Source organism: Rhynchophorus ferrugineus, unplaced genomic scaffold (assembly GCF_030347505.1).
Source record: "Rhynchophorus ferrugineus isolate W39M unplaced genomic scaffold, kcgeb_rfMv2 rfM1, whole genome shotgun sequence".
Lineage (NCBI taxonomy): Eukaryota > Metazoa > Arthropoda > Insecta > Coleoptera > Curculionidae > Rhynchophorus > Rhynchophorus ferrugineus.
The window spans coordinates 11,050,253-11,330,181 of NW_027472580.1; the positions used below are offsets into that span (position 1 = coordinate 11,050,253).

The 279,929-nt window shown below is 32.3% G+C and overlaps 13 protein-coding genes and 5 long non-coding RNA genes across 41 annotated transcripts; 8 read left to right on the plus strand and 10 right to left on the minus strand.

Moving 5' to 3' along the window:
* Positions 1 to 4,765: 4,765 nt before the first annotated feature.
* Positions 4,766 to 17,038, plus strand: LOC143204134 (uncharacterized). The gene is given in 8 exon segments (XM_076416600.1): positions 4,766 to 4,971; positions 9,333 to 9,395; positions 9,459 to 9,545; positions 9,602 to 9,762; positions 9,825 to 9,933; positions 9,990 to 10,136; positions 14,041 to 14,408; positions 16,692 to 17,038. Coding segments are annotated over 8 exon segments (1,335 nt in total). The 5' UTR covers positions 4,766 to 4,781; the 3' UTR covers positions 16,902 to 17,038.
* A 3,672-nt stretch (positions 17,039 to 20,710) lies between these two features.
* Positions 20,711 to 27,187, minus strand: LOC143203941 (putative peptidoglycan muropeptide transporter SLC46). Of its 5 annotated transcripts, none has more exons than XM_076416299.1 (7): positions 27,014 to 27,187; positions 25,851 to 26,087; positions 25,564 to 25,795; positions 23,566 to 24,219; positions 23,425 to 23,508; positions 23,204 to 23,360; positions 20,711 to 20,961 (listed from the first exon to the last, which is right to left on the minus strand). In XM_076416299.1, the coding sequence occupies exons 2-7, from the start codon at positions 26,085 to 26,087 to the stop codon at positions 20,853 to 20,855; spliced, it is 1,473 nt and encodes a 490-aa protein (XP_076272414.1). In that variant the 5' UTR covers positions 27,014 to 27,187; the 3' UTR covers positions 20,711 to 20,852. The 5 variants fall into 5 exon arrangements, with proteins under 5 accessions (XP_076272414.1, XP_076272400.1, XP_076272434.1 ...); XM_076416285.1 differs by lacking the exon at positions 27,014 to 27,187 and adding an exon at positions 26,711 to 26,846; XM_076416319.1 differs by lacking the exon at positions 27,014 to 27,187 and adding an exon at positions 26,573 to 26,673.
* A 3,117-nt stretch (positions 27,188 to 30,304) lies between these two features.
* Positions 30,305 to 33,382, minus strand: Rpn5 (Regulatory particle non-ATPase 5). 2 transcript variants are annotated; one of them, XM_076416391.1, is made up of 7 exons: positions 33,258 to 33,382; positions 32,918 to 33,161; positions 32,681 to 32,864; positions 32,326 to 32,622; positions 32,106 to 32,271; positions 31,855 to 32,048; positions 30,305 to 30,715 (listed from the first exon to the last, which is right to left on the minus strand). In XM_076416391.1, the coding sequence occupies exons 2-7, from the start codon at positions 33,111 to 33,113 to the stop codon at positions 30,394 to 30,396; spliced, it is 1,359 nt and encodes a 452-aa protein (XP_076272506.1). In that variant the 5' UTR covers positions 33,114 to 33,161; positions 33,258 to 33,382; the 3' UTR covers positions 30,305 to 30,393. The 2 variants fall into 2 exon arrangements, with proteins under 2 accessions (XP_076272506.1, XP_076272515.1); XM_076416400.1 differs by having other exon boundaries at positions 32,918 to 33,117; positions 33,258 to 33,355.
* Positions 33,363 to 44,353, plus strand: LOC143203818 (testis-expressed protein 2). Of its 10 annotated transcripts, XM_076416141.1 has the most exons (19): positions 33,699 to 33,811; positions 33,949 to 34,072; positions 34,280 to 34,432; positions 35,167 to 35,297; positions 36,610 to 36,829; positions 36,913 to 37,220; positions 37,272 to 37,350; positions 37,405 to 37,459; positions 40,397 to 40,640; positions 40,696 to 40,934; positions 40,997 to 41,168; positions 41,224 to 41,310; positions 41,674 to 41,859; positions 41,933 to 42,136; positions 42,194 to 42,296; positions 42,373 to 42,657; positions 42,715 to 42,951; positions 43,001 to 43,218; positions 43,276 to 44,353. In XM_076416141.1, exons 2-19 carry the CDS (start codon positions 34,027 to 34,029, stop codon positions 43,342 to 43,344), a joined length of 3,036 nt encoding a protein of 1,011 aa, XP_076272256.1. In that variant the 5' UTR covers positions 33,699 to 33,811; positions 33,949 to 34,026; the 3' UTR covers positions 43,345 to 44,353. The 10 variants fall into 10 exon arrangements, with proteins under 10 accessions (XP_076272283.1, XP_076272290.1, XP_076272251.1 ...); XM_076416155.1 differs by lacking the exon at positions 33,949 to 34,072 and having other exon boundaries at positions 33,568 to 33,811; XM_076416187.1 differs by lacking the exon at positions 33,949 to 34,072 and having other exon boundaries at positions 33,582 to 33,711; positions 41,674 to 41,778.
* On the minus strand, positions 44,328 to 48,791 carry LOC143203916 (tRNA endonuclease ANKZF1). 2 transcript variants are annotated; one of them, XM_076416248.1, is made up of 11 exons: positions 48,408 to 48,791; positions 47,127 to 47,259; positions 46,881 to 47,069; positions 46,677 to 46,819; positions 46,351 to 46,620; positions 46,074 to 46,299; positions 45,876 to 46,017; positions 45,655 to 45,819; positions 45,214 to 45,601; positions 44,633 to 44,800; positions 44,328 to 44,541 (listed from the first exon to the last, which is right to left on the minus strand). In XM_076416248.1, exons 2-11 carry the CDS (start codon positions 47,242 to 47,244, stop codon positions 44,371 to 44,373), a joined length of 1,980 nt encoding a protein of 659 aa, XP_076272363.1. In that variant the 5' UTR covers positions 47,245 to 47,259; positions 48,408 to 48,791; the 3' UTR covers positions 44,328 to 44,370. The 2 variants fall into 2 exon arrangements, with proteins under 2 accessions (XP_076272363.1, XP_076272372.1); XM_076416257.1 differs by lacking the exon at positions 48,408 to 48,791 and adding an exon at positions 47,796 to 47,936.
* A 46-nt stretch (positions 48,792 to 48,837) lies between these two features.
* Myo31DF (Unconventional myosin ID) lies at positions 48,838 to 125,830 on the plus strand. 2 transcript variants are annotated; one of them, XM_076416103.1, is made up of 14 exons: positions 49,050 to 49,291; positions 106,946 to 107,052; positions 114,438 to 114,611; positions 117,308 to 117,343; positions 117,691 to 117,932; positions 119,129 to 119,287; positions 119,355 to 119,931; positions 120,519 to 120,838; positions 120,894 to 121,138; positions 121,191 to 121,408; positions 121,476 to 121,654; positions 123,012 to 123,414; positions 123,469 to 123,610; positions 124,639 to 125,830. In XM_076416103.1, the coding sequence occupies exons 1-14, from the start codon at positions 49,203 to 49,205 to the stop codon at positions 124,835 to 124,837; spliced, it is 3,090 nt and encodes a 1,029-aa protein (XP_076272218.1). In that variant the 5' UTR covers positions 49,050 to 49,202; the 3' UTR covers positions 124,838 to 125,830. The 2 variants fall into 2 exon arrangements, with proteins under 2 accessions (XP_076272228.1, XP_076272218.1); XM_076416113.1 differs by lacking the exon at positions 117,308 to 117,343 and having other exon boundaries at positions 48,838 to 49,291.
* A 26,261-nt stretch (positions 125,831 to 152,091) lies between these two features.
* Positions 152,092 to 216,071, plus strand: LOC143203793 (uncharacterized). Of its 3 annotated transcripts, XM_076416092.1 has the most exons (11): positions 152,102 to 152,308; positions 165,189 to 165,302; positions 188,323 to 188,513; positions 190,841 to 190,988; positions 193,781 to 194,044; positions 199,420 to 199,727; positions 199,782 to 199,960; positions 207,506 to 207,834; positions 209,648 to 210,102; positions 212,595 to 213,084; positions 214,877 to 216,071. In XM_076416092.1, exons 3-11 carry the CDS (start codon positions 188,427 to 188,429, stop codon positions 215,890 to 215,892), a joined length of 3,276 nt encoding a protein of 1,091 aa, XP_076272207.1. In that variant the 5' UTR covers positions 152,102 to 152,308; positions 165,189 to 165,302; positions 188,323 to 188,426; the 3' UTR covers positions 215,893 to 216,071. The 3 variants fall into 3 exon arrangements, with proteins under 3 accessions (XP_076272199.1, XP_076272207.1, XP_076272192.1); XM_076416084.1 differs by lacking the exon at positions 165,189 to 165,302 and having other exon boundaries at positions 152,092 to 152,308; XM_076416077.1 differs by lacking the exons at positions 152,102 to 152,308; positions 165,189 to 165,302 and adding an exon at positions 188,052 to 188,265.
* Positions 169,501 to 172,563, minus strand: LOC143204068 (uncharacterized). 2 transcript variants are annotated; one of them, XM_076416525.1, is made up of 3 exons: positions 172,292 to 172,563; positions 172,173 to 172,214; positions 169,501 to 169,679 (listed from the first exon to the last, which is right to left on the minus strand). In XM_076416525.1, the coding sequence occupies exons 1-3, from the start codon at positions 172,446 to 172,448 to the stop codon at positions 169,642 to 169,644; spliced, it is 237 nt and encodes a 78-aa protein (XP_076272640.1). In that variant the 5' UTR covers positions 172,449 to 172,563; the 3' UTR covers positions 169,501 to 169,641. The 2 variants fall into 2 exon arrangements, with proteins under 2 accessions (XP_076272640.1, XP_076272631.1); XM_076416516.1 differs by lacking the exon at positions 169,501 to 169,679 and having other exon boundaries at positions 172,046 to 172,214.
* On the minus strand, positions 177,638 to 178,600 carry LOC143201492 (uncharacterized). The gene is made up of 2 exons (XR_013007479.1): positions 177,775 to 178,600; positions 177,638 to 177,716 (listed from the first exon to the last, which is right to left on the minus strand). It is a non-coding gene; the product is annotated as an uncharacterized LOC143201492 (long non-coding RNA).
* Positions 200,518 to 218,391, minus strand: GstT3 (Glutathione S transferase T3). 3 transcript variants are annotated; one of them, XR_013007494.1, is made up of 11 exons: positions 217,985 to 218,125; positions 217,819 to 217,909; positions 217,615 to 217,771; positions 217,376 to 217,559; positions 217,155 to 217,318; positions 210,429 to 210,570; positions 209,975 to 210,374; positions 201,787 to 201,960; positions 201,440 to 201,731; positions 201,075 to 201,383; positions 200,518 to 200,932 (listed from the first exon to the last, which is right to left on the minus strand). XR_013007494.1 is itself a non-coding variant. In XM_076416458.1 (6 exons), exons 2-6 carry the CDS (start codon positions 218,097 to 218,099, stop codon positions 217,173 to 217,175), a joined length of 693 nt encoding a protein of 230 aa, XP_076272573.1. In that variant the 5' UTR covers positions 218,100 to 218,199; positions 218,262 to 218,391; the 3' UTR covers positions 217,035 to 217,172. The 3 variants fall into 3 exon arrangements, 2 of the variants coding, with proteins under 2 accessions (XP_076272573.1, XP_076272581.1); XM_076416458.1 differs by lacking the exons at positions 200,518 to 200,932; positions 201,075 to 201,383; positions 201,440 to 201,731; ... (1 more) ...; positions 209,975 to 210,374; positions 210,429 to 210,570 and adding an exon at positions 218,262 to 218,391 and having other exon boundaries at positions 217,035 to 217,318; positions 217,985 to 218,199; XM_076416466.1 differs by lacking the exons at positions 200,518 to 200,932; positions 201,075 to 201,383; positions 201,440 to 201,731; ... (1 more) ...; positions 209,975 to 210,374; positions 210,429 to 210,570 and adding an exon at positions 218,249 to 218,300 and having other exon boundaries at positions 217,035 to 217,318; positions 217,985 to 218,199.
* On the plus strand, positions 218,104 to 220,495 carry LOC143203929 (bifunctional coenzyme A synthase). Of its 2 annotated transcripts, XM_076416264.1 has the most exons (9): positions 218,104 to 218,296; positions 218,383 to 218,609; positions 218,664 to 218,934; positions 218,993 to 219,100; positions 219,155 to 219,355; positions 219,416 to 219,604; positions 219,658 to 219,866; positions 219,922 to 220,065; positions 220,116 to 220,495. In XM_076416264.1, the coding sequence occupies exons 2-9, from the start codon at positions 218,409 to 218,411 to the stop codon at positions 220,335 to 220,337; spliced, it is 1,545 nt and encodes a 514-aa protein (XP_076272379.1). In that variant the 5' UTR covers positions 218,104 to 218,296; positions 218,383 to 218,408; the 3' UTR covers positions 220,338 to 220,495. The 2 variants fall into 2 exon arrangements, with proteins under 2 accessions (XP_076272379.1, XP_076272388.1); XM_076416273.1 differs by having other exon boundaries at positions 218,288 to 218,609.
* Positions 220,496 to 222,208: 1,713 nt separating this feature from the next.
* Positions 222,209 to 225,362, minus strand: LOC143203965 (nucleolar complex protein 4 homolog A). The gene is made up of 4 exons (XM_076416331.1): positions 224,706 to 225,362; positions 224,323 to 224,652; positions 223,793 to 224,270; positions 222,209 to 223,740 (listed from the first exon to the last, which is right to left on the minus strand). Exons 1-4 carry the CDS (start codon positions 225,040 to 225,042, stop codon positions 223,383 to 223,385), a joined length of 1,503 nt encoding a protein of 500 aa, XP_076272446.1. The 5' UTR covers positions 225,043 to 225,362; the 3' UTR covers positions 222,209 to 223,382.
* On the plus strand, positions 225,358 to 226,604 carry KdelR (ER lumen protein-retaining receptor). Its single transcript, XM_076416482.1, has 4 exons — positions 225,358 to 225,542; positions 225,869 to 226,128; positions 226,181 to 226,433; positions 226,489 to 226,604. Exons 1-4 carry the CDS (start codon positions 225,452 to 225,454, stop codon positions 226,521 to 226,523), a joined length of 639 nt encoding a protein of 212 aa, XP_076272597.1. The 5' UTR covers positions 225,358 to 225,451; the 3' UTR covers positions 226,524 to 226,604.
* A 1,269-nt stretch (positions 226,605 to 227,873) lies between these two features.
* On the plus strand, positions 227,874 to 246,312 carry LOC143200552 (uncharacterized). Its single transcript, XM_076411409.1, has 4 exons — positions 227,874 to 228,516; positions 230,722 to 231,429; positions 245,458 to 245,857; positions 246,108 to 246,312. Exons 1-4 carry the CDS (start codon positions 227,895 to 227,897, stop codon positions 246,310 to 246,312), a joined length of 1,935 nt encoding a protein of 644 aa, XP_076267524.1. The 5' UTR covers positions 227,874 to 227,894.
* Positions 246,313 to 247,286: 974 nt separating this feature from the next.
* On the minus strand, positions 247,287 to 247,822 carry LOC143204141 (uncharacterized). Its single transcript, XR_013007528.1, has 3 exons — positions 247,687 to 247,822; positions 247,519 to 247,630; positions 247,287 to 247,421 (listed from the first exon to the last, which is right to left on the minus strand). It is a non-coding gene; the product is annotated as an uncharacterized LOC143204141 (long non-coding RNA).
* A 2,943-nt stretch (positions 247,823 to 250,765) lies between these two features.
* On the plus strand, positions 250,766 to 254,940 carry LOC143204088 (uncharacterized). Of its 2 annotated transcripts, none has more exons than XR_013007512.1 (2): positions 250,766 to 250,874; positions 254,562 to 254,940. It is a non-coding gene; the product is annotated as an uncharacterized LOC143204088 (long non-coding RNA). The 2 variants fall into 2 exon arrangements; XR_013007513.1 differs by having other exon boundaries at positions 254,577 to 254,940.
* Positions 254,941 to 258,826: 3,886 nt separating this feature from the next.
* LOC143194953 (uncharacterized) lies at positions 258,827 to 259,398 on the minus strand. The gene is made up of 2 exons (XR_013005418.1): positions 259,239 to 259,398; positions 258,827 to 259,175 (listed from the first exon to the last, which is right to left on the minus strand). It is a non-coding gene; the product is annotated as an uncharacterized LOC143194953 (long non-coding RNA).
* A 9,648-nt stretch (positions 259,399 to 269,046) lies between these two features.
* LOC143204124 (uncharacterized) lies at positions 269,047 to 271,038 on the minus strand. Its single transcript, XR_013007520.1, has 2 exons — positions 270,879 to 271,038; positions 269,047 to 269,300 (listed from the first exon to the last, which is right to left on the minus strand). It is a non-coding gene; the product is annotated as an uncharacterized LOC143204124 (long non-coding RNA).
* Between the last annotated feature and the right edge of the window lie 8,891 nt (positions 271,039 to 279,929).

A 279,929-nucleotide genomic window follows, 5' to 3' on the forward strand; every position in this document is an offset into this window, starting at 1 on the left:
AAAGTGCCATCAATTAAACACCTAATTATTTTCAATGGGTTCATTTGCTTGACACACGTGTATATTGGTCAAGATACTTATAATTAATATTTTGGTTTAAGGCTTCTTAACCGAGATAATCTTTTCAATAAGGATATTAATAAAATACATTAATACAAAATAATATAAAACAATTTGTAGACCAACAGCAGATAAGCTTGCTTTTATAGACAGGAGGTCTATGCCTGTTTTATTATATTGTTAATAACAGATGCTTAAGCTGTCTATTTAACTCCTCGATTTTACCATAATAAGAGCACAGCAATAATTTTGATATATATCATACATTTTAATTTTTTGTTGCAAAGTATTGCTTTTTGGTATGTTTTCTCTATTCTGACGTATATTGATTGAAATGTTAATTATAAGAATAGTAATAAAAAAATAAAAACAAAATTAAAATTATTAATTATTATTATAATATAACAATATTTATAATTATATCCGTTTCATAATATTCATAATAACATTGTAGTAATAATTATATTTTATCTCAATACATTTTTGTGTTGAACAAGTAAGTAAAATATTAACAGACACAGACTTTCAGCTGTGCTGTTCCGCTTTCAGTATGAGGGAACAAAAAGATACAAACTTTAATACATCTTATTTGAATTGATAGCATTAAAGAAATATGAAATAGGGAAAAAGAGCTATAGACAATTTTTATTATATGTTTATGTTTTCAATTAGATTGCAGCCATTTTTATATCCACATTAAATTATTATTTATTTATATATTTATATTTCATTATTTTTGATTTATATACATAATATATATTCATTATATACTTATATTTTAGTTTTTTGATATTGTATAATATTTGTATTTATATGAAATTTTATATTATAATTACATTTTGATTTTATTTGAAATTTAATTGGTCAGTAGAATGTGACGTCAAAGGTTAGTCACGTGATACGTATGAAATCGTCGACCAATGAAATGCTCTCCTAATAAAATATTTTCATTACAGGTGCCTGTAATGACAATTTAAACTAACCAATGAAATTCATTAAAATGATGTTCTCAGCGCCTTCCTGCAGAGACCACGCAAAACAATTCTGAAATTATTTGTATTAAGTTAATACTCTATATATTACTCTATGGTTCCGAATTAAGTAATTCGTAACACATATGTATATAGAAATTGATCTATCAGTGTCTTATCTCTGAATAAAATTAATTTTATTTCTTATAATATTTCATATATTTTTATTTATCTCTCTTTTTCATTAGCTAGAAAGAGAGAAAAAACAAAATGAAACTTTTGCAAACAGTTAGTGACACATTTCGTCAAACTGTCAGTGTTTTATTTTAAATATTTTTAAAATAAATTGTGTTTCTTTGGCGGCTTAGTTTTTTAATAAAAACAGTAATCAATCCCAGACAACTATAATAAGTGTATTATCAGCTTCAGTAATCAGATTCTTCTTACGCTATATTCAAGTTTATTAAAGATAAACGCGCAATTGAAAATATATTAAGTTGCATTAAAGTTAAACACATTTTACTTTGATACTATAGAAGAATGTATAGAAAAGGATACTCATCAAATTTCAAGCTAATATTTTGAGTAGAATAAGATATCACTTCATATACATTTATCATATAATTTTAACGGTCTCGAACAAGTTGCTTTTTGAGAAATACGTTTAAAGTATCGAGTTTCGATACCACATCACTAACACTGGTATATATCCCTTCCCTAATCTCCACCTTGGACCTCCAACGCTCCCTTTATCAAAATTTTCTTCTTTCAATACTCGAAGAAGAATCACAGTCCCTTTTTCGCAAGAGCTAAACTATGGGTAATTCCCATTACCATGTACCCTTCATCTTCAAGCTTTCCAATCAACGCTCTATACTTACTACAAAAAACTTTGCTATACATCAGACCATTGTCCAGGTTTCTGTACAATCGCATAAAAATTAAATAGTTCTCACTGACTCATATAGCTGACGCAAATGTTCTTTGGAACTAATATGATCATCCTCTGGTTTCCGCATCCTTAACCTTCGTGAGCTCCATACTATTAGATAATTACTGTTTGACACTTGTGTAGATCCTCACAAATATAGATATTCCATGGCAATGAGCGTGATGACGTCGCAGTAAAGTTGGCTGTCTCCTCATCCCTTCTTTTGAACAATGTCTGCATTCATACAAACCTTCTTCCCACCAGGAAGGGTTTCATCAGGAGCTCCCTATAGCATCGTGGGAACCTTGGAGCTAGTACTAACAAGCTCTACAGTGTTAAGAATTACCTATCTCCCTGTCGGCTCCCACGCGGTTGCCTTGCAGATTCTGCATCTACATCATTTTCTCTATTAAATAATAAATAATCGTATTACTTTAACAAGCTTTTATAAAATTAAAATTAAACTAAAAATGACTTCCTAACCACAAGTCTGGTAAACAATAACGCGTCGCTGTGAAATCTATCAAGCTATTTTAGAATAAATGCGCATGAGCAGCAGCAAGCCAATCAACACGCAAGCTGAGGTCCTTTTACTGTCGTCTTTACATAGGATACCAACGAATTAAAACACTTACCGTTATTTAATTATAAAATATGGAGATCACCAGGAGTCCAGTTATCGAATATTCAAAAGGGTTAGTCCCTCGAAAACACTTTTCAACACAATTCTTATGAGGTAAAATCACAAAAAAATCATTATTATGTTATCCCAGAAACTGCATATATTTCATATACATTGACACATTCCTCTGTATTTATAAATAAAATAGTATAAATAATATAGTTTTTAAGAGATCATAGGGGTGTTCTCTTTGAAATTAATTCAACTAAGCGGATTCCAATTAATTATAGAAAAAAGGAGATAGTTTGACGTTGGAAGAATGCAACGGCCCTTCCTGCAAGGGGGTCACAAGTCAACCTTACCTGCGCGTAGTTATGTCACGCACTGAGTCTATCAACGAGGCTCTGTCGACCGACTAATGGCGGAATAACTTGATAGAACGGGTACCAGGTCTAAAAGGCTTGCCCCGGCTTGCAGCACTAGCCAGGGGCGGTTCTGCCTTCAGTGGGACTGACTGAAAAGCTCGACAAATCGAAATTTAAGGGGAACAGTAATTTGAATTGAATAGAGGGAAACATTTAGTAATGGAAATAAGCCATGGTGGTTAATTATTGGTAGAACCAACGTGCTCCGTCTCGCTAATGGCTTCAAGAAGTGCTGAGTGGTGGCAGGGTGTTGTACTTGCAATATCGGAGGGTTTTCATGGCAATGGTGAAGCCAAGCAGACGTTATGTTGAGAAGACCACTTTTAAACTGAAAGGCAATCGGATTTATGACCGACATTATAAATTATGACGTTGGATTTGTGAAGTATCGCTGCTGAAGCTGTAAGAACACAAAAGGTGGATTGAAAGTGTTCAAAAACATCTAGCTATAAACGTATTGAATTAGAAAACAATCAAATTTTAAAAAGAACTCCAGTGTCTGGATTCCCGATACAAGGAGCACAGTTCAGGGTGTAATGCCACCAAAGGCGGACTGAAGTTGCGGTGAACTAACATAGTTTCTCACCCGTATAATATTGGAATTCGAAGTCACTAAGACCTGGGAAGCATTTTATACATGGGTAGCATGTAAATTTGGGTAAAAACAGTGTCATTCATTAGGATCAACAAAAGCAAACCGGCAGGCGAAGATACAGGCAATACTCACAAATAATTTTACAACTATAAGCTGTCCAGACGGAACAACGACCACGTACATTTCTTTAGTAGTTTCTTCAGGAAGGAGTTGTTAAATCACGCGACTCTTAACGGGTCTGACTACGAAAATTGTGTATTCGAATACGAAGGAGGGTGCTTATGTTACTGAATGGTGAGTGAAATATTTAGACATAGGCAGTTTAGTTTGGTTATAGATTTAAATTCTCATTGTTGTTTCGTAACTTGATTTAGTAAGTCTTAAAAACATGTTTTGAAAGTAAATTAAATGTTTTATTGTTTTAAACCCCTTCATATTTCAAAACGTATAAACCTACATAGTACATGTTAACCATCGCCATTGTCTAGTCGCGAAATAACGACCTGTCGTCGAAAGCAACAAAATCTCCGAAAATAATTGAAATTTTGAAAAATCCTCTTAAAAGCATATTCTAAAAGGGCTAAATTTTGAAGTTCTTATTTTTTCAGATTTCTAGACTAGAAAGGGGATTAAAAGAGAATTATAAAGAAGCAAACTTAATCTTCGAATACTAGCTAAGAATTGATGATGCCGAACAGCTTTAACTGATCACGATTCTTAACCAATTAATACGCTTTGAAAGGAAATATGCAAGGAGGATGCAAAAAATGGACCAAGCTCTCAAATTACCATCGCTTATCTTAGGTACAGAAACATGATCGTTTCCAGGTCAATAATCGCCGGCGACCAAAAAAAAAGATGGCGAAATTTCACGAAAAGAATCCCCCTTTAAAAGCGCAAAACCGATCATCATCTAACGGTACCGAAATTCGAGTCCGCTCGACCAGAATCGCCGGGCTCCGCGATGGACGGCCGGACAGTCCAGCGTATTCGCCTGACCTAAACCCCGTAACCCACTTTTTTAAGTTCTTTTCGCGCGGAAGATGATCCGCGTCAGGAGACCGCTCGCGATGCCGACACCTGTTATTTGCTCATGTATCGGGCCATTATTTGTTCACGCTTCCTGGGCAAATAGAGTTGTGTACATGTCGTTGCGTCTAGTTTACCGGCAAGGAAAATGAAAGCGAAAACGGCTGATAGATGGTGCGGTGCCTTATTAGTTCTGGGAATTATGCGCTTGGTGGACTCGTTACCGGCTAGCGACGTCGATATATGGAAGGACGAGGAGGATGAGAGGACGGATACTTTGTTGGAGTTCAATGCTACGGGTGTTGGGGCTACTATGGATTTTAAACGAATGCCCAGGGGTAAGTTGTTAACAATACATCTTATTTATCATTAGATGATAAATAATAAAGAATGATAATAAAGAAAGATGATAAAGAACCCGGTGAACTATATCTATATATACGTATATATACGTATATATATATATATATATATATATATATATATATATATATATATATATATATATATATATATATATATATATATATATATATATATATATCTTGTAAATTTCGAATAAAAATAACTATTACCACTTCGCCGATTATCGGTAATTGAAACATCCTCGTGTGCTCATCTCAAGTATGACGTTATGGATCATCGCTATCAGATGACATCAAATACAATGCTATTTTGAACATCTTGACTAAATCATTGTTTTGATGAAGAAACGTTTGTATTTTTTCAACTATAGTTCGCTTGACTGCTGGATTGTGAACACAATGCCTATCAATTTCCGTATCCGAGTTGTCCATAACATTTGTAAGAAATGATGATCTGCATCTAGTAATGACAACAGAGCTCCCAATAAAGGATAAATTGGTCCTTGTACCTGCAGCTTAAAGTTTTGTTAACTTACTTTTGATACAAAATGGAACGTTACCAAAAACGTTTATGGTATAATACCTTGAAAGTGTCATTATATTTTTGAATGATAACCAAGAATCATTTCCCCTCTCCAAAACAAATTAGCGTGGATCTGATGGTGGAACCAATTGTGACAATTATGCTATTTTAATGGCTTACAATAAAAATATTTAAACAAAAATACTGTTATCAAATATAATTTATTTTAACATTATAGTATATCTAACGCATTTACTGTCGAAGGAATTAAAACTACAATTAAGTACACAGCTATAATAGTCTATAGGTTAGGGTTGTGTTTGATTTTATTTACATTGAACTATTTTCCATGCCACCTATTAGAGTTCTAGGCGCGCTTGTAGTTGTATCCCCTGGAGGCCGAATCCACATAATTAACAATTGTATATCCAAGTAATATATTTTACTTTTATTAAAGACCATATTTACCTTTTACGCTTAGTTCTTGTGTCCTTCGGTGCAGTGTTACCTTGTAAAGATATTTTGATATCACTCTGTGTCCCCATCGTTTGTTCTGATAATACCTGTATACATCTTTCTTGATAAAATTGGATTTAATCACTATACTAACAATGAATATACTACCAAATACAGTTTGTAAATAGGTAAAATTAGTTTTTAACTCATAGGAGATTTTCCTTCTACTTTTACCCTATTTAAAAAGATACACAAAGATAGCTGAAGTATCAGAATATGCAACCGAATCAATCTATAAAATTCGACTTGTGTTGGTACATTGATTGGTGCCTTTGGTGGGTCAGCCCTGTTGTCAAATGCCTACAAATTTCTTCAAAACTTTAGTGATAATAATTAGAGGGTATAAGCCGGCGAACGTTGTAAACAAAAAGTCGAATTTAATTCACCTTTACCTTTTGATGACGTGCACTAACTGTTTTATTGGGTAGACTATATATTTTAATCAGTATTCAACATTTTTAGTGACAAACTAAATTTCCGAGCGCACTAACCAGCAAAACTACTTAGTCACATCTCGATATTGGACGTCGCGAAACGCTTTTCCAAATTTGTCAATAAAATTAAATCTCTATTTTATCTGAGGATGAGACTGTTGATGGCAATGACACTTTATATCGAAAAACAAAATTATTGTACTACTATTTTCCTTGCAATTATTCCATATTATCTCACTATATAAACCCTCACTAAACTTTTATAAATATGTCAAAATAAAATTAGCTAAATCAGCAAAAAGTAATAAAGTGGGAAAGGGCTTTAAACATCGAAAAAAACTATTAAAACTGTTTTATTCAAAGAAAAAAGACGCGACTTGTTGAACGGCGATAGAAAATAACACTGATGATTTTTCTCTGTTACAAAATAAACTTTTCACACATATCGTATACTACCACAACAGTCATATTCACCTGATTTAACTTCGTCAGCTTTCTCTCTATTCCATAATCCCACAAAATAACTTCAAGTTCGTCATTTTGAGTTTATTAAAGCAATCAAAATCAAACCGAAGAAGAAGAAGAGCGGAATAACATTCTAAAAACCGAGCTCAACAACTATTTCAACGCCAAAAAAATACCGGCTGCATAATGTTGCATAACTGCTTACATTCAAGACGGGTTACTTTGAGAGGGATAAAATAACGTTGAAATATAAATGACATAAATTTGTATTTAACTTACCTCTACATTTTAAGCCTAAAAAAGCAAATGGTGTTACTGTGTATTAAATCGCATCGGATGGATTTGTAACGAACTTCATGTTAAAGCCTCAGTTAACATACAAACATACATTTTTCCAATGCAACGAAAATGTCTGAATTTGTACCAAGTAAATCCAAATTGCACGAAATATTATGGAATACTCTGTGAACCTTATGGTAACCATCCTCCATCGATTTCAACATGTGAATACTAGTTGCGTTACTTTAGAAATAATGATTTTGATACCGAAGACAAAGAGCGTTTTGGACATTAAAAAAAATTGAAGACATTATCTTAGGTACAGAAAAATTGAAGGCATTACTCAATGAAACCATCAATGGGGAGCACTACGCGAAAAGTGGCCAGAATACGAGCAAAATCACAAAAATATAATTCTTCAGCAAGACGCTCGACCACGCAAAATCGGTGAAAATATACTTGAGAACATTGAGACCAGACCTTGTTCCTTCTGATTACTTCTTGTTCCAACATATATATGAATCGTGATCTGCCTGAGTAGCACTTCATTTCTTATGAAGATACCAAATAAAATATTTTTAGCAAAAATATTGAACCGACTTCAAAAAATAAATAAGGAATTCACTAAAAATTAAAAAATAATCAGACTTAGATTTTTATCACAAAAAAATAAAATATGTAATAATAATAATTGACTTTGGAGTCGGAGCCGAACTCAAGTACCCGGACACAGTCATTTTTTGATTGTTATTACATATTTTATTATTTGTGTAAAAAATTTAAGTTTGATTCTTTTGGTTACTATGGAACCACCTCGGAAAGACACTCTTTCGAATAAAAAAGGAATTTTGAAAATCGCCATACAATTGACAAAGAAATCGGATGACATACATTAAAAGAAATAAACAGCCAAACATAGAACCTCCTCCTTTTTCGAAGTCGGTTAAAAATTGATCTATTCGTGGATATCCATAAACGATATATCGTTCCTTTGAAATCGAATCCGTAAATTGCTTGAATTATATCCTGAATACCTATTATTTATACAATCACATAATGAAGAGTATTTACTCTATGATTATATACTCGTAATTTTATACCATAATTATTGATGATTTTAAATTGCATTATATTTAAATAAAAACCTTAGACCTTCACTATCCCCTTCACAAACATAACTCTATGTTAATTTTATAAAAGAGAACATTGTCCTTACTCGGTCCAAGTTCTGTGAACTTATCCACTCTTACCCTGGCCACAAGCACATATATACCGATGGCTCCAAATCTTGCAGCGGTCTTGGCAATGTATTTGTGATGGACAATCGGGTATTCCGTTTCAAGCTGCTGAACTCTTCGCGATATTCAAAGCTTTATCCTACATCACAACAAAATTCTCCAAAGAATCCTGACCGACTCCTGAAATGCTCTTGAATATTTCCTGGAACAAAAGTTCAACCATCCACTGTTTCGTTCTACCACATACTAAAGGACTGTCCACGATTATCTTCTTAGGGTCTAGCCTCTACTGAGATAAGAGTCGCTGCCCAAATAACCATTACCACTTCGATATGGATGCTAGTGTGTACTGTCCAAACAGTCTCTACTTAGTTATGGTTGTGTTTGTTAACTTTTACTTATGTCCATTTTTTTAAAATATATTTTAAAGTCTCCTTTTACCAACTAGGGGTAACAACTTTAGAAATCATCCCAGAAGACATCCGGTCTTAGCCAGTCTGGTTACTGGCGTGACTGGGATCATTTTCCTTGTCGGATTTTACACTCTTGCCTAGGACAATCACAAACATAAATTTACGACCATGCCTCAGCGGCTATCGCAACAGTAGGAAGACCGTCCTATCACCTTTACCACTGCTCCATCAAGCCGGCCTGTCCATTTTTAAATTGCATACACACTATTTATACTTTTAGCCCCCCTGTTTGTGTTATTAACTTTTATTATTATTATTTTATTATTTTATATATACACTTTATGTTTATCCAAATCCTAATTATATCAACACCGTATAGTTGTATAGTCACGAAATAACGACACCAAACAAAAAAAGTAATATACTCACAGTAAGTTTATTAACGATGTCATTTCTTTCATTTTAGTTTTGAACTTTTTTCCTGTGCCTTTCGTAGAAGAATGTAGAGCTAAAGACGGTCGTAGAAGAGGTTAGTAGTACAATAATTTCATCTACATCCAGACCGAAGGATAAACATAAAATATAATTACAGGAATATGTATGAATACGTACGAATGTCGAATAGAAGGGGGCAAATCTAGTGGTTTCTGCGCCCTCGGCTTTGGAGTTTGTTGTATTTGTAAGACCGTACGAAATAGAAAAAAGCAGGAATCGTTATTTTTTATTTTTTGACAGTTACGGCCAGCTGCAACGGACGAATAGTTAATAACCTCACTTATTTCGTAAACCCCGATTATCCGGATCTTACCAGAGGCATGTCGTCATGTTCGCTGTCTATCAAGAAAACCAACCCGGAAATATCACAGATCAGGCTGGATTTTATTCATTTTAACTTGGTACAATACTCCGTTTACATTTACGTTTCGTTTTACAATAATAATCACTTATATTTATTTAGGGTCAACCTAATAGAAGTACAGGTGTGTGTGAACGTGACGTATTCCTTATGACAGCACCAAACGCAACCAAAGAAATTAAATTATGTGGTATCAATAGCGGACAGCATGGTAAGTTATTTTTCGGCATTTATAAGTATATCAAGCTCAAAATAATTGTATTTTAGTGTATTTTGATGTGGAAAACTTGGATCAAAATGTGGAAATTACCATGACACTCAGCAAGAAAGCCGTCACGCGCTTTTGGGAGGTTATAGTTACGCAGATACCGTTCACTCAAAGAGCGCCACCTGGTTGTTTACAGTATCATGAAGGTAATTATTAATATTGCCTTTAATATAGCGACATTTTATCATAATAATTTGGTATGATATTTAATAATAATGCTTAGTACATTTAAATGTGGGGTGTTGGTGTAAATTTTAAACAAAACAATTTTTCATAAACTATAAAAATGTGTTAAGATATCCTAAATAGAAGCAATACATTTTTGATACAATAAAAATGTCTATGTCGCTGCACTACTAGATCAAATGGTTTGATACTTTTGGGACTGCATCTCCCTCCAGTGTTATTCAGAAGTTACAATTCTGCGGTATTAACATAACAATAGAGTCCCTTCTCATCCTTTTTGCCATTCTCTTTGTTTCCTGAGTAACAGTAGGTATCTGAAGGCATCGGTATAAGTAATTCCTATAGTGACTGAGTACATCAACGATACCTCTTAGGACTTTGTTCTGAAAAATTTGTATTTTATTTCGGTTAATTTCATATCGATTTTAGAATTTGCTTTTACAACAGCCACTTATTATGTACAGATTAACTAAATCATTGTTCTGATCAACACACGTTTATAGTTTTTGGACAATAGTGCGCTTCACTGTTGGATGGTGAGCACAACGCCTATCGGCATCCGAATAGCCCATAAAATAAATCTGTAATGAATTGAATTGATTTATATTTGTTAGTGATAATAGCGCTCCTAGTTTTGTTTCCTTAACTATAGTAATGATATAATACCTTGCAAGTAGACATAAAATTATCCTGTACAATATACGTTCCTCCAAATAACATCATTTGGAAAAAAAAACAATTACATTTTTGAATTCTGGCCAAGAAGTTGTTATAATAATTTCCCATCCCAGAAATTAATGAGCCAATCAACTTGGTGGTGGGACCAATGATGGATATTTTACTTACTCGAACTAATAGATTCACCGTGGTATTTTAATACCTTACAATATTGGCAAGCGATTGACATTTCCCCAATTGTAACTAATTTGTTTGTACTATAATATATTTTCGGAACGTAGTGGAATGCTGCTCGTTCTTGGATCATACATGTTATTGTTGTGCTTAAAGCGCACGAACTCGTTGCATTCTAAACTTATCCACTTCATTTCTAGCAATTGTGACATACCAATACGACTATTATTATTTTCTCTGTCTCTCGCTAGTCATCAGTACATGTGATTGACTTCGACGATCTAAGTTAGGTCGTCTTCCACTTGGCATTGTTAATATTTCCTGGTATCCTGGTATCATATCTGGAATATGTGTTATTATTTTTCACTTAATTTTCACCTAATCTAACAAATATACCTATCAAAAAATAACTAGAGTCCTTCTAATAAATTTTGATGGCACATCATCAAAATTTATAATGCAACGTTTCGGCATCAAATTTAAGTTCTCATTTATTTTGACTCGCAAAATACTCATGTAAATAAAATAATGAAACAAAAATGACGTTATAAATTATAATTTATTTTTACATTATAACAAATCAATTGAAAAGTCCCCGGCCTGATACATAGATGGTGCAACTAGAATTAAATCCATATGTTTTTTAGTTAGCCCTAACCCTCAAAAGATGCGTGTATAAATTTGACAGCTGTCCGATCATTAATTTGTGAATTATAGCATTTTGAATGAAGCAACTTTTGTTATTGTGAAAAAAATTTATAAAAAGGAAATTCGCGTGATAAAATATTGGTTTTTGAAGGGAAAAAATACAGTTGAAGCAAAAACTTAGCTTGATTGTAAGTTTAGATGTGGTGAAATGATCACAGGAGACGATGAACGCAGTGGACGACCAAAAGAGGTTATTACCGCCGAAAACATTTTAAAAATCCACAAAATCATTTTAAATGGCCGTAAATTGAAATTGAATGAAATAATAGACACTCTAAAGATATCAACTTGACGTGTACATCATATCATTCACGAATATTTGGGTATGAAAAAACTCTATGTAAAGTGGGTGCCGCGCGAGCTCACTTTTGACCAAAAACAACAACGAATTGATGATTCAGAGCAGTGTTTGAAGATGACCAAGCTTAATAAATCCGACTTTTTGAGTCGATATGTGACAATGGATGAAACATGGCTCCATAATTTCTCTCCTAAATACCGTCGACAGTCATCCGAGTGCACACGATGAACCCGATCGTGGGAAAATGCATCAGTGTGTTGACAAGGTTATGGAGAAAAAGGAAGGAACATCAACAGCAGCTATTACATAGCGTTAGTGGACCGTTTGAAGGACGAAATCGCCGAAAAACGGCCGCAATTTAAGAAATAGAAAGTTCTGCTTCACCAAGACAATGCACCGTGTCACAAGTTAGTGAAAACGATGGTGAAAAGAATGCCCGCTGAGAAGAAATTTTTGTCGAATGAAGAGGTGATTGCCGAAACTGTGGCCAATTTTGAAATAAAGGACAAATCGTACTACAAAAAAGGTATCGAAAAGTTGGAGGATCGCTATAGTCATGCATCACCCTTGAAGGGAATTATGTTGAATAAAAAAACTAATTTTTCCAAAAAAATGTGTTTTACTATGGTAGGCCGGGGACTTTTTAATTGACCTGTTAGTACATTATATTTAATTAAACAGCCACAATAGTTTATAAGTTATAGATGTCACTACATAGTATAAAACAAAGTCGCCTTTTCTGTCCCTATATCCCTATGTGCGCTTAAATCTTTAAAACTACGCAACGGATTTTGATGCGGTTTTTTTCAATAGATAGAGTGATTCAAGATGAAGGTTTATATGTATAATACATGCATAATATACTAACGTGATGTCGTAAATTAACCTATTTTTTTAGGCTTATTTAGCAATTAGCAAAAACGCTGCCTAACCCTACGAGTTAGATCAAATTAATGTACTACAGTATTGTACACCATAAAAAGGTCTACAAAAAAGTCCGCGATGGTATATGTTTATCTTTTAGGGATAACCCACATTAACCATTTTTATTGTTTACTTTTTACGTGAGAAAATGGCATATTTACGAAGCTATTTTAAGCAATACGGCATTAATCCTTATCGAATTAAGTACCTTAAATACAGTGTGCAATTAATAAAGATCAATATGGTTCCTTACAGCATGTAAATTAAACAAATATTTTCGGAGATATTACAAATTTAAAATTTGCGTTTAAAAATGTGTAATGTAATAAAAATTGTATGAATTTAGATATTCCAAAGATAGCAGGAAATCTTCATAGTAAGTATAGGGGAAGAGGAATTCTTTTACTCCAAATTTAATGCGTGCAGGCCAAGGGCAGTAATGAATGAACCAAAAATACTGGATCGATTTTAATCATGTTTTCATTAAGTGACATAGGCATATATATTTTATGCCCGTGCAAAGTCGGAGCGGGCCGCTATGTTTTTATATACAACGTTCATATTTTTTCTGTAGTGTATTTAATTTAGTCAGCATTGCACCCGTGCGAAGCCGGGGCGGGTCGCTAGTTTTATTATATTTATATTGACATATGACAAACGGTGTTAACCAGTACCACCACAAAACGAATGCTATACCTTTTTAACTAGAATAATTCTAATTAGTAATGGGAGAAACAGATTTTTACGTTTTTATAAACTGAATTTGGCAATACATGCGACAGTGGTGATGACGTGCATTGGTTTTATTAGAAAGACTATACATTTGTATGAAATACAAATCGTAATAAGCAGTATAACGGTCATTGTAGAAAAATACACACACACACAGTAACACTTTATATGAGAAAACAAAGTTGTTGTTTTTACTATTTTTCTCGTAATTATTTCGTATTTTCTCTGCGTATAAACGTTTCTAAACATGAAAAAGGAATGAAAGTATCGTTCCTTCAAAATTAAATATCATACCAAATACATTCAAAAGGCGAGAAATAATTTAAGTCATTTTTTTTATTATTTAGGCGACAAAGGGTTGATACAGACGATGAATTTCGCCGACAACGGCCGTCACTTGGCGGAACAAGATTATACAATTTGTGTCAGGCAAGAATTAAACATGTGCAGCATAATATACGAACCTTGTCACGAAAATGCCTTTCGAATAGCGCCAAATTCAGAAAGTAATAACATAAATGAAGCAAAACCAAGTTGCTTAATAGATTTGCAATAAATAACGTCATTTTCAGTCGATGACATCGATCTAGATGTTGAACCGAGTTTGGAGGATGGCGAGGGATCGGGGGAAATTGATTTCGAAGAGGCAGCCCGGGCACTTGAACTGTGCAACGACAAAATTGTATTACCGTGTGATTCGGAAGAGTTAATTATGGTAAGTATTAAAAAAAACAAGTTACCCTAAAGGATGCCATATACAGTTATTGTTATATGCAAGAATTATAGCACTGTCTCCATTAACTGTTACGAATCACTTATGATTCGGGAGGGGACGGAATTAATAATACAAATTATAGCTTTGCAACAAAAGAGAAACTTTATTTACATCGCTGCTCTTTTATACATTTTTGAACAGCCTCCATACAAATTAGAGCGCCCTCTACTTCAACTTCTTTTATCCATTGAATCTTGTATCGACATAAATGATATATTCAACAGGTCAATTGAAGTCCCCGGCCTACCATAGTAAAAAACATTTTTTTGGTAAAATTAGTTTTTTTTATTCAACATAATTTCCTTCAAGCGATTATAGCGACCCTCCAACTTTTCGATACTATTTTTGTAGTACGATTTGTCCTTTGTTTCAAAATAGGCCTCAGTGTCGGCGATCACCTCTTCATTCGACGAAAATTTCTTCCCAGCGAGCACTGTTCAATGCGGCTGTTTTTCGGCGATTTCGTCTTTCAAACGGCCCAATAACGCTATGTAATAGTCGCCAAAATATAGACGCCATAACCTTGCCATCCGACTGTTGCGTTTTCCCACGCTTTTGAGCGGGTTCATCGTGTGCAATCCACTCGGATGACTGTCGATTGGACTTCGGAGTGAAATGGTGGAACCATATTTCATCCATTGTCACATATCGACGCAGAAGCTCGGGTTTAGCCGGGGACTTTTCAATTGACTTGTTAATACCCTAGCTCAATTTAAATATATCTAACACTAACCTATTTGACATAAACAAAAATTACAATAATACATTTAAATTCCCATTACAAAACTACTATACTCTACATACAGATTTGTTTGAACTTAGAACAATTCTATTTCCATATGGTGAGAAATTAATTTTAATTAATGATTTAATTGAATAAATCTGCACAATTATGCGATATACAAACGTAACAATCAATTTTCTTTTTAATTACACATAATTCTCTCTTTGAACACTTTTAAAACTTTTTCACTCACACACTCTTCTACAAAAAAAAAGGTATACAAAAAAGTCCGCGATGGTATATGTTTATCTTTTAGGGATAACCCACATTAACCATTTTTATTGTTTACTTTTTACGTGAGAAAATGGCTTATTTACGAAGCTATTTTAAGCAATACGGCATTAATCCTTATCGAATTAAGTACCTTAAATACAGTGTGCAATTAATATAGATCAATATGGTTCCTTACAGCATGTAAATTAAATAAATATTTTCGGAGATATTACAAATTTAAAATTTGCGTTTAAAAATGTGTAATGTAATAAAAATTGTATGAATTTAGATATTCCAAAGATAGCAGGAAATCTTCATAGTAAGTATAGGGGAAAAGGAATTCTTTTACTCCAAATTTAATATCTAACACTAACCTATTTGACATAAACAAAAATTACAATAATACATTTAAATTCCCATTACAAAACTACTATACTCTACATACAGATTTGTTTGAACTTAGAACAATTCTATTTCCATATGGTGAGAAATTAATTTTAATTAATGATTTAATTGAATAAATCTGCACAATTATGCGATATACAAACGTAACAATCAATTTTCTTTTTAATTACACATAATTCTCTCTTTGAACACTTTTAAAAACTTTTTCACTCACACACACTTCTACTTTTAATACCTATTATTTTGTTTCTTCTTGGACTGCCAAACATACATATGTATTTGCCTTCAAATGAATTAATTCCATACCACTGGGTTGCCTTATAAAATGGTATGAAAACATGAAAAAAAAAATTTGTTGGTTACCACCACAATCTTACCACTATAATAATACTCTATGATACGGAGTCTTAGACAACTAACTACATTTTACATTACATCTGCCATTACATGAACTTTGAAAATTGCCATATCTTCGTTGTTAATGTTGTCGCATCTACAATATAACATACTATTATTTTCATTCATATTTTTACTTTCAATGATTCAGATATTTCAATGAAGTTGAAACTTACTGGGTTTAATATATATTCATAAATTCACTTTGCTCGCAACTTAACTAGTCTCAGCATCCCTATATTTTTTTAATTTCCTCTATTACCAATAAAAAAACTAGTATCTTGTTATTTTTTATAAATTTTATAATATTTTCACAAAATTCTCTAATAAAACTTTCCTGTAGTCTGGCTAATTATAACAATGTTTACTAGTATATACAACTATCAAAATACATCCTTTTATTTCAATGACCATATCTTTTGTAGCCGGAAATGCTGGGTATAAATCCTGGCTCCTGCAGTTTAACTCACTGCGGCTCTACGCTATGTCCATCCGGTAATTCGCCTTGTCGAATAGAAAGTAGCGTAACACCATTTACTATCGGAGTACACTTTGGACCCAGCAGGATAGAATCATCTCCCGAAGACAATTTAGGAATGTGCCTAACATATGAACAACTACCTTGCGTGAATTAAAATTATACAACCAAAAAAAATACAAGAATGTAAGCGAAAACAAGTTATTTACGGTAGCGGATCCAGGATTATGGGAGGGAGGGATTTGACTCTTCTGGGAGTAGGTTTTATTCGCATAAACAGTAAAAAAATTGTCATGGGAGGATTTCTATGGTATTTCGGGGAGAGGCTTAATCCCCCTGGATCCGTTACTGGTTACTTGACGGTTATTTTTAGGATATTTTCGGATATTTCGCTCAAAAAAGCTAGTCATTAGTTTACGTAATTTATTAAGTGTAGTAAATTAGTCAATAAACTTGTATAACTATTGTTATATTGATTTTTACCCATATTCCATTAATAAAATAAAAATATAACTACTACAATAACAGCAGATCGCTTACTGAAGTGATCTTATACATGTCAGGATAGTTATATTATATAACGGAAATCATACAATAATACTGACTGTTGACGTTATAAGAGATTAATAAAAAAAACTGTTACAATTCTTTAATAATGAAAACATATAATAGCCCACCAAAAAGTTTTAACTAGTTCCTTTATTCCTTTTCACATTTATGTAATGCTTCATCTACCTTGTAAATAAAATGTATGTATCTCAAAACATATAATGGAAGACAACGAAATTCAAGCAATGTAGGTCATAAACCAATATCAAAATGCAAAATAACAGTTGAAGCCTATTTGAATGACTTATTATATGATTATTTATTGTATCATGTCTTATTTATTTCGAAGGTATACAATGCAATTATTAAAATTAAATTAAATTAAAATAAGTTGTTTACCGATTATATTTACTGCCTCTTTCATATGATCGAAGAAATAATAACTAATATTTCAAACTTCACATATTGGTTTTTGTATTGCTGTTGTTTTTAAGCATTTATGATAAATGTTATATATGACCGATGAACTCGACAATATATCAAGTATTTAATACTATTACAATTGGTATAGTTCCAAGGTAACAAACTTTAAAGTATTGTAACTCATAGAATTCGATTTTCCTTGTTGCTAACATCAGTTAAATATGAATATGCTGTTGAAAATACAGCCTTATTAGTTCCTAAAAATCAGTATTATTCTTCAATCCTTTCTCATCTTCACAACAAAGTATTTACCTGTTATTGTCATCGTTAATGTAGCAGTATATACTATATACATAACAGGCCAGTGCGATTGTGTGGCATTGGAGCTTCCTAATAAAACCAGTAATAAAGAGAAGCTTTCTACCTCTCATATATGACCATGAGCCTATAAAAAACAATATTGTTTGTACTACATGACCGGCCACATTATTCCAAAGCAAAAAAAATTAATCCAAACACGCCTGTATCTGCTCTATACTGCTGATATCCCAGCAATAAAAGAAACGGTACTTGGAACATTTGCCAAAGATACAGTTACCATGGCAAAAGATGTATCTCTGTCTATTGCTGTAAAAAAGGAGCGGTCAACAAGATCTATAAATGGACTAGAAACTGTAAAATACCATGTCCATACCATATAAAAGGTCCATGTTAATTTTGCATTGCGGCGAAATGACAAAAAGCTAATTAAATCACTTGACCGATGCCCGATTTCTCAAGCAGAATTGGCTAAAAACCTCGGAATACGTCTCGATGTTGTTGTTAGATATAAAGCAGAGCATATTGGAATCAAAGTCAATCAACTATACTGATTAGTCGGAAGATACTTTCAATATATTGGTTTATCATTTAGCAAATTTGGACCTATGGTATACAAATATGGGGTTGCACTAAAACATTAAACCGACTAGTAATTCAACGCATCCAAAACAAAGTTCAACGATTAATTACCAATGCTTATCGCTACGTAACCAACGAAGACCGTTCGATGACCTCGAAATCAAATGGATACACGAGGTGATCCAAGATTTCGCCCTAAAACATGAAATAAAGTTGAAATCACAGCAACGTGGAAGCAATACAGCTACTGGACAACAAGAAGGAAATCAGAAGATTCAAGCTAACCAAACAATATGAACTTATTCAGTGTATTCTTAACTTTAATTTAAATAATTTAGTTTTATTTTCATTTGGGGAATTAATACTGATATATTAATCCGTACTCGCCTTGCTTGTGCATTAATGTAAACAGAACAGTAGTAATAATAGTTCATAAATAATTTGTAAATTAATATTTTACCAAGCATTTCTAATTTAAGATGTAATTAATAAAAAAGAACTGCAAAAGTAACTGTAATCTAGACCATTCTTTAGAAGATTTATTAGTTATACCCTCACTTTTGGTTAATTTTTTTATATTATGGTTTATTTTTGATTTATATTATGGCGAACAGTTTGATTAAAACCATGATCCATCCTACAAGCCTTGTAGGCAAACAAATATTGTTCCATAACTGATTTAATCATAATGCCAATATATAAATAGCTAAAGATGGTTCTACCGTTGTGTATTTCTAATAATATCATATTAAAGGTCTATTTTCGATTCTATTTTCTGTCGTGCTGCTTGATACAACATCCATCTGTCGTTTTACACAACTTAAAAATTAATTTAAACAAATGAAAATATATGTATTATCAAACTATATTAAATATATATATATATATATATATATATATATATATATATATATATATATATATATATATATAATATGAAATATGAAAATAATAAAATGAAAAAAAAAAAGAAAATGCTCGAAATGAAATAAAAACAACAATTTTGTTTTTCCTTTGATGTCGAGTATCGAATCCGACAATCTACGTGCGCGAGAACTTTTCTCACTTTGATTAATTACAATTTACGATGCCGAGGAAACGACCCTGACTTAGGTCGTCGCAGTCGATCAAATGTGCGAAGAGCTACCTCACGTGCTAACGGCACTGATGACCAGAGAGAGACAGATCAAGAAAATAGTCGTATTGCTATGTCAGAATTGCGTTCTTTAGAGAGTGACAATGAAGTAGATAGATTTAGAATGCAAGGAGTTCGTGCACATCAAACACAACACCAGCGAGCACGACATAATGAAATTGAGCGATTCCCCGCAGATACAGTGCTCCTGTGACCCTGGAACGAGCTGCATTCTACTACGATGCGGCAATAGATTATTGTGCCGACAAATCGATAACAATTGGGAAAATGACAATAATTTGTAAATATTGCAAGGCGTTAAAATACAGTGGTGAATCTACTGTTTTTTTTTAATTAATTACGGACTATTAGCTTGCCGGGTCAGCTTGTAAACAATAATTGTTAGCGAAAAAATCAAGATCCGGCGCCTTAAATAATTGCCTTTTTATATAACCAGGTTTGCCACACACGATAAAAATAGTTTAGTTTATTTTGTAGGAATATTCGAATACGGCGAAATTCTAAATATAATGGTGCTTAACCAAACAAGGTTAATTTCTTGATTATTTTCAATAATAAAATAATATATAATTCTAAAATAATATATAATATAGTATATCAAGATTTAAGTAATAAAATAAGAGATATTAAAAAAGCAATCATATTTTTGAATTAGTTCGATCCAAATAAACAAGTGTACCTCCACAATCATATTATATCTTATCTCTCTTACATATATTATTTGAGCAAAATCCACTGCAATTTTGCGATAATTTGGTACCTCTCTGTACATAATTGAAAAACAACCACAGTATATACGTAAAGTGTATAGGAGTATAATTGGATTTATAACCAAATTCTCTATATAATTTAAAAAAACACAAATTGATGTAAGTAACAAATATTTTAGTTAATAATTGTTAGTTTAGGGTGATTTTTAAATAAAATTCAAACTCAAATAAACTTGCCAGAGACAGTTTACTACTTAGTTACTACTAAACAGTTTATTATTGAGCAGATTACTTAAAACTATATGTAAACTAAAGCTAAGGGCGAGAAAAGTGAAAGTCATTTCATGATCAAAACTGATTGAAGCTTGGATTATTTTTCTTCGTCGTAATCGTTCGGACGCCCATCACTAAGACATTCAGCTTGTCTCTCGTCATGTTCATTTGGGGCTTGATCTTCTTTGTAAACAAAATATATGTAACTGGAAAAATTATTATGATTATTAATGGGAATATTAATAGTAATAATTTTTATCACTTGTTTGACTGAACAGGTATGTAATGAGAAAAATTGATATAAAACATTTTCCATCATTTCCTATGATTTCTTTACCATTTTTCTATAAACACAGTGTAGGTTTTGATATTGATTCATTCATCCACTTTCACATTTCAAACGTGTGAAAATTAACTAGGCGCCAAGTCCGCTGAGTCCAGCGTACTCATCAAATTTGTTATAATTGCAATAACATATCTGCACACTCCTTGCAACGTGTAACACAGTGTTGTAATAGAAGGTCCAAATTGACCACTATTTCTTGTTAACCAAAAAAATCTCAACGTAACAGTGAATATGTGATAAATTGCGATGTCGATGTTTCTCCATAATATTTTTCTTCTTTGGGCTATTTATTTGTTGATTTATTCGTATTACTCGCAAACATATCAACGTTCACAATTATCATGGATACAAGAACATGAGTTAAGCCATTTATTACGTGTTTGCATGTATTCTGATCGGTCTTTCAATCGAAAGACTAAAGATCTTTATTGAGAAAAATTGGCAACCTATTCCCACCTTTCAGGAAACATAACAATACCGTATGGAAGAAGCGATGTTAGTTTAACAGCGATCCGCTATCGCACTTCTTCAGCATTTCAAAACCGCCTGCCAATCTGTGCTAGATCGATCTAAAGAAGAGTGGTAATCAGAGTGCGCTGGTAAATACGGTGTGTGCTAGGAGAGCCTTGTTGAGCTGCAACGCTGTATTCTTCACAACTATTCTGTCACTCGCTATTCCTTGTCATTTTTGCAACAATACGTCGCTCAATACGCAATTCAATTGATGTCAGTAGATATTTGCAGTAGGTTTCTTTCTTTCCTTCTTGCTAATCCCACCATATGCACAGCAAGATTTTAGGATCATGTGTAATCCGCCTCGTTGTCGATGGCCCTCCTGGACTAACCCATGATTTTTTGCACTTGGGATTGTCATAGTAGATCAGCTGAAGTAGCGTCGCAGAAGAAGTTTTCATTGCCAGTCGCAATATGGCACAGGAAACTCTCTTTCTTTACCTGGTAAACAGTGAAACCGCGATGTTGAAACGATTCGAAATAGCATTTTCAATCAATACTAAAGGTTCCTTAAGACGTTGAATTAAGTTTGCATTCAAAAAGACTTGCAATTCATTAAATTCGAAATTTTTTGGTTATACAGACCCTTATTTAGCACTGATATCAAAATAACCACACTAAAACCAAAACCGACAATTGGGATATGGCGGAACAGCGTAATCACAAGTTTCTAAAAGTGTTTGATGGGCTTTGACAGCAGATTTCTTCACATCAAACAAAAAAATACCGAATGTCGAAAACGCAATTTTGAGTATTCCATGATTAGCGTCTCTATAGACTGAATAACGTAATAATCCTAAAAGTAAAACTGTTCGAAATAAACAATTAGGTTACGTTCTTTAACATTTCCACCAATAGATATCGCTGATCAAAATACATGGAAACACCAAATATCACATACGGATGCTCAAAAACTTAATCCATTCTTCGTCCCAATTACTTGCATGTAAAAAATGCCTGCAGTTGATTATTTATTTATCTGTATGCCAGATAACAACAACAAACGATTGAAATCAAATTCGAAAATGTAGATTCAAAATTAGCAAAATGTGATTAATGAATAAAATCGATAAGAATTAAGATTACTTACAGAATAATAAGTTTACGATGGCAACTAATAAACAGTACATTCAGCACTGGTTATAATTGATGAACGTCTTCTGCCTCTTCAATTTAAAGATGCGAAACTGTAAGCTCTGTTGGCTCAATAAAGCCTAAATGCAAAGTTATCCGATAAACCACTTCACCGCCTTTTTGCACTGACAAACGAGCAACATTCAAAATCTTGGAAAATAGATCTCACACATATTGACCAAACACAACCTAGTTCATGTCCAACAAGTTCCCATACATGCTGCATGTTCAACGAACTAGGTACCATCCAACTAACATCAACAAACATCTCAAAATGCTGAACGATGATCGTAAATTCGTCGAAGAATTTATCATCTTAAAACCTGCAAGTTTACTTCGTGGCGGGAGATACGTAAAATCATAGAAAACAATAGACGATATTTTATATTCTTATGAAATAAATTAGCCGAAATATCTGTATAAATTAATGCATACACCTAATACTTTATACTTACAGTACTAAAAGAAATACGCCTAATTGAGATGCTATCGTTATGAAAAACATAGCTGCAGGAAAAGTATGAATAGTCAAACTATACACCTGGCTGTACAGAACTCCAGATATTATGGGTATTGCATTATCAGCTACACCCAAAACGGAAAATGCTTTGCCTGGAAGAGCGGAGAGTATCATTAAGGTAAGCTTGGTATTACTGATTGTTTAAAGTAATCTTGCCTTTCTCTGAAACTAGTACTATTTTCGAAAGCATTGAACGTATCACAGGAGCTACAATTGGTCCAAAAGCAGCAAAAACACCACCTGTTATAAATAAGTTATTTTAGGAAAGAGTTCCAAGTTCTTTCAAAAACAACTTACCGATATAAAACACCAAATAATCCGATGCATTTATATAAAAAATTCGAGCGGCAATATGAGCTACAGCACCGATCATGATTATTGAGGTGTCTTTGCAGCCTAGCCACTTACTCAGGATTGGAACACCGATAAGTAGGCCGAGATCCTGCAAAGCACTCTGGAATGTCCTAAACATACTATACTGTTTCACCGACCAATTAAATACTCTTTGGCAATACAAAAATGTAACACTTCGTTCATCTCTTTGGAAAGTGTACAATGCCATCATTAATATAAGCATAAGCAAAACTCGTCTTTTTCTACTTGGTCGTCTTTTACAGATTGTTTTTGCTGTATCTATCACATGGTTAAAATCGAAGAAATCTACAAGCACATTTTGTGCTTCAGATATGGGTTTTTGGTTTGCTGAAGTCTGCCAGTCTAATCGTAATAATGAATATAGGATGGCTACCACAAGCAAACTCGCGTTAATGGTAAACATTATCATGTATGACTGATTAACTCTACTATATATAAAAGATCCTAATGCTATTCCAATAGGCATGGTGGCTAAGTAACAAACTTCAAGTAATGTAACTCGGATAGTTCGATTTTCCTTGCTGCTAACATCAGTTAAGTATGAAAATGCTGCAGAAAATACTGCTACGTCAGCACCTAAAAGTACGCAATAACAATCACCATTTTGTTGTAATTATATATCAAAAACTATAAATTACTAAACATCTAGTAGACATAAATATTATGTATGATGATTTCCTTTAGAAAATAATGCATGTATATATATAACGACCGCTTTTGCAAATAGATCAAATGAATCAGAAAATATAGTATATGCCGATATAATTTTGTAGAAACAATAAGACTGCAATTTTTGAGGGCATAGCTTAACTAATAAAATTAAACTTATCACTCGGGAGGCTTGGAGATGTCATTGGCATTGGGTGTAAAGTCCACGAAGTTGATAACACAATAAAAAAATGCCACAAATTGTCCTATTGAATTTAAATACATCATTGTGAAAAGATTTATTCCTGGTATAATCCGCAATCTTCACCGCTGTTGACGCGCCTACCTAGGTATTCTATAAATTTGTTTTTTTATATTCCTAAAGTTTTAATAACAATGGGCTTTTTCAAAATTTTAATCATTATAACTGCTTTAGTAACGCGTCATCTAAAATCCAAACTATACACGCGTTTTACTCAAACAACTTTTTTAAGACGGTTCACTTATAAAAAAAATTGTAAAAAAAAACCTCGTCTTTTCCAATTAGCGCCGTAATTCTACGGAAAAAAAATTGCTTTAACGCGTTAATGAAACAGAATCAATTTTGAAAAACCCTCTTAATCGCATATTCATAAGGTTAAACTATTAATATTTTTTCAAATTTCTAAACTAGAATATGTTCTTAATGTAAAAATTTCCTAATTTCCTGTGCTACATTTTATAAAAATAAAGTACTAGAAGTATTGGTAATGTAAAACTTAAAAACTGTGGCAGATTCATTTTATAACAAGTAAAATGTACCTAGATGAAACTTAGTTTTAGTTCAATGAGGAAAGAGTGTTTAGGTGAAAATTTGATACCACATCACAGAAGAAAAATAAAATCTAGCTGTAGATAAATTTATGTTTTTATGATCGATTGAAATATGAAAGATAGAAAAACTCAATTGAGTATTGTTTGACCACCATTCTGATAAGTAACACAAACAAATTATATAATTATCTTCATTCATATATCAAAAATAGGGCTATTATTTGATCAATTTATTTGAAGTTAACAAACATAAAATAACTGCCTAGATGTTAGATTCATTAAGTAGTTCATGATAATGCAAATTTTAAATTATAGTAAAATATGACTGAGTGCTCCTTTATGCAATTCCTTAAACATCCTGCTTCAATAAGAAAAATAAATTGTCACATTATCTATTAACATTAATTCAAATAAGATATTGTTGACTCCCTTTCCTTTACGAAGAGATAAAATACTTGCCTGTTATTGTCATCGGTAATGTGGCAGTATATACAATATACATCACAGGCCAATGTGACTGCGAGGCATTTAGAATAATCATAAGAGAATAATAAAGTTTGCCAATTAAACCTATAATGAGTGGCAGTTTCCTGCCTCGCTTATCCGACCATGAGCCCATAAAAAATGCCAAGATAATCTGACCTGCATGACCAGCCACATTATTCCAAAGTAAAAACTTTGATACTGTAATCTGAAACATAATTGGCATAATTAGTCAAAAATTAAATTAAATAGCACTATAATACCTGGACTTCCTTGTTAATATCCGAATATTCCTTTTGGTATATATTTCTGCAAACTGTTTCATTATAACCATGATCTACCTTACAGGTCTTGTATACGAATAGAGATTGCTCCACAACTGATGTAATCATAAATGCCAACATGTAAATAGTTAAGGAAGGTTCTACAGTGATATATTTTAAGTAATTCCATTTCGAGGGTCCGCTCCGCCGCCTGTTCCGTGTTGATAATTCATCCATCTACAGAAATGTTTATAAGCGATGTTATTACAACTTACTGAATTACAACAAGTTAAAAATATGATCAAGTGATATATAAAGTTAATTATAATGATATAGTAAGTTAATATATGTTAAATAATAACACTGAAATGTTAACACTGAAAAACAGTAATCCTAATATACATGTGAATATTCAAAAAGCCGGCAAATTGAAAATTAAGGTTAGATCACATACATAACGTTGTCCCGTTTTGAATTTCTGAATATTCCCATCGCAGTTTCAGAGATCACTTCATAACGTTGAAAATATAGATATATAAACACTACTGTTACTACAATTGCAGTTAGTGATTAAAACTACACGCAACAAAGAAATTTAGGTTACAATCAAGTTAGATAATACACAATACAACATTAAAAAATATTCCATTGAGTAGAATTCAAACTAACAGAGAAGAAAACTGATTTATTACACTGATTTACACTGATTTTAACACACAAACCTCGTGTAGTACAAACTTAAAACGATTAAAAATTTGTTTTGTTACGTAAGCTGTTTTTTGCTGATAATAAATTAATTCAACATTTCTGCTGGTCAAGCGTCCATGTATATATTTTGTAAAATATATCTAATATTTTACCGTCTGCATTTTAAATGCACCGTTCCACATTTATTATCTATTTTGCTAACACTACATATTACACTAACAATAGCTTTAACAAACCAACACGATATTTTATAATAACAGAATTGTTTTCAATGATGCTGAATCCTTCTAAATTTATGTAATTTCTTATCGACAATACCCTACATATATTGGGTGTCTAAATATTAAATCAACAATCATTGTCCAGAGTGATATATATTGAGCTTAATTATTGTTTGAGGCCATATAGATACCGTACTTGATCAAATATGAATTATTTTTCAAAAAAGCAGTTACCTTTCGTATAATAAGATTAACACACGCGACTTTGTTTTATTATTTTGTTAATTACTACCTTAAATCACAAAACTTTATAACCGATTTATAATAAAATAATCATGTACAGGAATTCGATTAAATAAACTAACTTCGATTAAAAAAAATAAAGTAAGGAGAAAGCGCAGCAAATGGGAATCAACTTTACCAAAGCAACGGTTTTATTAATTTTATTTCAAGAAAACTTGTTTGCTTGCCCAAGATATGATGGGAAATATGATATAGCATAATGTAGTATATTGTTAAATATATTTGTTGAATTTGCGTCTATAAATTATCGGATCCTGGATTAATACATAAATAATATTTACCCTTGCAGTATATATAGTTTAGTTTATTTAGGTGTTAACTAGCCGTTAATATTACATCATGTATATATGTATTCGCGGAACGATGTAATTGTCCCATTAATAATAAAAGTATTTTGTTAACTTGATTTGTTGTTATAATTCAAGCGTCTTCTTTTTCAAACCCAATTTTTAATAAAATAAGACTTAATTAGAACCACCAAAAAGTATTAGAGCACCTTGTATAGTTGAAAAATATAGTCATGGTTATATGTGTTAACCTCTGGACCTCCTCTGTTTATCAGTTACAAGTATTTTTATTTCAGTAAAAATATTACTAAATTCTAATCAATTTTAATGACACAATAATAACACGCAGCGATTGGTTAAATTGTTTTTGTCTATTTTATCGTCTAATTGAATCTTTAATATTTGGTAATCACAATTATTCCAACAATTGTAATATAATGTGCTTAAGATGACGATACAGATAAATTAATTTACAAACAAATCCATTTTAGTTAATGTACGGTTTTTCAAATAAAACGAGTCAAAGCTATATCATTTTGGCAGAATCTGTTTGACCACCTTTTTTATCATTCAATCATAGATGCCAAATCACCGTGGCAAGTTACACTATTGAGCAGCATGATAGAACGTGTTCTTTAGGATTCCAATTTTAGACTAAAAATAATATTTAATAACAAGACGTATTGTTATCAAGCATAATTAGCACATATGCATAAAAAGGCAACAACGATTTGTACTCTCTCATTTTTTGTTTCTCAATAATATCTAAATGTCCATTGATTTTATTTCTCTATTAAAAAAAAGTATTAGGGTGCACTTTTAATCTAATAACGATTTACGTAGAGCAATTCTCTGACTAATTCCTTAAATCTCTTTCTAGCATATTGACACTTTCCCAAATGATTTCCTAATCCACTCATACTTAGAAGATAGATTCTTTCAAGTAAAGACTGAATATTCAGCCTCCTCTCGGAAACAAATCTCTGCACCTTACGGAACTCCACTTGCCCTAGCCCTGTTCAACTTGTACATGGCTGATTTCCCACACCCCAAGCAACCAAAGACAGCATTTTATGCAAATGGCACAGCTTTCTTTACCACCGGTTTACAGTACTGATGTATCCTTGACAGACGTCAGGCCAATCCGAGCAAAACTCACGCTATTCTGTTCCATCGCCGGAAAGAGTTCCACGCATACCGCCTCCAAATTAAAAAAGTCCCTATCCCAAAAGGTAATATGCCTCGGTCTCAAATTCGACCGCAGGTTCCAATAGTAAGCACGCTATTTGCAAAGGCAATGGTGTGTATAGCTTACTATTTCCACTCCTCTATAGAAAAAGCAAACTTCCAGTCCAACAGAAAGCGACTCTGTATAAAATGCTGGTCCATCCAGTCTGCCTCTACGGAGCACAGCTGTGGTACAGGTACGTCTCCGAGAGACAATTTGCGCTACTCCAAGTGTTCCGATCCAAAAAAGCCCGCACGTTACTCACCGCCACACGGTTTGTGTGGAACGCAAATATCCATCTAGAATCAGGCATACGGTTCGTGAAAAGCTTCACGAACATGCCCAGTGCGAGGGTTCTTTCTAGGCGCCTTATAACACGAAAATAAACTGATCAAATCGCTACCCATTCATAAATCTCGTTAATCCAAATAACAGCAATTCTAATCCTACCCCAGGGTCCCTGTCGTCCGCAATACGAAGCAATATCAGCAAGAGATCAATTATTTCTAGCTGGTCATTATGGAAAAAGAACAAAAACCCAAATGGTTCAGGATACACTGTGCGTTAAATTTCTTTAAAAGCCGAAATTTGTTATATATAAAATGATGAAACAGCAGTGACTTTGAGAGACAATACGTAACAAATATCAAACCAACCAAACATTATCATAATTTTTGAAATGAATATGATAACTCATCATTCATCATTTTCACGTATCGGTCAGGTCAAATGGCATTATATCAGACGTATCCTAAGGTTGGAATTGTTACAGAAAAAAGATTGTACAGAATGAATAAAATGATGATGCGAAAAGTGCGTGCTTGCTTTAAATTGACTGTTTCCGAATCTGAAACAGTCTCTCAAAAATCTCACTGAAAACGCACATCATTGGCAAATCAAAATAATTTTATAATATTCGCAAGAATGTATGCATTGCATTAATTCATACAGGATTGTTTTAAATAATCTTTGTAGTGAAAAAACTGTCATGATGTAACCCTCTCAACTAAAGTTATCTGCATTGTTAAATATAATCACTGTTTGTTCAATCAGGCAGTAATGGGTATTATTTTTTTCTAATAGTCTCTATAGATATAACAATAGTAATAATTTATGTCAAATGGAGATAGTAAATATTTTTTCATCCTGAAATTCCAGTACGTCGCCAAAGATATTTTAAAAGTATTTATGTTTATTAATAAATATGTTTTATGTTGTACTTTTATATATAGTTTTGTTCCTTTTGAGAAGTTTTTTCAGTTGCTGGTTGACTTTAATCGGCTAGATCCTGATAGAGTAGATTAATTACTCTTAACCTTTAAATACATACATATTTATTTTGCATTTAAGAAAATAAGAAATTTTATTTTTTATCTGTTTTAAGCATTAATATTAATCAACTTCTAGGAAAACTGGATTTTAGGGACTCAATCTAAATTAGTTATTCCTAAAGGTTACATGTAAATGTGAAAGACAAATTGCCAGTCTTTAATTTGGGGTTCCATAAAATAAATGTGATTTAGAGAGTGGAACTTTAAACTACTTAAAAAACCATTTAATTACATTTTTAAAGAAACCAATATTTATATTTTATATATAAAGTAAAAATAAATAATATAAAAATATAAAATATCTTTTATTTCACTCAGTTCTCTCAGTAATCAGATTGGGCTTGTAGCTTTATTAAATTATCATTAAAACTAAGAATGTAGATTTATAACTTTAATTATAACTGACACACTTGGAAATATTACAAAAAAGAAACATTATTAACCGCACATCGAGGCGACCTCCTCTCAGGCACTAGTTGCTTGCAGGTGTTTATGGACGCATTCTTCTTTGTTAATGAGATGAGTCGTTTTATTAACCAGCTGCATCAGTGATGATAAATCCCTGGCCCAATCGTTTAGGACATCACTGGGATCTTTAGATTGTTGAAAGTTTACAACGCCAGCAGGCCGATCTGTCTTAGCTAAAACAGTCTTGGTTACCACCATATTCGAGAGGAATTCTTCAGTTTCATCTGGCGATAAATCAAGAAGCTGAGCCATACGGGTTATCTTGATTCTAGTGTAGTATTTTGCCATTACTCTAATATTGTGTTCTACAACTCTGGACCTGTTAAAAAAGACGATTAATTAATAGAAATATTTCACCATTGTAATTTAACAGCATTATTGCAGCATTTTACAAAAAAATAACATAAGGGGTAATAAACATAACATGATAAACATGATAAACTGCTAGGGTGCCAACAGAAGAAGAGGAGAAAATATTACGTACATACGGGATTAATACATCAGTATGTATTTCCCATACAAGATTAATGTTGAGTAAATATTTCATGATTTAAATTGTATTTGAACTTTTAGACGAATTAAAAACAATCCCATTTGTCTTCAGAGTATAAAAAACTTGCGAGTGGATTATGTTTATGAACTGCAGGACCAGGTCTAAAAAGCGTATTTTTCTTTTTATAAAAGTAAAATAGGTGAGTATAAAAACACAATTTGAAATCAGCATACCAGCAACGTAAACACAGCATAAAGATGTAGAAAACCAATCATCGAGCACAAAAGTGCATGATATGATATGGACTATAAACTTGACGACAATATTGCAAGTACATTTAAAAATAGACGGAGCAATGGTACCTATCGTTAGTTATGTAAAATATTCCGTTTGATTTTGAAAAACGGTGAGTTTGACATTTGAATAGTAGATTCACCGATTCATTTCAAGCTTATTATTCGTAAAAAATCGGAAAAAATCCTTAAATTTGAAAATTCGAAAATGCACATTAATGAGTCCTTTTATGTTTTAATTTCAGATAATCAGTCGATAAAACTTTTTCTCGATAGCCGATAAACTCAACATGGGCCTCTTGGATTAGTGGAATTAATATTTTTGAGAGTGGTATTTACAGTATTGTGATGATGAATATGACGGGTATTAAGTCCCAGATTAACTACACTTCCAATATTAAAATGTATAATATTATAAGGTTGTTCCTTATGGATCTTGCATTATCTCTAACTAAAGATCATTTAAATCAACATTCAAATCAACATATCACCATCAATAAGAGAAGATATTTAAAGAAGAAAATCAGAACATTTAACCAGATATTAGAAAAGAATTTTTGGTAAAAAATAAAACTCAAAAAGCAAATATTATTGTTAAGGATTAAGAAGTGTGATATTTTTTTGTATTACTGTAATAAATAAGGTTTATTTCTGACATTAGAAGCAACTTACTTAAGATCACCCCATCTTTTGTTAGCTTGTTCATTACCACCAAATACTGGAGTAGTTTTTAATTCCTTTTCATACAGTTCACATAAACCAGACCATTTTATTAATTCAGGTGTGGTAAACAGCTTCAACAATGATTTGTACAAAGGAATTTCTTCCAATACTTTGTCTGTTAAAACTCGATATGTTAAATCAGACTAAAAATTACATAAATCCATTAAATGTCCATTAGTTTTTTACTACCTGAAATGTACCTGTTCATTGTCATATGGTGCTAGGATTAAGTATAATACAACAGCTTTTGCAGATTTTTGTCTTCCTTCTGGAGAAGCTTGAATACTAGGTGTATTTAATACAGCCCTATAATGTTTACATGTTGCTAAATATGAACCTTCGTGTTGATCTAATTCCATCATAAGCCTTAAAATATTCGTATTATAATTTTTTGTTAGTAGAATGTTAGAAAATACTTACCCATAATATTTTAGTTTTAGATCTTGTGTACCTTCATCTTCAAAAAATTTTGTATTAATTTTTTTGGAGATGATCTGTGTCCGGATATAATCCTGTTTTGCCAAACACAACCTCATTTGCTCTAGGATTAACTCAACTTTTTCCTTTTTCTCCATAGAACCATAGGTTTCCACTTGAAGTTCCTGTATTATGCTAGCTGCTTCTTGTATGTTTCCTTCATCTTCGCGAATTTTTGCAAGCTTATGTGTTAGTCTAGCACGCTCCACTTCTACATAGATTTTTCCTTCAGTTACTTGTCTAAAATATTACATTTTTTAAATTGAACTTATTTTTATTGGACTAAATAGGTTTATACCTTAAAGTATCTATCAATTTTATCATTGTTTCTTTATCTGGTGTCTGATCAACATATGTACAACATTCCTGTACCATTTTAGCAACAGCTTGTTTTAATTGTGACCTACGCTTGGTTAACATAATAATGTGTTCATTCAAGGCATTCCAATTTTTAGCTTCTCTACAAATTTGGCAAATAGCAACTGTAATGATAAACTTGTTAGTTTTTGTTTATATATACATTCAAGATTATTACCTAGCACACGGCCAGTTGAAATCATATCTGCACCAGTTCTAGTTTGCTTTTCAAGAGCCAACAATTGATCGAGGGCATCATGTAGCTTACCAGTTTTGGCTAATTTCTCACATTCAGGTATTTTTTCATCGCAAGTGGAACTGTAATCCACTTCCATTTTAACAATTTTTCCTGAATCCGTAGCTATTGATTCCATTTTTGTGGAATTTTGAGTATATTGAATTGTGATTCACAATAATGAGATCTTCGGTCAAACAAATAAATTAATTATAATAGTGTTTATTGTAAATTTAAACTTATTTTATTGTGAACTAATATAACATAAGCTGAAAATACTTACAAGCTTTATTCTAACTACAAAACTTCAAAAATCTACAAAATAAACCGCAAGTAGCAAGTCATTTATCCAAATTTTGATATTTGACAATGACACTTGTGACAACTTTGACATTAACATAATTCAACGTGACACCACGGTCTGTAAATATTTTGTGTTGTGACGGTGTCTGGTATGAATAAACTTATTCCATTTAATCAATAAGACCCAACAATAATAATTTGTTACTTTTATAACTATATATTATTTGATGACTCATACGATTACTGTAGGGTTTTATTTATTTTTATATTGAAAAGTAAATATGACAATCAGCTGTTTTTGACTATAGGTTTGACAAATCGATTAAAAGGCATATTGTGTAAAACATTATTTTCTTAAATTTTGTACACAATATTGAATAGTGATTTCAACTATGTTTGTGAACTTGTAACAGTAATTAATTAGAAAAGTTAAGGTATGACGGCATTTGCTAAACAACTTAAATGCAAATTGTAACTTGAATTTGTTCATCTTGCTTGTTTATTTGTGTTGTGCACAAATGGAGTCAAAAAAAGGTGCGTATTTTTTTATCCTCACGATAATACAGAGACACTAATTCTTTATACTCCTATACTATCACAAAACAACTCCAAAACAAATTATTTGATTGTAAGTAAGTGTGCTTTCAGTCGCTAGTAATTGTTATTTCTAGCTAACCTAACATTTCTGCTGTATATGTCTTCTGTTTTCATATGTACCTGCTACTAATTAATTTTTTTGGCTTAATAAAATGAGTACCAAAAAAGATGGCAAAATTACATTGGGGATGCTGAAAGGTAACATGTAATATTGTGCTTTGTTCTGTCTTTGACTTGTGTTCATTTATAGTTTATTTATACATTATCATTCCTTATTTCTATATATGCTTTCAACATTATTTATTTATTTTATTGGTGAATAATTTGAAAATACAATAATTTTGCGTTGTCCATTGATTATTAGTTTTAACGAGCTAGTTTTTCGATTTGTTAACGATATTTTAGGCAAACCTGTAACCACTTCCGTTCCGTCAATATCTATAAAATTTCATGCAAATGCGGAAAAGATTGAAGAATTAAGATTTAGCGATGACGATACTCCAAATTCCGATGAAAAAAATCATCAGTTGGGTAATTTAATTCCAATTACTAGTTCAAGTAAGTGTTTAATGCAGCTTTTTTTCAAAGCGAAAAATAATATCTACTTTCAAGGCTTTTCGTTAATTTTTAACTAGCATGCATTGTCTAACAGGTAATAATAATTAATCAAATATCTATTTTGCAATATGACATAAAATTTGATTGAAAGTTATTACAATTTTTTTTAAAACAATTTATTATTACTACTAACCATAAAAAGGTTATTGGGAAATTAGAATTGTTATTTTGCAAGTTATATAACACAATATCATAAATAAAAATGCATAAAAGATGCTGTTGAATGTAAATAATTGTAATTAATACAATTTATAAACATTAATTATATCATGACTTAATACCATTATATTTGATATGAAAAATAATCAGTTTGCTGTTTTGGTAAAATCAAAACATACTATTTATAGTAGAATATTAGTGGCCCATTTGTTTCTGTAGTACACTTTAAAAAATATGTAGTTGATTTTATTCCAATTTTTTCCTGGCGTACATATGTATGAATAAGCTATTCAGAAGCCCTTGTATACAGAAATTGCTATGTTAATGTAATTTTTCTTATGGTATTAACAATTTCCATAGTGAATCTTATAAAATATTTATATATTATGTTTCACAATTTACATTGTATTTTCAATGTTAAAGAATATAATTTATCTTTATTGATAGATAAATTTTAGTACTAGACGACAGTGTTAGATAAAATATGTACCATTCTACACACTTATTATTTTTAGGTGATCAAGACACCAGCCCGCTAAAGCTATTGCCAAAACTCGTAAAGAGATCGACAAGTATAGATGTTTCAGCTCAAAGTTTAAGTTCATCGCCCCCCACAGATCCTTGGAGATTTTTTTCTGATATCAAGGTATTTAAAGTTTAATTTATTACATCTACATGTTTTTACAACACACTTCTGTTTTGCATTAGTAAAACGAGATCATAATCATCATACAAATATTTTGGTATCAATTGATGAGCCTCCAGCTTATTCTCTAGGTATAACATTATCTTTGAACTCAACTTACTTACTCTTTGAACCATTAACACCAGAATTATCATTTTTAAGCTGTTGAAATTACGTTCGACAGCTGGATAGAGCAGCTTCACCAAGGATAAGCTTGTAAGCTTCCACAAGTGTTCACGGGCTTGAGCAGCACCTGTGTGTAAAAACAACTAAAACTATCAAATTATTTTTATTTTATATAATTTCAACATAAACGTCCAATAATGTGCCGAATAAAATTGTTTTATTAATAGCTTTTTTATTAAAAACTGTTATTTTATTATTTATTTTCGACATACCCATGGTTGTAGGATAAGTATCCAAAGTCAACGTCAATTTGCTTTTTTTTTGGGTACTCCTAATACCATCAAGTTAATATAACCTGTGCAAGAAGATTGACTTATTTACTCTTTAATTACCAATTTATTTTTACAGTTTTAAGGACAACTTTTTACGGAAATGGTGATATTGGAGTTTATTTATATTAATTTTGTGTTTATTCATGAAACAGTCTATGGCATTAAACATTTTTTCCCAGTTTTTTTTTGTGTGTGGGTTTTCAAAGGCAAGCAGGCCTCTAAATTTTCTTCAATACATTTCGAAACTATGTATTAAGAAGGCGTTATGTCTTGTGTGTACACTGGGTGTAGTAGAACTTCGACAGTGTGGCCGAACGTTTTCAATCAATTCGTGTTTTAGTTTTTTTCCTCCTTTCCCATTGTATGTAGACTTTTAGAAACAAATGAATCATATACTACTAAGTTGTCAAATTCTTGGAAAGTTTGAGATAGGTTTTCGTGCGATAAATCTTCAACTCTTTTTTATCATTCAAACTTTGTTTGTGCAATTGGCTATAAATAGCATTACCATAAGTATCTAGGAGTGTTTGATGGGTTTAGGTAGCAGATTCCTTCAAATCAAATTAGAAATGTAATTAATATCAAAAATGCTACCAGTGTTCATTGGCGTCTGCGTACACTGAATAACTCAATAATAGTAAATAGAAAACTATATCCCTGTATTAAATTGTCTTAACTATGTTCAAATGTTATTTTTAAATATATTTGTAAGTAAGAGTGTAATTATTTAACAGTCAAAGTTATTATCAAAAAGTCCTTAAAAGTATTTAATTAATTAATTGTAGATAAGCTAAAATAATATTTATAAATTGCAGGGTAAAATTACTAAAAGTGTAGAAGAAAAAATAACTGAAATTAAAGCTCGACATGAGGAGGGTTCGCCAATGCATAAATCCAAATCGGAAGTGAAAGCACCGAAAGACGATAAAACCGAGAAGGACCCCAGTAACAAGGAGAACTCAAGTTTTTCCGATTCAGAGGACCAGTCTGAGAGCAGTATATCGAAAACCTGTGGTTTTATATCGACCACCGAAGGTAATGGAGAGATAAAATTGCTCTTAAAATATTTACAGTTGCGAGATAAGATAATGTGTTTAATGGAGACGCACCTCTTCCAGGCGTAGAGATGTCTTCCGACGACGACACGCCCTCCATAGATAAAGACAAAAAATCACATTCCCCGAACGTACGTCATAGGTTCAGGTTTCTGAAGTCCCACGGTAAAGGCCAACTAAAAGAAGGAACCATTAACATAGGTAGTTTATCCAAAATTTACAACATCAATACGGAAAAGGTTGATCAAGCGCTTCCCGAACACACCGAGGACGTGGAAAGTGCGGTAGATGCACTTGAGGAAACTGACTTTAAGGATTCACTGCCAAAGAACACCGAGAAAGTCATATCGAATGAAGCTATTTTAGAAAAAGTAAGTAATTCCGATCGTTTCGGTTGTTATATGATTACGATTTTCTTGTAGGTTACGGAGAAAATCGATAACATTGAATTGGAAGATGATAAGGTTGTGAAAATTAAAGAAGTACAAGGAGAAGATATTCGTAAAAGTTTCTTTTCTAGTGGAAACACAATGACTCACGTTTTTGCGCCTACAGGTTTTGTTGATGTCAGGTCTTCACCTAACTTTTCCGATGAGGAAAAAAACGTTTTGTAAGTAAAAGAAAAATGTTCTTAAAAAAGATATCTTGTTGATATTAATTACTGATTATATATTTTATAACAAATTTTTTTTAAAAGCTAAATAAGCTGATCATTAGCGAGGGAATATGTCAAATAATACTCTATTTCATGGGAATCCCATAAAGAGTTTCTTGGAAGCGAACCACATGTTGTGCGTGCGAGATTTTAACAAAAGTATTATTTCAGCAAACTTTTTCCAGATTTTTATCAATTAAGTGGTACGCCAAATATTCTTCCCTTCAAAAAAGGGTTGTTAGGGAGAGGATACAATGTTGCAAATTAAATACAATTTATTTTCTCTCTTTGCGTAAATTAATACACAAAAGACGAGTTTGTTTATTTAAATGAATGATATAAAAAATATATAAAATGAAAGGTGTTAAATCAATATGTAATGGTGAAAAGAATAATGAATTGAATGAAATTGACTTATTAAATGGCTTATTATCTGGCTTAGCTAATACTGATTGTCATAGGACTCAACTGATGATTATACACACGACGTATACGAATTCTGCTTAACAATTAACTATTCTGTTTTTGTTCTCCTATTATTGTTTATTATTGTGGTTTTATTTTTTCTTAATTTTTCTTCTCGCTCTTGACGCTTGACGTTCGTACTTATTCTATAATTCTGTTCTATAATTGCTAATTCTTGTTCTCTTCTTCGTTTTGTAATTATAATTCTGATCTTTGTTCTTTAGTTCTTTGGTAATTTCTTTTATTCTCATTTTGGATGTATCGCGTTTTATCGGTGAAGCTTCTCCTTCGGGTTGTTGGTGGTGGCTGAGAAGGCTGATTCAAGAAACCCTTTTCTGTATCCCGATTCGTTCAAAATTTCAGGTAGAGAAAAACTCTCGCGACAGAAAAGGTGCGCTATGGGCTCTTAAGAAATGCTTGAAAATTCCACGCCTTCTTGAAGTTTATGGTTATAGCCACCATAAGAGGTCTTCTACCAGGTCTTATTTCGGACACGCTTCGTCTAGCCTTTGTACCTAAACCCCGATTATCCGAAACACTCGACAACCAGCCGATGATACACCCTTTTTACTAGCCACGTGTTTTCTGTTTGCTCAGTACCTTTCTTATCTTGGCCTAGCTATACCAGACAATCTATATTTTATATTATCTCAAGTCATAATTATTTTCTCATGTCACAAATATTACAAAAAAGAGATCTAGTAAGAGGTCTAGTAAATTAAACCCCTAAACTAAAAAAAAAAGAAAAAATATTAAACAATTTTCTTAAATATAAATAAATATAATTACGTCGTAACAATATTAAAAAACCCAAAATCCTGGTGTACAAAACGCGGATAGTGTTAATCACTATGTCGTGACGATCACAATCTTTCTGTTTATAAATGTATAACTGATTTTTGCTTTTTATACAGAGACTGCTTTTACAAAATTTAATCGGTGCAAAAATTAAAGGCTCAGGCTTGATTTTGCCAACCAATTGAGCGCTTTGTAACGTTTCTTAACATCTTGTATCCGGATAAGACTCATTTTAAAAAGCAGAACAGAACAAACGGAACTACCCCTATCGGATTGCAGCAAATCCAAAATGCCATCATTCGCCTAAAGGCTTTTTTCCTTTTTCTCTAAACACATTCTTACTTTTTTGAACTTCAAATCTCAATAATTTCCAAAATGTTCTACTTTCTTATAGATCTACTAGATTAATCAATTCTCTAAATATAAACTTTATTTATTGGGGCGCCTTATATCACCCATATATTTAAGACAAAATGAAAATAAGTATAACGGTTGAAAAATAAAGATATATTTTTTAACAGTTGAAGAATTTCGGATAATATATCAACATTGTTGAAAACAGTAATTTTGACAAAAACGTCCTATAGTTCCAAGTAGTAGAGCATGGACAATTACCTGGAATTTTAACATATTTTTGTGAAATTGAAGATGTCTTCGTTTGTTTTTATTTTCCAACTTATTGAGATTATATATCTTAAATATTTCCGATATCTTTTTTGTATTAAGCCAATATCAACTTCATAGCTATAATTTACCCGTATTTGCCTTGCGTTCTTATATGTAAATATTTACGTCCTGTTTGATTAACTTGTGTTTGTTCTCTTTTTGAGACACAAAACATAAATTACCGCAAAATTATTTGTGTGGAAATCATTTGCTGTTGTATTATATTAGTGTATATTAATTTCCCTAATGCACTCTTTATTTACATATCTTCATAGATATCTTAAAACAGTTTAGCATTTATTATTGGACAAGGATATAGCCTTAACTGTATATAACACTACTATAACTGTATATTCCCTTATGATTTATCATTAAGATAACATACAAAATAAAATAAGATTAAAGTATCATTTGGGGTTATTTAAAACTGAGATATTAGAGATATTAGTGTATTTGCTCACTTATCTAATATTCTATCTACGACTTTTGAACCAAAAACGTTTAGTTTGATGGTCAGAATCTCCTTACTTAAATATGATACGCTTTTATGTATCAACAAGATTTATTAACGGTAAAACAGTATCCATTTTAATGATTGATGATGATAAAAATGTTTTGTAAGTAAAAACATTTATTCATAATGGATGTTATAATTCTTTTGTAAGTGTTAATTGTATATTAAATTATATCATTACTACAATTATTGTCTAAATCGCTAAAATGTATAAATATCGACATCTTATTTTCAAAATCAGTAATGCGTTTTACAAGACAGGTTTAGTAAACGGAAAATTAAAGTTAATGTAATGAAATTAACTTAAATTACACAAAGTTTCCATTAATAATCATGGGTTGTATATTAGAAACACATGATATACAAAACATATAAAAAACGCAAAGAGAACACAAAACTGTAAATTCTTTTAAGAAGCAATTAATTTTTAACTTACATATTTATTTTAGGCCATGGCTTGCATTGGCTATTTATATTGTGGTGTATGCAATTTTACACACATACATGCCTTACCTTGCCGGTTTAATGCTTGGCATGTCCTTAGCTTTAATCTTAGGATATATCTATATAAAGCTGTACACAGATGTGTGCTTAAATGTATTTGATCATAAAGTAAATACGAATGCAAATCTAAACAACAGAATTATGGAGATACCAGCTGTGAAGGAGTATCAACCTGTGACCAAATACGAGGTAAAATTTTGTTTTGTTTTGTTTTTTTGTAAAAATCTTTTACTCATTGTTTTAGGGGTGGATTAATGAGTATCCTGATAAATATGATCCGGCAACGTACCATATCTCACAGACTCAATCAGTATTTCTGCGATTGCAAGGTAATCTTTTACGGATCAGTCATTCCAAGAGTAAAATACCGAAGAGGGCCATGTGGAATGAACCAGAAATTAAGCCTCACTATACGAATCACAGAATTTATAATTTACTTCATGCCAAAATAACATTGTTACCAGAAGGCCTTACCAAGATTCGGTAATTGTATTTGAACGTAGAACTTATGATTGCATGAGTTATTCATTGTTTATGCTTATTAGACTCTGGAGCAAAAAATATCCGATATGCGTCACGCTAAGCAACGAGCAAACCAATTTCGATCCCACTGTTTTCAAAATGGAAGTAGATGACGACAAGGAAGAGAAGTTGCATGGGAAATCGCCGAAGAATAAAAAGAAATTCACATTTAAGAAAAAAGAATACCCTTATATGGTATGCGCTTATTAAATTAACTGATGTATAGGGTTAAAGATCGCGACAATTTTAGGCCCAAAGATTTAGTAAATTGTCAGAAGATCAAGATATAGATTTTGATTCAGATTCCAGAGCAAGTACACCATCGCCAGAAATACCGGTAAGTATTTTTCTATATTGAAGTATTTCTGTATATTATACTAGTCAGTAAGTCAGTGAATCCTAAATACAACAAGAAACTAAGGTTTCTGATTAGTTTCAGTAATAAGGCTATTCTTTGATTATGTATCTCTTCTTTTGCTTGGAAAAATCTTATTTGAAAAGAACTTTATGGTTATGAATAGACTCTGATGGGAGTTGATTTGAATTGGTCATTAAAAGTTGTTCTTCCTTGAATAAAGCAACAGTTATTTAAACATAACTACAGGTGTAGTGTCAATAATTACCACAAAATAGATAAAGTATAGACAAGTTTGTTTGAAATTTGTTTTAAAAAATAGTTACATCAAGATTTATTTTGTAGGAGTTTAATCATGACGATATATTTTTACCGTGCGGTGAAGACGATAAGAATGAAGAAGAAGACATGCATTCTTTGCCAGATGACTGGTCAACTGGTTCTCGCAATGTAAGCATTAACTCATTTAAATCAATCAATAAATCTCCATCTCACATCTCATCATCAGCTCTTAAGGACAAGTTGAAGAAAGTAAGATCATGGATCATGACTCCTTAAATTTTACTACAACTTTGATTTTTATTATGAATTTATATAATTTCAGGAAAGTCCCATGGAGATGAAGTTATATTTTTTTGGTCGTACTGATAGAGAAAAAGAAGATTGGTTTAGACGATTGGTAGCTGCAACGCATCATTCTGAAGAGATATTGATGGCGGATATGGAAAATGTGAAAGATAGTGAAGGTGTATTAGAAGTGGCGAGAATGCAAATCGAATATTTGAAATATATGACATTTTTTAATAAAGTAATAGAGGGAGGAATTCTTCAATAAGATAATCGTTTTTGACATAATTTTTTGTAGATTAATTTTAAAAGAACTAAGCAAGAAAAAACAGAGACTGCAATTTCGGAAGAAGCCGAAGATAAATTGGAAAATGCCCAGCTATGGCTGAACACACTCTTAGGTATCATAGTAGTGATGTAGATTAAATTGTTTATCGGTGAATAATTATTTATTACTAAACTACGTCAATATTTCAGGCAGAGTTTTGTTCGACTGCATGCGCAACCCAGAGTTCTCTAAAAAATTCCAAAACCGCATTCAAAAAAAGCTTCAGACTATTAAGTTACCTTATTTCATCGAGGAAATTATCATCACGGAATTGAATTTAGGAAAAACGCCACCTTTGATATTGAATACCGAGAAACCTTCGTTGAATGAACGAGGTATATGGATCGATCTTGATATCAGCTATGAGGGTTCGGTGGTTTTAACGCTTCAAACGAAATTAAACTTGATGAAATTGAAGAATCCTCCTACTAATGGTAACGACTTGTTGCTTAATCGTTATCATATTGAGTTAATATTAAACATTTATCTAGATAAACCTCCGGAGGGCACTAAATCAGCAATTTACCATTCAGATGTAGATGATTCTGCTGAAAGTAGTTCAGACGAAGATGGTCCTCAAGAATTACCTGTGACGAAAGAGACGGGCGCCACTGCGACCCCTCCAACTCATGGCAGCAAAAAGTTCATGAAAATGATGGATAAGATCGCAGAATCGAAATTTTTCCAAGTTGCTACAGATAATCGATATATAAAAAAAGCAATGGAAGGTACATTGTCCGTTATACTTAATGCTTTTATTAATGCGTCGAGTTGTAGGTGTTTCGAATACGGAGCTCAGGTTAACAGTAGAAATTAAAGCTTTATCCGGCACGTTAGTTCTCAATATACCACCGCCACCCTCTGATAGAATATGGGTAGGGTTTAGGCCTACACCAGAACTGATTTTAACAGCACACCCAATAGTAGGAGACAGGAATGTTAGTTATGCGATGGTTACCAGTTGGATAGAAAAGAAGTTGCTTCAGGAATTCCAAGTAAGCCAGCTATTTTCTTGAGGTTCGCTGTTATTTTATACTGTTTTTTTTTTGCAGAAAGTTATGGTCATCCCAAATATGGAAGATTTTCTTGTACCTGTGATGAATTCAAAATTACCAGAATAAGTTACCAATTACGTTGTTCCAGGCAGTATATCTCCGATTAATTTGCCAAATAAACCCCCATTTTTTATATATACAGTTTGAGTTAAATAACTGCATTTTTTTGCGATTTTATGAAGAAAATATTAGTGTTGGTAGGTGTACCGTCATTTTTATTAATCTATGTTAAAATAAAATAAGACAAATCAGTGTTATAATGAAAAGCATCTTGATAATCAGTAACGATTTAATAGGGCTAAGTTAGCAATAAGTTTGGGTAAACAGGGTCTTTCGAAGTAAAAAGAGCGTCATCAGCCGAGTTATTGGCTAAACGAGCCCTGTTAGTTATTCCCAAAAGTTTCACTGTCCTTGCCGCTCTCAAACTTTCACTGGTGAATCTTTTGGTATTATACTGAACAATTACTTCAAACTGTTATAACGATTAAGATCTTTCGGATATGATATACTTGTGATGATGTATAAATGTATTTTTGCTTATTGAAAATTGAATGTGATATTTTATCATAGACTTTGCAAAATGTTTTTTTTTATATTTTATATGTTTGTCTACCATTTTTATTTGTTGTCCTAATTTTTAATTTTAATCTTGTTTGATGTTAAGAAAACGAGATACTGTTGCAATCATGGACCAAACACAAGGAAAATAAACGAAAATATTTACTGTACGTTTATTACAAAAACAACACTTGGGAGCACACATCGGTTAGTGTTTCTAAATAGCTTAGATATTGATAATTCGTTGGTAATGGTCTAATTGTAATTCGGTTAAGGATACATCACGCGTATGTTGTTTTTGTGATTAACATTGATGTCGTAGATGTCCTGTTGAGCTAAATATCTAAAATATGATTTCCCGCGAGGAATATAGAAAGCACTATTTTTGAAAACACTACCAAAGAAATATTTTTTTGGATAAAGACTCCCGGTATTAAGAGTTCTGTATTTTTTTCTTTTTACTTTTTATTGTATTAAGAAAAGAAACACACTCAATGTTAATAAAGTTTATTCAGAATGCTTTTGTTTCAATAATTATACCTTAATTTGAGACAATCTGTGACTCTTCAAACATTCTATAGAGCAAAATCTGTTCTCCATATATTCAAATGGTACTCTCCCAGCGATATCAGCGCCGCACAAGAAGCATCTTGCTATTACCTTTCCTTGAGCGTTCAATATTCTCCGTTCAGCTGCTAACGCTCTCTGAAAGACATCGATTTTATTTTCTTTCAAAATAATTAAAGGCATAAAGCATCTAAATTACGGTTCTGATTGCAAATTATCAGAAACTCACCTTTTCTCTATCACTTAATTTCAAAAATCTGTCTTTAGTCTCCTCCTCTTTTTGTTTGATGTAATTCTCTTTTCTTTTTTCCTTCTCTTTTTCTTTTTTAACTTTCCGTTGAGCGCGTTTTTTCTCGACTATTTCTTCTTCTGTTAACACGTTCAGTGGAATCTGAGCCTGAAAATGATGAAATTATTTTTTATTATTGGAAGAAAATAAACGTAAACGTAGTGGTGGGAAGTTAGGAAATTACTTATCTTTAATTTAGGCAGTTTCGTAATTTAAATGTGTTCATTTAAAGGTTATAAAATTTATTTAAACAACGCATCTGCCACCCGAGCTGTTAGGATGGATGTAAAAAAATAAATTTCTTAATTTAAGCGATATTAAAATGATTTTTTCCGTCAAAACGACAAGACAAGAAAAATTATGGAAGTTATTTGATCTATTTTAATTCAATTAGTTGATTTTTTTTGTTTGATTTAAATTCTTGTAATGTATCCACGGATGTTGAGATAAGTGAATGCCATTAAAATTAAACTAAAAATGGTGCCTTTAATCCTAAAAGTAGCATTTAGTAATTAACTTACTTTGTTATAGTTATATTTTTCCGGATTTTCTTTAGCAAAATTTTTGAATGTTTCCCTGATGTCTTTATTTTTCGTAGAGCTGTATGGAGTTTGTTGATTTTTGTTTTTAAGGCAAGGATTCGCGTTATTTTCGAGCAAATATTGTAGCATATCAATATGCTCATTTCCTGCTGCGATATGAAGCAAACTATTACCATCCTCATCTAGTATCTCATTAAAAAATTCAGTAGCTAGTTCTTCCCTGGATATACCAGGCGCTCCCTCGAAGCTCTTTAGCCTTTCTGCAAAAAGTTCCTTGAGCATTATCACGTTTCCTTTAATTAGAACATCTATCAGGTTCTTTTTCCTAGCTTCTTCCCTTTCCCTCAATTTTTGATTTTTGCTTTTTCTAAAATAATGAAGTTAATGTAATAATCACATCAGGATTTACATAATATTTACTTCGGTTTTCTTTTGACTTTTTGACCTTTTTTTCTTTGCTCAGGGCTTAAACTGTCACCATATTCTTCCAAATCCTCGAAAGATACTTCAAGGTTTTCTGATTCTAAATTTATATTGAGTCTTTCTGAATTAGTATCAATGCTTTCTTCAGAGCTGACACTATCACTAAAATAATGAATAATGACTTAGTGACGAATTTGTGGGCGAACAAAGCAAATTACCTCACATGTCCCGGTAACGGTCTTTCTACAATTTCTCGAGACTTTGCTCTATTAATGCAGCTAGAACGAATCTTATTTCGTTTAGTTTCCTTTTCAGGGGACATTTGATGTGAAACAATACCAGATGCTTCACTGAGTGATTCTACATAAATTCAAAACAATATTATCTGTTGATATAAATAATCTTCACGAATTTACCATATATAGTGCCCGTCGCCAATTCAAAATGAACCCTCATTGCTTCTTTATAGGTGGCCCGTCCTGTGGAAAATGGAATTGTTCTTAAGCGGAAATCATCCCGATCTAAAATGGGTTCCTTTCCACCAAACAGAATTGATCTGTTATATGGACCGGAAGCTCTGTAAAATATCAAGCTACATTTCTTTATTTCCTCTTTCCACTTTTCCATTATGTTCTTCACGTGCTGAAATTACAAAATACACTAAAACTGCACCAAAACAAAAAAATATATTACATCTATTAATGCTTGTTCATTATATCTTCTCAAAGATGCACCAGCGCTTTTTGGTTGAGATCCACCGGACTTGTTATCTCGAGACGATTGGGAACCTCCTTGACCAGCTCGCACAGTATAACAATGGAATGTCTTGTGCACCACCGGCGTCAAATAATTGAAAATAGCACCAACAAAATGACCACCTCCTAACATAATAATAGCCCATACTTTATTATCAACACAAAGACCTCTGTATCTTTTATAAAAATTCGCATCCGCAATTTCTTCCTAAAGGAAAAATATAAAATAAAATTATCTTATGTATAAGAAACACTATAGTTTACCTTTTTATTAAGAAGTATTGCCCTATATAATGAAATAATTTGTCCTTTCCTATTTTGCAAAAATATCTTTCCTTGAGCGGTAGCATATGTATCTACACTATCATCATCTTCTGTATCTGAACCAGATATGCTTGAAAGATCATCTTCAAAATAATTTATTTCCATAATAAAATTTGATTTTTTCTGACAATCCACTTGACTTACCATTTTCAGTTTTCTTAAAAAATTCATCTTCAGTTATTGGGTGTTTAGACTGTAATGACTGTTTCAAGTTGAACCTATGCCAATCCAACTTATAATGGTCTCTTTGCACTTGTATATTTGGAAAGGTCACACAGCAATATGAACAAGATAAGTTGTTATCAAATGATAATTTAATTTTTCTTTCTTCATCTAAAATAAAATATAAATTAATAGTCTTAAAGTATTTAATTTGGATGTTTAACACACCTTTTGAATTGTTGACCTTCAATGTAGTATCCAGGAGTATAGGTCTAACACTATCATCAAAAGCCTCACAAAATTTATCGTTAAAAACTACATCATTGACAATTTCTTTTTTCAACATTATGTTGGATAATTACTGAAAAAAATATGTTATAGAGATACAATTAGCTACAACACTTATATTGAAGTGCTTCGGGTAACCTTGTGCAATCTCACATAAAAATCAATCAACAACAATGGTTACACTGATATATTTTATTTAAAAAATATAATTTACAACTCAAAACAAAATTGTGTATATATATAAATATATAATAGTTAAAATTCTTTAAAGACACTAACCAGGTTAAATCTATACTAAAAATTAAAACTTTAATGTCAATAAATATAATGTAGTGTAACTTTGTTACATTTTACTTATGTTCTACCACAAATTACAATCACACATTAATTTTAAATAAAAAAAAATTAAGTCAGCTATGTAAAAAATACACATTTTAAACATGTAATTTTAGTGTTATATTGATATTTCTTTTACATACATATAGGCTGTTACTAAAATGCCTACTAAAACAGCAAAAACATAATTAAGATGAAATGTGTGACCTGATTTTGTTCTAAAAATTATTTGTTATTAGTACTGCACAATTTATTAGATAAGAAAATGATTACCTTATTTTTTGAGGTGACAGCGGGCTAGGTGGATTTATCCCTGGTACATTTGAATCAAGATAAACACACATCCACGTAAAATAGGTTACAAAAAACCCGCATAACAATGGAAACCAATATTTACTAAACCGTACCGCAGTCTCCCACGTATTTGTAAACATTATTTGCCCATTTTGAGTCAAGACGGTGTATGATACTAATTTTCTCTCGAAAACAAAATTTCTTATAGTTTCATCTAAAAAAACATGATATTTTTCTAGTGACCTAGGTATGACGTAATTTGGACTTATACTTAACCTATATCTATAAAAGGATATAAGAATTTAATTATAAAATATACGTACAATTTACACAGTATAATTTTACAGCAAGAATTGCTAACGAAAAAAGCAATCCAATAGCCGCCAATTTTCGTTCACTAACTGATTCCTGAAGTATAATTTTTCTCGATTTTGGAGTGTGGAAACTATTCGAATCCGATTTTTCACTTATCCGATTATAAAACATCCCGAATTACTTTCGTAGATTATACGGAAATAGTAAGTAATATCAAATTAGAACAGGAATCAATAAAAGTAAAGTTCAAAAATTGTTCTCTGAATACAAACTTACCTACAATTTTATGGATGACGTCAACAAAGTAAATAATGGTTTCCGAAATAATCACGGACGTATCTGCGTTTGGCAAATAACGCATTTCATTCAAAGTAATGTAAAAATACAAAACGTATATATTCTGGAATATATTGAGTTGAACTAGTTAAATTTGAGTTGAGTAGAATTTTTCTCTAAAGTATTTTAATTAAACCTCTTTTCTCAATCTTTGTAATATTATTTGTAATTTCATAGTTTGTAACTAAATGTTTTAATTTCGAGTTTAGCCACTTCCATAAAAGTTATTGACAAAATAAATTAAAATTTTAGCTCTTGTAAACTCATGAATATACTTTAGCAAGCATTTATTATATCATAATGGAAGTACTACTGTCTGTTCTTGAATCAGACACTAAGATAGGGCTCAGAAGAGCGTCACTGTGCTTTGACATTCTACTACCGATTGAATCAGTATATATTAATGATTCTGTTTTGAAAAATGTAGAATATTTGTTACTATTTTTAACAAAATAAAAGTGCCTTAGTTTTATGTCGAAGTATAAATATAATTTCATACAAAACTTAGATATATTTGAAAATCTGGCAACATAGGGTGACCTGTCAAATAAGAACTTGATTCCAGTCACGAAAAATATTCGTTGGTAGTTCACCTTTGAGTTGTATGGTGTAGTTGTCGTCAAGGCGCGATTGGAGTTGTGCGCGGCGTCTAAAAACGCGGCATTTTAAACGAATAATTTTTTAAAATAATGCAAAAAAGTTAAGACAGAAGTGCAATTAAAGTTATTTTAAAAAATGGCATCCGTAAAAGAGGTCGGCGTAGGCGATTTTGTCCTTATGGACAAAATAGACCTAGATCATTTTATGGAAAACTTGGAATTAAGGTAGGCAGGTGGCCAAATTTAATCAGAATAAAATACTTCAATGAGATTTGTTGATATTAAGTAATATTCGCGATAAAACAACCTATATATCAAAATGCGCGTTGTTTTGTATTTTTTTTCTCACCTGTTAGATACAAATATAAGGTGTGTTTTTACCATCTAAGGAAGATAAAATTAAAGGTTACCCTCAACTGACATCGCGTAATAACCTACATCAAAACAAGGCAAGCCATGGGCAACGTATTGTTGTAGGTTTGTTACATCTTTTGCATGCTAATTGTTGGAAAACGGTATCATAAGTAAATATAATATTCCTATATACTGTCAATTTATAATTGTTTTTATATTTATAATGCAAAGTAAATGTATATCAATATCATCGGTATTAAGTTGACAATCATAACTTAATGGATAAACGCTGCAATTATTTTGTTATCAATGTTATTAGTTATTTTAAAAAATAACTTTAAAATGCCTTACATGCCTTAAATTACTAATACTTCTAACTTGTTATAAATATTAACATTGTTTATTATAATTATATAAATATAATTATATAAATATATAATTTACACGTTTTGATTTAGAAATATAAATATATTTGGTGCCTAAGATTATTACTGAAAACTCGTGAAAGGTAATATTGTTGTTAAGAAATATATTATGTAAGAATATGGTTTTGTTTATGTAAATGTTCTGATATTTATAAGACTAATAAGTAATAATGAAATACTGACTAATATTGTTTAATTTTTGGTCAATACGGTTTGTTTAATATTTTTTTCTATTTTAAAGCTTCATATTACAACAATTAATTAGTGTTAAATCGAAGAGATAAATAGAACAAATATTATTCTATATTAATATGTCATCATTATGATATAATTCGGCCTTAATCACTCAATCCACACCTTGTGACCTAATAAAAGTGCGGGAGAAAAATATATAAATAGATTTATATGGGAAACGGTTTTAAGGGTTTGCCCGTTAATCTAGTGTCAACAGAAGTGTATTTATGTCGCCTGTTTTAATTTCGTAGATGGAAATTATACCAAAATAAAGAGAACTAGGTACTCGTTCAAATAATTATATTTCATCATTTTTTAATAATTTCGAAATCCATTTTCAAGAATGTTATTTTCTTTGTTATTATAACCTAATTATTTCCCGTTTTTAAGTTCACAAAGTCAATACTGGGATTGCCTTTTAAATTTTAGTATTGTTTTCTGTGAGTGTTGTTTCTGATGTTTTTATAATAAAATTTGACATTTATGACGGGAATTAAGCACTTGTGTGTATCCACGAATGTTTTAATGTACGAATTATTCAAAATCATCTTGGGCCAATCCTAACCATAAGTTTTAATTGTCCTTCCTGTAAGAATATATCATCATGTTACTGTATATGTTTATATATCTATTCTTAAGTCTTATATTTAGTTTTTTAAACTTACAAACGCAACGTGTTTTTATCTTTGCAATTGCTTATCCTTATAATTTATTATCTCATGAGAATATTTTTTATATATTTTTTATTTATTATTTTTAATATATTTTAGTTAATTATATTTTTATTATTAATACATTTTATATTATTAATTTATGACTATTAACCAATTTTTATTAGTTTAATTAATTTAAAAGTGAATGATCGGTGTTCTAAATGCTTAAAATGAATGATTTATTGGATATTAATTTACATATCAGTAATACGGCAAGTACAAAACGAGTAATATTTTTGATAATTAGAAAATAACGTCTTATCCATTCAGTGGTTCAATAAAAATTTCATTGAAGCTTGGAATTTTATTCTGTATAAATAGTATTTTTCGAATTTAATAGCTGAAGTATTGTCACGATATTTTTCTGCCACTCATGTGTTGACATCTGCTACCGCACTTTTTTTAATTGATTTCTATCGTCAAGTGTTTTGCGAAATGCAAAAAAAGTTGAGCGAAAGATTAATATTGACATTGCTGCAGAAGATGATGTTTAGAGATGGTTGTCTTCAGCTGTCACGAAGGATAAAAAGATCGAAAAAATAAAAACACCGTTACTCCAAAGTTGCCATTGAGTACTGAAACGCGGGTCTCTACTGGAATGAATTACTTTCGAAAGGACTTTTCGTTAAAGTTTTTGTTAAAAAATTCAATAAAAATTGACGACAAGGTACCGTACTCGATTTAATAAATTAGTCACAGCTAGTGGCTATTTACAAATTACAAACATGATTAATTTTATTCATTAAGTGTTTTAATACTTTTATTTGGAATATGAATAATAGCGCGACTGACGTTACGGATGACATCATTTCGTACGATTTAGCCTCTCTTGATCGGGATTTGTGGTACGCCTTGAGTTGGATGATGACTCATCAGCTTGCATGGACGTAGAAGCGGCTTTAAGTTGGCAACGAATATATATTTTTTATTGTTCAGGTTCGAATTTATTATTTTTAATGTATTTTCAATAGTGAAAAATCGCTTTGTAAATGTTACGTTTTGAGGTTTTTTTTTAAATATCTCTATTAAGTTTGCTGAGAAGAGATGGATCGCGAGTTGTTGTTGTCACTGTTTAAATAATGACCAATGTGTAGCGATAATTCTAAACCCGTACATAAAAGCGTGAAATAAAAATTATATTTACATAAAATTATCTAAAACAATTCAACATTTTAAACAAATATAAACAGAGGTCAAAATAAATGACAACAGCTATCTACATTATAAAGGAAATTCTAAGCGTGGGAGATCTTGCTGTCTAGGTGGTGTGTGACACTGTGACACAGGTGACAGTTCTGAGGACGTGATCTGTGATTATCTCGACAGGTACTTCTAATGTCAAGTAATAATGAAAAATAATAATACCGATAGTTAATATTACTGACAGCTACCAGTAGGAGTAATTAATTATGTTGTTGGATAAATAATAATTGTATCGACGTTTTGTAATAATTGTACAAGTAATGGATGGTATTGATGATATCAACAATATACAATGACAACGCATAGCAATGACGGAATAACCATGATGGCTAACCATCTTAAGTCCATAGTCACTAACAACGTTGGACAATCATAACAGAAAACAGTACTAGCAGTATTAATAGCAATGATGAACATGCTAGGATGAAGTATAACATATGCATACGGTACGAAGGGAAGGTAACACGTGACGTACCTATATGTCTTCTATAACGGATAATAATGCAATGATGTCAAGGGAAGGATACGCGATATCCTACTATTAGGGTTGATAGGCTTCGCTAGGATAATGCCAACAATACTCTTTCTGTTAGGCTCTCACTTCTCCTAACTCCGACTATGATGAAAGTGCAATGCGCACACACAAGGAAAAAAGCCAAAGGCAAATACGCCAGATATGCTGTCACCAAGAGCCGGCAGCAATCTACAAATATACATCATTTGCTGATATTTGGCGTCAGTTTCTGATTTAAATATGTATAATTTATACTTTGTAGTTGCATATAAATGCACCATAAAACGTTATTATCTTTAATTTACAGTAATTACGTGAACAAACTCACCATTTGATGAAACCCAGATTGGACAGTACAAAATACAGTAAAATCAACAAAATTAAGTAGTGACTCTGAGTGTCGCGTTTTCATAAATTAACTCTTATGAAGTTCTAATGATCCTTCGACACGTTAAGATATCACATCTGGTAATAACAGCTCTAGTAAAGGACGTGGCATGGCAATTGTTTCTGTTGCTGGGTACCGGCAAAAGCCACAAATCCCACTTTACGTTATCGTCTAACTGTTTTAAAAAACATAAATAACTCAATTAAAAATGGTCTAAAATATCGAATATATTGAATCGTCCATTCGATATAAATAAATATTGATATAAAAGTGATATAAATATAAACAAATAAAGCTCGCTTTTACACGATTACACAGATGCACAGTGAAGGAACAAATCCAGAGGCACTTATTGCAATAGTTTGGACATGTCTGTGGAATGAAATCGACCTTTTCGGTGGAAGACACAGTGAATAGCTCCGCAAAAGACGAAGCCAGAAGGTTCACCGATCGTCAACAGTAGTGAAATTTTGTGAAGGATGTTCGTCCTGCTGCATCAATAGCAGCGTATTGGCTGAGAAATAGATACTCCTCGAGAACTGGCTATGGATTAATGATGATTGTGTTGATTTTCACGCACCTTACGAGTGATTTAGTTGAAAAAGAACTTAGTTGAGCTATGAACTATTTTGGATTTGACACTATTTAATGTTTTATTACAGTGTTGTTCGAACTTGCTGACAAGAAATTATTTTCGGTGTTATAATCAGAAAATGGTTAGTAATTGTTAATTTAGGTCCAGTTTTTTATTGTGGAGTATTCTACCAGCGAGTATTTGCACCAGCGGCAACGTATTAGTTGAGAAGTAGATATTATTCATGAAGGATGATGATGAATTAGTGTGTTCGCGCATGGATCATTGTTAACCCACATTTACCTCAAATATGTAAACTAAAACTCGATGATACCGGTCAGAAGTTAAATTAACTGGATAAATTGACGTTTCTACAGTTCTTATTTAACTCCTATGAATTTGTTTCTGGAGGCATATCTGAAATTTAAAGGTTACACCAAGGAAATTACCTTCCTGGTGGTTTTAAACTGTCACTATCACAAAATGTATCTGTCGAATTATAATAAGTTTGTGGAATATGAACGCCTGACAGATACACACTATTTATTTATTAATATTGTCCCATTGTCGCACGAAAAGATTCGCCAATTGCTTCAATAATGTTGGGGATGGAAATGTACTGCTCACTAAAACTTCCCATATTAAGTTGAGGACTGGCCAGGGAGAATGTTTGATGATATTCTAATGCTGCTCAAACCAAGATTGGTCCTTTTGGGCTACGTGTATGACCACAACACTATCATTTTGGAATGTGGGAGTGTTTGGCAACAATATGCTAATCGTAGTGAGAACTTCATTATTCGCAGTAAACCGGCTAGTAATACGAATGAGAGGACCAGCTGAATACCAAAATAATGCCCTATATGTAGCAAGCATGTAACCCAGATCGTAGGCTTCTGTTCGAGTTTTCCATACATAAACCGACCGTTTGTGGGAAAATGTATAAGCGATGGTTTATCACCGATCATATCGCGCCCTTCTATCATCAAGTGTCCAAGTTTGATGATGGATGTACCAGTTTTTTTCACAGCTTAGCCTTGTTTTCCGCACTTTTTCTAACACTGTACTGTTTTTTTTTCGAAGATGTGAAACTTGCCAACTGATGCTCATGAAAATCAGTTGTTGTTGTCAAAATTGGTTCAGGTTTTCGCCTAGAAATCTCTGAAGCTCTGAAGCTGAAAGCTCTTCAGTGACTGAATTATAACTTTACCAGGAAATTGGCAGAAGGTCATTGATCAAAATAGCACATCCATTATATTGATTTGTGTTTGAATTTTCGAGAGAATTCGATGTGAATAAATTGGTATTGGTTTAAAAAAATTGAAATTAATTCTTACCCAAATAAGCAAGAGTTTTATCCAACTTACAACAAAAATTATTATTGCTTAAATATTCTTCCATGGCTTTTTATTTTTTTGGGGATGAACGATTTTTAAGTATGACTCTGGATTTAGTTATGATGACTAATAGTATTTGATAAGTATACACATAATATTATTTATTTCGCTTTATTTCGCAACTGATAAACATTATATCATCTTGGTATACATCTATCGGAATATATATGTACAAAATTAAACAAATTGAACTTTCCAATGAATGAACCCGTCAATTTTAATATTTTGTAGCAGTGTTTCTAAATTTCCATCTATAAATTATAGGAATTTTCAATAAGGTTGAGTCGATCGAATACGGTTAATCTGAACAAGTTTATTTAGAGTTATTAACGAAATTCCCTTTTTATTTATTAAGTGGTCCAATTTAACATAACTCTGCTATAGAATAAAGTCACATAGAAGGCGATGTCCCTGGAAGATCCTGGCATGAGCACAATTATTTGAATTTGCGACGTTACAATATTGCGTTGCGTTATTTGAAAAATATAATAATATATATGTAATGTAATATTTTAGTAGTGGCAGGGTCCAAATAAAAATGGCCGCCGTAATTCGTCGGATTTTACCTCTCTATCCCTTGTAAATGGCAACGCCCTAAAATTTGGCGAAAACTACCGAATTTTGCCGAATGCTGGCATCATCCAGAATTATCCATTGCTATTAAAATGTGAATTAGTTTTCGTAGACTATTAATATAACTGGGAAAATATAAACAGGAATATACTGAAATTTTTATTGATTAAATTTGTTTTAACTATAACATATGTTAATTAACATTAAAGAAAAAAATTCCATTTATATATATATATATATATATATATATATATATATATATATATATATATATATATATATATATTATAATATTGTTATAACATGTTCAGGATGCTTCAGTCAATTAATTGGGTGAAAAATACACTCATTCGGTAACATAAAATATGATTGAGAGTTTTAGTTAAATTAGGTGTAAAAATCAAGATCAAGATAAGCATCATTCACTAATAAATTAAAATAGACCGTGACATGATTTGTTAAATAAGATTTAGATAAGACAACATAATAACAATAATAGTGTAATAAAGAGATAACATTAAATAGTAAAAATAAAAACTATTCATTGTATAAATACATGTAACAATTTTCGCTTATAGTGTTACCACAGATATATAGACAAAATAATCTGTGAAGGACTACATGTTTTCATAATTTTTGGTTTTCAACCTTCTTAATTTATTTGGATTGAAAAAATATTTCTAATTTTTTTTTTGGAGATTTTAATGTGGATTGAACAACTTTTGCTGTTTCCAATATTGATCTTATATGACCAAATGTTTCTTTTCAATAGTTAAGTAAAAGATCTGTGAATAAATACATACATTAAAACGTTATATATTTTACGTTATAAAAACAAATTTCCTTAAAAATATACCCTATATTATTGGCGTAGTGCTGAAATAATCAACTGTTTATTTTATTGAATTATACATTACTGATCAGTGATTCGTCAGTTTCTATTAAATTTACTATATTTGCGTAATTAAATCATATATTTGGAATTATTTTTAATATGTGTGTGATGACTATAACGTAAATCTTCAAAAAATAATTGTTTATTTTTTTAAATAAGCTAATAGCTCATAATAAAATCTCTTTTACAACATTTTACACGTGATTTGGTTTATGATTGTTTTCGAATGACTAACTATTCCGATCCTAATATGAATATAATTATATAAAAATATAATTCTATGAATTACATGATGAGGCAAATAATTAAATCAATTCATTGTTTTCTTCATTTCAATTGCAATTGCAGGCTATTTGAAACGTTATCTGAATAATAATTGATATTGTTAATGTAAGTGAATCCGCCAATTTGTAGTTAAAATTACTGTAAAGTGTCCAGATGGGACAACGATCACGTACATTTTTTTAAAAAAAAGTATCTATTGTATCAAATTATCTTGTAAGATTTGGACCAATACAATACTATAATAGCAGTATAAACTTATAGAGTTGCTTTGAAAGATATGTAAGTGGATTAAGACCGGAAGCAGACGAAGATTACTTGTTATGTTAAGCAACTCGGGTGTTTAAAAGACCAATTATTAGAGTACCGTCTATTAAAAATGATCAAAATGAATCCAAACCAAATTGGTGGATTCATTTTGAATTATTTGGAATGGGTTCGACATTTTTGGAACATTTAGCTAACGTATTCCAACAGTATGATATATAATTTACAATAGATATAAATCCTGTTTATCAGCTTGATGTTGCTGTAAATCTAATTTCGCCAATGGAAGAATTACTACAGAAAATAACAACGACCTCAATCCTAAAAAGCCTCCTGAAATTGATGATATTTTACCTGGATTATTAAGAGTTGCCACTAAAGGCAATAATCATATTGACATATATATTCAATGTCCGTTTGAGACTGAACCATGTTCCGCAATTGCCGAAAGGTTGCTTGAATAACTATGCTTATAAAACCTGACAAACCCGTAGGACAAGTTGAATGTTACGGACCTGTAGTGATATCAAAATTATTTGAGAAACGTACTAAACCATTTATACAAATACCAGATTTCCAGTTTGGATTTCGAAACCACCACTCGACAATCGATCAAATGCACAGAGTAATAGCGCTTGTTGAAAAAGTATTCGAAGAAAATAAATACTGCCCAGCAATATTCCTGGACGTCTCACAAGTTTTTCACCGGGTATGGCACTTGGAATTACTATACAAAGTGAGCAAATTGCTACCGCGGAATTACTATCTACTGCTGGAATAATACCTTTTCGAAAGAAGTCTCGCATGAAAAGGCATTCTGAACACTTAAACTCTATTTCAGCTGGAATTCCAAGGGTTAGTGTCTTAGGATCCGCTCTATATTGCTGATATCTCAACAACAAAAGAAACAGTACTTGGATTATTTGCCGATGGCACAGTTATTATGACAAAAGATGTATCTTTGTCTAAGGCTGTAGAAAAAGTACAAATAGCGGCCAACAAGATCTATAAATGCTATGTATGTTAATTTTGCATTGCGGTGAAATGATAAGAACCTAATTATATCACTTGAGGGATGCGCAAATCCTTAAGCAGAATCAGCCAAATACCTCGGAATATATCTGGATGGTAGGTTAAACTGGCAACATCACGTTAGACAAAAGGCAGAGCAGATTATAGTAAAGATTATAGACAGATTATAGTAAAGACTCAAAGTAAAGCAACTGTACTGTTTAGTCGGAAGATACTCTCAATTTGACCAAAAATCAAAGAGATTGTTTTATTAGTCTCTGGGGTTCAAATATTGGGTTGCACTAAGATATCAAACCAATTGGTAATCCAAAACAAAGTTCTACTATTAATTACTACTACTTATCGCAACGTAAGCAACGAAGAGTTGCACGAAGACCTCGAAGTGAAATGAATACACGAAGAACTCGAAGATTTTGCCTTAAAACATGATATTGAAGATTTCTAAATCACAGCGACGTGGAAGCAATATAAATAGTTTTAGTAGATTAGTTTTATTTTAATTTGGGAAATACATACCGATGTGTTAATCTCGTACTCGCCTTGCTTGTGTATTAATGCAAACCCAACTGACAATAGTAATAAATAATAAATTAAGCATATCTAATATAAGATGTAATTAATAAAAAATACAAACTAATTAGCATGTGCAACTTCAACACTTTATCAAGTATTTTACAAAATCTGTGTTTAGACATGCTTTAATATATTAAGTTCTTCTATATTTTCTTAAACTAGATCTCTGCTTAGTTTCATTTACTTTATTCGACTTCTATGACAACATTTGGGTTCATGCATTGTTCGTATGTAAGTATTGTTCGAAATGTTTGAAACTTCTTAAAATGCAAAAACAATCAATCTGTAAAAACAGTTGAATCAAATATGTATCAGTTACCCTTAACCTGGTAAAGTATAGCCCATCGAACTATTTGATGTACAAGAAACCAGATATTCGATATTGGTTTTTTGTAAGCTAACCATGATTGATATTTGTTGAAGGCTTGACTTTAATTAATATTTTTCTGTGTACTTTGAGAATATATGGTCGTTCAATAGTGAACAGTAGTGAATTCGAATCTTGTAAAAACATATATTGACTTCATACACACTTATACGACTGACCCCATCACATTACCGATGTTCTATATTTACCGGCTAGTTTGCGCTTTGCAACATTTAAACACCTTTTTCCTCCCTTGGAATGAAAATACACAATTTTTTTTGGAGTTTTTATCGATGTATAATAACATTAGGGACACTCACACTATCAACATTAGAATGTCTACTTGTAACACAAAGTTATTAAAATAATGTATAAATAAGACATGGTACCCATATAAACCGTCCAGTTCGACCAAAACAATTACGTCATGCATACATCTGCTTTTTAGTGCTAGAGAGGAAACTTTAGAGCCTTTTAATTAGGCATTTAAAATTACACTATTTTCAATGTCTTTCAAATCCATTCTTTGTAGAAATAGCTTTTATTCCGGGTAAAGTAAATATGTAGAATTGTCATGTTCAGTGTTTTTTAAAATATAGTCATATAGCCTATTAAAGCTATATCAAACATTAACCTTCTTTATGATGATAATTCATACATTTAAAATAGCATGATTTTTACGTCTAATCTATGTAAACCTCCATATAATTTATAAAGCCATAGTCATGGTATTTATTAAAATTTTAATGTTTTACAATTTAAATTTATATCAAAGCTTAGTACATTTTTATAGCAATAATATTATATCTTCTGATCGAACATTGTGTGACAATCACATTAAATATAAACCTTTAAAATATACCTATAAATATATATTTCATGTGCAATAGATATGGACTGTAAGGACGTTTTCGCTAATTAAAAATGTTTTTAAACCTTGTTTTAGATGATCAAAATCATGTTAACCAGCTTACACTGTTTGTACTCTTAAGTTTACCAGCTTGCAAGTGACATACTATGACATAATCAAATTTATTGATAAATACTCCAGTAAAATATCCAAAATTTTGAAAAATATATTCTATAATGCGAAAGATATCAGACTCCGTATTCGCCAAACTTAGCGGCTTTAGATTATCTCGTGTTTGTATCATTTTAGTATGATCTAGCCAATACACGCTTTCGAAATACTGAAGAAGTGCGAAAATGAACACATGAATTAATCGAAACCAACATTTCTCGAAGCAATATTATATTGCTATGTTGTCAGAAAGATGGAACATAATCAGTTTCTGGTTCTGAAGTTCATTTGGTGTGTGATAACAGATTTTCGGATAACAATCCATTATTGTGGTTCTATTACTAGATATTTACAAAAATAGGTGAGTAATGTGTTGGTGCAAGATGACTCTAATATACTCGCAGTGTTTATTCAATTTTTAAAATATATAAACAGAATATGGAAGCGCTTATAGAATAATGTATATTGTGGTTTTTTAACCACAGATAGCATTGTTTGCCTTTGTTTATCTGGTACAGTCTTATTCATTTGATGTTCATTCACTGATGAGAACTTATTGTGTGCTCGACGAAAATTTCTTCCCAGCGAGCATTCTTTTGAGATCTGAGAACAGGAAATAGTCGTTGGGGGGCAGATCTGGAGAATACGGTGGATGAGGAAGCAATTCGAAGCCCAATACATGGATTTTTGACACGGTGCATTGTGTTGGTGAAGCAGCACATTCATTTTCTTCAAATGCGGCCGTTTTTGGCGATTTCGTCCTTCAAATGGTCCAATAATGCTATGTAATAGTCGCTGTTGATGGTACTTCCTTTTTCAAGGTAGTTAATGAAAATTATTCCACGCGCATCCCAAAATACAGACACCATGACCTTGCCAGTCGACTGTTGCGTTTTCCCACGTCTTGGAGCGGGTTCATCGTGTGCAGTCCACTCGGATGATTGGTAGTATTGGATTTCGGAGTGAAATAATGGAGCCATGTTTCATCCATTGTTACATATAGAGACAAAAACTCGGGTTTGTTACGCTTGATCATCTTCAAACACTGCTTCGAATCATCAACTCGTCGTTTTTGGTCAAAAGTAAGCTTGCCCGGCACCCACTTTGCACAGAGCTTTCTCATACCCAAATATTCGTGAATGATATGATGTACACGTTCAGTTGATATATTTGGGGTGTCTGCTATTCATTCAATTTCAATTTACGGTCATTAAAAAGCATTTTGTGGATTTTTTTAATGTTTTCGTCGCTAACAACCTCTTTTGGGCGTCCACTGCGTTAACCTTTATCGGTGCTCATTTCACCACGTCTAAACTTAGCATACCAATCCTTGATGGTTGATTTTCTTGGGGCAATGTCCGGAATCTCGCCATCAAGCCAAGTTTTTGTTTCAACTGAATTTTTGCCCTTCAAAAGGCAATATTTTATCAACACTTGAAATTCCTTTTTATCCATTTTTTCACAATAACAAGAAGTTGCTTCACTCAAAATGCTATAATTCACAAACTAATGATCCGACAGCTGTCAAATTTATACACGCATCTTTTGATGGTTAGGGCTAACTAAAAAATATATATATGTGTCAGGCCGGGGACTTTTCAATTATCAAATATCCTTTTATATTGTATATCCTATATATTGTACACCTAATTGTTACATGTTTTCAACACAAAAACTTTCAAAATAACAAAATAGTTTCAAGACTGATTATAGTCAATATGATGCAAAAATATTCTATAAGAATATCTGTTCATTTAATGTACGGCAATTGCTTACTGACCGTAAAAATATATATTTGTTTTTTTAAATTATTTATGATATTTGCTAAAAAATATGTATTTTATTTACTGCTAAATAATGACGTTCGCCAACTAGATAGATATAAATTTACACATGCATCACACGTTCTGCGATGTGAATCATCCAGCAGGTGTGTTATCGGAATTATGTGTAAATATGTTAAACACTAAAATGACTAGTTAGAAGGCGCCGTTTGAAGCTAGGCCATTTACTACAGAAAGAGAGACATATATATCAGCGTTGTATGTCGTTAAACGATTTAACTTGTTTGGCGAGGAATTTAATTGCATTTTTCGATTTACTTTTCCGCGAATCGACCGGTTCTGACAGTTGACACATCTGTTTTCACTTTTGACTGATTAGTACGTGGGTATATTTCAGTTAATGCGTTAGATGCATTAAAACTCGTTTGAAAGTAAATATTTAAAAGAGTAAGGGGAATTGGTTTACAAAAACACAAAATATTTATTATTTTTCCAAAATCATTGTATCGCCTTTAAAGGGGAATGCCCTTCCTGAATAATACACCTTATGTCAATGAATAATTTTTTTTTTGTCTTCTATCGACTGAAATGATTAATGACTGAACTACTTTACACTGAACATATTTTAAAGAAAAAAATAAAAATAGCGAAATATTCCAATATAGCCAGAAAAAATATGTATTTCTATATATATATATATATATATATATATATATATATATATATATATATATATAATATTACTGCTATAAAGATGTACTAAGCTTTGATATAAATTTAAATTGTAAAACATTTTAAGTTAATAAATACCATGACTATGGCTTTATAAATTATATGGAGGTTTACATAGATTAGACGTAAAAATCACGCTATTTTAAATGTATGGATTATCATTATAAAGAAGGTTATTGTTTGATATAGCTTTAATAGGCTATATGACTATATTTGAAAAAACAATCAAACTGAACATGACAATTCTACATATTTACTTTACCCGGAATAAAAGCTATTTCTACAAAGAATGGATTTGAAAGACATTGAAAATAGTGTAATTTTAAATGCCTAATTAAAAGGCTCTAAAGTTCCCTTTCTAGCACTAAAAAGCAGATGTATGCATGACGTAATTGTTTTGGTCGAACTAGACGGTTTATATGGGTACCATGTCTTATTTATACATTATTTTAATAACTTTGTGTTACAAGTAGACATTCTAATGTTTATTGATAGTGTGAGTGTCCCTAATGTTATTATGCATCGATAAAAACTCCAAAAAAATTGTGTATTTTCATTCCAAGGGAGGAAAAAGGTGTTTAAATGTTGCAAAGCGCGAACTAGCCGGTAAATATAGAACATCGGTAATGTGATGGGGTCAGTCGTATAAGTGTGTATGAAGTCAATATATGTTTTCACAAGATTCGAATTCACTGCTGTTCACTATTGAACGACCATATATTCTCAAAGTACACAGAAAAATATTAATTATTATTAATTTTTATTTATTTATTTATTTATTTTGTCATTTCACGACTTTACAATAGTACTGTGTTGATATAAAGGGGACGGGGACAGACATAAAGTGTATATATAAAATAATAAATTATAATAAATTATTTGCGATATTAAAAAAAATATTTCGATATATCGGAGGAAAATATCGATATTTTACAAAAAAATGTATTCATATTTTAAAGAAAAAAAAATAAAAATAGCGAAATATTAGCTAGAAAAAATATAAGTTTATATATATATATATATATATATATATATATATATATATATATATATATATAACCTTTAAAATCAAGTACCGATTTTAAAAGTTTTTAAAATTATATTTAATCTGTTTTGAAAAAATATCGAAAAATATCGGCTAAAAAATATCGATATATCGGCCAAAAATATCGATATTTTTTTCAGAAAATATTACCTTGCTTTTTGTGAAACATAATTTGCATTTTTATTGAATTTTAAGCAGTAAAATAAAATGCTGATACTGTCAGGTGAATATGGAGGTTATATGGTGTTTGTTGGATTTTTGACTAGATTATCGACTTTGTCGTGAAATGTCGGAGTTTTCTTTCCATAAACCTAGACTTTTTGTTGAATTTACCTTTCAGTTCCTATTTCCCTTACTTAGGGATATTATTCTACGTAAAGTAAATACGTAAAATTTCATAAAATTGTTTTCAAATCATCATGGCTATTGTATTTATAGTAGCACCAATAATTGTCAATGCAATAATTACATCAATTAACTATAATAAAATCGAGTAACTGTATAGATAGTTGTTTCCTATTCCTAATTTAATTCAGTTTTTATATTATGATATGTTTTTTTCTGTAATCATACTAGAAGGAAAAAAGTAAAACTATAATACTATTGGATGAACGCAAAAGTGATGGACTTTTTGCAAACAATAATATTAGTTTATTTCAATAACATGCAAGTATTCTAAGTAACAAGCTATAAAGTATTTTCTCGTTTCTTTAACAGTTTAGGAATGCCTTCCCACTTGCAACTATTATTTTTCGAATCTAAAAATATAACGGTAGCTATTTATATTCTGAGCTTAATAATGAAACGACAGTAATATATTAATGAAAAGGGCTTTATTCTTCGAAGCATTTTCCATGATGATCAGTACACTTTTGCGTGCGCTTGGGCCAGCACTTCTTCCACTCTGATTGAGGCCTTCTTCAGGCACTGAAGAATGTTGGCCACGCGATTTATTGTTGATATACGGGAATAAAAAGTCATTTGGTACCAAATCAGGGCTGTATGGATGACTTATCAATTCGCCTTTTTGGTCACTTCATGCCTTTCACATCTTTTGATGCACTTGGATTATATTGAACACCAGCAACTTGATATCACGGTCATATGACGACCTTGCAATATCATTTCGCGCACAACATCAGTGTTATCTGACAAAAGAAGTGATTTTGGGTGGTAACAGGCGAACTGTGGCTATGATTAAATTCATTGATTCAAAAAAGGTTTCACACCCCACTTCATCGCCAAAAGTTCAAGTTAAAATCATTGATTGATATAATTTATCAGTTTAACAGTTAATATTACAACTAGGTGTTTGCTTGACTGGCTATCGTAGTGTATACAGTTTTGTTTATCATTAATAATAAGCCTGTGTACTCTGTTAAGGATTTGATGGATCACAGATTGAATGGACGTCTTCTGGAAGATCCCTAATTGTTTCTGATTGATATAAGAACAAAACTGCTACGATGCAAAGCGACCTATTTTCCTGGCACCGAAGCGACCTTTTAGATATATAAAATTGCTGTTCAGTCCATGCGAGACCCAATATTCTTGCTTTTGAATCATTCCAGTAGTTGAAAACCAGGTCATCTGGAGTTGGATAATGTTCCTAGAAATAATTAAGCGAGTAGTTAAACAACATTGTATTAAATAAACATAATGTAAAAAGGCGGCTTGTGATGTAACTGTATTGTCCGAGAAATTCAAACCGTGTAAGTTCAAACCATGTAATAATAAGAAATAATGTACACCATCGTCATCACCATTATTACATAGTAGATTAAAACATCATTAAAATAAAATTCGTTGCGTTTACGAAAGAAATTATAAGAATCCGTGCAAAATAATCCAAGCTCTTCAGCGCTGACACTAAAACGAGAATGTGTCCAAGGACATCGCATTTCTGTATTCCACTCAATATATATCTCATCAACAATAATACCTATAAATATTAATATGCAATTATTATTAACTATTAATATGTAATAAACAATTTTAAAAGACTTGATAATTTACAGTTTATTTTTATTTTAATTTTAACACGTTTATTTTTCTGGCTGTTAATATCCAAAAGGTAATGAGATTTGACAAACAAATTCGAAAGTGTTGTTTTAAAATTGCCAAATAAAGGTTGGTTATCACGAAAAATATATTTATATTTCTTTTTAAAATAGCCAAAGATATTATATTTTTTATATTGTGTCTTGTGGTTGTTAAACCAAATATGCTTCGTTATTATCGAGAATGTTTCGTAATTTTTCCCGCAGTGTCTTGGTGTAGTAGTTTGCACTGTGGTTTCTGGTTCAAGTGTTTTTTCATAAGCTAATTTTGAATAAGCGTTAGGTAATTGTTTGAATAATACGTTTTAATAAACGTAATTCCGTTAGGATGATTTTGCAGCAATCATCAACCGAAATAAGAGATAGTCAGAGTGTTTTATGGACAATATGGTTGATATATCAAAACATCCCACCAAAGTTCTCGCAATTTTTGACGAGCCATCAAATAAAAGTCCCGAACATTTTGCTGAAAAGTGTCAGTTTTCATAAAAGTATCAAGTGGTTTCGATGCAATCTGTACTTATTGAGTTATTTACTTGTAAGAGTGGTGAAAATGTAAAATCTCATTATCGAATTTTACAGTTATTTATTAAATTCGATGGCTTTGACCTTCCATATTCACGCTAATCATTACTTACGTTATTCGATTTGAAGGAATCTGCTGCCGATTATAACTTTAGAACCACTTTTAGAGGCGTTCGGTGATGCTGTTCCATCATATCTCGATTGTCCGTTTTGGTTTCGACGATTTGAAAATGGTGATATTGATATCATTAACATAAGAACGGCGAAAAGGGCCAAAAAAGTTCGAAGACAACGAATTGCAAGATTTATTGTTTGAAAACTCTGCTCAAACTCTTGAAGAACTTTCAGATAGCTTAGCAATTGATGAACCATCCGTTTTCAAACTTTTACATGTCATACGAATTGAGTGACAATGCTATGTTGAATCATTTCAACATTGTTGTCTCGTGACTCTTGTATGACAACCCAGCTACACATTGCAAAAATTGCGTATAATAGACTGTAGAGATCTTGAGGCATGTCGAATTTTACATCTTAGAATAGCGGCCTACAAAAAACCCGGCCACATCATGTAAACCACCACTGTTTGATTTCATCCTACCTGCTTTCACCGAGCCATATAATTCCCTAAAAGACGATTAAAGTTTGAATCAGAAGTTTGGTCGCACCCACCTTACTAATCAAACATAGCGCCTTCTGATTCAGACCACTTATTCAGAACTATGCAGCCTTTGGATTGTTGTCAAACTAATATCGTTTTTTCGACACAGTATTGTCATGTTACCAGCAAGGTGTAGAAGATTTCGATTCGATTTCGATTTTTAACCTACTATCGAGATTGATGCTATAATTAGGAATATTCATATATTTTTATAGATAGATTTTTTAAATTCAAATATCTATTATGAAAAATGTATTTTATGCAAAGTATTGTCCATTCATTGCCGTTACTTTTTCCCACCTTTCATACAGTTTATGGATTTCATCTCGAAAGAACTACGTATCTTTGAAGACTACTCACTAATGGACCTATTTTTTGGCTTCTTCATAACAAAAGAAACGTTGCTCAGACAGGTCATGACATATGTCATATGTGGAAACAACTAATAATCAGAAGGAGCAAGGACTCAAAAAATGGCGGCTGAGGCAGCACTTTCTATTTTAATGTTTTCAAGTATGTTTTCGCCGATTTTGAAACATGTGGTCGAGCGTTGTCATGTTGAAGAATAACATTTTTATGTTTTTTGCTCATATTCCGGTCGTTTTTCGCTCAATGTTCAATGCTCGAAATCGAACAATGTCTTAAAATCGTCTTCTATTTTTTGCCTGTCTAGAACTGTCGTTGTCCGCGAGATCGAAATTACTATTTTTAAAACGCCGAAATCAATATTCACATGCTGAAATCGATGGAGAATGGTTGCTACAAGCCTTTTCCTTCAAATTGAAATTTAAAGTAAAACTTTCCGCAAATGCGATTTACTCGATACGAATTCAGACATTTTCGACGTACCGAAAAATGTTTTGTTCACACTTCGACGACATGATACATACTGAAAAGTGAAGTCGGTCGAGGCTTCGAGATGAAATTGGCTATAATTAATTTTTTTCTATGTATCTGTTGTAAATCCTTTAAAATTAATTCATGGGTCCTATATTTGAACATGATACATAACCTGGATTCTTTTTTCACGTATTTGTTTTCACAGTTCTTGTCTACGATTAAGCAGCATAAGCATAAAAAAGTTTTAATACAAACATCCTTTTCGTGATAACCAAAACATTAACGTTATATGCTGTTCATAAAAAGACAACATTCCATTTATATTAAAATCGAGACATGTTTTGATGACACTGACGCCAAGACCAAGGGCGCCAGGCCTAATTTCCTGCAGTTAAAAATCCCTTAGGATAAACTATATATGCAGGTTATAGACAGACTGTAAACGGGATAGTTTAAAATATATTTTCGCTATTTTAATTGGTCCATAAAATAATTATGAAACAGAAAAAATGACATTGCTTTCCAATGGACTTGATACCGCCAAAATGCGAACGAACAACCTTGATACTGATGTTAGGTAACCGATTAAGAAATGAGAAATATTCAGTTGCATTAAAACTGCAGTTTCCTGCATATTTTTTAAAAACGATCCATACCAATACCATTTTTCTTTTCCTTTATGTCACTGACGCCAAGGTGGTTGACGTAATGAATTCAATTTCTCTAGATGTATGCAAATATTAAAGTTTTTTCTTGAAAATTGCGGAATTAATATGATCGACATTAATAAGTCTGAGAAACGAATTTAATTTTTCTGTAAAATTAATCAAAACAATATTTTTGACAATTACAAACAATTATTATTGCTGATCTGATGTGACAGAAAATCGGAAATCGTTCAGTGTAAAAGCCATTCAGTTTGCTTTTTAAACACTAACTGTAGCATATAAGACCTCGTAGAAATATTATAGACAACTGCTTCTATGGTGTAATGGTGAAAGCGTTGAGGTCCCAAACGGAGGTTGCTGGTTCGATTCCCAACGGGGACAATAACTTTTTGTTGTTGTTTAGTTAAAACATTTGTCAAATCACCTGGGCTAGTTAGCAGACCCCGAGGCCTTATTATCTTTATTTTCAATCACTGTTTCTTTATTCCCATTTTTCCTCATACGGGCTGCACCTTTACTTGGCCTATAATAATATAATAATATAATTTTGTGAGATATACAAATAATTTAATTATCAACAAAACAAATCTAAATTAATATAACTGTTTTGGTCATGTTAATTCGGTCCGTACTCCTCTACGGATCTAATGTCTACTTCAAGTTTGTTACACCCAACCAGGTCAAACGGCTTCAAGTTTTCCAAAATAAGCTCCTCAGGAGAATATTAAACGCTCCATGGTTTGTCAGAAATAATCAAATTCATAGGGAAACTGACACTCCAGAAATCAAGCACTTCATATCTCAATCATTCCACAAACAACAACTCAGCTCAAGTTCTTCTGAAAACGCGCTTGTTCGCGAGCTGGTCGACATGCTGGGAGTTTGGCACCGCGTCACCGCTAAGCTCTCCCCCTTTTCCAGACTGAAACGACCTCATCCGTCGCTATAGTCATAACTTTTGCACCCATACAACAGTACCCAGTGGTGTGTTAACTCAGGTTCGCGAATCAATAGAATCGCCGGGCCTTCGTGCCCAATAACGGCTGCCCGATCAGCGGATGCCATATCCCCAAATTTAATGCAGTAGCAGTAGTGATCCACAGGGGTCAACTGTTTTGGTCGAAAGATCGAATATTGTGTTCTGTAATTTCGTACTTCTTTTTCAGTTCTTTTTTCATTCATCTATCAGTAATATGCTAAATTATATTTCCTATCAAGTCATAATGTTTCTTTTTCTATTATCTTCATTGTTCTATATCACTTGTATTTGATTTAATGGGATTAATTATGGTTAATAACAACTTTGAGAGTAATAATTTATTAGTTTCCACATGGAGTAAAGCAGTATACCCTGGTTCCATGAAATATATTATGAAATGTGAAAAATTTTAAATAACAACAACTTTTATTTTGCATTAATAAATTATTTCATCTTATGGAAAGGACAGGTTGAAGTAATGGAACGGCAGTATCATCATCATCATCATTTCTACTGCAGTATCTCGTAGATGGTTTTGAAAACATTTATTTTCTCCTAGTTTATGGTTTCTTTATCGATTATTATTTAATTTTTTGTGCATGTTTGATTTGCTCAGAGCAACATAAATTAATATTAATTTCTAAAAGAGATTTGTATCAATTCCAAGGTGTTTGTCGTAATGAATTCATTTACTGTGATGTATGCAAATGTTGTAGTTGTTTTTTGAAAATTACAGCATTTGTATTTATTAAGAATAAGTCTAGGAAAAAAAATTCTGTTAGTAGTCTTTGGAATGTTACGAGTCCTATAACTTTGACCAAAATTTGGTGCTTTGTTCAAAGATACGGTGATTTAAATAATTAACGCCGTTTAAGCTAATACCTATATTATTGACAGATACAAAATAATTCTCATGTTAAACTAACTGATTTTAAACACATTTATCGCGAATGCTAAATAAATAATAGCTTTGCATTTAATATAGATACAGTAAATTGCAAAAATCATTGGAGTCTGATTACTCAAATCACTGTAGACCGAATAATTCGACGTTTTAAGTTCTTAAAAAGCCACTTAAAATATAATAAATATATAAATATAATAATAAAAAGCAATACTCATAGTAACTGCTTAGGAATGGGATATTTTACCATGGGAATGGGACGTTAAAGTCTGGATTTACTTTCAAGAAATTGCTGAATATAAATTTAACCTTGAATTCCGTTGGTATTGGGTTCCTTGAATATTCAATAATTGATGAAAACAAAACAAAATATACCTATTTTTAACAAGATTAAAATCAAAAATGAAACAATGGATAACATGTAAGAATGTTATTCCTGAAACACTATACTTACGGACGCCAAAAGCGCAAATTAGCAATTTTTAGTAACATTAATATATACGGGCTAAACAATTGATAAGATGAGACAATTTTGTTTGAAAATATAGCTTAAACAGACAGAAACCGTTAATTATTAAAAATTGTATATAAATGCCTTAACCACAGTGGATAAAATGCGAAAATATTATACGGGATAGATTGCGATCTATCACGATCCGAGTTAATGATAAATAAACTAATTGACTCTGTATTTATGGTAAGATTAAATACGATCTGTTCATCGTTAGATCAATTATTTCGACGAACTTGATAAATACTATACGAGGGTATGCTCAAATGTAATGCACAACCACATGGGTGGTTCAATTAATTCAGGAAAATGAAAGAAACGGATTTACTGTTGTAAAGATAACTTTATTTCTGTAATATCTTTCAATTTTAGAGCAAACATCCTTAGGTTTATGATTCCTACTGGGATTTTGTAAATCGATGGGCAATAAAATTTTATGGCTGTCAGCGTGGAAAAGCCGCTATTATTGCCATATAAAATAAACATCGCAAACTCCATTATTTCATTAAACAATTACTGAATTAGCTAAAAGTGTGTCGCAGAAGTATATTAGAATGTCCAAGCAAGTTGTTGACATTATTGAATAATCAAAAAAAATTCGAGATGGTTTCATCATTGTCATTGTAAAATCTTAAAATTTAAAAATATAAATAAAAATATAATTAAAATAAAAAAAATAATATCTTAAAGACAGTTAGAAACCTCGTAAACTCAAATACAGCTTTTAGCCATCAGGAAGGACGATGAGATGAAGGTTGCTGTCAAATCTTGGGTAAGCTTAAGAATAGCTATGGATAATTCTATGATCTAAGATCGATTTCGCTACAGAATTTGTGACGAATTCGTTCATCCTTCACTCATCAGACATGTTCAAACCATTGCAATCTGCGTCTCTGAATTTGTTCTTCAGCCGTACTCTGATTGTCGCATCTTAAACGGATGACTATATTTCTGATATGATTTCGGAGGGAAACATGCAAAAGGTGTCTTAAGTATTGAGTATTAAGTATTAATCATAACCTTACTATTATGGACTGATATTTTGGCTGTTCTTCCAGAAGTAACTAACATAGCTATCCTATATTTAACTTTCAGCTCGACATATTTCATTTTTACATGGTGCATTCCATTTTAATTTATCATCCAATGTCACACCCAAAATATTTGGCACTATTCTCATATGGCACAGAAGCGCCATTTAACACTATTGACATGCTTAGTCTTAGTCATTAGTAAATTTGGTATGAATAGACCTGATTTAGTATTATCTTTTGACCCACTATGTTATTTTATGTTTAGCTACTTACAGTTTCTTTATATTTCTCTTGGTTGTTATCAACTACTAATAGTGCTGTATAATTTGCGAATGTAGCTATCGTTATTCCTTCCAGTTTAGATATATTAGTGGTATGGAGCCCATATGTATTGGATCGAACAGGTGGTAGTAATAATAAGTAGTATTATTTTAAACGATAATCATGAATTCGAATATATATCGATGTTATCTAGTTCTACAATGTAATAATACATAGATAAAAACTCTGAATAATTTGTTTACTAACGCTCCAATGAAGAAACAAATTGGTAATATGTGGTTAAACGTTTGAGTGCAAAATCCAGAAGCTATATTTTGATTAATGCTATTATTTGACGATAGTATTTGCATTATTTACTACCTGATGTATGCTAACGTGTCTGATTAACATCGTATCCAGATTGATAACAGTTCAAAAGTCGCCGGCCTGACACATAAATGGCGCTACTAGAATTGAATTGAATGTTTTTTAGTTGGCCCTAACCCTCAAAAGATGCGTGTATAAATTTGACAGCGGTCGGATCATTAGTTTTTGAATTATAGCATTTTGAGTGAAGCAACTTTTGTTATTATGAAAAAATTGATAAAAAGGAATTTCGCGTGTTGATAAAATATTGCTTTTTGAAAGGAAAAAATACAGTTGAAGCAAAAACTTGGCTTGATGCTGAGTTTTCAGACACTGCCCCAGGAAAATCAACCATCAAGGATTGATATGCTAAGTTTAGACGTAGTAAAATGAGCACCGAAGACGGCGAACGCAGTGGACGATCAAAAGAGGTTGTTACCTACGAAAACATTAAAAAATCCACAAAATGCTTTTGAGTGACCATAAATTGAAACTGAATGCAATAGCAGATACTCTAAAGATATCAATTGAACTTGTACATCATATCATTCACGAATATTTGGGTATGAGAAACCTCTGTGCAAAGTGGGTGCCGCGCGAGCTCACTTTTGACCAAAAACAACGATGAGTTGATGATTCGGAGCAGTCTTTGAAGATGGCCAAGCATAATAAACTCGAGTTTTTGCACCGATATGTGACAATGGATGAAACATGGCTCCATCATTTCACTCCGAAGTCCAGGCGACAGTCATCCGAGTGGACTGCACACGATGAATCCGCTCCAAAGCGTGGGAAAAGGCAACAGTCGGCTAGCAATGTTATGGCGTCTGTATTTTGATATGCGCATGGAATAATTTTCATTGACTACCTTGAAAAAGGAAGGACCATCACTACCGATTATTATATAGCGTTATTGGACCGTTTGAAGGACGACATCGCCAAGAAACGGCTGCCTTTGAAGAAAAAGAAAGTGCTGCTTCACCAAGACAATGTACCGTGTCAAAAATCTGTGAATTGGGCTTCGAATTGCTTCCTCATCCAGTGTATTCTCCCGATCTGGGCCCCAGCGACTATTTCCTGTTCTCAGATCTCAAAAGAATGCTCGTTGGGAAGAAATTTTCTTCAACTGAAAGGGTGATCGACGAAACTAAGGCCTATTTTGAAGCAAAGGGCAAATCGTATTACAAAAATGTTATCGAAAAGTTGGAGGGTTGCTATAGTCAAAGTATATGTGACACCCTTGAAGGGAATTATGTTGACTAATTATGATTAGTTGATTGTTGATGAATTAGGTTGAAACTAATTTTGCAAAAAAAATGTGTTTTACTATAGGTAGGCCGGGGACTTTTCAATTGACTTATTACGTCATTGTCAATAATACCGTTTATCGAATTTGAGGTTAGGTTTCATATATTTTGTTCGTTAAAAACTAAACGCAATTGATACATTACGCGGAGATAATAACTTCTTCGACCATTTCAATCTTAACAGTAGTGTTAGGTGTACTTTATTTTGAACAAATTGTACCTCACTACACACATTTTTCATGCTTAAGTTATATGTAATTGTATGTATATTGTTATATGTAATTGTCTGATTACGTAATTTTTGTGGTAATTTATATTCAACAGTGTCTTCGTCATCGTTCAACAAACTCCTAACATTAACAAATCGATTCTCAGCAAATTTGAGCTTTTTGCATGGACGCATCCTTATTCCATACTTTCGGCAGCACGAAACTGATTTCATAACTACAGAATATCAGGCAAATAATGTAGGTGATATCGAAACGAGCAAAACAAAAATCAACAAGCTTAAAATACTGACTGATTTTTGTATTTTGTACTTTCATTCTTATTAAAATGAATATAATCGCATTTGTAATATAAAAACAAATGATTTTTTGGGATCTCTATATTAATATGGTATTAGGTCTGGTAAAAGGGAATCAATTATTTCTCGAATAGATGACTAATTATTTCATTCCCTTCTCGTAATTCTTGGAAAAGTAGAAAATCAAATTTTTTAAAATTTTTTAGCCAAAATAATATTTGTTGTTATATTATCTCCTTTATAAGTCTCCTTTTTTCCAACTACGGTTTATCTGAACCGGACCTACTGCTTAACGTGCACTACAGCTGCTGTGTTACTGCAAGTGACCAACTAGAAATCATGTCAGAAGACATCCGGTCTTAGGCCAGGCGCAAAATAGGACGCAGCTTGGTGAGGTGACGCAGTGAGGGCCACGGGGAGTTTACGCTGGATAAAACTGCCAGAGGCCGAAACCGCAAGTGATACTGCACTAATAACGACTGAACTGAAATTCAACCCTAAATCTGTCTCAGAAGACGAATTCGAATCTGAAATGGCAGTGTGTATCTCACAATGGCTAGTAAAAGGTAACTGAGAAGTTGTATCTAAAAAGAAGAAAGACTCACGGAGAATTTACTTTAATTAAATAATTTAGTGAATAATTTTAATTATATAATTTAATCATCTGCAAATCTTATCGAATTCGCACAGCTTCGATTAATTCTTCTTCCATTTTTAAACACTCACCGTAACTTTAGGCGAAAAACTGCGACAAGAGCACTGCTTTTCGCAGGACACCATTAGCCAAAACTGCGTCACGACACGCTGCGAAGCAATATTGTGTGGTAGCTATTGTTCTTTAAACTCACAATATCTCGTCGTGACTCACGCTGCATCGCCTCACCAAGTTGCGTCCCATTTTGCGCCTGGCCTTACTGTTTACTGAAATGACTAAAATCATTTGCCTTGTTGGACTTTGGACTTTTGGACAATTATATTTATAAACAATCACAAATGATTATTTCATAAATATAATAAATAATCATATTTATAATTAATATTATAAATATAATAAATAAATATAACTAAAGGACGCTAGTTTATATTTAGTTAAAAAAAATTTATAGCAGTAAGTTTAAAGACAGTATAACCCCTTAATGGAGATCTGTTAAAATGTTGTATAAATGAAGTGATTCTTGTCGAGAAATTGTAAATAATAAATAATTATCAAAAGTTGTTAGATTTATCAATTTATGTAAATACGTACTAATGTCATCTAACAGTTGGATGTGTGTATTATACGTAAATATTTGTGGATTTCAATTTCAGTCTTTGTGCTCTTTTAGTTTTATTTACGTAACAACGGTTCTTGTAATTCTTTCGTGCAAACCAGTTTCACTCAGGTGCCTTTTTTTGCTGTTACCACGCCGGTTGATTTACGATGAGTAGTATCTGTTTCGGCTACGATTTGGTTTTGCTCTCTTTATTCTATTCATTTGATATAGTTACCGACTTGGTACTGTAAACGTTTACATAACCGACATGTCTGTTTTTGTATTAGTGAATTTAATGGATATATTTAAGATATAATTTGATTGTTTCTGCCATTTGGTTTTTAATAATTTTGATTATCGAATAATTGATTTTTAGATACGAGGGTCACTATTTATATTTCGGGAATAGGAAAAAAAGACAAATAGTTAAGCTGCGAATATATTTTTATTGTTTTTCAAAGTACTCGCCACGATGATCATGACATTTTTGCATACGCTTAAACCAATTTTCAAATCATTTATTCCATTCCGAATGTGGTATCTTCAAAACATGATTTTTGAACGCTTCAATAGCTTTTTCGGGTGATGAAAATCGTCGAACACACAGTTTATTCTTCACGGATGGGAACAAAAAGAAATCGTTGGGTGCCATATCAGGACTATACGGCGGGTATATATCAATTCGACGTTTTGAGTGCTCAAATAGTCCCTTGTCCCCCAATCCGGCGTCTCTTGTTTGTTTTCCTTATTTCACCGAAGACTTCTGGTAAACAAATGGTTGTGTATTTTTCTATTCTAATTTACTATTCTACGATCCTCTAAAGGCACTGTTGCAATATGACTAGTTTTCCCGAATAAACAGGCCACCATTTTTTTTGAAGTGCTTCGTGCGAGAACAACATTTGTTGGATTTGGTTCATCTTGGAACACCCATAGAATCCACTGCTGCTTACTTTTGTGGCTCATACGAATATATCCATGATTCGTCATCTGTCACGATTTTATAATCGTCTTTCGAGGCACCGCGCGATTGAACTTCTTAAGCATTTCTTTGCATCAATCGACACGAGCCTTTTTTGAGCGATTGTCAAATTGTATGGGACCCAACGCGAACATAAGTTTCGCACAGCTAAGTATTCATGTAAAATCGCATATATGCTGGTGGAACTAATGCCTAAGGATGCCTCAATCTCACAATAGGTGAAATGACGATTTTGCTTAAGCATTTCGCACACAGCATCGATGTTTTCTGGCACAACAGCCGATTTTGGACGACCTTCACGAAACTCGTCGGACAGCTAACTACGACCACGATTGAATTCACTGAACCAGCGATACACGGTGGTTTTTGATGGAGCTTCATCGCCAAAAGTCAAATTAAGTTGATTAATGCACTCTTGTTGTCATCGCACGAAAATTTTCACGATTCAATTCGATTTTTAGCCGAGACGAAACTTTCAAGTAAATATAAAATAAACAAATAGCGTCCGCGCGACAAAATGTTCTAAGTACGTATATCGTCAAAAATGTCAAACTTTACGATGTAACCGACAGATGGGCTCACATGACAACAGTGTCGCCAATTCCCGAAACATAAGTAGTGACCCTCGTATAATTTAAATTATTACAATTTTTAATCTCAGTCCTGAAATCCATTAAATTTTTTTAAATACTTGTATTTTGTATACTAAACTGATGAGGTTACGTTGTACTGGGTACTGTTTTTCATTGATGAGTTTTATTATTACGTAAACTTCACAGATTAGTTATCTTGAGTGGCTGCGTTAGTTTTAATCGTTTAGAACGTTGATACTTTTCAGAAACATGTTTTTTAGTTGATGCTGAAATATCAAGTACCGACAAATAAGGAAAGTGTCATTCACATCACACTTGTCACTGGAGTAACATTGGCAAATATTGAAATATATCATAGAAGCTGTTTTTTATAATAATCAAGTTACACAAGAAAGGCAATACGAATTGTAGGTTTTGATTCCTTGAAACCCCAATGTGATGGCAATAAGTGTAAATAAATATTTGTACAAAATAATTGTTTGGGAAAAAGTAATTTTGGTATCTTTATGTTTTTCTAATGCAAATTTATTCATATAAATTTCTACAAATAACATATGTCTTGTTACTATTGATAGCATTTTTCTGGTATAACCATAATTTTGATATAGGGAGGCTAATGGTTTTGGTGGATTTACGAAAAAGTATCTGATCGTATAAACAGTTTTGTAATTTTTGTATTGATTTTTTGTTGGTAGTTTTAATGTTTTGCAGTGATTGGTAAAATAAAAGCAAATGTACCGAACTTGAAAAGTCTTTCAAATTCGATTGATTCTAACAATAATTCAACCTAAAAATTACATAAATTAAGATCTGGAACATCGAAACATTGCACTGTAATTTGCATAAGTATTGCGAAATATAAACTAAAATACTTCATTTTGAAGCAACACGTGTTTAAGTTAACTACAAATATATGTATCTGATATGTGTGACAGATATTTGAGTTATATTCACATCCTTTCTGGAAATTTGGAACTTAAAAGCAACGTTGCCAACTTGTGGGGAATTTCCCGATCTGCGGAGAATCTCATGTCCGATGGGGTTTGGCATAATGTGGGGATTTTGGATCCTCCATCTTTCAATACTGTCCATATTTGATGTTTAATTTCTATAAAATATTGATCATTTCTTTAGCACATATCTTTCAATATTTCAGTCGATCGCAGATAACCATGCAGAAAAAATTGATAGTGAATGCTACTGGGATAAAGTGTTTTACCTTAAAGATGCTGCAAGAAAATATGTATTCACAAATATAAAAATTGTAATGTCTGTACTGCTGATACCGCCGTTTTCTAACGCATCAGTCGAATGAAAGTTTAGTACTTTGTAATGTAAAACAGAGAACCGCTCTATTAGCTAGATCAATTAGATATTTCTGAAAATAATTTTGAAGGGAGTTGTTTGTAGAGAATCAGCAAATATTTCAATTTAATAAATCGACATTGGCTCCTGCTCAAAAGTGCAAGTTGATCAAATCTTCATAATAAACATACAACCAATATTTACAGTAAAGAACAAAATGAATTAGTCACGTTGTCAAGTGTGTTGATATTTTTATGATGAAAGTATATGATATATGATCTTAATTATCTTGATTTTATTGGGATGTCAACGGGTAACAGCGAAAAATTTAAAAAATGAATGAATTAGTGGGAAATATAACCTTACTTTTTATAGGACATTGAAATTTGAAGAAGGTGGACGATAAGTTTATTGATATTTTACAATGAAAGTATATGATATATGAACAACAGCTAAAAATTTAAAAAATGAATAAGTTAGTGGGCAATATGACTTTATTATTTATAAGAAACTAAGATTACTTTTCATTTTTATAATTATATGTTATATATTTTAGAGTCAACAAAATAAGCTATTTCTGGAAATCTTATGGAAGAGCAAAATGTGTTGTAGTCACCTTTTCTTTCTCCTTAACATATCCAGGCTTGCCAACAGCAACGCATAGCCTGCTACAGTTAGTTCATAGTTAAAATGTTTCTATTACTTATTTTTTTATGGTGACTATAACTATTTATACTATTCGTGAAATAATCATGTAATGCATCAATGTAAATAATCATGTTCTTCTAAGTTAGTCATGGCAGTCATTTAGTTGAAATTGTTCAAAAATGTTCGGAAGTTTTACTATTTTGAATACAAATCACTAAACATATTTACAGATGTAATTATAGTATCATTACAAAAGATCAACAAACATCCAATTTAAAAGAGACGGATTCATATTTGTGCTCCTAACATATTCCGTTCGTTTTTCATTCGCATTCATTAGCAATTTCCTGCCGATACGATCAAGAGTCCAGGAAGTGAAATAGCTTTTTGCTAATGTTCTTAAGAGCGCGCTTGGATTACATCGCTGGGTTAGTCTGAAACAGACATCTGAAGTATCGATAGAAAATGAAAGCCGACTGCTTTCATTCTCTGTCACTGCCGCTGTACTATCATTTTGTAATTTGTTCGAATGATAATACGAATAATTATAAGGAAATAATGAAGTTATGCAAATACTCCTCAGATGCGTGGTTATTTTTTATATAAAACGTAGGATTTTAGATTTCTAACAATGCTGATATTATATTGTTACATTAGTTACCATTTAAAATTATATCTGAGTTGTTAAATATCGATCAAACAGAAAGGAGAGCTTGGGTTTCTGGTACCATGCGATTTGATCATAAAAATGAGTATATCGAGTTTTGTATCGATGCGTCTGAAGGCAATGAGTTATTTTTAGAAAGATTCATACAATTTATAGGGTAATAGAATTTTAAATAAAGGTGATTATCATTTAATAGATGGTGGAACGCATTTTCTTTTGACATTTCTATTATAAAGGTGATCGAATTCAGTATTTCGGAAGTAGTTACAGCGGACATACCAGGTGACGTAGCAATAAGCATTGGTAGTTAATCGCAGAACTTTGTTTTCGCTACGTTGGATTACTGATGTTTTAGTGCAATCCCATATTTGCACCCTACAGGTCCAAAAGTCCATACATGATTGACAGTACAGTCCATGATTGACTGGTAAACCAATCTCTTTGATTTTAGGTCAAATTGATAGTATATTGTTACCAACCCGTACTGTTGCTAGACTTTGAATCTAATATGCTCTGTTTTTTGTCTAACATAATGTTTGTAATTTAACCTACCATCGAGATGTAGGTACCGTTAAGTTATGTAATTAGATCTTTGTCATTTAGCCGCAGCGCAAAATTAATATGGACAGATTTGGAGCTATTAAGTTTCATTTCAGTTTTCAGTCTCTAATCTATTTGTAGATCGTGTTGACTGCTACCTGTACATTTTTTGCAGCCTTAGGCAGAGATATATCTTTTGCCATGATAATTGTGTCGTCGGCAAATGTTCCAAGCACTGAGGAGAGCAGGTACAGGAGTGGCCCCAAGACACTACCCTGGGAACTCCAGCGGAATTAATTTAAGTGTTGAGAAACACCCTTTTATGCGAGACTACTTTTTTTTGATTTCAGCAGTCGATAATGATTCCGCGATAGCAATTTCCTCATTCTGTTGTAGCGACCTTGAGGCATGTCGAATTTTACATCGTGGAATAACGGTCAACAAAATACCCAGAAATATAATCCCAGATGTTGAACACGGGCGGGGTGCCAGCAGGGCCAACTATTCCCGATAAGGAATAGCTGGCGGCAACCCCGAGACGTTTATCTGGGATGTTATTGAAGGGTATTTCGATTCATTCGGTGCTCAACCATCGTTTGGTTTAGACGTGCCACCATCGACTACCCAAGCCTCGTCTCCAGGTAACACCGCTGCCATCCGTTTTATCTAATTGTATTTTTCACATTTTTTTATATACCCAATAAATAACGGTCACATAATGTAAACACCACTGTGTCATTTCGTTTTACCTCCTTTCACCGAGCCACATCATTTACCCTAAACTGTATTTTAATCCCAAATGTCATACCCGGTCAAAAGCTTGTGAGACGTCTTAGAATATAGCAGGACAGTATTTCTTTTTTTCGAATGCCTTTTCAACAACCACTGTTTCAATGTTCGCGTAGTCGATTCTCGAGTAGTGATTTCGAAATTCAAACTGGAGCTTTTCGTAATAAAAGCCTTTTTAAAGTTTGTTTTATTAATCTTTTCGAAGGTCAACAATCTGCCCGTGGGCAATAAGTATTCTTATATGATTACCATTGTATAATATAACCATCCTAACATGTAGAAGATCACTTCAGTAACTGATCTGCTTACAACTTATAATCTAAATATTATTCTAGATACTATTCTAACTCTAAGTCTAAGTCTATCCTAACTTATTCTAAAGACTATTCTAACTTATTCTAGAAATTATTAAATCTCACTCTATTTGTCTATTAATTAGTTTATATGGTAGTTTGGGTTTGAGCCTATGCATTACACTGTCATCGCGCACATTTAACTGTTTGGCGAGTGCATTCGGATGCACTAATAGTCTTTCAGAGTACTTCGCACTAACACTTCGAATCACACTCGTTATAGGTTCTCTATGGCGCGATATCCCCACTGAATCAGTTTGTTGGACACATAATATGGGGCATCGACGATGACTCGCAACTCTTTATTCTGGAACCTTTGGAGGATATCTATGCTTTATTTGCTAGTAGTACCCCACAGTTCAATACCATAGGTCCAAATGAGCATAAGTATTGACTTATACAACCAAACCTTGTTATCTAAGGATAATTTAGATTTATGCCCTATCAGCCAATATATTTGGTTTAGTTTAAGCGTAAGCTGTTTGCTTTTTGTCACTATATATTTTTTCCATGTCAAACGTCGTTTTCTTAAAGTTAAAAAAAATGATTAGAACGCATGCTAGCACCAAATTGGTTTCTGACGGCGTAATAACTTGGTAAATTGACCTTTTCAGTAAACACGACCATCATGTATCCACGTTAAGATATAAAACACCCACGGCTTTATAAAATATTGGTATATTTCTCGAGAAACGTTCAACCGTAAGCGCGTTTTGTTTTTATTTTCAGACCGGTTAATTTCCTCGATTATTAACGCTGCACTTCCTGTCGTTACCATCGATATCAGGAAGTTCGATCCGTCAGAGTGCATTTGGTGGTACAGTTAACGCCCGTCAGTCGTTCACTTTCATTTCAGATAACCGTTCCGCCATTTGATCTCGCCATTAATTTACAAGACGATACGATGTTAATTTGATTCTACGTCGGACAGAATGATGCTAGGCCGCCCACGTCTCGTCAATATGTTGATTTTTGTACCAGTAATTTGACCTCAATTAACGCGAGCTCACTATGGTTCTGTAACGATTTTAATGTCATTGGAATAGCGAAGTGTTTTCTTACTGAAATTTCTTCTTCCTTAATTTATGTATGAACGTAAACTTAAAATAAATAATATCAATCTGATGTTTTATATTACTTTACTATTCATTAGTTTATTCAATAAGTTTTGGCATTTATTGTTATTTTATTTTATGGTTTGCAATATTTTTTTACCACGCCTGTGTTATACAATATAACTATACTGACATCTTCTACGTGCCAGTAAGTAACCTGCTGTACAAACTTATAATCTAAATCTTATTCTAGAGACTGTAACGACCTTGAGGCATGTCGAATTTTACATCGTGGAATAACGGTCTACAAAATACCCAGAAATATAATCCCAGATGTTGAACACGGGCGGGGTGCCAGCAGCGCCAACTAGAACCCGACAACGAATAGCTGGCGGCAACCCCGAGACGTTAATCTGGGATGTTATTGAAGGGTATTTCGATGCATTCAGTACTCGACTAGCGTTTGGTTTAGACTGCCCAAGCCTCGTCAACAGGTAACTCCGCTGCCATCCGTTTTATCATTTGTATTTTTCACATTTTTATTAAATAGCCAATAAATAACGATCACATAATGTAAACACCACTGTTTCATTTCGTTTTGCCTCCATTCACCGAGCCACATCACCTACCCTAAAAGACTATTCTTACTTATTCTAAACTCTATCCTTACTTATTCTAAAGACCATTTCAACTTATTTTACGGATCCCGTAGGTCTAATTGGGCCTACTGGGTATTGACTTATACAGCAAAACCTTGTTATCTAATGATAATTTAGATTTACGCCTTATCAGCCAATACATTAGCTTTAGTTTAAGCCCAAGCTGTGTGCGTTTTGTCACTATATGCTTTTTCCATGTTAAGCATCGATCAAAATGTTTCCAATACTAATTCGTTTATTATGTTAACACTTTGATATACGAGGGTGGTTCAAATATGATGGAGACAAACGCTGTAGATGGCGCGCATGTATGTTTTGAAGGTCGTGGCTTGAGTATGTGATAGCTGGGTCCCTTAAGAACAGTGTGGTATAGTTTTCGTTGGGAGCGAGTGAACGTCAAGTGCAGACCGCCGTAGCGCAACGTATTGTCATTCGTTTTTTAGTGTGGGAAGGCGTTAAAAAGACGGAAATTTTTCTGCGTTTGCGAAATCAGTTCGGTAGTGAGTGCCTGAGTAGGGCTCCCGTGTTTAAATGGGCCAAAGCATTCAAGGATAGCCGTGGAACCGTCGAAAATGAACCGTGAAAATGATCTACGACCGCGAACCAGCATCACACCAGGCAACATTAGCCGCGTAGAACAACTCACTTTGGAAGACCGTAAGATGAATGTTCGAGACATTTCGGCTGAACTCGGCATCAGTATTGGTAGTATAGAGTCTATCATCCACGAACACCTTCAATATCGAACTTCGATTAAAATTTTACGCGGTTGAAAGTTTGTCGCCGCTTCCTGATGCGATACGAGGCGGAGGGGGACGGTTTTTTAACGCGAATCTTCACTACAGACGAGACATGGGTACACTATTACACTCCCGAAAGCAATATGTCCTCTAAAGAGTGGAGGAAGAAGGAGGAAGGGACGCCAGTCAAAGCCAAGACAACTAGGTCCGCGGGTAAGGTTCTGTGTACGATGTTCTGGGACCGGCGGAACGTGCTGTACCTCGATTTCCTGCGCAACTAACGTGCCATTAATGCTGCATACTACACTAACCTTCTGAAAACTCGCCTATCGAGAATTTATTATTATTAGATGCGATTCTTCTCCAGGATAACGCGTTCCCTCAAACCGCGCGTCTATCGCTAGATACAATATCGGAATTAGGGTGGGAGGTACCGGAGCATCCCCCCTACAGTCCAAATTTATCACCCTGCGACTATCGCATGTTTGGACTATTGAAAGAAGCCCTCGTAGGTCAAAGATTCAGCACCGACAACCGGGTAGAGCCGTTCGTGCGCACATGGCTGTCCAAGTTGCCCAAGGAATTCTTCGATACCGGCATCAAAAAACTTCCGGAAAGATGTACAAAACGCGCAACTAGTGAGAGGAAATACCTAGAAAAACTGTACACTTTTGTAGATTTTTTCAATAGTAAATAAATGTGTCAGAATATTTGTCTCGATCATATTTGAACCACCCTCGTATTACTCAATAAATTTCGAGTCTTCGAAACATATAGATGCTGCCCCTTACTAACCTAAAAATTATTAAAAAATAGGGGAGCGCTCTATTGGGTCTTTAAATATAAAAGATAGACGTTTAAATAAAATGAATAACATTTTAATTTAGTTTGGTTTGGTATTTCCTTGAGAATATTAGCTAAATTTCTGAGGATATTGTTTCTCTTTGAAAACCTATTCATCATATTGCGATTACAATTATCAATATTTTAGGACAATTAATGAAATTGATGGTTCAAAAACTTAACTCAAAATAAAATCAATCTAGTATTAATGGATACATATTATGTCGCTCAAATGTACTAATATACCTTTCCTCTTCACTAAATAGCTTAAAATAGTACATATAAAAGATTTTAACTGAGGTATTGAAAACATTAATGAAAATAAAATAAAGTAGAATTTATGTCGAATATGGTACATTTCAATATATAATCAGTATCAGTAACAGTATTGATATATTCAAATATGTATATTTACATATTATTGATGTATTTCCTTTGCATTTTTTTTCAAACCATCAATATACCTTGTGCTATAAATATACCTTGTCTGAATTTTATGTTTTTCATATACTACGTCTTGTGAATTTCTTTGTAGTCTTATAAAACACTTAACTAGAGAAAGAATAATAATAATTCATGAAGTTAGGTACAGATTTGCAATATTTCTGTCTTCCTTGGTTTGGATGGAAGGTTATTTATGGGTTATGGTGTTATGTATGTCTGGAAACTGTTATTTATGTTATTTATGAGAGTCGATTTATGGCTCCATCTCCCGTTGATTACAATACTTGTAGCAAAATTTTGCAAAAAATGGAAATATACAGTTATTTTTAATGTATAATTATTTTCTATCTATCGACTCAGGCTTGTAACTGCTTTTTTTGAGATTTTGACAATGCACTAATTTTAAAAAGTCCCGTTTTGGTTTTGTACCCAGTTATTTCTATTACCACTTAACATTAATAGATGTCAGATCTATTTAAAAAATCCCTTGCCAACAACGTTATCTCGGTAACAGGAAGTAAAACGCAAAATAGTTTTGGTCATCAGCGGTTTCCTTTTAGATTAGCACCAAAAAAATAAAAAACAGACTTATCTCAGTTATTTTTGAGTTTTAACTCTGGCCAATCATAGATTAATCAATATCGATATATTACTATAGAAATAATACATGTTCAAATAATAATGGTACAAATATTAAGATAAACATATAAAAACATACTATTTTTAGATGCCTTGTTACTATTTATTTCTTATTATTACTTATATTTTTTATATATATTTTTTAAAGTCTCCTTTTTACCGACAAGAGTTTATCTAGATTGGACCTACTGTTTAACGTGGGCTCCGAACCACGGTCGTCGGTATTTAGCCTACCGATTGGTGAGTGACCAACTTAGAAATCATCCCAGAAGACATCCGGTCTTACCCAGCCAAGTAGTTTTTCGAAAGACTTTCGATAGGTTCTCACAAACTCCATCTATTATCTGTGTAACATCATCTCTGTATAAAAGCAAACAAAACAATAAAAAGTACTCGATTCAATTCAAACTACAATTCATTTTTGTATCACTACATAGTATAAAACAAAGTCGCCTTTTCTGTCCCTATATCCCTATGTGCGCTTAAATCTTTAAAACTACGCAACGGATTTTGATGCGGTTTTTTTCAATAGGTAGAGTGATTCAAGAGGAAGGTTTATATGTATAATACATGCATAATATACTAAGGCAACATTGCTAATTTTAGAGGTTTCTAACGTGATGTCGTAAATTAACCTATTTTTTTAGGCTTATTTAGCAATTAGCAAAAACGCTGCCTAACCCTACGAGTTAGATCAAATTAATGTACTACAGTATTGTACACCATAAAAAGGTCTACAAAAAAGTCCGCGATGGTATATGTTTATCTTTTAGGGATAACCCACATTAACCATTTTTATTGTTTACTTTTTACGTGAGAAAATGGCTTATTTACGAAGCTATTTTAAGCAATACGGCATTAATCCTTATCGAATTAAGTACCTTAAATACAGTGTGCAATTAATATAGATCAATATGGTTCCTTACAGCATGTAAATTAAACAAATATTTTCGGAGATATTACAAATTTAAAATTTGCGTTTAAAAATGTGTAATGTAATAAAAATTGTATGAATTTAGATATTCCAAAGATAGCAGGAAATCTTCATAGTAAGTATAGGGGAAGAGGAATTGTTTTACTCCAAATTTAATGCGTGCAGGCCAAGGGCAGTAATGAATGAACCAAAAATACTGGATTGATTTTAATCATGTTTTCATTGAGTGACATAGGCATATATATTTTATGCCCGTGCAAAGTCGGAGCGGGCCGCTATGTTTTTATATACAACGTTCATATTTTTTCTGTAGTGTATTTAATTTAGTATCAGCATTGCACCCGTGCGAAGCCGGGGCGGGTCGCTAGTGTTATATAAGATAGCCATAACACTGTTGTTTCGTAGTATTAAGTATGTTGACCTAAATTAATATTCTAGTTGAGAAGTTCTTAAAGGACTAAAAAGATGTTATAGACATCATCTCATAAAGTTATCACAAAAATGTCAACATGTCAAATGGAATATTACTATAAAAGTATTTTTTCTATTGATTTTTGAATACTTCTCTAATTAGTTGCTTTATAAGGATTACATGAATTGTTGGGATTTCGAGAATTTTTGATTTTATATTCTATTTACATGGGATTTTTAACAGTAATCTTTAACAGTAATTTAGTTTTGTAAAACTTCCCGATAACATTGTTTAAATAATATGCTGATGAAGAACAATGGAATGCGGTCATCTTTTTTGCATAGGGGTATTGCAGCAATTTAATTGTTCTCTTTGTTCAACGCTACATATAGAAAGCCGTGTTATCTGTGAATTCACTCATAATGCTTTCATTTTCTATTATCTATATACAATTTTCTAAAAACATTTTATTGCCATTTGTAATTTGGCTCGATATACTGGTATTTTAAATAAAATAACATCGGATTATTGGTTTAAACACAAGATCTGTTTTATTAAATGATTATAAGCTGGGTACTCTTGTGATGCCCTGGCTAGTTTAAGCTGGGCGAGGGTTGCTATTTATATTTTGAGCCTAATAATGACAAGACCTCATTGTGGCATTTAATTGTTTTTTAAAGTATTCTCCATGACGACACTTACACATGCGCTTTTGAAGCAATCTTCATCATTTTTCATTCATTCATTTTTTTAAATGAAATGTCTTATTGATGCTCGTCTGTATCAATATTCACGAGAATGGAATTCTTTCACTGATTCAACTTTCGACAAGTCGCTGTAAACAACACACATTTTGCTCAAATGACAAAACGTTCTGAAGATGGTTATAAAAGTTAAACTATGGACCAATTGGAAGCGTCAAATGAGACCTAACAACACTTATTCATTGGCACGGTGTGCTTAATCTATAAAAATCAATTGTGTGCAGAAAATAGTTGAGAGTCAAGAAATAGTTTTAAAAAATACTAAAAAATAACCAATACAATTATAATATTCCTATCGTGAAAACCTAATTCAGAAAAATGACTAAATTTTGTATCATCATATTTATTATCACCTCGATGATATATGAGCACATATTTTAAGTCTTTATCATCACCGGTTTATTTTGTCACCTCATATTTTAGCTTCTTATCATCAATGCTATATCCCATCACCACATATTTTTAGGTTCTCATTGTCATTACCATTATATGTAATTTTATGTTAAATAATTTCAAGAAACACTACTGCAATATGTTAATTTATATTTGTACAATAATGCAAGAATCAATTCAATAAAATCTCACGAAATATATTATTTAATTTTATATATTTTTCAAAGTTTTTAATAATATAATATATAATATTATTCCTATTAATACCTAAATGTATAAAATTAGTCAAGGTTAGTTTGATAAGTTAGTGACTTTTTAAATTTCACGCACTATAGTTTTAAAACTTCCGTCTATCAATAGATTACTGTGAGATTTTGAGTAATACGTGTCATTTAGTTTTTGTTTTAACAGCCATTGACAGCAGACAACCTCTTGAATTTTAACAAAAAAAAATTCTTCGTGTTAAGCGTTATTTTTTGCACCAAAATTGTATTGTACAATTGTATTTATTTCACTATCACCGGTCCTTACCAACAGGTCAATTGAAAAGTCCCCGGCCTGACACATAGATGGTGCTAGTAGAATTACATCCATATGTTTTTTAGTTGGCCCTAACCCTCAAAAGATGGTTGTATAAATTTGACAGCTCTCGGATCATTAGTTTGTGAATTATAGAATTGGCTTGATTCCGAGTTTCCGGACACTGCCCCAGGAAAATCAACCATCAAGGATTGGTATGCTAAGTTAAGACGTGGTGAAATGAGTACCGAAGACGGTGAACGCAGAGGACGCCCAAAAGATGTTACCGACGAAAACATCCACAAAATAATTTTGAATGACCGTGAATTAAAATTGAATGAGATAGCAGACACTCTAAAGATATCAACTGAACGTGTACATCACATCATTAACGAATATTTGGGTATGAGAACGCTCCGTGCAAAGTGGGTGCCGCACGAGCTCACTTTTAACCAAAAACAACGACGAGATGATGACTCAGAGCAGTGTCTAATTGAATATCTAAATTTAATACGAGAAATTGTACCGACGGTCTTGAACAAGTTTTCTGTCATAGTTTCATGTCATGTCACGAGTCAATTCTGTGGCTTCTGAACTTCTTTGTCTTTCAAAGACTTGTAGTTTTACAGTAAATTTATTGCTAAACTCGAGTAAAAACTTTAAAAATACGTTCTTAAGTTAGAAGTTCTTTTTATATTCAAAAATGGTTGGGAATTTAAATTCTTGTGTTACAACAATTTTTTCAAAGATATCCATCTTTCGATAAAAGGTTAACTTCTCATTTCCATATAATTCTGTATTGAGTTCAATTAAATATTTCATACTTTCTTTCAGAAAATCCACAGTTAACATATTGCTATTTTTTGCTAAAAACACCAAATTTTTTCTGAACATTCAGGATTTGAAAGAAGGAGGTTACTTGCTCCTTTATTAGCCAGGAATCTTTACTTAACCAATGCCAATTGTTCACCGAAAGTGGGTGATGAATTCCTTACATAATAATAAAATTCTTCCACAAAGGACTTGTCTGGTGAACTATACGACCTGATAAGATATTAAACCTGAATTTGTATTCGTGATTTCCTTCAGTTGATGGCTCGGCCTTCTGATAAAAACATTTATTCTTGATTTATGTAACAAGCCTATTAAACAGTTCTGAGCTATGTACGTTTACTGAAAATCGTTTATAAGAAAAACATTTATTGGGTAATAAGAAGATCGGTACGGATTGCACAGCTTCAGGAAGTCCTTAATAGGAGAGAATACAGATGATTCCTTGGCTTTCTGTAAGAGACTATCTACTGACCTAATCACCATTACACCTCTTCAGTGTAAAAGTTAATATGTCCAATCTGGATGGAGTCTCTACTTTATCGTAGTCTTGTTTGTTAACTTGAATTTATCTGCATTTTAAATTATATCTTATTAATTTTATATTATTTATTAATTTATATATACACTTTGTGTTTGTCCCCATCTCCCTTTTTATCAACACCGTGCTGTTTCATAGTCGCGAAATGGAGACATTCGTCAAAGCAACAAAAAGAAGAAAAAGCTTTCATATTTTTTAAAATTGACGGTCCTCCTATTGTTGCGATAGTGGCGGGTTCGAATCTTACTGGGGCCTGACCGTAAATTTATTTTTGCGATTGTTCAAAAGGCGGGAGTGCAAAATCTGACAGGCAAGTGATCCCTGTGGCGTCAGTAATCTGGCTGGGTAAAATCGGATACCTTCTGGGATGGTTTCTAGTCGGTACGTTTAATGGCGAGGACCTTGGTTCCACGTTAAGCAGTAGGTCCAGTCCAGATAAACCCTAGTTGGCAAAAAGGAGACTTACAAAGGAAAGGAAACATCAAAAATCAATATTTTTTTATAACAGGTGTACTTAAAAGAAGTGAACAGAAGAAGTTTTATTTAACATATTTAGAATGATTCGATTTAGGTCTAATATAACTTTCGACGAACTTTCGTTCCGAAGATGGTTATAAAAGTTAAACTATGGACCAATTGGCAGCGTCAAATGAGGCCTAACAACACTTATCATTGACAGGACTAAAAATATAAGTAGCAATTCTCGTACTGGCATTCATCCGTACTGAGTGCTTAATCTATAAAAATATATTATGTGCAGAAAATAGTTGAGAGTTAAGAAGTAGTTTTAAAAAATACTAAAAAAAATAACCAATTATAATATTCCTATCGCGAAAACCTAATTCAGAGAAATGACTAAATTTTGTATCATCATATTATATTATCACCTCGATGATATATGAGCACATATTTTAAGTCTTTATCATCATCGGTTTTTATGTCACCTCATATTTTAGTTCTTATCATCAGTGCTATATCACATCACCACATATTTTTAGGTTCTCATTGTCGTTACCATTATATGTAATTTTATGTTAAATAATTTCAAGAAACACTACTGCAATATGTTAATTTATATTTGTACAATAATGCAAGAATCAATTTAATAAAATCTCACCAAATATATTATTTAATTTTATATATTTTTGAAAGTTTTTAATGATATCTAAAATTATTCCTATTACTGCCTAAATCTATAAAATTAGTCAAGGGTAGTTTGATAAGTTAATAACTTTTTAACTTTCACGCACTGTAGTTTTAAAGGTATCAATGCTACCGTCAACTTCCGTCTGTCAATAGATACACCATTTTTTTCGGTAATATATTGCTATTTTAAAGGTAATCCCATTATACATCTCTCGTAGAAGGCTTTGCTTCTATTATCATTGTATCTATTATATGGACAGTCCATTTTCACAAACATTTTACCAGCAAAATGTCTCGCCGTTGACAAGATCAGGTTACAACTTGGTGCTTGTATCACTCAACTCATCAGAAGCAGCTCTAGGTGCTTCTGATGAGTTGTCACCATCGAGTTGTGTAGACTGCAGTGGAAAAAATTGTTTAAAAAAATATTTGAAAATATGTTATGTTAAAATTCTGTCACAATATTTTACTTATGAAAAATAGAATAATAAGTAACTTTGAATTCCAAAAAATAAAATGGTTTCGCGAATTTATTGAAGAATATATGACCCTTGTAGTAATTTTTTCTAACAATCATCACCACCTCCTATCAGCATAAAGCCTGGTACTTTTGGGATTACCCTCCTAGCTCAAGATAGACTTGCCGCTTTTATCCAGTCTGGTAAAATTTTATGATCGATGGAACATATCCTGCCAGGTTTATCGATAGTTTAATACCCTGGAAAAGAAATCAATGAACACGCCTAATGATAAACAACTGTCGCCTAATATTATTCCTCCCGGTAATTTATCTGAGGTTTGTTTTTCCAAGAAGAGTTATCGATTCGTTTCGACAGTCTGGCACAGTAGCGGCTGTTGCCTATCACAGATCATGCTTCTTGTACGTATCAAAAATATATGACCGTGTTAAATATGTTGAAAAAATAAACCGGCTACGATATGCGGTATATGCACTAAACTTGTGTAAAGTATAACGAGATGTTCTTCAAATTCTAACAACCCATTATGTTTCAGTTATGATCAAGGAACATATAATAAATTTCATGGACTTGACAATAACATTTTCATTCATTTTTCGGGAGTGTTTCTCTTTTTTTTAAAGAAAGAAAAATGATTCTAATATTGACAACACTAAATTGCTTGGCAAACTGTTGTTAAAAGAAACAAAAGAGGGAGTCAATTCACGTAGCAGTCATTTTCCCTCTTTTGAATTCTTCATCTTGCATGTCAACGTCTGGAAACACTTAATTCAACAACTGATAAGCGGTCTAAAAGCTCTATGAGAGTTTGAGCTGTATCTCTTTCGTTATCTTCGACATTTTATAGCTTTTCAGGCCGTTATTTGCTTCTAACATCATTCGCCGGTTTGAAATGGTTGAAACCAAAGCCGACAGCTCAGATATGACAGAGCAGCGTCACCGTAAGTTTCTAAAAGTGCTTGATGAGCTTCAGCACCAGAGTTGTACAAATAACTCAGTGAGCTATGAGCATTCCATTATTAGCGTTTGTATACACTGAATAACTCAATAATATTTCTAAGAGGACCCATCGGCTCTATCTTAGTCTCTAGTGTAACATTGCTGTTTTTACTATTAAATGCACTACACTACACAAGATCAAATGAGTTGTAACACTTCGATATTGACATAGGAATTAAGTACTTCCCCATCTCTCCTCTATCTCTGCAATTCTCTTAATTTCCTGAGTGATAATCTGTCAGTAAAGTAGTATCTGGTTGGTCCTACAATACTTCTCAGGATTTATTCTGGAAAACTATTTATATAGTCACTTGTCTGTTGTAATTTTCGGGTGGCTTCTTTGCTGTTACCTTCGATAACAAGAATCACAGTATCATCAGCGAGTGTACCTATCCTATGTGATATTTTCCATTTCTGATATATGATATGTGTAGAGTACGTATAGAATAGGCCCTAAAACATTTCCTTGTGGTGCACCTGTTTTGGCTTTTTTTACTGTAGGCTACCTCTTTTTTTGACTTCAAACTTTCTGGCTATCATGTGAGATTTTAATAGTTCAATGTGTTGCTTCGGTACCATTTTCTATACTTATGAATGAGACCGTCATCCCAAACGTTATTGAAGGCTTATTTAAGAGTACAGCTGAATATATTTTATCTTCATAGGCTTTTTCAATGACATCTGTTACTATATGCAGCTGATCAACTGTTGAATAAATTTTGTTTTTTAATAAACCCAAACTGGTGTATTCTCATTAGATCGTTTATCTCTAGAATGTTTCTGCTGGTAAATCTAGATTAGAAACAACAGATTAGGCTGTTTATAAGGTATAGATAGAAAAACACATGTTATGTACTTTAATCCAATTTCGCACGCAGAAAATCAGAAGATTAAACCACACGTGTAAAGTGTATAGATATTACTATTAAATTTAGCTTAAGTTAGTGTAATAATATTTTAATTTGGAAAATACAAACTGATATATTTATCCCATACTCGTCTTGCTTGATCCAAGTACAATCGGTCCAAGTATAGTAATAAATTAATTTATAATTAAGATTTTACTAAGCGTGTCCAATCAAAAATGTCATATTTTTTTTAAATATTGGGTTTCTAAGTGGTATTCTAGTCTATAAATTTGATAAAATCGTTGCTTGTTTCCTATTTTCAAAGGTTAACCCTTTAAGAATACGCCAAAATTCAAATTAGTTTCGGAAATTCGCTGTTTTAGTGACGTGGCATCTAAAAACGAAACTCCAAACGTTTTTTTCGGGACATTTGATATGATATTTCAAGTTTTACTAAACCAATTTACATGAAATTTGGTGTGAGCCTTCTCTATATTCTTCTTCTTCATTCTTCTATCATGCAAAGTAAAGTTCAATAAAATTCAACAAATTTGGACTTTTCTAAAATTCGGATATATCAAAAAATATCTCATTTTTTCATACAATCGTAATCTGACAAAGAAAAGTTTCACACTTCTGTAGATTTAGAATATTACTTTTTTTTATTTCAGTACAATCAGGTACAAATGAGTGTTTTTTCTATACAATTCTTATGCGTCACCCTCTAATGAGAAATATAATTGATGACATTATATCAGCTCCCCAGATAATATTAAATATTGGTAGTCATTTTCTGTCTTTCATTTTAACCTTTTGTTATTCGAATGACACGCCTGGTGATCATAAAACGCGGATTGAAAGAAGACATTAACTTCACATCGACATTCGCTGACTTTTACTTCTATATTAAGGTCCCGTCTGCCCTAAATATCATAAATCATAAACCGTCTGACATTTTTATTTACCCCTATTGAAACGCTACACAGGTCCGCCTTTTATCGACCATAACTGGTGTCGAATTTCCACCATGACTTAAAGAAACATAGAATGCGATCTTCCATGCATAAAGTTATAGCCTAGTTTTGTGCATCTTAACCACCTAAGGGCGCGCCAAGTGGGAATATTTTTTTGCAGGGTAAAATAAAAAAAATTGGAGTATAAGAATAATATATTTCAGTTCTGATTTTCAAGGTTCCTTTTCTTTTTTTATGCGTTTTTATATGTATAAAATTACACACTATTCATATTAACAGGTCAATTGAAAAGTTCCCGGCCTGGCACATAGATGACGCTACTAGAACTAAATCCATATGTTTTTTAGTTAGTCCTAACTCTCCAAAGATGCGTAAAAGTGTATAAATTTGACAGGTGTCGGACCACTAGTTTATGAATTATTGCATTTGGAGTAAACCAACTTTTGTTATTGTGAAAAAAATGGATAAAAAGGAATTTTGCGTGTTGATAGAATATTACTTTTTGAAGGGAAAAAATACAGTTGAAGCAAAAACTTGGCTTGATGCCGAGTTTCCCGGACACCGCTCTAGGAAAATCAACCATCAAGAATTGGTATGCTAAGTTTACATATCGTGAAATGAGCACCGATAACGGTTAACGCAGTGGACGCCCAAAAGAGTTTGTTACCGACGAAAACATTAAAAAAATCCACAAAATGATTTTGAATGACCGTAAATTGAAACTGAATGAAATAGCAGACACTCTAAAGATATCAACTGAACGTGTACATTATATCATTCACGAACATTTGCGTATAAGAAAGCTCTGTGCAAAGTGGGTGCCACGCGAACTCACTTTTGACCAAAAACAGCGACGAGTTGATGATTCGGAGTAGTATTTGAAGATGATCAAGCGTAATAAACCCGAGCTTTTGTGTCGATATATGACAATGGATGAAACATGGCTCTATCATTTGATTCCAGTCCAATCGACAGTCATCCGAGTGGACTGTACATGATGAACCCGCTCCAAAGCGGGGAAAAAGGCAACAGTTGGCTGGCAAGGTTATATCGTCTTTATTTTGGGATGCACATGGAATAATTGTCATTGACTACCTTGAAAAAGGTCGCATTTAAAGAAAAAGAAAGTGCTGCTTTGGCAAGACAATGCACCGTGTCACAAGTCAGTGAAAACCATGGCAAAAATCCGTGAATTGGGCTTCTAATTGCTTCCTCATCCACCGTATTCTCCAGATCTGGCCCCCAGCGACTATTTGCTGTTTTCATATCTCAAAAGAATGGTCACTGGGAAGAAATTTTAGTCGAATGAAGAGGTGATCGGCAAAACTAGGCCTATTTTGAAGCAAAGGACAAATCGTACTACAAGAATGGTATCGAAAAGTTGGAGGGTCGCTATAATCAGTGTAGCACCCTTGAAGGGAATTATGTTGAATAAAAAAAACTAATTTTGGCAAAAATATGTGTTTTAGTATGGTAGGTCGGGGACTTTTCAATTGACCTGTTATTTTGTAATTTCCACCGCCCAAGACCGCAAAGGTCAAGTCCGATCGGTCGTGTTTGCCGTATCCGTTATCGCTTGATAAGAACCCCGAAAATTCCCGAAACATGTTTGATATGTAAAGGTTTGTTTCTCTTTGCCGGACGATGTGTGCTCTATTAGAACAAAGGTTTGGTCCGCTGTTCATAGGAATCGTTATTACTAAATGATTGAGCAAATATGATGTTTCCGCTTGCCTCTCAAACGATCTTTTTAATTAGTTGACTTATGCATTAGACAACAAGCATACATAATGCGGTTACATAAAAAACGGATATGTCGGTATGAGAAGATGTTGGGTCTTCGCTTGTGCAGTGGCGTACACAGATTGCTGTAAAAATTGTTCATTCAATCGATATAGCTTTTAATATATTTAATACTGCATATTAACGTACATGAATATATGGGGTACGTACGTATATTATTTTTTAAGATTTAACATACTATTGATTGATCTTAAAATGTTATCTAGCTAGCCAGATAAGGTGAAATGAATGGTGATTCTATAATGAGTAGATAGATACACTACTCATGGCCTTTATTATATAATAGTACAGATGGAGAGCAAAAAGAGAAGAATTAGGGAAATAAATATAAAAAATACTTGAATATACTGTTCATTTAATGTTTTTGCTGTATGTATATTAGATTAATCGAAAATTGAACCATACATGATGGTTGATTTTGGACATCTGATGTGTATTATCAAGAATTAAGATAAGAATAAGATAAGTGCATAATTATTAGATGTTTGCATGTATGTTAATTAGAAATATCTATTGGTAAAAATGCAAAGTATCAATGTAAAAACTGTTGAATTCCAAGGTTCTTATTTCTCTATATAAAATAATATTCTTCCATTTAGTATATTATTTAAGTTTAAGTTTTTAAATTTAATTTAGAGTTATTAGAGTGCATAAATACATTACATTAGTGATAGTTTTTTCCGATTTTGTCTCTCTTCGTGACTTATACGGTTTGGGTCTCATAATTTTTTACTTGAGAATAATCAATATCAATCCATGTCGTATATCCAAGTAAAATATAAACATTGGTTTATAAACGATCTTGCAAATATTTATCTATACCATGCCATTTAATTTCTACTGACAGATATATAAGGTGGTTTAAAATTTATAATATTAAGTTCTCGAGATGGGTTTTCAATAGGGTTATAGGCGCGTTTTTTATGTAGTGGTATCCCCCAAAGGCTTAATCCACATAATTAACAATTGTATATCTGAGTAATGTATTTTACTTTCATTAGAGAGCATATTTATGTCTTAACGTTTAGTTCTTGTTTCTTTCAATGCATTGTATCCTTGGAAAATCATTATGATATTACTATATTTCTCTTTAGTTCGTCCTGTTACTATCTGTATACACCTTTCTTGGCAAAAGTACTGTAGAGATCTTGAGGCATGTCGAATTTTACATAGTCGAATAACGGTCTACAAAATATCCAGAAATATAACATATATATATATATAATATATATATTGAACACGGGCGGGGTGCCTGCAGCGCCAACTAGAACCCGATAACGAATAGCTGGCAACCCCGAGACGTTTATCTGGGATGTTATTGAAGGGTATTTCCATTCATTCTGTACTCGACCATCGTTTAGTTTAGACGTGCCACCATCGACTGCACAAGCCTCGTCACCAGATAACACCGCTGCCAGCCGTTTTATTTATTTTGTATTTCCACATTTTTATTTCCAAGTTCTTTAAAAGCTGATTTTCAAGTTTTTTAAGTACAACTACTGCAAAGGCAAGTTATAGTTAATTTCTTCATGGTAGTCACCCTTGGACTTAGAGAAACACTAATTCCGCACCAGGAATAAAACCATTCCTGTTTTCAGCTTGAAGAACTATATGTCTGCAATGAGTAAATATTATGACTAACAAAACCGAATCGATAGTTATTCCAACGTTTACCTTTTTCCATCAACTTTTGTGGTCTTTACGCTATTCTTATTATTATCTTGCCATGAGCAACCCAATGTACCATTCTGAAATATTCATTTAGATATATAAATTGATATATTTCTTCTTTAATTTTGTTATATGTTTTTAAAAATTGTATTCTTTTAAAAGCAATCTCTGGAAGTTCCATTAAACCTTAAACGTGATCTTGATTGGTCACCTGTTTCACATAAACACGGTTTCTTTTTGGCGAATTTAAGGTTATATTGTTGTTTATTTTTTGAGATAATTTAGTGACCGTGTCCGTACTAATATACAGTGCTGATGCACGGTGTAAAAAAATATTTTGAATAAAAACCGCGGCGATATCAAATTTATTAGGGTTAAAACAATGTTTGCCGGTTTATAACCCTATTATATATATATATATATATATATATATATATATATATATATATATATATATATATATATATATATAATTATAATATTTTGAAGAATTTTCAGACGTTTGGCAAACGGACAATTTTTGCAAGCTCGTGCCTTTACATGTTCGAACTTCTCTAACAGCATTCTATCTCTTTTTAAACAGAATAAAATGACAAGGATAATATTGTCTGACTGTAAATCGAATTTACTACTTTAGACAGACACATATTGACACTCGTGTCCCTGCTATTTTGAATTGACTATAGTTACAGATTTTGTGGAATGTTTCGAACAAAATATCGTATTTTCATCAAAATTATCAAGCGTGTGAGTTTGATTAAATCGAATAAAATTTTAAGTAAACATTTTAAGCAATTTCCGGAACGCTGTGGTACAATGCGCTTTCTTGTTTAAAGACAACTCATGTTCCAATAATGATGTTTAATATTGACGACTAACAGTTGTTCCCTTTTCAATGTAATTGATGAATAATATGCTGAAGTTATATCATATAAAACATTTCATTGAAAAATATTTTTTTTGAAATATTTTTAGCGACAATCATCAGTCCTATATACTCCTACTATCCAATAACACATGAGCTGAGAAGCTCTCTCAAGAGCAACACAATCATTCCAGCACCACTCTAACATTTCAATGCCACTTTTATAGAACGATTTATTTTTTGTCTCAAAATAGACCAGTTGCTGTTCGCTCAGATGACGATGGTTCTGATTCTGGAGTGAAATGATAGAGCCATGTTTCATCCATTGTCGTATATCAACGCAAAAATTCCGGTCCGTTACTTTTAAACATGGCCAAATACTGCTCAGAATCATCAACACGTTATTGGTTTTGGTCAACAGTGAGCAATATAAAACCAACACATTCTTTTAATATCTTTACGATGTTAATTAACTCACGCAACTTCACTTTTCGATAATTCAAAAGGATTTTGTGTTTTTTTTAAAATATTTTCAAGTGTTACCACCTCATTTGGACGTCCACTGCATTCTGTATCATCGGTATCTCTACGACAACCTTTAAAGTCAGCAAACCAACGTTTTATTGTTGTTTCTGATGGAGCGGAGTCCTTATAACACTTTTCAAGCCTTTGCCTCGCTTGAACGATATTTTTTTCCCAAAAGAAGAAGTGTACAATTAAAATACGAAATTGTTTGTGATTTATTGTTTTGAGAATAACAAAACCAGTTTCACTCTTAGCGCAATAACTCACAAACTTATTAGAAGAATATCATGAAATTTTAACAGCTTTCTTTTGAAGGTTTGTAATAACTGAAAAAGCGGCGAATGCAATAAAACTAGCGCCATTTATGTGTTAGACCAGGGACTTTTCAGCCCCGAATTGAAGTAAATTCGCAATAAACGGCAATTATTTTGAGTGTTGAAATATTTTTTAAAATAATCACTTCAATCAATTAAAAAGTAATACTCGAATATCAGTACTACCACTAAATCCTAACAGTTTCATCCAAATATTGATACTTTTAAAATAAATCAATTTTTAGTTAAAGGTAATCATCTAGCAGGTATACCAGCCAGTTTGTTTATTGTATTATGTAATTTTATTCAGATATGTTGATGTATTCGGGTAGGGCCTATCGCCCAACTGCTAGAATTTACTAAAGCTTAAATCAACAACAAACTCATGACTTAGCCCCCGCCCAGCATAGTGACATGTGATGGATTTCACGGATCAGTTTAAATAACTATGGACTAGATAAAAGTTCACAATATATCGGAATAATTGATGTTTTTGGTATTAGGCAAAGGTGATTAGGGCGCCTATGCCAAACGAACTAATATGGTGTGGAATTAATATCTCAAAGTGGGTCCCTATTTTTTTAAGTCTGCAGGTACCTAGACCCTTTTGAGCCCGAAGTGTTTTATTGCTTATATATCAATAAGGCACAAGTTTTTGTTTTTTAACTAAATAGAAAATAAGCACGAAAGAATATGTTGAATTTATTATTTCAAAAGCTCTCATAGTTTTTTCTCTGTAAATTTGCTTTAAACTAGTGGCATATGATTTATAGTAAGCATTCAAAGGAAGCCGGGAAAGGATAGTTGATTCACCTAATTTTTGATCGATCTTCACCAATCGTCATATATGTGAGAATTAGGTGATTGACAAATTACATTTTTTTTTATTCCAGAATGACTAGCTAGAACCAAATGGTATTTTGCTGATGTCGCTTCGGGTTAGGGATAGTGGGTGTTTTGCGGGTGACAGAGACCCTGGGTTGCGACTGGGATTGTCGTAGTTGGTTATCTGCTGGGGTTCGTGGATGGTTAGGGATTTTATCATATGGTTATCGTGTTCTAAGGCGCCTAGGGAGACGTTCCACATAAACCATGGAGCATTGAGTAACGCGCGGACCTTTTTGGATTGGAGCACTTGGAGTAGTTCTAGTTATTTCGCAGAGACATACCTGTACCACACCTGTGCTCCATAGAGGCAGAGTGAACGGACTAGCATCTGATACAGAGTCGCTTTCTGGGGTATTGGGAGTTTACTTTTTTTACAGAGGGGTGGGAAGTGTAGACAGTACACGCCATTGCCATTGCAGCTAGCGTGCTGGATTTGGGCTGATCGCTGGAAGTATGATACCTTCTGGGTCCAGGGGATAGGGGCTTTATCGATTTGGAGGCGATAATCGCGGAACTCCTTCTTACGGTAGAACAGAATAGCCTGAATTTTGTCCGGGTTTATTTGCCAAAATTTGTACCACGCAATCGCCTGGTTCAGTTGGGCTGAGACCGTCGAATATCTCTGTTGGAGTTTTATAGGTCCAGTTTCATCGTTGGGTCCTTGACTTAGGGCGAGACTTCGGTGTTTTCTCATTTGGTGTTGGGAATTCCATAAATCTGTAAAACCCTTTTATCTCCTGGGGAATATCATACTGTTTACAAAGACCAGTTCAAATTGTTGTTATCGCTAATTGTTCTGATACAGGATGGATGCTCACATAATACATTCATAACATTATGATGGCAATTTTGAAGTTTTTCCTTAATGAAAGGTTCCTAAGGAACTCAATTTTGTCGAAAAACTAACAAATCACGCCTGATATGGCTTTCATATGATGTTTCAGAAGACAAAGTTGCCATTCTCTTGGTTGATTTAGGTCACATAGGAATATTGAATAAAGGAGTTGAAGGTCATAATTCAATTAACCTAGAAAATTGTATGGAGGATTGGACGAAGAGCTGACGTAATTTGTATTTTTTTATCGAGGGCCTATTTTGAAGACAAAAATATAATTGTTTATGAATAATTGAACATTGTTTTTTTTTGATTAAGTTAAAACTGCAGAATATGTTTTAAATATATTGCATTTTTTATATATACAATAATTTTTACTGTATGCGTATTTTAGATTGTTTTCATGTTAAAGTCTATTTTTAGAATTTATCTGAAATTATATTTTAAATAATTTCTCAATCGTTTAGCGAAGGCTGGTGAAAATGTATTTATATCAAATATATTTTTAGTATACTAACATAAATTCTTTTACAATTTTTTTTAATTTCATATGTTAAGCCATTAAAATAACTTTAAGAAAATCAACTTAAACAATATTCTGATTATTTAAATATGCAATTCTGTATCCATTTTAGATACCAAACCTATAACCAAAATATTTATTTCAAACAGTTTCAAACCTGTCAGTTTTCTGTCATATATATCTAGAAAATCATCCACATCACAACGAACTCCTCCACAATCTCTTGTCATTATTGGGATCTGCCAACGTTAATTAAACAGTTTGAATAAATAATTGTTGGGGGATAATCCAACAATAGCGAGTAATAAATTCAAAGTTTATCTTGCACAAGAGCCCTCTGCCATTGGAATAGGTATGAAATATTCACTATTGCCATTTCAATCAATTTTTAGCCGTGCTACATATCAGGGTCATTACATGTTTTTGAATTAGAATCTTACATTAGCATAATTTTAACTTACACATTAATTGATTACTATTGTTCTGTTGTACTTGCACCAATATACAAGCAAGATAGTACGGGATAAATACATCAGTATGTATTTCCGAAATTAACATTATGTTAAGACTTCTTAAGGTAACGTTTTTTTAAGTATTACTTTTAGTGGTTCAACAATCTGCCCAGTGGGCAATAAGCATTTCTTACGGTTATATTATATAATTACAAGACATGTAGAAAATTACTTCATTAAGTAATCCAGTATAAAATATTATTTTAACTAGTTAGTCCTATTCTAAAAGTTATTCTAAAGTCTATATATGCCCTATAACCAGATCGAATGGTGGTAAGCGTTTTAGTCTACACACTTCACTCTGATTTAGAAATATAGTACGGTGCATTGACAGTGACACGCAACACTTTGTTTTGGAACCGTTGTATGAGGACTGTATTAGACTTGCTAGCAGTACCTAGTTACGTAGTAGTGAGGATTGGTTTGGCAGCTTTGGATTACTAACCGGTTTAATGTTTTCGTGCAACTGTATACATCCAAATAAGCTTTATAATTCACTGATAACCAATATCTGATATTAGATCAAGTTGGAAGATCATTACAGTTCTTTGGTTTTGAGTCTGATTTACTACACTTTTCGTCTAACATGATGTTTTGCTATTGAAATGCTGAAAACTTGAATAAATCAATTGATAACCTCAAAATTGAATATTTGGAGAATACGGTGGATAAGGAAGCAATTCGAAGCCAAATTCATGGATTTTTGCCATCGTTTTCACTGACTTGTAACACGATGCATTGTCTTGGTGGTTGTTCTTGTCTTGGTCTTTCGTCCTTCAAACGGTCCAATAACGCTATGTAATAGTCGCTGTTGATAGTCCTCCCTTTTTCAAGGTAGTCAATGAAAATTATTTCATGCGCATCCCAAAAGACAGAGGTTATGGCAATCTTGCCAGCCGACTGTTGCGTTTTCCCACACTTTGGAGCGGGTTCATCGTGTACAGTCCACTCGGATGACCGTTGGGTGGACTTCGGAGTGTAATGATGGAGTTATGTTTCATCCATTGTCACATATCGACGCAAAAACTCGGGTTTATTACGATTCATTATCTTCAAACACTGCCCCGAATCATCAACTCGTTGTTGTTTTTGGTCAAAAGTAAGCTCGCGCGGCACCCACTTTGCACAGAGCTTTCTCATACCCAGATATTCGTAAATAATATGATGTACACGTTCAGTTGATATCTTTAGAGTGTCTGCTATTTCACTTAATTTAAATTTACGGTCATTCAAAATCATTTTGTGGATTTTTTAATGTTTTTGTCGCTAACAACCTCTTTTGGTCGTCCACTGCGTTCACCATCTTTCATTGCTCATTTCACCACTTCTAAACTTAGCATACCAATCGTTGATGGTTAATTTTCCTGGGGCAGTGTCCGGAAACAGGGCATCAAGCCAAGTTTTTGCTTCAACTGTATTTTTTCCCTTCAAAAAGCATATTTTATCAACACGCGAATTTTTTTTAATCCATTTTTTAACAATAACAGAAGTTGCTTCACTCAAAATGCTATAATTCACAAACTAACGATACGACAGCTGTCAAATTTATACGCGCATATTTTGAGTGGCTAACTAAAAACATATGGATTTAATTCTAGTAGCGCCATCTATGTGTCAGGCCGGGGACTTTTCAATTGACCTGTTATTTTCATATAAATTCCATAATTTATTTATATAAAATAATGTTCTTGTATATTCATAACTCAGTATAATATATGAGCATTCAATATATTTCTTCAATTATAGCTTCACATCGTTTCGTCATTAAATCTAATTTAATAATGAAAATATCATCAATCGTCAATAAAAATGAATGAATTTATTTTAGTAAGATCGATTGAAATACAAAGAACGAATAGTTTACATTTTCTATTATAGACGATATTATAACATATCCGATGAATGTTACGCCTTTGCTTCGACCAAACATGATACACTTACACATTTTTTCATTCAAATATTTACTAAAGCGTCCAGATGTTACGATTCACCAATACGAAGTCATTAAACCGAATATAACACAAATTACTATGCGTGCGATGAAAAATCAAAACATCATGATCGAGAGAGACCAAAAAAAAAAAGAAAAACAACGAAACAATATTTCTAATTTCACGCTAAACCGAAAACCGGGATAACGAAAATAAATTTGTACTGAATGAAGTGGGGTTAAAAATAGTTCGGTCCCGCACAACTGGAGGTATTTTGATTAGAATACATTATTGAAAACATCGGAATTATTTCTCATTATACAAGGCGAACGTTATTTAAAAGACATTTGTTTATTGTCGATTTTGTTCGATTAAATTTAAGATTCTTGCATGTATTTTGACTAGAGATATCTATTGATGATAATGCGAACTGTTAAACAACCTAACCTAACTTGATAATTGTTAAATCCCAGGGTTTTGACATTAAAAGAGTCTACTCATAGGGGCGCCAAGATCGTATATTAAAATTTGATTTTGACACGTTGCCACTTCTCGTAAATTATATGTATATTTCAAGAATATAGATTTTTATTTGAATTTAAAAATGAACTTAAAATATCCTACTTAATTAAAATATTAATAAAAATGTTGGTACAAATGTATTCTATTATATGAAAAGTATTACCAAGAATTTTTTATTAGGTTTATAAATTAGTTTTAAAGGATTTTTTTAATTGGAAACTTCATTGTAAAAAATCGGTAGTGTATTTTACTCAAAGTATTGTCCTCCTATAGTCGCTACTTTTTCCCATCTTTTAGACAATATACGGATTCAATCTGGAAAAAACGATATGTCTTATGAGGCCACCCACCAATCAACCTATTTTAATTGTCTTAATAAGAGGTTAAGCGCTGTTCAGACAGATCACGACTCATATGTCTAGAAACGAGGTCTGGAGAATACGACGGGTGGAATAGCACTTCCCATTTTAATGCTCCAAATATGTTTTTACCGGTTTTGCAACATGTTATCGAGCGTTGTTATGCTGGAGAATAACATTGTTTTGTCTTTTGCAGCAGTGCTCGGCGCAAAGGCATCAATTGTTATATCAATCCCCATTGATGGTTTCATTAGGTTTTAGCAGCTCATAATATTTCACACCAAACTGATTCCACAAAATACAGAGCTTTAGCTTGGAGGCATGAATATTCGGTACTTATTCAGACATTTTCAACGCACTGAAAAATTTGTTTCTTTACACTTGAACGAAATCACATATTGAAACGTGAAGCCTTAACAGCTTTAACATGAAGTTGGTTGCAAATGTATCTGATCCAATTTAAAACATCTGTTGTAAATCCTGTGTAATTTATAGGCCGGATATAAAAATATTTCATTTTAAAATAATTTTTATTATAGGATAAAAAAAAGGAAAAACAATATATGCGATAACAAATATAATTTATCAATTTATAAACATCGAATTACAAAATAATATCAATATGGAATTTGTTATTAACAATTTATTATAGGAAAAAAAATGATAACATATATAATTTATGTATCTATATATAAACAGTATAATACCAAACAAGAGTTCTTGTCTGCATAAATGCATGTCTGTAGTGTATTTATAAATAATAGGAAAATTGAAAAGTTCTCGGCCTACCATAGTAAAACACATTTTTTGGCAATTTTTTTTTTAATTAACAAAATTTCATTCAAGTCCACTCGGATGACTATCGATTGGAATTTGGAGTGAAATGATGGAGTCATGTTTCATCCATTGTTACATATCGACGCAAAAACTCGGGTTTATTACGCTTGGTCATCTTCAAACACCGAATCCGAATCATCAACTCGTCGTTGTTTTTGGTCAAAAGTGAGCTCGCGCGGCACCCACTTTGCACAGAGCTTTCTCATACCCAAATATTCATGAATGGCATGATGTACACGTTCAGTTGATATCTTTAAAGTGTCTGCTATTTCATTCAATTTCAATTTACGGTCATTTTTCCCTTCAAAAAGCTATATTTTATCAACACACGAAATTCCTTTTTTTTCCATTTTTTTCATAATAACAAAAACTGCTTCACTCAAAATACTATAATTCACAAACTAATGATCCGAAAGCTGTCAAGTTTATACACGTATCTTTTGAGGGACTTTTCAATTGACTTGTTAATAACCCAGGTGAAATATCATCAATTTCAGGAGCCTTTTTAGGATTGAGGTTGTTGTCAATTTCTGTGGCAATTTCCATTGGGGAAATCAGATTTATAGCTACATCGGGCTGATAAACAATATTTATATCCGTTGTAGATTCGATATCATTCGGTTGAAATACGTTAGGTAAATGTTCTGCAATTCATCGTTGCGTCGAACCCATTTATTTTGATCATTTTTAATAGGCGGTACTCTAATCATTGAATTGCAAGTTGCTTTCCATAACGAGCTTAATTCACTTACATATTTCTCGATGCAACTCTGTTTATATTCTTTAATCTTTTGATTTGTCTGATGTATTGAGACTGAAAACGATTTCTACATTATATTTTTAAAAAATGCTTCATATTTGTTGTGTATTTTTCATGTTTGTGTCAATAACAAATTATATATATATATATATGCTTGTTTTTTTTTCAGATTCAGACATGGCTTTATATACACATACATTGGCGAAGTCTGCATATCCGTTAATCCGTACAAAAATATGAATATATATGATCAACAACATGTCGAAAAATATAAAGGTAAGCTTTTATTATGTTGGCAGGACATTTAATTTGAGACTGTCAAATATAATTATTTTTAGCGGTGTTTTTCCTTCGTAAATTTAAAATGTTATTATGATTTTCTAAATTATTCTTCGTCCCTAGCCATCATTTTGTCGTCTTGCTGTCAGTGTTCATTTTCTAGTGCCTCAGCTAGTAAATTGGTAGCAGTTTTAAAAGTTTCTATTATGAACCTCAAATATATGTTTGTATAAATATGTATATAAATAATGTGTGTATAAATTCTTGCTGTTTGACAACAAGTGAAATCACTTATTTTATTTCATAGTTTCTCACATTAACGTTTGCCCCTAAACCATAAATTGCAAGATTTTAAATTCTTTGCCTCTCATCTGATGTAATGTTTTCTGACAACCAACGCATTTTGTAATAATGGTGGCAGCACGACGCCAATACGGCTCCATTTATTTCAAGTGACCGTTTTAAAAAAGTTATTAAATCTTCTTTTTGCAGTCCCTTTTAGTTGTTATGCAAGAACAGTAAAATGCCTTACATTGCAGCTGATCTAATATGTTTCTTACATGCATTAAAATAGGCAGAAGTTAAAATTATCATTCATTTAATTTTGATTTATTTTTGGAAAGCTACAGTCAAGTATTTGAAATATAATTGAAATTTGAATAATTTGAAGTTGAATTACATTTTCAAAAATTAACTGAATGACTTACGTAATACCATACCAAATATGTACTTGTATTTCAATTGCATATTTTAACTACAAGTAATTCAAATATTAGAAGTACTACCCCACCCGCAATATAGCCCAGATTAAATTGAATTTCTAGATGTAATAAACTGCCTGAAATATAAAGAGTTGTATATAATGCAGATTTACTTATAACTATCATTTCCTATGGACGATATCTAAAATAATCTTGAAGATTGTTGTTAGAATTTATTTATTATTTATGTATTTTTAATTTATTAATAACATTGTATTAATGAATTACAAAATATTATGTACATTACCATTATACATACAAATAGTGTAAAAGTCTGACACATAGATGGCGAATTATGTTGCATAAAAAAAACTAATTTTGCCAAAAAAATGTGTTTTACTATGGTAGGCCGGAGACTTTTCAATTGACCTGTTAACTAATAATGATGTAAAATAAGATCCATTAAAATAGAAGTATAGAATTAAAAAATTTCTTAAATATGTATAAATATTTCAATTAATAAGTTTAGGTGTAAATATTTTTGATAATATATATAATATATATATATATATATATATATTCCCGGCACGGCAAACAATTTTTTTGCTGTTCTAGTTTAGTTAGGTCATTTGTCAAATCACCTAGGAGTGTTCCTTATTTTCATTGTTTCTTTATTCCTATTTTTCCTCATACGGTCTGCACCTTTACTTGACCTACCCATTGTAATATTACATAAAATAACTACCTAATTTATTGAGTAAATATATTACACTAAAAAGCGAAAAATAAAATGTTTTTAGCAAAAAAATTGAACCGACCTCAAAAAATAAATAAGGAATTAAAAAAAATACAATCAAACTTTTTAACACAAAAAAAAACATTTTAAAATAAAATATGTAATAATAATAGTTGACTTTGAAGTCGGTGCCCAGCCCAGACAATACAAAAAAATTAATTACCAACAAAACAAATCTAAATTAATATAACTGTTTGGGTTCTGCACCTACTTCAAAGTCAACGATTATTATTACATATTTTATTTTAAAATGTTTTTTTTTGTGTTAAAAATATGTTTGATTTTTTTTTTGAATTCCTTATTTATTTTTTGAAGACGGTTCAATTTTTTTGACGGTTCAAATATTTAATTCCTCATTTTGGATATTTGCTATCGAATATAAATAAGAAACAATTGAATTATCAACTTCAAATCTGCCTTCTTTGAGAGTTTGAGATGGATTTTCGTCCAACGATATATCGCAGCATCATCATAAGTTTCTAAAAGTTCTCATGGGCTTCGCCAGTAGATTTCTTGAACTTTAACAACAACACATCATGATTAGCGTTTGTATATACTGAATAACCCAATAATACTAAATAGAAAATGTAGATAAATGTTAAATCTATCGAATTTATCAGTTATGTTGTTTAACAGTTTCTTACATCGATAATTAACATTTTCCAAGATAGATAAATATCACCAAAACAACACTAATCGAATAAGAATATCCAAACCAATGTCTTTTATGCCAAATATAATTTCAGCGACACACGACTCTCATAACCAATTTAAAACCAATAACAATCAATTAATTAAACGTTTAACAATAAACGGAGAGTTTTGGTGACCCATTTTCTTTTCGAGTCAATAACTGTGATGCAACTGCATCTGTTTTTTTCCTGTATAAATGTTTTTACGATGATATCACCGCCTAATAAGGAATAATCTTACCCGCGTATTCCTAATCATATCTGAACATATCCTATTGACTTTGGCAGAGGTGTTATAAAGGTGGATATTGCGTATCTCTGATATATAATATTATTTCATGTTTGTATTTAGTAATATAAAATATCACAAACAATTCGTTAACACTACTAATTAAGTCATTTTAATCTTATCGCTACAACACCTTCAAATCTAATACGATTTAATACGGAACATACCTTATTAATACTGGAATTATATGAAGTACATTTGGCCTTGATTTTAACACGTTGGTTGAAAAGTTTACAAATAAATAATATATATACTGAGTAGATACCGCCTTTAACTTATTTATGTCTAAGTTTCCACCATTTGAGAAAAGAAGGCACTACTAATAAATTATATTAAACTAGCTAACCCGGCAGACTTCGTACTGTCTCAATCGATAAATAAAAGACCTAAATGAATGACAATATTATGGCTGTCAGATGGCATCCGATCCAATGCTATTTTGAACATCACTACATAGTATAAAACAAAGTCGCCTTTTCTGTCCCTATATCCCTATGTGCTCTTAAATCTTTAAAACTACGCAACGGATTTTGATGCGGTTTTTTTCAATAGATAGAGTGATTCAAGAGGAAGGTTTATATGTATAATACATGCATAATATACTAAGGCAGCATTGCTAATTTTATAGGTTTCTAACGTGATGTCGTAAATTAACCTATTTTTTTAGGCTTATTTAGCAATTAGTAAAAACGCTGCCTAACCCTACGAGTTAGATCAAATTAATGTACTACAGTATTGTACACCATAAAAAGGTCTACAAAAAAGTCCGCGATGGTATATGTTTATCTTTTAGGGATAACCCACATTAACCATTTTTATTGTTTACTTTTTACGTGAGAAAATGGCTTATTTACGAAGCTATTTTAAGCAATACGATATTAATCCTTATCGAATTAAGTACCTTAAATACAGTGTGCTAATTGCATATAGATCAATATGGTTCCTTACAGCATGTAAATTAAACAAATATTTTCGGAGATATTACAAATTTAAAATTTGCGTTTAAAAATGTGTAATGTAATAAAAATTGTATGAATTTAGATATTCCAAAGATAGCAGGAAATCTTCATAGTAAGTATAGGGGAAGAGGAATTGTTTTACTCCAAATTTAATGCGTGCAGGCCAAGGGCAATAATGAATGAACCAAAAATACTGGATCGATTTTAATCATGTTTTCATTGAGTGACATAGGCATATATATTTTATGCCCGTGCAAAGTCGGAGCGGGCCGCTATGTTTTTATATACAACGTTCATATTTTTTCTGTAGTGTATTTAATTTAGTATCAGCATTGCACCCGTGCAAAGCCGGGGCGGGTCGCTAGTGTTTACTAAATTGTCTAAATTGTTGTTCTGTTTGTTGTTGTCTTGTACTGATGAAGAAACATTTGTAATTCTTGGACAATGGTTCTCTTTACTGTTATCAACTTTCGCATCTGAATTGCCCATAAAATAAATTTGTAAAAATTGATGATCTGCATCTGGTAGTGGTAACAGCGCCCCCAGTAAGTGATAGATTTGTCCTTGTATCTGTAATTTTTAAAGATTGTCCAATAATTATTTCTGATATATATTTTAATACAAACTTGAATATCATAAAAAATATTTGTTATATTTTATTGTACATCAATAAGTAACAAAGATATGAAGATACTTAGTAAATAAGATAAACTGTTATGGTATACCTTGAAAGTGGTCATGAAATTGTCCTGTATAATATGTGTAGCGCCAAATGATGTCATCTGGAAAAAGCTGTTACATTTCTGAATGTTAGCCAAGCAGTGCTTGGAAATAATCCTATTCCAATCCCAGAAATTAAAGACCGTAAAGGATCTGGTGGTGGGACCAACTGTAGCAATTTTACTTTGCCTCCAGCACAAAATCCAGTAGATTTACCACTGTATCTTAACGCCTTGCAATATTTACAAATTGTTATCATTTCGCCAATTGTTACGGTTGCCGGCACAATAATCTATTGCCGCACTATAGTGGAATGCAGCTCGTTCCAGGATCACAGGAGCATTGTGTCTGCAGAATCGCTCAATTTCATTATGTCGTGCTCGCTGTTGTTGTATTTGATATGCAGGAACTCGTTGCATTCTAAGCCTATCTACTTCATTGTCACTCTCTAAAGAACGCAATTCTGACATAGCAATATGACTATTTTCTTGATCTGTCTCTCTCTGGTCATCAATGCGGTTAGCACGTGAGGTACCTCTTCGCACATTTGATTGACTGCGACGATCTTAGTCAGGTCGTTTTCTCCCCGGCATCGGGACATCGTAAATTGTAATTAAGTGAGAAAAGTTCTCGCGCAGTTAGCAGTAAAGCGTCACTATCACAAAAAATCAACAAAAAAAGAGCACATAATTTGGAATGTCACTATCACAAAGTATCACCGAAGTTAAGAAAGTTCTCGCGCACATAGCGGTAATCGCCACTCAAAAGATAGAAGGATGCACTCTTTTTCTGAGGTATCGATCCACATAGAAGATGGATCGACATATTAGTTGGTTGTCAAATGTCAAATATTATGGTTGCGTTCAGAAATTTAATTTGTGACAAAACTAAAGATTTATCAATTTATATAAAAATAATATGATATATAGTTAACAATTGTATTTAATCTAAATAAAAATAATCTGATAGTTAACAACTGTAGTTAGCTAAAATTAAGTTTATTTTTACCTCCTGAGAATAAAGGTATAAAAATTCTAATTAGTTATTCATTTTCAACTATTCTTTGAACTATATCTGAACGACGGGGGACACATCAAAGAAAAAACTAAATTTTTGTTTTTATTTCATTTCGAGCATTATCCTATTTATTCACCTTTTAAACCTTCCCTGGACTTCCACAAATAATCAAATCAAATATATATTTGTTTGTTATAAAACTATCAAATTGATTATAATATAATTAATTATAACCTCTAATTATTAACTATTTTAAAATTGACCTTTGGCAATATAGTTCACTAGTAGTACCAACCCAAAACTAATTTTATAGGCTGATTCGATTACATTTTTCAACATATTAGACAACATTCTGAGACTTAAAATAAGGAAGAAAAATTTGCTTCGAATTTTACATTTTTACCAGTTGCAATTGGCAATATATTCCACTTTTAATATGATAATATTAAATATAGTGATAATATTATGCAAACAAGTATAAAAACAAATATTCCACAAAAGAAGAAACTAATAAACAACTATTAAAAAAATTGTTTTACATTAAACTGTCAAGTTGCACATTTATTAACAACCAAAAAATAAAGATACATAGAAGGCGATCTCCGCTACATAAACATGTAACCCAGTTTTACTCGTATTATTTACCAAAGGGCGCCATACTAATATTTTTAGTCAGAAATTAAAAAAAGGATTTTAATTAAAACTTTTTTTTATTTTAATTATATATACAGTAATATTTGTTTAGGCATTAAATATAATATATGTAAATGTTCTTCATTCATCATTAATTTTCCATTTTTGCAACATCTAATATGGAAATATATGTAAAGTCGTATTTTTGAAATTCTATTGACTTTTGTTATCCCTAATATAAACACGTAATTATTATTTTTCCTATTACAGTATCCAAAGGATGCTCCAATCAATAAAACAAACTATGATCGAGAATTTTAGCTATATTAAGTATTTTACATTAATTTTGATAATTAATAATAAGTCTTCTCATTTTTTCCTATTTAAAAAAAGGTAGAGTGTTGTCTGATGCGGCGGAATATGTAACCAAATCAGAACATAAAATTCAATTTCGATTGTTACTAATGGAGCATGTTGCCAAATGTCTGCAAAGTTCTTCAAAATATTAGTATTTCATTATAAATCAAAATCAAAATAAACCAAGAGTCAGATTTGATGCGGATAATTTCTATTAATTAATTATTTGGGCCAAACATATGAAGCGAACAGACAATCCGCCAAAATGTTTTGTAAATAAACTATCTCGAAAATTAGTTAACTATGGTAAAAATAATTACTTATTGTTTTCTCTTTTTAGCTAAAATAATTGTGTTTTTTATAAAACCACAAAATTTTTTCAACAATCTTATATTAAATATTAATTTATTTTTTTAAATTGGAAAATTAAAGTAAAGTTCTGTACCTTCGATACACAACAATAAATAAATTTCAAGTTTTCTTTTAACAAAATATTAATATCTCAGATTTTGTTACTTAGAATTTTCATGTTAAAATACGAATTTCGATTTTAAATTCGACTTGTCAAGATGCAATAATCGTGAATATTTGCAGTTTGTTTTTTAAAGATGAATACAAGTCAACTGAAGCCTCCTCGGCATATTTAACGCGTCATTCAACTTCCTTAATGACATCATCTACAGTAAAATATTCATAACTTAACTATAAAAAAATCTCGAACTATAAAGTTCGATAATAATTTAAAATATCCTTTTTAATTTTCTCATACTTTTAGGAATAATTATACTGATGCTGTAGTATTCCCCCATATTTCTTCGTCAGTTTTATCTCTGTGGGACATTATTACATAACAAGCGCATTCACCACATTTCTCAAGAGGCATTCATCATATTTCGTAAGACCTACGTAGAAATAATATTTAGTTTCCTTTTTGTTGTTGAAATATCGAGTTTTAAATTTTTCACTAAAGTTTGACATTTTTATATTCATACCTGTATACTTATATTTTTAACGTCCGGAATTATTTTAAGGTATTAATCGTAAAGCGTCTGCCAAACAGATCACTTTTATAAAAAAAAATATAACGGTCAACACTTCAAGTATGTTATCGTCAACACATTATATCGGGTTTTCCAGGAATATTACTAATATAATCTATATTTTTAAGTATGCACTTAATAAACTCGAAATTAAACTGATACATTGTTCTTTTTTTAGGTCGAGAACTATTCGAAAATCCTCCACACGTCTTTGCCATCGCTGATGCCTCGCATAAGGTCATGAAGCAACAGAGGAAGGACACCTGTATTGTTATTAGTGGAGAGTCAGGCTCAGGAAAGACTGAAGCCTCGAAAATCATCATGAAATATATTGCCGCAGTCACCAATCAAGGTATATGGAATTGGTGTTATTCTTCATAAAATATCAGTCAATAACAACTTATTGAATATTATCTCAATTGTTTCAATAAGCCATTGGCACTTCACTAATAATGATTAATCTTATCAGAGACTCTATAATAATTAAGCAAATACCATTTTTTTGGAATTATGATGTGACATAACTTCTTAGAATCGGAATTATCATAAATATCTTATTTGTATTGTTAATTTACTTACAGGAAAATAATTCCTTATTTATTATATACTCTAGTCGATCTAATTACAAACTTAAACGTTAAAATAAATTTTGTATTTTAAATAAAATAATTCATATTTTACTTTTATACCGTGTAATCCGAAATTAACATTTGGAACATACTGTTTCTTTTTTAATTTATGGTCTTGATTGAATGGTATTTTTAATACATTTTAATAATATATTTTTGAATTTAATTAAATTTCTTAATGCTTAAAAAAGTAACTGATAATTTATAGTGTTTACAACATTTCGACTATTAATAGTATGAATTATTAACATACATGAGAAATTATGTATTAACCGCCATCTATTGAGTACTTAGACTATACTTACGTCCAATTTTCCCAAATAAATGTAAAACTATCATCTATCAACAATATTTTAAACTATATAAATGCTCATGCTGTTTTCTATCCTAATACACTGTTTTAATATATATTGCTTCGTTATTTTCTAAATAATATTATCGAATAATATTTACCTATATAAATATGGACGTTCAAAGGTAGCTTCTTTTTAATATAATTTTGTTAAATATTCATATGTAAAATATTTGAACTTTAAACTTGGATCTTACATGACACACAATCATTTTCATATATAGTTAGAGATGTTTTTTTAATTAACTGGAATTTTGGATTCAATTCAAGATAGATGTTCTTATAACAGTCCATTTAGCTCGATTGTGCTGATAATGTGAACTGCTAATCGATGAAAGTGGTAAATTGCGTTTTATATAATACTGAAATATCAAATACACTAAAAACTTCTTAGTCTGTAATTATATGCATCTGAATACAGAAAGTGTTCCAAGACCAAAAGTAAATAATAAAATCAATTTAAAGAGAGATTTTTGACAAACAATATATTTTATTATTGCCTAGTTTAGGAAAAGATTTAAAGAAATTTGTAATTTCTTCTTATTTTCCACTTTTAAGAGACCTTTCAATTCAAATTGATATTTTGTTGTGGCATTAACAATTTGCCTTTTAAAAATAACTTTAATAAAAATCCCCATTTACCATTCAATTGTAAGTTAAAGCTTCTTCTTCAGTGAAATCCTGGCAGGTTGTGCTTACTTGGATTTTTTGAAACATGAGTTGTGAATTGTTTGAAATATCTTTCTACTGCTTCGAAATCTACGGATGCAGCTTCTGTATTTTTTACAATACATCCGCCGTTTTTATGTTTGAAATCCTCCATTGTCGGGTTCATTTAAATGTTAAAATGTGTAATTAGTCTTCTTGCGGATTCTAATACCATTTATAGCGCTTTTTGCTGGTTACGATCTTTTAAACGGCTTACGGTTCTTATTAAATTGCATCAGAGGAAGTTTTGTGGATGTTAAGGTTGAAGCTATTAAATTCCTTATTTGATTTTTGGATATCATTTAGGGACTCAAAATTATACCATATTATGTCAGTTGAACCAATAATAAATTACCACGAATTCTGTTCTTATCAAAATATATGGCACATGATGTATGCTTTTGATAAATAATTTAGGGGTAATGACACTTTGTAAATACGGACTTGCCACGAGGCAGAAATACAAAGAAAATAAATCCGTTAATAATAAACGGCAGAATTGTCTAACTACTTTTTACTAATTAATAGATGTATACCCAATACAAATACAGGCATTAAATTAATTTTTTTTCGCTATTAAGAGAACTGTGAATAAGTAGTTTATATTGTATTACTATTATTAAACGCTTTTATTACTATTAATTCTGATATATCATTCTTCTAACTTTTGGCTCAAGATAGGGTTACCAACCATACTTTAACCTTTCGCGTAAAAACAAATATTCATTCGGAAATAGTTTTAAGATTTGGCTAATCTAAATTTAACTAATGAATTAATAAAATGTTAGATGTCAGATAAATAAAATACTGCGTTATTTACTTTTAAAGAAATCTTAAATAATTAGTAATCGTTTTAAATTGCATAAAATTAGTAATTATTGTTGTGATCAAGAAAAAATAAAAAATAATTGAACTAAAAGTGTCACAAAAGCATAAATCCCAACAGGCAAATTCATTTTATTGGATAAAAAGTTGCAATATAGACATAAAAATATATCTGCTGGTTTAGTGGAAGTAACAAAAATCTTATTTAATCCCCTTTTGTGTAATTTCATTTTTTTGTGAGAAAAATATTTTAACTAACGAAGCTGGTGAGAAGAAAGAAGTCATCCTTCATAAATGGATTTGAGACTTTTTAAAAGGCCCAAAAATATTAACGTATGTTAAAAACACCCTAACATATATATTTCTTTTTTCCATTTTAAAAATTTAACACGTTATTTTTCTGAAAAATATTTGGTAATCCTATCTCAACATAAACATTGTATACAAATAATTAAAGCGATTTGTAAGAGATATATTAGTGAGTCGATACATTGTACATATATAGGTATTGATAATAAAATTTCATTTCTCTAGGGAAATTACCACCATTGGATGGAACAGATAGAACAAGTAAATACACGATGTCTCGTTATGTGTTGTACCAAGCTGTTTGGTGTGGCCAACTTACTGCTCATTTATTTATATTTTGCTTCGCGCAAAGTTTTACTGATTGTGACTAATAAGTCAATTTATCTAGCTGTTTCTTATTGATCTATATCCCATTAGCTGTCAGTCGATGGTACTAATTTCACAAACTAAATTTTCTATTCGAATCAAAAAGTACCAATATAATCTTTGAACAATTAATTATAAAATACCTTTTTGGTTTGAATAAATTCAATACACTGAGTGACAATTAACCTTACTATTTAGTTGTGTGTTTATAATTACCTAATATGTGTAATATCTGTTTGTAGAGGGTAAACATGAAATTGAAAGAGTCAAGAACATCCTGATTCAGTCCAATGCCATTTTGGAAGCATTTGGAAATGCAAAGACCAACAGAAATGACAATTCCTCCCGTTTTGGTAAATATATGGACATCCACTTTGATTTCAAAGGCGATCCTATTGGCGGACATATCAGTAATTATCTCTTGGAAAAATCCAGAGTAACTGCACAACAAGCTGGCGAACGTAACTTTCATTCCTTTTATCAGGTAGGTTTATCGGCTATTTGGTTATGAATCAACAATTAATCAGTAATGTTTATTTTGTTATCAATTAGAGTTTATATTATTTGAGATAATGGTTTGCATTTAACCATTTTAGCAGATATTTAATGCTTTCTAACATATTTTTCAAATATATGCTTGTTTTCAGTTTTCCTTCCATTTTTTCTATTATATTTTAAGAAGTCTATGTTATATTTCTCAAAATATTAGTAACTCTAAGAGAACCATCTATTTTTTAATAGACTCTTATTGCAATAATGATATTTTTGCTAATAATATTGACAGAGATATTTTTGCATAAATAATAAACAATCATGAAGTGTGGTTTCAACGACAATGTCAAAAATAAAGTAATTCGTTTTATTAATTATTTAATATGCCTAGTACAATATTAATTTATAAAATAAATTAATTACTACTATTGTATAAGTACTTGCATTAATACACAAGCAAGGCGAGTAGGGGATTAATACATCAGTATATATTTGCCAAATTAAAATAATACTAAACTACTTAAGCTAAAGTTAAGAATATACTAAACAAGTTCGTGTGGTTTGGTTCGCTTCAATTTTCTGATTTACTGCGTGTAGTCCACTAGTACTGATCACATCAGTTACTTCGTTTATTCGTTTGATTTTAAGGTCATCGTTCAGCTCTTCGTTGGTTACGTTGCGATAAGCATTGGTTACTAGTTGGTTTGTTGTTTTAGTGCAAAATCATATTTGAATCACATAGGCCCAAATTGACTTTATTATTGACTGATTAACCAATATCTTTAATTTTTGGTCTAGTTGAGAGTATCTTCCGACTAATCAGTAAACTTACTTGACTTTGAGTCTAATCTATTCTGCTTTTTAACATGATGTTTCCAGTTTAACCTACCATCGAGATGTATGCCGAAGTATTTAGTTGATTCTACTTGAGAAATTGGGGCATCTGTCAGGTGATATAATTAGGTTTTTGTCATTTAGCAGTAACACAAAATTAACATTGAAAGATTTTGAGCTATTAAGCTTTATTTTCCGGTCTTGTAGTAATATTTGTAGATAGTAGCCCGCAATCTTAGACAGGGATATCTATACGTCACACGCACTATGTATTTAAATTCTTCATATGCAGCCATTTAGACATATATTATCTCTAATAAAAAATGCTTTATTGTTATTGTTTTTTTGTCTTAGTTACTATCTGGTGCTGGTGATGACCTTCTGAAAAGACTGAGGATTACACGTGATTCAAACCAGTATTTCTACGTTAAACAGGGAAATGCAGCCAAAGTGGATACTATTAACGATAGAAATGACTTCAGAAATGTAACAACTTCCTTAAATACACTGCAGGTAATAATGAAATAGCCTAACGACAATCTCAATATCTTTATATTTATAAAATATTATGTCATTTTAGTTTTCTAAAGAGGACCAAGACACGCTTTGGAAAGTAGTTGCAGCTATCCTTCATTTAGGTAACGTGGAGTTCAATATTAATGAAGAAAAACTGGAAGTGACAAGATCACAGAGCGTTGATAACGTCGCCGAACTTCTGCAGGTGCAGAAGGGTGAATTGGAGACAGCACTGAGCGAACGTGTCATAGCTGCTCGTGGAGACATTATGCGAAAAGAACATACTGAATCGGAAGCCACTTACGGACGTGACGCTTTTGCCAAAGCGATCTACGAACGGCTTTTCAACTGGATAGTGCAAAAGATTAATGCTGCCATTGCTGTAGATGCGAGTAACTTCCAAAAAAATTATAAGAGTTCATTGATAGGAGTGTTGGATATCTATGGTTTTGAAATATTCGATAATAACAGTTTCGAACAATTCTGTATAAACTATTGTAATGAAAAATTACAGCAGTTGTTTATTGATTTGGTCCTTAAACAGGAGCAAGAAGAGTATAGGAGTGAAGGTATCGAATGGACAAATATTGACTACTTCAATAATCAGATTATTTGTGATCTTGTTGAAGCTCCACATCAAGGTATTACAATTTTTAATTAGGTATGTGAAAAGGTAATTCACGTTTTGATGCATTTGTTTTCTTTAGTTAATTAATTTGATCTCCCTTATGACTCACAGTAACCAAATTACAAATCTTTTATTCGTAAACCAGTAATTTTGATACTGGCCTAAGATGCATTGTTTTTTGATCGGTTTTATGGTTTAGTCAATTATGGATAGAATAACAAAAATATTACTAGTATAACTATCTCAAGTTATGAATGAAAATACTCGTCAAAAACATGGGAAAAATTGTAAAAACTAATGGAAAATATTTTGATCTATATTGTCCCAATTTTTCCCAATATATATCATTTTAAAGTGAAAATGATCCTTCATTGAAAGTTTTCAATCATCGACATTTCATTACTTTCGTGCAGTTTCAACATCAACCTGGCCTTAGAGAAAAACCCCAGTGTAGTTCAATAAAATTTAATTTATTATCAAAATTTAATGTAAAATAACGTGAATTAATTTTTCTCGCGTCTAATATATATAGAAAGCAACAATGTTGTTTTATCTGCAACAACATTTAAAGTAGTTTACAAACAAAATATTGGTACATAGGTGTAATGGCGATAATGGACGATGCTTGTAAGATGACCGCAGAAAAAGTTACTGACGAAATGCTATTGGAAGCTATGGACAAAAAACTGAAAGGCCATAAACACTATATGTCACGACAGACCAAGCAATCGGAAAAGAGCCTTAGACATAAAATCGATTTTAGGATAACACATTACGCAGGCGATGTCACTTACTGCATCATCGGTTTCCTGGACAAAAACAAGGATACACTGTTCCAAGATTTCAAACGACTACTGTACAATTCGAAAGACGCAAATTTAAAAGCTATGTGGCCAGAAGGAGCTCAACATATAACTCAGGTAACAAATTTTATTTAGTAGCATTATTAATATTATATATTGCAAATATATCTAGATTACCAAGAGACCACCAACGGCAGGTACTTTATTCAAAACCTCTATGCTAGAATTGGTGAAAACTCTGACCAATAAACAGCCACATTACGTCCGTTGCATTAAACCCAACGAAATCAAGTCACCATCGAGTTTCGACTATGAAAGAGTAAAACACCAGGTCAGCTATTTGGGTCTCATTGAGAATGTTCGCGTAAGGAGAGCAGGTTTTGCTTACAGACAAAGATACGACAAATTCCTGAAAAGGTTGGTAGTTACGACATTATTTATCGATCACACAATATATGAGCTTTTACAGGTACAAAATGATTTCTCAATTTACGTGGCCGAATTTCCGAAGCGGATCCAATAGCGAAGCTATCAAGGTCCTCATGAAAGACGTTGGTTTAGATAATGACGTTAAATACGGAATAACGAAAATCTTCATAAGATCGCCGAAAACTTTATTCGCGTTGGAGAACTCTAGGAACCAGTTAATACCTGGAATTGTAACTCTTATACAAAAAACATGGAGAGGTAATATTTTATTTAAAAAAATGTCTTATATAGATGGTATTTTAGTTAGCATTTAATTTAATCATAGGTTACAAAGCACGACAACTATATAAACGTATGAAGGCAGCCCTCTTCCTAATCCAAGCATATCGCCGAAAAAAGATGAGATCCTATGTTAATCAACTACAAGTCAAATTCCGTAACGCTAAAAAGATGCATGATTTGGGAAAAAGTATTACATGGCCTGCACCACCAAAAGGATTGGAGGTATATATATTTTTTATTCAAAATAACCGCTTCAAATATGTTTTGGGCCTACACTTGGTTTTGATCTATCAGAATGTATCTAAATTTTTTTTATATTTTGCATTATTTGCCATTTATTATTGGATTGTCAAAATAATTTTACCTCAGCTTTAAAGTATTGGAAGTTATACTAATTTTTTTCACACAGAATCCGTTAGTTATGACTGTCGGGCTACTTCAAATTGATTAATTTTTGTGTTCTGCTTGGGTTGTACATGATAGATGATATATTTAATATCCTAGATAGATCTTTATTGCAATAATGGTGGAATCAATTATCGCATGAATTAGTATACCTTTTTAAATGTAAGGGTTTCAGCGCCCAATTTTTCATGTATTATCTCTTTATTCTGTTTTCGCTGAAATGCATAGTTGCTCTTTTCGATCTCCGTAGCTTGTGCTGTAAAATAACTTGTTGGACATATAAATAATTGGGTGGATGCGCCTATATGATGAATGCGCTGTATATATGGTTGCATAACTAAGTGTTAGAGTAGTTACCTGTAAATATAAAGTTGTATGAATGCTGTGGCACATGTTCGTGTTAAAGCCACCCGGACAGGATGAAGATCCCGCCATCTTAATTCATTCTGAGTTGTGGCTTTAACCGAGTTGTTTGTAAAATTAAATAGAGACCGACTCAATTGAATCCAGTGTTTTAATTGCCCAAACATCTTCACCAAATCGATTCTACAATATCGGTTCTAACAAACTATATTCGTAATCATGTGCTACCAGTTTAATTTTTTTTTAAATATAGCATTTTGCTGGTTTTGATTTTAACTAATTACGTTTGGTGTAGCAATATTTCAATAAAACACAACATCTTTGTACTAATCGTTGATCAATCGTTATTATCATCATTAATCCATAGTCGACACTCGAATATATTTCTCAACCAACACATTGCTGTTGGTGCCACAGGACCTCAAATATTCTACATCAAATTTTAGCACTATTGACGATTGGCTGCAATGGTTCTGGTCTCGGCTACTGCTAGCCTTTAATTTCTTGGATCGCTCTTGCATATAGTTTTTGAGATTACCCTTTGTATTTTCATTCAAAAAGTCGATTTTGCAATAGATAAAAATATCCGGCTGATTGTAATCTTCGTTTTTTTTTAATTTACTTCAAGCTTGTTTGAGTGAATGCTTTTTGAATGTAGTTTTTTTGAAATTGAAATCTCCATCGAAAGTAATTTAATCTAATATGAAAACAGAAAGTACTTTCTTGGCAATTCAATATTTTCTAACTTGCAACAGCATTTCTTTGTATGTGGTTTTAAAGTGTTTTGACATTCCTGTTATTATAATTGTAGAGTACTGCCCGACTTCTTCAAGCAGCACATCTCCGTTGGCGAGCATACATCATCCTTAGCCGTATACCGAAGAATGATTGGCCCCAAATGAAAGTGAAGGTCAGCGCAGCAAGCGTGCTGGTTAACAAACGCTCACATTATGGATTGGACCGCAAGTGGGAAGGCAACTACTTAAGCAAATTAGACGAGAATAGCAACTATACAATGTTCAATGAGGCAGTAAACAATTTAAAGAACGCAAAGCATTTGGGTCACGTACTTTTCTCGTCGTATGTAACTAAATTCAACAAGTTCAACAAAGTAGCTGAAAGAGTTATGTTAGTCACAGACGATTTTGTATTCAAATTAGACAGTGAAAAGTTCAGAAATATGAAAGAAGGCGTCCCACTGAAAGATTTAACAGGTGACTACAAGATATGTTTAGATTAATTCGTGTAGTAATAATAATTTTTCGTAGGTATATCTGTTACTCCAGGTCAAGATCAGCTTATAGTGTTACACTGTCCTGGTGGAAATGACCTTGTTGTATCATTGCATTGTCTAAAACAAGAAGACAGGATCGGTGAATGTGTCGGGACCATATGCAATAGATTCTTCCAGTAAGTATATTTCCATGTTGAATAGATTATTTATGTAAATCTTATCATATTTGCTTTAACGCTTTTCAGTTAAGAAAATTATTAATGATATTCTCGGCTTAATTTATATAAAATTGCTGATATCATATTTGAATTTGAACATTTCATCTTAATTCGCCTTCAGATTAAAATTATGTTCAACTAATATCAATGTTTAATTTTCTGAGATGATGTATCTTGTGTAAAATTATTGAAGTTATCAGCCATAGACTTCAATCCTTTTATACACCTCTTCTTAACTTCAATTTCGTATAATCAACGTCAATTTTAACTAAACTTTTTAAAGATATTTTTATAAATAGGTAATCTGTATTGCATTATCACTTACCAATAAACATTTATGAGGTTATAAACAACTAAGTTGTATATAAAGACGCTCTGTTTTTAATCAGTTTTATTGTAAATAAAGGTGATAAAACTGCAAATAAAGGTGATAAACACCTTCACTATATTAGGTCCAGGAATTCATTCTTATCATTGTTTCCTTTGAACAATAATTTATTGAGAAAAATTGCTATACATTTTATTTAGTTGAAATAATTTCATATTATGTTATTCGCTAGTCTTTTCTATAATGGTTCTTCACTTATGGTTTTTCGAAAACGCTTATGATCACAATTTAAGAAAAGAAGGTTTTCTTTCTACTATCGCAGCAAAAGAAGCGCAAACATGACATCTGCTAATGAATGTTAACTGACAATGGGTGTTATATTTCCTTTTTTATTACTTTTTAAACTTTTTTAATTTAATTTTAATAATTTAATAATCTTTTAATTTAATTTAATAATAATAATAATTTTAATGTAATATTTGGTAAAAACATTTTTTATAGAATAGTAATATTAAATACTAAAAATTTCCTTTGTTTTTTTTTATTGGTAAACCTAACCTGGCAATTTATTCTCTTCAAAGAAAGTGAATTACAATTAAAGTTATTAGTAAGCTTATGTAAGCACATGATCGCTAATGTTTCTATTGTTATCTTACAGGCTCAGGAAGATGGAATTACCGGTTAAAGTCAATAAGGTAATTCAATGTTCCCTTGGTGGCAAACAACGACTGATCAATATCAACGTGTCCTCTGAGGTGCAGAGCGCCACCTTCCGAAAAGACGGAGCGAACATACTGTATATGTTGCCATCGAGTTTTGCCATAATGGAAAACGGAAACAATCACTTTAAAAACTAGTCTAGTGCTAGGTTCACATGCTACTTACTTATACAATTGTTGTTTAAATTTAAGTTTATCTTTTTTACAAGGATTTTTACGTTACAAAGATGAAACTGAAATGATATACAGGTAATTAATTTATATGTTCTTCCAAAGATATATATCTTTAAATTATTTCTTATCGATAAGTAAAACAGGAGTGCCTTGTTATAGGGGTCTTTATGAGCGTGTATTTTGATAAAGATTTTTATATATATATGTACACAGGGAGCATTTAAGAAGATAAAACTTCTTGTAGATTGCAATAACAAGATACAGATATTTTGTTAATATATTGTCTGGTAAATATCATAGCCAACTCATTGTATGTAATTGTTAATTTTTGTATAAACTGAAGTATTATTTGTATGCTATAATAATATCTGTGTTACGCTTTTCCCACTTTATAAATCTATTTAAGTAGATAGTACTTAAAAAAAAGCTACAAGTTTTTTATTGGGCTGCTTCAATAAATATTTTGATCTAAAAGATTAAAGTATTTAGAGAAACAACTCCCAACAGAAATATTTTTTATTGTTATGCACGTTGAAATAGTTAATTATGATGGATACGATTTATTTCAGCTACCATGTGAAATATTATAAAACCGCGTTATTTATTAGCTACTTTTTATCATGAATCAATTCTTGTACTGTTAACTATTGTGTATTTTTAAAAAAGGCCTTTATTTCATCGTCAAGCGTGTTAGTTTTCGAATTTGTTTAATCAATTTCGCTGGTTTAAGACAGACGTTCAACGTTCTAAGGCATTATTTTTCACTTTTGTGATACCGTATTACCACTAGTCTTCAAATGCTCTTCTCGACACGCTTTTTTTTGGAAATACGTTTGTTAGTGCCATTATTAATTTGTAAAAATATCGTTGTATCCAAGATACTAATGTGCCTTGAGAATATTGTTTTATAAATGTCAAAAAATAAAATAAAATAGCGAAATAAATGCATTTTATCGATGATGTTTTATTTAATCGATTAACGTTAACTAATCCCTTAATATTTTTTGATGTTAGGTGTGTAATAACGAATATAACTTTTTTACATCTATATAGGCTTTAATTCCCGGAAAAATATTTTGTTTACTTAAAATTTGTTTGAATATCTCTAATATTTTGTAATTTAACGGTTTATCTATATTTATTAACCACATGCAACATTTGGATGTTTATATAGTGTTCTGATGCAAGTTTGAACTGAACCAACAAATGGTAAAGTGATTATTTAGTGAAGTTTTATGTTTCTTCATCAATATTCAAAAAATTCCTTTCTGTTATTTATAGTTAGAACTACAAAAGGGGAAAATCACCAGGAGTGGTTGAAGTCACTACAGACGTAGTTAGAGTGGGAGGCAATACTTTCTCGACCATACCTACTGGTTTTAACAAGATTTGGAATACTAAGCAGATATCAGCCTTAATTTGGAGAATGTTATAATTATACTAATTTGCTCATAATCGTTGGTATGCATAGAAGTATGTTATAATGAAACATACAAACTAGCTTTCAATTACAGCAAGGTTGCAGTAAAATATTCAATCGGACAACTGATAATTTGTATATACTGGTGCATTTTCTCATGCCTGGCTCAATTTTGACTATCCAGTAATATTAAATATGCGTTATTTATATAAGAATTTCGGTCCTCTACTGCTGTTTATTATTGTGATGATGACGTTTTTTAAATATAGACCTGAAGTGTAATCTAAAGTTACTTTATGGCATCATCATCACCTTATTTGCTGTACCATATTATGTATATAACAATGACCTTATTATGTAGAGCTTTATATTTGATAAAATTTTTTGCAATATGAAGTCGAACAGTTCTGTGCATATAAAAATGGTAAGTTTTAATAAATATCTTACCAACTCAATTTCCAACACAACATTACAAAAAATCAGATGGTTTGATTCGTTCGAGTCTATGTCCTGCTCGGGTGGTATAATAAGTTGCAATACTTTAATATTCTCATGAAAATGGAGTCTCCTCATGCTCCCTTGCAATTCTCTCGATTTCTTAGCTGATTGTGGGTATCTGAAGGTCTCGATGTAGGTAGTCAGTACTATATTATTTGGTCCAAGCCAAGTAGTCTTTTATACATGAAATCTATAATTGTTTCAGTGAATCCAGTATTACTCTCTAGTCTAAGAGTATCTAAGAAGTATTAACTGTGACCCTTTTTGTTTAATTCTTCAGCAAAGATATAAAAGAATCAAATCATCTTCGATTCATTCATTTGCCTTTTATTTGATAAGATTTCTTCACCGCCTTAGCCTGCATTTTAGGATTTGTCACTCAAGTGTACACCGATTGTCGTATCTTAAACGGATAATTTATTTATAATACCATATCATTTTGTGAGAGAAAAACAGAGAAATTCGCTTTAAGCATCGTATTTGAAAAACTTCAAGCAAATGCAGAATTCATTTGAATGTAATGAAAACATTTACTTTGAACGCCTGCTTTAACTAGATACCGTTCAAATTTATAACAGCGGGTGATGAGTCTTTTTTCAATATTTTCTCAATTTAATAGTTTTTAGTTCTATTTTATAGAAGTTTATTGTTTTATTGTTAGTTTGTTAATGAAAATTAATGCTTTACTTAGAAATAGTTTTGAAAATGTTAATTATCTCTACTTATTACCCTTTATACTGGGACGATATTTACTGGTATCATTCGATTCTACGATAATATGACACGATTTTCTGTTAGTTTGTTAGCATTAACTATAACAAGTATTAAGGGACGATGTCGGTGAATCGATCAGATGTTGTAAGATTAGCCATTCAAGCTTTTGAAAGTCAACTAAATTTTTGCGAATTTATATTTCTTACGTGATTAACTCTTATAATTAACAATATCATGATATTTTATGATTGATCCATCCATTTTTTAAATATAAAAAGTTACACATCAATTCAGGTCTCATATTTGTTCTTTAATCATTCCTGATAAACGTGTATATAGGGTTGGGCAGTATTTGAATTTATTGTAATTAAAATGCTCATTTAAAATACAAATACATTTTTGGTATTTGTAATTCCATTACTCCTTAAAAGTGTAATTTGTAATTGGTATTTCAAATAGTTATGGCTTCAAAATGCATCCTAAATATTAAATACGTTTTTTCCTTATTTAAAAAGTTGGGTACGACTCACACTTTAATGGCACTATAGAACTAGAATGAAGGAATTTGTGGTGGTATTGAAACAAATTGCTACAGCTCTAGATTACATTTACGTTAACAATTGTTACTATGTGAAACTTCTTTCTGCTTAAATGTCTGTAAGAGCAACTGTATAATTGCAAATTGAAGGCATTTTACCTACTTATTTTAATGTCTGTAAGAACCAGATTAGATTGGGTGCAGGATTGCAATTGCATCAAAAATAACATCCGTCAAAATAACAGAGTTAAAAATTTAAGTAAATAGCCGCAATTTTCTTCAAATTGAAGTAAAAAGTAAAATTTTCCCCAAATGGGGGCAATTTTCAATGCATTGACAATTTTTTTCACACTTCGACGAAATGGCTCATACTGAAAAGTTAAGCCAGGCCAGTGAGGCTTCAACATGAAGTTGGTTACAAATCTGTTGTAAATTCTTTAAATGTTTAGGCCTAATATTTTGTAATTTGCATTTTACTTGTATTTTGTCCAGTTCTGCTGTAACATTCTATCAAAGAACTTATTGATGTTTTAATAAATAAGATAATTGATTGCCACAGTATAAGATTTCGATCAGGTATGGAATGGCGGCCTACAGAGAAAGTTACTGAAACAAAACACTGAATTATTAAAATCTTATGTTACAGCCAGAATGTTTCGAGTCAAACGAGAGGAAGCCTACTCTACAATAATTAAAACTAAAGTAGGTGTACCACAAGGAAGTGTATTGGGGCCAATACTTTACCTACTCAACACATGTGCCATACGAAAATCAGGCAAGTGACAATTTAAATAACTGGACCCAAACCTGGAAAATAAAAATTAACGAAGGTAAATCTATGCATGTATAGTTCATATATAATCAGACCACACAACCATCAATAACAATCTATAAGTATATTCAAAATTTATTTATATAAGCGTCATCGAAATTTGTGACGTCAAAACGTTGCAATGTTGCCGCATAACACTGATTTTTAGTTCAGTTTGGTTTTGACATACAAAAAAATTCTAAATCTGTCTAAAACACTTTAAAAACACCTTCCTCTGTATGCCTTATCGAGTTCATCCAAACCGAAGGTGTTATAGTCGACAATACTTCCTTCCACATATCCAAACAGTACTTGATGGAATATCCTTCTCGACCAGCATGTCTATTACAATAATTCTTTGCTACCCCTCATATCAACTCGATTGGATTGAATATAAAGTGATGCGGAGGAAGTCATAATACTATGTGATCATATTGTTCAGCCATTTGATCTACTATATATATTTTTCGGGCTTATTCCTAAGAAAATTAAATTGCCAAAAACGCAATGAAACATTTCATTTGTACTTGGTAACAATTTCAAATAGTTTTTAGCAGTATCTTCAAAACTCATTCATGTTTTGAAAGATATTCCTTCACTACAGCCTTTGTTGATGCTATTGTTGGGGTTTTTTTCCACCAGTGTGCTCTGATATGATGCACTGTCCAAAATAATAACTAATGGTGGATTTCCATTTTCTTAAAAATTATGTAGCCTTTTTCCGAAAAAATCGATAATTACTTTCCGGTACATCTGGTATATGGACATACGCAATTCAATAATGGGGATGTTCCGCAAAAAGTAATATAAGTACAATACAAAATTTCCATAATAAAGTCCAGAGAAGTATTGTAAATGCACCCAGATACTATAGGACTGATTACATACACTAAGCCCTTCAGATACTGACTGACCGCAGGAAATCAAGAGAATCGCAAGGAAACATGAGAAAAGACTCCATTCTCATGTCAATATCGAAGTGTTACAACTCTTGGATAACACCAGAACAGGATGCATTCTCAAAAGAATCGAACCATTTGATCTTGTGTAGTGTAGTGTAGGAATGTCCCGATTAGTCTGTTGAGATTAACAGCTTTTTTGATAATATTCATAAATCCATGATTTATCCTTTACTGCCTACCATTTATAATCAAAATAACAGGTCAATTGAAAAGTCCCCGGCCTGACACATAGATGGAACTACTAGAATTATGTTGTATGTATGTAAATCCTTATGTTTTTTAGTTAGCCCTAACCCTCAAAAGATGCGTATATAAATTTGACGGCCGTCGGAGCATTAGTTTGTAAATTATAGCATTTTGAGTGAAGCAACTTTTGTTATTGTGAAAAAAATGGATAAAAAGGAATTTCACGTGTTGATAACATATTGTTTTTTGAAGGAAAAAAATACAGTTGAAGCAAAAACTTGGCTTGATGCCGAGTTTTGAGGACACTGCCCGAGGAAAATCAACCATCAATGATTGGTATGCTAAGTTTAGACGTGGTGAAATGAGCACCGAAGACGGTGAATGCAGTCGACGCCCAAAAGAGGTTGCTACCAACGAAAGCATTAAAAAATCCACAGATAAGATATCAACTGAACGTGTACATCATACCATTCATGAATATTTGAGTATGAGAAAACTTTGTGCAAAGTGGGTGCAGCGTGAGCTGACTTTTGACCAAAAACCTGTTGATGATTCGGAGCAGTTTTTGAAGATGATTAAGCGTAATAAACCCGAGTTTTTGCGTCGATATGGGACAATGGATGAAATATGGCTTCATCATTTCACTCCGAAGTCCAATCGAGAGTCATCTGAGTGGACTGTACACGATGAACCCGCTCCAAAGCGTGGTTCGAAACACTCGGTTGGCAAGTTTATGACGTCTGTATTTTGGGATGCGCATGGAATAATTTTGATTGACTGCCTTGAAAAAGGAAGGACCATCAACAGCGACTATTACATAGCGTTATTAGACCGATTGAAGGACGAAATCGCCAAAAAACGGCCGCATTTGAAGAAAAAGAAAGTTCTGCTTTACCAAGATAATGCGCCGTATCACAAGTCAGTGAAAACGATGGCAAAAATCCATGAACTGGGCTTCGAATTGCTTCCTCATCCTTCTCCAGATTAGGCCCCCAGCGACTATTTCCTGTTCTCAGATCTCAAAAGAATGCTCGATGGGAAGAAATTTTTGTCGAATCTTCATTCGATCACCTCTTCAGGTGATCGCCGAAACTGAGGCCTATTTTGAAGCAAAGGGCAAATCGTAGTACAAAAATGGTATCGAGAATTTGGAAGGTCGCTATAATCAGTGTATTACCCTTGAAGGGAACCATGTTGAATAAAAAAAACTAATTTTGACAAAAAAATGTGCTTTACTATGATAGGCAGGGGACTTTTCAATTGATCTGTTATACAGTAAAAAAATAAACTAAAAAAAAAACAAAATTTTTAACCTTGAAAAACAGAGCTCCTACCAATGACAGGGTCAAATCCAAAATGGCTGTTGTAGCGCGTTGGATTCTACCTCTTAATTGCTTCTAAATAACAACGTCACAAAATCAGGGAGAAACTGTCGAAGTTTACCGAATATCGGTTGGGATTCTCCAAAAATAGCCACTACTTGTAGATTAGTCGGCAACAACTATTAACAATGTAATAAATAAATTACCAAAAATAACGATATATGAAGTATAAACGACGTGTATACGCGTGCGGTCCATTCCTCGAAACTAATTTGTTTGAGAGGTGTGCGCGAATGAGAGAACAATTAGACCTAGGTCAGGCCTCTAGGGGATTCCCGTCCACGGCGAGCGGCCGAGCCTCCAGTTCACTGTCGCGAAACTGGCGGACGTCGAATTAGTTTATGAAGTTTGTGGGATCCACCGCTGTAAGATGGGTGATTTTTTTTCAGTTCGGTAAATAATCAATTAATTTTATTTTTAATATGTGTATTTTATCTCAATTATCATAGATATGGTAATTTATCATTATAATGGATAATTGTTTATGTAGCTGCATTATTTTTGATTATTTAAAAGGGATTCATTTTACATCCGAATAAACGTGTGAAATGTTCTTTAAGGAAACTGTTAAATTTGATGTAATAAAAGTGTGAAACGTGTAGATAAAGATTCCGAAATTATTATTTTACAGCTTTTAGATAATCTTATCTGCAGATGTTTGTTCCTGCAGATAGGGTAGTCCATTTGTTCGTTTCTTATTGATAATGCTTTTAAAACAACACTTACATATATTTCAAATTATTATTGCCCTTTTAAAGCAATATCTCATTGTTTTAATTGTTAATTTTATGGTGTATTGATTTCAATACTATTTTATGGATGATTTTGTAATTTGAAATTATCCTTCACGTATTTCTATAACAATTGGACTACGTGAAAGAAAACAAAATGTAAAATTTAGGACAATTAATAGAGTTGAATAAATCCGAAAAGAAAACTTAACCAAAAAAAAGTCAAACTTTTATCTATACTTATGTTCCTCAAATTTACTAATATATCTCTTCTTCGCTAAATAATTCAAATAAAATCTCGTAACTGAATTATTAAAAACGTTAATGAAAACAAAAGAAATTAAACAAAGTTAATTCAATATTCAACATCGACAACAGCATCGATATATTAAATTATGTATATTTGTATTCAATTATCCATCTTTGTATTTCTTTTTTTTTTCATATCATCAATGTTCTTTAAATGCACCTTTTGTGTCTAGATCTTTCTCTTGTTACTTTATACTTTTCATCTTTTAGCATCTATATACTTACCTGCTACACCAAATATATGCAACATTGTCTACATAACCCTATAGAAAGTGTTTGATATCTTGTTACATTTTATATTCTCTACTCTTATATGCTTTCAAATTTTTTTTGATGAACAGTTCGGTTTTCGCGCTCACCATTCATCCGTCCATCAGGCTACCCTTCACTACATTCAGCACTACATACAAGATAACACATCATTTAATTCATCTTTTATGATCAGATATTCAACAATTGACCAGGTCACAATCAATCATAAACATTATTGGAAAAGCGTACGAAGAGAACAAAGTTTACTCAGCTATATTCTTGGACTTAGCCAAAGCCTTCAATAAAGCTTAACATAAGGAACTCATGTATAAACTCTATAAAATGTCATCGAAGGAATATGCAATAACTCATACGCAATATTATTTTAACTACTACCAACTGATTAGTTTGAAATCGGTAGGAACAACAAATTATATTTGTTTTGTTTGTAATTTAATTTTGTGTATATGTCACAAACTTATATTATTATTTTTGTATTGTTGTGCTCGACACCCTCTTCAAAGTGATCAGTTGGGATCAATTAGTTAAAATAATATACTGTAAATAGATAAATGGGTTTAGGTAGGTATTAAGTTAAAATGTGTGTATATAGTTGAATATAAAATACCTGTAGTAGATAGATTAAATAAGGTTTTTGTTTATTTCTATTAAGTTATTACAACGATTATTTTGTACATATTTTATTTTAAAACTTTTCTTGAGTTATTTGATTAATTTTTACATTTTAGTGAGTTCTTTATTTATTTTTTGAAGTTGTTTTAACAGATTTTTTGTTAAAAATATTTTGTTTTTCTCTTTTTAGTATTAAATATTTACTCAATAAATTACGCAGTTATTTTATTAAGTATTACAACGGGTAGGCTAGTAAATGTAGGCAATAGAAGCAATTGCCTGTCTAATGGTTTCCCATATGATATGGTTAGTGATTAAAAAGCAAACTGAACGGCTTTTGTACTGAACGACTTCCGGTCTTCCGTCACATCAGTTCAGCAATACCATTATGCAGAAATATCTGATTATTTTAGATAAAAAATACGTGAAAACATTATACGCGTCTTTGAAATTTGAGGGTTTCCTTCGATTTACCCGGATTCCACCATCTAATCCAGATTTGGTTCCAATGGGACTCGTCTCGGACACCTCGGAAGTCTACTCTATGGAATAAAAAAATAATTTTGAAAATCGGTCCACAATAGATGGAGAAATCAGTGAACATACATTAAAAAAATATACAGTCGAACATAAAACATCCTCCTTTTTTGAAGTCGGTTGAAAATAACGATTTTCAGGCAAAATTCAACTTATTCATCAATATACTCTGCTTCAAAAGTAATACATTCAATTTAGCATATCTCAATTTTGTTATAGCTTTTTTCTTCTCTTTGGACGTTTGAAATTGCCAGTGGCCAGTAGGGACAAGCTCTGAAATAGTCGGAAATCAGACTTTCTAAGGCTTAACATCGTTTCATTTGTGAAAAAAAAATGGTTGAATTATTCGTGAAAATATCTGTGACACCTTACAAACGAAAGCATTTAATAAGTATATGTTCCGCATCATCTTCCCCTTACAATATATGCAGATTCTGCACTTCTCTTATTGCTTTTATGAATATACTTATTGGAACAGTGTCCAGATATAACCCAAATGGCGTCCATCGACCCTCCATTGACCTATTTCTCTTGCGATTTGATATTTACCCTGCCTTGGCCTCTTTACGTTGTCCATGACTCGGTAATAATTGCATCACTTTTCCACTTGCAATTGGAATTTCATGGAAGAATTCTAGATATAACTCCCACTTACTGATATAGCTCCTTGAACACATCAGAGTGTGTCCATAAGAAAGCTGAGGCTACGGTTGTGTATAGGAGTTGAGAATCTACTTCAACCCAATGTTTTTAATATGATCTATGAAAGAAACATGTAGAATTTGCCTTAAGCATTGTATTTAGAAGACCTCAAGCTTTTGTTAGACTTTAACTGTGACAGGTCTTGTAGCTTTACAAAATTTAAAGCAAAAGGGCAGCCAAAACTCCTGATTGGAGATGTATGTATTAGTGATCCAAAGTACTTGAATTCCTGCAGTTGTTCCAACTGGTCCCCGTTCAGATTTACAATAGAAGGCGATTCGTCTGTTGTCAATACTTTGGTCTTTTCTTTTTCTTCATTAATTCTTAAACCATATCAAGATCAGCACTGCGAAATATATCATGAAGAGAGCTAGAAGCCTCAACATTTGTATCAACGAATATAGCGTTATCATCAGCTAATTGAACCATCGGAACATGCCTAAAGAAGTTTAATAATTTTTAGGGGAATATGTTCAGATTCCAAAGCTATCCAAAGTTAGGACCAGTATATATAATGACGTACTGAAGCCATTGAAACAATGTTTCCCCACCGACCTTAATAATTTCTGGTCACTTGGTCTAGAGTAGTACATTTTATTGCCGTTCGCAATTCGTCCATGGTTGGCTCGTCATCAGGATTTTGAAGTTTCTTGTATATGAATTACTGGCGGAGTTACTGGTATCCACTTTTTAAATGCTGGCGTTGATAGATTTACTACCACCGCTCAATCTCTTTAACTGGTAAATCGTCCAACATTTGCGTTTCGATACAACTTTCAAAACAGCGTCCACATTATTCCAATAAGCTTCTTATTTCAACTTTTACCTAACATTCCTATAAAATGAACTATCCTTAAATATAACTTAAAATCTCTATAATGTAATTCAAAATAAAGTTATAATTGACCTCTGATTTGAATACAATATATGATATATAATGTAAATGTAATCCCATGAAAATTAATTCATATTTAAACCCGGTACTTGATAAAATTAAAATATTATTGATTTAACAAGATGCGAGCATTGTAGTATTTACAATCAGAGCAATATATGAGTTTCAGTTAAAATAAGAACAAATGTTATTATTATTAGGAACATATGTAATTAAGTTAATTACTTATATTTACTCGAGAGAGATATGTACTACACGACACAAGGTATTTTTATCCGTTAAAAAACGTTTATTATATTTAATTTTCAAGTCACGTTGTATTTGTCACATTGAACTGATAAGATTATCACATTTTTCTCTTACGTATATTTAGGGTTGTTAGATACTAGGATGCTGGATATATTTAAAAGCGTATGTGAAGCTATTTCAAAGAAAATATTGCGTTCTACGGAAACTCACGCATTTTTATTTACGAGAATGTTCGCGCTAATCACTGGCATTTAATATCTGTTGTATAAAAAATCAATTTAAAGATGATTCAAATTTTAATCTGTATATGGTTAAATATATAGTTTCTTCAAAATAATATTTATTGCAAAAAGTTAAAACTAGCGTTGGGGACTATCGACTGAAAACAGTCGAAACAGTCGATAGTCGCAAAACAGTTCATAGTTAAAAAACTAGCGTAGTACGCAGTTGCAATGTATGGTTCAACTGTTTTTTTTTCATTTGTGATGTCAGACGAAGATGTAGGAATTCTTTCCTGTATAAATTGTGTGAGAAGAAAGGACGGAGATAATTGCTTGTAGAAGTTAATTTTAAATGTGCTTATATTTTTCAACGGTAGTATAATCGAGACGGACAGTATATATATTCCTTCACGTACTATTTTTAAAAAAGAAAATATTTATTAACATGCAATGAATAATTTCATTTTAAACGAAGTAGAATTGCTTTTATATTTGAATGTTCTGTGGTTTTGTAAAAAGGACAGGAATAATAACTCCACAAATGCTTTATCTTATTTTAATATGTTACATACTTTAATAAATATAAATAATACAGTAGAACTTGAACAAAACCTAAGAACTACAGATGTACAGTAACAAGAAATACTAAATAAAAATTAAACATATACTTAGTCATGGAAAAAAAACTAATTTATGACATAATTACAAATGATCGCAAATTTGTGATGTCAGACGAAGATGTAGGAATTCTTTCCTGTGTAAATTGTGTGAGAGGAAAGGACGGAGATAATTGCTTGTAGAAGTTAATTTTAAATGTGCTTATATTTTTCAACGGTAGTATAGTCGAGACGGACAGTATATATATTCCTTCACGTACTATTTTTAAAAAAGAAAATATTTATTAACATGCAATGAATAATTTCATTTTAAACGAAGTAGAATTGCTTTTATATTTGAATGTTCTGTGGTTTTGTAAGAAGGACAGGAATAATAACCCCATAAATGTTTTATCTTATTTTAATATGTTACATACTTTAATAAATATAGATAATACAGTAGAACTTGAACAAAACCTAAGAACTAAAGATGTACAGTAACAAGAAATACTAAATAAAAATTAAACATATACTTAGTCATGGAAAAAAAACTAATTTATGACATAATTACAAATGATCGCACAATAACTACTAGAGTTTTTTTAAATAAAATAAATGCTTTATTTATTATTGAACGGAAATATTTTTTAATCACTCTTCAAAAATATAATATACATGTTCAGCTTTTTTCCCGATTTCTTCGATTGTTAATAATTTGGCCAGATTTTGAGAAAATTTATTTCGAGGGGATAGATGTTGCGGGTATAGCAGAATACTTTAAATGTAACTGATATAAATTAAGTAATATCATTTTATGAGCTTGGCAAAATATAATGGGTTTTCTAAATATCCAATAAGTAGCATTTCCAAATACCGCTTAATTTGTAAAATTGTTGTAGCACCTGGTGTAATTATTTCTTTCATTCTAGCTAGCTTTTTATCCAAATATCTTTAGATGAAATACATTCTTCGTCAGTATTTGTGCGTTGAATTTCGACTTAGTACTGTATTTGCCTTTTTTTAATTTAAAATGGAATATATCTCTATTGGGATAACGTTTTGTATCCCCTCAGCATTATTTGTAATACCAAATACTGATTTTTTATATCGAGGATTACACATAGCAGAAGGATTATTTTTCAAAATATTCTCAAACCTTAGAACTACTAAAATCTTACCTGGCAGATCGTCATTTTACAGTAAAAGAAGATAATGAACATACCGAATTATATGCAGTACATTCAGTAATTCCGCAAGGTAGTGTACTGGGTCCAGTACTATATCTTCGACACAGCTAATCTACCTAAAACAAAAATAACCACTGTGGTAACATATTCAGACGACATGGCCTTTCATGAAGATCCAGCCATAGCATCAATTAAACTACAAACACGCCTAAGTTAAATAAAAATGTGGCTGAAAATATGATGTATAAAAGCCAACCAAATAAAATCAAATTATATATCTTTTACGCTGCGTAGAACATATCCACCAGTCTATATCAATAATTGACAACTCCTGCAAGCAGAGGATGCTAAATATCTACCTATTATGCACTTATATCAACGCCTAACTGGGAAGAAGCACATACTCGCCAAACGGAAATAACTTGGAGTTAAACCCTACCAAACGTATTGGCTTATGGCTCGCTTTAATCCGAGTTATCATTTGATAACAAGAAATTATTGTATAAATCTATACTCAAACGTATTTGATCATATGGAATCCAAATATGGGGAACTGCTAGCAAGTCTGATATATCCATCATACAACGGTTCCAAAATAAAGTGTTGCGTGCCATTGTCGATGCTCCGTACTATGTTTCAAATGAAGTGATACAACGCGATATTCATCTAGAACCAATAACGAGTGTAATTCAAGGTGTTTGTGTGAAGTACTTCGAAGGAGTGTCAGTGCATCCCAATGTACTCGCTAATCAGCTATATATGCGACTTTAGAATAAGCTTTAAAATAAGATTAATTGATTAAAATAGTATTTTATACATGATATCACTTAATGAAGTGATTTTCTACATGCTGTGTATGTAATATAAACATAAAAAATACTTGTTGCCCTCTGGGCAGATTGTGGAACTATTAAGAGTAATAAGAAAAGTTACGACCGTGTAAAATAAGCGAATAAATAAGTTATTTAATAGATAAATATTATGAAGGACTATTTTTGGCCAATTATTATTTTTATTCCCCATTTTAATTGTCTTTTTAATCTCATTCTTGGTATAGTCGACGTTACATAAACTATTCAGATAAATCTGAATTACCAGATATCGTTCTGTTAATATTTGAAGTGTTACTGTTTTTTCTTGAAACGATTGACTCAGTTACCGTATCAACTATAAAAATAAAATTTGAGTAACCGTAGCAGCCAGCATATGAGCAAAAATAAAAGCACGGGTTCTCTTTCTAGCGCTATTCTCTTGTATTAGCGAGTAGATTAACAAAAGTTGTACTGCTACATCGAACATGTTATCTACGTCTAACACAAATAAGATTAGTCAAAGACGATAAAATGTTGTTTACTTCTTTATTATTTAGTGGATGCAGCATCACTGAATTAATTTTAAACTAGATATCTTAATCGTAGTTAAAGCTGAACATCTGCTGTGAAAAAGTAGTCGAAAGGTAAGTATGCGATATGTGTTTTGTATATGATTCAATGCTTCTATATGATATTCCATTAATTTTAGAGCAATTTTACTCTTCGAATCTTTAAAAAAAATTTTTAATAAAATAGTGCACACATATTTTATTATTGCTTTATACAAACTCTGCAATTATTGAATTTGCTTATTCTGTTTTAAATCATGAAGTGGTTGATGATATATACATATATATATATATGACTACATAGTATAAAACAAAGTCGCCTTTTCTGTCCCTATATCCCTATGTGCGCTTAAATCTTTAAAACTACGCAACGGATTTTGATGCGGTTTTTTCAATAGATAGAATGATTCAAGAGGAAGGTTTATATGTATAATACATGCATAATATACTAAGGCAACTACAACAACAGCTAATTTTAGAGGTTTCTAACGTGATGTCGTAAATTAACCTATTTTTTTAGGCTTATTTAGCAATTAACAAAAACGCTGCCTAACCCTACGAGTTAGATCAAATTAATGTACTACAGTATTGTGCACCATAAAAAGGTCTACAAAAAAGTCCGCGATGGTATATGTTTATCTTTTAGGGATAACCCACATTAACCATTTTTATTGTTTACTTTTTACGTGAGAAAATGGCTTATTTACGAAGCTATTTTATCGAATTAAGTACCTTAAATACAGTGTGCAATTAATATAGATCAATATGGTTCCTTACAGCATGTAAATTAAACAAATATTTTCGGAGATATTACAAATTTAAAATTTGCGTTTAAAAATGTGTAATGTAATAAAAATTGTATGAATTTAGATATTCCAAAGATAGCAGGAAATCTTCATAGTAAGTATAGGGGAAGAAGAATTGTTTTACTCCAAATTTAATGCGTGCAGGCCAAGGGCAGTAATGAATGAACCAAAAATACTGGATCGATTTTAATCATGTTTTCATTGAGTGACATAGGCATATATATTTTATGCCCGTGCAAAGTCGGAGCGGGCCGCTATGTTTTTATATACAACGTTCATATTTTTTCTGTAGTGTATATAATTTAGTATCAGCATTGCACCCGTGCGAAGCCGGGGCGGGTCGCTAGTATATATATATATATATATATATATATATATATATATATATATATATATATGTGTATGTATGTATGTAAGTATGAATTAAACGGTTTATTGATAAGAACCATAAAAATTAGATAAAAATAACAAAGATAGCGATAAGGTAATCTCGACAGTTGAGTAAACATGATAGGCGCTCACCGCATCGAGAAAAAGATTTTGAAGATTAGAAACTCGGGACTGTCTTGCACCATATGTATGTGTTTAATCCCTAGTTCATCGACACCATGACCATCGACGATTGATGATTATACATCGTATGGAAGTCCTTTATCTCTGGATATATGCTAGATTATCATTGCGTATAGTACATATCTGAAAATGATGTGGCTCGGTGAATGGAGGTAAAACGAAATGAAACAGTGGTGTTTACATTATGTGACCGTTATTTATTGGCAATATAAAAAATGTGAAAAATTCAAATAATAAAACGGATGGCAGCGGTGTTACCTGGTGACGAGGCTTGGGCAGTCGATGGTGGCACGTGGCACCAAACGATGGTCGGTTACTGAATGATCGAAATACCCTTCAATAATATCCCAGATAAACGTCTCGGGGTTGCCTTCAGCTATTCGTTATCGGGTTCTAGTTGGCGCTGCTGGCACCCCGCTCGTGTTCATCATCTGAGATTATATTTCTCGGTATTTTGAAGACCGTTATTCCACGATGTAAAATTCGACATGCCTCAAGGTCGCTACAATTTTACATACAATTACTCCAAGCAACAAAAATACAAAAATGTATGAATAAATATCAAATACAAAAAAAATTATATAAAAAGAAAATGTGCTGCATAAAAAGGGCTTTGAAAAATATGATAGTTCGAAACGGTTGTGGTTGGTACGGTTGCGATCTGGTACGGCTGTTGATATCTCCCGGTCCTACAGATACCGTTGCTTCATCGTCGCTTTGGCACTTGAATCTGGTCCATCGACGACGTTGAGGACAAGCTAATTTCGGACAGGACTCCCGTAATCGACGCTGTGGGAAGATTGATTGTTCGACGACGTGGTAGCTTATTTTCTTCGACGACGAGACGTTGGCAATTCTGGTACCTCGGCGAAGACATGACAAGTCTACGGTGACTGTAATCGGTACCTAGCTTCTGGAGCTGCTCTGTGACTAATCCGTAGTCACATACGTTACGGTAATCCAGAAAAGACAAATAACGACGGTATCCGACCGAAGCTGCCCAAAGCCTTTCGAATCAAAATGTCTGCCATTATGACGGAGACGGCGAGCGAAGGAAGACATCATGATTTAAACATAGCGCAAAGAAATGTTTAGCCGAGACGCTGATGATTAAGCAGTGATGTAAAAATATCTATGAGTTTAAAAGATTGTGAAAGAAAATTTTGACAAAAAATTTAAAAAAATGAATTGGAAATAATGAAATGAAGGTAAAATTTAAAACGAATGGAATTAAAAATATTTAAAATTTCGAAACAAAAAATTTAACGGCCACGTAAAATAGACCATGTTGCACGTACCCTCCATACACAAGTCCAAATCCAATTTTGCGAAAGATCACGTCGGGGTCACCACTTTAGGCTAAATGATGTGGCTCGGTGAATGGAGGTAAAACGAAATGAAACAGTGGTGTTTACATTATGTGGCCGTTATTTATTGGCTATATAAAAAAAATGTGAAAAATACAATTAGATAAAACGGATGGCAGCGGTGTTACCTGGAGACGAGGCTTGGGCAGTCGATGGTAGCACATCTAAACCAAACGAGGGTTGAGCACTGAATGACTCGAAATATCCTTCAATAACATCCCAGATAAACGTCTTGGGGTTGCCGCCAGCTATTCGTTATCGGGTTCTAGTTGACGCTGCTCTCACCCCGTCCGTGTTCAACATCTGGGATTATATTTCTGAGTATTAAATTGTAGACCGTTATTCCACGATGTAAAATTCGACATGCCTCAAGGTCGCTACAATAGAAATAGCCATCAAAGCACTGTCCACTTTTAATATCAATTATTTAGTTTGTTCTTGGGCTGCCAAACATACATATGTTTTTGCCTTCGAATGAATTTATTCCATGTCACTGGGTTGACTTTATAAAGTGGTATGAATCTATTAAAACTTTTCCTAGTTGGTTACCATTCCAGTCTTCATAACTTGCACCTTCAAGTCCACTATCGCCTTACATTAGTCCATGGTCTTTTCGTATTACTGAGGTATCATACCAGTTGGTCACCACCACAGTCTTCAAAACTTGCTCCTTCAAGTCCATCATTGTGTTACATTAATCCATGGTCATTTGGTATCTTTTGGGTTTTCAAGTTTGCTTTCTCTTATCTTTGTATTTTTTTGTGATATAATCTTGTAACTAACAAAAACTACATAATACTACATTTTAATCGTCCAACAGTACATTATGTTAACATTAATTTCGATCGGTGTTGTTATCTTCCATAATTCCTGGAGCAATTATTAAATGATAAAACGTTAAACACTTTCTGTCTTTTCTATCTTCATTTAAGGAAAGCACTCTACTTGTGTTATACTTCAAAAGACTTTTGTTTAAATCTACTGTTTTCTCTTCGTGTTCTTTTATTAATGCATCAACATTGAATATTACCGAATAATTACTACCTTTTGTAATTACAATTAACAATAGTCATAATCTGATCTCTCCAAATGTAACTTGTTTGGCATCTCATTGAATCTTATGTGCCAATATTTTGATGAATCTTTAATCCTTCTTCTATAACCTCTATTTCCATTCCAAGAAATCGTTTAACTTCCTAACCTCGAATATTTCATACACATGTTGCATAAAGTTTGCTGTGTGCCCTTCAGACCTTGTTATTTACGATTCAACGGGATGAACATTGCCTTATTCTTTTAAAATATGTACTAATTGCTGTAATGTAAAAATACTTTGTAACTAAACTCTTCTTCATTGGTTTCAATAGTTTTTTATCCTACTTGTAGCTCTGTCGGAACCCATGTTTCTAGTGTTTCACTTGTCCTGTAGTTCTGTTGGACCCCATGTTTCTAATTTTATAACGCTTCACTGATCCTTGTGAATTACTTAAATGAATTACTGAACTCTTCTCCATTGATTACAGTGTTTCTGTTTTGTTCTGCAGATAATTCTGTTGCGTCTTATGTTTCTAATTTTTTATTGCGTTGCCAAACCTTGTAAATTATACACGGCTGCGTTACTAAACTCTTGATTACTCCATTGATTACAATTTTAGGGCAAATGATATGGTTCGATGAATGAAGGTAAAACGAAAGGAAACAGTGGTGTTTACATTATGTGACCGTTATTTGCTGGCAATATAAAAAATGTGAAAAATACAAAATAGATAAAACGGATGGCAGCGGTGTTACCTGGAGACGAGGCTTGGGCAGTCGATGGTGGCACGTCTAAACCAACGATGGTCGAGTACTGAATGATTGGAAATACCCTTCAATAACATCCCAGATAAACGTCTCGGTGTTGCCAGCTATTCGTTATTGGGTTCTAGTTGGCGCTGCTGGCACCCCGCCCGTGTTCAACATCTGGGATTATATTTCTGGGTATTTTGTAGACCGTTATTCCACGATGTAAAATTCGACATGCCCCAAGGTCGCTACACAATGTTTCTTTCTATCCTACCGATAGCTCAAGATCACATGTTTGTAGTTTTCTGTGTTTCATTGATCCTTGAGTGCTCTAGTGATTCATACTTTAATTGTGTCTGTTGCATACAGCCATCTTCTTACTTCTACTTTCCTGTATATATGTATAGTCAGTTCAAAACAGCAGTGACACGAGTGTCAATATGTGTCTGTCTAAAGCTGTAAATTCGTTTTACAGTCAGACAATATAATCCTTATCATTTTATTCTGTTTAAAAAGAGATAGAATGCTGAAGTTCGAACATGTAACGGAATGAGCCTGCAAAACGTCTGAAAATTCTTCAAAATATTATAACTACGGGTTATAAACCGGCAAACCTTGTTTTAACGCTTTATTTTAATAGATTTGAAATCGCTGAGGTTTTTATATTTTTTGCGCGTTGCAGCTGCACTGAATATCAGTACGGACACGACCATTAAAATATCTCAAAAAATAAAAAACAATATAACCTTAAATTTACCTAAAAGAACCCGTGTTTATGCGAAACAGGCGACGAATCAAGATCAGATTGATGTTTCAGGGATCAAATATACAAAATGTATAAAAGCAGTAAGTAGTTTTTTCAATCAAAACATAATTTTATACAATTATTTCGGAGAAAATTGTAAATCTGGAAAGTATTCATAAAAAGCCAAAAGATATACAGCTATTCGAGGAACGTAAAATATCCGTTCAATCATTGTTGGGTAATATAGGATCTAAGTGGTATAAAGATAACCCACGAAAAGGTTTAATGGAACTTCCAGAGATTGCTTTTAATTTTGTTGATATGGGATATTGAAATAGACATTCAGGTCAAGAAGAATATTCAAACCAGAACTGTCTGGATTTATGGAAAGAGGCATTGTCGAAAATAACACCTTTGATTTGTGTGAGCTTGATCAGACACATTGAAGAAGAAATTAACAACTAGTAGAATCTTGAGCAAGTTTTTGTTAGATTGGAAATAAACAGCTTAGTTTGATATGAATGGAAATAACTTGATTAGTATTTCTGAAAGCGACAGTGATTGAATAAAACTTAATGAATGTTAGTTTATGATTCAATGGTGACAATTATCAAAATAGGGTGATGAAAGAAGAAACAGCTAAAAGTCAGTATACAATTAATATATTTTAATTGTAAGGAATTGTATTATAGAGTATGAAAGCTTTATGAGCATGTGTGTTATTATTCAGAATATATGTGAATATTTGGTTAACATATATGAGGAAAGAAATAATACTAACTCTTTTGCAGATATAGCAAATGCATTAAGGCGAATGCAGTGATTAAATGCAGTTTTATCAAGAAAGATGTACAGAGATAGCAACAGGACAAACTCAAGAGAAATTTAGTAATATCATAATGACTTTACAAGGATACATTGCGCAAGGAAACAAGAACTAAGCGTAAAACATAAATATGCTCTCTAATGTTATAATATACAATATAAAAATAATATACAATTGTTAATTAAGTGAATTAACATGCAAAAACGCGCCTAGAACCCTAAAAATCTAGAGAAAAGTTCATTGTATGTATAATAAAACAACTCTAACCTATAAATTATTGTGGCTGTAAAATTAATTGTAATTTTAAGTTCTTCGATAATATATGCATTAGATGTCTTATAATGTTAAAATAAAGTACAATACATAACATTTTTGTTTCATTATTTTATTTAGATCAGAATTTTGTTATATGTCAGAGGCAAAATGTACTAAAACACAGAGTTGCTGCGGCAACATTGCGTACCGAACTCGAACTTTACGTAATCTCCATTCCCTTACACTCTCCATCGTCAGCCCATTGCTTCTACCTATTTATACCGAGAATGACTTACTAAATCGTCTGTCTGGTTTGGAGTGATACTGCCTCCGTCATCGGCCCATCTGATAATTATACACACGATATATTAGATTTCTACTGTTCTTCTTGATATGAGCTTGTATTTTGATAAAAATTTCAAGTTGATTCTGACTGTTTCTTTACAATGAACTATTATGTTTCTTGACAATTGCTGACTTTCGTTGTTCTTAATTCTGATTGTTCTTTCTTCTCGACACTGATGCTCTTGACTGTTTCTGATTCTTGACTTCCACTCCTCGTTCTGAATATATCTTTTAATTATTTTGTTCTTTAATTTTAACTAACCATTGTAAATAATATGTTCCCTCTATCAATATAACGGAGAGGAATTACCGACCTGAATTGTGTTTCATCCCTTTTAAAGCGATCTCTGATCCATCTTAAGTTCTATCTTAAAATGTTGACTAACAAAATGATATTCTCATGGTTTTTAGTTTTTTGTCTGCTTTCATTCAAACTTTAAAGATAGAAAACATTATTCAGTACTTAGATTAATTGTTAAATGTCTTGAAGGATGATTTATATTTTGCTATAAGGACGTGGGGAACTAAGGTGAAGGAACCTTCATGGAACATCATGAAGACTCTCAATATAGGACCGTAGCAGATTCGTATTGCCCATTTATGCAAGATGTGTTTAATTGAAGAGTTAAATATTCTCAGTATTACCCCAATACTTCTAAAAACACTATGCAACCTCAAGAGATTTATTCTTTAAAGGTTTAAGTCAATCAAGGATAGGTCAAGAAGATATGTATCATATCAAGAATAATGTTGAATGGGTGGCCGTCGAGTGGTAGTTGTCATTATATATTTTATTTCTGTATAGTTACGTTTTGAATGCCAATTATTTTCAAATTCTTTCAGAAGATTATTGGCATGGTTCCAAGTGCCTGCTACCACGAGACACTAGTCTTCATTTTTATATAAAAGATGGAGTTCTATTTGCAAATCGTTGTAGTATTTCGTTCAACAAATTTGTATTCAATGAAATATCAAGAGATGGTGGTATTATTTTGTTGTTTATTGAATTAGCCATCACATGTTTAGGAGATCTTGTTAGACAGTATGAGCAATAGTAATTTGACTACTAATACAATACTACTACTAATACAACGAATAAATAACAGCATCTATTACCAAAATGATTATTTTTGTTCAGTCAGTCAATTTTACTTTAAACCTTTATTATCATAAAAAAGGCATTACTTTCTACAACTTTTCCCCATTTTTTTGCCAGCATGGCTATATTTAAGAAAGAACGGCGTTGCCTTGGCAGCGATTTAATCTTTGATGTATTTTTGCTTTTTTCATGCATGTATTCTATCTATCTGACCAAGTAGTAATCAAAAGGCGCTATGTTTGTTAAGTATACTAGGTGCAGCAGAACATTCTCATTCAAGCTGCAATAGTATATCCTTTACAAATTTTGTTAGGTATGGCTAAAGATTGTCATGTAAGAGCACGAGTCTGTTTCTAGCTGTTGTTGATCCTTTTGTCCAACAATACGTCATTAAATTTGGGCAGTTGGTGTTTATCGGCTCGTAATACACTATTTATTACCAATCTATCACAACTAGACTTTATGGGCATTAATATTGCGTATGGATGGTTCTCCTAAACTGCACCAGTATTTCATTTAGAATTGTTGTGTAGCGACCTTGGGGCATGTCGAATTTTACATAGTGGAATAACGGTCTACAAAATAACCAGAAATATAATCCCAGATGTTGAACACGGGCGGGGTTCCAGCAGCGCCAACTGGAACCCGATAACGAATAGCTGACAACCCCGAGACTTTTATCTGGGATGTTATTGAAGGGTATTTCCATTCATTCAGTACTTGACCATCGTTTGGTTTAGACGTGCCACCATTGACTGCCCAAGCCTCGTCTCCAGGTAGCACGGCTGCCATCCGTTTTATCTATTTTGTATTTTCCACATTTTTATATTACTTCAATATATAACGATCACATAATGTAAACACCACTGTTTCATTTTCTTTTACCTCTATTCACCGAGCCATCCCAATTTACCCTAAAGTTATAATAGATGAAAACGTAATATTTCCCATTATATGTAAACATCTAGATACAGTTGATTCATCAACTGTTAAGTTGTCTGAAGGTTTTTCGATAATTTGAGCTCGATTTTCGAACATTCTAGGTCCTGCCTCCGTTCTTTGTTATTGACATCACAATTATGACTTTTAAATCATCGAAACCATAACTATTTATTGGAATATAATGGAGCACCATCATTATAAACTTCTAAGAGTGCCTGATAGTCTTCGACAGCAGACTTCTTTAAATGTTTATCTTCTGCTTTATCGAACTAATCTAAAATGTTTTTTATATAATCGTGTCATTTATTTTATGAATAACATTTATGTATTCATGTTTTATGTATGTTATTGTAGATTGTACTTGAGTTCTTATAAAACAAACAAACGTATTTTGTTAAGAATAAAACTATAATAATTGACATGATAGTGACACTGAAATAAAAAACAGCTATATAGCGAACACAATTTAGGTAATTCCTTGTAATTTAGTGCTATACACACACTCGGTAGCTTATATTGGTTTAGATCACATAGGTATTTTTGATAAATCAAAACTATAAATGCTAGAGAATTAGCAAGCTTGAGAACCAAGTTCACCTTGAACCAAATGTAAAATTTAACAAATTTTATCAATAATCCCACTCATATTCAAATTTGAAATAACCACTTTCGTTATCCGTATCGATATCCGTATAGATAATAATATTAATAATATTATTGATATGATAATCAATATACGACCCTTACAGTAATAATGCGAAATTTCATTCAGTGTTTTATCGAACTAATCTGAAATGTTTTTAAATAATCGTGCCATTTATTTTATGGGTATTATACAACTATTATGGTTTTATGTACGTTAACTGTATATAAGTTTGTAGCGACCTTGAGGCATGTCGAATTTTACATCGTGGAATCACGGTCAACAAAGTACCCAGAAATATAATCCCAGATGTTGAACACGGTGGGGTGCCAGCAGGGACAAGTAGAACACGATAACGAATAGCTGGCAACCCCGAGACGTTTATCTGGGATGTTATTGAAGGGTATTTCGATCATTCAGTAACCGACCATCGTTTGGTTTAGACGTGCCACCATTGACTGCCCAAGCCTCATCTCCAGGTAACACCGCTGCCAACCTTTTTTTTATCATTTGTATTTTTACATTTTTATATTACTTAAATAAATAACGGTCACATAATGTAAACATCATTGTTTCATTTCGTTTTACCTCCATTCACCGAGTCACATCATTTACCCTAAAAGTTCTTATAAAACAAACAAATGTATTTGATTAAGAATAAAAGATATGATAAAAATTGATAGTAATACTGATATTAAAAACAGCTATATATCCAACGCAATTTAGGTAATTCTTGGCTTAAATGACATAGGTGTTATTGATAAATCAAAACCATTAATGCGAGAATTAACAAGCTTGAGAACCAATTTCACCTTGATCCAAGTGTAAAATTTGATGAATTTTATCAATTCTCACATTCAAATATGAAATAACCACTTCCATTATCCGTTTCGATATCATAGATAATGATACTATTAATATGACTGATATGATAATTAATATACGACCTCCACAGTAATAACGCGAAAATTCATTCACTATTTTATCGAAATAATCTAAAATGTTTTTAAATAATTGTCTTATTTATTTTATGAATAACATTCAGGCTTTATGTATGTTATTATACACTGTGTATGAGTTCTTATAAAACAAACAAACGTATTTTGTTAAGAATAAAAGACATGATAAACATTGATAGTGATACTGAAATTAAAAACAGCTATATAACGAATAACTATAAATGAATTTATTTGAATTCTTTTTCACAATGTCACAAACTAGATGTGTTTTTTTTTTAATTTTTCAGAAATGTGGCAGGATATTCATTCAGACTACATATGTAACTTTTACTTTGCGTAGATCATGATCATCAGTAACAGCAATAGGCAAGATGAATATTTTTAATATATAAATAATATAATATATATAATTCGATGTATTTTTTATATATATTTTAAAGTCTCCTTTTACTAACTGTGGGTTTATCTGGAATGGGCCTAATGTTTAACGTGGGCTCCGAGAACCACGGTCCTCAGCATTAAGCCTACCGACTGGCCAACTTTAGAAATCATCTGAGAAGACATCCGGTCTTACCCAGCCTGGTTACTGGCGTGACTGGGATGATTTATCTTGTCGGATTTTACACTCTTGCCTAGAACATTCTCAAATTTTAAACAATCACAAACATAAATGTCCAAGACCAAGCCCCAGCAGGATTGGAACCCGCGGCTATCGCAACAATAGGGGGACCGTCCCATCGTCTTTACCACTCCGCCACCAAGCCGGCTTCGATGTATTTACTTCACTCAGAATAAAAGTTATTTCTACAAAAAAAAATCGATTTGAAAGAAAAATTGTCGTTTAAAATAGTAGAATTTTAAATGCGCGCTAATACGTTCCAAATCTGCGCGTGACGTACTTGTTTAGGTCGGACCGGACGATCTGCAGGCCTTATTTACACACTGATTTAATAATTTTGTGTAACAATTAGACATTCTAATTTGTATTGATAGTGCGAGAACCACTAATGTAATTTTTCATCGGTAAAACTCCACATACCAGTTGTATATTTTCGTTCCAAGACACAAAAATGCGATTAAATCTTACATGGTGGAAACCAGCCAGTATAGTTTGAACATCAGTAATTTATTCACAACAGTAAGATCATTTTAATGTAACTATTTACTATTTTAAGTACTTTTGATTCTGTCTAAAGTGTAATTAACGTAAAATAGAGGTAAATAACACTGTTGAAAACATTTGAGGTTGGGTCTCATTTGTTTGGTTTATTGTGTATATAAGTCACTAATAATGTTGTTTTTTGTCAATTACTAAATAATTTAGAAAATTATATTTAATATAATGTAACTGGTTTAATTCTACATCCTAAATGTTTCTACAAGATTCAGAAGAAAATGGGCTTCTAACTCAACTCTTCACTACTGAACGACTACATATTTTCAAAATACAAAGATATAAAATATTAAATAAATCCAAGCCTTCAACGAGTGCCAATCAAATCCCATCATGGTTATATAACGAATATCAAATATCTAGTTCTTTGTACATTAAATAGTTCGATGAGTTACACTTCAACAGGTTAAGGGTAAGTGATATATATTTTATTGAAAAATATGATTTTATCAATTTTTATAGTCTGGAATGTTTGTTATAGGAAACAGAGGTTTCAACTATCTTGAACAACATTTACGTACAACGTTTGAGCCCAAATTATGACAATAAAGTCAAGTAGAGTAAAAGAAACTAAGCATAGATTAACTTTAAGTATTCATAAGAGATCCTAATTTGTTAAAGCATGTCTAAACAGAAATATTGTAAAGTACTTTTGTAAAATAAACTTCCAAATTACAATTTGTCCATTTTATAATCCTATTTATCGCAACAGAAATTGATAAATTTAAAGTATTTACAGACAAATGAGATGCCGGCTGACGTTTTAACCAAAAGTTTGTGTTCTGTGAAACATTATAGTTTTTTAGAGATTTTAGGTATTGTCAATGTATTGTGAGATAATATTTATATTATATTTTCCTGCTAGTGGGAGTGTTAAAATGAGCCTAAAGTATAATAATATCTGGTTTTGTGTACCTGCAAAGGGTCATTTTTTGTCACCCGAAACCGTTTTGGTTTCCGATCTTATATAATGAATAAAGTCAGTCTGCACTGAAAATTCGACCGAGTCGTTTTATTTTATCACATTTTACAGAAAGAAATGAAGATACTACCGATTCAATTCTATTCTAATGCAGGCCAAATCCTTATGTCCCCAAATCTTATATCCAAATATATCCATCATTGTCAAAGAAATATTGCCACAAACCTTTGAAAACCCTTATTTACAAGATTTAATTCCCCCCGAGATCTAGCTGTTCCCATATCTCACAAAATACATGCAATTCGCTCATAGTATGTTTATTGAAGGTCACACAGATAATAATAAAATATATCGGTAATGTTTATTAAATAACGAAACTAAATTGATTGGACAAACTGGTACATTTGTATATCGCAAACTACAAACAATTGACATAAAATTAACTTTTTTTCTCTCGTTTTTTTCTCATTATCGCGATACGTAAATCAAATATCGCCACCTTATCAGCGCTTATCTTACACAAAAGTGATAAGATAAAGCAGCGAAATAAACAGAAACAGTTCGATATGAATCGAGTTGGATCAGTGTCGTTTCGTAACAAGAACGGTGCGCGTAAAGTTGTGTCGCCAGTAACAATAGCCAGAGAGTGTTGCTGCCGCTTTATCGTCGCAGTTCTCGGGACTTGAACGCTATCTGTTTCCCGTTCGACGTTGTCGGCGGAGGCTCGAGAACCGAACGCAAGCTGCGCATTATATCCGATTTACTCCGAGGAGTCAATTAGACTAATTAGGTAAATTATAGTTTGTTTAAGAGCGATACTAGAAGTTTATAGAAGTATTTATGGTTTGTATGACCGATTTGCTTATTTTAATGATACTACAATTTATGGATACTATCACTGTAATGTTAGGTCTACAAAATACCCCCTAAGTACTTTTACAATACGTCTTTGTGAATGAACGGACTTTTTGGGGACGCACGATGAACCCTTATCAAAGGGGGCAAATTCTTGGGAATAAGCCGGGAGTTGTTGTGTTATCTGAATGGAAAATTATTATTTCCTCCGTTAACCAGGTCTTTTTTCATCAAGTTTTGAATCCACAAGGCTACAATAATAATCTGAGTTCATTATTTTACCAATTTGGAAGCACACGATGAACACATTTTTTACCCTCTATGGATATTTCCTAAACATTAATTTGCTTTGGCTTCTTACCAGTTTTACCACTTTCGAAGTAGCCGACGAGCAAAATTACTTTTGCGTTTCTTGGTTGTAAATGAAAGAATTTCTTGCAGACGCGAATTGAACCCTTATCAAAGGGGGCAAATTCTGGCGAACAAGCCAGGAATAGGTGTGTAATCTTGATGGAAATTTTTTTTTTTGCTAACTAGGTTTTTTCGTGAAGTTTTCATATATTATATATATATATATATATATATATATATATATATATATATATATATATACATACATGTATATATATATATGTGTATATATATGTAAAAGATGCATGTATAAATTTGTAGCTGTCGGATCATTAGTTTGTGAATTATAACATTTTGAGTGAAGCAGCAACTTCAACTTTTGTTATTGTGAAAAAAATGGATAAAAAGGAATTTCGCGTGTTGATAAAATATTGCTTTTTCAAGGGAAAAAATACAGTTGAAGCAAAAACTTCAAAGGCTTGATGCCGGGTTTCCGGACACTGCCGCAGGAAAATCGACCATCAAGGATTGGTATGCTAAGCTTAGACGTGGTGAACTGAGCACCGAAGACGGTGAACGCAGTGGACGTCCAAAAGAGGTTGTTAACGACGAAAACATTTAAAAAATCCACAAAATGATTTTTAATGATCGTAAATTGAAATTGAATTAAATAACAGGCACTCTAAAGATATCAACTGAACTTGTATGAGAAAGCTTTGTGCAAAGTAGGTGCCGCGCGAGCTCACTTTAACAAAAAAAAACGACGAGTTGATTTGGAGCAGTGTTTGAAGATGATCAAGCGTAATAAACAGTTTTTGCTTCAGTATGTGACAATGAGTGAAACATGGCTCCATCATTTCACTCCGAAGTCCAATCGACAGTTGGCTGGCAAGGTTACGGCGTTTGTATTTTGGGATGCGCATGGAATAATTTTCATTGACAACCTTGAAAAAGGAAGGACCATCAACAGCGACACATTCATAACGTTATTGGAGTGAAGGACGAAATCGCTGAAAACGGCCGCATTTGAAGAAAAAGAAAGTGCTGCTTTACCAAGACAATGTACCGTGTCACAATTCAGTGAAAACAATGGCAAAAATCCATGAATTGGACTTCGAATTGGTTCCTTATCCACCGTATTCTCCAGATCTGGCCCCCAGCGTCTATTTCCTGACTCCGGTCCCAAAAGAATGTTAGCTGGAAAGAGATTTTCGTCGAATGACGAGGTGATCGCCGAAACTGTGACCTATTTTGAAGCAAAGGAGAAATCGTACTACAAAAATAGTATCGAAAAGTTGGAGGTTCACTATAATCAGTGTATCGCCTTTGAAGGAAATTATGTTGAATAAAAAATACTAATTTTGCCAAAAAAATGTGTTTTACTATGGTAGGCCGGGTACTTTTGAATTGACCTATTAACAACAAGGAAAATTATCGATATTTTTTGGAAAAACATGAAATATGCAAATTATGATATATTTAAGAAAAAAAATAGAAATATTGATATATCGGCCGAAAAAAGATCGATGTTCACTAAATAATATAAAAAATTTTGATATTTGTAATAAATATTTAAAATTAATGACCAAATTTTTATAATGTTTAAGAAATATATTTAATTATTTTTTCGAAATACATCAGCTTAAGAAGATTGGTATATCGATATTTTTTCGGCATCCCTAATTCAAGGCGTTGAATGAAATATTTCCCAGCATTTTATGCAACATTTTCCTATCTTTTTGGAAACATGGCGAATACCGTGTCGAAATAATGTTCTTTCTATTAATACAGATAACCAGTCGATAGTTTCGCAAACTATTTTCGCATTTCTTCAGTATTTGGAAAAAATGGTAATCAGGAGGCGTTATGTTTAGTGAATACACTGGGTGTGGCAACTTCCTATTTGACAGTGTTTCCTTCATAACTCTTGCAACGTCTGTTCAACAATTGTTATGCAAGAGAATAACTTTGTGACTTTGTGAGCTTGGTCATGAATATTCTGGTTCGGAGTCGATGTGGGTGGCTCTCCTGGACTAACCGATGATTTTTTGCTCTTGCTATTGTCGTTGTAGACTCACTTTTCATTGCTATTCACAATACGCTACAAAAAACCTTTATTTTTGGCCTGGCAAGCATTAAAACCGTTTGACAACCTTTGACTCGGCAACTGCTAGTTGTGTGAAAGTTCTTGCGGAATTTGAACTCAACTGTTATCCAATAAATCTTGTAATTTATTGTCCTTGAACTTATTTAGTTCTCCAGGTGGTTCGTTGACATTGAGATCAAAATTACCACTTTTAACTAGTTGATCACCAATTGTGATCCGATGGAGCAATATTACAATAAGTTTCAAATGAATAACTCAGTGGTACTAAATAGAAAACTATTATTTTAGGAACTTCAATTATTTTAACTGAGATGTTAAAATCATCGAAATTAAGAGTTAAGTTAGGTGGTTTAACAGTCGTTCACATTAATACGTCGCAATTTAACCAATAGATATCTCTGATTAAAATGTGGTCCTTTAAAATAAGCTTTATTTATCAATTTATTAAATTAGGTATATTTTAAGCATAAAACAGCAATAAAAAAATACAAAGTAAAATATCGATATTGGAAACTTTGTGTTTTTTGAACTTTTGCTCGGAGGTTTATCCGCTCCAGGCATCAAGTGAATTTTGCATGGTATCACATCGATATTTTTTCATCGCTGACATATCGATATTTTTAAAAATATTGATCGATATTTTTCTCTTCGGCCGACATCCCTAACCCAAAGCGCCGTGAAGTAATTACTCAGAACAATTTCCTGTTATATCAGGACTATCAAAGACTGCTGACATTAACATTTCAACTCAACATCATGATGTTTTATAAAATAAATGTTTATACGTCTGAGGTTTATTGTTTCGTGATAATATTGCACACGATAACTAATCACGCCAAAGGTCTACAGAATTCGTTTATTATTAAACAAAATAAAATTACATTCTCAGAATTTGTTTAATGATTTTAATGAATTCCTTCCTTTGTTCCCGTTTCATTTTAAAAATCAAACTTGAAAAAAAGAACCGGCACCTTCGCCATAATAAAATAATAAATATTTTAAAAATATCCTCAATATCTTTTACAATATTTAACATTAAGATACAGTCTAGGATTAATTAAAACATATAGATTCAAGTCAGCTGATACTGATGATATTACCAAGGTTAATATTAAATCCAAGGTTTTGACTTCAAGCACAATTGGGTTATAATTGTAGATATTATCGCGTATAATTAACAGGACTATCACATTAACATATTACACGCGTCGTATTAAAGATGTAAGCAAATAACTAAATAGACTGGGTTCGCGCTGCGTGAAATAATCGCTTCGGTTCGTGCTAAAGTTCAGGATTGATTGAATTGCATGTGCAGTGGTCGCGAAAATTCTCAATCGGATTCTTCTAGAGTGCGATGGTCATGGAGATAAACGGTTTAGATGATAAGCGTTGAATGTACAGCGAATAATTTGTTCATCGGATTTATTGTCTTCTATTTATAGCCTACGAATATTAGTGTTGACTTGTTATTTAAGTACCCGAAATGTTGTTAAGTCGATGTCAATATTTTTTTGATGATATGATGCTGACGTCCAACTATAGTTTATTGTATCCATCTGTTCTATCGTGATGATAATCATCATTGTCTCTTCAGCAAAACGCCTTTAAAAATCAGCAATTAAATAAAATATTGTTAACAAAAAAAACCATTTTAAAATAATATAATAATCGTTGTAATAACTAAATAAAAATAATCAAAAACCTTATTTAATCTATCTACTATACGTAATTTATATTCTACTATATATACACAATTTAGCTTAATATGTACCTAAACCTATTTATCTATTTACAATATTATTTTAACTACTACCAACTGACTACTTTGTACAACGAGTAGGCCAAGTAAAGGTACGAGTATGAGGAAAAATAGGAATAAAGAAACAATCATTGAAAATAAGGAGCGTTTCAGCCACTGGGGTCCGCTACCTAGCCTAGGTGATTTGATAAATATTCCAACTAAACAACAACAAAAAGTTATTATCCCCGCCGGGAATCGAACCCACAACCCTCGTTTGGGTGCTAAACGCTTTAACCATTACACCACATAAGTTGTGTACAAAATTTCTACGAGGTCTTAGATGCTATAGTTAGTGCTTAAAAAACTAAATGGCTTTTGCACTGAAGCACATTAACTCAGCAATAACATTATACTCAAATATCTGATTATTTTAGATAAAAAATATGTGAAAACTTTGTACGTGCTTTTAAAATTTGAGCGTTTCCCTCGACTTCCCCCAACAGATCCTGATTTGGTTCCAATGGGACCATCTCGGAAGTGCACTCTTTCGAATAAAAAGAGAATCTTGAATATCAACCCAAACTTGATGGAGAAATCGGCGAACATACATTAAAAATATATATAGACACAGCCGAACATAGAACCTCCTCCTTTTTCGAAGTCTTTTAAAAAAATACTAGGTGATCCAGTGAACCTACATTTATTTTACAAATTTTCTCCAACAATAACAATAGTCAATTGGCGGCTTGATTGGCGCAGTGGTAAAAGCGACAGGGCGGTCCACTTACTGTTGCGACAGTCGCGGGTTCGAATTCTGCTGGGGCATGGTCGTAAATTTATGTTTGTGATTGTTTAATATTTGTGATTGTCCTAGGCAAGGGTGTAAAATCCGACAAGGAAAATGACCCCAGTCACGCCAGTAACCGGGCTGAGAAAAACAGGATGTTGTTTTGGATGATTTCTAAGTTGATCACTCGCCAGTCGGTATGCTTGATGCCTAGGACCGTGGTTTAAAGCCCATATTAAACATTAGGTCCAGTCCAGATAAACCCTTGTTCGTAAAAAGGAGACTTTAAGATATAAAAAAAGTAAATTCATCAAGAGCTACAACAATTGCAAAAACTGGATCTGAATCTGGTAATGATAAAATCGATCCTAGTAAGTGATATATTTGTTCTTGTATCTGAAATGACTTAAGATTTTCATAATATATTTATGATATAAATTAGAATGTTATCAAGAAACTTTTATGATAGAATAATATCTTTATAATGGACGAAAAGGGAATGAATCTGTCCTGTATAATATGTGTTGCGCCAAATAACTATTATATATTTGAATGTTGGCCAAGAAGTTGTTAGAATAATTTCCCATCCCCAATTATTTCCCATTACCAATTATGGTAATTTTACTTTACCACCTGCATAATATAACTCAGTAGATTCACCGCTGTATTTTAATGCCTACAATATTGAGAAACGATTGTCCTTGTACCAAAACCCATTTCCATGGTGGATTTCCGCGTTATCGAACCAATATACCTATCAAAAAATATCTACATTTGTATGAAATATAAACGGTGGTAAAGTGTTAAACGGCCAGTGCCTAGAAATTATCTTCATTATTTATTATATTGTATTTATAGTCGCCGTTTGATAATTGTGGCCGGCAGTTTTCACGAGTATAACATTTTAGTTACAAAATACATTTCCGAAAATAGCTCATAAATATTTGACAACCAATAAAAATGTCCATCATCTCTTGGAACAGCGAAACTATTGATGACAGCGACAGTTACCGAAAAGTGAAAACAAAATTGTTGCTTTACCTATTTTCGTCACAATTATTTTATATTTTGTCACCATGTAAACTTTCTCAGGATTTTCACAAATATTTTAATACCTAAATCAGTCCAGCCATTCTTGAGCTTTAGCGAGACTAACAAACAATTAATTTTTATACATATAGAAGATTATGATGTTTATTAAACGATCAATTTATTAGTCGAATCGATGGAGGCAATGAGAAATAATTATGAATGATGATAGTAATACTCTATTTTGTATCTTAATTAACACAGTTCTGGAGTTTTGCTTCTGGAAATTTTGATGTTAAAGATGAACTTAATTCTGTCCGAGTAGTATATCGGGTTAAACATATACACTGCCTGAATTACAGTTCCCTGAAGTATCAGATAGCTTTCTTTATTCAGTTTTTCATCAATTTTAATCATATGACTGGTCTTATTACCACCAAACCATCCCTAAACCCTCGCGTTACAACCACCTAATTAAGAGTCTGCAGCGTTTCTGAAGCCCGTTCACCTTTTGATCGAGGCATAAAATAGACATGTTTTTCATGTTTAGATCAAAAAATCTGAAATTGGGACTGATCCGTTCATAGAAATTTTAAGAGATTTAAAAAAAAATTGCTGTCCAGTTTTTATGTGTTTTAGTTCAATCCTATTCTATATTTCTTTTTTGAGTATTAGCTAGTAATGCGTATCTCTTTCAGGCGAGAAGACAATAAAGGTCTCTACAGTTATAACTAAATTTGGCTTTCCTCCTGTTTCATTAAATCAGCGGTAATTCGAATGTCAGTTTTTTTATTATTACTCTTAGTAGTTCCACAATCTGCCCAGAGGCAATAGGTTGTTGTATTTATATTATATATACATGACATATAGAAAATCATTTCGTTAAGTGACTTCCTGCACAAAATACTATTTTAATTAATTAGTCTTATTTCAAAGCTAAAATCTGTATATGTTCAATAATCAGATCGGATGGTGTTAGACATTTTAGTCTACGCACTTTACTGTCACTTCGTGATGCACTAACACTCTTTCGAAGTACTTCACACAAACACGTTGAATTACACTCGGTGTTGGTTCTAGATGAATATCGCGTTGTATCACTTCACTTCATATTAGACTTCATAGCGGTTCCCCATAGTTGGATTCCATATGACCAAATAGGCTTGAGTATAGATTTATATAATAATATCTTGTTATCTAAAGATAAATTGGATTTGCGCCCGATAAAACACATTTGATAGAGTTTTAGTCCAAGTTGTTTCCGTTTGGTGAGTAAAAGGTCAGTTAAACGCCGATATTATTTCGATATCTATAGCATTTATTCCGGTTTTCTGAAAACTCTTGATACTAGAAATATAGCTTCACGACCTTAGTGAAAATTACTCAGAAATTTTACAGTGGTCTTAATGACGGCTTACTAGAAATTGATAAAATGTCATTTATTAAAACGGCACATTGGTTAACGTTTTCAATTTATATGAATAAAACCACTTCAATATCAATTGATGTAGTTCACTAAAAACAATAATTTTCAATGAGAATTAGAAAAAACAATATTATATTAGCACTAACTTAAGTCAAATAAACAGAAGTAAATAGAAAAGTTAAAGAAGAACAAAATATGCCATCAAAATACATCAAATCTTTCTAAAGTTACAAATCAACAGAAGAAGGTTGATTTGGTGACTAATCTACCACACGTATTGATTTGGTACCGAATTACTTCTTTTTTTTTATGGCTGTATTTCGATAATAAATTATTCATACAAATATGTGATATGGTTTTGGGATCCCCTTAAACTTATCGTAATTACAATGTTTGTATAATGTAAATAACATCGAAGATAAATTGCTAAAACAAACGAAAAGAGTAGATAATATAATGTTATAGCTTAAACTAACTTTGCAAAAATATTGTCATGTAAATAATTGATCAAAACTAATACTTCAATCATTTACCGCAATGAAAACCGAATTACTTTCTTCTGTAGCTACTATTTTGAGGCTAGCGAAGTAACATATTTTACATGGAAATGTAATGAGAACTTTTATCGAGTTAAATATGAAATGTTTATGATTCACAATGCCGTTTGTTCTTGTTAAACAACGGATTTTATGTTACACGCCGGAAGCAAAACAACAGTCAGCGATGTGGTCAACAAAATAAAACAGTAAGTGTTATTATGAAAGTATTTTTGAAAAGAAATAATCATCGACAACAGCAGTAAACAGCAATATCCCATTTATATATAAAGTGAAACATCATTAGGTGAGCGCAAGATATCTCATTGGCTTATAAGGTTATCCTCAGTTTTACAATTAGAATGAAAAGCATAAAGTTCATCCATGTCCTGGGGAATTCCCACCACAATCTGACCAATTCGGCAACACTTTTTACCTCTAATACCAATACGTTTTTAATAGTTGGGCCCAACGGAAGAAATCATATATAGGTACATGTATAGCTGTATATATTTTATATATCTATATAAAAAATTTCGAAGAATCATTTGACTGGTTATATGTTATTTGAAGGAAATTAGATTGATGGATAAATGAATATAATTTTTTTTTAATTGAACATGCCCAGAATATAATTTAGAAACAAAGACAATTATTGTATTAAATTAAAATATTTTCAGGTATTTCCATAGAATTAGGCAATAGCGACAGTAAATATATAATGTATATGGACTAAATGAATATTCAAAATTTTTCTGCTTAGAAATGTTATGAAAACGTTTTTGAATATACATAAAATATATATGGCCTGTATATATATATATATATATATATATATATATATATATATATATATATATATATATATATATATATATATATATATATATATATATATATATATATATATATATATATATATATATATATGATAATATGGCCTGTCAAATGAACAGAGTGATAAAATAGGAGAAATGAAATTAATAATATAATACATGGAAAAGTAAAAGAATAACTTTCAGGGGGTAAAAGAACACTAATAGGTGTCATTTTACCAATAATTAAAATAATAAAATAAGAGAGTAATCAATTTATAAATGATTAAAATACAAATAAAAGGTTAATATAATAATAATACAGACAGAGATAGCAACACGAGGGAATAAAATAAGGAAGAAAGTCAAAGACAGAACAACGTGAAAATCAAAATCTAAAATATAAACTAGATAGCGACCTATCTATAGTCTGTTCAAAGTTATTTTGTACTTACGTCATCTAAACTTGTGATATAAAAATATAATTTATTTTAACATTATAGAACATCTAAAAATTACAGTTAATTATACAGCCACAATAGTTTATAGGTTAGTTATAACCTTTTATTCACTATTGCTTTCAAGAATTTTGCATACGTCTGACAACCGGACGACTTTGACAGGCTCATTCGTTTACGTGTTCGAACTAATCAGACAACATTGTGTCTCTTTTTAACTGCAATAAAATGAGAAGGAAAATATTGTCTGATTATAAAACGAATTTACAAAATTGCGGTAGGCAATACATTAAACATCTTGATGACGTATGTACAAAAAAAACTTTGAATACACTATATATTCTAAGAGGTCCTAAAGATTCTTTAACGGGATTTTAAGCATTTCGTTCATTAAGAGGAAGAAATAAGTACTCTAGGATTGTTTCAGTTTTTTTAGTGTTTTAGAAGTTATTAGATGATATCTCGTTTGGGCCTCGATATTGAAAGGATCTGTAGAATTTTCAGTGTGAATACATCCAATCAAAAATCGACATAATTTCTAATAAAAATAAAATTAACGTATAAATTAATTAGTACTAGTTTATTTAATAAAATATTAATTAACTTTTTTAAATGAAAGCATTATTAAAGGATAATATTTTTTAGTTTTAAGTGTTAGGTCATTCATAGGCAGGATTTTTTAATACCTAACTCTGGTATGATATATAATTAAAAAACTTATAATAAAATTTAAAAAATGCATATCACGGGGTTTTACGTACCTTCCAGTTAACAAAATTAAGGATTATTTATGAGATCAATTAAAAGAAAGATATCCTTATCTAAAAGTATAAAATTATTGTCAGCGTTAGTCACTATACTATTAATGGCATTTCCTACATAACACTTCTTTCTACATGTCGTTTACAGATGAATGTAAAGCATCTATCTATTTAAAACACTTGTGTGATTGTTTGTTGTTAGTCTTGGGACCACATACATAACTACTACCTCTTTTTGTGATTCACTTTGAGAGGAATCCGTAGATCGCTTTTGCTTTGTACTATTCTAAATATTCTTTTATTTTTTGGTTGTGGTATCAGTAACTACTATGATTCTATTAGCGACATTCTGTTTTTCGTAAGCTGGATCTACGATATCAGATTGGTGCGTTATAATGTTATGATTTCTGACTATGGAGCTATTGGGTGAACCCAGTAGACCACTTTAATCGATTTTTAGCTCTATAATATGTAATGCTTGTTGAATATCGTCCTTATCAACTTCTTGTACTAAATTACTGTCAGATGTCACTTAAGCCAGAAGAAATTTCGCTTTGATCATAAAGACAAATTGTAGGTTAGACGGAAACGACTAGTAACAATATATTAATTAAATAATAGAAAAAAATATTCTTGATCACAAGGTTGAAAATTACTTAAACATTCCGAATCCAATTTATTTTCATCTAACAATAGTTATCAGATATCATTTTCATTGAGATTTCGCGCCATTGTTGCTATAATAGGCCTAAACACAAGGTGTTTTTCTTTCGAATACATTTTCTTCTTAGCCTAGGCTCAATTATTTCCTGATACAACGCCTCCCTGCTAAAGGAATGACCAAAGGAATGTACGTGTCGTTGTTTTCGCATCGCTTCGGTCACCAGTTTGCTTAGATAGTATCCCAAGTTTTAGTGACTTCAAATTTCTATAGAAACTGAGCTAGTGCCTTCCGCCTTTGGTAGCCGTATACCCTGAACTTCAAGCTTATATCCATCCCCATTCCAGTGGACTAATTAACAGCAACTTCAGTGCGCCTTTGGTGGCCTTACACCCTGCATTGTAACTTTTGTGCCGAAAATCCATAGACTAGAGATGTTTTTTAAAGCTTTAAATTTTAAAAATGTTTCTTAATTGGGATAATTTATTGCTAGAGTCTTGGAGTACATTTAACCCACCTTCTGTAACCTTACAGCGTCAACTAGGAAAACCTTTTTAATATAATTGATTTTCGTAAGGATTCGATTGCAAAATAGAATTGCACTTGTCATTGCTTCAGCACCCAAGTTACAACTATATGGTTTTATATGGAAATATATTTATATGGAATTAACTACGATGGACAAAAAATCCACTCAACAAACTCAAAACTGAATAAGCATTTATATCGAGTGGAATGTGGACTAAGAAATTAATAAATACATTTTTTAATCGATATATGCCCACCATACTAGCTGCTAAATGTCATTTGTCAATCTGTGGCTGTCAAACTATCAAGTTTAAATATTTGCTAAAAGTTTTCTTAAATTATCGAATTTTGTGCGCAATTTTTTTACGGAAAGCAGAGGCGACTTGATCTTATCTATTAGAAAACAAACAAACCCGTCTCGTTCGTTTTGAAACACATGACCGGATAGTCAGGGCTGTATTACATAACACCTACTTTCTAAAGAAACGGCCACGTGGGTGCACATGGTCGTTATTCGTTCTGGACAGCTCATAGTTAGTTTTTGACTACCGATGGTATGATCTTTCTGGCGAACGATCTTGATCTTTGCCCTTGATGATCTTCGAAATGGTACTATTTCTACCCAAATTTTCATGGTACCCCTCTACTAAATAGTTTTCCAAATTTTGGTGACTCTATATTCCAATAGTCTACGGCTAAGAAACTCAGCTACTACAATCGCTTTTGGTAGCCTTATACACCTTGAACTGTAAATCAAATGCCGGGAATCCACGAACTTGCGGTGTTTTCTAAAACTTGAATGTTTCTTACTTCGAATAGTTCATGGCTAGGGGTCTTCCTTCGTTCCTAGGGGGTTTAGCTACGATACTTTTGTTTGGACTCCACTTAACTACACCAAGAAACGCCTCGAGTAACTGCGGAACAATTGCCAATCCAGCGTCAACCTGTTTTCTTTTCTTGATAATTAATAAAAAATATGAAGTAGTATTAAACAAAAAGGAAACTAATACTTTACTTAAAGACTGTTTTACTTTACGGAAAGAGGACACTAAACTATGCTATTAGAAAGGGTCTATTAGAAAACATATCAACCAATCTCTCTCGTTCACTATTCAAGTACTTTTGAAACAGATGGCCAAATAATCAGGGCCAGGGATATATAGTAATATTCTGGGCTTGGGTCCTTGTTTGGTTATTAAAGAAACCTTTAATATTTTGACAATGTTTCAGTAGAATTGACAGAAATTCGGGTATTGCTTCCCTTTGCCCTATATTTCTAGCTACTTCTAGCTTGTTTACACTAGCTGAACTATTATTTTTTAATCAATTAGTTAAGAATCTCATTACTTATTCACTCGAATCTGAAACGACTCTTTAAACAAACAGTACAAAATAACTCCATTATCAAATCAAGCTAGACAAAACGTTCTATATCGACTCCTTTTGATTCATATAACACGTCCACTCTCTATTTTTTTTCTTCGCCCCGACTAGAAAGAAAATAAATACTCGCTCCTCATTTATCCATTAACGGCGGTATTATTGTAATCGAGGAAATTGCCGTGTCAAATCGATAGCGTAAGAATTCATTCTCTGACGTGTATCCATTCGACAGGGTAGTGCCTTTGACCAGGGAGCTGACGTGGGGTAAATACCGGCTGAGCGCAAACCAGTGCAGTGTTGAATTATTCCGGCGGTAGGCAGGAAGTTGGAGACGACGCCAAATCAGGTGAGACAATGAATATTTTAAAGGTTCACCGGTCAAACTTTATTATAAACTTTAAATGGAGTGCAGATGGCGACGTCCGTGAAATGCATTGAAGTTTATGTGAAAAATGTTTGATATCATCTTAGATTTTTGTTATTGTTATTTACCGGTTCAATGTTCGGTTTTTGGTACGAAAAAATAAATACCTAAACCTCAAATATATGCATTTTTTCGTGTTTACATTGATTTATTGAATCAGGTGTTTATCTTGGACAATGACCTTCTTAGAAATGTGTCAGCAACACATAAGTGTACTATCTGTTGATTAATTTTTTTATTATTTAATTATTACATTGTTACTAGTTGTTTTCGAGTAATCTACAATTTGTCTTTATGATAATTTAAATCTAGATATATAACTAAGAGGACCCATCAGTCCTATCTCAGTCTCTGGTAAAATAATTTTTATACATGTCACTGCTGTATTTTTTATTATATGCACCTCACTACACAACACTACACAAGATCAGATGGTTTGATTCTTTTGAGTCTGTGTCCTGTTCTGGTGGTATCCAAAAGCTGCAATACTTCAATATTCTCATGAGAATGTAGTCTTTCCTCATGCCGTTTTGCAATTCTCTTGATTTCTTGACCGACTGTGGGTATCTGAAGGTCTCGATGTAGGTAATCAGTACTATAGTATTTGGGTGGCCCACAATACCTCTCAGGACTTTGTTCTGAAATTTTTTTATTTTATTTATGTTACTCTTTGCAGAACATCCCCATAATTGAACTCCGTATGTCAATATAGGTTTCACTATTTGCTTATATAATTGCAATTTATCATGTTCTGATAATTATGATTTTCTTCCAATTATCCAGTACATTTTAATTCCAGTTCTTTTCTTTCTTCTTTATATGTCCCTTCCAGTGAAGTTTTGCATCAAGATTCATTCCGAGATATTTAGCGTTGTTGCTATATGGAATTATAGTATTATTTAATGTTATTGGTGCTTTTACGGTCTGTTTATAATAGGTGAACTGTACATGCACAGATTTACTTAATTTTTATTTTCCAAGCTTGTATCCAATTATTTATATTGTCACTTGTCTGTTGTAATTTCGTGTGGCTTCTTCACTATTGTCTCCGACAGCTATAATCGCAGTATCATCAGCAAATGTAGCCATCGTAATGTTCTCCATTTGTGGTATATCACAAGTGTAGAGTAGATAAAGCATTGGTCCCAATATACTTCCTTGTGGTACACCTCCTTTAGCTTCTTTTATGCTAGAGTAAACATTCTGGTTGTAATGTACGATTTTAATAGTTCGGTGTGTTGTTTTGGTAACATTTTATGTAGTTTATGAACAGGACCTTCATGCCAAACCATATCGAAAGGCTTGTGCTACATGTAAAAATATACTGAGCATACTTTTTTACTTTCGTAGGCTTTTTCAATAACATCTGTTATTCTGTGGACCTGGGTAAACCCCAAACTGGTGTGTTAGTATCAGGTTTTTTCGCTCTATGATCGGTTTTATTCTTTTCAACATGAGTTATTCAAAAAAACATTAGAGATCAGTGGAAGGAGTGATATAGGTCTATAGGATTTTATTTCGTTTGGTGACTTCCCAGGTTTTGGGATCATTGTAATTTCCGCCATCTTCCAAATGCCTGGAACATGTTTTAATCTAAATGCTGTTTTGATCAAGTTGGTGAGTTTTATAATTCCCTTTCTGGGTAGTTTTTGCAGTAATTCTCCTGTTATTAAATCGTAACCTGGTGATTTCCTGGGGTTAATGTCAGTTTTAATAACTTTGGTTAGCTCTTTCGGCGTGACTAATTCAATCATCGAATTTTCAGCTTCTATATCCGGCAAATTATATTCAATATTTGTTTCGTTTAGTTTGAAAGTTTTTTTATAGATATTCTTCTGCTTTTTGGTGATTGTCAACAATGTTGTTCTTCAGCAAGACGACGATCAACCACATGCTTCAAATCCTTTGAAAATATACATGGATATATTAAAATGGCAATGCTACCCCACCCGCCCTATTCTCCAGAATTTGCTCCTTCTTATTATTACTTATCCCGACATATAATCAGCTTCGTGGATGGATAACAGCAAAAGATACATCGTTTTTTTGCGATGGAATTAAACGCAAATTACCTTCCTTTAAGATAGGAAAAAATAGGTGCTATCGATGAACAATACTTTGAATAAAAACGTTCCGATTTTTCATATTAAACTTCAAATTAGAAAAAGATCAAAAATTAAATGTCACTAGTATTTCGAGGTTTTTTAAAATAAGAAAAGTTTCATTTGTTCACTAATGAAATTCCTTTTTTTACATTACAATAGTTTCACAGGTAAAGGTTAAAACACTTTACTAAAATAAGTTCCTATTATTGAAATAACTCTTCATAACATTATCTATTAGAGTTGAGACTCTTCTGTAATAAAATAGATGATCTTACTCTTAAATCATGTTAGAAAATATTGAAATATTTTGGGAAAAATTGCTTTCCTTATCATATCGTAAATATGGCATTTACACATTGAAAAGCATATAATTAAAAACAGACCGTCAAGCAATATATGAAAAAGACCGATAAATAACAATATTTTTCGAAAATGAGTTAGAATCATGAACTACCATAAAACCACTCATGACAGCAGTTGATCTAAAATTATTTTCCATTAATAACAGTGTCTAACAAACAATACTAAATGTTTATAATAAAAATACTGTCGCCATTTTCTTCGTTATACGTTCTGTCTTAGTTATATATATATATATATATATATATATATATATATATATATATATATATATATATATCATTACATCTGTAAAACTCAAAACTAATCGGTACTTTTTTACGTTGAGGTTTAAATTTAGCAGATAAAAATACATGAGAATAGGTTATTTGAATTGTTGAAGGAATGTTATCGGAAGTTATATTTGCGTCAATAAAGGACCAAATATTTATATAGTAACAATAACATTATCAAAAGGAAAGTAACTTTTTTCGAAATATTTATATTTTTAATATAAACAACAACAATGAATTCGTGGTTTCGCAACTCACTAAAACGTATTTCAATACTTTTTCCTCTCTTTATTCGGCTCACATTTAATGTTGTCGAAGGATAATGTTCTGTATATTTAATTTTTTCTTCGACATTTATGCGAATTGTGAATTAATTTTTGGGTGTCTTAACTTTGGATTCTTATTAGAGTCGTTTTGATTGACCAAAACTGATACCTGGTCGTTACAGATTACATCCTCGACCCATGCTGATATATCGCATACATCGTTGATGTTTTTTGAGGCGTGTATTTATCATCATCTCTCTTTTTCTTATATAGATTTTAGGCTTTGTGGTTAGAAAGCGCCTGTATATCCATGTGTGTATATCTGTTGTTCTCACAAGAAACATTATTTTCTTATATCCTTGTTTTACTATTAATATTAAATTAAAATAACGTTAAAGTTAAAATACCTAAGAATAATATCGTGGAATTATTCGAAATATTCTCACTCTATATCATGAATTGACTATTCTAAAATGGTTTACTTTTTATTATAAACTATATTTGTTAAAACAGCTGATGCTGTTGCATATTCTCTGTACTATCCATCGCCAAAAACATTTAGAGACCTATTAGTTTCTCATACTCATACAACTATTTCTATGTGTGTACTAAATGATGACATAAGTTCTAAGTGAACATATATACTTTTTTGTAATTATCCACTAACAAAAAGGAATTTCATTGCTATAACAATATACCTTAGAAAACTCTTTCTTTTTTCTGAAACAGTTCAAAATGGCATTTTCAATCAATTCTTACAATAGTCATTTTCTCAACAGTTGATACATCGACTGTTAAGTTGTCTGAAAGTTCTTTAAGACTTTAAGTTAGATTTAAGTTTTCTTCGAATAAGTCTTATTATTGTTTTCGAACATTTTTGGTCTTCTAGACTGTTATTTATTAATAATACTTTAGGGTAAATGATGTGGTTCGGTGAATGGAGGTAAATCGAAATGAAACAGTGGTGTTTACATTATGTGACCGTTATTTATTGGCTATATAAAAATTGTGAAAAATACAATTAGATAAAATGGATGGCAGCGGTGTTACCTGGAGACGAGGCTTGGGCAGTCGATGGTGGCACGTCTGAACCAAACGAGGGTTGATCACTGAATGAATCGAAATACCCTTCAATAACATCCCAGATAAACGTCTCGGGGTTGCCGCCAGCTATTCGTTATCGGGTTCTAGTTGGCGCTGCTGGCACCCCACCCGTGTTCGACAACTGGGATTATATTCCTGGGTATTTTGTAGACCGTTATTCCACGATGTAAAATTCGACATGCCTCAAGGTCGCTACAACACCAAAACCAGAATTTTTAAATCTTTAAAACCAAAATAGACAATTGAGCGTATGAGAGACTAGCGTCACCATAAGTTTCTAAACATATTTGCTGCTTATAAGCAGTCCATGATTATCGTGTAATTACACGGACTCAACTCAATAACAATAAACTAAATGGTTATTTTATAAAAGCACCAAGATAACAAAATTCTTCGCATTTTCATATATATATATATATATATATATATATATATATATATATATATATATATATATATATTCAATCATTTAATTATCCTCCAACAAGGATTTTTTGTAGATACTTGTAACCAATTATTATTGTAGATAGAATTTTCATGGATAGACACCGGAGCAAAGTAGCAAAGTAGTAGATATCTATATACTGCACACTATAGTGAACCTTATATAGTGTATATAGTGATAAAATATATGAGTGATAAAAAGAGTGAGAAATTTAATCACAGAAGATTATTTACCAGAACTGTCATTCTGCAGCATGCACTATAGCATTAGTGGATAAACAACTCAAGCATGTGGAAGTTTAATATTCGAATTTGATTATCTATTCTTAATAAAATGTTGCGAGAAAATATGTCATGTATTACAGTCAAAATTTGCATATATATTTATTTTATATCATATAATTTGATTTAAAGGTATATCATATCAGCAACACACCCATTATTAATCAATTCTATATTAAATACTTATCTGGAGCACGACTTTTTAAAACATATTTCAGACACGATAGATTCTTTATCATTACCACTGCCGTTAAATCGTTTTCTAAGAAGTTCAAGGAAATCAACGGTAAGGATAAATGAAATCGTATCTTTAAAAAGCAAAACAAAATGCACCACAAATACAAGTGACACACGAAACCGTACGTTTTTTCCTCAGTTATATGTTAAAACGATTAAAAAACGATTTAAATACAAGCATTTATTTATATAAATTTCTCATTAAAATAAACTTTGATATGTTATAATGCGGATGTGGTCTAATACGTTGCTATCAACAATACAATAATAACATAGTCATATGTGCGTTTGGAACGTTAATGTTAACAATTATAATGGTTAAATTTTGTCCATTTTAGATTAAATATATTACTCATTGGTGTTAGTCAAGGATATATGTTAGAAATATTATTTAAACACATTTTTTCTTAAACTATGTTGTAATTTTAACGTAAATTCTAGAAAATTTCGGTTTGTTATAAATATGGTCGTCCCGGCCGAACCCTGATTACATTTTCTTTAACAAGTTTTAGAGTAATTTTTTAAATTACAAGACCAATTAACATGATCAATCTAATATTGTTTTTTAGCTAATATGGAGATGTATCAATTTAGAATATTTTCTTTTCTAATTCATTTAAAAATGTTGATTATGGTATTTTGGTTAATGTAATCATATTTTTCATTTTGAAATTTATGTAGTGTCTAATTTCAAAATTCAAATTCCATTTAGAATATCGCATAGCAGGAACAGGTAACCTATATTAAGCTGCTTCAATAATCTCAGTTTAGCGTTAATGAAAAAAGCAATTTAATTTTTACCAACAGATAATTTTATAGTCAAGGGCATAGAGTAATAGAGATGCGACTTAATAGGGGACTCTGGCGCAAAGTTTTGCTTTTCCTAACATCCAGAGGGCGCCATAATGGGCCATTCAAGTAATTTGATGAGTCAATTTGAATCTCCATTATAGGTACCTTTATTTTACTGTGAAGACATTTGATTGGCTCATTGGTAATGTTTGGCACGTGATAGTCTTGACGTCACGTTTAATTGAAATTGAAGGCCAATCAAATTTAAATATATATATATATATATATATATATATATATATATATATATAACCGTAAGAAAAAAAATTTGGTACATTGCAAATCAAAATTATCTCTTTCGTCTCTTCTCATTTTCATATTTGTTTAGTGCCACCAATTTAATAGGATCTATCAGAGTTCTGTCTTTTTGTTTTTTTTTATACTAAAAGGAAACTTTGAGTCTTTCCCTCTTAATATCCTGTTCACCTGTTTTACTCAAAAGTATATAACAAACCTTGTTAGTACTTTTAATATTTTACCCAAAAGATTATTATGGAATGTACAATTGAAGGGTTTTAAATTTATTTTTTTTAAACATTTGACAAAAATTTTGTTATATTATCGACGCGGCAAAATCGCTGAATAAAATAGGAATAAAGTTGGAAGTCTGGAGCGAGATATTCTTTTGCCTCTATAGAATCAGTCTCAATTTGTGGGTCTACTGATTTATTCATAATTGTATGTCATAATTAATTTCTTTTTTCAAAAGTTTTACAAAGTAAATTGAGAAGTTCTTATAGAAACATCTGGACTGAAGTTATAGAGTCAAGTAATTAATGGTAAGAATGAGCAGAAAGTGGGATACTGGCCGAATGAATACACATTTTACCATTACCTTCTGGAGTTTGTTCAAATGTCGATGATACTTACTTTGAATACCCTGGTTCTGGGCTGGAACGATGGAAATAGGTACTACAAATAAAGTAAGACAGTTTAGAAATTAATAGTAACAATTATGAACAGAAATGTGACTGACTCCTTCAATTCACCTTCTATATCATTTTGATTTTGGTCCACTTCCATTTGTACATATTCTATGCTCGTAGTATTATTTTCGCCATTACTAAATTGTTCATAAGTACTTAAAGGAAAGTTTAAATGTATCACCAAATTTCTGACATGGTAACGATCATAAATCTGTTTCATGTTTAACCCAACCAGTTTAGGATTTTTAATGTTTTCTACTCATTTCTTAAAGATTTCTGGGTACTTTTTTAACGGAAGACGATGATGTATTTCCGCACTATTTGTGCATCCGAGCACACAACACTTCCTAGAAGGAGAATGTATTTCAACTACCGACTTGTATATACTAATAAAATAAAATAATAATTATTTTATATAATAACTAGCGACCCGCCCCGGCTTCGCACGGGTGCAATGATGATACTAAATTAAATACACTACAGAAAAAAATATGAACGTTGTATATAAAAACATAGCGGCCCGCTCCGACTTTGCAGGGGCATAAAATATATATGCCTATGTCACTCAATGAAAACATGATTAAAATCGATCCAGTATTTTTGGTTCATTCATTACTGCCCTTGGCCTGCACGCATTAAATTTGGAGTAAAACAATTCCTCTTCCTTATACTTACTATGAAGATTTCCTGCTATCTTTGGAATATCTAAATTCATACAATTTTTATTACATTACACATTTTTAAACGCAAATTTTAAATTTGTAATATCTCCGAAAATATTTGTTTAATTTACATGCTGTAAGGAACCATATTGATCTATATTAATTGCACACTGTATTTAAGGTACTTAATTCGATAAGGATTAATGCCGTATTGCTTAAAATAGCTTCGTAAATAAGCCATTTCCTCACGTAAAAAGTAAACAATAAAAATGGTTAATGTGGGTTATCCCTAAAAGATAAACATATACCATCGCGGACTTTTTTGTAGACCTTTTTATGGTGTACAATACTGTAGTACATTAATTTGATCTAATTCGTAGGGTTAGGCAGCGTTTTTGCTAATTGCTAAATAAGCCTAAAAAAATAGGTTAATTTACGACATCACGTTAGAAACCTCTAAAATTAGCAATGTTGCCTTAGTATATTATGCATGTATTATACATATAAACCTTCCTCTTGAATCACTCTATCTATTGAAAAAAACCGCATCAAAATCCGTTGCGTAGTTTTAAAGATTTAAGCGCACATAGGGATATAGGGACAGAAAAGGCGACTTTGTTTTATACTATGTAGTGATTATTTAATAATATATACTTTATAAAAATCTAACCACACTGTTCTCTATATAGGGCACATTGAAAATGGCGTACGAAATAAACAAACCGTAGAACGAAATGTACCAATCAGATCCCGTCGCGGATCTTAGTATAGCGAATAAAACAAGTAATATGTTAAAGGTAGCGACATCTGCATGTTGGACGTCGCGAAACATTTCGCCAAAATTTCCTATGAAGTTAAATCTCTATTTCTCTATGAACATATCTAAGGAATGATGATTCGTTTGTTGTAGCAGAGATTTTGTATTCAGTACGCTATTCCTCGACTACATGATATTGTGAACTAGAAGTTCTGTGAAACAGGTTTTGTACTCAATGAATGAATACAAAAGCCTCTGCATAATATTTAAACGGAAAAGAATGAGCTTCGAGGGTGTTATTCAGTTACTACCAGTCCATGATGTTCCTTATGTATGTATTCAAGCATTTTAGATATCCTTAAGTCGACATTGCATTTTGAAGTCATAAGAAAAAGTTGAGTTATATTAAGTTTCTCTTCACTGGCGAATTTTATTTAGAAAGGCATGTGTACAGGAGAAAATAAAAAAATTAGAATAAAAAAGCCGTACGGAGAAGTGTTTTTCTCATAATACGAAGACACTGACACAGAAGACAAAACAAGAATGAATTGGTTATTTTAAAATAGGTTTGAATTAAAATAGTGGCGAACATGAGTAACGAAATTAATACATTCAGTCAAGTATTTCATACTGAAGAACCTAGAGAAGCTTTTAGCAGATATACCCTATAGAATCATCATGAAGAACATCAAAAAGTCATTGATAATTCAGATCATAAAATTATAAGTATAGGAAATCGGTTGCCCTGTGTTTGGTATCATGATTTAAAATGAATGGACGAACTTAGAAAGGTACTGTAGTGCCGACCAACATCATGTTATTGAACAGTACCGTGAACTATTGAATTATCTCCTTATCCATCAGGATCTGCTCTCAAATCACTTTCTATATACTGTTTGTAAATATAATGCATTTTTTCAAATGATATGTCTTGGAAGAAACACTAAATCTCAAGTTTCGAATCCTGGAGTAATATTATATTTTTGTCACTCCCAGCCAAACAGACATCAATTATATTAGATGCAATCAGTACATTTAATTTTTAAATTTATCTTTATTATTGTTTTGAAATAAAGAATTGTGTTCATAGATTCCATAATACACTTTTATCCTTTGCATAGAGAAGCGAATGGAAATCATGGAAGATTTGGATATCAGCTAGTTTTTAATATATTTAACCTTTTCCTACTAATCTATTAGCTGCATCCTATCTTCAGTTCTTCTTGTCTTCTTCAAAACGCATTTTATAAAACAATAACACGCCTCGAATATTATTATGACGATCTGCTATAATTGTTCACTTATATCTGAATCAGCTGTGATTACATAAAAAACGACGACAAAAATGATGTAACAAACATAAATAAAGGCTAGTATTTGCTATGGATTTTTTATGCCTTAGTCAAAAAATTCGAGAGGCCTATTAATCTTATTTGTGATTCGAACATCTGCCTTTAAAGCTTTATTTATCTCGAAAGTATTAATTTGATATTTCAGCTTTCATTTATCAACGAAAAAATAATAAAACCCGTAAAAATTTTTAATAAATTTCAGCAATATTATATGAATAGAGCGAGGGGTAATTGTGGTTTGCGCACCAAGCTACTAACTTCGTTTTCGTATAAACACAGGAGCTCAAAATCTCTATCATTTAATTTAATAAAAATAGTTATTGAAAATATGGTTATTTAGTTCTAGCAAATATAAGTAAATTTCTTTGATATTATCTTTGAATTTTTTAATTATAAAGTGTTAATTAGGGAAACATATTATTGTTTAATGTAAATGTAGATTTAACAATATGTAGTTGCCATAGTTAATAATATTTAATTTAAAATTTCTGAGACAATATGAAATATAAAAAAAACTTGTCGAAAGGATGAATGTTGGTTTGTCAGCGATTTAATCATCGATTCATTTTCGCACTTCAAAACCATGTGCCAGCCAAGCCATGTGGGATCTTTCTGAATAAGTGATAAGAAGGCACTATGCAAGAAAACAAAACATCTCAACAGGTCAATTAAAAAGTCCCTGACCTGACAAATAGATGGCGCTAGTAGAATTAAATCCATATTAATCCATATGTTTTTAGTTAGCCTTAACCTTCAAAGGATGCGTGTACAAATTTGACAGCTGTCGGATCATTAGTTTGTGAATTATAGCATTTTGAGTGTAGCAACTTTTGTTATTGTTAAAAAAAACGGATAAAAGGAATTTCCCATGTTGATAAAATATTGCTTTTTGAAAGGAAAAAATACAGTTGAAGCAAAAACTTGGCTTGATGCCGAGTTTCCAGACACTGCCCCAGGAAAATCAACCATCAAGGATTGGTATGATAAGTTTAGAAGTGGTGAAATGAAAACCGAAGACTGTAAACGCAGTAGACGTCCAAAATAAATTTTTTACAGACGAAAACATTTAAAAAATCCATAAAATGATTTTGAATGGTCATAAATTGAAATTTAATGAAATAACAGACATACTGAAGTTACCAATTGACTGAACATGTACATCATATCATTCACGAATATTTGGGTATGAGAAAGCTCTGTGAAAACTGGGTGCCACGCGAGCTCATGTTTGAATAATTATCATTGACTACCTTGAAAAAGAAAGGAATTACAGAGCGTTATTGGACCGTTTGAAGGGCGAAATCGCCGAAAAACGGCCGCATTTGAAGAAAAGAATGTGCTGCTTCACCAAGACAATGCAACGTGTCATAAGTCAGTGAAAACGATGGCACAAATCTATGAATTGGGTTTCGAATTGCTTCCTGATCCACCGTATTCTCCAGGTCTGGCCTCCAGCGACTATTTTCTGTTCTCAGATCTCAAAAGACTGTTCGTTGGGAAGAAATTTTCGTCGAATGAAGAGGTGATCGCCGAAATTGAGGTCTATTTTGAAGCAAAGGACAAATCGTACTACAAAAATGGTATCGAAAAGTTGGACGGTCGCTATAATCAATGTATCATCATTAAAAAAAAATTTGTCAAAAAAATGGGTTTTACTATGGTAGGCCGGGAACTCTTCAATTGATCTGTTATATGAGTTGCAATAGTATATCCTTCACAACTCTTAAGGTATTAATGTGTAGCCAGATTGCTACATAATTTCATTAAAGAAGATAACTTTACGTCTATTACCACAAAATAGATAGACTTAAAATGCGATCTCTCCTGTATTAATTTGTAACCAATGTGCTCTGTCAAGTCACCAGAGGTCGCGCAAGTCATGTTTATTTAGTTGGAGGGAGGTTACTAAAATAATATTAGAATTTATTAATATTACAGGGGGAAATTAAAAAATACAATTTTAATAAAATATTTTATTCAAATACACGTTGTTAACATTAAAATTTTCTAAATATATGAAAATAATCTAACACTTATAACTTATTTTCTAATTGTAGATTATTGTTGGCTTAAATATTATAAAATATTAAAATGTATATTAAAAATTTCTTTAGGTATATTTAATGGTACTTAACTGGACCCTATCCATGTAATTTTTCATTTTTTCCCTTTCATTTGCAATCCTTTTTACTTTTTGTATCCACCAGAACAAGTAACACCTAATTATCACTTTTCTAAATATATTTCCCTCATCCAGATGTTGAACACAAGTAATACTTTTGAAAAATAGTGACATTTACTGGCATAACATATTAACCAGAATTTCCTTTATAATTGCTTTGGCACATACTTTTGGCAATACGTAAAAAAAGTCTAGAGATGGCTTCAAAAACATATACATTGAAATATATTTGTGGTGCCGTGGGACAACATTTGTCATACTGGCGAACATACTTCCTGAGCTCTGGTTTTGTCTAATTATTGGATTAATTTGTTTAGAAATAGAAACTACTTGTTTGTATAAATGCCGTACTTAACATAAATTGTCAAATAGTATTAACTGCAGATGGTCCTCTAGATTCTATAAAATAAGAATTATAAAAAATAGCAAAATAAGAAAAAGTTATTACACACTTACTTGCTTTTTTTTGGTGTTGTATGATCTGGCTCCTGCTTGCCTGAAGTAGAAGGAACATATTCCTCTATTTGAATATAACCTATATAGACACATAATATAATTTCAAGCATCCCAATTTTGAATAAAATTGTACTTACTTTTTACACTACATAAGTTGCAACTAGGAACTGCATCTTGGTTAAGCAGTGGTTTACCACATTTGGGTCTATGGTCTTCTGATCCAAAATTTAAAGAGCAAGTTCTGGCTTCAGCAGAGCTTTTGGGAAAACGATGGATGTTCCTTCACATATTGGAACAGAACAATTTCTTTAGTTTTTGGAATTACATCGATCTTTCTACAGCACCTGCTGAAAAAAATTTATGATAAAAAGCTGCCGATTCCTAAAAAAATCGTACCTATTACAAGAACTCAAGTAGAAAATATACGGAGGCAATAATTCCTTACTAAAAGCTAAAAAATTAAATTTTAAATAACAAATTTGAATAAACACTACATCCAATATTTTGTAAAGCTTATATTTCACATCAAAATAAACAAATCTGTAATATAATACTTCAAATCCAAAGAAAGAAATCTGTAATCTTTTTATCGGCGACACTGTAGCGGCTTGGCAGTACTGAGATCATTGTTACAAGTGTGCCCATTTAAGTTCCCATTCTATATTTCAATGTTTTGTGTCTTTTAGCAAATTTAGGTAATTCATAATTATTTATCAACTGCTAAATTACATAAACGTTCTTGGAGGATTTGAGCCATGTGTATTTCCAATAAGTCTTACAGTTCATTGCTTTCGAAGTATTTGATCCTCCAGGTTGTTCTTTCCCATTATTACCAAAATCACTACTTTCAAATCGTTGAAACCAAATCCGATAATTGGGATATGATGGAACATCATCATCATCACAAGCCTCTAAAAGTATTCGATTGATTTCGGTAATAAGTTTCTTCAAATAAAACATCAAAAGTAGAGAATACGGAAGATGCGGTTTTGGGTGCCTCATGATTAGCACCATGCGAGCGTAAAATAAATAAAGTAACACCATATTTCCATATTCATTCATACTAGAACTAGTCTGAGTCTTTCGTAAGTCCCAGTCGTTTGATTAAGAAAAAGTTACAGTGGTATATACCTTAAAACACTAAAATGAATGGATTAAGCTTACCCAAGCAGTACACTAGTGTTATAATGGAGGCGATGACAATAGTCATCAGTTACAAAAATATTATATTTATCTAATTAAATCGGATTAACGGATTTATAAAAAAAAACTCCTAGGTCAGTAAAATATATGGCTTTGTTGAAAAAAATATCGTTTTTAATGCTTTTTCTATATACATCAATTTTAACCGATTTTTACCCATTTTGATATATCGATTTTTTCAGTAAGCTTAGAATGCAAACGTTATATTGTTCTGTATATAAATATAAAATATAAATAAACGTTTTCTTTCCTGAAAGCCTTATACTGCAGAAATAATATTTGTTAAATCTTCTGGCCAATCCGCTCTGCTTTTTGTCTAAGATGATGTTTCCAATTTAATCTACTATCGAGATGTATGCCAAGATATTTAGCTGATTCTGCTTAAGAAACCGGGCATCGGTGAAGTGATCTAATTAGCTTTTTTGTCATTACGCCACAACGCAAAATTAACATAACATGGTCTCTGGTTGATTTGTTGATCTTGTTGATTGCTAGTTGCACTTTTTCTACAGCAATTTCCTAGGCAAAGATATATCTTTTGCCATGATAACTGTGTCGTTGGTAAATGTACAAAGTACTGTTTCTTTTGTTATTGGGATATCAGCAGTGTAGATCAGATACAGGACTGGTTCCAAGATACCTGTGGAAATAGGTTTAAGTGTTGAGATTATCCTTGCGGAGAATGTCATTCTAGACCCTACATTTTCTTGATAAAATATATGATTCCAGCGGTTTGAAATAATATGTTTTAAAGAAACATATTATTCTGGTTTCTGATAAATTCTTGAAATACATATTTTTTCTATGTCTCATTAGACCATAAACATTAAAAACAACAGATGTCTTTAATTAATATTAACATAAAAGATTGCCGGTCCCAACGTACATCATTTTTGAATAAACAATGAACTACATCTGTACTATTAAAGACGATACCTGTCTTTGTTTAATAATCCAATAACGATATAAATAAGGCTTTTATTAGATACATGAATAAGTAAACCACGTCTTTTAAATTGTGTATTGATGAAGATCATTAATTGTCTTCGAAATGGCATATCTACCATTACAAGGCTAATTTTGTTTCTTTGATTATATATTTATTTTAATTAAAGAATTTATTTTTAAATATATTTTGTGCTCCAATTGAAAATTTTATAGAAAAGCATTATCATTGGATCAGGTGTGATCTAAGCAGCTGCGAACTGGTTTGAAATATGGTAACAAAATATCAGACGATTTAAAAGTGATAATGAAAAACTATATGTCTCTATATCTTCAGTATAATTAAAATGATGAGAATTACCTATTATTACTGTTATTATTATTTACTTCATTGCAACATTCCATATTATGGCAAATTAGGCTCATATAGAAAAACGAAAAAAGATAAGAAAAATTAGCAATAAGCAGTTATAATTTCTTGTAAATATTTGATGGTTGTACTCTGATCATTTGTTGTTTTTAAAAGGCGTTTAATGAGAAGAAGAGGGAACAATTCATCAATTTCTAAGCTAACTGTGAGCTTCTTGATAGTTTGAGCTGAAAAACATGGTCTTGTTATTCGTTATTTTCGAACTTGTTTGGTACTCCAAGCCATTTTTGCCACTGAAATCAAAATCAACAATTTTAATTTGCTGAAACCAAAACTGAAAATTGAGATATGATGGAGCGTTATTATCCTAGGTTTCTAAAAGTGTTTAAATAGCTTCGGGTCATAACGACAAAACTAATGATTGTCGAAAATTCAATTTTGAGCGTTCTAAAAAAGAGTCGGCTTGGTTGGCGCAGTGGTAAAGGCGACAGGACGGCCCCCCTACTATTACGATAGTCACGGGTTCGAATCCTGCTGGGGCATGGTCGTAAATTTATGTTTGTGATTGTCCTAGGCAAGAGTGTAAAATCCGACAATGAAAATGATCCTTATCACGCCAGTAACCAGGCTGGGTAAGACCGGATGACTCCTGGACTGATTTCTAAGTTGGTCACCACTCGCCATTCGGTAGGCTCACTCCCCGAGGACTGACCTTCGGAGCCCACGTTAAACTGTAGATCCAGTCTAGATAAACCCTCGTTGGTAAAAAGGATACTTTAAAATATATATTAAAAAATACCAAAAGAAAAATTGTAATTTTACGTAGAGAAATGTTAATACCATCGAATTTAACAGGATATCTATGGGAATTCAAAGGACAATGTTATAATACATTGGTTAAAAAAATGGCTGCCTTTTCTTATATTAAAAAACTGACAAACCAATTTCATTTCAGTACAAAAATTCATAATATATATATATATATATATATATATATATATATATATATATATATATATATATATATATATATATATAAGCAAACAAACAAAATGTGATCAAACCATAGCATTTACTGCCGTTTCATCAATGAATGCTTTGAATATCAATTATCTTAAACAAACCCATTCAAATTCAATATTTATTGACAATAAAAATTGCGTTATATTTATTACACCTTTAGAGCCCTTAAAGATTAGGGACACATTTTGTTATCACTAAATAAATATAATCAACAATTTGTGTTATTATAAAAAGTGGTTCCATTCCACTGGGGACGACTATGTCGAAGGAATCTTTAAAATGTAGATTACTTTTACGCAAACAAAACTTGCAACAAATTATATTTAATCAGATCTATGCAGAATGAGCAATTTGATGCAAGTTTCCATAATGTAAAGTACGATTATGGGTAGATGAACTGTGCAGCAAAAAGTTGTAGAAAATCCTACCCAATATTCGCTCGCTAAACTTGCTAAACGAAAACAACTTACAAACTAACATCAATTAAAGCAAATGTATTGGCTTGTTAGATACAAATTGAAGTTATCCTTAGATTCTTTTCTCTATTAATATGTTATTACTAGTGTCCCTTATTCAATCTCTAATAAAATTAAAGTTAGCAGCACTTTTCAGTGTTTTTGCCAATAAGTACACTCCACTAAACAACTGCATAAGGCCACATGGTTCTCTTTATAGAGTAATAGAGAGAAAACCCAATAGGGGTCTCTGGCGAAAAGTTTTGCTTTGTCCAACATCCAGATGGGGTTAAATCGGCCATTCAAGTAACTCGATTGGCCAATTTAAATCTGAATTATAGGCACCTGTCAAAAACATTGCACTGTGAAGAAATTTGATTGGTTCATTGATAAAGTTTGCCACGCAGATGCGGCTGGTTTCATTAACTAATACAATTTAAATAAAAAGCAATTTAATTTCTGAAATAACTTTATTAAATTATAAATATACTGTGTTAAAATAAATAAATATATATATATATATATATATATATAAAATCATAAACAAAGAACTTTGGAACAAATCAAAATTACTGCTTCAGTCTTTCCATATTTGTTTAGTGCCATCAATTTAATCTATTAGAGATCTAGCAGAGTTCTGTTTTTTTGTTGTCTCTTATTGAAAGCAAACTTTGAGTCTTTCCTTGTTAAAATTCTTTCACCTTAGTATTTGCAATATTCTAATTGGAAAATCATGTACTGTACAATTAAAAGGTTTTAAATTTACATTTTTTAAAGTTATATAGAGATATCTCAAAGACCCACTGACAATATAATGAAACAATTTTCTGGGGCATTGCATTGACTCGTTTATTCTTATAGGAACATCTGGAGTTGAAGTTATAGAGCCATCCCCCGTTAGTATACAATGTAAATTATCTAAAGAGCCCCCACGTTCATCCTGTTCTCACAATTTCCTAAAGGCGAATGAGATGGAAAAAATTAACTTATGTTGAGCGCTTCAAATGATTTCTCAAACATACTAGCCGAAGGATGTATATTCCTGAATCCATGAGCTCTAAAAGATTAAAAAAAAATTCCAATCTATCTTGATTAAGTAGCCTTAAGCCAATATATTTATTCGGATAATTACACTTTTTTCTTTAATGAAATGAAACCCTCAAGGTAGTTGAGATGGTAATCAATTGATGACACTTTCACAAATTTGTTCTTATTTGGGTAATAAATTTTACACCAAAATTCCTCGTTTATTGAAATTCGGTTAATCCTGTCTTAGTATATATTTGCAGTCAAGAGCTATTATTTTATTGGAGTTGCAACTATTGATTCAGGAAGAAAAGTATATAGCCGTTTGCGTAGCTTCTTTCGGAAGGGGTCAATTTCTAAAATTAAAAAAAATATTTATGAATTTATATATATGAATAAACTTATCCCAACTTACAACAACAAAAGATGCTGTAACGTTCATACATTTCTTTGATACTTAATCCAATCCGTTTGGGATTTTTAACGTTATCAACAATTTTTTAATGATAACCAAATACTTCTTGGAACGAAAACGATTCTGTATTTCTTTACTATTTGTACATCCGGGTATACAACACTTCTTAGATCAAGAATTCACTTACGTCAGGCATAATGGAAATGGCGCTCAAAAATAACCAACAAAGGTACCATAAAACCGAAGTGAGTCAATCAGATCCTGTCGCGATTCTTAGCATAGCGACTAAAGCAAGTAATATGTAGTACGGTATGTGTAAGGAAGTACGGTAGCGCTGTGGAAGTGGTACTGTTACAGGGGGACGGTGATAAGAAAAAAGAGCGAGACGTCGTCGTGATGGCCTTTTATACTCCAGAACTGCATGGTACCAATCCACCGGCGTTGCCAACCTTTGTAGTTGTTGATGGTGAATTGGTGGTGGCCTAAAGGGTCGTGGCGGTCGCCACATAACTCCCCTCCTAGTGGAACAGCCGTGGAACGTACCTATATGTGGTGCAAGTTCCGGAATGCACCCGCAATCACGCAAACAAACGCCCGGGGACTGCTGATGAGATGGGGATCCCAACCTGAGCGAGGAGTTTTACGGGATCAGCTGCCATCGGAGCTGTAGCAGGACGTCGTTCGTCTTGAGGCGTTTAGCTTTGTTTGAGGGTACCTGTAAATGTGTTACGTGTCCCGTTTCGTGATGCGAGGGTGCTCATGTGTTGCTGGTATACATGATGGGCTTCTGTGGTTTTCGTCCATCAGGCTAGTCTCGTGGGATGTCGTCGACCACGTGATGTTGATGAGTTCCGTTCCTCGTGCTATCCTTCCATGCACATGTCAAGCACCTGTCGAGTGGCTTATGTTGAGTTGATTTACCTGTTAGGCACTTTGATCACGTCGGGGTCACCAATTGTAGGAATGTTCGTCGGGTCGGTCAGTCGGTCGAAATGTGTGGCTGCCGCGGCGATTATTTGTCAGAACACTCACTACTATTTTTGGAAGGAATTTGCACGGGAACTAAAAACACTGGTTGAATCAAAGTTGTTTATTCTAACTTACGATTGATACATGTGGTCGATGGGAGGATTGACAGGATATTAGGTTAAGGTGAAGGAAGTACGGTAGCGCTGTGGAAGTGGTACTGTTACAGGGGGACGGTGATAAGAAAAAAGAGCGAGACGTCGTCGTGATGGCCTTTTATACTCCAGAACTGCATGATACCAATCCACCGGCGTTGCCAACCTTTGTAGTTGTTGATGGTGAATTGGTGGTGGCTTAAAGGGTCGTGGCGGTCGCCACAAATAAGTAATAAGTAACGACATCTAGGTGTTGGACGCCGCAAAACATTTCTCCAAAATTTCCTATTAAGTTAAATCTCATGACTAGTTACGTGAAAGGAGGCTCTTTCCTCTTTTTTTGTTGGGAATCTCCTAATTTTCTCTATAATAGTTGGAGTCCAAAGGTTTCGGTGTAAGAAATTATTCCTATGGTATTTGGATGCATCCACAATGTTTCTCAGAACTCTATTCTACAATAATTGTATTATGTTGATATTAATTAAAACAGAGATCAAAATAAATTATATAACTAGAGCTACTTATGCAATAAATGGCAAAATAAATAAAGCTAATTCTAAACGTGCGAGATGACTTGACGTCGAGATGGTCCGGTGTCTGAAAACTAAATTAAAACGTAATAAGCAATCAATTTTCAATAATAAAGGTGAAATTGAAAATACACATTAAGTATAACAAGGGTCGGCGATGACTACGACACATATTTCTAATGTCGGGATTAATGAAATATAATGATACTGACAGTTAATGACAGACAATGGATGGTAATGAAAATAGCAATAACAGACAATGACAACTGTAGTCAATAGCAGTAATGGAAAAACCATGATGGTTAACAACAATCTTAGTCCATAGCAGTCAATAACAATGCCCGGAAATCATAACAGGCAACAGTAACATATAAATAGCCTACAACGGATAATAGCGATAATTGATGGCAATAGTAAACATGCTCGGAAGAAGTATGATATGCGCAAAAGGTACGAAGGGAAGGTAACACCCGACGTACCATCTTCTACTATATAAATCCTACTATCCTAAGACTAACTATAATGGACAATGACGCAATGATGTCAAGGGAAGGAGACGCGATTTTCTGCCATTAGGGTTGGTAAAGCCTTGGTACCTCGCTAAGGTAAAGCCAAAATCTCAAATAAATAACCGACGCTCTCGCTGTTCTATGTGTTGTTGCAGTTGGAATGGCTTTTTACTCCGCCCTTTCATGAATCTGCAAAGCGAACACGGAAAAATCAATCAGCAGGATTTATGTATTCTTCAAATTATCAATAAATCATAACTACACATTAGTTTCAAAATAGAGGGAAGTAAAATAGATAAAGATAAATAAATAAATAAACAAATTTAAAATAATAATAAATCAAATAAATAGCATTGAATGAAATTAAAAAGAAAATTTGAGTAAGTATTACTTATGAGTAATGCTAATTAGTAAAATGCGAAAGAAAAATTATCCGAGTTTAAAAAGATTTCACGTTTTTATAAACTCAATTTAGCAATACGTTCGACGGTGTCGATGATATGCATTGGCTGTTTTATTGGAAGGATTATACAGCCCGTCCAATAACACAGTGATCTCACGTCATTTATTACGTTAATACAATTTATTACGTTAAAACGTCCCAATGTTGACGCATCAACTATGATACTTTAGTTCATTTCGGCTCGGAGTTATAACAAAATTTTAATCTGCATAAAATAATGGAAACAAAATGGAAACAAAATATCAAATATACTGTATTTTAACATTATATCACATCTAATGCATATATTATGGAAGGACTTAAAATACAGTCAGTTATACCAAATATACAACAATAGTTTATAGGTTAGGATTTTGTTTTATTATATTTACATCTCTTTTTCACATCACTTATATGGTAGAGTTCTAGGAGCGTTTTTTAATCTAGTGATTTTGCAGACGTTTGACAACTGGGCGACTTTTGTAGGCTAATTCGGTTACATCTTAGAATCTATCAGACATTTTGGTATCTTTTTTTAACTATAACGATATAAGAAGGAAATATATAGTCTAATTTTAAAACGAATTTACAAATTCCGATAGGCCATACATTAAACATCTTGATGAAGTGAGTTCACTGTTATTTTGAATAAACTATAGTTCACTTTACATTGCCGTTCAATCCTTTTTGAACACAAATGGCCCAACTTTAAAAATATCTAAAATATAGAATTATCAGGGGGGATGGAGGAAGTTCCATACATATTCGGAACAATTTTTGATTTCTTTTAATGGTAGATGTCTGTCTGCGTTTTAAGAAAAAACATAATAAACCTAAAAAATATATATCTTTTCCGGCATATCGATATTTTTTCACTAGTATTTTGTTTTGACCTGAAATCGGGTCCAGTTACGGAGAGCGGCAGGAAAAAGCGAGTTGGACTGTTTAAGTGGAGGCTGCCCAGTAAACCTCACCCTATCAGCTAATCTCATGACACTAACTGATACTTCTTACTGTTGGTAACACCGTTAGGAGGCACGAGGGTCATGCAAGGACATGGCGTCGTTGTCACACCAGGCAGTTCGCGGTACCTGAGTTAATCGCTCGACGGGAAAGGTCAAGACTATTGGGAGTAAGAGCACGACGGAATGGTGTCGATTGAGATAGAATAAGGCCATGAAGAGCTAGATGAATTATTGACCTAAAATATCGGCCAGTTCGTTAATACATTTGTTATCCGAGAGACGAAGAGTGGAGAAATATCTTGAGCAAAGGTCGGATACAAAATCGTGAACTTGGGTTTTTCTATAAATTTGATCATTCTTGGCAAACCAGGGGGCATTTATTATTCTCCTGAGAATGTTTTTCTGAAAAAGTCGAAGGCGTTCAATCAAGACTAGGTGATACGTATTTGAGATAGGCACTGGAGCTGTATAGAACAACAGTTCAAACCAGCATCTTCTAAGGAAGAGATTTTGTTGACAGAGGAAGTCTGCTGGCCAGGTTAATGGGCGGGTACAACAGCAATTCTCCACATTTTAAGACGCGAATTGCTCTGTGCGAAACGCTTCTTGTGCATAAAGATGGCCTGGGTTTTCTGTGGGTTGACCTGAAACCCTCAAAAAGGTAATCACCGGGCCATCATCGAATTATTTCTGGAGTCTATCTTGGATATTCGGTACTACTCTTGAAGAAGCAAAGTAAGCAGTGCCGTCTGCATAATAAGGTGCCTCAACTTGTGGCCTCCTAATAATATCTAAAAATATTATATTATCGGAAAATATTAAATAAAGCGGGTGCCAGGGGGAACCTTGTGGAACTCCTGCGTCGATGATTTTCCGGTTGGAGAGAATATCATTAATCTTCACCTGGAGCTATCGCCCTAACCGAAATGATTTGATAAGTAAGAGTGGTTAGGTCATCGGCTGGACCGAATAGATTTCGTTACTAAGCCTATGCGAAAAACCTTGTCACAGCCTTTAGTTTCGCCCAAGAGGTGTGCTTTTTTCATTGACATCATTGACCTTTCCTTTGCTATTCAATATAAAAAATGTCGATATTATTTTAAATATCGATATTTCTAAACACCAGATATATCGATATTCCTCTCACTTCCGACATCCCTAATACAACACATGAAAATCGATTTTTAAAAAACATAAATGTGCACATCAACAGAAAAGTAGAGATAAAGAGTCGCCACAATACATTCTAAGCAGGAAAAAATGCAACTACAGCCATCTCAGGATAACATTGATCGTGAGAATAATGGCAATTACGACTTGGCAGTGTCGACGATAACAGCGACGTGTGCAGTTTTAGCTATCATTTCGGTCGAAAGCTGCTCGTCATTGTTTAAAAGGTAGAGCAACCATTGTTAGTCCAGTAGGCTATATAAAACAATGTCCGGCGATGAGTCTATTAAGTTATGGTGGCCGAATTACCCCTACCCTGTACAAATGTATCTGGTTTGGGGTAAGGATAATCAACCCACTCTCATGTACAACGATGCCGAGCTGATGAAGAATTACTTCAACAGACCAGTTCAGTTCGACATCGATGAAGAACGTCCATTGGTTATCGACGAAGGTGGTACCCGGCTATGTTTTCTATTTTTAATCGAGCATTTGTTCTCTTTCTTTACAGACACGATAAGTGAGCATCCTGCCATCACAGAGGGTAACGATCAAAATACCAAAACGGTCACCACGGCGGAGGTTCAGGGGCATCAAGATAAAGAAAAAGGGTGGATGAGGCCGCACAAGAAACGGCCCTTCCTTATGGACCTGGAGAGGCGGGAGTGCCGTTTGGATCTCAATGTTGCAGACGATAATCAGGTAAATTAAGTAAAAACAAAACTTTTATTCGACCAAACAATTGTTAGTGTAAAGAGTTTTTTGATAAGTTCATTGTAAGTTATATAAACGATAACAAGTCAGTTCCTAGTTAAATTATTGTTTTAAACTATTCTCTAAAAAAAGCTAGACAAAGAGAAAAATTAATAATAATCACACGCAGAAGCGCCTAAATGATTAGGAGTTTGAAGTCTTCTGATTGTTTTACTTTAAAAAGTCATTTATTGAGAAAAATTGATACAATATTTTTTCATTAAGATATTTTCCACCATTTTCTACAACTTTCTTCTATTTTACTTCCAACATGGCCATATTGTGCCTAAAGAACGATGTTGCTTTGTTTCGTACTTTTTATCTTGTTTCGTTTTTCGAAATCTTACGCGAGCCCAACCATGCTATATTGATTTACACAAGTAGTAATCTAAAGGCCCTTCGTCTGGTTAGTACGCTGTTGTGGCAGAACTTGCAGCTTGAGTTGCATAATGTTTGTACAATAAGATTTTATAGTTATGAATATACCACTTCACTTTTGATGTGGATGGTTATCCTGGACTATCCCATGACTTTTGCCCTTGGAATTGTCGTAGTAGATCTACTTTTCGCCAATCGCAATATATTAATATCGATGAGATATATCGATATTTAAAAAAAAGTATCGATAGTTGTTATTGGGAATATGGAACTTTAAATTTTAAAAACCTAGAGTACTGAACTTTTCTTTTCAGATATCTTCCTCCTCGAATATCAAGTGAATTTTGCATAGAAATGTAAGAAGTGAAAAGAGTGGAAAAAAGTTAAGAAATATCGATAGTGTGAAAAATAAGTAAGATAATGTTTGTTTGCCGATATATCGGTATTTTCTAAAATATCATTTCTATCTTTTCTTCGCGCTCAAAATCCTAAGAATACGCCATAGAAAACCATTCTTTTTGGCCTGACAAGTAATCTAACCTAACAGTATTGAAACGATTCGAAATGGTATTTTCCGCCCAAAAAGAACATTTGTTTCATCAACTACTAAATTGTCTGAAAAATTTGTGCTGTATTTTCATGAAATAATCTTTATAATGCATTGTCTTCAATCTTCTTTAATAAACTTCAACAATAAATTTCTAATAATGTTTGATGGGCTTCGGCACCAAATTTCTTCAGTTGAAACAACATGAAATTTTGACCATTCCATGATTAACTTCAATAATACTAAATGGAAAAATGGTTATTTTATGTAGAGTCGCAGTTGTTTATATTAAAATATCTCTTTCCAACCAACAGATATCAAAATTAACGTAAACACTTAATATACTGTTTTTAGAGCTCCCGTTCCACCAATAAATGATTCAGTTTTTTCTACCAATAAAATAAATCAATTGCAAAGCGCTTTGTTTTATTCTCTTTAAATAATTGATGTAATTCATTTTTTGGTGTTGTAAACATATAGTGTTAATGCAATGCTAAATTTTGAAGATTATTAAAGTTAATTGAACAGATGTTGTTTTATGCCATCATTGAAAGAACAATAGGATACCCAGCACGCAGACCTACTTCCGAAGTTTTCCAATCATTTTTAAGTAGAAGGAACCAAAATCCAACTATACCATCAATGACAGTATCATTTTTCTTTTCAATATTTACAAGTTTGTTTTCACCGGTTTTCCAACATGTGGACGAGCGTTGTCATGCTAAAGAATAACGTGGTTGTGTCTTCCATCCGTTTTGGCACACTGATGGTTTTATCTAGTAACGTCTTCAAATCCTTGTCTTCAAAGTTTTTGGCTTTCCAGAATGTGTTTGTCTTCGGTATCAAAATCACCATTGTTACAACATCGAAAACAGCATTCACGAGTTGAAATCGATAGAGCATGATTGTCATCAACTTCATACAATATTTCATGACCTGCAGCCGCCCTTTTCTTCAAATTGAAGCAAAAATAAAACTTCTCGCAAATGCGATTAACTAGGTACAAATTTTGACATTTCCAACGCACCGAAAATTTTGTTCATACTTCGACGAAATGACATACCGAAAAGTGAAGGCTTAAACATTAAGTTGGTGACAAATATAACCTATGCGATTTAATACGATGTAACATCTGTTGTAAATCCTTTAAAATTAATTTGTCGGCCTGATACGTAAAAAATATTCTATATATATATATATATATATATATATATATATATATATAGAATAGAAGAATATAAATTGAAAGAATATAAGAAAAAGCTTCAAAGATTATTAGGAGAAAATAAAAAACTATTAAAAATGTGGATTAGGTTTTGTAAGTAATAATTTGCGTTGTTAATGTTGACAGGACGATGCTTTGTATCAGAACGAGGAGAACGACAAGGATAAAGATAAAGAAAAAGACGGAATGCCTCGAGGCCGGAAACGATGGAAAAGGAAAATTTCCAGGAAACAGTTTCGGCATCATGATATCAAACTCTTCACTCCATGCGAATGTAAGTACTATTATTCTATGGAAATTACATAAATTATTTCATTCTTATTGCATATGAAAATAAGTCTTGAGTTAGAAGGATTTAAAAAAAACTTCACTAGTATTATTTTTGACTTCCACTTTCTGAAACAACGAACACCTTTTGTAATTTCGATTTTGATTAATTTTTAGACATAAATTTAATATAAATGAAAATTGGGAAATTGAAACTCTTAGTCATTACTGCCTAATCTATAATTTGTTTTTATAATAACTTAAAAGCTATTGGTCCATATTTAGTCTTCTTATTGATAAATTTCATATATTAAGGAACTCTGCTGCTTTTATTTGTGTTAAATGTACTTCACTGCGCTAGAAGATCAAATAGTTTGATTTTTTTGAGTTTGTCTTGTTCGAATGTTATTCAAGAGTTTAGTATTATTTTGGTATTAACAAGAGATTTATTTCCTGGATGACAGTCAGTTCGGTTTGGTCACCATCAAATGTAGCCATGGTGATATATTCCATTTGTGGTATCAGATGTGTAAGTAGGTAAAGAATTAACGCTGATACACTTCCGTGTTATACACATGCTTTAGTTTATTTTATTGTAGAATAGGTTTCAATATTCATTGATTCTGGACATATTGGCTGAGATGGAAGGATTTGGGAGTTTAGTGTGTTGTTTTGGAACTGTTTTTGAAGTTAATAGAAATTTACCATACCAATCCTTGTCCAAGACTTTAAAAAAAATATAAGAATATAGAATGTACTTAAACAGATCTTCTATCTTGGTATGACTTTTCAATAACGTTTGTTCATAAAACCAAACTGATGAACAGGTATTAATTTTTTTTCGTCTATAATTAGTTATATCTTCAACTGGAATTTTTTCAAATATCTAAAACATTTAAATGATCATACTTTCAATTAAAGAAATAAATAAATAAAATCGATAATAAAAATCATTATTTATACAATACAATATCAGTTAAATGACTGCCACGGCGAATTTGAAAACAGCTGAACCCAATTTTGCAGCACGCTATCGATGAATGGGATTCGCATTTTACTATTAACTGTATGAATATTTTCTTTAAGTATATCAATTATTTGAAGAATCACTGAACCTTAAAATTTCAAAAAAAAATAACAAATGAACATCCTCAAAACAGTGCCGTGCTGGTGGCTTGGCACGTTGCATTAGCATGTTTGCAGTCAAGGTTACTCCAATATTAAATCCTCTAATAATAATCTAAGAAGATCATATCAGCTAATACAATAATTCATAAATCTACCTCAAATATGGATATTTTATGATTGCTATTCTCTACCAGAATATGAAGTTGGTAAATCTAGAATTCGATATTTCGATTTTCTCTAAAAATCATGATTTTGCGACCAAAATTGATAGAACAGTGACAGTCTGGAGTTCAGTTTCATTCTGCATTTTTCAAGTTGCTTGGCTATAATATCTGAAAAGGATTCTTTTCTACCTTTAGGATTTCTTAGCACAGCTATATACTGAATTTTAATAAAGAAATTGATAATATAGAAATTCTTGTCAAAAATTATTGTTAAATATAAAAAAAGTTGCCTCGTGACCAAAAGAAAATCACATAATTGCCTCTAAGTTGATTTCGCCCTAATCTGTCTAAGAGATACAAGTGACAGCGAAGAAGTGAAATGTACAGTTCTTGTGAAAACAGTTGTTAAATTCAAAATATTAAAAACCGTAATCATTTTCTGAAGTTACTTATAAGAAAGCTCTGTAAGAAAGTTAAAAAAACTATTAAATTTTATAAACAAATATGCACAAGTTAATAATTTTACATTGTCTTTATAAAAAGTAAAATGAAATTTTAATTTTTTAACGATGATAAACATTTTAGAAAGAAATATCGAAAATTATTTGGAAAAACGCAATACATTTCGAAACATTTTTGAGCCACCCCAACTGATTTTAATTACGTATTTCAGTTTTCCCTCATTTCGCACACATAGATCTGAAATACCATTATATAATAAATGTTTGGCTTGTAAAAGTGACGTGTAATTCGGCGCTTATCTTATCTTCAGTCTCTTATCGTTATCATTGCTAACAGTTTACTCTTTATCTATCTTCAATATGTTACAGAAAATAACAAATAAAACGCATAAACTCGAAGCACTGCCGAAATAATCAGATAAAAACGAATTATTGGAATGACTGGTGGTAGGGCAATAATTTTTTAACCAACGATAAATTATCTTTTACTCTATTGTTTAAAATGGCACGATTTTTGCCGATATAACACGTAGTCTTAGTCACATAATGATGCGTTGGCATTGCTCATTGTTATCTGTTAAAAATTGCAAGATTAATGAGTTATCAGTGATTAAACCGTATTTCATGTTTGGTATTTGTACTGTTTTTTTTTCTTTGATAAAAGCAATTCAATATTGCAACACTTTGTTCTGTTGTTAATATAAAATATTATTTATTTTTGATAATAATTAAACCTATGGTAGTCGCTTAATAGCGCCATCTTTGTCTGACATAACTCACTAGATTATAAGGCAACTTTTTTTACATCCCTCTCTCAAGAGTAACCACTCAATTTATTTGGCTCAGATGGCGCCTAAATTGCTATCTAATCTATTTTATTTGAATTAGTCACGCTACATTTTTTTACTAATCATATCAGCTTGATAACAATGATAATTTTAAGAGTAAAAACGTATACCCGTAAATATTTCTTGTAAATATTTCCATTATTCGTTACTATAGATACACCAAAAATGAATGTGATAAAATCTTTTGGTATTCTGCAGATAAAACCACCTCGATGCTGAAGCAAAAGGAGCCTGGTCTTCAGGACACGCAAAAACCAGAGGCCATCCAAAAGGAATCCATAACCGAGGCCATCGTTCATTCGCTGGCAGGGCAAAAGCAACAGGTGCTGTCTGAAAATAATATTCAGAAACGTCTGAAGGTCGACGACGCGACTGATGCCCAGGCCAAGACCAATCTCGAAGAAAATAATAATATAGCCACCACGCACAATCATAACAGTACAGGAAAACATAATTTACCAGGTATATTTTGTTCCTAGTTTGGTTTGGTTCATTTAAATTGGTCCTTTGATTTTGAAATATATCGGTGTCGTAGTGAGCTAAATCTGAACAATAGTATGCATAACAGGTCAAATGAATGTCCTCGGACTACCATAGTAAAACATTTTTTTTGGCAAAATTAGTTTTTTTATTCAACATAATTCCCTTCAAGGGAGATATACTGATTATAGCGACCCTCCACCTTTTCTATACCATTTTTGTAGTACGATTTGTCCTTTGCTTAAAAATAGGCCTCATTTTCGGCGATCACATCTTCATTCGACGAAAATATTAGGGTGAATGAGGAAAGCACTCCGTTTATTCCAATTCATGGATGTTTACCATCTTTTTCACTGACTTGTGACACGGTGCATTGCCTTGATGAAGCAGCACTTTCTTTTTCTTCAAATGTGGTCGTTTTTCAGGCGATTTCGTCCTTCAAACGGTCCAATAACGCTATGAAATAGTCGCTGTTGATGATCCTTCCTTTTTCAAGGTAGTCAATAAAAATTATTCCATGCGCATCCCAAAATACAGGCGCCATAACCGTTGCCAGCCGACTGTTGCGTTTTCTCACTCTTTGGAGCGGGTTCATCGTGTGCAGTCCACTCGGATGACTGTCGATTGGACTTCGGAGTGAAATGATGGAGCCATGTTTCATCCATTGTCACATATCGAGGCAAAAACTCGGGTTTATTACGCTTGATTATCTTCAAACACTGTTCTGAATCATCAACTTGTCGTTGTTTTTAGTCAAAAGTGAGCTCTCGCGGCACCCACTTGGCACAGAGCTTTCTCATACCCAAATATTGGTTAATAATATGAAGTACACGTTCAGTTGATATCTTTAGAATGTCTGGTATTTCATTCAATTTCAACTTATGGCAATTCAAAATCATTTTGTAGATTTTTTTAATATTTCCGTCGGTAACAACCTCTTTTGGGCGTCCACTGCGTTCACCGTCTTCGGTGCTCATCACCACGTGTGAACTTAGCATACTAATCCTTGATGGTTGATTTTCCTAGGGCAGTGTCCAGAAACTCGGCATCAAGCCAAGTTTTTGCCTTAACTGTATTTTTTTCTTTCAAAAAGCAATAGTTTATCAACACGCGAAATTCCTTTTTTTCACAATAACAAAAGTTGCTTCACTCAAAATGCTACAATTCACAAATTAATGATCCGATAGCTGTCAAATTTATACACGCATCTTTTGAGGATTAGAGCTAACTAAAAATGATATGAATTTAATTCTAGTAGTGCCATCTATGTGTCGGGCCGGAGACTTTTGAATTGACCTGTTACCAAGGCAACAACATATGGCCGGATGATTTGAGCCCCATTACATAATACCTTGCCCCTAAAGAAAGGGCCTCAGGAACGTACATGGTCGTTATTCCGTCTGGACAGGTTATAGTAACTGTAAAATTATGTTTGAGTATTACATGTATCTTCGTTCGCCGGTTTTGGTTTGCCTTTGAAGATCCTTGAAATGGCACTGTTTCTAGCAAAATTTCAATGGTATCCCTCTATGGAATGGTTTCCTATCTTTGACGACTCTAGATTGCAACAGTTTACGGCGAAGAAACTGAGCTACTGCAATCCGAATTTGGTGGCCGTGCACATTCTATTCGAATTTCAGTAAACTATGTTGATTCACAGCAACTTCAGTCTGCTTTTGGTGGCCTTACAACTTAAACAGTGATGCATTTACCGAGAAATCACGGACTAGGGGTGTTTTTCAAAGATTTATTGTTTCTAACTTGGAGTGGTTTATGGCGAGGAGTCACTGAGCACCTTCAATCAACCTTTTGAGACCTTGCAGCTTCAGCTGCGATACCTTTGCCCAAACTCCATTTGGTGACACCATTCATTACATTACAAGAAACGCTTGTAACTGCGAAACAATTGCCAATGCAACGTCAACCTGTCTTCTTTTCTTTTGTAGCTAATTTGATTCCGATTATTTCAAGGTTCATAAGGAATGAAAAATTAAGAAAATTGAGAATATCGATCAAAAAATTTAGCTATTAATTTCTTAGTACATAGTCCATTTGATCCGAACATTTATCCAGTTTTGCGCTAATTGAGTAGGTTTTTGGTTTATTCCAGTTTAACTTAATCATACCTTATGTTAAAAGTCGATTTTCAGTAAGTTTTGATAGATTAACATGATTATACATGGTTAAATAGGGATAATAAGGGAGTCAATTCTTATTTGCATTTGAATGTAGCTCTTCAAAATGCCACCAATTATATATACCAACTTAGATCGCAGAACTAGAAATCTGCAAAAATCGATGAAATCTAAATGAATAACGTAAAGATCTGAAAAATAAATTTGTATTTAATCCCCATCGAGCATTAGTTGACAACAAATGTTTAATATAAGTTAAAATTTATTAATTGAAAGTATTAATCGTAATCATTACTGACTAACCTATAATTTGTTTTTATAATAACTTAAAAGCTATTGACAGCTAAAAAGCTATATATATCCATACTAAGTCTCCTTGCTGATAAATTTCATATATTAAGTAACTCTGCTGTTTTTTTTTCTATTAAATGCACTTCACTGCACTACAAGATCAAAATGGTTTGATTTTTTTTGAGTCTGTTTTGTTCGAATGTTGTTTAAGAGTAGCAATATTTTGGTATTAACGTGAGATTTATTTCCTGGGTGACAGTCAGTAGCTGAAGATCTCTTGTAGCGCTTTGCTTTCGTTAATTGTTAATTGATGATTTTTCGATTTGGTCACCATCACCAACAAATGTAGCCATGGTGATATTTTCTATTTGTGGTATCACATGTGTAAGTAGGTAAAGAATTAACGCTGATACACTTCCGTGTTGTACACCTGCTTTGGTGAATTTGAAAATAGCTGAACCCGATTTTGCTGCACGCTATCGATGGATGTGATTCGCATTTCACAATTAACTGTATAAATAATTTCTTTAAGTATATCATTTGTTTGAAGTATCAGTTAACGTTCTAATTTCTCCAAAAAAAAAACAAATGGACATCGTCAAAACAATGTTGTGCTGGTGGCTTGGCACGTTGCATTAGCATGTGTGTGTGTGTTAACAAAACTGTCCAATATTCTCAATTTTTTCTTTACAGTCAAACAATCAAGTTATTAGCGAATGTTTTCATTCAAAGAAACATGTCTATTAGCATTTGTACAATATTCCTAAAAAAATCGATTTTGCAATACTGTATACTTTACAGATCGCAAAATTCTGTAATAGATGAACAGATCACTTCTCAGAGGAAATCGGCTCAAATGATTCAAACGAAATATAATCGAAAATATTCAAAACATTTACTTCGATTGTATATAGATTATCTAAAAATATCGATTAATAAAATACTACACCAATACTAAATTTAAAAATGAGTAACAAAATAATATAGGTAATACTTTTGTTACGTTAATTTTAGTGTAGGAATTTACTAAAATGTTTAACGATAGCATTTCATAGCAATGGGATATTTTCTTGATATATCTTACATTATTCAAATTGCTTGCCTATACTTACTTGCTATAGCAACGTAGATCGCAGAACTGGAAATCTGCAAAAATCGCTGGAATCTAAATGAATAACATAGAGATTTGAAAAATAAAATTGTATTTAGTCCCCATCGAGCTACAGTTATAAAGCAGTAATCGAGTATAGTTGAAAACAAATTTTTTCTTTTGGACCCATGAACGTTGTGAATCAAAACGACGTTGTATATTAAAGATGAAGTCCCTGGAAAGCAGGTTAATTGAAAAGTATCCGGCCTGACACATAGCTGGCGCTACTACCATTAAATCCATATGTTTTTTAGTTAGCCCTAACCCTCAAAAGATGCGTGTGTAAATTTGACAATTGTCGGATCATTAGTTTGTGAATAAAGTTAGTTTGTTTATAAAAGGAATTTCGCGTGTTGATAAAATATTGCTTTTTGAAGGAAAAAATACAGTTGAAGCAAAAACTTGGCTTGAAGTCGAGTTTCCGGACACTGCCCCAGGAAAATCAACCATCAACGATTGGTATGCTAAGTTTAGACGTGGTGAAATGAGCACCGAAGACGGTCAACGCAGTGGAGAAAGAGGTTGAAAAGAGGTTATTACCGGCGAAAATATTTAAAAAATCCACAAAATGATTTTGAATGACTGTAAATTGAAATTGAATCAAATAGCAGACACTCTAAACATATCAACTGAACGTGTACATCATATCATTCACGAATATGTGAGTATGTGAAAGCTCTGTGCATATTTCCGCGCGAGCTCACTTTTTAACAAAAAAACGACGATTTGAGGATTCGGAGCAGTGTTTGAAGGTGATAAAGCGTAATAAACCCGAGTTTTTGTGTCGATATGTAACAATAAATGAAACATGGCTCCATCATTTCACTCCAAAGTCCAGTCGACAGTCATCCGAGTAGACTGCACACGATGAACCTGCTCCAAAGCGTGAGAAAACGCAACAGTCAGCTGTCAAGGTTATGGCGTCTGTATTTTGGGATGCGCATGGAATAATTTTCATTGACTACCTTGAAAATGGAAGGATCATCAACAGCGACTATTACATAGCGTTATTGAACCATTTGAAGGGCGAAATCGCCGAAAACGGCCGCATTTCAAAAAAAAGAAAGTGCTGTGAAGACAATGCACCGTGTGAAGTTAGTGAAAACAATGGCAAAAATCCATGAATTAGACTTCGAATTGCTTCCTCATCCATACGGTGGATCTCCAGATCTGGCCTCCGGCGATTATTTCTTGTTCTCATATCTCAAAAGAATGCTCTCTGGGAATTAATTTTCGTCGAATGAAGAGGTGATTGTCGAAACTGAGGGCTATTTTAAAGCAAAGGACAAATCGTACAACAAAAATGGTACCGACAGGTTGGAGGGTCGCTATAATCAGTGTATCACCATTGAAGGGAATTATGTTGAATAAAAAAATAATAATTTTGCCAAAAAAATGTTTTATTATGGTAGGCCAAAGACTTTTCAATTGACGTGCTACATCAGGAGCATCTAAGAAATGAATTTCGCCAGTTCCATCGTTCACTACTTTTATGTTTCTTTGACCAGTTTCCTCTCAATGTCTCGTATTGGATTTTGCGTCTCAACTCTTGATTGTCATTCTTAATTGCATTAATTCTTTATTAAGCATCAAGCACACGTCTTCAAGTAAAATAAATGCTTCATTGCAAATTGATCTGTTCAAAAAAAAAAAGTAGAAAGCCATCAATATTATTTCTTTATCTGCCATAAAACAAAACCAACAAAATTGTGCATGAAAAAAAAAACTATCTTTCAAATGTATTATTATAATATTTTCATTAAATTAAAATTATTTTTCAGCAATAATTATGGAAACACCTCCAGCAAGTACAAGATCTACGAGATCCATGTGGCCGAAGAACCTCATCGATTGCTACCAGAATAGCAACAAGTTCACCACGAACCAAGAACCGGTTACGTCTACGGTCCAACAGGCAATACCTCCTTCAAACCCGCCATCGAATTCGATACATAGCCAAGAACAGACTCAACCCCTACAACATTACGGGGAGGTTCCGAATTTCGAGCCCTCCTTACCGGTCAGTAATATTTCACCGCCAACCTACATGTCCGAGTGTTATTTCAATACGCCTACGGAAAACTCGGAGGTAACATATATCATGGGTGACCATCCGTATATATCTTTAGCAATGTTGTTTCAGTTGAACAAACAAATGGATATGGGAAACCATGAGAATGAACAACCGGAGGATTTGTCCGTGCAAATACCGGTTGATTTGAGCAAGAAAACAGCGCCATCACCCAATAGACTAGTAGATCAGTTTACCGAAGATGAGCCAGTACATTCATTTATCGCAGTAAACAATTCAAGCCATTCAAGGTGAAATATCTAGTTACCATGATTTAATAACAATTAGTTTCATAAGAAAGTGACGTTGGTGGTATGTAAATTTATTTTGCGCGATAAGCAAAGTCATAATTCAATGTGAGCCTTATACAAGTGTCTCGAGGCGTCTCAAGTGGGCCAAGGAAGGTTTTTTAATATTCAGAAGTTTTTCAGAAGCATCTAAATTTGAAATTTCCTTACTGCTAAGACTGATCATCAATCATGATCTAGAACATAACATCATGTTTACCAGTTTTACATACATATATAACTTACAGCTATTACAGACAAGTTACTACTCAAATCATTGACGAGGTGCTGCGACAACCAAAATATTTAAAAAGTTATTTACTTCGCAGGGTTGTCAAATTACACGAATTACTTTTATATATGGGAAAACTATAGTATATTCAAAGTTTTTTTAGTAATGCGTCGTGGATATTTCTGACGTCGAAACATTACAATGTTGCCACATCAACTCTGAGTTTTAGTTCAGTTTGGCTTTGACATACAAGAAAATTCTAATCCAAATAAAATAATTGAACAAAAACGTTATCAAATATAATTTATTGTAACATTACAGTACATCTAATACATATATTATCGTAGGACTTAAAACTACAATTAAAAATACAGGTATAATAGTTTGTAGGTTAGATTTGTTTTGTTTACATTGAACTCTTCCACATCACCCATGAGGTAGAGCTTTTAGAAGCGTTTTTTTATATAGTGTTATCCCACTGGAGGCCTAATCCACCTAATTAACAATTGTATATCTGAGAAATGTATTTTACTTTTATTCGAGAGAATATTTCCTTTTTACTTTTAGTTCTTGTTTCCTTCGATGGTGTGTTTACTCGGCAGGTCATCTTGGTATCACTGTATTTTTATTTCTTCTGCTACTACCTGTGTACAACATTCTTGATAAAATTAATCACTGAATTCTGTCTAATGCATTTACCATATCTACAAAACACTTAGTATTCATTCTCTCCTCATATGTTCTAACCTAATACTCATGTTTAATTTTGAACAATTACAATCATCTGTGCCCACAAATCTTTCACGCTTTACGATACCAGTTATATTCAATTAATTATGTGCATACCTTTAGTAGTTTCCATTATTATCACTCTGTCTTGGGAATTTCCAGCATTGCACAGCATTATCACATATCTTAAAAGTTTCCTTTAATCACTTTCACTTTACGACTCACTGTCCAATTCAGTCACTACACTGTTAATTTCTAATCTGTCCAAAACATGTTCAAGATTCCACCATTTATCAATTACTTCCTTTGTATATCTTATTGATTTCATCCAAACAGAAGGTTTTATGGTTGACAATGCTTCCTTCCACATATCCAAATAGTTTTTGATGGAATATCCTTCTCGACCAGCAATATATCTGCAATTAACTATTAATAAATATAATGACCAACAAACTCCAACTGAATGCTATTGTAACTTTTACCTTTTTCCATAAATTTTTATTGTTTTTACACTTTCTTTGTTACTGTCTTGGCAAGAGTGCCAAAATGAACCATTTTGAAATATTCAAAAATTCAATATTCATAATATTTTATGCCTTTAATTGAATTATTTTTAAGGTAATGTCTGTAAGTTCCATTAAACCTCTCCGAGGGTTATCTTTACACTAGTAAACCCTATGCCCTGTAAGAGTGTATGAAAGGATGTCTTACATCCTTCAAAAAGCTACATGTCCCTAATTCTTTTATGTATACTTTCCAGAGAGACAATTTTCTCTAAAATAATTTTATTAAATTATGTTTAGATCGATAAAATAGTTTGTGTACTTACTGTTCTTATACATTTCATATATTTGGTCTCACATAGTGCCATATCAAGATGGTCAAGATTCGTCACCCACTTTGTATGTAGACGAGTTTTCTTGGGTGAATCTAACTTATTATTTATTGTGTAAACGATGTTATTCACAGTATCCAGAGTAATATTTAGCACGGCAGCAACACCCTAAAAATATTTTGAATAAAATTGTAAGGACATATATTATTTAATATTATCAATAGTTACCTCTCTAACGGAATTTACCGGCAAAAGGGGGCCTCCGTTATCTTGTTCCTTTTCGAAATAACCTATTGAAGCCCCAATAAATTTCTGACCCTGAATATCTATTGTTTTCAGCATTTTTAAGCAAAGTAATATTATATATTACCGAGCGATTTAAAATTTATCAAAATAAAGGGCTAAAATAATATTTACCAGTTTATAACCTGTAATAATTATAACTAATATTTTGAATAATTTAGCGGACATCTGACAACCGGACGGCGACAAGCTGTCAGAAGTATGCAAAATTCTTGAAAGCAATAGTGATAAGAGGTTTTAACTCTTACCTATAAATTATTGGGGCTGTATAATTAACTGTAGTTTTTAGATATAGTATAATGTTAAAATAAATTATATTTGGTAATATTTTTGTTCAACTATTTTATTTAGATCAGAATTTTTTGTATGTCAAAGCCAAACTGAATTAAAACTCAGAGTTGATGCGGCAACATTGTAATGTTTCGACGTCACAAATATCCATTACGCATTACTAAAAAAACTTTGACAGACTATATATGGGAAAACTAGTAACACGTGTATATATTTAAAATATTTAAATTTATAAAATGACAAGTTTATTAATCAACTATAAAAATTAAATTAATTACCTCTTAATTATTTTTAAAGAAGATAAGACAAAACATTTTATTTTTAAAAAGTTAATTACGTGTTACAGTGGATGTCCTTGTTCAGTAGCCGTATTGCTTACACGTTACTGTGACTTATTTCATGTTTTAAGGCGAAATCTTGGATCACTTCATGTATCCATTTGATTTGATTGATTACTTCTTCGTGAATCCATCATCATGCAGTTCTTCGTTGGTTACTTAGCGATAAGCATTGGTAATTAATCGTAGAACTTTGTTTTGGGTGCGTTGGATTACTAGTTGTTTTGATGTTTTAGCGGAACCCCATATTTGCACCCCATAGGTCCAAATTGGCTTTACAATTGTATTATAGATCAACCTCTTTGATTTTAGATCAAGTTGAGAGTATCTTCCGACTAATCAGTACATTTACTTGACTGCACGGGCATAAAATATATATGCCTATGTAACTCAATGAAAACATGATTAAAATCGATCCAGTATTTTTGGTTCATTCATTACTGCCCTTGGCCTGCACGCATTAAATTTGGAGTAAAACAATTCCTCTTCCCCTATACTTACTATGAAGATTTCCTGCTATCTTTGGAATATCTAAATTCATACAATTTTTATTACATTACACATTTTTAAACGCAAATTTTAAATTTGTAATATCTCCGAAAATATTTGTTTAATTTACATGCTGTAAGGAACCATATTGATCTATATTAATTGCACACTGTATTTAAGGTACTTAATTCGATAAGGATTAATGCCGTATTGCTTAAATTAGCTTCGTAAATAAGCCATTTTCTCACGTAAAAAGTAAACAATAAAAATGGTTAATGTGGGTTATCCCTAAAAGATAAACATATACCATCGCGGACTTTTTTGTAGACCTTTTTATGGTGTACAATACTGTAGTACATTAATTTGATCTAACTCGTAGGGTTAGGCAGCGTTTTTGCTAATTGCTAAATAAGCCTAATAAAATAGGTTAATTTACGACATCACGTTAGAAACCTCTAAAATTAGCAATGTTGCCTTAGTATATTATGCATGTATTATACATATAAACCTTCCTCTTGAATCACTCTATCTATTGAAAAAAACCGCATCAAAATCCGTTGCGTAGTTTTAAAGATTTAAGCGCACATAGGGATATAGGGACAGAAAAGGCGACTTTGTTTTATACTATGTAGTGATTAAGTAATTAATAAACCGTAATTATTAAAAACGTTAGTAAAATTTGAGATTATTTTAAAATAGTGACAAATTTTAGTATGCCAACATACCTTTTTACACTTGTTTTGACTGAGTGATTAGGTACGTCGCAGCCTACAAAGTTCGACCATTTGATGATTTGATATTTTATATTTTAGAATATAATGATCAAATGCATTTACTAACATGTGAAAGCAATTACACAGAGAAAAACATAATTTACTAGGTACACCGGAAAGTTATACATGTTATATTTTGCAAAAGTAACATCGTCATAGATATATATTTCTTTGAAAATGTCTTGTTTCGTGCTTGAGAACGCGAATTTGCGGCACGCATTACTCTTCTTATATAATCAAAAGATAAAAGCTGCTGAAAATTAGCACTTGCTGGTAGAAACCTACATTAGCTGCTTTAACCTTAAGAACATGTGAGGCGTGGTTTCGAAAATTCAAAAGTGGCGATTTCGATGTGCAAGACAAAATGTTCTGGTAGACCCAAAACGTTTGAATATGCGAAGTTTCAAGAGTTATTAGACGAAGAACCGATCCAAACTCAAAAACTACTGGCAGAATTGTTAAATGTAGCTCAAGAAACGATTAGCGACCGATTATGAGAAATTAGTAAAACTTAAAAGCTGGGAAGAACAATTGAAAAATCGAAAAGTCGTCTGTGCCATGCTGCTTCAAAGGTATGATCGGAAGCCATTTCTGCATCGAATAGTGACGTGCGATAAAAGTGAATTTATTTTGAAAACCCTAAAAAGCGTAAACTTTTTGCAATCCATTAAAGCCTTTTACCCTAAAGCGTAAAAAATCATGATTATCACCTGTCAAAGTCGGCCGATCGACTCTAAAGCCAAATCGTTTGGGTCGCAAAGTCGCATGGTATATTACGAATTTGTAAATAGTTAATAGTGATCGCTACTGACAACAAATGACAAATTTGAAGCATGCATTGATCGAAAAACGCCCAGACTGGGCCCGTGCTTCCACCAATCACCAATTCCAAAGAAGTTCGAAAATGGCTCAATGGCGAAATTACCAGCAAGCGACCAGCATAAATTTAGAAGAAGCCCATGGACCAATAACAATGTCTGCTATGTATTGCCCACCTAAACATAATAACAAATCGGAATATTCCCGAGCTTTCTTTAATACGCTAGGTAATAGGTTTATTGCCGGAAGATATTACAATGCCAAATATCTAATATGGGGTTCAAGGATAGAAACCTCAAACGCTAGGGAGCTGCTGAAATCGATAAAAACAGATAACTTGCAACATATCTATACTGGAAAAACAACATATCGGCCATCAGACAGAAATAAAAAAAACCGATACTATAGACTTCTGTATCACAAAAAATATTAATACAAAAAAGTGTCAGGCAGAATCAATTTGTCCTCAATCAATCAATCATTCACCAATAATAGAAACAGTTTCTTCAAAAATTATCTTTAAAGATAAACATCCTCTGTATAATAATAGAACTAACTGGCCGATATTTAGAGAAAAATTAGACAGCGCCATCTTTTTAAACTTACAATTACAAACCGAAATTGATATAGAAAGAGCAGCAATGAATATTGCAAAAAATAAACAGGAAGCAGCATATTTCGCAACTCCTAACAGTGAAACATTTCCATAAAAACATACCCCGATGAAGTACAATTCGGATAAACATTACAGAAAAAAGAAAATTGCGAAAGGAATGGCAACAGCTAAGAACTGAAAAAAATAAAAGAAAATTTAATAAAACAATAAAAGAGCTGGAAGAGTTGATTCAAAATGAACAAAACCAAGGCATTCAGGAATACTTAGAAGATCTGCCACCAACTGATACTACAGGTTATTCATTGCAGAAGGCAACACGAAAACTAAAAAGGTCCCAGCAGTATAACCCTCCTATTAAAATAGATGAAAATAATTGGACTAGAGGCAATAAAGAGAAGGCCGACATCTTCTCAGAGTATTTAAAATATGTTTTTAAACCCTTCCCATCTGAGCTATTTCAATATCTATCTATTAAACTTCAAATAAGTTCAACAAATAATAATCAGAGGGACTAAATGTAAAAAAAACACAAGTAAAATTATGATTCATATTTAATTCTATATTACGAACTAAATGTTTTGAACCAGTGAAAACACCAAAAGATGTCACTTCCTACCGCCCTCTAAGTTTATTATCGATAATCTCAAAAAATTTTCAGAAACTGTATATAAAGAGGCTCAATTGTATAAAAGAAACAAGAAAGATCATTCCAGAACACGAATTTGAGTTTTGCAATAAGTATGGAACAATTGAACAAGAGCATAGACTTGTTAACAAAATAAATATGGACTTGAACGCCAAAATATATTTTTCAGCTGCGTTCCTAGACATATCTCAGGCCTTTAATAAAGTATGGCATACGAGATTACAGGTTAAATTAAAGAAACTTCTCCTTTATCCGGATTATGAGCTACTAAGATCTAACCTCACAGATCATTTTACAGTAAAACAAGGCGATAAATATACCGAATTACATGCAACATATTCGGGAGGAAGCCCGCAAGTTTACTGGATCCAGTACTATATTTTCTGTATACAGCTGATCTACCGACAACAAAAATAACCACTGTAGCACCATACGCAGACGACACGACAGTATTAGCCTCTCATGAAGATCCAGCCATAGCATCAATTAACCTACAAACACATGTAAAACAAATACAAATCTGGCTGAAGATGAAAAGCATATAAAATCCAACGAAACAAAATCCATATAACTTTTATGCTGCGTAGAAGAACATGTCTATATCAATAATCGTCAACTCCTGCAAGCAGAGGATCTAAATATCTTGTTATGCACCTATTATATCGACGCCTAACTTGAAAAAAACACATACTCGCCAAACGGAAACAACTTGGACTTAAACTCTATCAAATCTATTGGCTTATCGAGAGCAAACCCAAGTTATCATTAGATAACAAGATATTATTGTATAAATCTATACCCAAGCTTATTTGTTCATATGAAATCCAACTATGGGAAACTAGCCAGTCTAATATATACATCAAACAACAAAGTGTTACGTGTCATTGTCGATGCTCCGTACTATGTTTCAAATGAAGTGATACAACGCGTTATTCCTCTAGAACCAATAACGAGTGTATTTCAATGTGTTTATGTGAAGTACTTCGAGAGAGTGACAGTGAAGTGCGTAGAGATCTGATTATTGGGGCTTTAAAAAACGCTTTAAAATAAGACTAATTAAGTAGTTTAGTCCAGGAGAGCCATCCACATTGACACCGTAGTAAAATATTTATGTCCATAAAGTCTTAATATGCGAGTAACAGAGGCAAATTTAAATTTTTTTATAACAACCCTTGGTGACAAGTTGTAAAGGATAGTTGCGTTGAAGCTCGAATAGAAAACATTGCCCTACCCACCGTACTTACTGAACCTACTACCTTCTGATTATGACTTGCTCAGTTTGATGCAGTATGGTTTGAAACTTGCAATCCAATATCATTCTTCCGACGCGGTATGATCATGTTGTCATAAATATTGGATAATATTGGATACATATTGTATCAATTTTCCTCATTAATCTAATAAGAAACCAGCATTTTTATAACAATTTCTTTTTCAGTAAGAGTTCCTCGCCAGAGACCATCACGGCCACTGCACTACACAATACACCATCATATCAAAGTAAACAATGGTACTGTACAGACCCATCCATGATAAGTCACGTCCATCACATCATGGCCATCTTCGATGAAATCAGACACATTCTGTTGAAACCGTTCAGCGACGAAATGAATACGAGCATACAGTACGTTTACAACGAACTGAAGAAAACAAAAGAAAACGAACATATACCTATTCAATTGAAGATCGAGGCGCAAAACCTAGCATCGGAAGTCGAGAAATATATCATTGCCAGGCCAAAAGCGAATCCACTGAGGGATATAGATCGTAAGTATACATTTTTTTACATAAAAATTGAAGAAAAAAATAACAAAACGTTTATAACATATAATGAGAATATGGAATAATTGCGGGGAAAATAGCAAAAACTGTTACGAATCACTTATGATTCGTGATGGGACGAATCGAAAACGATTATTATTTATATATTTTATTTTCAAATGTTTTTTATGTTAAAATTTTTTTTGATTTTTTTCAATTTTTGGTGAGTTCCTTATTTATTTTTTGAAGTCGACCCCATTTTTTGGAAAATTTTTCTTTTTAGTGTCACATATTAACTCAATAAATTACGCATTTATTTTATTTAATATTACAATGGGTAGGCCAAGTAAAGGTGCAGTCCGTATGAGGAAAAATGCGAATAATGAAACAATGATTGAAAATAAGGAGCGTTTCAGGCACCGGGATCCGCTACCTAGCCTAGGTGATTTGACAAATGTTCTAACTAAATAACAACAAACATTTATTGTACCCGTCGAGATTCGAACCCGCCACCTTTGTTTGGGTGCTAAACGTTTTAACTATTACACAATTGAAGCAGTTTTTTACAATATTTCTACAAAGTCTTATATGTTACAATTAGCGCTTAAAAATCAAACTGAATGGCTTTTGCACTGAACGACTTCCGATTTTCCACCGCATCAGTTCAGAAATAACATTTTCCAAAATAAGCTCCTCAGGAAAATCTTAAACGCTCCATGGTTTGTCAGAAATAATCAAATTCATAGAGAAATTGACCACCAGAAATTAAGCACTTCATATTTCAATTATTTCACGAACAAAAACTCAGCTCAAGTTCTTCTGAAAACGCGCTTGTTGGCGAGCTGGTCGACATGCTTGGATCTTAGCACCGAGTCACCGCTAACCTTCCCGTTTTCCAGACTAAAACAACCTCATCCGTCGCTGCAGTAATAACTTTTGCCCCCACACGACAGTATCCAGTCATGTGTTAATTCAAGTTCGCGAATCAATAGAATCGCCGGGCCCTCGTGCCCAATAACGGCTGCCCGAAATTTAATGCAGTAGCAGTAGCGATCCACAGGGGTCAACTGTGAGGCGGTTTCGGTTTAGTGTATTGGTAAGCCTAGAGGCAGTCCCACATAACCCGGTCCCACTTGTCACTCCAGGGCAAGTCTCTGCGACCAGATATGCGTCATGTACATTATACACAAATATCCGATTATTTTAGATAAAAAATTTGTGAAGTCATTGCACATGCCTGAATTTTGAGCGTTTCCCTCGGTTTTCCCCCTTCTTCCTAACGAATCCTGGTTTGGTTACTATGGAACCACCTCGGAAGTGCACTCTTTAGAATAAAAAAATAATTATAATATAATAATATAATATAATATATATATATATATATATATATATATATATATATATATATATATATATATATCTGCTGAACATAGAACCTCCTCCTTTTCGAAGTCGGTTAAAAATTTACGCAAATGCAACTTACTCGGTAAAAATTAAGACACTTTTAACGTACTGATAATTTTTTTTCACACTTTGACAAAATTGCACATATTGAGCGGTGTAGCCTGTCAGTGAGGCTTCAACATGAAGTTGGTTACAAATGTAGTCGATTCTATGTAATAGTATCACTATTATAGACCCAATACTTACCAGAATTATCACCTTGTGATTACCATTGTTTTCAACGGTGTTTGTCGACAGTCATTAAGAAAGTTAATAAAAATACGTAACTAGTGACAAATATGTTTTGAGCACATATTTTAACAAAATCAAGATTTTTACTTTGTCTATTTCTCACTGACTGTTTTTTTTTTTTCAGATTGGCCACGTGAACGACTCGTAAGAAGACCCGCATTCCGACAGGCACGTTTGCCCGACGTTCCCAAAAAGTACAATGCCAAGAGGCCTCCCGAAATAGATCTCTTCAATGGAAACGATCCGAATTTCACGATGTATCGAAACAGACCTCATAAGCTCGACAACAGAATAGTTAAACCGTTCGTGAGAAGAACGATGTCCTATCCAGAAACCATAGAGGAAAAGACCGACGTGGCTCTATCCGCACCTTACCCTAGATCTCCTAATTGGAACCATTTAAGAATGTATCCGCCGATGCTACCTCCACCTAATCCCATATTGAACGTACCTCCCAACGCTTATTCGGATGTGTTCTTCAAAAACATACATAACTACATAGCGAATGGTAATCCTTTACCCGTCAGTGTCCATCCTCATATGGGCTCCAATCAAGTTCGGCAGAAGTCTAATTCTCAGGTAATGATTTTATGTACCCCAAATGTTATTATCATTGTTTTGTCTGAAAAACTGTAGCTGTAAATAAATAAAACATAATTTAGGAGTTTATGGCTTGGTGTATGGAGGTAAGACATTTGAAGTGACCGATGGGCAGTGACCGAATGATCCAAAGTACTCTTAAATGATATCCGAGACCAACGTCTCGGGCTTGTCGGATCTTCGTTATCCTTTACTGGACGTTTCTGCTGGCAACCCGCACTTCAACATCTAGGACAATATTTTCAAGGTCACTACAATTAAAAAATCATCAAAATGAAAACAACATTTTCTAGTTTTCTTCAAACTTTTGGTAATAAGGAAATTATTTCATAGAACGACGTGTATTTTAAGGATATCTTTTCCATTCATCTCTTATCATCTGGTGTTTATCACTCATGCTACGTTGATTGTATTTCTATCTCTTTTACACCTCTTGTCAAATCAGGGCTAAAAAAGTTCAAAGACAATCAATTAATTCGACCTTCAACCATGAATGAATCTTCTTCCAGTTTAGTACACGCGATTTACATACGAGAAGGAAAGATCCACATTGAGAGAAAATAGCTACCCTAAGAATTGACTGAATATGCTATTTCGAACTGCTTCAACGTTGAAGTTTCATTGTTTGTCAGATAATCAAAAATAGATTTTCGTTGCCTATTGTAACTGGAGATGAAAAGTGTCTTTATAACGACATTCTCAATCTCAAAAAGTCATGTATTAATACAGAAGAGTCGTACATAACGGTACAAAAGCGGAATATCCATGGCCATTAGGTATAGCTGCATATAAGGAGTGGCTACTTACTAAAACCAAATGAAAATATTAGTTTTTTTTTTTATAAAATCTTTATTAGATACGTTTAATTTACAATTAATTTATTACTACTTATCCCATGTACTTGGATTAATTAACAAGCAAGACGAGTGCGAGAAAATACATGAGTATGTATTCCTCAATTATCAAATTATAATTATTTATTAATTATTAACTTATAGCTATAGTTTACACTAATAGTACATACTAGTTCGTATGGTTTTGTTCGTTTCAATCTCCTGACATCCTGCGCGCTGTCCAGCAGTTGTATTGCTTCCACGTTAGTATGATTTAGTAATTTTCTTTCGTGTTTCAAGGCGAAATCCTGCACAACTTCGCAGATCCATTTGATTTCCAGGGCATCGTGCAGTTCTTCATTGGTTACATAGCGATAGGCATTGGTAATTAATCTAAGAACCTTGTTTTGACAGCGCTGTATGACTAACTGATTTGAATTTTTAGTGTAACCCCATATTTGCACCCCATAGGTCCAAATTGGCTTTATAATTGTATTATAGATCAACTTTCTTTCACTGAAATTATTTAGACCTGAACGCTTCTTGGACTCATCTACCAGTTCTGGGTCACCTTACTCTTAACAACTCCTGATCTTCCGTATAATTAGGAGCATTCTTCACAAAACTGAAATTAAATTGCTACATCCCTCCTCTTGCTATCCATTACACCAGTTATCCCCCTTGAACCTTACTGCATTATAAGCACATACCTCTATCAATTATCTAAGAGAGAACACTATATCTTTCTTATTAGGTTCAAGTCCAGGAAACTTAATCTTGCGCTGGGCACTAGCTTATCTACACTGATGATACTAAATCCTACAGTGGATTTGACGGCACCAGCGTTTTTTGTATATACGTCATCAATATCTTTAATGTATTTCCTGTCACACGAATTACAGTTAGAATCACACAATCATCTTTCTCATTTTATTCTAGTTACAAAGAGACACAATGCTGTCTGATTAGTTCTAGAACGTAAACGAATGAGCCTGTCAAAGTGGTCCAGTTGTCAGACGTATGCAAAATTCTTGAAAGCAATACTGATAAGCGGTTATAACTCTAACCAATAAACTATTGTGGCTGTATAATTTACTGTAGTTATAAATATATGTTTTCTTGTACATACGTCATCAAGATGTTTAATGTATTTACTGTCGCAATTTCTAAATTCGCTTTAGAATCACACAATATTTTCCTTCTCATTTTATTCTAGTTACAAAGAGACACAATGCTGTCTGATGAATTCTAGAACGTAAACGAATGAGCCTGTCAAAGTTGTCCAGTTGTCAGACGTATGCAAAATTCTTGAAAGCAATAGTGATGTACTATAATGTTATAAATTATATTTGATAACATTTTCAATTATTTTATTTAGATTAGAATTTTGTTGTATGTCAAAGCCAAACTGAACTAAAATTCAGAGTTGAGGCGGCAACATTGCGATGTTTTAATGTCACAAATTTAAATAACGTATGTACAAAATAACTTTAAATAGACTATATATATACCGTGCTGATTTATAGCCGGGAAATGGTAACAATTTGTTCGAATGACATTTTGGTCGTTTTCTTGTCCAACCTAATATGTTGAAACAGATTCAATACTAAACCGATGCTCTACATTATTGTTTTACAGGGAATTACAATGCCACCTCATAACAAAACCCCTCCAGCTATTTTGAATACCAACGAAAGAGAAGACCTGCCTGTGTTGCCGCCTCCTAATTATACAGAGAACGTAACTGTAACCCCAACGACTCCGCCATCACCGTTACGCTTTAGCCCGCCGAACCCCCCGAAGAAAACCTCCATACCAGCTGTGATAGTGGCTGATAACTCGATGGAAATAACGAAAGAACCCAACGAATCAGTCCGAGAAAACTTTAGGATACAGTTAGCTAAGGACAAGAGTCCCACGCCGGAAACTAAAATAAAGAAGGTGGAACACGTCTTCAACAAGGACCCGGAGGAAAACAGTACGGAACTATCCAAGTGGTTGGAGAAGTTGAAGAGTGACGAAAAATTGAAAAACGAATTCCTTAGTAAAATGGGTATCAATAAGGAAAGTGAGCCTGACCAAGAGAAATATAATGATGATACAATAGAAATTGTGGATAGTGATGATGGTAAGTATATGAGTATATGAGAATGAAATTGGTATGTGATATGAAATCTGTATGTTACTGAAATCTATTACAAATATAGTTCCTCAATATGATTAAAATGCGCTGATGATCGCTGCTTCATCAGGTGACGAAGTTCAGTATTTCTTACCCTTCTACGTGAACAAATTAGCAATGCATCGCTGTACGTACACTGGTTTCGGCACAGAGGATATTTATACTTATACTATATAACGACACAGAAGATGAAAAGTACAGATCACCAAGTGACTACTCGTAACAGGTCAATTGAAAAATCCCCGGCCTACCATAGCAAAACACATTTTTTTGGCAAAATCGTTTTTTTCTATTCAATATATCATTCAACATTGTAGTACGATTTATCCTTTGCTTCAAAATAGGCCTCAGTTTCGACGATCACCTCTTCATTCGACGAAAATTTCTTCCCAGCGAGCATTCTTTTGAGATCTGAGAACAGGAAATAGTCGCTGGGGTCCAGGTCTGGAGAATACAGTGGATGAGGAAGGAATTCAAAGCCCAATTCATGGATTTTTGCTATCGTTTTGAATAGTATTCAGATATTCGAATAGTATTCGTATAGTATTCGAATAGTATTCACTGACTTGTGACACGGTGCATTGTCTTGGTGAAGCGGCACTTTCTTTTTCTTCAAACGGGGCCGTTTTTCGGCGATTTCGTCTTTTAAACAGTCCAATAACGCTATTTAATAGACGCTGTTGATGGTCCTTCCTTTTTCAAGGTAGTCGATGAAAATTATACCATGCGCATCCCAAAATACAGACGCCATAACCCTTGTCAGCCGACTGTTGCGTTTTCCCACGCTTTGGAGCGAGTTTATCGTGTGCAGTCCACTCGGATGACTGTCGATTGGACTTAGGAATGAAGTGATGGAGTCATGTTTCATCCATTGTCACATACCGACACAAAAACTCGGGTTTATTATGCTTGATCATCTTCAAACACTGCTCCGAATCATCAATTCGTCGTTGTTTTTGGTCAAAAGTGAGCTCGCGTGGTACCCACTTTGCACAGAGCTTTCTCATACACAAATATTCGTTAATGATATGACGTACACGTTCAGTTGATATCTTTAGATGTGTGAATTTTGACACGCGAACCGAATCTCTGAGTTCAGGGACAAGAGTCTAGTTCTGTAGAATCCCCGCATGCGCATAAGGATTTTTGTTTGCAACGTTGCCAGTTGATGAAAATTATACGTATATTTCAAAAATATAATATAAATAGAATAAATTATTTTGAATTCACAAATTAATCTAATATCATAGGACCTAGTATTTCTGTTGAGACCCATGTTAAATAAATAGTTTAGTATATTTTTTGTCCCCTATAATATAAAAAATGTAATATAAAGAACCTTTTATAAACATCTCTCATTTTAAAATAATTTTGAAAGAGAAAAAAAACAGTACATGACCGAATCCAAAATGACTGTTGCAGTACGTTGAATTCAACCATTCGATTGCTTAGCCATTAGTAGTTCCGGACGTCAAATAACGTCAAGAATCATTCCCATCTACTCGGCTATAAAAGTTGACTCGAATTTGTAAACTTATTCAATGGTTGTATATTATTTTCCAATTTAAATGTTTCATCACTTCGTTTTCTATTTTAATAAGGAAAAGTGATTGGCAAAGATTTCATTATAATTCGTGTAATGTTCATCAACAGGATTGTTAGTAACATGTTTTATGTCGTGTTTTAGACTATAAAATTAAAAACTATTTTGAATAGCAAATATCTTTTTTTTTTGTAGAAAATCCTGAGCCACCAAAAGTTGAAGATGTACGTGTAACATTGAGGAAACAAGTACTTCGGCACTCCTTAGAGTCACCGCCGGTTAAGAAATACCCAGAACATAACAAACCGAACACGTCCCACAATTCATTGCCGAACATTAAGATATCCATTCCCGTACAGAACACAATTCAGGCGAAGACATCACCAGCTGGGGAAACCAAGGCGTCATCTACGACAGAAGCTTCCACTACAACCAAACCTCCCCCGACGACAGACGTATCACCAGTGAGTACCGCTGAAAGGCATCGGTACTTCCCAACGTTACAAAATAAAGAAAAGGTGACGTACAGTCCACAAATCGAACCTATTTCACCGGTTGGCAACGAGACCAGTTTTGTTTTCCCGGATTTACCACCGGCCAAATCGGATAAGACAATGGGAGGTTTCTTTAACAACACCTTGAGCCAGAAAAACATGAACGGTTTTTATAAACAACTGAAAACCACGACTGGTCTCACGTCATTGACGGATAACTGGAAGTCCATCGACAGACCTCAAGCCCCCTGCAGTCCGAGGGTCGCTCCTCACGGCAAACTCCGATACATTCGAGACAATCACATGTTCATTCGATATTTCGACGACACTCAGGTTGCCCTGTTCAATCTCTCGATACGAAACGATGAACACGTCAAGGCGGCCGGGGTCAATCCGAATAACTTCAGCGGCTATAACAAAAGAGTCGTTGATGGAACAGAAATCATTAAACTGCCTCGAGACGTCGAATTCAGTCGAAAAGAAGACCTACGGGAAGTGGAAGAGTTCGTGAAAGAGAGAACGTTGGTGGAAAAACACGTACCCAAAGACTTTGCCGATTTCTATATATACGTTACTGGATTTCAAATAGTTAAAATGAATCCACCCGTATCGTTGCAGACCTTTCTGGCGATGTACAACACGAACAGAACGACGGAACTGTTAAAGAAGTATCTGGAGAAAATCGATGTGAGCGGTCCTGTATCCGTGGCTAAATAGCGCAGGAGTGTTCTTAATAGTTTACGAAAAGACATAAGACTAAATATTTAAAATATAAGTTGATCCAAAGAATGTACGTTTTGTATAACAAATTTCTTTATCTAGGATTATAAGTATTATATTTTAGTTATGTCCAAGACTGTTTTTTTACTTTTTTAATAAAAAATGCATCCCTCTGATATATATTAATTAATTTATAAATCGCAATCAAATTTGAAACTAAACATTTAATTAAAAATATAGATTTAAGCGTTTTAACGCAATTTTAAAATACACATTTCTCTAAAATAACAAAGTAACTAGCGATAAAAAAATTGAATGGAAACTATTTAATGGCCACAAAACATTCAAATCATTTGATAGTAAAAGATCGATATATATATATATATATATATATATATATATATATATATATATATATATATATATATATATTCCTTTGTTATTCCAAATAGGTGACCTATTAAAGTGTCAAATTATAAAGTTATTATATATTAATTAACAGTTATTTTGAAAATAATTATATTTTAATGGTGTTCTCTCGGTACCAATTAACATATAATTCATTATTACTATCAACCTAAGTCATCAGACAAATAATAGTTGTTCAGTGAGTTAGTTCACAGAACACAAACGAAAACAAAACACATATACACACAGTAAAATATCTTAACCATATGGTGACTGCAATAATACCTCCTATCCAAATTTTTCAACTTTTTAAAGAAATAAGAAGACTGTTGAATAATGTTATTCATCCAATGCCAAAAAAAAACATAATAAAATCGATAGTCACGGATTCGAATCCTGCTGGTGCATGGTCGTAAATTTACGTTTATGATTGTTTAACATATGTAATTGTCCTTCGGCAACAGTGCAAAATCCGAAAAGGAAAATGATCCCAGTCACGCCAGTAACCAGGCAGATAGTGATTAATTAATTCCAAAAGATTTAAAGAAACATTAATATCCCTTTGTAGAGTCGTTATGGGACAGTGATGTTCTAGGGTATCAAAAACAGATTAACAATTGCGTGTTGACCTTGGCAATAGCCTACACAAAACTGGAACCACTACTTGATCAATCTAAATGTCTTCAGTTTAATTTCTTGTCAATAAAATAGTTTTACAATCAAAATCCCTATTCAGTCTTCATATAGTATATATTTAAAGAAATTATGATAAATATAAAACCCCGTGATTAATTGAAATTGACATTGTGCTTTTAAAATCTATACACAAGAAAACTTATATTATGATTTACCTAAACCACATCAAATTTCTAAAGTTTGGCATTTAATTGTTTCTTGGCCAACTTATCAACATAAAAATGAGCTTCTTGGTAATAAGGGTTGCATTCTCTTTTAACTGATTCCAACCAAGTTTGCAATTTAGGATGCTCTTGAAAAACATCAAAACCTGCTATTCCTAAATATTGGCAAGATGAAATAAAAATTGAAATTAATTATATATATTAAATCATACTAGGTTGTTCCAATTCACAAGCAGCAAAAATATCTGCTGCAGAAATATTGTCTCCTGCAATATATTTATGTCCTTGATCTAAAAACAATTCTACAAATTCCTTGACACTTCCTATCATGTTACTTTCCAGTTCTGCAATTTTATTTTCATCAGGAGGTGATTTTGTCATATTTGGTAAAATCCACTAAGAATATCAATATAAAGTTCATTAAGATAAGTTCTCTAAATGTACAACTCACTTTATACCAAAAATAATATGAGCAATTCATTCTAATATTTAAGTGTTGCCATTCCAAATATTCATCTACTTTGGCTTGATTTTTACTGTCATTTGGATATAGAGACTCGCAAAAGTTATCGGGATATTTGCTTTTTAAATATCTAAGTATGGCAATGCTAAAAACGGCACTGAGTTATATTTTTAAATATAAGATTTATTGTACCTTTCTGCTAATTTAAAATCACCATCATGAATAAAGGGTACTTTTTGGAATCTACTAAATTTGTCGCGAAATTCATCTGTTCTGTGTTCTCCTAAAAATTCCATTATTATTAAGGATCTATTTATATAAGTACCTTTCTTTTGAAATCAAAAAAAAAATCTATTACCTTTCCTCAAAGCCACAGGGCATGGTTCAAATGGAATTTTCGTTAATTTTAAAATTACATACAAGGCTCTAGATGGTTGGGACATTAAATCAAAATAGTATTTTAATGTAGCCATATTTAATCATTAAGTAATTTGCAGTATCTTAATAGTGTTTTAATAGTAGTAAAACTTTTTACACTATGAAATGTCAAGACATTACCAGCTGATACTAAACCTACAAAAATAAATACCAATCAAAGTTTATAGCACCATTCGAAAATAACCATATAGAGTAACCTATGATAACCATTCTGCAAATACGATAACATATTGTAAGTTTTATGCTTTCATTAATTAACACTTTTATCTACGACTTTCATAACCTAACATTTTTATCAATTATTTTCATTTGTTTTAGATTCTTATGTAAATTTACACCTTAAAATGTTAGCAAAAACAGGTTTATTGATAGTATCAAATCCAAAACATATTTCCAAACTTCTTACAGATGCTCAAAAGGCTGTAAAGAATACATTATATATTCAATTGTTATCAGCATTAAGTGAACCTTTGGGTTCTTTCCACTCAAATATATTTAATACACCACCAAAGTTTAGCCGTACTATATATTGCATTTATTCTCAGGTTTGTAATGGACGTTTCTTACTACAATTAGATGATGATAATATTTTATTTTAGGTTTCTAAACAATGTAACAATTTAGATGTCCGTGTCCTGCTTTCTGGTATCAGAAGTAACGTACCTCAGATTAATACTAAAAAACCCATCGATATTGTTATATTTGATAAGAAATATACTCAAGCTGAAATAGAGAATTTCATTAAAACAAAAATTTCAAATGTTTCTTATAAACATGATACTCTTACGTTGGAATGTAATGGTATTGACAGTTTAGATTTTGATGGAGGTGATAAGGAAAGTAATGTTTATGACCATGTGGTATTGGGAGGTAATGATGCCCATTATTTGAGTGGCAAATCATAATTTAAACATATGAATTTATACAGGAACTTTTGACCGCCTACATGTAGCTCATAAGTTATTACTTAGTGATGCAATACTCCGATCTGGTGAAAAAGTTACTGTAGGAGTTACAGAAGAAAATATGATACACAGTAGGTACCATGATAGTATTTATTATTGTTATATTAAAAATATTATTTATTAAGGTAAAATGCTGTGGGAGTTGGTGGAAAATGTAGATACTAGAATAAATAATGTATTGAATTTTATGTCTGATATATGTCCTGAATTAAAATATGATGTATGCAAAATAGCTGATCCCTTTGGACCAGCAATTGTTGATCCGACAATGGATATGATAATTGTAAGTGAAGAAACAATTCGGGGGGGAGAAAAAATCAATGACAGTAGGTATTTCTATTTTGTAATACTTTTTAAATACTACAATATAAATAATTATTCCACAGTAAGAAGAGAAAAGAAAATAAAAGAATTAAAAATTGTGCCGATCTCATTTATTGATGAACCCAATCCACAGGAAAAGGAGGAAAAAAAAGTCAGTTCAAGTAATGCCCGCTTAAGGCTCCTGGGAACTGTGTTAAATCCTATTAAAGACAAGAAGTTACCAAAAAGACCATATGTTATTGGTTTAACAGGTATTTAGCTTTTTTCGTTACCTCTTTGAGTCAGAACGTTTATGATATTGTAGGTGGTATTGCTAGCGGCAAATCAGGCGTAGCCGGTCATTTAGAGAATCTTGATGTTCCTGTTATTAATTGTGATAAAATAGGCCATAGATTATATGAAAAAGGTCAGCTATGTTATAAAAAAGTTATTGAAACATTTGGAGATAGTGTGGTTGATGTCAATGGAGAAATCAATAGAAGAGTACTGGGTAGTATAGTTTTTCAGAATAAAGTAAATGTTTTTTTTACGTTTCCTAGATAGACAATGTTTATTTTTATTATTTTAGGATGAAATGCAGAAATTGAATAAAATCATGTGGCCTGCTATTGCCGATGAAGTCAATAAGGTTATCCAACACTGCGAAAAGCCTGTTATTTGTGTTGAAGCAGCAATATTAAGTCTAGCAGGCTGGGATGTATTTTGTCATGAGGTAAAAAACAAAACACACTATTAGTTTGTTTTATTTTAAAATTATTTTAGATATGGACCACTATAGTACCACCTCAGGAAGCGATAAGGAGACTGCAAACTAGAAATAAATTAACAGAGGAACAAGCAAAAAATAGAATCGATTCTCAACCGAGCAATAGGGAATATGTAAAACAAGCAAATGTTGTATTTTCACCTCAGTGGGAAGTCGATTATACCAAAAGTCAAGTACACAAAGCCTGGAAGTTGTTGCAAGAAAGACTGGATTCATGAAAAGGTGTAATATATATCATATTTTTATTTTATAGAAATATGGTAGTAGAATTCTAGCTGATACCTGAGAAATTTTTATATAAGAAACAACTTTTTGTATAGGAAAAATATATTATGTAAAACGGGATTATTTTATAAATAAACGTGTTTATCTGATATTTTTTCGATGTTTTTATAGTTCTTAAAACTAAATGTAATACTTACATTACCACAGGGAAGCTGATTCAAATAAATATTTTATAATAACACTTTTAATACTATATATACATACCTAATTTGATATACTACTTTAAATTTATTATATTTAATATATATATATATATATATATATATATATATATATATATATATATACGTATATATTACAATTATAATTGTTATTTAAAAATTCAACCAAAAAAAAAATTATTTACTACGATGGTACTAGATGGCGCGTTGAACTTTCTAATTATTTGGATGTATTATTAAGTAATAATAAACTAATCCGTTTATATACTTTTTGATTGTTAAATATCGAATATTCGTTGGTTAATAAACAATGTAATATTAAACAATTATTTATTTTTCAAATAATAAACAGAGACAAATTACCAATAGTAGTTATGATGTGAACTTCTATGCAGACAATCTCTTTTCTATATATTCAGACAACCAATGCCAATTTTAGTTCCCCGATAAAGTATTTGAGCAGCAACAAAAATGTGTTCTTGTCTATGAATATACTGAATTCAGAAAATGTTCTATAGTTGGTATTCAAACATAAAAAAACTAGTACTATCAAACTGTCTTTAAATAATAGTACTAAACCAACTAGCAGTACTAGCGGATTCTCAAAATGGTGAAATCGACCTTTCCTTTCTCTTTTACTAATTTTTTTAACGTGTTATCACTTAATATTTTTACCTATTCCAAAATGTTAATTTTTTTGTTGTTGGAGCCAAAAAACAATTTAGGTATAGCCCTTTTAATGCAGAGATATACAGTACTACCTCGGAAATACAGATGTTGGGGAGATTCATAGTTCTATTTTTTTTTTATTTCAAAAGTTATATTCTAACCCGTCAAATACCAATGTTGATGCTACATAAAGAGAAATATTTCGGCTTTAGTTCGACAAATATTCGGCCATATAGAATTCTCGACCTACCAGTGTTAGTGTAAACTGGAATGGTTAAAATGTGTTGAGAGGCGTTTACCAATGTATATATTACTATTTCTGTAGATTGGAGGTCAATGAACATTGGTCAACAATGAATCAGTGAAATATTTAACAAACTTATCATAAGAATGCCCTGATGAATGATATGAAACTAAAATGTGCAAATTAAAAGCTTCTCATATCGCAAGACACACAAATTTCTAGATTTACAAGCAGCTGTTTGAATTAACAAACATTGTGGATTAAATTCTTAACTCTTGCTTGAAAAAGCCACATATTTCCTAATCACAACTTCTAGATCTCAATATTGACTTTATTTATGTGGTTTTGAAACACAATAAACTTAAATGATCTATTAAGATAGCTGGGAGTGCAATTTTCGACCAAAGTAGATGTGCTTCGTAAATAATTTAAAAATCTTTGGACTGCATCATCATTAGCTACTATTATAGGTATACAATATTTGAATGTGATTTCAGTTTGGTTGTTGAAAACGAGTTGGTCCTCTTTTGATTAATGCAATGAAGGCGGTGGAAAGAGAACAACTAAATGACCATAAAATCGGATACTCGCAAATAAAATCAATATTGCACCAATATTTGAAAAAATCGACGCTGGCTATTCGTTCTCCAATAATGTTCTGCTCTTCTATAGCTATAAATATATTTGTTTTCAGTACTTGCTTTTTCCTGACAAATAAAAACAAACTGAACATTTTCAAAAGGATTTTATTGTTTAAAAAATAAACATTAAAGCGATGCTTTCAAAACGCCGAGTGGTCTGGACTTAACTCAAACGTTATACATATCTGATTAGCGAATACTAGATATTTTAATAACACAGTAATAATTTAACACATTATAGTTCCAGGCGATATCACATAAATACAAAAGTATAAAAGATCTATAAAATAATACGTGTTAATAAGGGAGAATATTATTATTAACACTATATAGTTCTATATGTTATCTCCTCATTTATTGTTTGAAAATCAGCAGCAGCATCTTCCTCGATACCAGTAGAACAAGTTACAACAGTATACACCGATATATATTCTTAAAATGTTTATTAAATACGAAAGTTAACTGGATATGTTCACATGTATGTGGTAAAGTTCATAGGTGTACATCGAAATTTTCTGTTGCATTCGCCACAATTTTATGAAATGGCGTACTGATCGGTCACCATCGATATTTGATGAGTGAGGTTTTTTCGGTATTGAGGGTTACCTCAATACGATGCTATTTTGCTTTATATTAGTCGTTAATAGTCAGTCTGAAAAGAATGTATAACTCCAGAAATGGTCTTTCAAGAAAATGTATGAAATGACTCACTGAAATCGCTTAACGTTATATTAAAGCAGTTTTTAATGTTTATCATAAATAATATATAGAATAAGTCATAATTTAAATACCTATTTATCACACTCATGTGTAGTAAACCATATAACAAAGAGTCAGTAACAATAAACATCTACTTTAGTAAGGATAAAAATACCAAATGTTTGGAAATTATTAATTCTGCATAACATCTTTTTACACAATGAGGAATTTGGTATTCAATACCTTAAGGTTTCTAGTTTACAAGGAAAAACTGTGTTCTAAATGCACAGATACTGATTACTGGAAAATCTTTAAATCCCACTGATTTAGCACATTTTATATACAAATCATAACATTTCGTCTGTACTAATTAAAATTAGTGAGCACTCAGTATAAACACTCTAAATCAGTGAGAACCGAAATGTTCCTCCAGGAAAATTTTACTAGTTATAGAATAATTCTCCACATGAAAATTTCAATAAACATACAGGACAATGAACAAAAAAAAACATTTTAACATGATCACATTCAAAACAGAGTTATGTTATTATAACTGAAAAATGCCTAGTCAAATTCCCAATACATTGAAACTTTTTCACCTCTATTTAGTGACAATCCTTTAGGCTGCTCAAACTGCAATACTATCAGTTTACTGAATTTCTTAACTTCCTTATCAAATATATCATCACCAGTATTTTCAAGGAGACTGCTTATGTCCCATTCTACTGATGGCAATGGCAGAGTGATGAATTTGGCTGCATTTGCTACCGCAGGTTGGACATGGTTTTGCAATGTGTGCAGTTCCCATAAAGAACTGTTTATGGCATTTGACTTCAGTGGATCTCTTTCTTCCATGATATATGGATCAGTACTAGCAGTAACTCCACTTTCATTATGTAGAAGGCACTTTAATCCTGGATGCCTGTAAAATACAAGTTTTATAAATTATTTAAAAAAATTATGTAATATATTACCTTAATATAAGATTTCCAATAAAATTACATATAATGATAGTGTCTTCTGATGGTGCTAACAACGCCAACCTTGCTAATCTTTTTGCAAAAGCTGCGACTAGATTTTCTGGCAAATGTGTTGAACTTAAGAATAAGTCAGATAAATAAAACAGTCTTGCTTTGTATTTTGTATGAAAAATTTCAGGTTCAAACATGGAATACAATTTTGCAAATATATTCGGATAATCCAAATTATGCACTTGTATCATAGTGAATATTCCCTGTAATGCTAAAAGACTAACGGGCCCACCAACATCCAAGGAATCCATGAGAAAGTCTGTCAGAAGCAATGGTTTTTCAAGATGGACTAGAACTTTTTCAAGTAATACTATAAGCAATTGGCGAAGAGTTTCAGGTGTGTGTATCCAATACATAATACAGTGCCAGATTTTATTGAGGCAGCGTTTTGTTATGTTTTCTTCAAATGTAAAAAACGAAACTAAAAAATCTCTGTTAAATTAACTGAACCCAAAATTAGATAATGAAGTTACCATTTTCCCCACCACACATATATTTTGTTTCAGTATTTGGATATATTTGTAGTTTTTCCAGCAACACCAGATAATTCATAATATATATCTCATTGGGATTCGATTTAGCAGTTAGAGATGGCAAAACTTTCCAAGTAAAAAACAGAATATCATCATATAGTAGATACTCTGTATATTTATTTATTAAGTTTGTATTATTTTGTTTATTTGATAACATTTTTATTAAAATGGCTTTGAGTTTCCCTAATGGGACATAATTTTCTAATGTGCCTTTAGCTTCTAATGGATATCTACCTTCACATGCCAAAATATTCATTGCTGTTGACAAACCTATACAAAAAAAATGCATGAGTGAAGACTACTTCAAACTATAAGTTTATTACCTTGCAATTTAATTCTTGGTGAGTCATTTTCTAAACAACCCAATATCTTCATACTGTAACACCCTTCATAAGTTTCTTTCAACCATCGCTTATGTTGATTTTCTGGTGTATTTTCTACTGGTTTAAGAGGTATAATTTCAATGAACATTCTTCGATCTCTAAGTAAATTCGTAAAAATCATTTCCAGAGCGAGCAAACATGATACTGTATCCACCCCAGAGTCAAAATGTTTGATAATTTGATTTAATATGTCCGGATTACCGTGAGATTCTAAAAATTCTTGAGCTTTAGCTCGTAATATTTTTGATATTTTTACCGGTTTTTCTGGATGAGCCATGTTTGAGGGGCACAAAGAACTGTATTAGTTCAAAAAACAAGCACCCTACTCAAAAATAAGGTTAGATCACGAAAGAAATGACATAAAACAACTGAACACAGCACAACCAATAGTATATAGCAATAAAAAATAGTGATATATTTTTTTTAACGTTTTTGTATTTTTTTTACAAATAGTCTAGAATTAATAGGTTTTAGAAATAAATTTAAAATAGAAATTTAAAGGTACATTGGTATTTTTACTATAAATTTATATATTCTGAAAAACATTAATAATTAATTTCTTGAATAATATTGGTTAACCTGTTGTTGACGTTACTATTAGAGCCATCTGGCGAGTGTTATGGGAGTAGAGCCACGTCACTTCTCCGAAATTTTAGTTTTCCAACAAATCTCTTAAATTATTAAAAATGAATATTTTCCGGCTTTTGGGAGATCTATCCCACTTAATTGCTATAATAATTCTATTACATAAAATTTGGCATAGCCGATCTTGTGCTGGTAAGTTTATTAGCACGTTATCAGACCATGTTATACCGGGTATTAACGTTTAGGGCAATGTTTCATTGTTTAAATAATCAAATTGTTCATCAAATGAGTCTAGAAATAATTTATTCTATTTTCTATATATATTTTATAACACAATATATTCGCCTAATTTCCCTATGATATATTTATGTGTTATAACACATATTAAAATACATGATTTAATTGATATGCCAGATACTTTATTATGAAATGTTTGACCTGTCAGTGTTTTCAACATTATTAATACTAGGAGTTAAATAAAACTTGAATAATATTATTAATATATGTTTCTTTTTTAGGCATTTCAGGAAAATCCCAGGTTCTATTTGCACTAGTTTATACTTCAAGATACCTGGATTTAATTACCACTTATGTATCACTTTACAATACTTTGATGAAAATCTTTTTTTTGGCCAGTTCATATGCAACAATCTATCTTATTTACGTAAAATTCAGAGCTACTTATGATAAAAATCATGATACTTTCAGAATTGAGTTTTTAATCCTCCCATCAGTTCTCTTGGCTCTATTGATAAATCATCAGTTTAGTTTTTTGGAGGTAAGCACTGTGTAATATTATAGTAACATGGTAACATATTGTTTTGTTTAAGGTTTTGTGGACATTTAGTATTTATTTAGAATCTGTGGCAATTTTACCACAGTTATTTATGGTCAGTAAAACAGGAGAAGCTGAAAGTATTACATCTCATTACTTGTGTGCCTTGGGATTATACAGAGCATTCTATATATTAAACTGGGTTTACCGTTATTTCAGTGAATACCACTATGACTTAATTGCTATTGTTGCTGGTGTTGTACAAACAGTACTTTATTGTGACTTCTTCTACTTATACATTACCAAAGGTAAAATTGATTAACTTTTTATTAAATGTTAAAATTAATTTGTTTATTTTTCTAGTGTTAAAAGGAAAGAAGCTGCAATTGCCTGCCTAAGTTAGTTTCCTTGCAGATACACTAATACTTTGAAATTAAGTTTTGCAATGTAACATTTTTAAGTACAATTTATAAGAAACATTCTAGTTTTTTTTTAATTAGTATTGCTTTAATGAGTTATTTGACCTGTTACTGTTTTCTATTCATATAGATTATTATTCAATTTTACACTGTGCATATGTCAGTTTTAAGAATGAACTGTAAATGGTGGGCAAAGGAATGGTTATTTTTTAAAGTTTTATCTGTATGATGTAGAAGCCAAAAATTATCATTCTGTGATTACTGCATAGTGCTTAAAATACTAGTTTCCTTCTAGCTCATTTTCAAATGTACATATATTTTGTTCTGTTTCTGTATGAAATTAATATTTAGAATGTAGAGAATAATAAAGTTGGTGTATTTGGAATGTTGCTTATACAATCTAACAATTATAGTCTAACATACATCATGATGGAATGATTTTCTAAAAAATTCACTTATTTTATAAAGATACATGTAGACTATCTGTTTAGCAGAAAGATGAAAAACATCTATATCCAATATATTTGTTTCTATTTTGAGTAATTGTGTCTTATGTATTACTAGTATGTAAGAATTGTATCAATTGAAACTTTCTGTAAAGGATCTTCCTAATAAAAAACATATTGAAAATAAGCACTTATTTTTATTGTTAACAACAGATTTGTCGAACTTTAGACTTAAAACAGATAAAATATGCCTTGGCTTTTTTTAAATTGTTTATTTTGGTGCGTTTTTCATGATATGTGTGTTAGTTGATAATTTTTTAGTGATATCAAAAACATAAAGTTCATTAATCCTGTGTGCCTTCACCATTTTGCCCGCAAATATGTTCCAATAATAAAATACTATTTGAAATCACTTTTTAATTTAAACATTAAGAAGAAAATTGTATTCAAATACTTTTAGTTTTTTAGGGTTTCATAGAATAAACTAAATAATATTTAAAACTTTATCAAACTTTCTTTGCAATCATATATATTCAATTTTTTGCAGCTATAGTAAGTAACATTGACGGTTATAATAATTTACCTTAAATTTAGTAGTATTTAAAAGTAAATACATATTAGTAAGATAGAATTCCATATTACGATCTAAATTATTTTGTTGCATACTATAACTGATATGCGTACCACTGGTTTGTCATTATTGTTGCAAATGGTGGAAGATACAGACGGAGTTTAATAAAGCATCAATATTTAAAAAAAATACATTTAACTTATCACATTATATATCTTTTATTATATTTAAGATCATTTATTCAATATTCTTTAATCTGTGGAATATTCATTCATATTGACAATCGCAAATGATCAAAAATTAATCATTTTGACAAGTTTTTTGCTCTAAATCATGCAGTCGCAAAAAAGAAATTCGAGATCTTATTTGTTAAAGCATAATTCGGCTGCATCGCAAGGCATTCGTCAAATCTTTTCCAGCAAGAGGAAATTGTCCGTGGCTAGTCAAACGGATACTTTACCTGGTTTCCGTGAATTAACCCTGCGACCGTTTGAATGCATGTCTCCTGAGGAAACGAAGTATTTTTATTCGAGAACCGTACATTTTTTGAACAGTTTCCATGACTATATGAACAAAACTATCTTAAATTTAGTTTCGAAAAATGATTTTAAATTTCCGGAAGTATCGAATTATTATCATATTTTCAATATGATTATGAAATCAACTAAGAGATCAACGGCAGATATAGGGATTGGTGATATCATAGACACAACAGTCATTGGCGTCAATACGGTAGATTTTAATGACTTAAATGATGTTATCGATAAACCTAGAGATATAGTAGGGGACGTTTGCAGTAAGAAAGAAACGGAAGTTGTAAACTGTCAGTATTTAAATAGAAACAATGTTGGTGATGGTCCTATAGAAGTGATTAAGTTTAAAAATGAAGAAAATGACATAATCAGCAACACAATCAAAGACGAGATGTTTCAGTTTGATACCGAAAGAAGAATATGTATGTATCTAATTTCAATTCTTATAGATGTTTTAAAACAACCAAATAAGTGCGTTAAAAAGTAATTCTGAACTCCTAAATTAATCTTTTCCTCGACATTTCAATAAAGATCTGATTTAGGGGAGATGCAAATTCTCTAAATACAATGGAAACTTTCCGTTATAATGTTTTTTTAGTTGTTACTTTATTAGAACATTCAGTAGATCAACCCTCAAACCAAATTTATGTATTTGTTACAACAAGTCAGACAAAGACAGAAATAAATAATAATTGCATGGAGTAATATCTGGATTAGAAGGGAATAATTTTCCTTTAGTTGAAATATAGTAGGTTAAGGTCTTATATTGGACACTATATTGGATTATTTTTTATATATTCCATTTGAAGAACTATGTTCAAAAGCAACTTTTGGAAACAGTCGATAGAGCATTTTCATAGTTTTTCCGACGCATTTTTAAGTGCCCCAATGTAGATGCAGTTAATAAATTGTAGAGATACCAGAGGGCGTCATAGTTATCGTTAAATTGGCGATAAATATTCTACGAACAGTATTAGGTGTTATCTCAAGCTAAGGGCTGCTTTAATTTACTACATTTTGAATTAATATAACCAAAAAAGACGTATAATTAAAAAAAGCTAACAAAAATCATCGACTAGTGGTGGTCCAAACAAAATGTCTTATAGAAAATTGTCAAATTAAATGTTTTTTGTATCTGGGGATAAAATTGAAACTGTTAACTATCTTATTGATGTTTGTTGTTAAATATGATGGAACAGCTTACTTTTATTATTGAAAAACTTTTAAGTTTTTGAATAACAGATGATAAAATACAGTTTGAAAAGCGTGAATTGTTTTTTCACACGCCAATATAACAAAGCGGATGTGCAAGACACCCATACGGATGTTTGATATGCACACTAAAATTTAATTGTGCAGCGTTGTCAGCTCTTAAATTATATGTATATTTTAAGGATTTGTAGTGGGATAGAATTTATTTATTTAATTTTATAAATATCGAATCTTAGTTCTATAGGTTTATATTGGTTTAGTCTTATAATATTGAATTTTTCCAAAAAAGCGGATCCATATTACCCGCTTCGAATGAGGACGATTTCTTTTCGGTAAATCCAAGATTATATCTTTCGTTTTTTGAGATATTGTAGTGACAGTATTCATACTAACATTCAGTGCACCTATAACATTCTAAAAAATATTTTCAATAAAAACCACAGCAATTTAATATTTAACAGTAAAAATGATTACTCCTCTAACGCATTTTACTAGCAAGAGGAGGCCTCCATTATTTCGTTCTTGTTTGAAGTTACTGATTAGAGACGCAATCTGTTCTGACTGGCTTCGGCATTTTCAATCAGAGTAGTAATAAGCAGCAATATGAAAGTTATCAAGACAAGCAAAGCGTTATAACAGCGGTTGCTGGTTTACAACCTGTAATTATGTAAGTAATGTTTTGAAGAATACTGCAGACGATTGACCACCGGACTTTCGTATGCTTCGACTGATTATGTTATATGTTAGAACTTAACAGATCAATTGAAAAGTCTCCGGCCTACTAGAGTAAAACACATTTTTTTGGCAAAATTATTTTTTTATTCAACATAATTCCCTTCAAGAGTGATACACTGATTATAGCGACCCTGGGGATAGCTGGGGACTTTTGAATTGACCTGTTATCAGACGACATTGCATTTCTTTTTCAGTAGAAAAAATGAGAAGGAAAATTTTATCTGATTCTTAAGCGAATTTACAAATTGCGGCAGACAATGCATTAAACATCTCGATGACGTCAGATATGTATAGAATTCGATCACTAGCCGTTAAAAACACCATTTAAGATCTGTCATTTGAGGGCAAAATGACGTCAGATCGACTGCTACGTTGCCGATATGTTAAATTAGTATTTACATATAGGGAAAATAGTATACAGTACGTATAATAAATATATATAAATATTTACACATTTGCCGCCAGCTGCATATTAAAATTTTGCCGTTTATCTTCTTAAGTCTGCAATCCGTTAACCTAATTCACAAAAATAATAAATAGTTTTTTTTGTTAATTAGATTTTGCAAATACTCAATTACAAAAATATCACTGTTATTTTGAATATATTGTATTTGTAATACAATATGTTCGACAATTTTAAGTTACATTGAATCAACTAAGATAAATCGATTATTTTTTAGATTGGTCACGGACTAGGCAAGTAAAATCTGAAAGAGACATAAGATCCGGTAACAAAATCATAACGGACACTTCGGAGGAGAACGTGAACTGCTGCAGAACCTTTCAGAGTTGCATCAACGAGAACATAGTGTTAAATACCAAAGAAATGGAGGAGATCAGCGACTCCGACGAGGATGAAGAAAAAGTTATCACTACTAGAATTAATAGTTCTTTGAACCTTATGGAATACACATTGAAGAAATTGAGCGCAAGACCTTGCGACGATTCTTCGGACGAGGAAGCGATGGATGAATTTATATCGCCACCCGTGCCAGAAGTAATCTGTAACTATTTCAATTCACCGACATTAAATCAGATTTCGCACACTCCCCATAAAGTCAACGAGATGTTTAAAAAGATTTCAAACGATAACACGACCTCGGATGAGTGCAAGTACGATAACATGTACATCAAGTATATCAGCAATCAGAATTTAGTGGACGATGGGAGCTTTTGCGAGAATTGCAAGAAACACTGCACCAAAAAGGCCCTCTGTCAAAATGACGACTGTACCGTGTATAATAATCAGAAACGTTGGAACGCTGATGTTACCAGTTCGAGCGATTGCCTTTCCAGCGACGAAGAATTCAAGAATGTTTTTGGGAACGGATACTTTCACCCTGTAAAAGAATCGGTTAAAGGAACTCAGTATGACTCGTCAATAAAAGGTGAGATTAAGTTAGGGTGTTCGTCTATATTTTATATTAACGTATTCATTTATTTTTTAAAAAGTATATTATATACCTTTATATAAAGTACGCCAAAAGATTAGCTTATTATTACAACTAGCGACCCGCCCCGGCTTCGCACGGGTGCAATGCTGATACTAAATTAAATACACTACAGAAAAAATATGAACGTTGTATATAAAAACATAGCGGCCCGCTCCGACTTTGCACGGGCATAAAATATATATGCCTATGTCACTCAATGAAAACATGATTAAAATCGATCCAGTATTTTTGGTTCATTCATTACTGCCCTTAGCCTGCACGCATTAAATTTGGAGTAAAACAATTCCTCTTCCCCTATACTTACTATGAAGATTTCCTGCTATCTTTGGAATATCTAAATTCATACAATTTTTATTACATTACACATTTTTAAACGCAAATTTTAAATTTGTAATATCTCCGAAAATATTTGTTTAATTTACATGCTGTAAGGAACCATATTGATCTATATTAATTGCACACTGTATTTAAGGTACTTAATTCGATAAGGATTAATGCCGTATTGCTTAAAATAGCTTCGTAAATAAGCCATTTTCTCACGTAAAAAGTAAACAATAAAAATGGTTAATGTGGGTTATCCCTAAAAGATAAACATATACCATCGCGGACTTTTTTGTAGACCTTTTTATGGTGTACAATACTGTAGTACATTAATTTGATCTAACTCGTAGGGTTAGGCAGCGTTTTTGCTAATTGCTAAATAAGCCTAAAAAAATAGGTTAATTTACGACATCACGTTAGAAACCTCTAAAATTAGCAATGTTGCCTTAGTATATTATGCATGTATTATACATATAAACCTTCCTCTTGAATCACTCTATCTATTGAAAAAAACCGCATCAAAATCCGTTGCGTAGTTTTAAAGATTTAAGCGCACATAGGGATATAGGGACAGAAAAGGCGACTTTGTTTTATACTATGTAGTGATGAAAACACATAAGGGAAACTGTTGAGATGCGGGAGGAAAAACAAGATTATAAATTAAATACAATTTATTTTTTCTCTACCTTGAGTAAATTAATACCCAAAGACAAGTTTTTAATTGATAATAAAGAATATATATATATATATATATATATATATATATATATATATATATATATATATATATATATATAAATTTAAGAGATATTACTTAAAACGTCATGGGAAACAGATTATGATTCAAATCGCATGTACTTACTATTAACGAAAAGTGTAGATTGGCTAATGTAGACAGGAATTCTATGCTTTCAATAATACAATCATTTCTTCAATGTTTCTTCAATTAATGCTCATTCAATTCTTTCTTCTTCATTCAATTCAATTCTTTCTCTCAGCAATACTTTATTCTTCTCATTTTTCAATAACATCCTTTTCTTCGATGTTCATGCAAATTACTGTCAGACTGTCTTCTCGTTGTGGATGCACGGTGTTTTATCGCTGAAGCTCCTTCCTCGGGTTCTTGGTGGTGGTGGACAAGGCTGGTTCAAGAAACCCTTTTCTGTACCCCGATTCGTTGAGAATATCTGGGTGGGAAACACACTTCCAGCTAGGAACCTCTCACGCTGATAAACCATGAGCGTTTCGGACTATTAAGGAATTCCCAAAAATTCCACGATTTCGGGTCTTCTTGATATTTATGGTTAGGCGCCATAAAGACTCCTCTACCAGGTCTAACATCGGACACGTTTCGTCTAGCATCGGTACCTGAACCCTCGTTATCCTAAACACTCGACAACGAGCTGATGGGAATCATCCTTGTTGAACACGCCTGTTCTGTTTACTTGGTATCTTTTTGCCTGTCTATATTTATCAGGAGTTCAATATATTGCGAACGTTATGTTTTTTATCAGGTCATAACTCTTTTCCATGTCATATATATTAAAAACTTCAGTTAAAAGGTCTAATAAATTAGACCCTCTAACAATAGAACCGAAAGATTAGCGTAACTTACATTTTACAGGGCTGTCCCAACCATTCATAATAAATTTGCGTCGCAACAGAAACCTTGTAATTATTTATAAACACCATAAAGCTAAAGTCATAAGATAGACAGACATATATAGAATTCGATCTCCCATGTCTAAAGTTGTAGCCAAGAATTGCTCGTCTATCCCATCAGAGGATGCTGCAAAATTGGTTTATTTACCACAGAGAGTTTAAACTTATATTTTAGGCTTCGTTTTTTAAGCAATCGTTAGTCTGCAGGCCCTGTGCGTTCGGATATAATCGTGTATTCATGGCCGCTCAATTTTTTTGCGATATGGTCGGCATTTACGATTTTTTCTATGTTTGTTACAAAATACAAAGGAATTAGAAGTGTATCTCCCATATATAACCTATGAACAAGTTGAGCATTCATTTGCCACCAGAGGGCGCGACTCAAAATTTGAATATCGGGAAATTTAAAATATTTTATTAATAAAAATGCGATATAAGCTTAAAAACACATTTTATTTAAATATATGTGAAATTTACATTACAATTATATCAAAGGAGAATTCTTAGAATTTTCTATGTTTATTGACAATATATTGTACTAACAATACATCAAAACGTAATATAACAGATTTATCACAAAACTTATACTTTTAAGGGTACAAAATTTAATAAACTAGAGAATATGGAATATTTTATATTATTTTAAATATAACTCTACCAAATATAGAGTACAGTTCAATAATAATGTTAAAGACTATTGATTTTGAAATGTTTTTTTTTTAATATTTTCTTTGCCAAATATTTATTGTAAGTATATAATTGTACATCATCCATATAAGCTGTGTTATATTTGGATATTACAATAAAAAATGTTTCATTTTTGCCTTTTGCTATTCTGTTCACTTTTCTCATCCACCAAAACAAACAACACCTAACTATTTATGTCTCGATCAGAATGCTCAAAACAGTTGATCATTTTGAAAAATACAGGCATTTGGTGATTTAAGATATTGGTCAGACTGCTTGTTGTTGCTACATATGTGCATAATCTGGGAATTCAATAGAACAGTCAAGATATCATTTACCAACAAAGTAAAAAAAGTCTCTGGCTTTGTCAAATTACATCTATCATACATTTTTGGATCAATGTTTTCTTTCTTCTATGCCACAGCTAAAATGGTGGCTTGTTATATTTTACAAATCAATTACATATAATTAACATTATAAAATACTTACAATGTAAATAATAACTGGAAACCGTATCCCTATTAAGCAATGCTCTTCTACATCTTGCTTTGTAGTTATCCTGTGTATCCTAATTTAAGTCCTCACAAGAGATTCCCATTAGTTTTTCATTATTTATTGCGAAAAGCCATTTCTGGCCTAGAGCAGGATTCCTAGGAAAGCTATTCTATTTGAAATGGTACTACATCCTGGGTAACATTTGAGATGTCTTAAGATTTAAACAAATCATTTTAGCTAAAAAAGAACCATAAAAACACAGTTAACAAAATAACAATATTTAACATGTAAGTTCATAAGTTTGCTTTGTCAGCAATGAAAGAGACGATTTCAGCAAAAGCTTTGTTAAAGAAATATACCGAAATTCTTTGTATATAAATCAAATTCTTTCTATAGGAAGCATAGAATTACCAAAAAACCCCAAAATATCTAGTAAATTTATGATTATTTCCACCAAATATAAACATACGTACACTACGCCTTCTTATTTTTTAGAATAGGGAAAGCAGAAAGTGTCAAATTTCAGCTTTGCTACCAAATTTATACCTCGAGCCACCTGGTGGCAAATTAAATAACTAAAACACTGTATCGCATGCGCCCATTTAAGATACTCTTCTAAATTATCAATATTTTGTGATGTTTACGATGCACCATCCAAGAGAAGTAGATCGTTGAGGATAGACTTCTGATAATAAAAATTGTCTGCTGTTTAATTTTTTTTATGTTCATTATTGGATGTTGCGTATTTATTAGTGGGTATTAGATTAGTGATTGAATATTAATCATGTTTGAAGAAGAAAAATGGCGATCGTCCGGCGATTATTTCCGATTGCAAATTACGATTTTACCCGAACTCACGGGGTCTACAGTTTAACGAATACTCGTTTTTAATCAAATTTATTTATTTATTAGGTAATATATATTAAATGACGTAATAATTAATAACAATGTATAAGCAGGACTTATTTTTAAGTAATACTTAATGTGTATTTTAAGATAACTCAATTTTTAGGTTGGAAGTAAGTATTGATTTATATTTTATCTAAAAATAACGAGCGCAAAAAACACTCTAAAGTCCTGTAATGTTTGCATTATTTTTGAAACGTTTGATTTTTAATTTTTAAAAACATCTTGAAGTACCCAGTGTTTAGTACCAAATTTTATTAATATTATTATTACGATTGAGAATTAACTTTCAGTTTTAGTAGTGGCCATCAGGTGTAGGGGTGAAAGCACACTTATAATTAATGAAAACAATTTTATTTCAAGGGTTAGAAGTGGTAACATGTTGGATCTAACGAAGCATTAAAAATAGTATATTGTATCTTGTTCATTTATAAAACTTAGTGAGGTCGTCCGTGATGGAAACAGCTGAATTGTTTAATCTTTCATGACATGCATGATATTGATAGTATATACAAAACATGGTAAAACGTCATCGGCGAAAAGGAATAGTGAGCGAAACCCAAAGTTAACTTACAGAGACGGACGAAATAATTTTGCGGTCAGACAACAACGAAACTAACGCGACAATATGGCAAGAGGAAGACTACTTCTAATGCTTTTAGTGTGGTCTTTCTGAAGGGGTTGTTTAACAAGTTGGGCTGTTATATAGACTCTAGTGCGTATATACATCTAACTGACAATAAAAGTGACAGAAAGTAGCGGATGAAAGACGTTCAGAGCTAGTTAAAATTGAAACAATTAATGGTGGCCAATGAAACAAAGGTTCCTGTGATCTGTTCAGGGAATATAAATATGCTAGATATGCACTGATTTGTACAGATATGTACTAAATAAGGCCTCATAAGTACTATTAAAAATGTGTTATGCGTTCTAGGCTTAGCAATAGTCTATCCAAAGTACCAGTGAACTCACGTCGTCTTAATTTATGTCGTCAAAACGGTGCAATGTTGCCGCATTTAACATTGATAATTTACGCTTTTTGGTTTATTTTAGCTTCGATATATAACAAGATTCTAATATAAATAAAATAATGAAACAAAAATGTTATAAAATAGAATTTATTTTAACATTGCAGTACGTCTAATACTAATCAAGCAGCCACAATAGTTTATAGGTTAGAGTTATTTTATTCTATTTACATTGAATTCCTTTCCAAACCACATATGGTATCCACTGGAGGTTTAATTTACTTGGGTTTAATAATTGTAGATTCAAGTAATGTATTTGATTTTCATTAGAGAATATACTTACTTTTTTATGTTTTGTTATTATTTGCTTCGTTGCTGTTTTTTTTCTTGTTAAATTATTCTGATATAAACTCTATTTCTCCTCTTCGTTTCTTCTGTTACTGCCTGCCATTTTTCTTGATAAAATTAGATTTAGGCACTGCTTTCCCTCTAATGCAATTTAACCAAATGCTCATACATATTCTAAGGAATTGCGCACATATCTATGCACATGCATCTTTAATGATCTAAAATACAATTTTCTACAGTTGTCGTCTGTTAATTATATATTTTTGTTTCCACTCTCATCATCCTGTCTTGGTATTATCATCATTGGATCATACTCACACAACCAGAAAGTTTCATTCACTCACTGGCACATTCTGAGCCACTATTCAAGTCAATAAACAAGTTGTTAATTTCCAATCTAATACTAGTTCGCAATTCCACCATTTGTTAATGTCTTCTTCTATGTGTCTGATGGAGTTCATCCAAACCGAAGGGTGTCATTGTAGGGAGTGTATTGTGACTATACTTTCTACATATCCAAACAGTTTTTGTCTATATATCTTTCTTGGCCTGCATATCTACTTGAGTAACAGGTCAATTGAAAAGTCCCCGGCCTGGCACAGAAAATTGTGAAAAAAATGGATAAAAAGGATTTTCGCGTGTTAACAAAATGTTTTTGAAGGGAAAAAATATAGTTGAAGAAAAAACTTGGCTTGATGCCGAGTTTCCGGACAGTGCCTTAGGAAAATCATCCATCAAAGATTGGTATGCGAAGTTAGACGTGGTGTAATGAGCACCGAAACAGACAAAAGAGGTTGTTACCGACGAAAACATGTAAAAAATCCACAAAATGATTTGAATGACCATACATTGAAATTGATTGAAATAGCAGACATTCTAAAGATATAAACTGAACGTGTAAATTACGTCATTTACGAATATTTGGGTATGAGAAAGCTCTGTACAAAGTGGGTGCCGCGAGGGCTCACTTTTGACCAAAAACAACGACGAGTTGATGATTCGGAGCAGTGTTTGATGATCAACAAGCGTAATAAACCTGAGTTTTTCCTTCGATATGTGACAATAGATGAAACATGGCTCCATCATTTCACTCCGAAGTCCAATCCATAGTCATCCGAGTGGACGGCACACGATGAACCCGCTACAAAGCCTGAGAAAACGCAACAGTCAGCTGTCACGGTTATGACGTCTGTATTTTGGGATGCGCATGGAATAATTTTCATAGGCTACCTTGAAAAAGGAAGGACCATTAACAGCGACTATTACATAGCGTTATTGGACCGTCTGAAGGACGAAATCGCCGAAAAACGGTCGCATTTGAAGAAAAAGAAAGTGCTGCTTCATCAAAACAGTGCACCGTATCAAAAATCCATAAATCGGGCCTCGAATTGTTTCCTCATCCGCCGTATTCTCCAGATCTGGCCCCCAGCGACTATTTCCTGTTTTCAAGTCTCAAAAGAATGGTCGCTGGGAAGAAATTTTCGTCGAATGAAGAGGCGATCGACGAAACTGAGGCCTATTTTCAAACAAAGGACAAATCGTACTACAAAGATGGTATCGAAAAATTGGATTAATTCTTTGTTAGATCTCATAGCACTTGATTGAATATGAATTGATAGGAAGAAGACGTTAGACTCTGTGGTCACATATATAGCGTGTTTCTTTTTTCAGGGCTTATTTTTAAAAAGTAAATTACGTAAAACACAATTGAACATTTCATTTATATTTACCAAAATATTTCATTGTTAATAAGGTGTCTTCAAAACTTAATTTATGTTTTGCAAACCAATCCTTAATTACAGCCTAAGTTTTCTATGGAAACTTTCCATACTAACGTCTATTTTTTAAATAATTGTATTAAATTATTTTTATATTAAAAAATCTGGTCACCGTTTTCATATATTTCATACGTTTAATCTTGAATAGAGCTAAAATTAAGGTATGTAGATATTTTCTTTTCAGTGAATTCAAAATTATATGGTTATTCTTTGATTTGAGAGATTTTAATTAGTGCCCACGCTAATATTTAGAGCAGCTTCAATACAATAAAAATATTTCCAATAAAAACGCCAACAGCTTAATATTTAATAGTATCAATAGTTGCCTCTCTACCTCATTTTACTGGTAAGAACGGGTCCCCACTATCACGTTTCTGTTCAAAGTTATTGATGACGTGATCTGTCTCTGACAATTTTTTTGGCCTCGGCATTTTCATCTAGACTAATCAAAAATATTAAGCAGCGATTTATGAGATTTATTAAAACAAGTGTCAAGTGTCAAAACAACGTTTGCCCTATCACTAATGTTTTGTTATCAGACAGCGTTGTATCTCCTTTTAAGTGGAATAAAATGAAGAGGAAAATATTGTCTGGTATTAGAACGAATTTACAAACTGCAATAGGCAATATATTATGTTAATGACGTAAGTTCACTATTTTGGATAGACTATACTTATTTGTTGTTAGTTAGTTAACTGATTAACAACAGAAACTCTGTGAAGTTTTTGAATAATGGTTCTGGTTGCAAAAATTTAACAAGTAGAACAGGTTAGTTGGGTCAGTATATTTGCAAGATGTAGTCTATAAGCTCAGCAAATTGAAGGCTGATAAGTGTTTATTGTCAGCTCCAACAGTCATTATAGGGGAAGTTTGGTATCATCGTTTTGGACAACTTAACAGCTTATCTAAACAAGATGAAGGATGGGATTGTTAATGGTATTAATTATCCTGGTATTCTACATGTTGGACAACAAAATTGCCAAGTATGTTGCGAGGGTAAGCAAACTAGAGCATCATTTAAAGATAAGGGACAGACAACTAAGAAAAGTTAGAGATATTTTACACCGATTTATGTAGTCTAATGGAAAATATTTTGCTTGGTGGATCAATATACTTTAAATAACATTTCATGATGAAAACGAAAGATCAACTCCTGGACTGTTTTAGGAATTTCAAAAACATGGCAGAGAATCAACGGAAATAGAGGATAAAGATATTGAGATCAGATAATGGTGGTGAATTTTGTAGCAAGGAATTTGATAATTTTTTTATGTCAAATGGTATCAATTTGTCAAATGTTATCATTCATCAAAAAAATAAACCATGGCATATTTGGGAGAATGAATAAAACTCTGGTTGAAAAAGTCAAATATTGCAAAATGTTGTATTTTACGCAAAATTGGAGACAAAATCCTTCAAGCTGTTCACGAGGCTGTTTACCTATGAAACAGATCACTTGCCTCTGGGCTTAATAAAACTCCACACGAACTGTGGGCAGGGAGAGTGTTTGATGACACATACCTACACATTTTTGGTGGCTCAGTTATGATTCACTTTCCCAGAGTGACAGAAATGGGACAAGGTGGGTGAAAAATGTAGTTTTGTAGTTTATGATAAGAGAACTAAAGGCTATCGAGTATATCATCCAAAGAAAAATACAATTTGTACTAGCAGATATGTCAACATTATAGATGATATTGTAGAAATAGACGCAGAAGCAAATAATCGCCAAATATCAGTTCCAGTGGGAGTTCCCATTGTCAATGGCATAATTCAAGAAGGTACACCTTCAGATAATTTTAATGACATTAAAAATGATGTCTTAGGCGATGAAAACGATTAATCTATTGCTGAAGAAGATACCCAAAGTGTACCAGGATTCCAAAACACAAAAACCTCGAAGACTTTTTCATTTATAAGTGTCTAAAAAATTCACATATAGATGATCCAGAAGCTGTCAAGAATGCCTTGCAGTGACTCGATGGTGACAAATGGATTCTGTGCAGCGGTTAGACCTATTGGTTTATAACTGTCAACGACTGTTAGCTGTGTCAGATTAGATCTTAACGATTGTTATTTGCATAATATCTATCAAATAATCAAAACAGTATTAGGTTGTTTCTAAATGAAGTGTTTTAAAAGCAAATGATGGCTCAATGCTTTAATTAATATTAATTTAATTTAATAAATAAATAAATCTTATGTTACACCACTTAGTGTAAGTTATCTATTATGAGATTCTGAAAATAAGTCGAATTTATTTATTCTAAAAAAGAATATTCTTCTACTAATATTTCCTTTTTCTGACAAGTACTTCAACAGCTGCCATAAATAATGGAAACGTAGCGATTGGAAATAACACGACACTTTGAGAACAAAACCTTGAATGTGTAGTACAATCGCAAAATGGGTTTTCAATACGTATATTAAAGTTATATATATTATAGGTACTTATTGATTATTTGATGGATATAGTTACAGTGGGTCGTTCTAATAAATCTTATCAGTTAGTATCGAGCTATTGAAAATGCTTAAAACGATAATAGATCTGGTCTGCTATATATCGAACGTACCGGGTTGCTTGGCGCAGAGGTAAAAACGACAGGACGGTCCTCCTACTATTGCGATTGTTATTGGTTCGAATCCTGATGGGGCATAATCGTAAATTTATGTTTGTGATTGTCCTAGGTAAGACTGCAAGATCCGACAAGGAAAATGATCCCAGTCACGCCAGTAGCTAGGCTGGGTTGGTTTCTAAGTTGGTCACTCGCCAGTCGGTAGGCTTAATGCCGAGCACCGTGGTTCGGAGCGATATATATATATATATATATATATATATATATATATATATATATAATTTATATATATATATATATATACATACATAAATATGAATATATATATATATATATATATATATATATATATATATATATATATATATATATATAAATATAATATATATAAATATATAAATATATAAATATATATAAATATATATATAAATATATATATATATATATATATATATATATATATATATATATATAATGTACTACAGTATTGTACACCATAAAAAGGTCTACAAAAAAGTCCGCGATGGTATATGTTTATCTTTTAGGGATAACCCACATTAACCATTTTTATTGTTTATTTCTTACGTGAGAAAATGGCTTATTTACGAAGCTATTTTAAGCAATACGGCATTAATCCTTATCGAATTAAGTACCTTAAATACAGTGTGCAATTAATATAGATCAATATGGTTCCTTACAGCATGTAAATTAAACAAATATTTTCGAAGATATTACAAATTTAAAATTTGCGTTTAAAAATGTGTAATGTAATAAAAATTGTATGAATTTAGATATTCCAAAGATAGCAGGAAATCTTCATAGTAAGTATAGGGGAAGAGGAATTGTTTTACTCCAAATTTAATGCGTGCAGGCTAAGGGCAGTAATGAATGAACCAAAAATACTGGATCGATTTTAATCATGTTTTCATTGAATGACATAGGCATATATATTTTATGCCCGTGCAAAGTCGGAGCGGGCCGCTATGTTTTTATATACAACGTTCATATTTTTTCTGTAGTGTATTTAATTTAGTATCAGCATTGCACCCGGGGCGGGTTGCTAGTATATATATATATATATATATATATATATATATATATATATATATTATTCTCTTGGAAGTTGTTGATCCAGATATATTACGTTATACGACAAGTACCGGACTACGTTACGGACAGCACTGTGATCTGAGCGTCGGGGTAATTTTTACCTGTTTTTACCCTCAGTATCGCTTTACATCGCCGTTCAACCAGTCGCCTCTTCCTATCGTTAAATAAAATAGTTTTTTAAGTAAATTAATAGTTTTTGTTTTCTAAACCCTTTCATATTTTATAACTGGCGCTGTCTTTAGGACTCTGAGGAGAGTGTAACACTGTCCTCTTTTGAATTAATTCGATTAACTGAAACCAAATTAATTATCAAGAAAAGAAGACAGGTTGATGTAGGATTGGAAATAATTCCGCAGTTACTAGTAGCATTCCTTGATGTAGTTAAGTGGAGTTCGAGCAAAATTATCGCAGCTGAAGCTATAAGGCCACAAAAAGTGGATTGAAGATGCTCAAAGACTTCTAGACATTAAATATTCCAAGTAAGAGACATTCAAGCTCTGAAAAACACCCCTAGTCCCTAGATTCCCCTTACCGCACGCAGAGTTCAAGGTGTAAGGCCACCAAGGGCCGACTGAAGTTGATGTGAACTACCATAACAGGTCAATTGAAAAGTTTTCGGCCTACCACAGTAAAACATATTTTTTTGGCAAAATTAGTTTTTTTATTCAATATAATTCCCTCCAACTTTTCGATACCATTTTTGTAGTACGATTTGTCCTTTGCTTCAAAATAGGCCAAATAGTCAGTTTCGGCGATCACCTGTTCGTTTGACGAAAATTTCTTGGCAGACAGCATTCTTTTGAGATCTGAGAACAGGAAATGGTCGCTGGCGGCTAGATGTGGAGAATACGGTGGATGAGGAAGCAATTTGAAGCCCAATTCATCAATTTTTGTCCAGTCCATTCCGATGACTGTCGATTGGACTTCGGAGTGAAATGACGGAGTTATGTTTCATCCATTGTCACATATCGACGCAAAACTCGGGTTTATTATGCTTGATCATCTTCAAACACTGCTCTGTATCATCAACTTGTCGTTGTTATTGGTCAAAAGTGAGCTCGCGCGGCACCCACTTTGCACAGAGCTTTCTCATACCCAAATATTCGTCAATGATATGATGTACACGTTGAGTGGATATCTTTAGAGTGTTTGCTATAGAATTCAGTTTCAATCAACAGTCATTCAAAATCATTTTGTGAATTTTTTAAATGTTTTAGTCGGTAACAACCGCCACTGTGTCTTTTTCGCCACTTTGGACGTCCACTGTGTTCACTGTCTTCGGTGATCATTTCACCAGGTCTAAAATTAGCATACCTATCCTTGATGGTTGATTTTCATCGGGCGGTATCCGGAAACTCGGCATCAAGCCAAGTTTTTGCTTCAACTGTATTTTTTCCCTTCAAATAGCAATATTTTATCAACATGCGAAATTCCTTTTTATCCATTTTTTTCACAATAACAAAAGTTGCTTCACTCAAAATCTATAATTCACAAACTAATGACTGTCAAATTTATACACGCATCTTTTGAGGGTTAGGGCTTACTAAAAAATATATGGATTTAATTCTAGTAGCGCTTATGTGTCAAGCCGGACACATTTCAATTGACCTGTTATTCAAGGCCTGTTTGAGACCGAACTATGTTCCGGAATATCTTAAAGTTGCTCGAATAATTATGTTTAAAAACCTGACAAACCGGTAGAACAAGTTGGATCTTACAGGCCTATTTCACTGCTACCTGCGATATCAAAATTATTCGAGAAACTGTTGTTAAAATGCATTAAACCATTTATAGAAACACCAGATTTCCAGTTTGGATTTCGGAATCATCATTTGACAATCGACCAAGTGCATAGAGTAACAGCGATTATTAAAAAGGCATTCGAAGAAAAGAAATACTGACCTGCAATATTCCTGAATGTCTCACAAGCTTTTGACCTATAGGGTATTTGGGATTAATCTACAAAATGAGGAAATTGCTACCGCGGAATTACTGTCGACTGTTGGAATCATATTTTTTCGAAAACAAATTTAGAGTCATGAAGTGGCATTCTCAACACTTAAACCTATTTCCGCTTGAGTTCCAGAAGGTAGTGTCTTGGGACCATTTCTATATCTGCTCTATACTGGTGATATCCCAAAAATAAAAGCAACAGTACTTGTAACATTTGCTGACGACACAGTTATAATGGTAAAGGATGTATCTCTGTGTAATGCTATAGAACAAGAACGAGTAGTGGTCAACAAGATCTACAAATAGACTAGAGAGTGGAAACTACGGCTTAGTAGCTCCAAATCTGTCCATGTTAATTTTGCATTGTGGCGAATTGACAAAAACTTAATTATATCACTTGACGGATGCCCGATTCCTCAAGCAGGATCAACTAAATACCTCGGAATATATCTCGATGGTAGGTTAAACTGGAAACATCATGTGAGACAAAAGTATATCAAAACAACTGTACAGGTTAATCGGAAGATAGGATCAACTTGATCTAAAATCAAAGGGATTGGTTGATTAGTCAATTCTAAAGCTTATTTGGACCTATGGGTTGCAAATATGGAATTGCACTAAGACATCAAACCAACTGGTAATCCAACGCATCCAACACAAAATTCTAAAATTAATTACCAATGCTTATCGCTGCGTAACCAACGAACAGCTGCATCATGATATCGGAATGTAATGGATACACGGAGTGATACAAGATTTCGCCCTAAAACATGAAACAAGGTTGCTAAATCATAGCAACGTATAAGCAATACAGCTACTAGATAATACGCGAGAAATCAGAAGATTGAAGCGAACCAAACCACATGAACTATTTTAGCGTATAAGTGTATTTTTAAGTTTAGCTTAAGTAGATTAGTATTAATGTATTAATCTCGTACTCGTTTTGCTTGTATATTAATGCAACTACAACAGAACAGTAGTAATAAATTAATTTGTGAATTAAGATTATAATAAGCATATCGAATGTTAGATGTAATTAATTAAGAAAAAGTTACCTTATCTATATCTGCTTTCATTTGCAGAATTATCTGAAAAATTATGTTTTTTTTTTGAAATCTCCTATTAATATTTGATTTATTATTTGATTTTTAATTTCAGAAATGCCTGCTGAACCCGTACGAAGTCATCCTCTAGAACTAACCGAAAGAGATCGATATTTTGCCGATGAGAAAATGCTGAAAGCTATCGGCCTCTTCACCGAAACGGGCGAGATCCGGCCCGGTATTCTCGAGATTCTCGAGACTGAACAGAAGAATCCATCCCAAAGACCGTCGAAAAATGTTCAGTTTAGAACTGAACGGAAGTTGGACGTCGAGGTTCGTTACAACAACAAGAACATCAACATGGATGCGAACAAGTCTGATGAATCCATCAGCGATAAGGAGACATACGACGTCCACAAAGGGGAGAGCATACGATCTTCAGCTGTTACTGTATCGTCTTTAATTAGTGAATCGGACTTGACTGATATGCTACCACCAATAAATGATATTGAATAGTTAGTAAAGTGTTTTCTTTAGTTGATATTGGTGTATTTGGTCATTGTTATAATTTTTTCATTTTCTTTTATTAGACCTATAAATTAATGTTAAAAAGTTTTATTTTTTTTACTTGTATTTGAAGAAAAAGGTGGCTAAAGCTCATCGATTGCTGTGTGAAGCTTACCCTCAAGACAACCATGTTCCATATATTTAAATACTGGTGTTAGTGGTTTTGACGTTTTAATAGTGGTGTTTTCGATATCGAAGCGAAAGAGAGTTCTGGACTGACAAAAGAATTGAAGGCGAGGATTTGAAGGCATTATTTAATGATGATCCGTATAAAACGCAAGGAGAATATCCAGAATTGTTGGGAGTAACACAACAAACCCTTTCCAATAGCTTGAACAATGTGAGAATGATCCAAACGTTACGGATATTTTGTGCCTTAGGATTTGAAGCCAAGAGACGTTGAAAGGCGTTTGGTCATGTGTGAAACCAACCTGTCAACCGCAGAATCAGAAATATTTTAACAATTTAATAATTAACTTTAACAGCGATTTTGATAGTGACAGTGCCAGAAACTTTCCTGGTGTGGGCTTATTACTAGGCGTGTGCAACTCCAATATTAAGTAGTGGGGCAAGGTTTTGCTTAGTTCAATCATTGGCGGCGCTGAAAACGTGAATTTGATTGGTTAGTTTAAAATAGTTATGTAGAAACCTGCAAGGAAATTCGCCTGATTACTTTGTGTCGTTACATTTATTGCCCAATAGTATTTAAATGAAAATCAAATTTAATTTTTAAAATTAATTTATTAAAATAAAATCCTATACAAATATACATTAAGTGTAAATAATATAAATATATATAAACAAAAAGCAAAAAAAAACAATTATGAACTCCATTCTAGGCAAAATTAAAATATCTATAATTCTTCTATAATACCTTCCCATATTTGTTTAATGCCATGAATTTTATGGGATCTATTAGATTTCTAACTTATCTTGATATATTAAGGTAAACTTTAAATACTTCCCTGTTGATATTGCATTAACTTCATTAAACCAAAAATACAATCACACTTCATAATAACTTTTAAAATTTGGTCTTGAAAATCATTATGGATTGGACAGTTGAAACACTAAAAAAATGTATGTGTTTTTTATAGATATTTAGATTTTAGAGTATATAATCTGTGGAACTACTTAATATAGAATATAGACAAATATTGCATGTCGTCTCTTTTTCAGAAGTTTTGTTAAATAGCCTGAAATAAGACTAAAATACAATATTAGACACTTGTTTTTCTAAGAGCCAAGTTCTCTGGAACTGAAAATATGGTCTCAACTGGTGATTTAACAACCTCAAGTGGTACTAGATCTCCCGTTAAAAAAGAATCTAAGTTATCTGACATGTTCATCTTCTTCACAATTTTCTTCGGGAGAATGATTTGAAAGAAAAGAAATGATGATGTGCCCTTTTAAAAATTTCTCGAACATACTAGGTGAAGGATGCTGTTTCTACCTCCATGACCTCTAATAGATCCGACAAAATTCTTTAATTTCTATTGAACACTGATTGTTCTAAAAAGTTTTAAAAGTATTACAAATAGTTTAGGGATATTTTACAATTAAAAGTAGTATTTATTACTACTAATTATCCAGTTATCTTAATTATTACCTTCTTGTAAAACTTCTTTATGTAGAGACATCACACTGACAGCATACGAATAACTTGGTAGAATAATTGAATTTTATTACCACTAACATCTTCGTAAGTAGGTTTTGATTTTCTGTAAACAAACAATGTATAAACAGACCTGTAGTAGATAGATAATTTTATATGTACCTGATAAAAACAATGTTGGATATGCATTTACCCAGGTATTACTGTTCGTGAAGAAAGGGTAATTCTAAATTTTCCACTAAAATATCCGTGACAGACACCATGACGTTGATATATTTGCATTGTGGTTTATCCAGGTAACTTACTACAATTTACTTGATCAACCAATTTTTGGAAAAGAGCGAGATCATTCTTTGGGAAAGAATGTCTAATTTCTGTAGTAGATTTTTACCCCGGTACACTACACCTTTTACTACACTGACGCATTGTCATCAATTTTTATATTATTACTCCAATAATAATTAATGTAAAACAGAAAATATGCACAACGTAAAACGAAGATTTCTCGATCTAAACAAAAACCAAAACCTTCAAACAACAAACTTAAAAATGGATGTGAAATTTCTATTTTTTCTATGCTTATTACCCAATGATGACAATTACTAAAACATAGTGATAAGAGCCGAAGCGACTAAAGATGCGTATATAATTAATATAGGAAAATCATTGAAAATCATATTTTGTGTAAGATATGTACGTGTTAGTCTGGAGTGTATTCATAAAAAGCCAAAAGACATACAGCGACTTGAGGGACGTAGAATATCCATTCATACATTGGGTAAATTTAAGTGGTGCAAAGATAACCCACAAAAGGGTTTAATGGAACTTCCAGAGATTGCTTTTAAAAGAATACAATTTTTAAAAACAACAAAATGAAAGAAGAATTATTATATTAATTTATATATTTACTACCACGTACAAAAACGCGCCTGGAACCCTAAAAACCCAGAAAAAGTTCATTGTTTATATTATAAAAAAACTCTAACCTATAAATTATTGTGGCTGTAAAATTAATTGTAGTTTTAAGTTCTTCGATAATATATGCATTTGATGAACTATAACGTTAAAATAAATTATAGTACATAACATTTCTGTTTCATTATTTTACTTAGATCAGAATTTTGTTATATGTCAGAGGCAAAATGTTTAGTACAACTCAGGGTTGGTGCGGCAACATTGTGACGTTTTGACAGGTCTCCCGTGTCACTGCTGCTTTGAATTGACTATATGTAATTATTCAAGATATACATGGGCGTCTGGTGGGTATATATGAGGAATAATGAAGACAATTTCTTTTACTAATACTTATACTTACAGATACAGATACGGATACTAATACCTACAGATTATATTACCAATGTATTAGGGGGAATTCAGCGAATATATCAAAATATATAGAGTAAACAAAAGAAGAAATATATTCATATCAAAATGACTTGATAAGGAAACGTAAGAAATGTAAGGAAACAGCTTGAATATAAAGTTCTAAATTGGTGGAGTGGTGGACTTCATAAAAAACGCATCTAGAACTGGTGGAAAGTGTTTAATTTAAATACACGTATCAAAAAGTAACCCTATACTACAAACTATTGTGGCCGTGTAGTTAACTGTAGTCCTTAAGTTAAAGTCCTTCAATAATATATGCATTAGATGTACTATAATTTTAAAATAAATTATATTTGTTAACATTATTTTTGTTTCATTAGGATTTTATTACATGTTAAGGCAAAAATAAATTTAAATTCAAAGCTGATGCGTAAGACGTGAGACTTTTAGACGTTGTGACTTCATATACTTTGATGACATGAATTCGTTGTTATTTTGGAATGACATCTTCAACTACAAAGCATACAACACCTGTTTATCAGCCCCAAAATTGATACGAAAGTCGATAACAGCCTCAATCCTTAAAAGGCTCCTGGAATTGATGATATTTATGCTACGAAAACTATTGTTTGAATTACTAATAAAATTATCAGATTTCCATTTTGGATTTAGAAATCATCATCGTTGTTGAAAAGGCATTCGAAGAAAAAATATACTGTCCTGAAATATTCCTGGACGTATCACAAGTTACTGATCGGATATGACATTTGAGACTAATCCACGAGATGAGCAAATTGTTATCGCGGAACTATTGTCAATTGCTGGAGTATATATCTTTTCCAAAGAAAATTTTGAAGAGTTTCAGCTGGAATTCCGCAGGTTCGTGTCTGCGAATCCTTCCTCTATCTGCTTTACACTGCTGGTATTTCAATAACAAAATAAACAGTTTTTGGAACATTTGCCGACGATACAGTTATGAAAAGGGACATATTTCTGCTTAGGGCTGTAGAAAAATTGCAAGAAGTAGTCAACAAGATACACAAATTGACTAGAGACTGAAAAATACAGCTTAAGAGCTCCACATCTGATAAAAATCTAATTGTATCAATGATAAAAACCTAATTATATCAGTTGGCGGATGCTAGATTCTTCAAGCAGAATCAGCCAAATACCTCAGTATCCATCTCGATAATAGATTAAATTGGAAACGTGTTAGACAGAAAGCAAAGCAGATCAGACTAAAAAACAAAGAACTGTACTCATTATTAGAAGATACTCCTAACGTGACCTAATTAAAGAGATTTTTTTATCAGCGAATTATAAAGTATATTTCGATTTATAGCATTACCAAACGTTGGTTATTGGCTTATTACATACTCATGTATTTATTCATCACTCTTGCTTGCGAATTGATCCCAATGCTAATGAAAAGTGGAATTAAACAAATTTATGTTATTAAAAAAACTTTTATTACCTCATTATATGTGATTATTAGGTCATTAAAAGTACCCTGAACATGTCCTTCTTTGGAGTTCGAGATTAAATTACCACTATATTATTGGACATGTGTCTAGATACCGATTAACAATATTGTTATTACTCATTGTATTTTTTAATGTCCTTATCTTATCATGTTATAAATAATAATTACTCATCAAAATTCCACGAAATGCCAATTAAAGTAAACCAGTTGAAACTAATGTTGTCAAAAGCGACACTTTCAGGCGAAGAACCTTATTTTATATTAGAAATGTCACTAGCAAAATTATAAAGGAAACACAAGTAATGCTATGTATTTCTGTTGTATTTTAAAATTAACGCATAAGCTCTAATTAAAAGTGTCACAAGTGCCTGTCGGATCATATGTTTTGTGTCGTTGTAGATATAAATAACACAATGCTGATAAACCTATCAATGATAAAAACGATTGTTAGTTTCTAGAATTCGCCTTGTTCGAGAGGTAATTGCTGCCCTACCCGAGTATACTTCATATCGAAGCAGTTTGGTTGATTGTAAATAAAGTGGTAAGCATTCTTTTTAATTCTGTGGGTATTATTGGGTGTTGATGAGTAATTATTTATTTATTACGTTTTATTAAATCACTATAATACAAATCGGGAAACAAATTTTAATAAAACCTTCTTTAAACTGTGGTGTACAGTTACAGTCGTGTTTGTTGTTGAAATAAACATATATGTTATATAGGTATATTAGTTAAATACATTTCTATCCATGATCATTTAAATTCATTATTTGGTATTTTCATTGTCCCTAATCGACAATAAGTAGTTCTTATGATAATTATTATTTATATCACTTCAATAAGTAAATAATTAGTTGTAATATTCATATTATAGGAATCAATATAACATCAATATAATAATTGTATAAGTCTTATTTTAAATTTTACTCTAAGGGCTATGTCTGTCTATTAATCAGATCGGATGCTAATACATGTTTTAGTCTATGTGCTTCACTATTATAGTTTACATTGGCTGATGAACATTAGGTGCATTGACAGTCTTTTAGAATATTTAACACTAATACTTGAATTAGAGTTATTATGGGTTCTAGATACCGAGTATATAACTCGGTATCATTTCATTAGAGATGTAATATACAAAATCCACTATAACAAATTTTTTGTTTTGGAACCGTTGAATGCTGGCTATATTAGGGTAGCTAGATGTACCATACAGTTGGATTCTGTAGGAAGAAGTGGGCCTAAGTATTGATTTATAGAGACATATTTTGTTACATGCGGGTAACTTCGATTTGCCTCCATGAAATTGACATTAATATATTGGGTGTAGTAAGTTCTTAGTCTAGATGTACGCCGATATATTTAGCAGTATTTAATTGTTAATATTCATTAGTGGGCATATTATTCTATACTTGGCTTTAAGTCTTCCAAGTTTTCAGACACATTTTTAAAAAATTAAAATAAGTTTGGTGTTTCCTTGATGCTAGAAGATCATGGTTGGATAGTATTTGAATTAATTTTATTTAAAATATGTAACTGAAATAGAAATAAGTATTTGTAATTGAATAACCTGACGCTGAGCTTTTTGTAGTTAGTATTTCAAGTACCTATGGCTTCAAGCCACCTTATTAATAGGTGCTTTCTGTAGAAAATAATGCGAAAGCAACATAGTGACTGCTAAAAATGTCAATCTTTAAAGTTGTTTACTTGTAATTGCCAAGTATCTTGTTAATTAGTTTAATTCTAATTCTTAAATCATTATATTCACGAAGCTTTTGTATTTTAATTAGATTTATTAGTACGAATATTGTTACTAGTTACGACAATAATTGTTACTATGACAACCTTCTGTCAATCTTTAAGGATTTTAATTTGAGACATTTACCTGTTAACTCGCCACAACTAAAAGGGAGCTTGGAAAGAAGATTTTATAATTTTATAACTGTTACCCAAATAAGTTGAGCCATAGGCCGGCTTGGCTGGCGCATTGGTAAAGGCGACAGGACTGTCCACCTACTGTTGGGATAGTTGCAGGTCTGAATCCTGTTTGTGATTTTTTAGAATTTGTGATTGTTCTAGGCAAGAGTGCAAAATCCGGGAAAAGTGACCCCAGTCACGTCAGTAACTAGGCTGGGTAAGACCGGGATATATCTTCTGGGATAATTTCTAAGCTGGTCACTGGCCAGTCGGTAGGCTTAATGCCGAGGACTGTGTTTCAGAGCCCACGTTAAATAGTAGGTCCGGTCTAGATAAACCCTCGTTGGTAAAAAGGCGACTTTAATATATACAAAAAGAAGTTGAGCCATATTGACGTTATACTACCAACCTAGTTAAAAAATTCGTTAGTTTATAGAAAGTATTACAACAAACGAGAGGCAAATAATTCAAGATATTGCACTTCATGCTTTAGAGGCAAACTAAAAAAAATGCTGGGGGTAACAGGGATAGTGATCAATCACATATATCAAAAATAGGGTGAGATGGGCCTCTTATATTATACGATAAAAGCTTACCATCTTTGAAAGCTATTCAAACATTAAAAATGTTGTTATACAATATAACACAAGTTTGTACTTGACATAATCTGTAGAAAAATTGTTTTCTTTAGCAACAAGAGGCTGGAAATAGTAGAAAAAAAACACAAAATAAAAACAAACCAAAAGTTATTTTATTTCTTTTTACCTAATAAATATTAAACAGGGAGGGGGTCGACCTATTCTTATGTTTTCTTACTTGGGGGAGAGGAGGGTCTATTCAAAACCTGACTAAAATCGCCTTACGTAGTAAATAAATGGCAAAAAACAAGTGTATAATGAAGATATTTAAGCAAACTAGCAATATCGCATACTCGTCGATATTACACAGGTCTGAAAAAAATTCCAAGAGATGTTCAGCTTTTGTGACGTAATCTTTATGTTTTGGGTTTGCTGCTGGTTTTCTATGATTTTATTTTTATCGTAGGATGACACTTTTCCAGGCTATTTAGGTAAATATATTGAAAAATGTTATTTTACTTAAAAATCATTAACGGTACATATTTTTTAAATCTAGTATACGTTTACTAGCACACATTAAAATGTTTTCTTTTTCATAGTGGGGCTCCCCTTTGTACATTTTCGCTTGTGGAAGAAATTGGTAGGTCGGTCTGAAGCGTCCAATACTCGTCTGATATCAGATCTCTGATCATGAGACACTCCATTTTTCTTGGTATGCTTTCTCCATCTTTTTAATGTCCTGATCCAATCGGTTACGTCTTCCAAAATTTCCGAAAAGTAGGAAAGTACTTTGAGACTCACTAGCTAAATTAAAGTTCGAAATGCTTTTATCATTCTCTTTTTGATTTGTTTATAATTTTTTAAAAATTTCTCTGATGAACCAATCCACCCTTCTTTCTGACATTCCCTCATGGTTGAAACTCTATATTTGAAAGAATCTCATTTTTTGGAAAGTAATTTTACACATTGCTTTATCAATATCAACTTTATGTGTGGCGGTGGTTAAAGAACTTTATTCGGAGGTACCTATGTTTTTTGAAGGACGTTTTTTTCACCAACTTTGATATCTCTTAGTAACCATTTATTTTTGGTCCAGGGAATCTCTCGGTTTCTGCTATTCCATATACACAAGGAAATTTGATAAAACCAGCTTGTTGTTCGAGCAACATTTTAACAAAATTTTAAAACGACCGCACAACCATGATCTTCATATTTTAATTTGCGAAGAACTAATTTCAAGTTTTTATATATAGTTTTGAGTAAATGTTTTAATGTTTCTTTTAGATGAACCTATGAAAAGCTCCGAAATTGTATCGTATTGGAACTTAAATGCATCCATCAAACCTTTAATAATGAAGCAATAAATCAATTCGTTCTCTTGGGCAAACTAGAAAATGCTCAAATAGTTTTTCTGTTGCAGACCTGTGTTGTTAACCAGAAATATCTGTTCTGACTTTGACTGAGATTGATTACTTTCGTGATTTTGTGAGTACGATGATTTTGCTTGATGATGAATGAGAATAAGAATGTTACGAGTGACTCAAATTGTTTGCTCCTTTGTAACCGTTAATTTAATGATAGTAAAATAATTTTGCTAATACTAATGAAAATACGTACATGTTACAAATAACCTAGTCGTAATCGATATTGTGTCAACATTTCAGCAGAATCAGCAAACAACTTTCGAAGATTGCCGATTTTGTTCAAAGGAACATTTGCATTTTTATTTATAGAGATTATCTTTCAAGATACCTGATAAAAATGGATCCATGGTATCCTCCACCACCCGGCCCACCACCACCAGGTCCGCCACCGCCGGGTTATTACCAACCACCTATTCCAGATCCGTATTACGGACGCCCACCCCATTTTGGGCCTCCTGGTCCACCTCCACCGTTTCCTTATATGCCAGGTCCTCCAGGTCCCCCGTTCGAACCACCGCCACCAGCGTGGACCTCCATGCCTCCGTGCCTTCATCAATGGAGGGCGCCAGGATGTGTACATTGTGACGGTTGGAAATGGGATTAGGTAGCTTTATTATAATTATTTGTTAATATATTATATTTCGTTATGTTATTCGATAATAAATTGTGTATTATTTATGTATTTTAATTTAAATTTTCATTTGTTTTTTTAATATTATCCACTATAAAAGTCTGGCAACTCCATGACAAAACTTTAGCACACTACAATTTTTGAACTCTTAATAAAAATACATTTTCGGGTTTTAGATTATACGATTTTTATATTTTTAAATAAATTTTACGTAATTTATACTGTTAAAATTTCCTGTACTTATTCTACGATAGACACTTTGGGCTTAACATCTATGTCTTTCTGACTAAGCCGTCATTAACTAGCCTCTGTTAATTGTATTAGAGCATAGTTCTTGAACGTTATCAACAATATGGACCGTTTTTACCTTCAGGTCCTTATCAAGCTTATCATTACGAATATATCATAGAGCATCAATAATACCTCGCAGTACTTTAATGTACAGGGTATTTTGAAATCTTTGCATGAAACTTTTATTGCTTTGGCTGGTATAACCGTAGAGTGCTACAATATAAGTCCACAAAGGTTTCACGACTTGTTGGTAAAACAAAAGCTTATTTTATACTGGCAGTATGTAGTATTGTCGTCATAATATTTTTTTTAGTTCAGCTTTCAGCAAAAAGTTCTTCACATATTTTTCTTAACATATGGCTTCCACATCAGTTTAGCATCAACGGTCATGCCAAGATATTTGGCTGCATTTCCATACGGGACTACTTGCTGATTTCGGCAATAATTGTTTGTAACTTCTTGGTTAATTCAGTTTTGTTATTTCTAATGACTAGGATTGCAGTATCATCTGCAAATGTAGCAACAATATTTTCATTGAAGATAGGCAAGTCCCGAGTATATAGCAAATAAAGGACTGGTACCAATACACTTTCCCTATTCCTTATGGCACACCTGCTGGTATTTTTGAATTATTTTGAACATTTTTGAATAGTGATCAGGGAGAAGCCCTTTAATCTTATGTTGTAATCCCTCATGTTAAATTTTATCGAAAGCTTTAACAATATCTAAAAATATAGTAGAACAAACTTTATTTTCTTCTAGTGACTTTTCTGTGACATCGGTGATTCTGTGAACCTGATCAATAGATGTTGATTTCTAAAACTAAATTGATGATTTGAAATAAAATTATTTTCCTCAATGATTTGTTTTATCCTATTCAATAGAAGTTTTTCAAATAATTTAGATATTGCCGGTAATGGTGATACTAGCCGGTATGACGCTGTGTGTCATTGGTTGAAGTATTTATTACTATTAATTTTATTACTATTTATTATTATATTAATTAGTCTTTTCCTTGGAAATATTATTATCATGATGATAAAAAAGGCTTAGATCGATAATTTTCTTATCGGCTTATATAGAAGATGACTATTTTATCTTATTGTTGTAAATATCTTTAACACTTGTAAAATTAAATTGATATTAAATATAACCTCCAAAATTAAATTAAATATATGTTGCGTACGCCACCACCCTTTAGGACACCACGCATTCACCTACAACAAGTTCGAAGGTTGGCAACGCCGGTAGATTGGTACCATGCTGTTCCAGGCTATAAAAGACCATCACGACGACGTCTCGCTCTCTTTTCTTTTCTCCACCCCCTTGTAACAGTACCACTTCCACAGCGCTACCGTAACTTCATTTACCTTAACTAATATCTTGTTAATTTTCCCGTCGACCACATGTATCATTCAATGGCGAAATAAACAAGTATTTCTTCAACCAGTGTTTTCAGTTCTCGTGCAAATTCCTTCCAAAACTAGTAGTGAGTGTTCGGACAAACAATCGCATCGACAGCCACATATTTCGACCAACCGACCTGACGAACATTCTTACAACTATACTTTTATAGCGACATATCCAATATCTTTAGGAACTATTCTTATAGCACGGAGATATAAAAAAATTAAGTTACGGAAACAGCTGAAGCATATGAGTCATTTTATTACATGTATAATGATTCTTTTAATTCGAAATGTGAATCTGGCAAAAGCTGGTAAACAAGTAGTCATCTAATAATTAATATGAGCGTGACGTAATAAAATTTACGCTGTGTTAATTAAGCTATGCAACCAATCAAAACTGTAGCGTTCGAGCAACAACATAAATATGTTGTTCTAAACATGAAGAATAAAAGTCACTGTATTCAATTTATGATCAATTTATCATTTCAATTGAGTTTTTATTTCAGTTTTTTTAATTTAGTCAATTTAGACCAAATATTACCAAAATTCTGAGTTTATAAAACAATCGGCTTGATTGGCGCATTGGTAAAGGTCACTCCTGTGTCCTCCTCAGTCCTAGTCCTGTTGGGGCATATGGTCCTACATTTGTGATTTTAACATTTGTTATTTTTCTTAGATAAGAGTGTAAAATCCTACAAGAAAATTGTCTAAGTCACGTTATCGGTAACCAGGCTGTATGTCTTCTGGTTGGGAGTTCGTCTGAGATCTCCAAGTTGGTCACATACCAGTTGGTAGGTTTAATTACCGAGGACCGTGGTTCGGAGCTCACCTTAAACACTAGATCCAGATAAATATAGAGACTAGATATAAATTTATAAGACAGATAAGACGTAAAGATAAGTACGATAAGTAAAAAGGAGACTATAACATATTTAAAAAAATAACAAAAACATCAATCAATCAGAAAAATACTGAGGTTAGATGCAAAAATTCTTGACATCAAATTTCTGTTTTAAAACAAATTCTTTACTAACAATAATAATCACAACAGCTTTACATATTGGTGACGTTGTAATGAGACAATTATCTAATTTCTTATTGATATAATTCAAATATTAACTGATAGATTCAAATGAACTTTAATCTAATAAATAAATCCTGTAAGTTAACGTCAATAGCTATCTTAAACTCTAAATTGTGTATAAACAGAAAATAATTTATAGCAGGAATTCAGGAATTATATTTTATATATCTATTGTATAATATATATTTGTTTTTTAAAGGTATCCAAGAGTAATTTTAATTTTCCTATGCCTTCATAAAAATGTTAATGCATTACATTTATACTGCTGAGTATAACAATAGCAAATTAACTAACGCTTCCATTTAAGCGTTTTCTTAAATTTTGCAGTATGTCGCCGAAATCCTATTTGGCGATATTTTTTAGCAGCTATATTGAAATGACTATTTTGAGAAAACTTGAAACAATGAGAAGTTTTATCGGTGGAACATAACGTATAAGGCATATAATCACAGACATTACTGCAGTATATGTGTGCACATGGCATATTTTATCATAGCTGTGAGTTTTTATTGCTAATATCCAAAAGCAATTATCAATCATTGCTGTAATTTATATATATTTTTTATATTTTTTTATATAGATTTTACCATTGTGGTATTGATTACAATTTTTATTGACAATCAGGTATTGCAATCAGGTCAGCTGCAATCAAAGACTAAAATAGAAAATTAAGAAAAATCTTAAGGGGTCTCTTCTTTGCTCTATGAACACAATATTTCTTAGATCCAAGTTGCCAAGTCCAAGAATTAATTTCGATTAAAATATATCTATGAAAACGTAGAAAATGTTAAATCTACTCTGTCATACACAGAGTATATATCTTATTTTCTTTATGTATAATTTTTCTTTTAAGCTCGAGTCAAAATTTACCCTATACGAATATATATCGATATTTATAATATCGATATTTAGAAAAGCACTTAAAGAAGCAACAGTAAATCAATTATATAGCACTGTTTGAATGGTTTTGTTTACACAGTTTCCAGGAAGTGTAATATTAAGTATAAAAAATAAGATTAAATCGGATTTGAAATTTGGCACGCACACTTTTCTGAAAAAAATATGACATTAAGTTAACCTTGTCACTGAATTTGGCATTATCTAATCTTCAAATCCATTAACGATAATAAATTAAGGATAAACAATAAAACTACTGCCCTTAACACTTATTTATGTTATTATATTAATATATCACAAATAAATATTTACATGTATAAATATATCGAACAAATATTTAAAAAGTTATGTTATAGAGAATAGACATTATCACCATCTCCACCCTCTGCAATGTGCACATCCTAATGTCATAAACCTGTGCGAACATGGCGGAAAGCCTCCGAAAGGTGGTGGTCCATGGTGATGATGGGGTGGTGGAGGTGGTGGTCCGCCATAATATGGAGGGGGTGGTGGTCCTGGCGGTGGGGGTCCAAAATGGTGAGGACCATGATGGGGAGGACCGTAATGTGGAGGTCCGTGATGATGAGGGGGTCCGTGATGATGAGGAGGGCCTAAGCAAAAAGTCGGAAATACGATCAATTATTGCGTAATATTATTAAGAACTTGTTACTGACCTGGTGGAGGGAACATTGTGGCTACTTGCGGTAAACTTGGCGAATAACAACTAAAGCTTGTTTTTGATATTCATAAATATTTATACGATTTATTTATCTAATCAATTCATGATTCAACGACAGTCGAAGATAAGCGATTCGAAAGTAATATTGTCGAATATTACGTTATGACTCGTGTTATTTCCACATAAACTGTATTGTGAGTAAATAAGTGATTGTAATATTTAGTTTACGTGTTTAACATTTAAAGTTTTTGGAAATTAAAAAAAAATTACTCACCGATTTTGCTATATTTTTTAATGTAATTTAATATCTATTGTTATAAATTCATAAAGCAAAATCGGGTTAGTTACATTATTTATAAATGACTGATTTTAATGATGTCTGACTTGTTGGATTTGCCTCTGTTTCGAATAGCTGAATAACTAGTACGAGGGTGGTTTAAATATGATCGAGAGAAATACTCTGACACGTTTATTTACTATTGAAAAAATGTACAAAATTGTACAGTTTTTCTAGGTATTTCCCCTCACTAGTTACGCATTTTTTCCATATTTTCGGAAGTTTTTTGATGCCGGTATCGAAGAATTTCTTGGGCAACTCGGACAGCCATGTGCGCACGAACTCTACCTCCGCCTCGGTGTTGAATCTTTGACCTTCCAGAGCTTCTTTCAGCGGCCCAAACATATAGTAGTCATAGGACGATAAATCCGGACTGTAAGGACGGGGGATGTTACAGGTGTTTGTATTTCAGGCATTCACTACCGAACTGATTTCCCAAACTCAGAAAAAATTCCGTCTTTTTAACGCCTTCCCACACTAAAAAACGAATAGAATACGTTGCCCTACGGCAATGTTCACTCATGGATGAACACTATGCGACACTGTTAGTAAGGGACCCAGCTATCACATACTCAAGCCACGACCATCAAACAACATGCATGCGCGCCACCTAAAGCGAAAAAGAAACTGACGAAAAAATATTAGAAAATTAATTTTTGCATCTTCCTCAATTGACAGCTCATGTCACGCATGCTTATACTTGATTTGTAATAATCGATGTACACTTTAAATTAGTGACGTACTACACATTATAGAACAGAAATTCAGCTGATAATTGTGGGAATATGGCATAATTTAATTTGAAAATAAATTGAAATTCTTAGAAAATCAGAATAAGAAAGGTAGGACAGGGATAACAATACCAACCTACAATAGTAGTAGAAGACCTTTCTCCAAATAGAACTGATAGATAGGGCCCTAACATCTGAAACGAGGTTTACAACTAAATCTCATGTCAGGTAACAGTCGTTATTATTAAAAACAATATTAAAATACAAGCAACCTCAGTAAAGCTGGCTGATCAAGTCCGAGACGCATAACATCTGCACATTACTGTCCCCTAAAACGAATCACAGATTTATCTGTGGTGACGACCGGAACAGGTATACACAATGACTGCGACCTACGCTGACAACACCGCTGCCCTTTCAGTGCATTTTAACCCAAAACTGTTTCGGTTCAACTCCAATGCCTTCTAAATAAAATGGTATAATGGTTTAAACAGCACATCTGTTTGAACCAGAACCAGAAGCACATCTGGATCAGGCGTAAACAACTTGCCAGCAAATTATGTAGTGGTCATTGGTTAGCAGGCCGCCAATTCTACTTAGGCAATGAGAGCAAAATAGTGGTTAACAGGTTAATTGAAAAGTCCCCGGCCTGACACATAGATGACGCTACTAGAATTAAATCCATATGTTTTTTAATTAGCCCCAATCCTCGAAAGATGCGTATATAAATTTGACAGCTGTCGGATCATTAGTTTGTGAATTGTAGCATTTTGAGTGAAGCAACTTTTGTTATTCTGAAAAAAAAATTAATAAAAAAGAATTTCGCGTCTTTGGCTTGATGCCGAGTTTTCGGACACTGTCCCAGCAAAAACCAACCATCAAGGATTGGTATGCTAAGTTTAGATGTGGTGAAATTAGCACCGAATACGGTGAACGCATTAAAAAATCCACAAAATGATTTTGAATGACCGTAAATTGAAAATGAATGAAATAGCAGACACTCTAAAGATATTAATTGAACGTCATATCATTCATGAATATTTGGATATGAGGAAGCTCTGTGCAAAGTGGGTGCCGCTAGAGCTCACTTTTGACGAAACACAACGAGGGGTTGATGACTCGGAGCAGTGTTTGAAGATGATCAAGCGTAATAAACCCGAGTTTTTGCGTCGATATATGACAATGGATGAAACATGGCTCCAGCATTGGATGACGTCGATTGGACGACAAATGTCGGAGTGGACTGCTCACGATGAACCTGCTCCAAAACGTGGGAAAACGAAACAGTGGGCTAGCAAGGTTATGGCGCCTGTATTTTGGGATGTGCTTGGAATAATTTTCATTGACCACCTTGACAAAAGAAGTACCATCAACAGCGACTATTACATAGCATTATTGGCCCGTTTGAAAGACAAAATCGCCTAAAAGCCGCATTTGAAGAAAAAGAAAGTCCTGCTTCACCAAGACAATGCATCGTGTCACAAGTCAGTAAGAACGATGGCAAAAATCCATGAACTGGGCTTCGAATTGCTTCCTCACCCATCGTATTCTCCAGATCTGGCCTCCAGCGACTATTTCCTGTTCCCACATCTCAAAAGAATGCTCGCTGGGAAGACATTTTCGTCAAATGAAGAGGTGATCAAAAGGTAAGGACAAACACTGGTACTACAAAAAAATGACGTACTACAAAAATGGTATCGAAAAATTTGAGGGTCGCTATACTTAGTTTATTACTCTTGATGGGAATTATGTTAAATAAAAAAAATAATTTTGCCAAAAAAATGTATTTACTATGATTTTTTCTGGGGACTTTTCAATTGACCTGTTACAAATCCATTATTAAGCCAATATAGACAAACGGCATTCAACTATGGGGCACAGTAAGCAACAGCAATGTTGATATAATGGTAAGATTTCAGAGCAAGGCTTTTAGAAAAATTTGAGACTTAATATTCCTCAAAGCATGAGCAATAGGTGCATGCATCTAGATCTCAATTTAAGAACAGTGAAGAAGGAAATAAGTCAGGATAGCATTGGCGCTGAGTAGAGTAGGATGACAATACGCTCAAAAAAATGCGACAAGATAGGTCTCAGCAAAAGATTTACGTAAGCGTACAAAAAGTACAAGTGATGATGATGAACAAATACAATGACATATTATATAAAACTTTAAGGGTTTATATTAACTTGTGGTTATGAAACATGAATGTTTCATCTTCTATGACACTTTTTTTTGAAGTCTACTCAATGGATTTAATTGATCTACAAAATCAGTCTATATTGTAGCGAATTCCTTTAATAACTTTAGTAGTACCGCAGTATCTCTTTAAAATTAATATCATCCTGGATTACTGAGTTACTCATAACAGAACGTAAACAAAATTGCATTTTTTTACAGATTTTTAGGCTGATATATATTTTTGATTCCATGCCTAGTAGATCAATATATTGTTTTGGTTACTTAGCCAAACAAACTTCACACTCTACACACATAAACACTTCTTAGATCGAAGTTGATTCATGATGAATTAATTCTGTCATCAAGTTTTATTGTCACAAAACTTTTATTATTATCTTGCCATAAGTGACCATTGGGCACATTGGACTCATTCTGAAATATCCATGTCTCATCTAAACACATCAATTGAAATAATAAGTATTCCTTTAATTTTTTATATGCTTTTAGAAAATGTATTCTTTTAAATGCGATATCCAGAAGTTCCATTAGATCTTTACGCTACTCTTCAGTCTTACAGTTTTCTCTGAAATAATTGTATATAATAATGTTTGTATTGAAAAATTACTAAAACATGCTGACCTCTTTAACGAATTTTACTTGGAAGAGGGGGCCTCCATTATCTCGTTGCTGTCCAAAGGAACTGATTAGATATGCAATCTGTTCTGTCTGACTTCGGAATTTCCAATCAGTGTAGTAATAAGCAGTGATTTGAAATCTATCAAAACAAGCAAAGCATTATAAAGACGTTTGCTGGTTTATAACCTCTTATCAGTATTAATTTGATGGGTTTAACATTCAGACAACCTTAGAAGTCTAGTTCGGTTACACGTTTGAACTTATAGGAGAGCATTGTGCCTCTTTTTAACTGAATGAAATGTCAAGAAAAATATATTAAATATTATCTACAGAAATACGCGTTTTTTTTGTTCAAAAGTAGCTTTATTCATCAACGTAACCTCCATTAAGAGCCACACATTTATTCTAGCACCGCTCTAGCATTTTAATACCACTTTTGTAGAACGATTTATAATTGCTCTCCACAGACGTCGAAAGTTTTGTTTCCGTAGTGAAGGGATGGATCTATATTTCATCCGTTGTCACATATCGACGAAAAAATTCCAGCTTGTTACATTTAAACATGACCAAATACTTCTCAGAATCACACAGTTTTTGGTCAACAGTGAGCAAACGTGGCACTCCACTTAAACAGAGCTTTCTTATAGTCAAATGCTCATGCAATATAAAACCAACACGTTCTTTTGATATCTTTACGATATTAGCTAACTCACGAAACTTCCCTTTTTGATCATTCAAAACGATTTTGTGTACTTTTTTGTTGTTTTCTGTTGTTGGAAAGAAATGGACTACTGATGATTTATTCAGAAATCCCTGTAAAAGTCTCTCTCCTAAGTCGATGGACTTAACTGCACAGTAGACCAATATATCGTCTGCAAATAGAGGTGAGTTTAGTATCAATATATGCATTAATTGCATCCATAGCTATTAAAAATAGCGTTGGGCTCAAGACAGAGCCTAGTGTGACTCCATTGTTTAAGGAATAAGTAGGGGAGAGGTAACCTCCCGAATAAACTCGGAATGATTTGTTGTTAAGAAACTTGCGGATAAAATTTAAAATATTACCTTCGTACCTAAGGGCATGAAGTCTACTCCGGATCAACTTTCTAATCATTCCATCAGAAGCATTTTATAGACCCAGGGATAGCAGTTCCGAACGCATAGCTTCCGTCCCTTTTAAACCCCATGAAGTGATTGAGAGTGGATCTACCAGGTTGGAAGCCACACTGAACACGAATATTTTAGTGTTAATTGACACGTATATAAAAATATCTTTAAATACAAGTATAATTGTTAGTCCCTAAACATCTTAGTTCAAACTCGTGCTTTCGTAATCTATATGATAAATTCAATGCAATCAATTATTATTATTATTATCTGTTATTGCAATTATCTATTATAGTTATAATTAGTATGTGTTTCTGAACATTCTATCAGGTATGACAGTTACTAACAATCGGGTTTATATTATTTATTTATTTATTTTGTTTGACTTCGAGTTTCATTATTCAGTTCATATATATTTTTGTTTAGTTTATATATCACTATGTAAACTAGGTGAGCAAAACTTAATGAGCTTTGAATTTGTTCCTAAACTGTACACTGATTTTTGTATTCGTCGTATTTTAATCGAATAAACTGCTCTGTATAAATAAATGCATCAATTTATATCCTTTTATATTAATTAATTATTTCATTCATTCTGGCATTTTTTCATTACTATATATATTAATTAAAATATTTTCTACAATTTTTTATCGCATTTTCCCATTATTCTGGTAACATGGCGATACCGACTGGAGAGAATCTAAATTATCATTAGATAACAAGGTTTTGCTGTATAAGTCAATACTTAGGCCCATTTGGACCTATGGTATTGAACTGTGGGCTTCTACTAGCAAATCTAACATAGATGTCCCTCAAAGGCTCCAGAATAAAATGTTGCGAGTCATCGTCGATGCTCCATATTACGTGTCCAACAGACTGATTCAACGCGATATCCCCTTAGAACCTGTAACGAGTGTGATTTAAAGTGTTAGTGAGAAGTACTCTGAAAGACTATTAGTGCATCCCAATGTACACAACAAACAGTTAAATGGGCTATCTTTATAATTATATACAAACTGTCATACGAACTGATTAATAGACATGTAGAGTGAGATTTAATAATCTCTAGAATAAGTTAGAATAGTCTTTAATATATAGTTAGAAAAAGAATAGTTCGAAAAAATATCGTTACATATAGCAACAATGCTAAGTATCTCGGAATGGATGTTGATGCAAAACTTCACTGAAATCATGTTAAATTGAGAAGGATGGAACTGGAGTTCAAATATAGGAAAATTTATTGGTTCAATGGAAGAAAATCATTATTCTTAGTACATAATAAATTGTTATTATACAAGAAAGTATTGAAACCTATATGGACATATGGATATCAATTATAGGGGTGTTCCATGAAAAGTAATATAAATATAACTGTAGCGATCTTCAGGCATGTCGAATTTTATATCTTAGAATAACTGCCTATAAATTACCCATAAATGTTATCCAAGGTGATAACGAAGATCAGGCAATCTTGTGACGTTGATCTCGGATATTATTGAAAAGTACTTTGTATCATTCAGTCACTGATCAACGTTCAGTTCAGACGTGCCACGACGTTTTTTAATACTTTATAACGTCATTAATAACGGTCATATCATGTAAACCATAAATGTTACATTTCATTTTACTTCCATTTACCGAGCTATAATTCCCTAAAATAATATAAGTTTTCTAAAGCAAAGTTCTGAGAGGTATTGTAGGTACACTCAGATATTACAGCACTGATTACTTACACTGAGACCTTCAGATATCGACAGTTACTCAGAAAATCCGGAGAATCGTAATGGAACGTTAGTTATGATGACGTAGTTATGATAACACCAGAGTAGGACACATCCTCAAGGGCATCAAACTATTTGATTTATATTGATAAGTGTAGTGTAGTGAGATGCATTTAATAAGAAAACACCAAAGTTAATACATAAACATTATTACACCAGAGATTAAGATAGGGTCGATGAGGCCCCTTAGATAACAAATTGCAAGTTAACATTTTTGCATTAATTTCAATGAATCTTTTCTATTAAATTTCATTTGCATTTTTAACAATAGATATTAAAATATTATTACAAATATTACATAATGAGTATAATATACCACCTAATATATTAATTTAGCTACTTTCAAATAATCCACTATAATTATTTCTTCATACTTTGGGTATCCGCCTAACTTATTCATAAAAGACAAGAACGAAAACACATAATAATGTGTATCATAGCTAATTTTTGAAAATAAGTTATACAACCAAACATTCAATTATGTGCCAAATATCAAAACCATCCTGTCAAATATGACGATTCAGTGTTTTAGTTAAAATAAAAACTAAAAAAAACTTTTATTGATACACATTTTTTAGACCAGAAAACTTAAAGGTCCTAAGCAGAATCGACCAAGATTCGTAGTTAAGTTTAATGCATTGGCTTATCAGACGCAAATATAAATTTTATGTACGTTGAAACAAGAAACTTTATATAAAAAAAATCCAATATTGCATAATTAGTATAATATACCACCTAATATATTAATTTAGCTACGTTCAAATAATTCATTATAATTATTAAAGGACATTTATAAAATTCCAATAATAACAAGAAACTAAAGATAAAAAACAAGGTCACTAAAAAAAGGACCAATGACATACTCCAATGTTTAACTCGCAGATTTTTAAACAATTATAAGAAGTACAAGATCATGAGTGTCGACCCTGATTTTGAAGAAAAATACAGCATATATTGAGTCAAAAGGTGTTGAATAATCTCACACGAGATCTTGAATCTTGTAGGAATTTCAGTTTCATTTCTAGGGCGGAATTTATAGGGTCAAGGTTACATCAATGGACATCCATAATGGTGTCAGATGTGAGCAGCATTTCCGTTCGTTAAAACAGATGCATCATAAACACTATCAAGTCCGTATTGTATAATATAATATTCAATGGTGTTTTCAATCCTTACGTACGTTAATAAGGTTTCATATGAATAAAGATTTTCTCTTTGGTTAACATATTTTACTGCAAGAGAATAAAGATGAACGATTTGTTAAAAAGGCGGTTCTATCTTGAATTCATTCAATTACTATTCAAGAAAATACAGGTTCACGTTAGATTGGCAATTGGTTTGCAGATACTTGAAGCATTCCTTGGTGTAATTAAGTGGAGTTCGGGTAACAGTATCGTAGCTGAAGCTCTTAACAACGACGATTCCAAGTACAAGCATTACAGTTTAAGGTGTAGAGTTGGACAGTAATGTAAACTTGTAAGACCAAAGATGGACTGAAGTTGTTGCGAGTTAACATAGCCCACTGCAACGTGGACAGAAGCTTGGAGAGCCGTAGCTCATTTTCTTAGTCGTGGATTATTGGAATCTGAGTCGTCAAAACTTGGAAAATCATTCCTTAGAGGGATGCCATAGAGATTTGTGAAGTGTTATATAATATAATATATTATGGATCTGACTATCGCATAAACCATCTGTTTTAAGACTGTCTGAATAGTGAACCAGTGACATGGGCTCTCTTTCTTTTGGAATAGATAAAAACCCTCAGATTCGTTTTGTATTACCGTTCAACAAGTCGCTCTCACTGAATAAAACAATTTTTAATGTAAATCAATAGTTTTTGGGCTTAAACCCTACTGACACATAATTACCTTTATTTATTTTTAATAAAAATTGGTTAATTTTAAGTTTACGAAAATTGTAATGTTTTTCTTTTGTATAGTTTACGGGTTTAATTTACTAGACCGTTTAACTGTTTGTAAACAAAAAACACGTAGCTAACAAATAGGATATTTCATTGGCTCGTTGTAGAGTGTTCTGATTAATGGGGATTCAGGTACCCAGGTTAGACGAAATTAGATCTGGTAGAGGACCTGTTATGGTGGCTATAACTATAAACTTCAAGAAGACCAGAGATTGTGGAATATTCGAGCAGTTTTAAGAATCCGTAACGTATGTGTGCCATCGATGTGAGAAGTTCCTAACCGGTAGAGTATTTCCCTCTCCAAAATTCTGAAATAATGGGGATTCAGAAAAGGATTTCTTAAACTAGCCTTCCCAGCCATCATCAAGAATCCAAGGAAGTAGCTTTCATAATAAAATACGATGCACGAAGAATAATAATTAGCGAGAATTAAAGAACTAAGATTAGAAGAAGAATTAGTATAATAACAGTTAGAATAGAATAAGAAGTCAGAACAGCCAAGTGTCGAGAATGAGAATCAATATAAGTATCAGAATTAAGAAGAAAGAAAAAGCATCAAGTATCAAAAAGTATCACCAGTTGATTGGGTTAGAAACGGAAACAGTATTAGACCAACCAGACATACGATTTAGTAAGTCAATTCAAACCAATTCATATCGGATTCGTTAGCGCAGTGGTCAAGGTGACAGGACGGTCCTCCTACTCTTGTGATAGTCGCAGGTTTGAATCCTGCGGGGACATGGATGTACTTAATGTTTGTGATTGTAATTGTAAATGTCTTTATAGGTAACAGTGCAACTACAATAACCATCTAAGTCATGCCAGTAGCGTCTTCTGGTATGGTCTCTATGTTGGTTGTCAGTTCATATTTCTGTTCACCATTAAATAGTTATTTTGTATTCCTTAATTTTATATATTTTATATTATTCATTTAAATAAATATAAACATAAATTGTAAATAATAATTGTATTTAATTACAAACTTGTTTTCTCTCCTTACCAATTCAACAAACCCTTTCGTGTCTAAACACTGACACTATTACACACACACACACACACACATTTTATAACTTATATAGAAGGTCATGAAAATAATTATTTTTAATCATCATTAAATTAAGTACCTTTTATTATGTCAAATTAGCCGTATAAAAATAACATTACATTTATCAACTTTTCTAAAATAATTCATTCTCTTTCACCATCTCCATCCTGCGCAATGAACACACCCATGCGTACGAAATTGGTGCGCGCAAGCTGGGAATCGATGTGGTCCTGGCGGATGATGGACAGGCCCTGGTGGATGATGAACGGGACCTGGCGGATGTGGCGGACCATGGTGTGGGCCATGGTGATGAGGAGGTCCTAAGGTTAATTAAATGTTAAGACATTTTTTGGTTCTTGTATTATTAATTAATTATTTATAGTTTCTCTAAACATTTAACATTTTAATTGCCGTTAAAATTATAATACATGCTTTTCTTTCTTTTATTTTTTACTGTAAGAGTTTATTAGACACCTATTTAGTTATTGTAAACTTTTGTGATATTTGATTCTACTCTGATCTTCTGATTGGTGTAGTTTAAAAATGTTTTAAATATTTTTTGCTTTCCTGTCGGGCTCAGGAAAATGTCTAAAATGTATCGCTCTATACGACCAGGTGATATTTCTAAATCTGCGATATTATTTTAAATGAAAGTATTAACGTTATTCATTTATTATAGGATAAAGTTAAAACTAACTAAGCCAAAGCCAAAACTAGATAGCTGCTTCTGACATTTGTCTAAGGCTTAATTATATTACTAATTCATTGATCATTTTAGTTATAAATTTGCAATAATTACAATTAGTTACTAAACGCTACTAACATCAATTTACCAAGCTAGAAATCTCTAGGAACAACTGCCTTACTATCTAGTAAATGTTTTTTTATTAATCAAGGAACAGCACCTGAGAATGCTAAGTCTCTTGGCTTATATAAGGACTAATATGAACAAAACACCATTTTGCAAAATGTAAACAAACTGAATTAAATTAAGTCAAATGTCAATTGGCTTAGCAGAAATTTTCGTCAAAATTCTTCAAAAATATACCAAAACTATTTTATTAATTTATATAAGGTTTCTTCATACTTTGGGTATCCGCCTAACTTATTCATAAAAGACAAGAACGAAAACACATAATAATGTGTATCATAACTAATTTTTGAAAATAAGTTATACAACCAAACATTCATATATGTGCCAAATATCAAAACCATCCTGTCAAATATGACGATTGACAAATTACTTTTTCAGTGTTTTAGTCAAAATAAAAAGCTAAAAAAAACTTTTATTGATACACATTTTTTAGACCAGAAAACTTAAAGGTCCTAAGCAGAATCGACCAAGATTCGTAGTTAAGCTTAATGTATTGGCTTATCAGACGCAAATATAAATTTTATATACGTTAAAATAAGAAACTTTATATAAAAAAATTCCTAAATATTTTTGGTTATACAGAATTTATCTATAAAATACTATTAGTAAGTTTACTATAGACATTATTCAGATATTTAAAATATGTAGTTATTGTTTTTATGACTCATGGAGAAATATTAGTTGATTAATGTATAGTGTTGTTGTTGATTAATTTTTTTTAGTATAGATATTTTTTTTAATATAATTTTAGCTTTAAGCAACCATTCAATTAATTAATAATTGAGAATATTTTACTTTTTTAATATTCCTTTGAACCTTCAGATTTCATTTACTTTATTATTATTATATTTATTAAGTTAACCTTGATATTATTTTCGTTTGTTAATAATAACAATATCACATTTTTATAGCTTTTGTATTTCTGAGCATTGTTTAATTTAATTTAAATAGCAAGTTAAAATAATTAAATCAATAAATTAAATAATTTTAGATTTAGGAAGATTTTATAAATAAATATATTTACCTGGTGGTGGTGGTGGCATGTCTACACGTTCAATGAATGAAGCTGGACTGGAAACGTGAGTGAAAACATTTAACGGCGTTATATAAAGCGCTTTATCTAATCAGTTTCTAAGTTACAAGTAATATCAGATTCCATTTGCTGCTTTTAAATTAACAAAATATATGAGTGAGTGTTTATAACAGGCAATCATACAAATATTGTTATGACGAATAGTTCTATTTCTGTCAATGATATCTCAAAATAAATAAATTATTTAAGGATATAAAGGATAATTAAAATCTTATTAAGATACGTATGTTAGGGGTTAGCACTGGTAGCACCTTCATGGATAGAAAACACTGGTTTGAATGGTATAATATTAGTTACAGTCTCAATGCATTCCCAATCTGTTGATCCTAATGTGATGGAACTTTGATGAGTTAGTTTGATGCTCAATATATTATAGCAGGTTTAATTGAAAAGTCCCCAGGCTACCATAGTAAAACACATTTTTTTGGCAAAATTATTATTTTTTATTCAACATAATTCCCTTCAAGGGCGATACACTGATTATAGCGACCCTCCAACTTTTCGATACCATTTTTGTAGTACCATTTTGTTCTTTTCTTCAAAATAGGCCTCAGTTTCTTCGATCACCCCTTCATTGGACGAAATTTTTTTCCCAGCGAGCATTCTTTTGAGATTTGAGAACAGGAAATAATCGCTGGAGACCTGATCTGGAAAATATAGTGGATGGATGGATTTTTGCCATAGTTTTCACTGACTTGTGACACGGTGCATTGTCTTGGTGAAGCAGCACTTTCATTTTCTTCAAATGCGGCCGTTTTTCGTCCTTCAAATGACCCAATAATGCTATGTAATAGTCGCTGTTGATGGTACTTCCTTTTTCAAGGTAGTTAATGAAAATTATTCCATGCGCATCCCAAAATACAGACGCCATGACCTTGCCTGTCGACAGTTCATGGTGTGCAGTCCACTCGGATGATTGGTAGTATTGGATTTCGGAGTGAAGTGATAGAGACACGTTTCATCCATTGTTACATATAGAGACAAAAACTCTTTTTTGGTTTGTTACGCTTGATCATCTTCAAACACTGCTCCGAATCATCAACTCGTGGTTTTTGGTCAAAAGTGAGCTTACCCGGCACTCACTTTGCATAGAGCTTCCTTATACCCAAATATTCGTGAATGATATGATGTACACGTTCAGTTAATATACTTAGGGTGTCTGCTATTTCATTCAATTTCAATTTACGGTCATTAAAAATCATTTTGTGGATTTTTTAAATGTTTTCTTCGGTAACAACCTCTTTTGGGCGTCCACTGCGTTAACCGTTTTCGGTGCTCATTTCACCACGTCTAAACTTAGTATATCAATCCTTGATGGTTGATTTTTCTGATGCAGTGTCCGGAAACTCAGCATCAAGTCAAGTTTTTGCTTCAACTGTATTTTTTTCTTTCAATAAGTAATATTTTATCAACACGCGAAATATCTTTTTATCCATTTTCTTCACAATAACAGCAGTTGCTTCACTCAAAATGCTATAATTCACAAACTAATGATTCGACAACTGTGAAATTTATGCTCGCATTTTTTGGATATGTGTCAGGCCGGGGACTTTTCAATTGACCTGTTAAACACCTGACATATACACAAAATGTATTTGTTAATAAAATGTTGAGCTGTCATGCGGTTTTAAAACATCTGCAAATTCTTGGTGCAATGAATTCGTAGATTGTCTGAATAGTTTACAACAGCATGTTTTTTCATTCTTGTACCAAAACCTGTGTGAAATTCTTTAAAAAATGATGTTGGAGATGGAAATCTGCTCCTCACTCTGTGCTCTAAAGCCTCCGTTCAATTATATTGAGATCAGGCGATTTTGTTAGCCAGAGAAGATATTTTTGATATTCTGATGCCTTTCAAACCAAGACTGGATCATTTTGGTTGAGTGTATGGACGCATTATCACTTATATTCACAATATATTCCTTAACAAAAGGTCTCGCAGTTTCAGTCCTTCCATGAATGCTACTTATGTGAAGCTTTCGCTGTACTCTTTTTATTGAGGCAGTATTACTCCAGTGAATGTTGAGTTCTGCTGTCATTTCTGCCGTGATAGTTTTACGTTGTTTGGTGACAATTCTTTTTAATTTTCGTCGGTTTATATCAGTTAACTGTGGGTTTCGCCCACTATGCCTTTTCTCAGATGATGATTTACCATGTTTTGCGTATGGTTTTATTACTGGGGATGTTATAGCTTGCGAAATGTTAAATATTTGTCTATCGGCCGCAGATACATTAAAAATATTTAATCTGTATTTTCTGAGAACGATTCTTGACGTTATCTGATGCGCTGAACTCAGATTTTCAATGCGTTTATTAAGATTGGTTTTTGGGGTCCGATTTTGCATATTTTGGTAGCACTGCGTTCTTATAACGGTTGTCAGTTGACGACATTGCATCAAACATCATTGGAAACTTTATTCTATGCTGTGACTGTGCTTTGGAACCGTTTTTTATTGGAGTATAAGAACGTGGTAAATACAAAATAGATAAAATGTATGGCAGCGGTGTTACTTGGAAACGAGGCTTGGGCAGTCGATGGTGGCACGTCTAAACCAAACGATGGTCGGGCACAGAATCAATAGAAATACCCTTCAATAACATCCTAGATAAACGTCTCGGGGTTGCCAGTTATTCGTTATCGTGTTCTAGTTGGCGCTGCTGGCACCCCGCCCGTGTTCAACATCTGGGATTATATTTCCGGGTATTTTATAGACCGTTATTCCACTATGTAAAATTCACATGCCTCAAGATGGCTACGATATTTCCCTGCCAGAATTTTACATACAATTATTGTATTATTTTAGTTAAATAAAAATACAAAAATGTATGAAAAAAATCAAATACAAAATACAGTTATACACTTATACACAAATACACTTCAGTAAGTGATCTACTGTACAACTTATAAGCTAAATGTTATTCTAAATACTATTATAACTTATGATAAAGTCTATCCTAATTTATTATAAAAGCTATTCTAGTTTATTCTAGAGATTATTATCTCATTCTATGTGTCTATTAGTCAGTTCGTATGGTAGTTTGCGTTTGAGCCTACGCACTTCACTGTCATTGCGCATATTTAACTGTTTGGCGAGTGTATTGGGATGCACTAATAGTCTTTCAGAGTACTTCGCACTAAAACTTTGAATCACACTCGTTTTAATATAAACATAGTTTAATACAATTATTTCAAATAAAATTGTTAGTCTGAAAAGGTCGAAGAGGTCTAATGGAACTTCCGAATATAAGTTTTAAAAGAATAAAATATTTAAAAGCATATAATAAAATGAAGGAAGACTTATTATTCATGTATTTAGATGAGACATGGATATTTTAGAATACGACTAATATATCCAACGGTCACTCATGGCAAAATACTAATGAAAATAAAGTTATGACAACAAAAGTTGATAGAAAAAAGTAAATGTTGGAATAACAATTGATTAGGTTTTATTAGTCATAACATTTATTAATAATTCATTACATATATATTGTACTTTATGCTGGGAACAGAAATGGTTAATAACACCTTCGGTTTGGATGAACTTGATAGACACATTGAAGAAGAATTTGACAACTGTTGGAATTGTGAACAAATGTTATATCTAATGGAAATTAACAGCTTAATTATTCACATGAATGGAACTTTCTGAATAAAATATGATCAAATGCTGTCAATTTCTAAGATAGGGCGATGAGAATGGAAACAAGTAAAAACGAGTATTATTAATATAAGATAATTCTAGTAAATCTAATTGTAGAGTGTAAAAGATTTATATGTTCAGAATATACATGAGCATTTGGTTAAAATGTGCCAGGAGAGAAAGAAGTACACATGTATTAACAGAACAAATGAAGGAGTGATATCTTTTCAAGTAAACACTGTACCGAAAGGGATAAGAACTAAGAGTAAAATGTAAATATGCTCTCTAATGAAAGTAAAATATATTACTTGGATATGCAATTGTTAATTAGGTGGATTAGGCCTAGAACACCTAGACAAACGCACCTAGAACACCTAGAACTTTAAATCATAGGTAGTATGGAAAAGAGTTTAATGTAAATATAATCAAACATAACCCTAATCTACAAACTATTATAACTGTGTACGTAATTGTAGTTTTAAGTCATTTGATAGTATATGCATTAGATTTACTATAATGTTAAAATTAATCAGATTTGATAACAGTATTTTTGTTTAATTATTTTATTTAGATTGGAATCTTATTTTATGTCAAAGCCAAACTGAACCAAAAATCAGAGTTGAGTCAGAGTCAAAATATTCTGAGGTATCATCAGTGTTGAAATTAGTTTCACATACGGATATTGATCCATTGACAATTTGTCCAGGTACAAGTGCGAAAGATGCCGTAAGAAAATTGTGTTCATCACCGGGGAGCAATGAAAGCGATTTAACCATGGAATAAAAGCATTTAATTTCGGTATTTGAATTTACCGAAACAAAAAGAGTTGCTTGCATGACGGTTGCAGAAAAAGAAATATCTTGGCCCTAAAACACAAATATATAGAAATAGCAATCACGCGATTTTACCATTCTTCAAAAAGGAAAATGGCATGTGTTTCTGCAATGATACAGTTCGTGTCTGTGGAATAGGCGCGCAGTTGATCATCATTATATGAGAATGGTGTGGCCTGGTCGTATCCTTTATGAGCCAGGACGACAAAACGTATCCTTTGTATCACTTGCACACTCATAGGACTTTTATTGCCATATCTTCACTAAATTTGTCATTATTAAGAACTTTTCTTAACCAAATTGTTTCATATGCAAAAATCAATCAAGGAATATTTGTCTAACCTGTCATTCGAAAACTAATGGATAACGCAAAATTTACAAAATGGTTAGCGCCTGATGAAGTAGCAGCGTAACTCGGTAACCCTCGGTAAATTGTCGGTAATCACAAATTATCAGGCTACAAGTACATAATCGACAATGTTTACAAAATTACCACAATATTGGGACTCGAATGTCTCTCAAAATATATTTTCTGTACTCTATTGACATATTGATTTTGTCGCACAAAGATATCAAAAATCGAAAGGCTCTATACAAAATCAAATAATGTTATTATAATGATTAAAATTAATTAAAATAATTATGGATAATTATGGGTAAAAGGTGAAAAGTTTCACGACTGTTAAATGTATATATAACATTTTGCAATCAAAATATTATTGTTTAAATTTAATTTCTTATCATATATTATATATATCACCTTACTAAACTATACTTCAGTCTTATTTTGATTCCTTAAAATAGATAAGAAATATTTTGAGAGATGACGAACAACTATTTTGATTTCGACTCCATTCAGTACTTTTGGAAATTATTGATTAGAGAACAATTAAGATAATACATTGTTAGTTCAGAGTTATCTTCGATACCAATTGGGTAGAGAAACTAATTTTTACCATAGCTATCTACTGGCCGTGAATAATAATGTTGTAGTTTCTTAGACTTGGGATAATTTAAATGACTGTTAAACAATCTAACTTCATTTTTAAATTAATTTTATATAAAATAACAGAAGTTTTATTCAGTATTATTTAGTTATTTAGCTCATTGCAATCAATAAATCTGTTTCTGAAGCCCATAAAATACTTTTAGGGATTTATAGTGATTCTGCTCTGTCATATCTCAATTATTGGTTTGAGTTTCAATAATTTAAAAAATTCGACTTTGATGCCAATGATTAGGATCGATAAAAGTGCATCAACTAAAACTGTTCCAAGCGTAAAATCGTGGGTTAGTACAGGAGGAGTCATCCATATTGCCATAAAAGCGGTATATTCATGACCTTAAAGTCACTCAAAGGCACTATAAATTATAACTATTTTATATTCCAGAAACTAACGTCAAAGTGGCTACAGTTATTGATGCGTAGTTATGATCTATGGATAACTTGAACCATACATAAACGCCACCGAAAGTGCTTCCTGCTGGCTAGGCTTACGCATTGCACGTCCATCATAGCTGGAGCTGGAGAAGTGAGTGCACTAGTAACAGTACTGTTCATTTATTTATTTTGAGCGCGCGTGACTTCCCTATATATATGTATATATATATATATATATATATATATATATATTAAATATTTCAGTTTTTCCCTGGCGAGTATTACTAACGCTAATATATCGTGCGCCTGCTTCCCTTGATCTGATTGCACGTCTATTATTGTTGGTGCTACGTGGTACATTGCGCGCTACTTTCCCTTCGTACCGTGTGCACAGTCACACTTCATCCTAGCATAGTTTATCATTGCTATCATTTACTGTTATTGTCTGTTTTATAATGGTTGTCTGTTTTCATAATGATTTTCCGTCAATTATTGACTACTATGAACTAATATTATTGTTAACCATCCTGGTTAATCTATCATTTTCTTGCCTACCATTGTCTTCGCCTTTATTTTAGATTATCTATAATATCCATCACGATATATTCATTTATTCATGCCATTATTCCCGATACTATATATCTGTTAGTATCTTGACTGCCAGTACTATTATATTTTAATTGCCTGACGATAGAAGCATCTGTCTACCTAATGTATCAATTGTATTTTAATTTCACCCTTGTAATTGACTGCTCAGGTAGGTTTTGTTATGTTTGCAGAATTATTACCCGACCACCTTGAACATCAAGATCTCGCACGCTTATTTGCATTATTTATTTTGCTCTTTATTGAGTAAGTAGTTGTTATATCATTTATTTTGATCTCTGGTTTTATATATTTAAGATGTTTAATTATTTTATATTGTTTTACTAAATAGAAAAAAATATGGTGGACTGAGCAAGGTGCAATGTATCACACGCTATCATACTGCAGACAATTGTCGTACGTCCTTATGACAATCGTTTGACATGCGATATATGAGTAAATTATTTAAAACAGCAATCGACATAATAAGTCTAGACAAAGTAACTATTTCTGCTCATTTTTGTGGCGTATATTTATCCACAATAAAATTTGGACGGCCACACAACCCAATGGTTGAAGAAAAATTGAGATAAACATCATATAACTAAGCACCTGCTACTTGTAATGTTTATTCTTATCGATGGTTGTATGGTCTGATTATACGTAAACTGTACATGCACAGATTTACATAATTAATTTTTATTTTCCATGTTTGATTCTAATTATTTACTGCAATTTTTGTAATTGCTTGTTGTAATTTTTGTGTAGCTTATTCGCTGTTGTTTTCGACAGCAAGAATCGAAGAATCATCAGCAAACTCAGCAATCGTCATATTTTCATTTGTATACGTATTTCATACGTGCTTTAGCTTCTTTTATTGTAAAGTAGTTCTTTTATTTCTCTTGTTTGATCTTAAACAGTCTGGCTGTAATAAGGATAAGGATTTAATTGTTCAGTGTGTTATTTAGGTAATATTTTCCGCAGTTTATAAATGCGGTCGTCATGCCACACCCTATTAAAAGCTTATGCTACCTCTAAGAATATAGCTGTAAGTAACTTTTTATCTTCATGGGCTCTATATATAGTAGCACACTAGAGTGTCAATTATTTATTTGAGTGATTCAGTTAAACACATAAAACATTTCTAGTATCAGCTACGTGGATAATGAACAGGTCTTTTTAAAATATTTTAATTACAATACGTTATTAGTTGAATAATTTACGAATCAGTTTAACACATTGCATTTTATTTATATTTATGTAAAATATATTGGCTTTATTTACAGATTATAATATAGAGAAGATTTCTTTCAGTATATAGCTTGTTTGATCAAATGAATATACGAAATATAACGATAATAATATGTTTTATAACGATATAATAAATAATATAATATCCTGTTACGTCTGCGTCCTAAAAATATTAATATTTTGAAGGATATTTATGGATTTCTAGATTCAATAGATATTCGTATTACGCACAAGAAAATTGATTTTCGTATTATTATCTCAAACTTTGAAGATTAAGAAATGATAAATCAATATTGTCAACGATATCAGTTCTGGGAATTGTTTGTCATTATTTTTGCACAACGTATTTAGTCCTTTAACGAATCCGTAGAATAGGATCTGATAACGATTAATGGTTATTAAAAAAAAAGAAAATTAAAGAAAACAAAGTTGTTACCGAGAATACATTAATTTTACGAAATTACATTTTTTATATGTGGTGATTTAAATTGATTAAATACGAGGGTAGGTTAAAAAAGTAATATACATATTCTTGTCACCATCAAAAGTACATTAATTATTAAATTTCAAAGCTATATTCGTTTTAAATGTAATATTGTTTTCTTCATTTCGCTAGTGAAGAACTCCTAGGCCTAACATAGTAAAACACATTTTTTTGGCAAAAGTAGTTTTTTTTATTCAACATAATTCCCTTCAAGGGTGATACACTGATTATAGCGACCCTCCAATTGGTTCAAAATAGGCCTCAGTTTCGTCGATCACCTCTTCATTCGACGAACATTTCTTCCCAGCGAGCATTCTTTTATGATCTGAGAACAGGAAATAGTCGCTGGCGGTCAGATATGGAGAATACGGTGGATGAGGAAGCAATTCGAAGCCCAATTCATGGATGTTGTGACACGGTGCATTATCTTGATGAAACAGCACTTTTTTTCTTCAAATGCGGCCGTTTTTCGACTATTTCGTTTTTCAAACTGTCCTATAGAACGCTATGTAATAGTCGTTGTTGATGATCCTTCTTTTTTCAAGGTAGTCAATGAACATTATTCCATGCTCATCCCAAAATACAGACTCCATAACCTTGCCATCCGACTGTTGCGTTTTCCTACGCTTTTTGGCGGGTTCATCGATTGGGCAATTCTGTGATACATCAATGCAAAAACTCGGGTTAATTATGCTTGGTTATTTCAAACACTGCTCCGATTCATCAGCTCGTCGTTGTTTTTGGTCAAAAGTGAGCTAGCACGGTACCCACTTTGCACAGAGCTTTCTCAAACCCAAATATTTA

What these genes read in the sequence shown, in the direction of transcription:
- LOC143203941 (XM_076416285.1), bottom strand. Translation starts at nt 26,740, where the DNA reads ATGTGGAACGGTGCATTTAAAATGCAGACG. An exon ending in ATATTAACAAGGAAGTCCAG is followed by an intron (nt 25,796 to 25,850) that starts GTATTATAGTGC and finishes ATTATGTTTCAG; the next exon opens with ATTACAGTATCAAAGTTTTT. An exon ending in GGCGTATTTCTTTTAGTACT is followed by an intron (nt 20,962 to 23,203) that starts GTAAGTATAAAG and finishes TAATTTTTCCAG; the next exon opens with TTACATATATTTTGTTTACA.
- Rpn5 (XM_076416391.1), bottom strand. Translation starts at nt 33,113, where the DNA reads ATGGAATCAATAGCTACGGATTCAGGAAAAATTGTTAAAATGGAAGTG. An exon ending in AAATTGATAGATACTTTAAG is followed by an intron (nt 32,623 to 32,680) that starts GTATAAACCTAT and finishes GTAATATTTTAG; the next exon opens with ACAAGTAACTGAAGGAAAAA. An exon ending in CTAAAACTAAAATATTATGG is followed by an intron (nt 32,272 to 32,325) that starts GTAAGTATTTTC and finishes GAATATTTTAAG; the next exon opens with GCTTATGATGGAATTAGATC.
- LOC143203818 (XM_076416127.1), top strand. Translation starts at nt 34,027, where the DNA reads ATGAGTACCAAAAAAGATGGCAAAATTACATTGGGGATGCTGAAAG. An exon ending in GATTTTTTTCTGATATCAAG is followed by an intron (nt 35,298 to 36,609) that starts GTATTTAAAGTT and finishes TATAAATTGCAG; the next exon opens with GGTAAAATTACTAAAAGTGT. An exon ending in AAAAAGAATACCCTTATATG is followed by an intron (nt 41,169 to 41,223) that starts GTATGCGCTTAT and finishes CGACAATTTTAG; the next exon opens with GCCCAAAGATTTAGTAAATT.
- LOC143203916 (XM_076416248.1), bottom strand. Translation starts at nt 47,244, where the DNA reads ATGTTGAAAAAAGAAATTGTCAATGATGTAGTTTTTAACGATAAATTT. An exon ending in GGCGACGGGCACTATATATG is followed by an intron (nt 46,018 to 46,073) that starts GTAAATTCGTGA and finishes GAATTTATGTAG; the next exon opens with AATCACTCAGTGAAGCATCT. An exon ending in AAAAATATAACTATAACAAA is followed by an intron (nt 44,801 to 45,213) that starts GTAAGTTAATTA and finishes CATCATTTTCAG; the next exon opens with GCTCAGATTCCACTGAACGT.
- Myo31DF (XM_076416103.1), top strand. Translation starts at nt 49,203, where the DNA reads ATGGCATCCGTAAAAGAGGTCGGCGTAGGCGATTTTGTCCTTATGGAC. An exon ending in ACTTTCATTCCTTTTATCAG is followed by an intron (nt 117,933 to 119,128) that starts GTAGGTTTATCG and finishes TTTTTGTCTTAG; the next exon opens with TTACTATCTGGTGCTGGTGA. An exon ending in TGTTGAAGCTCCACATCAAG is followed by an intron (nt 119,932 to 120,518) that starts GTATTACAATTT and finishes ATTGGTACATAG; the next exon opens with GTGTAATGGCGATAATGGAC.
- LOC143204068 (XM_076416516.1), bottom strand. Translation starts at nt 172,448, where the DNA reads ATGAAACAGATTTATGATCGTTACCATGTCAGAAATTTGGTGATACAT. An exon ending in AAATCAAAATGATATAGAAG is followed by an intron (nt 172,215 to 172,291) that starts GTGAATTGAAGG and finishes CTTTATTTGTAG; the next exon opens with TACCTATTTCCATCGTTCCA.
- LOC143203793 (XM_076416077.1), top strand. Translation starts at nt 188,079, where the DNA reads ATGTCCGGCGATGAGTCTATTAAGTTATGGTGGCCGAATTACCCCTAC. An exon ending in AGGAAAACATAATTTACCAG is followed by an intron (nt 194,045 to 199,419) that starts GTATATTTTGTT and finishes ATTATTTTTCAG; the next exon opens with CAATAATTATGGAAACACCT. An exon ending in CGCCTACGGAAAACTCGGAG is followed by an intron (nt 199,728 to 199,781) that starts GTAACATATATC and finishes ATGTTGTTTCAG; the next exon opens with TTGAACAAACAAATGGATAT.
- GstT3 (XM_076416458.1), bottom strand. Translation starts at nt 218,099, where the DNA reads ATGGCTACATTAAAATACTATTTTGATTTAATGTCCCAACCATCTAGA. An exon ending in GATTTTAAATTAGCAGAAAG is followed by an intron (nt 217,772 to 217,818) that starts GTACAATAAATC and finishes TGCCGTTTTTAG; the next exon opens with CATTGCCATACTTAGATATT. An exon ending in TTGTGAATTGGAACAACCTA is followed by an intron (nt 217,319 to 217,375) that starts GTATGATTTAAT and finishes GCCAATATTTAG; the next exon opens with GAATAGCAGGTTTTGATGTT.
- LOC143203929 (XM_076416264.1), top strand. Translation starts at nt 218,409, where the DNA reads ATGTTAGCAAAAACAGGTTTATTGATAGTATCAAATCCAAAACATATT. An exon ending in TATATTGCATTTATTCTCAG is followed by an intron (nt 218,610 to 218,663) that starts GTTTGTAATGGA and finishes ATTTTATTTTAG; the next exon opens with GTTTCTAAACAATGTAACAA. An exon ending in ATATGTTATTGGTTTAACAG is followed by an intron (nt 219,605 to 219,657) that starts GTATTTAGCTTT and finishes ATGATATTGTAG; the next exon opens with GTGGTATTGCTAGCGGCAAA.
- LOC143203965 (XM_076416331.1), bottom strand. Translation starts at nt 225,042, where the DNA reads ATGGCTCATCCAGAAAAACCGGTAAAAATATCAAAAATATTACGAGCT. An exon ending in ACCAAGAATTAAATTGCAAG is followed by an intron (nt 224,653 to 224,705) that starts GTAATAAACTTA and finishes TTTTTTGTATAG; the next exon opens with GTTTGTCAACAGCAATGAAT. An exon ending in TATGTGTGGTGGGGAAAATG is followed by an intron (nt 224,271 to 224,322) that starts GTAACTTCATTA and finishes GAGATTTTTTAG; the next exon opens with TTTCGTTTTTTACATTTGAA.
- KdelR (XM_076416482.1), top strand. Translation starts at nt 225,452, where the DNA reads ATGAATATTTTCCGGCTTTTGGGAGATCTATCCCACTTAATTGCTATA. An exon ending in GCATAGCCGATCTTGTGCTG is followed by an intron (nt 225,543 to 225,868) that starts GTAAGTTTATTA and finishes TTTCTTTTTTAG; the next exon opens with GCATTTCAGGAAAATCCCAG. An exon ending in ATCAGTTTAGTTTTTTGGAG is followed by an intron (nt 226,129 to 226,180) that starts GTAAGCACTGTG and finishes GTTTTGTTTAAG; the next exon opens with GTTTTGTGGACATTTAGTAT.
- LOC143200552 (XM_076411409.1), top strand. Translation starts at nt 227,895, where the DNA reads ATGCAGTCGCAAAAAAGAAATTCGAGATCTTATTTGTTAAAGCATAAT. An exon ending in GTATGACTCGTCAATAAAAG is followed by an intron (nt 231,430 to 245,457) that starts GTGAGATTAAGT and finishes TTTTAATTTCAG; the next exon opens with AAATGCCTGCTGAACCCGTA. An exon ending in CCAATAAATGATATTGAATA is followed by an intron (nt 245,858 to 246,107) that starts GTTAGTAAAGTG and finishes TCGATATCGAAG; the next exon opens with CGAAAGAGAGTTCTGGACTG.